The 278,609-nt window shown below is 50.7% G+C and overlaps 12 protein-coding genes and 3 long non-coding RNA genes across 24 annotated transcripts; 10 read left to right on the top strand and 5 right to left on the bottom strand.

Moving 5' to 3' along the window:
• The first annotated feature begins 22,809 nt into the window (after positions 1-22,809).
• Positions 22,810-33,628, top strand: LOC122363928 (integrator complex subunit 2-like). Its single transcript, XM_043333773.1, has 10 exons — positions 22,810-22,851; positions 24,768-26,202; positions 26,516-26,699; positions 27,202-27,350; positions 27,700-27,799; positions 28,162-28,618; positions 29,073-29,517; positions 29,883-30,108; positions 30,360-30,573; positions 32,413-33,628. The coding sequence occupies exons 2-10, from the start codon at positions 24,875-24,877 to the stop codon at positions 32,796-32,798; spliced, it is 3,489 nt and encodes a 1,162-aa protein (XP_043189708.1). The 5' UTR covers positions 22,810-22,851; positions 24,768-24,874; the 3' UTR covers positions 32,799-33,628.
• A 1,408-nt stretch (positions 33,629-35,036) lies between these two features.
• On the bottom strand, positions 35,037-45,069 carry LOC122363919. The gene is made up of 7 exons (XM_043333740.1): positions 44,644-45,069; positions 40,209-40,333; positions 39,678-39,836; positions 37,835-37,924; positions 37,345-37,480; positions 36,536-36,665; positions 35,037-35,699 (listed from the first exon to the last, which is right to left on the bottom strand). The coding sequence occupies exons 1-7, from the start codon at positions 44,938-44,940 to the stop codon at positions 35,614-35,616; spliced, it is 1,023 nt and encodes a 340-aa protein (XP_043189675.1). The 5' UTR covers positions 44,941-45,069; the 3' UTR covers positions 35,037-35,613.
• Positions 44,856-49,508, top strand: LOC122363918 (splicing factor U2AF 50 kDa subunit-like). The gene is made up of 2 exons (XM_043333739.1): positions 44,856-45,259; positions 47,642-49,508. Exon 2 carries the CDS (start codon positions 47,797-47,799, stop codon positions 49,081-49,083), a length of 1,287 nt encoding a protein of 428 aa, XP_043189674.1. The 5' UTR covers positions 44,856-45,259; positions 47,642-47,796; the 3' UTR covers positions 49,084-49,508.
• An 8,694-nt stretch (positions 49,509-58,202) lies between these two features.
• LOC122363932 lies at positions 58,203-61,424 on the bottom strand. Its single transcript, XR_006253458.1, has 3 exons — positions 61,191-61,424; positions 59,174-59,318; positions 58,203-58,827 (listed from the first exon to the last, which is right to left on the bottom strand). It is a non-coding gene; the product is annotated as an uncharacterized LOC122363932 (long non-coding RNA).
• A 25,359-nt stretch (positions 61,425-86,783) lies between these two features.
• LOC122363911 (protein bric-a-brac 2-like) lies at positions 86,784-141,018 on the top strand. Of its 2 annotated transcripts, none has more exons than XM_043333729.1 (10): positions 86,784-87,531; positions 102,508-102,553; positions 130,329-130,484; positions 132,000-132,122; positions 134,982-135,163; positions 135,965-136,304; positions 136,681-137,018; positions 137,813-138,071; positions 138,464-138,915; positions 139,360-141,018. In XM_043333729.1, the coding sequence occupies exons 1-10, from the start codon at positions 86,869-86,871 to the stop codon at positions 139,540-139,542; spliced, it is 2,742 nt and encodes a 913-aa protein (XP_043189664.1). In that variant the 5' UTR covers positions 86,784-86,868; the 3' UTR covers positions 139,543-141,018. The 2 variants fall into 2 exon arrangements, with proteins under 2 accessions (XP_043189664.1, XP_043189663.1); XM_043333728.1 differs by having other exon boundaries at positions 137,810-138,071.
• A 526-nt stretch (positions 141,019-141,544) lies between these two features.
• LOC122363912 (glycosylphosphatidylinositol anchor attachment 1 protein-like) lies at positions 141,545-156,945 on the bottom strand. Of its 3 annotated transcripts, none has more exons than XM_043333731.1 (13): positions 156,916-156,945; positions 150,425-150,576; positions 149,954-150,048; positions 149,634-149,756; positions 149,181-149,340; positions 148,721-148,872; positions 148,146-148,298; positions 147,659-147,777; positions 147,196-147,383; positions 146,510-146,658; positions 145,905-146,110; positions 145,344-145,502; positions 141,545-142,746 (listed from the first exon to the last, which is right to left on the bottom strand). In XM_043333731.1, the coding sequence occupies exons 2-13, from the start codon at positions 150,570-150,572 to the stop codon at positions 142,500-142,502; spliced, it is 1,899 nt and encodes a 632-aa protein (XP_043189666.1). In that variant the 5' UTR covers positions 150,573-150,576; positions 156,916-156,945; the 3' UTR covers positions 141,545-142,499. The 3 variants fall into 3 exon arrangements, with proteins under 3 accessions (XP_043189666.1, XP_043189667.1, XP_043189665.1); XM_043333732.1 differs by having other exon boundaries at positions 156,850-156,919; XM_043333730.1 differs by having other exon boundaries at positions 156,890-156,918.
• Positions 156,946-158,111: 1,166 nt separating this feature from the next.
• On the top strand, positions 158,112-177,488 carry LOC122363910 (pyruvate dehydrogenase (acetyl-transferring) kinase, mitochondrial-like). Of its 2 annotated transcripts, XM_043333727.1 has the most exons (8): positions 158,112-158,536; positions 163,363-163,573; positions 163,931-164,280; positions 164,626-164,655; positions 165,719-165,891; positions 173,910-174,021; positions 175,505-175,614; positions 175,940-177,488. In XM_043333727.1, the coding sequence occupies exons 1-8, from the start codon at positions 158,437-158,439 to the stop codon at positions 176,204-176,206; spliced, it is 1,353 nt and encodes a 450-aa protein (XP_043189662.1). In that variant the 5' UTR covers positions 158,112-158,436; the 3' UTR covers positions 176,207-177,488. The 2 variants fall into 2 exon arrangements, 1 of the variants encoding a protein (XP_043189662.1); XR_006253453.1 differs by having other exon boundaries at positions 158,125-158,536; positions 173,910-175,614.
• Positions 177,489-181,182: 3,694 nt separating this feature from the next.
• LOC122363908 lies at positions 181,183-187,872 on the top strand. Its single transcript, XR_006253452.1, has 2 exons — positions 181,183-181,547; positions 181,792-187,872. It is a non-coding gene; the product is annotated as an uncharacterized LOC122363908 (long non-coding RNA).
• Positions 187,873-193,790: 5,918 nt separating this feature from the next.
• Positions 193,791-199,521, top strand: LOC122363907 (protein l(2)37Cc-like). Of its 2 annotated transcripts, XM_043333724.1 has the most exons (4): positions 193,810-193,943; positions 194,708-194,811; positions 197,855-198,478; positions 198,829-199,521. In XM_043333724.1, exons 3-4 carry the CDS (start codon positions 197,876-197,878, stop codon positions 199,042-199,044), a joined length of 819 nt encoding a protein of 272 aa, XP_043189659.1. In that variant the 5' UTR covers positions 193,810-193,943; positions 194,708-194,811; positions 197,855-197,875; the 3' UTR covers positions 199,045-199,521. The 2 variants fall into 2 exon arrangements, with proteins under 2 accessions (XP_043189658.1, XP_043189659.1); XM_043333723.1 differs by lacking the exon at positions 194,708-194,811 and having other exon boundaries at positions 193,791-193,943.
• Positions 199,522-199,990: 469 nt separating this feature from the next.
• On the bottom strand, positions 199,991-219,885 carry LOC122363905 (eukaryotic translation initiation factor 3 subunit A-like). The gene is made up of 19 exons (XM_043333722.1): positions 219,706-219,885; positions 215,744-215,827; positions 215,272-215,379; positions 214,638-214,721; positions 214,110-214,243; positions 213,700-213,803; positions 213,464-213,538; positions 210,658-210,814; positions 210,142-210,409; positions 209,470-209,559; positions 209,003-209,207; positions 208,529-208,638; positions 208,088-208,264; positions 207,699-207,843; positions 206,669-206,767; positions 205,898-206,064; positions 205,168-205,365; positions 203,485-204,048; positions 199,991-200,374 (listed from the first exon to the last, which is right to left on the bottom strand). Exons 2-19 carry the CDS (start codon positions 215,795-215,797, stop codon positions 200,372-200,374), a joined length of 2,742 nt encoding a protein of 913 aa, XP_043189657.1. The 5' UTR covers positions 215,798-215,827; positions 219,706-219,885; the 3' UTR covers positions 199,991-200,371.
• A 13,309-nt stretch (positions 219,886-233,194) lies between these two features.
• On the bottom strand, positions 233,195-236,794 carry LOC122363929 (ufm1-specific protease 2-like). Of its 2 annotated transcripts, none has more exons than XM_043333775.1 (2): positions 236,650-236,794; positions 233,195-235,221 (listed from the first exon to the last, which is right to left on the bottom strand). In XM_043333775.1, the coding sequence occupies exon 2, from the start codon at positions 235,142-235,144 to the stop codon at positions 233,432-233,434; it is 1,713 nt and encodes a 570-aa protein (XP_043189710.1). In that variant the 5' UTR covers positions 235,145-235,221; positions 236,650-236,794; the 3' UTR covers positions 233,195-233,431. The 2 variants fall into 2 exon arrangements, with proteins under 2 accessions (XP_043189710.1, XP_043189711.1); XM_043333776.1 differs by having other exon boundaries at positions 236,755-236,792.
• Positions 236,795-238,610: 1,816 nt separating this feature from the next.
• On the top strand, positions 238,611-248,076 carry LOC122363915 (translation initiation factor IF-2-like). 2 transcript variants are annotated; one of them, XM_043333737.1, is made up of 3 exons: positions 238,611-239,013; positions 239,794-240,013; positions 245,611-248,076. In XM_043333737.1, the coding sequence occupies exons 2-3, from the start codon at positions 239,990-239,992 to the stop codon at positions 246,532-246,534; spliced, it is 948 nt and encodes a 315-aa protein (XP_043189672.1). In that variant the 5' UTR covers positions 238,611-239,013; positions 239,794-239,989; the 3' UTR covers positions 246,535-248,076. The 2 variants fall into 2 exon arrangements, with proteins under 2 accessions (XP_043189672.1, XP_043189671.1); XM_043333736.1 differs by lacking the exons at positions 238,611-239,013; positions 239,794-240,013 and adding an exon at positions 244,258-245,607 and having other exon boundaries at positions 245,678-248,076.
• Positions 248,077-248,084: 8 nt separating this feature from the next.
• On the top strand, positions 248,085-250,552 carry LOC122363917. The gene is made up of 2 exons (XR_006253454.1): positions 248,085-248,181; positions 248,778-250,552. It is a non-coding gene; the product is annotated as an uncharacterized LOC122363917 (long non-coding RNA).
• Positions 250,553-255,350: 4,798 nt separating this feature from the next.
• On the top strand, positions 255,351-267,230 carry LOC122363913 (nuclear mitotic apparatus protein 1-like). Of its 3 annotated transcripts, XM_043333735.1 has the most exons (19): positions 255,404-255,607; positions 256,054-256,153; positions 256,281-256,632; positions 256,953-257,097; positions 257,728-257,752; positions 257,850-258,036; positions 258,282-258,392; positions 258,693-258,791; positions 259,114-259,240; positions 259,484-259,578; positions 259,908-260,065; positions 260,429-260,606; positions 261,010-261,119; positions 261,916-262,024; positions 262,322-262,566; positions 262,881-263,235; positions 263,573-263,731; positions 264,122-264,334; positions 266,599-267,230. In XM_043333735.1, the coding sequence occupies exons 2-19, from the start codon at positions 256,074-256,076 to the stop codon at positions 266,743-266,745; spliced, it is 2,895 nt and encodes a 964-aa protein (XP_043189670.1). In that variant the 5' UTR covers positions 255,404-255,607; positions 256,054-256,073; the 3' UTR covers positions 266,746-267,230. The 3 variants fall into 3 exon arrangements, with proteins under 3 accessions (XP_043189669.1, XP_043189670.1, XP_043189668.1); XM_043333734.1 differs by lacking the exon at positions 257,728-257,752 and having other exon boundaries at positions 255,351-255,607; positions 257,825-258,036; XM_043333733.1 differs by lacking the exons at positions 255,404-255,607; positions 257,728-257,752 and adding an exon at positions 255,620-255,762 and having other exon boundaries at positions 257,825-258,036.
• Positions 267,231-274,137: 6,907 nt separating this feature from the next.
• LOC122363924 (venom protease-like) lies at positions 274,138-275,881 on the top strand. Its single transcript, XM_043333769.1, has one exon. The coding sequence runs from the start codon at positions 274,203-274,205 to the stop codon at positions 275,295-275,297; it is 1,095 nt and encodes a 364-aa protein (XP_043189704.1). The 5' UTR covers positions 274,138-274,202; the 3' UTR covers positions 275,298-275,881.
• The last annotated feature ends 2,728 nt before the right edge of the window (positions 275,882-278,609 follow it).

The raw sequence follows: 278,609 nt of genomic DNA, 5'->3' as shown, positions 1-278,609 counted from the left end.
ACACCCTTACTAACAATCCACGTGCGTCTGACTCTGCTGCAGCGGCGCCGCCATGTCAGTTCCGGCCGCGCGCCGGCGTTGTGAAGGTGCTCCGTGGTTTTAAATATTTGAACGGTGATTGTGTGGGTGGTTAGCGTAGCTGACGGTGGAGGATACTCGGAAATAACAAGTAAGTCGTTGTATCTTCAGCATAATAATACTTATCTCACGAGTGCCATTTCCAGCAAAGATCGCAGCCTTTGTTTCGGTTCATGTTGTTGAATTTCCTTGAGACCCTGTTGGACCGGGTAGGGGGAGGGTGGTGGGGTGGGTATCGTTGCGGGCATTTCCCAGCGTCGGAAATCAACGTGTTTTTTTATTTGTTAACCCACGCCTCACTGGGGTATGTGCTCTAACGCGCCCCACAGCACGTTACAGCACGTTACAGTGGGGGGGGGGGGGCTCCTAACTCCGAAACTACTGGGCCGATTGTCAAAATTCAAACGGCCCCTGGTAGCCCTGGAAATATTGTTGAGCGAAGCCTAATGTCATTGACCTCGAGGTCATCGATGACGTCACAGGTCAGGTCAAAGTAAAAATATCAGCGTCTTGGCACTCTGGGCGCCGGCCAACAAATCAGATCAGGCTCATTTTTTGTTTGCACACTCGTGAATATATGCGTAACATAACCTGAGGGTACCGAACTTGTACTTCGAATTTTTCAGGTCAAGGCCATCTCATCCCAGGTCACGAAAGCTTTATATCGTGCATCGGTGACGTGAGACATGTTTTATGGTTCATGTAGGCCATATATATCGAAATCAGTGTTGTATGTGTCAGTTTAGGCCATTTTAGCTGAATATAGCTGAGGTCAGGTCAGGTCACTTTAGGTCAAAAATGGTCAAATTTTGAAGTTGACATTTTTCAACAAAAAAGGTGTTTGTCAGATGAAGTTCACATATATTCAACGCATATGTGTTCAAACACATATAGACCCCGTTTCCATGGGCATCACTGATCCGGATCAGCAAACTTAAATCGTATTATATTTCTCGAACTCTTCGTTACATGATATAATTCCAAGTGGATTAGGCTTATATAATCAGTTAATCCCTTATTTTCATTTTCATATATTGTCTAACTATACTGGATTAGCTAATCCATTTTTACTGATCCGGATCAGTGATGCCCATGGAAACGTGGTCATATTCTGCTTTTTTTCATTCAGAAACGTATATGTAAAAAAATAAAAAATACAATTTCTGAGTTTTTATATTTATAATTTTCAAAATATTCAACATTTCGAAAGTCCGAAATCAGTTTGGTAGCCCTGTAGAGTCCACCCATGCAAAAAAAAGGATCTAGCTTAACCCTCAAGGCGGTGGGGGGGGGCATTTTTTGCATCCATCTTTAGTTTTTTTTTCGATATATCTCCAGAACCGCTGCGCCGATCTTCACCAAACTTTCAGTACCCTTTTGCACATTGTGACCAAATTTTTTTTCCAAAGGCTATGATAAGTTGGCCGCTACGTCGGAGTGACGTCATTTCTGCCATTGTCGACCAAAAAAAAAAGCTTCGCGGGAAGAGCTGTCAGGTCTATAAATTTGATTATGCATAAAAATGTTCAAGACATGAAATGTGTAGAATTACCAGGGCTACTATACTGTTCTCTCGATTTTGTTTTTGAAGTTGACCCCAAAAATAAAAAGAAATAGATATAATAGCCAAAAAATCCCAAAAGTTTTTCGATTTTCGAAACAAACGGAATATATGTAATAGCCACTATGGACTTCTATTCACATTCCAAGTATTAGATCGATAACTCCTTTTTGCCAAGTTATAACAAAAAAAAACTGTTCAAAATTAATGACGTCAAATTTTCAAACTCGATTTTGGCAATTCTAGACCACAAAGCGCAAAACAAAGACCACCATTAGACTCGCCGTGACGAGTGGCATCGAATCAATACCAATTTTATGCGAAACTATCAACTTTGACCTGAAATTTGACCTTTTTGACCTGACATTGACCTGACCTCCACCAGAAAGTGACCAAAAAACCGTCCCTGATGGTCTTATAACCAACACCATTGAGGCGAATATGAAAAATTGGCCATAAAACATGCATCGCACAACCCTACTTAGTAAAGATAGGTTCATGTGCTGACCCTTGGTGATCGGACCTGGTATTATCAGTGACCTCCAATAGCAACATATGCTCGTATAATAGGCAACTCACGCCCTATCGCTGATTTTTGACAAAATGCCCTTTACTCGATGTTGCAGCGCATTCCTTAAAAGACCCGTGAACGGTGAAACATTTTATCTTTGACTTGGCCTGTGATGTCATCGGTGACCCCGAGGTCAATGAAATTGAAGTTCCCTCGACAAATTTAACAAGGCTATCGAACGCCATTTAAATTTTACCGATCCGTCATAGTAGCTTCGGAGATTCGGGGGGGGGGGTCAAAAATCCCCCCCCCCCTCCCACCGCGCGGAAGGTAGCCGGGAGGCCCACCGCTTGCCGGGTTAAAACTCAGATCTTGAGAGCGATTACCGTTGTTCAATGCTTTGCATCAAAATCGGCCGAACATGATGTCACTCTGGCGTCATTTCCGGCCGATCTATAGTAGCTACGAAAATTTTATTAGTGCACAAGGTGTCAAATAAATTGATGCAGCCGAAGGTCCTAAAAGCTTTGTTTTGATACGTCCAGCGGTTTTAAAGATATTGCGTAAACACGAGAGGGGCTATGAATAGCCCTCCCCACAGTAGGGTGGGGGTTAACCCTCGCCCGTATTGGTGTTTTTCAGCCACGAACGTTTAAGGGGGGGTCCGTTGAACCCCCTCCTTGCCGTTTCGCCCCTGATTGAGCTAGAGCTTCGCGGAAAAAACGAGCGTGCTGCCCGTGACGAGAGAAAGCCGATGGTACCCAATTTTATCCTAGGTCGTCGGTCCTAGGTCATCGGTTGACCTTCCAGGTCAGGTCAATGACCCAAAAGTGGGGAAAACTGGGACCTGTTAGAACGTCGTAAAACGTGGCTGCTATTGGGTTTTTTAGGGAACTGATCACGAATATCATGTTAGCTATGATCATAGATGATGTCTTCATGCATTTAGGCCAGGTCGGGTCAGGTCAGGTCAGGTCAACCAGTAAGGGTTTTGCCGGGTATTCGTAGTAGGTGCACTAGGTGGCAACCGCCTCTGACAGCTTCGTAACATGTTACGAAGGCACCAAAACTACTTCGTAAATGTTCATATATGGTTGTTAAATTCGAAATCAGCTAAAAAAACTAGCCTAGAAAGATGCTGATAAAACTCGAAAAAGTAAACCGAGGTCATCAAAGGTCAATGAACTGACCTGACCTTCTGGTGACCTTGACATCCACCCTAATGCATGGGAGCAGCATCATATCCCATGTTTGAACGCTTGAAACCACGAAAGGACTGCAAACGCGCGGCAAATGCGAGCCGACATACGCCGAATCGCGATTCCGGCCAAACATGGTCTCGAAAAGTAGGTCACAGGTCAAAGGTCATTAGTCAGGGCCATTACATTTTTTAGGGTAGGTGTAAAATTGATTATAACTCGAGGGTACTGAAAGCTTCGTTGCGGTCGGCCGCTTTTTACGCGAGGTATTCGCGAAAAACCGAGGGGGAGTCCGTTCGACCCCCCCCCCCTATACGGGGGAGGGTTAACAAGCCAAAACGTTGCTAATTTTTATTTTGATCTGACCTGTGACGTCAACGGTGATCTCGAGGTCAATAAAATTGGGTTTTGCTCGACAGTTTTTCCAGGGCTATCAGACGCCGTTTCAGTTTTGACAATCGGCCCAGTAGTTTCGGAGTTGGAGCGGGGGGGGGGGTTCTATAAATAGCCCCCGCCTCCCCCAGTGGAGTGCGTTACAGAACATACCCCAGTGGGGCGCTGGTTAAGAGTAGAATTTTTGAATTATTGCCAACACTCAACACTGCACCTCATGGCAATTAATTCATTATAGGGCATTTTACCTGAACCAGCCTCTGGCCTAATGTCCCAAATTTGCTAAATTCCTCACCCTACAAATCCCCTGTTTTATTAGATGCTGCCATTTTTTTAAAACAACTTATCTTAAATCCTTGTTTCATCAAACTGGGAGCTAGGTCACGGGACACTGCGAGTCAAGGTGGGAGGGGTAGGAGATAGAGTGTCACTGCAGCACACACAATCAATCTTTCCATTGGTTTATCTTATATCAATGCCTGCTCTTTTCCAGAGCTGGCTTTCGAAGTTCGAACCTTCGGTATATGGCTACCAATGCCCTTGGAGAAGGTGTTGCGTGATAAATCGCTGGAAGGGCGACATTCAACGATTGTGTGAAAAGAGACCGATTGCATTGTGATGATAAAGTGAACTGTAATAATTGTTGTTCATGCGCGTTGTTTGGTTATGTGCAGACGTAACTTTGTTTGTGGCCAAATGCTTTTTATGTGTGAAATATTTCATGTAGGTTACTAGGTAGATGCTTTGGAAAAGTGAAGAGCTGCTTTGTCGACTGCTAGGTAGATACTGTCATGCATGCTGTTGTGCATCAGTAAGTGGCTGTCGTAATGATAAACAAATTTGGCATGGATAGGCTAAAGCACAGCATATGAAGCATGCTGGTTGATGACTAGTAAGATCCTGTTAACCGACTGGTAATATCACAATAAATGTCACATAGTAAACTATTGTTTTACGATGGTTGGCCAGCAAAGCAAAGCTGGTATCCAGATGACAAAAGGATGGTTTTACCATGATAAGTCATTAGTAAGCATTACCAGGGAGTAGCTAACGATAGTAAAGTCCTAGTTTCGTGCTAGTATCACGTGGGTTTTTGGGCATGGTATGACGACATATAGTTACCGTGTTAATACCATGGTAATTTTTACTGGCATTGGTATTCACATGGTTTTACATTCATATTAGGCCTAGTATTTGGGTCGTAAGTTAGTTTACCATAGGTAAGAGGCTGTTCAAAATATGACCACCACTCGAAAACTAACTAGGGTGGTATTTTTCTTAGTAGGCGGTACCAGGATAATACTAGCGTTAGTAGAGCTTTGGTTTCTTATTAGTTATGCTTTAGTTTCAAGGTAGTATGATGAAAAAATATTACCGTACTAAGACCATGGTATTTTGATGAGCATTGGTAGTTGCATAGTATTCCTTTGATATTGGGCCTAGTATTTGGATCGTAAACTGGTTTACCATAAGTAAAAGGCTGTTCAAAATATGACCACCACCCAAAAACTAACTAGGGTGGTATTTTTTTATTTCAGTGCAGGGCGCCACGCCGACCGACGACCGCCTATTCCTGGCCCTGTGACCGGCGCCAGCGATCGCCGGTGAGCCGCCTGCCAGCGCTCCTGTCCGGTCACAGGCCTCCGGGTCACACCGGGTCACAGCGGGACACTAAGGGTCACATGGGGTCACAGCAGGGGCACAGCAGGGGCACAGCGGGATCGCAGCGGGCTTACTGAGGAATCACATTGTGAGGCAAGCAGTAGCTGTGTTGTTACGGCTGACAGTTGAGACATTCCATTTTTTTTCACTGATGATGTGTCTTGTAATAACATTTATTTATATTTCCTCAGGTTGGAGACAGAGAGAGAGAGAGAGTCAGTCGGTTGTAGGGCGTGGGGGAGGATGCCGGTGATGCAGAGGGGTGCGGCAGCTCCCTGCTGACCTTGGCACGGGTACGCGGAAAGGGGCGCAGCTGTGAGACTAATAGGCGACAGTCGTGTCCCCGGCCCTGATTGACGTCGACTGATGTGGCCGTCCGGCCCCCGGGACACCGGTCGTCAGGTGGTAGGTATCCAGACGGGCTGGCCTTGGAATGGAGCGCCAAGCAGCTGCAGCCGTCCCCGTAAATGACGCAGGAGCGGGGACAGAAGATAACACATGTGTTTCAGCAGTCAATTTAAAGTGACCATCCCACCTTAACCCGCGCCCCGTTGGGCTCTGCCGAGCAACGCGCCCCGTTGGGGGGGGGGGGGCCATTTTGGCCCCCCCCTAAGATCTCGAGAACCACGCAACCTAGCGACAAGCGGCAAACGGTGTTGGATAGCCCTATCAGGGAACTACCTGTGACCCAATTTTATTGACCTAGGTCAAACCGATGACGTCACAGGTCAGGTCAAAGGTCCAATTTTCACCGTTTACAGGCATTTCAAGAAATGCGTTGTAAAATCGAGTCAAATGCATTTCATTGAAAATCATCGATGGGGAAATGTTCTTCAAACACATATTTTGCTATTTGAGGTCACTGATACCAGGTCAGGTCACAGAGGTCAGGTCACTGGGGGGTCACAATATGAAAGTGTCGTGTGATACATGTTTTATGGTCCATTTTACATGACAAATGCGATTATGTGGGTCAGGCAGCCTTTGGGGCCAGCTTAGGTCACGTTTTGGTCAAGGTCAGGTCAAGGTCAGGTCAAATTAGGTCAAATTTCAAAGTTGATATTTTTGCATAAAATGGGTATTGAATCGATGCAGCTCGTCACGGGGAGTTCAATGGCGGTCTTTGTTTTGCCGTACGTCGTCTAGAATCGCTAAACATTGAGTTCAAAAATTTGACGTCATCATTTTTGAACAGTTTTTTCGCTATAACTTGGCCAAAAAACGAGATATCGATCTGAAATTTGGTATGTATATAGAAGAGCGCACGGACTATCATATATATTCCGGTTTTTTTCGAAATTCGGAAACATTTTGGATTTTTTAAAAGTTTTTCTAAAAAAATCAATTTTTTGAATTTTTGGGGGTCAAAAACCCAAAATTTTGAAAATCCGAGATAGCAGTTTTGTAGCGCCGCTTTTTGTCTACTAGACCATATAAAGAACTTTGAAATTGCTTGATAACTGTAGATTTGGTGAGCGTTTAAAGATTGCATGTTTTTTGCTCATTTTCGCTCGAACATGACCTCAGTTTGACCTCAATAACTCCTGACCTAAGGTGACCTAAGACTTGAAATTTGGTGTGAAGGTGTCAAATTGATGCCCGGGAAGGTACTGAAAATTTGGTGGCGCTGCGCGCCGCCGTTTTCTTGCTATTTAGGAAAAACCACAGGGGGGGTCAAAATGGCCCCCCCCCCAACGGGGCGAGGGTTAACATTAGTTTTGAGTTGAGATATCCAAATTGGTGGCCATGGCCTGCAAATACCGGTTTGGACACTCACAACATCGAAAAATGCCTTAAGTCGGAGATATGGAATTTCAAACTTGCAGTTTTCGGATTCTAAGGGGCTAATGCATTAGAATGCCCCCTTAGAATTTGTGACGTCAGCGGAGATCTAACGATTTTTAAATCTTAGACTAAAACCATCGTTAACACGTGAAGGTATACACTGCTTTGCGCGCAACGTCTGCCGCACTTCAAGGCTGCCAAATTATTGCTTCCAAATAAGTCGCTAGGAACAGCGGAGATCTTAAAAAGTAAACAAAAGTAAAAGCCTAATATCTTGAAAACCAGTGAATATTTTTTCGGTGAAATTTGGTAGATATTCATTTTTGATCTTTCCGAACCAAGGGACATCACTTTTATGCCAATTCATTAACTTTTTTGAAGGTGGGAGGGTCCCTTTAAAGGAAAAGGGCCACCTATTGAAACTGAGATAGCCATCTTGTAGCCCGTGTCCGAAAACCAGTCTGTCTACCTCCTTACGGCCGATTTCGGCCTCCATTCGTAGTTATCGGCAATTTTAAAAGAAAATACGCCAGGAATGCGTCCTTATCCCAGGAATGCGTTCCTATCCGACAATACAGCCACCCGCGGCGAGGCTTTGGTTTTTTACCAATCAGCTCCAACCAGCTCAGCTTTAACCAATCAGCTTATCTGACACAATCCGACGAGTCTGTCTTCTGAACGCTGATTGGCTTGAGTGTGACGTCATCGCTATGCCATCATACAGTAGGTAGGTGCCGTAGAGAGTATCAACATAGTACCAATATGTTAAATAGTTTTAAATACTTTTTCGCGAATTGTGCACTTCTGGCACCAGTTTTAAAAAGAAAATGAAAAATAATAATGTCAAAATGAAAAACAACGATATCTTCATATTTCACGAAGGTGGCCCTTTTCCTTTAAGGCACACCTTATGGACTACACCATATATGAAAACAAATGAACCAAACACGCACACCTTACGTGGAGTGTGAATATTCATAACTGTCGTCATTGTTATGGACGTAACCGTTCTGTAGAATATATCCAAAGTCGTCTACATGCACTTTAAACATTCCCCAAATGAATTACCTCACGTTATCGCGCTCCTTTGTCATTCTGGCTTCATCAAGCTGATTTATATTCTAACGAGAGGTCCGGGCTGGCATCTTGCCCACTATTCTCTACGGTTATGCGTCTCACAGCAGAATGAGCGGAGCTTTTGTAGTTTCCACTAATTAGTGTGACCGGGAACGTCAGATAAGACATATCTTTCTGCGCCATCGCAAAACAGGGAATTGAGAACTACAGAAGTCTGTTGTCAGATTGACTGTCTGTCTGACAATGATTCTATTTCTCTGCCGTCAGCAGTGACACTTGCGGGCTGCGGCAGCCTTGGCATAGCAATTCGACGGGAGGAGCAACTGAAAATCTTATCAGAATAATATTGGTTTTGTGATTTGGAGCAATATGCGATGTAGCCTACGGCAGCCTACAGCAGGCAGGCTCTTTTGTTTCATGCCTGTCGCATTGCGCCGTGTTGGTATAGCGCGCAGTCGCTACTCGCTGGGCTCTGTTGATGGTGTGCCGCAATGCGTTGGTGTGCTGCGGTACAGCCTACCACTCAAGGTCCGGCGAACTACAGTACGTCGTGCCGAACATCTAGCGGCTCGGAACTATGGGATAAGGAGCTTGTCTTTGTTATTTATATTTCAGGCAGATATAGGTAATTGCTAAGCACGAATTTCATGCACACCTATGTTATTTACTCTAACATCTGTCTATTTACTTAGCCCATGCTGTCTAACTGGCCGTTCGCCGTTACGTGCCATGTTCGCCGGCTTTTGTTGGCTTTCTTTCTGCATCCAGTCGCCAAGCTGCCGGGTTCCAGCTCCGGAAGGTACAGCTGTCTTCTTCTGGCATGCACCGAGGCCAACAAAAACGTCATCAGCGCGAGACGGAGCAATCCCGACTGACAGAAGAGTGACGTCAGCTCCATTCATCAGCGCAGACATCACTGGGGTCTTGCGTTCAAAGATATTATCTTTAGAAGCTCACTTCCCGTACGCGCCCGGTGAATGCAAATATCTTTAAGATCCTAGGGTGAGCCGCTCGTACGGCGCAAAGATCTTAACCGAATTATTCCAGCATGTTTTTTCTCTTGATGATTTCTATAGGTAACTAGATGGGATAAATTAATATTCAACGTAATTACCCATCATTCATTATTCTTTATTATGCCCCGCTTTAGGGGGAAGAGTTTACATTTATATCTTAAACACAGATTAAACGGTTTCCGTCTCATATTTTGCAACACGATTCATGTCTTCCAGTCCAGTTGAATTGTTGGAAAAGATTAACAACAGAGTGATAAAGACCGATTTTATTTCATTTGTGTTGGAGTAAGGCGTCAGGTAACAATATGCGGTGACACATAAGCTGAAAAATAATAAAAGGTTGAGTGCATGTCCTTAGTGTAACTGAGGTTCATCGTTTCACGTGCAATGACAGCGAGCAATCTTACCCCCTTTACCTACCAAGCGTTATTTCACAGTTAACATGTACAATGCACGATGCACATATAGCGATTCTATAATAGATAGTAACGATTCCGATTCGATACAAGATTCGAGAGATCGGCTTCTCTCGGTATCATGGTATACGTGCATATTTCCGAATGTGCTCGCATAAAAATTGTATTGCATACCATGCGCAGAGATTGCAAGTGAAACTTACATCGACCGCCAGGGCCAGCTTACTTTGAAATGCTGAATAGATAGGCCAGCGTTACAACCGTTCCGCGATACGGCCTCACGGATAATATTTGCAGATGAAGCGGTTTTCGACGTGTCGATTGACGTTGACCACCCACTTGGCGCCCTGGGCGCGGAGACTGCCGTACTTTGTGTTGTTGCGGTCGCCGCTGGGCTCGTCGTTAGCCCAGGCGGTGAATTTCATCGGTCTGCCGTCTGCCCAGCGGTACTGCCAGCCGTCTGGGCGGCTCGTCAGCTCCGGGCGGTGCACCAGGCCGATGTGCACCTCCGCGAGGCCAGCGCTGGACGTCATGGCGCTCAGCAGGCGCAGTTCAGCATCGCTCAGCGCCGAGCTGAGGTGCGCGCCGCCCCGCAGCTGCTGACACGCCTCCTCAGCGGCCGGCCAGGTGAGGGGCGACCCACTCAGCCGGTAACAGGCGCCGAGACCGGCCGCCCAGCCGCCGGCACAGCCCAGCAGGGAGCACGCACAGCCGGAGCCGAGCTGCAGCTGCACACAGCGCGGCTGGCGGGCGCACAGCAGGCCGCACTGGATCCGAGTGGAGGCGCACGAGGCCTCCAGCAGACGGCCGTCGCTCTGGCTGAGGCCGTACCGCAGCACGACGGCCGAGCAGCTACCCGCCAGCAGCAGCAGGAGCAGCAGTAGCAGTAGCTGCAAGGGGAGACCTGAGGACCGCATGGCCACCTTAGCTCGGCGATGGCGGTGACGCTACTGAGCTTATGGCATAGGGCTACCGGCTATGTAACATCTATGTAACAGAAAACAGTGATTAGGCTCATTGATTAAGGTACTCTTTATAGTTTATAGACATTCATTACTTGATGGCTAATGAGTCTGTTCATAGCTGCTTTGTGTACGCATACTGGATGTACGAGCTTTCAGCGGTTCGCTTGGCTTTACGAGCCTGTTTACCAGGCTCCTTGCCAATATTGTCAAGCCATATGTACGACAGTAAATTGGATGTTGTTACCTACTTAATTGGCATTTGCCGTCAATTGTCATGTACTCCAATCACTGCTTACCTGTCTTCCTGCGATACTCGTTGGCAAATAACTGTTTTATTTTTTGCGCTATTGCTCACAAAAACGCGTCACAAAATAAGATTGGGAAGATTGAAGAAGAAACGCATGCATTTTAGAATAATGGTACCTAATCATCATATGAGCCATCGGAAAAAACAGCTTTCTGGGAAGGCACAAATACGCACTTTGCAATAACAAATATAATTATTTACGCTGTGTGCCGGTAACACTTATGTAGGTACTATTAAACTACTCGGCCGAGACCACATCTGATGTTTCAGTGTACACCAGTTGGCGCTGCCGGCTCCATATCTCGAGCCGCCGCGCCAGCATCTCTAGCAGGAGCAGCAGCAGCGCGGCGCCGGCGCCGGCGAGCAGCACCTCCAGCACGGGCCAGCACTCGGAGAGGCCCAGCGGCGACCACTGGGAGCGCGGCCGCGCCTCCAGGTCACAGTGCTGCACGCTGCGCAGCAGGCGCTCCGGCAGCCGGCGGCTGCGCAGACGCGCCAGCAGGCCTGTCTCCATGAGCCGCAGGATGGCGGCGTTCCAAGCGCGCCACTCGGTGAGACCGCGTCTCAGCGGTATGGCGCCCCATGTGCGCATCACTGCGGGCGGGTGCATACACACAGACGGGCAGCCGGTCAGCGTACAGTCGCGTATCATCAGCGGCACTACCGCGAAAAAGGCAAACTTCTCAGACACCGCCTTAGGGACCCAGTCACGTCTATCCACGTTCGTGTTGCATTGTTTTATGGCGTTGGTGAAATTCACGCCCGGTCTCGGTCTGGATCGTAGCATGTCCTCCATGGTGGATTTCTTCAGGACGGCCCAGTTCCAGTCCGGCCGACGGGTGATGTCGTCCAGCTGGGCGAACGGCAGGCGCGCCTGCTCCATCGTCACCTGCGACAGCAGGTCGGCCGTGTAGAACTGGAACGACAGCATACCGACGCCGAGCACCACTGCGGCGGCAACGTGCTGCGAGAGCCGGCCGGGCCGCAGCGGCTCACCCCGCGCACAGAAGGAGCCAAGCACCAGCAGGCAGACTGTGGAGAGGCGCGAGACGGCGGCGCCGCTGGGCCGCAGCGCCAGGTACCCGCCGGCGGCGGCCAGCAGCAGCAGGCCGACGGCCAGCGCGCGCAGCCGGACGCTCTCCAGGCTGCCGCTGAACGACGGCGACGACCGCCGCTCCGGAGCGCCGATCAGCATGCCGTAATCGTATAATCCGAGGCCGAGGGAAAAGCGCATAGTGATGTTCCGCTCATGGGTCCATCCCAAGTACTCTGCTGCAACATCAACTGAGCCGTTCTGGAAGAGCTCAAGAAGCTCTTTCAAGTGGTTTTTGCGGACATAAATTTGTGTACTATGGAATGACATGGCTTCTTTTAGAAGAGCAGCGACATCACGCGCAATGCTGATAAGATAATACATCGGCTCTGGGTCGGGATAAAGCCAGTCGAGGTACGCGACTCTGTAGGTTTTGTTGACGACTCGGAGGTCCCTCCAGCCGGCCGGAGGTGGCGCCGGCAGCGGCAGTGGGCTCAGCCGGCCGGCCCGGCAGTGGCCGACGGTGGTCACCAGCGGCCCGGAGTCGGCGTACTGGGCCACGCGCAGCAGCCGGCCCGAGTCGGGCTGCAGCAGCTCGGCGCCGCTCAGCCGGCCGGCCAGCCGCTGCAGCCGGTCCAGCGGCACCGGACTGGGCGGCAGCAGCAGCAGCGGCCGCGCCGGCGCCGCCCGCTCGGGCGCCGCCAGCTGGATGGTGCCGCCGCCGCCGCCGCCGGCCGGAGAGCGGCGCGCGAACACGGCCCGTCCGGAGAGCTGCAGCAGCAGCGCCGGCAGCAGCCAGACGGGGTCGGGCGGCTGCCAGAGCAGCTCGGCGGCCGGCCAGCCGTGCGCGGCCGCCAGCTGGCCGGCGCACCGCGCCACCTCCAGCTCAGTTAGCGGCATCTGACGATGGCCGGTCCTGAAGGAGATGTTTTGGGTGACGAATAACACCAACATATCAATGAAAATAAGCGTTCGTACCTATCTGTGAGTACCTTTGACACGCCCTCATCTATGCATATAGGAAGGTATAGGTAAGCTCATTTGCAAACACTACGTCCTTTATACCTATGACGGGAAGCACGACGGGTTGATAAACATTTCCTAAGACATGTTATACCTATAAATTTATTTTTGATGATGATGATTTGGTGTTTTAGGGCGTAGGGGAGAGTGGGGTAAGATGCCCAGGGTGGGAAAGACGCCCCACCCCCTCTAGCGGGGAAACAAAGAATCGAACCTGGAAATGAATGTTCTTAGCGTAAAGCGGAAGCCTGCCTTGTTAACTGCATAAAAATTTGCGAAGCTCAGTTGGGCAACGGCTGGCTGGTGATTGCATGTTTTTTATTTGCTGCTTTCAAAAAATATTTTGGCGTCAAAACATTGTAAATATCAAAGAAGGTAGATAATTTTTGCGTCCCTTGCTATAGTCGTGATACATTAACATGCGTGTACTGTGTCCCAAACAGTTTGTTTCAGGGTGTAGTTTTACGGCTAACAAATTGTGCTGATTTAATGTTACTTCGGTACCTTGGGGTAAGATGCCCCCTGTCCTGATGGGGAAAGACGCCCCCCTAAATCCGTAGGCTGTCCTTCAAGCAGCCCGTCAAATCATTTATTACATACTTGTGATGAGAGACAAAAGCCGATCTGGGACTATTGAGAGTCCGGTACGGTCGGGTGCTCCCCATGCCGGTCTCTCGGCCCACACAGCGACTTTTTGGGCGGCATCGAACTCTGAGAGCCCTCACGACGGCCTCTATGGGCCCCATTATTGGTTCCAGGGCCCCTCACGACATCCTTTGAGGACTCCCACGTTGGCTCCACGGACCGCGCTGGCATCTGAGGTCCCCACGATGGGCTTGAGGGCCCTCAAGCATCATGAAGACCTATAAGGGCCCCACAGTGGTCTCCGAACGCCACCACGGAGGCTTGTTTGGCCACGCTGGACTATGATGGCCCTAACGATGACCTCTGAAGCCCCTTACGACTACCTTTGAGGGCCCTTACGATGACGTTTTTTAAAAAAAAATTTATTGCACGAAATTAACAGGACAGTTTACGATGACGTTTGGTGTCTACTGCAGGCTCGAAGGGACTACTGATTCGTTCAGGCGATTCACGTGCCTATTTTTGTCACTTATAGTGCAGGGGGCATCTTACCCAACGCCAGGGGGCGTCTTTTCCACCCTGTGGGGTAAGATGCCCCCTTTCACTTCTTCAGGAAAATGCTTAATAGCAAAAAAAGTTATCATGTTTCAGGCACGAAAGTGTGATATTGTTGGAGAAAAATGATGTCGGCTTCCGTTGAAACTCCAAGTTTTGGCTTTCCGATCGTCATTTTCGAATAATATATGACATAGTCAAACCCTGGGCATCTTTCCCCACTCTCCCCTAACAGCAACGAGGCTATATGGCGCCCAATACATTCATTTCTGCCAAACGTATTTGCGTATTTTACATACGTATTTGAACGTATTTGCAAAACTGTGCCACACGCCTAGTTACCTTTTTACTGAGTACAGAGGATTGGTTGAGGAAATTTGAGAACGGTCACCTGTTCTCGAGGTCCCGGCTGACGTGTTCGACTGGTCGTCTCACAGTGCGAGGTCACCCAACTATACTGAGCTGTGGGTTGGTGGAGGACCACCATGGAACTGCTTTGTACATCGACCACATCGACTCTTCCGGAATGCACCTGTGACAATTTATTCTCCAAATGGCCCGAGCGTCGTCCCAAACTTTCAACAAGTGCATTTGCGCGTCATTCAGAACCAGGCAATGTTGTGACACATTGATCGCTCGGGAACAATAAGGGCGGCCGGGTGCGACACAACGGCACAGTGCTTCGCGATGCGAAGCAGTCCAGTCCCACTCAGTCAAATTGCATAGGGAGTGTTGTTCTTTCTTCACAGAGTCGCCAGCAGCCTGCTGATTGATTTTGAGAGAAACGATTGAAAATTTAACTGTATAGGTGCATACGTTCACATATATCTAGTCGGTTACAGTAAACGTTTTCGTTGCACTTTTACAAGCGCACGGACACATGTAAAGTTATCTACCTGGGCAAAAAAACATCGCGATTTATATCTACATTTATTATCTATCCAACCTGAATAACATTATAAATGTTTAAGTAGGCCGCAATGACATTAGACCTCCGGGGTGTATGCATTCCGTCTCATACACTTAGAATGGCTATAGGGCGCAATTGGGTTCTAATTGCGCCATCCCTCTGGCGCAATTTACAGCAGTTGTTGGCAAATGCGCCCTTTTGCATGTTTCTGAAAAAGCAGCTGTCAGAAGCAAACGAATCATTCTTAATTGATCGGGAGGCTCTTAAATCGTAGCCAATGAGTTCCTCTTTGAAATGGTTACCAGTGCCATGCTTATATCTCCAGCGGTTTTCTTACAATTAGCGTTTTTTTTCTTAAGGTGGCGCAATTCACCCTCCTTCCCCTCCCTAGGAGAGGGAAATTAAACGAATGGGAAAAGTGTGCTGTCTTGTCATGTTAGAGATTGTCAACATTTTATGGACTTCGAAGAAGCTAAATTACTGTACCTACCTGCTCTTCAGATGATTAGGTATTTAACCCTAGCCCTGGCAGGGGGGGGGGGGGTCGATGCGACACCCTCTAAGGTTTTTCGAAGATAGCGTATGAAACGGAGGCACGCAGCGCCGCCAAATTTGGCACAGCCTATGGGGCAACCTTTTTACATATGACCTGAACATTTCAAGTCCGGTTGACCTTGGGTCAGGTCACCAGGTCAGAAAAACCGGTACAAGGTCATGGTCAAATTTAAATTTTTTTTTGCGCCTGTCCAACTCACAGATTTGGACTGATTTCCTTCAAACTTTCAGGATGTGCTAAGTTCACCGAGTTGTATAGGTAACATATAGTTCAGGTTTTTCAGGTCACTGACCTGAGGTCAGTTAGAGGTCATTAGGTCGTAATGTTAAGCCTATGGGAAAATACTAAATTCGGAAAATAGGTAGGTACTGGAGATATTCGCTTCGTTCCATCACTTTTGTGCTTTGAAACCACAGTACTTAACAGCAGGCCACTTGGTGCTTCTTTGTTTGGTGTACTTATCCATGGGTAAGGTCAAATGAGGTCAACTGAGGTCAAATGACATTTTTGCCAATAACTCCTACCTACCAAATTTGGTGTTTCTAGGTGCCATAGGAGCCAATCGCGAGGGGGGAGGTCGCATCGACCCCCCCCCCCCCCCGCCAGGCCGTGTTATGAAAAATGCCCTGCCGGGAGAGGGTTAAAGGGACCCTCCCACCTTAACATTAGTTTTGAGTTGAGATAGCCAAATTGGTGGCCATGGCCTGAAAATACCGGTTTGGGCATTCACAACATCGAAAAATGCTTTAATTCGGAGATATGGAATTTCAAACTTGCAGTTTTCGGATTCTAAGGGGCTAATGCATTGGTATGCCCCCTTAGAATTTGTGACGTCAGCGGAGATCTAACGATTTTTAAATCTTTTACTAAAACGCCTTTGGCAGCACGCGGTGGTATATGCTGCTTTGCGCGCAACAAATGCCGCACTTTCAAATAAAGTCGCTAGGAACAGCGGAGATCCCAAAAAGTAAACAAAAGTAAAAGTCTAGTATCTTGAAAACCGGTGAATATTTTTCGATGAAATTTGGTGAGCGACATCACTTTCATGCCAATTCATTAACTTTTTTGAAGGTGGGAGGGTCCCTTTAAAACGTCGCATTGTAGAATCGGCGCGGCGCTGATCATGGAGCACCGACCCGACAAAAAAAAAAATCAACTTGACATAGGGAGATTTTGCATTTAAGGTCATAGCGGGGATAGTCAAAACAAAATGTTGCAACCGAAGCTCCTGCAAATTGATGTCAATTGTCATGTGCGCCGCCATCAAGAAGAGCATTATTGTGTCGTGATTTCGTGCGTGTTTTCGTTGAATAGCTTCGAGAAGGGATCGAGATGATCCGAAACTGTTTTTAACGAATACACAACGATCGAACGACTCCAAAGTGTGGCCTATAGTAAGTAGTTATTGACTCCGACTATTAATTAACGTAAAATATTCCAGAGGGATGCTGAAAATGAAAAACAAAACTGTAAATTACATGATTTGGGGGTAGTTTATTTTAGTGGTCACATTCTGAACTGCTGATTGTAGCATCCACGCTAGATCTGTCGACGTTGTAGACGCCGGATGTTTTTGGTATCTTGCCCTGCGTTCGATGTTTCCCGAACGACGAAGATTCTACGCCGTCCGGCCAATCCACTGAACTCTAATATATACTGGAAGGAGCATCGGTGACTTGTTTTTGTCTATCGATTTCCGCCATGTTGTGTATACCAGAAATATAAATTGCATGTACAGTAGGTCTACTAAAAAAGTCCCCCGCTCCAGAGGCGGCCGGCCGGCCGAACCCCCGGATTCCAGCCCCGACTCTATTGCGCAGGCCGCGGCAGCGACACGGGTCAGGTCGGGGCGCCCGGCGAGTGGGTCAGTTGGCGGCGGCCGGCCGTGGAGTGAGGACGCCGTGTGTGGGGCGCAGAGATGACGCAGTGCAGAGGAGGGGAAGATAATGACTCTGCACGATGCCGGAAATGATGCCTTTGTGATCTAAATTAAACACCTGCAGTGTATATCCTCCCTTGCCCCAAGTATCATAATCCTTCAATAATCCGTAATGGCCATTCAACGCAAGCAAGCAAACAAAACAACCTGTTTAGCGGCGGACATCATCTCGGATAAAAAGCGACAGTGATGCTTAGAATAGACTTAGCGCGAGGGCAAATCGAGGGGTACCCCTCGATATGTATCACATACCGAGTATTTTATTCCCATCTAGCGAATTAAGAATGGGGATCTTGTCCAACAAGTCAGCGGCCGTTCTAGACACAGATAATTGATAAATGCTTTGTTTTCGGTCGCATCATTATCTGCAATAATTCGAAGCGAGGTTTAACCCTCGCCGGCCGAGAAGAAGGGGTGGATGCCGCCACCATGTATTTTTTTGCGGTAGCCCAAAGCACAATGATGATAGAAGGCTGACATTTCACATGCCTTACATTTCATTCAAGCCGAATCACTTGACATCAACCACGTTTTCAGGTCACGTCACTTAACTATGACGTCTTAATTAGGTAAACCTCTGCACGGTTGTCGGTTATAAAATGATGCAATCCGCAATGCACTTAGTGACATATAAGCATAATGGGGAATTATGGAAACTGTTAATTCGGCGTCGGAAATTATCTGAAACTATACCTCAAGCACATGAAATCGTGACTTCATACATTCTTGGCAAGGTCTAATGCTTCACTTTTGCATTGTTCACCTTGCGTGACGTCATTTATGACGTCACTAGGGTCATACGAGTGCTTCGTCAATAACTCCCGATCAAAATGAGCTAGCCAGTCGGAACAGCCATCAATGGACTTTGCAAGACTTGCCGAATCAAATGTTGTGCAACATGTCCTCCTTTCAACAGCTTCGTGACCTGCGTTGCTCTAACATGACATTGATCTGAGGTAAACATCCTAAATTGCTTCACCTAAACAAGAAAGCATATAAATCGAAGCGTCTGAGAACAGAAAACACGATTGTATCGAAATGACGATAATGCGCTTAGTTTTTTTTTTTACCAAAACCGATCAAATGCCTTGGGGCCCTTGACCTGCCCTAAGAGGTCACTGCTATTTTAAAATGGGGTACCAGTCGCTGCGTCACGTAACGACGCAAGCGCTCGTTTTTTTTCCGCGAGGCTCTAGCAGCTAGCTCAATTATAGGAGCTAAACATGGGGTCGGGGAATCGCTTCTTTCTCACTCATTATTTGGCCGGGATAGTGTTTGCAATTATTGTTAAAACCTAGCATTTTGAGATTTCAAATGACCCATTTTTTTCCCGCACAAGTCTTTCAATTCAAGGTCATAACACCAGGTCACGTCAAGTGACCTTACCTCAAGGAAAGTGCCTGTGCTCATCATATCTAAATACACCAACCAACCGATCGCTTCAGAACTTTCAGCGATTTTAATGGGCAACAGTATATGTATTTGAAACGTTTACTTTGCAAGTTTGACATTGTTGACAGAAAGGCCGGGCCAATTTTGAGATCGCTCAAGTCAATGGGAGAAAATTGAACTGCGCTTTTTTGGACGGAACACATAATAAACACCCTGAAAACATGTGGTGCTGAGATACAATACTGAATGAGAAAATTGTTTGTTTTGTTGGGGGCCATCTTTTTCGGTCTGAAAAGGCCCTTGCAGAGCTATGGCATAACTATGTTCTGGTGTAGTAATTGGGTTGTGCGAGCCAGCGACAGTGATCTGAGGAAGCGAGACTGTTCCCGTGGGACGATTGCCCTGTCGGGACGGTCCAGCCGTCTCCCAGTCACCCGAAGAGGATTATGTGTCCTGGAATGGATCCGACATCAACTACTGGTTGACTGGTGGGGTGACCTCCAGTCCAGAGAGGGAAGCATGAAGACTAGGGGCGATGCGGATTGGTTTTTCCTGAGGATAGCGAGGAAGGAAGGAATCTAGCACCCTTGAACCTTCCTTATAATGAGTGTATCTCAAGCTGTTAGTAAATCTCCTAAGCGTTTTTTCTCGACATCGTCAAGGTCTCATTAACAAAAATATGAAATCCGGGGGGATAAATTAAATATAGAAATTGTAGCCAACAGAACATTACCAGTTGCGTTCAACATACTCGTAAGCATGTTCAAACACCTAGCTTACATATGAGCCATGTAATAATTATTTTTGATTGACATGCTTAAGTTATGAAATCATCTGAAGAGTTAATAAAGTTCCACGATACGGATCTAATATCCTGCTATGCATTATGACCATTTCTGGTCAGGTCATGTCTTTGAACATAGGCCGAATTTATCAAAGGACCTTTAAAGATCAACTTTTGATTCATTCGAAGCGTTTTGATAAGAGGAACACGAGGCTGGTAAAATTAATTTCATGCAAGTTTTAAGCTAAAAACTTTTTACGGAGCGAGCGAAGCGAGCGTAGTCTTTCCTTAGATTAACGGAAATTTCTGAGTATGAGCGGCCGGCCGGCCGGCCGGCCGGCCGGCCGTGCGGACGCTTTTGCGAGGCTTATATCTCAGCAACCACTTGACCGATTTACACGGGGTAATTTTTGTAGGGTAGCTTCATTCCTTCTACCAAGTATTGGACTATTGTTGATGCATGTGGGTGACCCCTTATGCACGTGCCACGCGCAAAACGAAGAGGTGTCAGTTTTGTAATTGTTGCAATATCTCGGTAACTACTTGGCCGATTGCGCTGAAAGTTGGCATGTAGGTAGGCACCCACTAGGCACTGCATATCCATGTGCCAGAGTTGGGGTGCTGCTGCACGTGCGCACGTGCAGGGGTCGTTTCCAGATCTCGAGAACGGCTGGACCGATGGCGCTCAAATTTGGTACACGGTTAGGGACCAGTTAGTAGGGTGCCGTGCACAAGTCAGTTGGGACCCATTTTGCACGTGCGCACGTGCAGGGTGCCGCTTCCAGATCTCGAGAACGGCTGGGCCGATTGTGCTCAAATTTGGCACATCGCTAGAGACCGGTTAGTAGGGTGCCGTGCACAAGTCAGTTGGAGGTACCCCCTCGAAATTTCGCACGTGCAAGACTCACCCCCTCGCTCGCTCCGTTAGTCGCCCCAAAAGGCGCTATACTGGTAAGTATTTGTGGAAAAGCAATTGGTTTTCTCATAATACCGATAGTGGCAGTTGTTGTTATTTACATGCTAAGCCGTTAACCTTAATTAAATCTGACAATATTATTCAGACATAGCCGTAAGCGAGCTGATTGTGTTAGGTTAGGCTCTTTCGATCGATTTCAGAGTGGGAAGGATGACAGGAATTAGGGGGAGACAGGGGCCGAGCGGGAGTCCTGGGCCTCATGCTCCGCTGGGGCCGAGCCCATCACGTGGGTTGGAGTGCCCTGACACATGGATAGCCCTGGGCGGTGTTTCACGGCCCCACGCTGCAGCACGTTGCGCTGCGCTGCTGCATTGTTGCGGCGATTGATATGAATTCGGCTCCACGCTAGCGTTGAGAGCTTCCGAGTCTGTTGATGTTTCCATGGAAATAGGAAACCCAATGCACCGGTGCGCGCAACGCACCCTGTCTAAGCAAAATTTTACCATCGATGACCTCTAGTGACATGACCTCTGGCTGTGACCCGATCCAAAATTGGCTTAAGTATTTTTTCTTTTTGCTTCTTTTGACGCTACTTCGAATACCAATTAAATGCCCAAAGCTGAGTTGAAAGAATGATGCTCAATCCCCATTTCCCCTCCAACAGGGCGTGAGAGTCTAGGCATTCCTGTGGGGCACGGGCTAACAATGACTATCTCATAATCATTGTGGCCATGAACATCATATACTGCCATTCTTTAACACCGGTTTCGCTGCGCTGAGCGGTGGCCGTCCCGTTTGTTGGATTCTACAGCTGGCTGGCGGAAAGCGTTACCGGCCGCCCGTCCACCGCCCGCGGGCCGGACCGAGCGGTCCCGCTGACCCTACCTGACCTGAGCCCGGCGCGATATGGGACAGGCAGACGGGGGTTCGGCTCAGCGAATGCAGCGCCCACTGGTGCTGGGGACTTTTTTAATAGACCTACTGTACGGGGTGCAGTTTAGTGAGAGGTACACTCGACCCCCACCGGACACGATTTGGTAGCCGAGGTCTGTGACGTCAGCCGGGCGTGAAGTTTTCCCTTCACCATAGGCTTCACACACAAACCGGCCGAAGTTCATGCCAGGATAGCCCGGCTTGAAAGTGCAAAAATGATTAAATTTTGCCCTCAATAGATTCATTGCTTCATTTTATAACTAAAAACGTCCGTTATTAGGACTCAATGAAGGTAAAAAGTACTCAAAATCGAAGTTCAAGAAGATGCTGTCCGAGCACAATCTGGTAACATCACGTGACCTCTTTTAAGCAGAATGTATATAATTCAAGGATGTTATTACACGATTGTTGCCTAAAACATCATAAATAATACGCTTGTAACATTTATTGCTTCTGTTTAAGTCATAACATTGCAAAACGCAAAGTTTATCATGGAAGTCACGTGACCAAAGGTATAGCAGGGGTTGGGACAAGCACTCAAAGGATTTCAAGTTTTTTAATTAAATTATATAAGTTTCATGATGAAATTTAAAGAATGTATTTTTTCCTAATGAAATACAAATTTCCGTATGTAAAATATTTTCCTTATGGGCGAAATTCTCCATATAAGAAATGTCAGTGACGTCACCAGGGCTTTACTGGGCTTTACTCAAAACATCGGACCTACCTGTTTCTTATAGGTATCTTGGGTACACTACTCAAAAGTGCTGCTGCTTCATGCTTGCAGTTTGATTGCAGTGATCAACTTTTCAAGACTTTGGTATACACAACATGGCGGAAATCGTTAGACATTCTGGCCCATATACGGCCAAGGCGAGTGCCTCCCCCTGGGCCAATCACGTTCCCATAACGGCAGCCAAGCCCCCGCTGACCTTGAACGGGATTGGCCGGACGGGCCGGACGACGTAGAATCTTTGCCGCCCGAGAGACATCGAACGCAGGGCTGGTGAGAGGTGACTATGGCGGCGTTCGATGTCTCCCCGACGACAAAGATTCTTTGCCGTCCGGCCAATCCCGTCCAAGGTCATCGGGGGCTCGGCTGCGGTTATGAAACGTGATTGGCCGGACGGCGTAGAATCTTCGCCGTCCGAGAGACATCGAACGCGGGGTATAAGTTTTTTTTTTCACGGCGACTACAAATCAAAATAAGTTTTTCAAGATTATTACAGGGATTACAAGATTTTTACTGATCAGGGTTTACCGTTTTTTTCGTCTTGAGGCGTCCTAATGGCATGTGTATCTTGAGATCGCAGCACAATTTGTGGCATTCTGTACTCATCTATTTCTAATTCCTGTTGCTTGTGAATGATAAGGCTCTGTAGTGGTAGGCAATTACTTGTTAGATTTGTATTATTATTTTAGGGTAATTCAGTGCCGGCAGTTGGTTGCGCTACATCAAACGCTGAGGCCTCCTCTCCTGGCTCTCCCAAGCGGCCACCCTTTTGATTGGTCATGGTGTCCTGATGGCACCGTAAATTTCCTGCGTAGTACAGTACATGCAATTCTGAATTCCTAGCAATTCCTAGCTTTGCTGGTTTGGTTGCATGACTGTGTTTTATTTTAACGGAAAATTTTTACTGAAAATTCTAGCATTATTCTATGTTAATCCTCCAAAATCTGGGGTTGCTTTTGACAGTGAGGGTGTGCTCAATTTGAGCATCCCTAAAAGCTAAAAGTTTGAAACTCCTATGGGCCCTAATTCTCTACCCCTGGCCAGTGGCCCTGTCTCCATCAAGTATTTGGAATGTTTTGTTTCCTTTTTTGCCTTGTTACATGCCAGAACAAAATAGAACCAACTCTGGTTCGCAATCTAGATGCATTCAGTTGTTCATTAAAAATTAATCAATTAGCATGAGTTTTTTACATTTTGTGTACCTAATTGAACAATTAACCTCTATGTTATGACCTGGCTTTGAATGATTCATTGTTTATCAGCTAAGCTCATTTGATTGAATGGGCAAATTGATAGTGTAGGATCCTGACTGAGCAGACTCGTAAGTGGACCTTGGGTGCAGATCCTGATCATTACCTTTTCTTTGACCAATTCTGGAATAAGGGACATTTAGACTCCAAAATTAACTGCTATAAAAACCAGGCACCTTATTAGACCTGTTGTTATCAATCAAGTTCATGATAATTCAAAATAATTCATTTCAATTAATGTTACAATTGGATGTAGGTAGGTGATTGAATCTGCACAATCTTAGCAGTGAGTAGGTAGCTACCTACCTGAGAAAATATTCACCTCAGCAGTGCTGACTATGACTTACACAATAGTAATTCAATTTGGTGAAGGCTCATTTTTAGATGTGGTGTTATGTGGACTGTGGAGTTCTGGGATAGATACTGCGGTGAGGGGGGGCTGAATGTCACATAGATATTCCTATGAACATGGGGCCTACCTATCACAGTGTGAACTCTAAATCATATTGAGCCAGGGTGACGTATTTGGTGAAAACTGTCTTTTCTTGCAGTATATTTTGGTTTGCTGCTTCATGCATTTAGCTATAATAATTGATTTTAGGGTCATTCATTGGCTTGAGTAGTAGACACCCACCCTAGCAACCAGCAAGTTATGGAATGTGGGTGATAGCATCAAAATACTATGTACTGCTCCCTGCTGGCTGCTGGCTGGTCCAGCCAGCTGCTGAATGAGAGACTGTTCAGTTGTTGATGTGTATGAGAGAGGGGAGTGAGGTCCTTCCAGATTAAGATTCAGTATTATTATATACCTGCATTGAAGTGCTAAATTTTCAGCTCAAAGTAAAGAAGTGGGTCACGGCTGGGTGAGCCATTTACTCAGCATACTGGAGACACTGTTAATTATGTCATTTTCAATAAGTTCTGCTTAGTGATTATCAGTATAGGTCTCAGGCCCTCGGCCACAATTGTCAATTGTCTGAACTAAGTTCTGAACTCTATCCATGCTAATTTTGATGTAAGACAATTGATAAAACCATAGCCCATAAGGTAATGCATCTATTTTAAGGATGAGGAAAACATGAAAAATGTTATGACCAGTGGCCATTAGGTATGTAGTTTACTGACATTACTTCACCCATTTGATAGCATTCAACGTTTTTTCTCATATAATTATCTTTGAGTTTACAGGTAGACTAACTTAGATGATGCTGCGAGCAAGTGGTTGAAGCAAGTTAAAGTTCAGCTGTGAAGAGTCATACCAATATATTGACTGAACTGAGCACTAACAAGTAACAATGAGCAGCAAGATGAGCGGCGGACCGCTGCCTCCCGTCAGTCCGAAGGTGTTTGAAGCCATGGAGAGTGTGAACGTGACGGCGCTGGCCGAGTGCTCCGAGGCAGAGATCCGGCCGCTGCTGCCCTGTCTGGTGCGCATGAGTCTGATCGAGCTCGACCAGTCGCACGACTTCACCGAGAAGCGGAAGGTGGTGCTGCGCATCCTGGCCGGCATTGACGTGGTGAACTCGCTGGTGCCGCTGCTGACGGTCGACTTCCCGCCGCTGGAGCTGGACGTGCGCAAGGAGCTGCAACTGCGCGCCAAGGCCGGTGCCGGCGCCGACAGCGTCCTCCTGCCGGCCGCCCAGGACGCCGGCGCGCCCGACTTTGAGCGCAGCGAGCCCATCCAGAAGCTGAAGCTGGTGCTGGCCACCGTGATCGCCGTGATGGCGCAGGCGCGCGATGGCGTCCAGCCGTGGTCAGTGCAGCCGTCCGAGCTGCTCGACAACGCCATCCACCTGGAGGAGGTGGCCGACATCCTGTCGATCGCGCTGGCCGAGCTGCCGCACCTGCTGCCGCCTGCCGACGTGGCCGAGGGTCTGCTGCGACTGCGCCACGGCCCGGCGCTGGTCGGCCGGCTGGTGGCCAACATGCCGGACGCGTTCCACGAGGTGTGCGCCGCGCTGGTGGCCGGCGGCGACAAGCAGGACGAGGACTCTCCGGCGGGCGCGGCGCGCGGCGCGGCTCTCCGCCAGCTCTGTCAGATGAACCCGCGCCAGGTGCTGGCTGTGCGCGCACTCTGCATGGACGCCTGCCGGCTGCCGGCACTGGCCGTCGGCCTCTCGCTGGAGCGCGCCAAACGCACCACTGACACCGGAGACGCTGCCGATCTGGTGGCGTTCATATCGGGCATCCTGCTCGGCAACAACCAGCACGTGCGCGCCTGGTTCCAGGTGTTTGTCCGTAACGGTCAGAAGCGGAAGGGCACACTGGCGGCGGCCACGCTGCAGGCGCTGCGGGAGCGGCTGATGGAGAGGCTGCAGAACACCCTGCTGATGTCGATGAACCAGCGTCTGCCGGACTCGGGCGTGGTGGACGCGGCCGCCTCTGTGCGCCTGTACTGCGCCCTGCGCGGCCTGGCCGGCCTCAAACCGACCGAGGAGGAGGTGCGCCTGCTGGTGCAGCTGCTGACCTCGCAGCCGCCGCCGACGCCGGCCGGCGTGCGCTTCGTGGCGCTGTCGCTGTGCGCGCTGATCGGCTGTCCGACGCTGCTGATGCACGCGGAGCACGAGCGGCGCGCAGTGGAGTGGCTCGGCTGGCTGGCGCAGCAGGAGGCCTACTTCGAGAGGTGAGACGGCACGCACCGAGGGCATAGGGTGTGGAAATTCGTCCAGTTTATAAGTACTATCATTCAGCTCGATTGATTGATTAGTAAGGTAAAGCTGAATAGGATGGTGCTGTGTGGATAAGGAGAACTAGTGTCCGAATTATTCCTTATCCATGAGATTGGTTATTAGTAAAGCGGGCTCAGAAATAATAGTACAATAAAATGTATTTTCATCGTATTATTTCGTGCGACAATGACCGTAATATGTATTTGAAGCCGTCGACGCCTCCCTCCACACATACATAGCTCACGCTCCCGCCTGCCTCATCTGCAGGTCGAGCGGCGAGTCAGCCTCGTTCGGCGAGACGCTGCTCCTGCTCGCCATCCATTTCCACGCCGGTAACCTGACGGCCATCACCGACCTGGTCAACAACACGCTCGGGATGAAGATGAACCACCGGCTGGTGAACCTGTCCCGCATCAAACACATCTTCACACACGACGTCTTCACCGACCAGGTGGGAGGCCACAATGGTCCTACTATCCGGGATGAATTGTTATGTTTCCAGGAGAGCCCCGACTTGCCAATGATTTTATAGCCCGATGTCACCATGTTGACCTTTTTCATGACAATAGGTCCGTGGTGATGAAAAGTGTGATCATGCCTGTGGTGTAATATCCTGTTTACGACTTGTATTTATTGTTTTATACGGATGACTGCCTATTAGTGGGAGGCCTTATCCCGTTGGCAATATACTGAATAAACAAACAAGCAAAAAAACAAAGAGTACTGAATTGCCTTTTTCCGGGGCGGTAACTTATTCCTGTGTCGTAAGTGGTGACTGCTCTTCCGTCTTGAATCTCCTCATATTCTCATCCCTCTCAATAACTATTAATTGGGTTTCGACTGATAACACACATCTCTGCAAAAAGTGGCTTGACTCCATTGTCTTTCCCAGATGGCGACTGATTTCTTTCCCTGCTCCCAAACGGTGACTGATTGCTCCCCTGTCTTCCCAGGTGGTGACGGCTCACGCGGTCAAGGTCAAGGTGACGCCCTCACTCAGCGCTGACATCCCGGGCACCCTGCCCGTACACTGCATCTACCAGCTGCTAAAGAGCCGCGCCTTCACCAAACACCGTGTGCCCATCAATGACTGGATCTTCAGGTGTGTGGACCGCCGCCGGCCTCCGGCGCGACCGGACAGGGGTGGGACGGAGACGGCCCGGCGCGAAGCGGGAAAGGACTGCAGTGTTAACATTACAAGGGGTTTGACATACGACTCAAATTAATTATGTTGGCTATTTTTGTGGTAACAAGTGAATTAATAGCGTTATTTTGAAGATCGGAATTTTGACGCTTTACTGACATGCAATTTAATATGTATTGTGTCTTCTATTTCCAACGTTTATTTGTCATCGGTTTCAAAAATTCAGATTCTTCCTTTTTAGGACGTGTTTGTCTGAGCTTAGGAGAGCTTACTAGAGTTTGATGTCGTGATGTTCCTCTGTTTCCAGACAAATATGTCAGAGCAAGACCCCGCTTCATCCCGTCCTGCCGTCGCTGATCGACCTCTACGTGAAGTCGATGCTGGATACCACTCAGCGGCCCCACCTGGTACGTAGTGTGGGGATACCGGAGCATTAGGTGTATGACGCTTAAACTGATCAGCGCACGCAGCAACGATTGTCGAGTAATGTGGAGTTGCTTTGGTGGCGTCCTCTATACATCTATCCTATAACGTTGGCCTCTCAGTATCTTAAACTCTAGCAAACGGCGGCTTTGTCGACTCGGCAGAGTTCATACCGTTTATCGATCTTGAAACCTGCGTTCATTGTTGGCGTGACCGGAGTAGGACCACGAGGTTCTTTCTATCGATATGTGTTCGGGTGTGAACTGTATTGCCTCCAGAGTTCAATTACCTCGCTCAGACTCCACTGCAGAGCAGCTCACGAGCGCCCCCCTCCCCTCTCCCCCAGGCGGAGCACACGAATCAGCCGATCGCGGAGGAGCAGATTGCCGCCGTGTTCTCCGTCTCCTGTTTCCCGCGGCCGGCGGGCGGCGGCAGCGGTGGGAGCGGGGCTGCGGGCGGCGCCGACCCCGTGGAGCCGGCCACCGCCCAGCTGCTGCTGCTCTACTACCTGCTGCGGCACGAGGAGCGGCGGCTGGCCGGCGGCCGGCAGCTGGCGGCGCAGGGCCGCGCGCCCATCGCCTACCGCCCCACCCTCATCACGCAGCTGCCGGTGCTGTACCTGCTGCGGCTGGCGCAGCGGCGGCAGGCCGACTACGGCGGTCTGTTCGGCCCGCTGCTAGCGCTGCTCACCACACACTGTCCCGAGCTGTGTCTGGTGTCTCACTGGCTGGCCGCCCTGCCGGAGGAGGACCACAGCGCGCCGCTCCGACCGGTGCCCGACCTCACCCGGCACATCGAGACAGGTGGGGACTGAGAATCGGTGGTGGGCCGGGCATCGCTGGGCTGCGGGTAGCAGGGAGACTGACGAGGGATTGCGCCATTGGGGTGGAGATAAAGAGGGCAGGGTGGGCTGCCGTAGCATTCATATGTCAGTTTGAGCACGGTTATCGGTATTCAATCAGTCGTCGCTTTCTGAGTTATCACTGTTATCAGTTGCCTTGGATCATATCTGTGTGTTCAATTCCAAAACAAAGGAATGACGTAAATCGGGCTACTCGCTTATATTCCGGGACGTTGTGAGACCGTATTTCCATTGTTGTGCTCAAATACATCTTATTCTAGGCTATATACGGATGAATTTTTTAATAAACATATGCGCCATACCTGCCTAATATCTCATGTTTAGCTGACCCTTAGGCGCTTGTCCGCTGTGTCTGTCCGTTGTGTAGCTAACCCCCGTCCCCCGTTCTCCGACAGCTCTGGACGGTCTGCCAGAGACCTCGGCCGCCGCCGGCCGGCTGCTGCCGCGCCTGCTGCGCCTCCCCACCCCGCAGCTGTGGCAGCTGGCGCAGCCGCTGGTGTCGCGCGCCAGTCGGCTGCTGCGGCCGGGCGTGTCCCGCCAGCTGCAGCAGCAGTTCCGGCAGCTGTGGGCCCGCCTCAGCCTGGTGTTCCCGCACCGGCTCTGGGCGCTCACCGTGAACGCTCTGCGCCGGGACGACTCTGCGCCGGTGCCGCCGCGGCCGCTGACGGGCCAGGAGCTGGCGCAGGACCCGCTGCACGTGCTGCGCTGCCAGCCGGCCGTGCTGCGCGCGCCGCCGCTGCTGGAGATCGTGCTGGAGCTGCTGCTGGTCCACCTGTCGGCGTCGCGCGCTCAGCTCAAGAGGCACCTGCTCGACCACCCGTCACCGCTGCCCGCTCAGCCGTACGTGGGGAGTGTGGGAGGGGTCAGGAGAGGAGTGGGGGTAGTAGCATGAGGTTATGAGTCAAAGGAGCATTGGGTTAACATTGGCGTCATTGTCAGTAACTTTTTAGCCCGCGCAATGCAGTGAACGTAGCTTTGCAAGCTCTCGGGAGTTCTTAAACTTTGTCCGCGACGTCTTTCGCCCGTTTACGTATCGTTATCAATGGCCTTCCTGCTCTCCTCCCTGGTCCAGCAGTCAGCACCCTCACTTCCCTCTGTCCCCTGTCACAGCGGCCAGCCGTCTGACGCGGAGCGGGAGGAGCTGCTACTTGCCCCTGCCTGCTTTCTGTGTCTGTCTGTCTCTCACCCTCCGTCTCCTGTCGCAGCGGCCAGCCGTCTGACGCGGAGCGGGAGGAGCTGCGCAGCGCACTGGTGCTGGCGCAGGACTCGGCCGCCCTCCAGCTGCTCATCGAGGTCTGTCTGGAGACAGAGGAGGACCGGCGCGCGCCGGGAGGAGCCCAGCTGCTCCAGGAGGTCCGCTGCCTGGTCTGCACCTTCCTCCACCAGGCCTTCATCGATAACCCCATGCTGGCCAAGCTGGTCCACTTTCAGGTGAGGGTGACCCGTCGCACCGGGAGGGAACGATCCTCCTAAATGGAAGGGGTTGGGAGTGAGGGGCTGGAGTTGTACAGTTGTGATGAAGAGTTTGCTTGGTGTTGAAAAGATGCTGTGTCCCACCGTCATATATTCCGTGCCCCGGTGTCATTTATTATGCGTCCCTCTGTCCTGTATTCTGTCATCGATATCCTGGTGTCACCTGTTTTGCCCCTGCTGACCGTGACCTCCCTCCCCTCCGCTCTCAGGGTTACCCCGCCGAGGCGTTGCCCGTTTTGGTGGCCGGCGTGCCGTCCATGCACATCTGCCTCGACTTCATGCCCGAGCTGCTGTCTCAGCCCGACCTGGAGAAGCAGATTTTCGCGGCCGAGCTGGCCTCCCACCTGGCGCTACAGTTCCCCATTCCGCGCTGCTTTAGCACCGGCCGGCTGGTCATCAACACTCTCACCACGCTGCTTGAAGGTGAGTTCGCCCGGTTGTCTTGCTACTAGAAGATCTTAACATAATAGTCATAACATTGGTCATAACATTGGCCGTCTGGTCATAGCATTTGGTAGAAGACGGGTCCGCCTCCCCTGCCCCTGCCCGCTCATCAGCCTTTTCGGCATTGGGGTTGTTTCGATACTCCTGTGCTTACTCGTGGTTGAGGTAGTCTAGAATGTCCCTCGGAACCCGGTCGCTCATGACTTTGGATCTTAATTGGGGAGCTGGGCGATATCTAAAACCTGCTCCACTCGAAATGTATGCACTTTTGTTAGAAGCTGACTGAAACCGCATGCTGCGATAGTGCCAGAGCTGCAGACCTAGTGGTCGACGGTGATTGCGAATGCTTTGCTATTTTTGCCCGTAGATAACCATCATAATGAATGAGGTGGATGCATACTCTGCTAATTATTGGGGCGCTGGTGCTGTGTTTTCTTTAGCTTTTTATCTTACGTGTGTGGCCAGTCTGCTACTTTCGGAGTCCATCCACCTTGGATATCCTTGGAATTCCTGTGGCTTCGTAATTCTGTGACACTAACGAAAGCCCCGTGAAAGTAAACAGTCGGATTTGCGGATTGTTTATCGTTCGAAAGTTCATCTTCCACGGGGAGGTGGCGATGAAGTGTAAATCGAAATTATCGGCACTGCTGGAATTGCTGCTCAATGCTGGAGGTATTCGACTCTGTCCCTAACGGCTAACGACGAGCAGGTGACTTCAGCTTGTTGCCTTAATCGGGAGCTCCGCCCGCTTCCAGTGCAGTTTATTGAGACATCGCAAACGGCACGTTAAAGCTGAAAAACAACCCTTTGACGTGAGTTTCGATGCTCCCCTTGCGTCTCTAATGGTATGTAAGTTTTGCTGAAAACCTAAGCTCGCACTGATACTGGTTGTCGCTTGCTGTCGTTTCTCGTGAACAGCTGGCTTGTTTTCAGCGGAGTTTTACCACACAGCGCCGTTTCACTTTTGGGGTGCACTGCCGGGTTGTCGAATACAGTCCATCAGTGCGAAGGATTGAGCCTTGTAATTACTCGCGCTACCATTATCGAATACGAGACGCGCGTTTTCCTTATTCCTTCTCGCAAATCCTAGACTACGGAAAGGCAATTTACATATTGCATCATGCGCTTCGTTTTGACACAAGGTTGAGACTTCGCTAATATTTGGTAAGTCTCCTGAGTTTTACTGCTTTATTGCTCCGTGATTTAGGGGCTTAGCACAGGATCGGCAGGTTACCGTACTAACGCGGAGAACTGCATGACGTGATCTGTAAACTGCATGCACAGTGCTCAGTGCAAATAGCTGGGGATTGTCAGTGCTGTGCGCTCACTTGTCTGATTTGCCCAGCATGTCTTTTTAGTTTTATGGTTAGCGGTTTTGCACTATAATACTCGCCCAGTTTCATTGCCACTAAAACTATGAAGCCGATAATGTAGGTGCATTGCGCAGTATTGATGTGCGTTAACATCTTTGCCTACATCTTTTGTGGGTAGCATACTTTGATACTTCATCGCCTTTTACCCCTAGCACTTATCCTTTGACTTTTGTCCCAAATAGTTGTTGCTTTGGTCTTGCTTGAATTTTCAAGATTCACTGTATAGTATATGTTGTACAGTTTTTAATATTTGTTTTATTTGTTCTGTTCTTTGCTTTCACATATTTTTCCTATGGTGTTAACCTCGAGAGTCACCTGAGGGGACGCAGTTACATCAGTGACGCCACAGACCGCTGGCCGATGGCCATGTCGCAGCCCTGTCGTGTCGTACCCCGTGTCCCGTCCCTGTGTGCCGCCTCACTACCCGCTGTGTCCGCGCCCGCAGTGCTGCCATGGACAGAGCGGCCGCGCGCCTTCCTGCCCGCCCTGCCCGCCCTGGTGCGTCTGGTGCGCGCGCTGCCGCCACTGGCCGAGGACGTGACGGCTCTCCTGCTGCAGCTGGGACGTGTCAGCGCCAGTCACACGGCGCTGGCCGGACCCAGCCACCACCTGGTCATACGGCACGACGGCCAGAAGGGCGGACAGCCCGACGGCGGCGACGACTGCCGGCCGGACGACGACGAGGAGCCAGCGGCGGCGCTGCGGCACACGCTGCCCGCCAACGAGCGGCTCTGCTTCGAGCTGCGGCGCGCCTTCGAGGAGGTGTGCGAGGCGGTGACGCTGGACGGACGCGTGTACCGGGACAGCAAGGTGACGGCCGAGACACCCTGATAGGTCTGTCGGAGGGAGAGTGGGTTAGGTTCAGGTGTCCCGGTGTTACCGGGGTCGGCCGATGTTGTCTAGAGTGGCGGAGGGCTGCCACTTGGCTGTGAAGGTGGTGATTTTTGGACGTCGTGCTCTGTTGGCTTGATATAAACTGCGGCCACCGACCTCTGTCAGCGATGCCCTACCTGAGTTGTTGCGCCGTTGATAAGGCGTTTACCATTCCGTTGACTTAAGTCGCTAATTGAGCTCGCTGATTTTCTGCAGGTTGATAGAACTTGCTGTACAAATTTCCATTTGCAAGTTGCAGCCGTATTGTACGAGGCTTGTTACTGTTCCCGCTACTGACTCGTGATCAGCGCCAAGTGAGGAGCTCTTGCCATAGTCATTGCTTTGTCGCTGTGCAAGTGTAACTGAATGTCTTCAATGGAGGACTCGCATCGTGTGACATTGGGAACCCTGCTGCCCATTGTTTGTTTGGTGGACGGGGCAGTTTTCACGCTCTGCTGAGAACTGGTGAGTCACATCTGTTTGTTGCCAATTCTTTTTGTGGCAATGAGTAGAGGTTCATAATATTTTCTGGAATTAGTGTTTGTTCCAAACATTTCTTTTCGCTTTTTTCTCTTTTCTTCGTTTACATTGTTAGTATACCGGAAAACACTAAATTGCTATTTGCGGAAAACCCGTGTGGCGATTTGTGGGAAGTGTCTTGTAAATGTTTTCTTGTAAACTGAACACTAGTGTACACGTCAGCAGCATTGTGTTTTGCATTGTGTGGTGTGGATAATTGTGGCTATAACAGGCACTACGGAGAACAATACAGGCGATGTTACTGTGAACACCTCTTCCTCGTCTGATTGGTCTGACCTTATAATATGTGGCTAGCATGGCTCATAATCGCTTATTACTGTAGGCGAGCGGGCAAAATGGCGCTTTACATGAGCAATCTCCTCGGCATTCCACAGCCAAACTGCTAATCCCTTCCTGTTTGTGAGAGTTGGACAGTGGTGGGGCTTATTGTGCCGCTGGTGTAACCATAAGCTCTGATTTTTAGCCATTACGGTGAGAGTAAGGCTGATGAGAAGGCTGTCTGACGGCAAAAGTTGTCTACCCAGGCGGTGGAAAGTTTGACAGAAGCGAGTAAACTGTCAATGCGCTACATACAACAGCGCCCGATCACGTCTAAAACGACACTGATCGCCATTCAATCCAGTTCATATGCATGATGTGATGCGCCTTTTAGCATGGCTCCATCCCTGTCGAAGTACGCAGCTGGCCGTCTGCCGCCCCATCGGCACCGTTCGTCATACAGGGCCGCGGCTGTAACCCTGTGATAACATGTCCTGTCAGGGAGCGGGGGCCCCCGGTCCTGTTTATTACCCCCCCCCCCCCCCCGGCCGACGGACGGGCCAGCCTGCCGGCCGCGATAAACTCGCCTCGTTGCACGCCACGGCACGCCACAAAAGCCGCAAATCCGTTGGTTCGGGCGGAGGCGGGGGCGGCGCGGTCTTGTGGCCAGTCCTGGACTTTTGGGGCTACTCCCATCCTCGCTGGCTCTGAGCATGGTCCATCTTTGGTTCAAATGGCATCGTTCGACCGGATGCAATACAGGTTTCGCTGTCAATTGCTCGGCTTATTGGACGCGTGAAGGGTCCGAAATCCGATGTCATCCGTAGCAGAGGGCAGCGGCGCCGGGCACCATCACTAATCACTATGGTGCTAATCACTTGCGAACCGTTACTGGAATCTTATTCATTTCCACGGCATTGGTTATCCTCGGTGGAAGGCGTTTGCAGATGTCAAACTCGATAGGATTGCAGTGATTAAAACCTGTTTTGATCGAAAGTGCTAAATTTAGCGCATAACCTTTACCAGCTGACCGGTTTACTTGTTCATACGTATGTATATGCAGAAGTGCAGGATTTGTACTTTGCGTCATGTATTTGCGGACATCTACAAACTTTATTTCGAAAGGCTGAAAGAAGTTTTGTGGAATGTTTGCAGACTGCAGTCTATATTTAGTAATTACCCATACTTTTCTTCTATGTTTCAGGCGGAATCGTTCGCCTCTTTTTGTAAATATATTCGCTTGGATACCAGCTGCAGACCCGTCGGTCTTTTGATCCGAATTGGATGTCACGCAATTATGTCGGGGCTAATTCTGCCTTTTTCCTTTTATTGTTCGATATGCAGAAGCACGTTTGTAGATTTGCGAACATCTGCGACTGCAACACTCAAACACCAAAGCACATACCTAACTTTATGGCATAATATGTACGACGGCGAACGTCAATTCAGCCAGCATGTGTTTGCATTAACATTGACTGCGTATGCTCACATGCTATAAGCAGTAGCGAACGACAGTCGGGCATTCGGCACAATAAAACAACGGGCGCAACACAGCTGGTAATTGACGCAATACGGCGATACAACGCAGGATAATTGACACGACAATCATCGCTTTCAACGCCTAACAGCGCTGATCATTATGCATAGTCCAAACCTCCTCACCCTTCCATAGGTCCAAGCCCTTTCGAGCTCGACGGCCTCACCCAAACCCCATCAACACAGCAGCTGCAAACGGTTGGCGCCCTTCTACCTTCAAGGGTACCATTCTATTCTTCGAATGTGTATTCTTCGCAAGCTGCTGGTCGCCGCGCAAGAGACTAGACAGAAGCTTTTATCACCTGCGTACACCTCAGCCTCCTACTCTAACATCGCTGTCAGGACGTAAGCTGGCATCTGGTGATGCCTCGCGAGGAGTGATGACACCAATGGCGTGTCTGATGATCCTCGATGACGTCCGATGACGTCCAGTGACGTCTCAGTCGTACTCAGAGCCGATGGTGATGCTGATGACGTCCGAGACGATGGTCGTCATGTGGTACCAGATGTTGGTGTCCAGTACAACTGCAACGGTAGAACGACCGTAACGGGGTTACGATAGTAAGTCTAGATAAGACAAGTAATTCAAAGTCTAAGTAAGTCCAGTTCAGTCTAGATAAGACAAAGCTCGTAGATTTCCTAATTCAATTCTGATGCGGCTACCGTGGCAATGTGATCGTCCTCTAGCTGAATGCTGTCCATTGTCCAGCCAGAGGGTATGTGTTACTTTTAGGGCCTTTTCCATCGCCTCCAGTCAAAATTATTTACTGGTTGTTTCTGTGCTCAGCTAAGCAGACTCGGTGATGAATGACGCGTCACGGTGGTAGCTTGTAAAGGTCTTACTACACTTACAGCGATCGCTACAAACCACGGCCGGGGATAGCACGACGTTTAGGCCTGCGGGACACGTGTCCAACCCGTTTTGCCTCCCGTGCACACCGCCTAATACTCGGGACATTGCGGTCAGTGTGTCCTCCGCTGCGGCTTTATCGAAGAGTTAATGCCACAGAAATTCCACGTGTCCGCCCCAAAAAGATCCGTAAACCACTGACGCTAAAATGGTACTGCCGTCGGGTGGCTAGTTTTCAAGATGTTTTTGAACCTCAAACACCAGCTCGTGTGTGGATTGTAGGAAGCTTGGCTTTGTTGTTTGTGGCCTGCTTGTCGCTTTTGGCTCTTGAGCATGCTCTCACCACTATGGATATCCATTCATTTTGTCGTGCTTGACGTTGGACAGAGGGGCAGTGATTTCGCCGGGGTTAACGCTAGACATCAACATAAGCTACTGATTTCGCTCGGACTGAGGTTGATCACTCACTGTTTCCTCTCGGGTTGACACTGGACAGTGAACAGTTACTCACTGATTTCTCCCGGGTTGACGGTGGTCTCCATCCGACGGCACACGCTCTGACACTCGGGTGGCGGCTGCAGCGTCCACAGCTTCTGGCCGTGCAGCTGGGCCTGCCACGACGGGTTCCTCACGTGGTCAATCTGAAACGGACGCATGGAGACGTGGGGTTAGATGATGGTCTTGATTGAATCTAAATTTAAACACATTTGTTACAGTACAGATGCGGAGTGATCGTGAGTTTGCGCTCTAACCAAGGAACATTGATAACCAAGAAGGAGTTTTTTTTAAAGAATACAAGATGTCTTAATTGATCACACTACGCTTATTGGTGTGTGACTGAAGCGGGAGCAGCCGGACAGACCCGGTCCACGCAGTCGGCCCGCCGGCCGTGTTATCTGGACCGGTCACCATTCATCTGACGAGGGCACAGGCCAAGGCGTGGGGTGAACCGGATACTCGAGGTGATTTACCGAGTTTGATCTTCAAGCCACGCCTCCCGGACTGGCTGTCCACCACTGGCCAGGGCTACTGAAAATCTTTTTTTTCGGTTCAAGCCGGGCGTTTTTTTCTACGCACGTATAGCCTCTCTTGAAAGCATCGCTGTCGCTCCTATCTGTAAAAATCTTGGTCGCTCCGTGGTTTGACAGCCGCTGGCTTTTGAGGGTTGGCCGCCTGTCTGGCCCGTGAAGTCGTGAAAAAGGCGCAGATTGGCCAGGCTGCCAACCCTCAAAAGCCAGGGGCCATAGCGATACTTTCGAGACGCGATACTTTAAGAGAGACTATACATGTGGGCGCCGAAGCGGGGCGTTTTATACGCACGTGCATGTGGGCGCCGAAGCCGGGCGTGCCCATGAAGATCCAGTCGAGTCGGCTGGACTCTGAGGTGTCGGGCAGGAAGTACGGCCGGCTGTAGTGACGGCGCAGCTCGTTGGCCGCCGCCGAGTCGCAGTTGGACCTGTGGTGGGGGCAGCGCAGACGGTTATAGCTGGACCTGGGGCAATGGAGACACTAGACAGTTGCCGTTGGATGACTGGATAGTTGAAAGTTGAAACAGTTAAGAGTTGGACCTGAAGCGGTAGGGACATTACAGTTGAGTTGGGCGTGCGGGCAATGGAGACAGTCACTTACAGCTGACCTGCGAGTAGAATAGATTGGGTCGAAGGTTGACCTCGCATAATGGACCGTAAGTACGAACTGAGTTAAAGTATTTCAGCCCCTGCCAAATGAAAATATCGCTGCACTCAAACTAATCGGAAAGTTTATTTTACGGGAGCTCCCTGTTCATTACAGTCAAATCGATGTCACTCACCATCCGATATACCACGGCTTCTCTCCCGGCTTCATGTCAGCTCGGTCCTGGGACATCGAGAACACCTCCCGCAGCGATCGGAAATTAGTCCTGAAACCACGAGTGAAATGTCAGCCTCGACACACCAGAACCGCTCGCTCAGACTCGTACCTGGCCCGAGTTGTGGCAGGTCTTTGACCGGGCTCTAGAGTCGGGATTATGGAGCTGGTTTGATGGTGAGGGGATGCCCATGGGTCCCGCCGCAGACTGCTCGCACCGTTGCATCGCATTAGGATACGGCGAGTGTCTGGCTCAGCTTCAAGGCTCTTTGTGACATGCTTAGGCGATGATATGTTCAAGCCGGAACACCAAGTCTGCTAACCAAGATGTCATTTTGCAGTGGGTCTCCATTGATAAGCCTGCATTTCGTAAGTTGCTTAGCGACGGTAGTTAGGACGGTAACAATGCGTCAGATCTTTGCACAACTGTAAATGTGAAGATTAGGCGCGATAAACCGTCACATCTTTATCACAACGATCCAGCCGGTAATTATTGCCAGCTAAGATAGGATATATTGGTGCCAAGACGCCGTCTTACAACCTCGCCACCACCTAGTCATTATCTTCTCAATACCACGGGTCAGGTGCACTCAATCAGTAGTCAGTGCACCCGGGCAATAGATAAGTGGCCGTTTTCGGCTCCGACGGGGACCTGCCGCAGTCACCGGGGCGCGTTCCCCGGCCATGTCTGTCGTCCCAGGCGGCGGCGAAAGCCGGGATTAGCCGGCCGGTGCAGCCGTCCGCGGCCCTATCCCACCGCGGCCCTTAGTTCGGCCGTGACTCCCCGCCGGCGACGCTGGCACAGTGGAGAGCCGGGAACCGTCACCGTCTCCTCAGCGGCTCAGAGACCCGAGACAGGCGAATGGCGACATAAGTGCTAAGTAGGCGGTGATTATGCATAGAAGAAACTAGTCAGCTTTGGGCTTTCGTAACCGCAGGTTGTTTGAAATAGACTAACACCATTCGTTAGAATTGTGTTTTTCTATTGAAAAACAACCGGAGCAGTCCTCGCTGGGTTAATTCTTCGGCAGACGTCGCCGTTCTGTGTATTTCCTGCTCGTTTTTTGTCGAGATACAGCATAAAATCTGTTCCGCTAATACTTTTATTTCGGCTAATTTCGGTTTAGAATAACGCATCCATCTGTTTCCTATGTAATTACCACCGTCCCAATTCACGAGTTACCGCCAATCAATACCAGTCACTGAGTGACCACCCGCCTGGAACATACTGTTCTCATAAAGTGTTCGAAGTTTTCCGGTCGACGATCACTACTCGCCTGTTACCAGCAGCCACCCACTGCGATCAGACGACCACTACTCGCCTATTACCAGCACTCAGCAGCCACCCGCAGCGATCACTTTCCACTACCATCGTGCAGAGTCGTTGCCAGTTTGACATACCGCGTGCTGCACCCTTCCCGTGACCCGTTGACCTCTCAGACGTCGACGGTGGGGTGGTGTAACATTTGACGGGGGCGCCGGACCGAGCGTGGTGACGGCCTGCGACTTTTTTCTGAAGCGATCAATAGGTTGACTTGCAGGCTAGGGCCGACTCGAGTAGCTGATCGTCGTAATAACTAGAATAAGCGTTGAATGACCATGCGCATGCCACCGGTGACGATTCACATTTTGAAGATCGAAATAAGGATAATCTTAGATAAACAGAGGAAAGGATGTTTTTTTTTTGCTGAACTATGAATGTACAATTTCTAACGGAATATTTCGAAAGAATTATTGAAACGCCTGTGCCCCGTAATTACTTAGAAGTAAGAAGACCCAAGATTTATCAGAGGAAGACCTCTCACTTGTAGGGGAAGAACTGACAGCCCCTGTTGTCGGTGCTCTCGATGACGGGCGAGCTGGGGCCGTACAGCTCCTTGAAGAAGTTGAAGTTGAAGACGCGCGGTGCCGTCCAGTAGGCGGTTCCGTCGGTGACCACCACCGGCCGGCCCGAGTAGGCGTACCTGGCGGCCACGGGAGCACCCGGTCACACCGCCTGACCTGACCTGAGCTGGGCGTCATCACTCGGCGCAGCAGACAGTGCATCCTGGGAGCTTAGTCGACCGGCCCGTTTTTTTTTTCCGCCGTACTTTCGCCGTACCCTTCCGTGGATTTTTTCGACGCATTTTTTTAAAGAAACTATTTGCTTGATATTTATTAACACATTGTAGATGAAGAGAACTGCGTAAAGCGTCAATTTTTGCTCCCAATTTTTATAATGTGCTCTGCATTATTTCCCGAACAGATTTATGCAATATTTAATTCAGAAATGATTTGCTCTCCAGCGCAGCCCACTGCTGCAGTATGCAGCTGCCGGGCGAATCTCTGGTCCTCACTTTTGCTCGAACTCCTCCGGTGTGATGTTGGAGACTCTGTCGACCCGGTCGATATCGGCGCACATGGAGCAGTTGACCGGGGCCGTGGTCAGGTCGGCCATCATCGGAGGCATCTCTATCGTACACTGGGGACAGGGGAGCGGGGTCAGGTCACTGGTCTGGTCAGGTCGGGCATCATCGGAGGCATCTCTATCGTACACTGGGGACAACAGAGCGGGTCAGGTCACTGGTCTGGTCAGGTCGGCCATCATCGGAGGCATCTCTATCGTACACTGGGGACAACAGAGCGGGTCAGGTCACTGGTCTGGTCAGGTCGGCCATCACTGGAGGCATCTCTATCGTACACTGGGGACAACAGAGCGGGTCAGGTCACTGGTCTGGTCAGGTCGGCCATCATCGGAGGCATCTCTATCGTACACTGGGGACAACAGAGCGGGTCAGGTCACTGGTCTGGTCAGGTCGGCCATCACTGGAGGCATCTCTATCGTACACTGGGGACAACAGAGCGGGTCAGGTCACTGGTCTGGTCAGGTCGGCCATCACTGGAGGCATCTCTATCGTACACTGAGGACAGGGGAGCGGGTCAGGTCACTGGTCTGGTCAGGTCGGCCATCACTGGAGGCATCTCTATCGTACACTGAGGACAGGGGAGCGGGTCAGGTCACTGGTCTGGTCAGGTCGGCCATCACTGGAGGCATCTCTATCGTACACTGGGGACAGGGGAGCGGGGTCAGGTCAGATCAGGTCATTGGTCAGGTCAGGTCAGCCTTCATTGGAGGCATTTCTATCGTACACAGGGGACAGGAAGAGGGGTTAAGTAAGTCACTGGCCTGGTCAGGTCAGTCAGTGTCGTCGGCATCTCTATCGTACACTGGGTACAGGGTAGCGGGTCAGGTTATTGGTGGGGTCAGCCACCATCGGCGGCATCTCTATCCTACCAAGGTGCGGGGTCCATAGGCGGCGGAACGGGGGGGGGGCACCGGGGCATCGTGTCCCCTTTGATTTTGGCATTTTAACATTAGTCTTATGGGCGTTGCACGGAAAGAATGGGACCAAAAGTCGGCAGTGCCCCCTCCCCCCTTAATTTGAAGGTGTTCCGCCGCCACTGGCGGGGTCAGGTCAGGTCAGGCCGGGCCGGCGACATTCGTCACAAACTGCCGGATATTTGTGTTTATCACCTTCACCGCTCACATATCGTACGATCGAATGTTTTAGTTTGCGACCAGCTTATTTTTATATTGAAACAGGAAAAATCATTTGCGATTTCGTGTTAATCATCTCATCCCGGATCCTAGGCTCTGTCTCATTTTACTCAGGAAATAAATGAAATGTTTCTTCACTTCAGATACCCACAAACAGGGATGCGGAGTCGGAGTCGGAGTCGGTCGGAGTCGACAGTTGTGACCGGAGTCGGAGTCGGAGTCGGAGTCGATTTTAGAAACCCGAGCCGGAGTCGGAGTCGGAGTCACCGAAAATCTGTCGACTCCGCAGCCCTGCTAGGACTGCGGAGTCGGAGTCGGGAGTTGGAGTCGGTCGGAGTCGACATTTCTGCCCGGAGTCGGAGTCGGAGTCGGAGCTGGTTTTTGAAAGCCGGAGTCGGAGTCGTAGTCGGAGTCCCCGAAAATCCATCGACTCCGCAGCCCTGCCCACAAAAGCATTAAAAAGAAATGTGGGACATTATATCAGTCTACTTGCAACTACAAGTACGTTACCGTCACCGTCACCGTTCATCATTGTGTTGATCGCACCATTTAATTTCCCAAGGGCGCGGGAACTTCTTTCAGACTAGGGGCACACCACAATAGAGCTCAACCTAGGGCACCCCCAAATGTAGTCTTCTTGTCGGTTTTAGGCCACAGGCCCTTAGCTTTTTCAACAAAAAAGAATACATTTGCAAAAAAAGTGCGATATTCCGTCTCAAAGTTGTGAGGGCACCGCCCCCCCCCCCCACGGCCCCAGAGTTTGGGGGGGCAAGCTGCCCCCCCCCTCCCCCCGGTTCCCTCGCCTATGAAATTTCCGCTCTGTGTGTGCGTCAGTCAATTCTACTGCAATCCCACGAGTAGGCTATGCCGCATTCCCGTACCTACGCCTTGCGGCACAGGCTATCACTGACCGAAAACAAACACTAAAAATGCAGTCTCCGTGGCTGGACGTACGGGATCGGACTTGGATTAGGCACTCAGTTTACCAAACCAGACTTTTCACGGATGTCGGACCGATAACAAGCCAGCAGTGCGCTCGGCTACTGATGAGCATGTTGACACCGTTTTTAACTTCTGACACCGTTAAAACTGAAGCTTTTGTAACGTTTAGTCATGCTCAGGTTATCATGATATTCTTTTCATGATTTTTCGCTTACGTGCGCCAGTTTATTAGCTGCGGTCTGCGTGAGTGACGACTGTCCTCCGAAAGTCGACAGAAGAAACGGTACAAGCCCTCGCTTATGGTATTTGTTAAAACTACCACGCACTGCACTTTGTGTCAACCCTTAGTCTTAAAGATAGTCTTAGTCTTATATCATGGGTCGATAGAGACATTTTGAGTTTCTATTGGACCCATGCCATCTGAATCTCTACGCCACTTTTTGCCCTGTTCTTCGTAGTCGGAAAAACAAGCATGGCAGGCCGGGTTGGGGTCGGTCAGCCGGGCGCCTGGAGCCATGAAAACCCGTCTGGCCAGTTCAGGTCGGCACATAGACGGCAGAGACTCGTCCTGAGAGCGAGAGTGACTGGGATGAAAGGCGAGCCGCCGGCGGGGGCGTGGGAAGGGAGTGCGGTCAGACTGGGGCAGGTCGTGCCGTACCGTCACGGCGTGCGCCGGTAGTGGTTGGTTTGCACGGTACAAGACCACCCAAAAGTCAAAACATGCCGACCACGGTGGTCTGTTGAGGAGTGTCGGAAAGTGACAAGTTAACATGTATTTTTAGGTGCATGATCGAAATGTCATTCCAAACGAAAAATGTGAGCGGCAGAAATTAATTAGCTGAAGACGTTCCAAGGAAAGATGACCAGCGCTGCTAAAGTGCGAAGTTCAAATCTCCGTCGTCATTCCTAGAGGCGCCTGCTCCGCAGTCCGCACCGCTGAGGACTCGGTAACCAAGGTCACCAGCACGGCCTATACGGCCGCCGCCTGCGCGGTGTCTGCGATCAGTGGGTGATATGGGAGCGCCCGCAACACCTACCGACCACAACAGATCCACGTGTCCGTGCACGACCCCGAAACAGAGCAGTTGGAGGGACCGGACCATGGGGAGAGGAGCGACCGAGCGATGGGAACGACACTACCATCGAACAGCGGAAGGAGCGGGAGTCGAACGGTGGTGATGAGGTCGAATGGTAGAATAAACGGGTACGGAACGATGGGGAGAACAGGAAACAAACGATAATGGGAGCAAGACTGGGCGGTGGAAAGGTAGAGAATAGGCACTGAATGATTGGGGCAGCAGAGCGACCGAGCGGTAAGACCAACTCATAGGCTGTTTCGACTACTTGATGAATTACTTCTATCGAATGATCCCTACTTTTTAATGTAGAAGATAATGAAAAGTTATAAAAATTATCCAGAATGAGGTGCCGATTTCAGCCCCACAGCTGGCCAATCTGATCGCAGAAAACTGGCCGGGTGCTCCACGGGAGGAGTCCGGAGGACCGTTTTGCGCCGGGCGCGGAGCGTGGTGGCGCGGTGCCTTCAACGCAGCATAAGTAGATAACACTGGCCGGCTGGACACAAACTCAGCGATCAGCAGCTGACACTCGAGTACTACACTACTGCTGCCTCGATTGCTGCTCTGACCTGAACGATGCCGGAGTGGGATGTTGGATCGAGATTCGGCACTTAACCCGACCTCATCCGTTAGGTTACCGACCAATGAAACGTGAATAGTCGACCTACCTTCTTGGCTTATTATTCTCCGAGTGCTCGTACCTACGCGGATGTAGGTATCCACGGTTCCGAGTGTTCTGTAAGATAAATCAGTCGATAAATCTGAATCGACCGCTTCAAGAGACACCGGCCAAATACCGCGGCGCAGCGCCGGTTCTCACGACACGAGTCTGACAATGTGTTGTGTGCAATGTCATGTCATTCAGTGCAAGTCCCCGTGCGTAGCTTTTATAAACGGTAGGTAGGTATACGTTAGGAAAACAGGCTGCCAAGTGCGGCCTACTAAAGCTGCTGATGTGCGAATGAAAGTGAAAATTTGTTGTCCGACTTGCAGGGAGATTAGGTATGATCAGCAAAAAGGATCACAGCCATGCGGCATTGCCGAAGGCTCAGACGTTAACTTCACGGACATTTTTTGGTTTTCCTCTTCGTTGTGCTTCCAAACGTCTCCACTTTTACGGTTCCGCGTCCTGTTGGACGCTGTTGGAACACCCAGGAGGTCAGAGGTCAGAGGCGGGGTGGCCGGCCGGTCCAGCTCGGACCTTGCCCTCACCTGTTCGGCGTGCTCGCTGATGCCCTCCAGTCTGAAGAGCAGCCGCGACAGGCCGGCCACCGTATAGAGCTGCTGCTGCAGCAGCACGGCCACCAGCAGCGCCAGCGAGGCCGGCAGCACCCAGCGCCGCCGCCGGCTCCCGCAGTCACTCAGCTCAGCACCCTCCGTCAGCAGACGGCCGTAGCCGGTCAGCCGGCGCAGCTGGGCCGGCTGCACGCCCAGCTGGCGACATCGCGCGAGCACCGCCTCCGCTCGAGCGGTGATGTCCGCCGTCCCCACCGCGCCGTCTCCGGCCATAGCGACCACTGACGGCCGGCGGAGCGGGAGCGGAGCGCATCGCCGGCGCCGAGGACCCGCGGGCGGCCGAGCTGGCGAGCTACAAGGTGAAGGAGTCGGCTCGATGCCCCTTCACTGCAGCTTACTGCCACCTACCGGCGGTTCTTCAAATCTAAGCTTTCAGCATTTACCGAATTTACAATTTGGTAGTAATACTTCATTTGGTAACTCTGGGATTTTGGTGTATTGCGCTTCCATATTGCTGCGCGTGTTTCTGTGCGCGTCGCCGCCGGTGCAATTTATTTCGTGCCGTTGGGGCGCGTGGATTATTATTGCAAGGGTAAGTATTTAGCAGCAGAACGGTCAGATCGTAATCATTCACTTCACTGCTCATGATTCAGATTATCAAAATTCGCTCGGCTTCTTTTGAGCTTCACCGGCTATGCCGGTGCGCAACTATTTGTCGCAGGTCGTGTTGGATTTTATATTAATTATTTTTACAGTCTTTTACTGTTAATGGGAGATTGTTTTCTGAGATTATAATCAAGTAAGGCCTGAAGTAAGTGGTTAAGCGTTCTGAGGAATATCATCATGAGAAGTATGCGCATCTGGCTGACCTTATCCTCACTTCTGTATGGAAATATGAAATTGCCAAAATAAATTACTGTATTAAAAATCGAGATATTTCGAGCACAGCTCTTCGTCGGTCGATTGTAATTATTTACACACATAACAGGCCTGTTATGTGTGTAAATAATTACAATCGACCGACGAAGAGCTGTGCTCGAAATATCTCGATTTTTAATACAGTAATTTATTTTGGCAATTTCATATTTCCATACAGAAGTGAGGATAAGGTCAGCCAGATGCGCATACTTCTCATAAGGCCTGAAGTATATGAATTTTCTTGATTTAATGCAAATAACTCAGCTAAACAACCAGTGTCCCAGAATTTATTTCGGGTGCAAAACAACATCCAGAGCCGTGTTTGGGTCAGCACAAAATATTTTGCAGAGTGTGAAGTCACACTTGCGATAATGTCAGCCGCCCCCTCTTCGCCAGCCCGCAAAGCACAGGGCCATGTGACACATAGTGAACCACGGCGCGGATGGACTGGTGGGCTTCGTTCAATAACTGAGTAAAATATGTGCAAATGTGGTTAATAGCAATGTGCCACTGAAAAGAAAGATAATGATACCAAAAAACACCACACTAACCACTTAAAATAAGAAATATAGGAGGGTAAACTTAAATCCGCTCTACTTTCACATTCTGCAGCTACCACTTTCTTTTTGCGCAAAACTGAAAGATGTGCGAGCCTACATCACACTGTGATGTCATACACCAGAGGGCTGAGCTTGGCACCCGAGGGACCCCAACTGCGCATGCGAGGTGCACAATTTTACAATAGGATGCACTGCCCAAACATGGCCCTGAACCACATGGAATTCATTTTGCACTAGCTTCCAATTTTAAAGATAAGATGTGATGATAGGCTATGGTAAACACTTTGCAGCAGCACCATGAGCTTAAAAATTTTACTATTTTCCACGTATTGGTTAGGTACCTACCATTCAATTTTGTTACCATTACACTATTTAGAGCCATCAGCCATTTAGCATTTTCCACCCCCAATATAACTGAGAAAAACCATTTGCATTAATGGTTATAATTCTTTCTATGCTATACCACCTTTGTTTATAAATCAACGCCATTGATCCTTTTTTTCTCTTTGGGTCATATCTGACCAGCAGTTTTACACACACTATGATCCCCCTTTTTGGTTAGGTAGGTAATAGTTATTCCCCCTCTGACACCCAAGCCTAAATACAATTTTGGGATACTGGCTAGTGGCTAAAGCTGGTTGATGCTGTTAGTTTTCCAAAGAAATGTCATTCATTTGTTCATTGTTGTGTTCAGGGCTGCGGAGTCGATGAATTTTCGGCGACTCCGACTCCGACTCCGACTCCGGGCAGAATTGTCGACTCCGACCGACTCCAACTCCCGACTCCGACTCCGCAGACCTAGCAGGGCTGCGGAGTCGACAGATTTTCGGTGACTCCGACTCCGACTCAGGCTCGGGTTTCTAAAATCGACTCCGACTCCGACTCCGGTCACAACTGTCGACTCCGACCGACTCCGCAGCCCTGGTTGTGTTGAGAATCTGTTTATGCTAATTTCTTTTGCTTTGCTGTCTGTGTTGTTGGTCAATTCTTGTCAGATGCAGCTCTTAATTAGCAATAATTTTCATGATTGGCTGTATTATGAAAGGTGTGCATTAGGTACCTACACAGCTGGTACAGTGGTAATAATATTCCTTAGTTGCCTCATTAAGCTACGGGTATACATTACATTCAGCATTGTGTGTAAGCCTTCTGACTTGGGGAAAATGCTTTTCAAATTCAAGGTCAATATGTTCATGTAGCATTATTGTAAGTGATGATGGGCCAGATTGACTGAAGATTGTTATTGTATCACCTGCTTATCATTGTCCCATCATGTTCCTCCGATTCTTATTGAGTTCTGGCGTTGTGTATCGCTCACAAATGCCTCTTATTTTCAGTTGAAGATGTGCAGCTTCTGACTGAACTGATGTTACCTTTTGGCTTTTCAGCTGATTCCCAAGTTTCATCATTTACTGACATGCCAATTTTGATTTGTGTATAAATGTTTCTCTTGTCGTGTGTCATATCTGCAAATCTTGTCCTGATCTCTCCGCTAGGTGTAGCAGATTTGTCGGAGAGGCCCAGGATCCACAGGCGTTTCAGCACAGGCTGTTGCAGCTGCTGCAGCTCAGTGCAGCACCCACAGGCGTTTCAGCGCAGCGGTGGCGTCACAGTTTCAGCTTAGGTAACAGGTCAGTCAACGCGACCAGCCATGGGCGAGGACCGCGACCGCGACCGGGACAGGGACAGAGATCGGCGGCGGCGCAGCCGGTCACGGGACAGGGACCGTCGTAGGTCTCGGTCGCGCGACCGCAAGCGGGACCGGTCTCGGTCTCGTGACCGCGGCGGTAGCAGCAGCGTGACGAAGCTGACGCGCAAGAAGCCCAGCAAGTACTGGGACATCCCGCCCCCCGGCTTCGAGCACATCACACCGCTACAGTACAAGGCGATGCAGGCAGCTGGCCAGATACCCACCAACCCCATCGCGGACGCGCTCACCAACACACCTGTCGTGGGCTCGGCCGTAACACGCCAGGCGCGCCGTCTCTACGTCGGCAACATCCCCTTTGGCGTCACTGAGGAGGAGATGATGGAGTTCTTCAACCAGCAGATGCATCTTAGTGGCCTGGCTCAGGCAGCTGGTAGTCCAGTGCTCGCTTGTCAGATTAACCTGGACAAAAACTTTGCCTTCCTCGAGTTCCGCTCCATTGACGAGTGTACGCAGGCGGTGGCGTTTGACGGTATCAATCTGAAGGGCCAGAGCCTGAAGATCCGCCGGCCGCACGACTACCAACCCATGCCGGGTATCACCGATGGGCCCGCGTCGAATGTCCCGGGCGTTGTCGGCGTCATATCTACGGTTGTGCCGGACTCGCCGAACAAGATCTTCGTGGGTGGCCTGCCGAGTTACCTGACCGAGGACCAGGTCAAGGAGCTGCTCATGTCCTTCGGCCAACTGCGCGCCTTCAACCTGGTCAAAGACTCTGCAACAGGTCTGAGCAAAGGATTCGCGTTCTGTGAATACGTGGACACATCTCTGACGGAGCAGGCGATCCAGGGTCTGAACGGCATGCAGTTGGGTGACAAGAAGCTGATTGTACAACGCGCCAACGTCGGTTCCAAGAACTCGGGCATGATGGCGCCGGTGCAGATCCAGGTGCCGGGCCTGCAGATGGCGAGCGGCGCCGGCCCGGCCACCGAGGTGCTCTGTCTGCTCAACATGGTCACCCCGGACGAGCTGCGCGACGACGAGGAATACGAAGACATCGTCGAGGATATCAAACTCGAATGCAGCAAGTACGGTGTGGTCAAGAGTATTGAGATCCCGCGTCCGATCGACGGTGTGGAGGTGCCCGGTCTTGGCAAGGTGTTTGTCGAGTTCAACTCTGTGCTTGATTGCCAGAAGGCTCAGCAGCACCTGACCGGTCGTAAGTTCGCTAGCCGCGTGGTGGTCACCTCGTACGTCGACCCAGACCGCTATCACCGGCGCGATTTCTGAGCGGTATCCATTGAGCAGCACGCGCTAGCCATCGACTCGGGGGTTTCGTGCTGGTGTCGAGTCCCGGGCGCGTCCGCGCGTGTAACGTAAGCCGTGTCCATCTATCTCATCGACAGTGGCCAGCATGCGCGGCATCTGCTGGGATGTGTGCGTGACGCTAAGACATTTGGATGTGACACAGAATCATTAACATCGTCATGGCTCGACACTTCAAAAGTGAAATAGCAAGTCCTGTATTAAAATAAGTGTTTCTCTCCCTTTTTCTGTCTATCTTTGTCGCGAAATGATTTACGCATCTTCATAAAGTTTGCCGAGCCGCACTACAATATTGTTGAGTATCGGCTAGGAGCCCTGGACTTGAGCTCGTTGTATGGTACTCGTCAGATGTAGCAAATAAATCGGCATCGGATTTGTCAGCTCCTTTAGTTGGCTGTTTGTCGTACCTGTAACCTCAAGACCATTCTCCCAAACTTGTCGATTTAGGTGGGAAATGACATCCAAATGAAAATAATTTTTCTCTCACATCTAGTTTTTGAAGAGCAATGTTCCACTCCCATTATCGAGAAGAGCATTTGCGTGGATACTCATTTTACAACACCAAGTGTGGTACAGTCGGATACAGGTTGATGGTCCACTACTCTTTATCCACCGGGTTCCTATGGCTCAGCATTTTTTTTTTTATCGTATCGTATGTATCGTATATATAAAGTCACTGAAAAATAGGTAAAAAGGTCACGTGATCAAAATTTTCAAAAATTGAAAATCCGAGATAGCCAAAATGTTTGTTGGTTGATTGTGAGTTGAACCACATAACGTTTTGATCGTAGAAAATCAATAGTTTCTGAGTTATAGGCCGCCAAACATAGGACTGCAGCGCGACCTCCAGGAATTGCCCGAGGCTATATCTCGGAAACTGTTGTTCGAAGAAAAAAACCCTTGCCACAGCTGGCTTCCCCGCTCATCACCATAGGCGGCGGAACGGGGGGCACCGGGGCACCGTGCCCCCTTGAATTCTGCAAGGGGGGCACCAATAGCAAGGTGCTTCCCTTAAATTTGCTGTATTAGTACCAGGGGCGGATTCGGGAAAACTCCAAAGTCCAAGGGGAGGGTCATGAATCGAAGTGGTGCCCCTACCTATACCCAAAATTAAAACCTCAACGGATTTCGGCCACTTAATTTAGGTGCTGCCCTATTTTCAGTTGTTTTATTTTCTTTATTTTTGGTTAGTCATGTGATGACTGGTGCCCCTGCTAGGCCGCTGGTGCCCCTGGAAAGACTGTGGTACCAACCTACCCTGCCACCTGACAAGCCTACGGTGGGCCCTGACATGACTTAGGTGCCCATGGGCCCTGACAGGCCCGTGGTGCCCCTGACAGGCCTGTGGTGTCCTTGCTAGGCCTGTGGTGTCCCTGGGCCTTGGTAGGTCTGTGGTGCCCCTGGCGAGCCTGTGGTGCCCTTGTTAGAACGCAGGTGCCCTTGACAGGTTTGTGGTGCCCCTGACAATCCTAAAGTGCCAACGACAGGCTTGTGGTGCCCTTGACAGGCTTGTGGTGCCCTTGCGAGGCCGTTGGTTCCCCTGCGAAGCCGATAGTGCCCCTGGCAGGCCTCTGGTGCCCCTGGCAGGTCTGTGGTGCCCCTGGAAGACCTGTAGTGCTTTTGCTAGGCCGATGGTGCTCCTGACAGGCCTGTGGTGCCACTGACAGGCCCGTGGTGCCCCTGCTAGGCCTGTGGTACCCCTGGCGGGCCTGTGGTGCCCCTGTCGGCTGTCAGGCTTGTGGTGCTCATGGCAGGCATGTGGTGACCCCAGGCCCTAAGTCATGACCCATGTGACCTCCCCCCTGGGATCCGCCACTGATTAGTACTGCGATGGCTTCTTGGGAATTTGATACATGTAGGATAAATGGAATTTATCAAACGACAGTAAGGAAGAGACAAACACATAGGTGGGGCATTCCATGTCAACCGGGACAGCCAAAATCGGCCACCTCTGCGATTTTGTTCAAACTTGGTATACTTATTGGCTATTGGGTGTCGGGTGAAACCTCTGAGGGTGAAAGGATTTTGCCATATGCCCTCGGGTTACAGAGATACAAGCCGCTAAACTTCTGCTTTTTTAGCAGAATTGGACGTGTATTGCAATCTTGAAAGATCCATAGCTTTAGCATTTTTGAAGCTATTAATTTCAAACAAACTGAAACGTGTACATAAGGAGTTGTGCTAGTTAAATTTGGCAATTTTCACATTGTTTGGTGATTTTGAATTTATTTTATTTTGATTTAATTTCTAAAAATCTAATTTGTGAAAAATGGGTACCCTGCGATTTTGCTCAAATTTAGATATTGTCTTCCACTACAGGTAAGGCACACGTGTTGAGAAAATTAGAGTGGGCCAACGATAACTTTGGATGATATAGCAACAAGTAGCGCAACGTATTAGATCACCCTGCACTGCATCATGACTTACTCGATGTTGACTGGGATTATGTATTCTCTGCCGAAACCGTCAGTGATAAGTGGGATGCTTTCTTGTCTTTCTTCGTACCTGTTTTCGATGCCCATGCCCCAATTAAGCGTGTGTCTATCCGTAACCCGACTGCTCCTCCCGTCTCCGTCGCCACTCGAGATCTCATGTCCCAACGTCGCGCTGCGCTCCGCCATTTAGGCCGCAACTCGAGCGTGTACAAAACCCTTAACCGCTCTGTTCGGGCGGCTTTGCGTCGCGACCGGCGGGTGGAACTACAGAGGGAAATCGGGGAACGGGGCCCCAACAAAGTTTGGCAATGTATCAGGTCGGTGGTTGCCGGTAAGAAGGATGGTCCTGATGTTCAGCCTGACCTTTCTGCCAATGACTTAAATTCTTTCTTTGTATCCGTCGGTCCTCGTGTCGCTGCCGAGATCCGAGCCCAAAACGCACCTACCGATTTGAATGTACGTCTTACCCGTGTTGGTGCATGCAGTTTTCAACTTCGAGAAATCACACTTGCCGAGCTTGAGCGGACGATTTTCAGCATGCGTAGCTCGGGTGCTTGCGGTACCGACAGTGTCTGCGTTCGCATGCTGAAAGCCGGATTCCGAGCTATTGGTGGTGTCATCCTGCATATTATCAATACCTGCTTAATTCAATCCGACATCCCCGATTCATGGAAACATTCCATAGTTCACCCTCTGTTCAAATCCGGCAATCCTTCAGACCCCGCAAACTTCCGGCCCATTTCCCTGGTTCCTGTAATCATGAAAGTGGTTGAGCGCATTGTCCATCAGCAGCTCTACATCTACCTCTCTCACAATCACCTGCTGGCATCCTCACAGCACGGCTTCCGCCCCCGGCACTCTACTGAAACCGCGTTGTTGTCCGTCACTGAACGCATCCTGGCCGCCACCGACAGGGGGGAGATCTCAATGCTATGCCTTCTCGACCTTAGTAAATGTTTTGACGTGATAGACCACGAGCTTCTGATGCAAAAACTTATGCTGCACGGTATCGAAATTTCCTGGTTCGCCGCCTATCTTCATGGACACACCCAGAGCGTGTCGTTGAAAAATGGGTCCGGAAGTAGAGTGCTGTCTCGGCCTCTTCCTAATACCATGGGTGTCTTCCAGGGCTCTGCGTTAGGGCCGTTACTTTTCACCATCTTCTCTAACAACCTATCGCTGTACGCGGGTGATGCAGTAGTCTTTCAATATGCCGACGACACCCAAGTATTGGTTAGCGGTCCTGCCAGGGACCTTGGAGTTCTCATCTCGCGCATGGAGGTTTCGCTCGCGTCACTCAACGAATGGTTCTGCGCTAACGCCCTGAAGGTCAACGCCAGTAAAACACAGCTCATTGTCTTCGGCAGTCGTCAAAATTTACGCAAATTGCCAGATTTCAGGGTATCGTTCCGTGACGCAGCGTTGCAGCCGTGCGCGCAGGTGGGGAACCTGGGCGTCACTTTTGACAGTACTCTATCCTGGGACGCTCACGTCTCCGAACTCAGTCGCCGGTGTACGGGACTGTTGATCGGTCTCTCCCATGCGCGCCACAGTCTCCCGGATGGCATCATTAGAACGCTCGTGACAGCACTCGTTATCTCACGCATTCCAGTACTGCCTCTCAGTTTATGGCAATGGGTCCCAAAAAAATTTCGATCGTCTCCAAAAAATCTTGAACTTCGCTGCTAGAGTCATTTTCGGTCGCCGTAAATTTGCCCATGTCTCTGACCTGCGAAAAAAGCTCGGGTGGCTGTCCCCGCGTCATATGGCTGATTACCAAACCCTTGTTATCGCCCACAAAGCCATTCAGCGCGGCGAACCCGAGGAATTGGCAACCATGTTCGTCACAAACAGCGCTGTCCGGGAGAGACACTCCAGGCAAGACCACCTCTTTCACCTTCCGCGACCACGGCTGGAAACGGGTAGGCGGCGGTTCGGCTATCGAGCCGCTGCTCTACTCAACAGTCTCCCAACTCAGCTGTCGCAGCTGTCTCCCGCCCCCTTTGCCCGATCTGTTAAAGCCGCGATAGTGGACGGGGCATCAACTGATCGTCGCTGACCAACGGGTTGGTGGGTGGGTGAGTTGTACCTGTGGTACTACGAAAGTGTCTCTGCCGTGCTTTGACGTGAGTGAATGTGTGAATGCTGTGAATGTTTAGATTAGTAACCGCGGATACGGATTCTGAGCAGTAATCGCCACGCACTTTTAGAATGTGGATCGCTCATGATTGTTCAATACAATACAATACAATACAACGTAGCACGGGCGGTGGAAGGGGCGGATTTCGCCAACCCCACCTGTTTTTCGCCAATAACTCACGCCACACTTTTTATATTAACGTCAAACTTTCAGTATCTGTCCGGAATTGAATTGTAAGTCCTCCCGTGCAAGCAATAGGTAAATCGGTCCACAACTTTTCTAGTAATAGCGGTGTAAAGTCAAACATCTTGCCGGAGCGGCGCGGCGGCCGGCGTCGGCAGTTGCCGCCTGAATGGTAGACTGTGCCGGCGCGGGGGCAGGGACGGTTCCATCTTTGCACTGCGCTTCTTACCGCTGATTTCGATCGATTCGTGTCAAATTTTGTGTGAAGGCTAAAAAATGTACAGTCAATCTAATGGATAAATAAACACGAAAATCAACAGGTAAAAATTGAATTATTAGGGTGCTAACACAACCTTTGACTGAAACGTTTTCCGCGTCGGCCGATCCCCGCCTCTGCCGGCGACATCTTACTCTTAGCAGGCCACTAACTGCCAAATTTATGGTTAGATTAACTACAAATTCTCATAACACTACGCATGTCGTATAAAGGAAGAAATAGGAAAATCGGCCAGTAGCTCTTAGAGCTGTGGGCGTATAAACGCAAAATAGTCACTATAGCAAATTTGATCACGTTGAACCTCATTTGATCTTGAAGATATTGATCTAGGGCCATGAAATTGGCACACGATAAAATTCCCCACCGCCCCACTTACAATTCAAATTCCGTTTTTTAACATCTTTTTGGCTAAACCGTGCCTTTCTCCCCTAGCGCTGGGAGAGTCAGGCGTATTTCCTTTTTGCAACCAAAGAGAGGCGCTGCCCGGAGAATGCCCAATTGCATCATTAAAAAAAAAACTGGCTTACATCTCCGCGATGACCATCTATCTTCATGGCTTAGTAGTTATAGTGTGCCGAGTGTACCCCACCTCGTAATCTAAAGGTCGCTGGCTCGCGGCCGATCAGCCTCAAGTGCTTTAACACGCATTCGTTTTTTAAGTAGCATTTGGCCAGCCGGCATATGTCGTGAGGGCTACTGTTCGTATCTTAGTAGCATTTGGCCAGTGGGCAACTGCCGTGAGGACTGTACATATTTACGCGTGTTAGATTAGGTCAGGTCACGTCAGGTCAGGTTAGGTTTGCTTTGGTTTGGGGTAGAAAGAAGCATCTTCGGGTAGCGCCTCTCCTTGGTTGCTAAAACGAAACGCGCGAGTGCCAGACATTACGAAGTCCAAAAGACAGTTACGTAGACGTCGGCCCATTCTGGATTTTTTATATGATGTAGCTCATGTATAGGAGAATAAAATATGTAAAAACCAGCAAAATCGAAGTGTACCCATTTTTCAGAAAATCGAAATTTATTTTTTGAATTTTAATTAAGTCCACTAATTAGTTAAGTACGTCAATATTGTTATCCTCAAAGTAAAGCCTGAACTATTCCCTCCATTTCACACTTTGTTGCGTGGTGATATGTCTGAAACTTCAATGGTTATGACGCTTTAAAGATGATAATGTGCCTTGCCTAAGTCAATGTTCGATGACGTATATCTCGGAAACGTGACGTCATATCTTGACGTTAAAATGTCTCCTTTCTTTTCATATATAGATGAGTAGTTTCACAAAGTTTCGCAAAAATCGGAGGAGGTGAGGTTCAAAATGGTCATTTTTTGTCCCACTTGACGTGGAATGCCCCAGGTACTTGAGGATCAGCTTAAAGTTAACCACACATACGGAGGTGAACTGCCATTTTCGTTAAGTAAAAAAAATAATAAAAAAAATCATCGTGCCAGGGCTGTGACGAAAAATAAGTGGCCTAAATCCGATGAGAAATCAGGATTTGGGGGTACCCTAGGTTTGGCTCCTTGAGATGGTGCCCCCTTCCCCCCCCCCTCCTTGTCTCAAATCGTTCCGCCGCCTATGCTCATCACAACCCATTACACCAATTTTAAGCAAAAAATAAAATATGAGGGTGCAGGGCATTTGTCGATTTGTCGTGGAATGTATAGAACCGTATAAATGGCTCGTAACCACTAGGTAATAGCAATCCAACCATCCTAGCTCGGAAAAGCAGCCGGAGCCCTGATGAGGCTCGAACCGGGACTCCACTCTGGAAGTTTTGCCAATGATCCATCATCATTCCACCAAGCTAGAGTGGCCGTTACCCGAAACCACAAAAACATTAACGTGGACCATCCCACCTTAACATTAGTTTTGAGTTGAGATAGCCAGATTGGTGGCCATGGCCTGCAAATACCGGTTTGGGCACTCACAACATCGAAAAATGCTTTAACCTTCGCCCCAGTGGGGGGGGGGGGCATATGTTACCACTTACCACCCTGTCGCGTTTTTTTGCGTGTGAATAAAAAACCGCGGCGCAACGCGTTGCGCCGCGCCGCTTATAGTAGCTTTTTGGCTTTTGCACATCAATTTTGGACAACGTGTGAAATTTTTGACCCCAGGTCATGTCAGGTCAGGTCAAGTTAACTGACCAAGCCTAAAAATAGTTTGCAATCATGTCCATTGTCCAGCCTGCAGTGTTTGTCAGAGAGGTTTTAAACTTGGTGGATTGCATGATGTTATGGGTGCCTACAATTTGTATCTCGGATTTTTTATATGCGTGACCTAAGGTCAGGTCAGTGGCGTGACCTTTCCATTATAAGTCAATGGAGAAAAACGAAAATGTCTCTAGATCCGTGTGTACGCATAGGAACAGTCCAAATATTTCAGAATCACAATGATTTGGACCACCCGTGACGACCAAGGTTTCCTTTTTGCTGATAGCCTCTAGAAAGGTCATCCGAGGTCATTTGAGGCTACAAACAGCTTTTTGCCAATAACTCTCGATTGGAAAGAGATAGAACGCTGAGGTTGGCCTCATTGTGTTTGTCTTGCCGAGACGCATCGACTGATTTGCAACATGATCTTTTCCGGTCAGGTCATGACCTTGACCTGAGGTCAAATTTTGAAGTTGACCTTTCAAGGTCAACTTATAAATTGACCTTTCAAGGTCAAATTATAGTTCATTCGACGCGTCTCGGCGAGAGGAACACGATTCTGGCAATAGAAATGTCCTAGCTTTTTTTAGTCAAAAGTTTTGTCGAAAAACACTTTTCGTAAAAACAACTATTTTTGGAGTTTTTGCCCTCTGGAGGCTAAACCGTTGACCTGAGGTCATTTTTGATAATTACTTTATCAAAAGAAGAGTTCAAAAGCTATCGATTGCTTTTCCCAGCGTTCTTCTATCTATCATAGTTCTTGAGATAATGGCATGTTTTCTGAAAAATATAATGACAATTCGCAAATTTTGACCTTTGATGACCTCTGGTTACCTCAATATTGCTCTAAGATGAAAAATGACCGAAATACTTTCAAACGTACGCATCGAGAGCTATCGACTGCTTTTTACCGCGTCTTTCTAGCCCTCTTGGTTTTTGAGTTAGAGGTGGGTGGTAACATATGCCCCCCCCCCCCCCCACTAGGGCGAAGTTGGCTGAGACCGCCACTGGGGCGCGGGTTAATTCGGAGATATGGAATTTCAAACTTGCAGTTTTTGGATTCTAAGGGGCCAATGTATTGGAAATGGGGATGTTCGCGCTAAGAGTTCCGAAAAGTCTCGCCAGGTGGCAGCACGGTATGCTTTGGACACAACGCGTCGGCCGGTCCAGGAATAACACTGCGGGCGGCGACGGCGGCCGACGAGCCGCGAACGGAAACTGCGTTTCATGTCTTTTTCAGGTTCATCATTTTGCTAAAATGAGTAGCTACAGTTGATTTAGATACTAGGAAGACAATGACGCGTGTGAAAGGCAATGGCATACTACTACATCGTCATTGAGCGGAAGGAAAGGGAGCTGATCGAATGGTCACCAAAAGCTACGGAGTACGAAAGATACGATGTTATCCCATATTTTAACTTACACAGTTGAAATTAAAAACCTTATTACATTCAGACATATATTCACACGCATGAAACAATCGATTTACAGCACACATTCCATGACAAGAACGCATACCTACCGTCTTAAGTTGACCTCTAGCGCTCGTCACCGTCAGATAAGTCAATCACATCCCTGTAGTTTGCACAGACTATTGACTTAACCCTTCATCCGGCATGCGTTCATTCTGTAATGATGGGCAACGAATCACCGGCGATTTCTGCGTGGCTCTATATGACATCCTCGTCCGTTCCCCGGGTCAATTGGTTCGGTGACTTTCAAATTATAGCAGAGCAGGCCCTTCCTCGGTCAGGCTTGATGGATCCACCGTCACTTTGCGCGGTACATTTAAGACAGACTGTACCTTCTACCAACACGACTGACTGATCACAATGTGATGCGAAAGGGACAATATCTCGTCGGTCTATCAGTTAAAGTTTAATATTCAGCGACACAAGTGTGAAGGCTGCCTGGAAAACTTGCAACAAACTAAGTAAACTAAGCTTGGCTTGTAATGGGCACAAACTTGTAATAAAGAGGTACTTAATTAACAAATCCACAATGTTCTGTTCAGGCAAGTAGCCTTCACATATGAAGCATTGCTATGACTACTCTTCTAGAGCTGATTGATAGCTTTTGGAGGAAGGAGCTGAGTGGCTGAGCCCTGCCATTCACCTCTTACCACCTTCAACAATTGCTTAAGGCATGCAGTTCTCTATCACTAGAAAATATGTGACAATTTGCTGGCTCTCATTTGTGTATGATGCAACACGCTTTGCGTCAGTGATACTATGACACAAAATGTTGAACACTAGCATAGGTTGCAATGTAGATCCAAGGTGTCCCAGAAGCCAGAGCAAAAATTGATCTGGCTTCTTAATCAACTTCATGATTGTGGCAAAACTCCACTGCTTGACTACACAGAGCACCAACTGTTTGCTCCTCTAAACTTTCACCAAAGGAAGTGTTGCTGTCTGCTGATGTCATTTGTAGCAGCAGTGACACTGGTAACTTCAAATCACAGGATCTGGTAGCATCCATGCTCTTGAATCTGGATCTTATCAATACAGCATTGCACCTGTGAATAAATGAAAAATGGCATTAGACAGTAGGGAAAGATCTTGGCAAGCCATAATGACATACATATGTTTAACATGCATGGATAAAAGGACATTATTTACTGAAGCAATTTGCAAAACATTGCAGTTTAAGCACAGTTGAAATCTGATATGATGAACTGGATACAGTGACATCATCAAGACTCATGAACTTTACACAAAGTATTTGCAATTTTGAAATGCACTTTTATTGCAGTTACCTATAGGTACATATATTCTAGAAGGTGAAAAAACATTTTGCAAGAAAGGCTATCAGTTACTTCTGGATGATATACTGCAGTGCACAAGCTGTTCACCAACTCCTACCTGGTCTTTCAGTGAGATCCCTCTGTATGCACCTCAGAACTTCATCCGCAGGGCTGGTTCCTTCATACGCAGGTCCTCTGCCTTCCTTGATTCCTCGGACTCCATCCTGACAACTCCGCACCAGAAGCATGATTGCACTGGGCACCTGCAACACCATGTAGGATGATCAATACTTGTAACAATTCATAAATAGTAGGTAGCTTAGTGTTCTATTACATATACCTCATGGTTGCTGGTGTCAAAATACAGGGTGTTCCGAAAAAAGTGTCACAGTTTCAAACGTGTATTATAAACGCTTGACAAGTATTAACGCATTAAAACATACACCATATGAAAGCTCACGTTTGTCGTTTTTCAACAAGGTTACTCTCGTATCAGTGCTATAACTCCTTGCCAGAGGGCAGAGGAGTTCCTGCGATCACAAGTTTACGCGAACTTCTTGTAGTTCACGTTCTCGATATGGGCACCACCGCGGTTGAGACACGCCTTGATTCTGGCCTGGAAACTCTCAGCGACTTTCGTCAGAGTCTCGGGACCGACTTGATGCAGGTATCTTTCGACGTTCTGCTTAAGCTGGACCAGTGTCTTGGGCTTGCCTGCGTACACAGTGTCCTTGGCAGCCCCCCACAGCCAAAAGTCTAGCGGGTTGAGATCAGGGCTGTGGGGAGCCCACTCATGGGCGGTGCCGAGAGACATGAGGCGAGCGTTGAACAGCTCCTTAAGGCATTCGATACTCTCACGCGCAGTGTGAGGCGGAGCTCCGTCTTGCATGAACCATGCCTGTTGCAGTTGGTTATCGGTGAGCATATCGGTCAGATCCGCGTAGAATTCCCGGATGACCTCGCGGTAGCGCTCGCCATTGATGGTGACGGTCCGGCCATCTTCTTCGAACCAGTAGGGACCGAGGAGGCCGTGAGTGGCGTTGTAGGCCACGAAGGCAGTGACCTTCGGGCCCTTCAGCTGCTTCTCCGTTACTTCTTCCGGTGGTGAGTTACCCCAGAAAGTGTTGTTGTGGTTGTTCACCGCACCGTTCAGGTGGAAGTGAGCCTCGTCTGAGAACCAGACTCGGTTCACCCACCGCGCGTTCCTCTCCATCTTGTTGGAGATCCATTGACACATGACTTGCCGCTTTTGCCTGTCCCGATCCGTCATCTTATGTCTGGTGGATATTATGTACGATGACAGTTTTAGCTCGTCGCATAGGATGCGTCTTACGCTGGTTTTAGCAAGTCCGAGCTGTTGAGAGCGTCGACGGAGCGACTTCTTGGGACTGGCAATGACGGAATTTCGCACGGCCGCGATGGTCTCTGGGGACTTTGAAACCGATGCTGGCCTGCCGCTGCTGCCCCTGTGAGTATTCAGGACTGAACCTGTTGTCTCAAAATGGTTAACAAACCTTGCAATGAGTTTGTTGCAGGGCAGATCTCGAGTTTCCATGTCACACTCGCGTCGAAGTCGGCGGCGGACGGTGACGTACGATTTCGTCTCGAACCATAATCGGACGATTTTGATTTTTTGTTCTGGCGAGAAAACCATCGTAGATTTTGGTGAACCGTTTTGTCCACCAAAATCGACAAGGGTTGTGAGCAACATATCTTAAGCCAAACTATTTCGGACAATTTTTACGGAAATCGCACGTGACTAAAATCGTGACACTTTTTTCGGAACACCCGGTAGATCCTGTTTGTCTTTTTCCATCATAACCTTTATCTTCATGCAATATCTTTGGTACCAGACAAAGTAGAACACTGCTAAAATGCTTGCAATGAATCTGATAAAAAATGCATTGAATCTATATAATCATTCTCAGCAGCATGTATCATCTTTTAATGCCTTTCTCAAAGGGCAGGTCAATTTCCTATATTGATATGCCCATAATGATAAACTTATACAGGTAAATTACTTCATATGGGCAATACAAGATCCAGCTAATGAGTTAAGTTGGACTATTTTATACTCTTAGTTATGCTCGCCATAAAAAAAAATGTCCGGAAACGTGTTACATCGATGGAATTACCGTTTGGAGTCGGTCTATCTTCGGCTTCTCGCCTCTCTTCGGCTACGTCAATTGAAGCCTTTCTAAGTCTCCTGTCCTTTGTAAACTTGCCTTTCCATGTTTGTGACACTTGCTGAATATAAATTCACAACCCATCTGAGCAAAATTCAAATCAATTGCTATAAAATTCACCGAAATTCAGTCCCTCGGACCGACACCGCACGGACTCCACACAGTGCAAAACACAGTGGCGCATTCGCCGCCGCAGTTTCTGTGTCCAAAGAAGGCAGTGCTGCCACCTGGTGAGGAAATAAGCCGAACATCCCCATTGGAAAGCCCCCTTAGAACTTGTGACGTCAGCGGAGTTCTAACGATTTTTAAATCTTGAACTAAAACCATCGTTTACACGTGGTGGTAATTGGTATAAGCTGCTTTGCGCGCAACGTCTGCCGCACTTCAAGGCTGCCAAATTATTGCTTCCAAATGAAGTCGCTAGAAACAGGAGAGATCCAAAAAGTAAACAAAAGTAAAAGCCTAATATCTTGAAAACCGGTGAATATTTTTCGGTGAAATTGGGTAGAATATTTGTTTTCGCTCTTTCTGAACCGAGCGACATCACTTTCATGCCAATTCATAAACATTTTTGAAGGTGGGAGGGTCCCTAGTCAGAGCGGACACATGGCAAAATGTCGGCCAGGATGGGTAGTACAACATGATGATCATTTAAAAAATGATGGCAAAAAATTTGAAGGGCGAACAAAACCATCCGAGACTAACAGCGTTTTAATCGACCGCCGTACGTCAGCTAGGCTCGTGTACCAAAAAAGCAGCTGAAAATGCGGTTACAACTATTGCGAACTGGCAAGAAGCTCACAAGTGAAGGCTACGCTACCCAATATCAAAAATAGCAGGTCATCGTAAAATGAAGACAAAGCATCGTTTAAAATTCTTCATAATATCTAAAATGCCAAAAGTTTTGGGAAAATAACACCAAAATCGTTAATGTCGAGGACACTTGGCCGCAAAAAAGGTACCTAAATAAATGTAAAGTTTGATCCTAGGAAGTTTCATGAGGCAGATCTGGGGCGAATAGTTTTCTTTCAGACACGAAAACCCGACAAAACCACATGATAGACAGGGTTGGGCCGTTTACAAAGTAAAAGCTCTCTTGAGGAAAACACTCCGCAACTCAGCGAATGTTTTGGCATGGGGAATGTTGAGCGTTTGGAATTTGCAAAATTTGAACGGCGTGTCTCAGAAACAGATGGCCAACACATTCTGCTACGATATTATGCAAAAAAATTACCCCTGGCAATTCCCGTTTGTTCAGGAATGGGGTCGTTTTGAAAAGGGAACTGGTGATTTGGATCTCGGCGCCAGCCTTCGTAAAGGAGTTGGCGCCAGAGAATACATACAAAATACTCATGAATGGTGTCGATGCAAGCTGTCGGCTTTCAGGGAGAAGCAAATGGGGCATTCCACGTCAAATCAAACACCGAAATCCGTCATCCCCTTCGATTTTTCTGAAAATTTGTAGGCAGACTGGGCATGGTTCAAAACTGAGTTACGTGTAATATTTTCGAAATTTGATAACGTATCGCCGAGATATAGGTCATCGAATATAGCCAAAAATGCCACACATCATTTTTTTAAATGCTTATAACTCTGGTTCCTTTTCTGGTATCAAAATGATATTAACAGGGTCTTGTAGGCAATTGATAAGGCTTTGATTTTTAATTATAAAATTAAATTGAAGTGACCTTGAAATGCATTTGACCTTGAATTAAAACAGAAAAATTTAAATAGCAAAAAACACGCCACCTTCGATTTGAGTAATTTTTACATATTATGTCCGTCACAATGTTCCTAACCATCTGTGAAAAAATTGGAGTGGGCCATTCATAACTTTCGCGGCAAACGCCGTTTTCATGCATCAACATCACGCAACCGCGCGTGACCTTGAAAGACAGAGTCAAGACATGCTTGCTTGTGTACACTTTCTGAAATGAATGATTGCTGATTAGTGATATCCCAAACTCTGCGAGAATGGAAATGCATAGTCATCGTAGTCAAGCATTCACGTTCCATTGTAAAAGTGTTTCAGGCAAACGGTATTTTGCGGTGAATTTTGAGCCGTGTGGAAATGCATCATGAAATAAATTCAACGAAAACATTATCACGCAACGATATCTTCACGTCTTTTGATCTTCACTATACGAAAGAACATACATTTTTGAGTATGTATGGGGAATTTCTAGTTAATCCGATAATAAATATGGCAGTTAGAGTCCTGCTAAGAGTAACATGTCGCCGGCTGAGGCGGGATCGGCCGACGCGGGAAACGCAGCAGTCACAATTTTGTGTTTACACGTTCATAAATCATATTTCAATTGTTTACCAACCTATTTTCAGAATTCTTTCACCATAAGATTGCCTGTAAATTTCTTAGTCTTCTCACAAAATTTGACGCGAATCGAACGTAATCAGCGGTAAGGAGCGCGATGTAAAGACGGAACCGTTCCGTTCCGTCCCGGCACAGTCTACAATTCAGGCGGCGCGTAGAGGTCGGCGCCGGCTGCCGAGTCGCCGCGTCGCCGCGGCGACAGGATATTCACTTTACACCGCTATTACTAGAACAGTTGTGAACCGATTTTCTTATTGCTTGCACGATGAGATGTGCAATTCAATTCTGGACAGGTAGCCATAAGTAATTTCGCATCAATATTATGAGATATTGGCGAAAAACAGGAGGGGTAGGGCGAAATTCACTCTTCCCCCTCCACTGCGCGTGCTAACATACGTTTGCATATGTGCCATTTTCTTCAAAACTTATTAATGGCCCACTCTAATTTTTTCACAGGTTGTTAAGAATATGGTAGGCAATAAAATATATGAAAATGAGCCAAATCGAAGGTGGCGTGTTTTTTGCTATTTCAATTTTTGTGCTTAAGAACAGAGTTAAGCAAATTTCAAGGTCATATATTTAAGTCAATGCAATTCTAAACAAATGCTTAAGAAATTACCTAAACAGTAAGGTTTATTTCATTCAAATCAAACAAGTACAACCAAAGTTATGGTCGTTCAGAAATATAAAGATGCAACATTTTGTAAAAATTTGATGCCCTATATTTAGAAGACCTGTGGTCAGAATGTGCAAAAAACATCAATGTAATGTCCGGGGCGACACAGGAACTCGCTCACAAATTTATAATGAAATCGCTGATGGTAAGGTGCAAAACAGCCGATTTTTGTTCGATTTGACGTGGAATGCCCCAAATGTGGCCGGGGAGCTCGTTAAACCTAAATCCCACGCAGAAACTGCAAGGGATTTCTCTGCAAGAGCTTGAAAGCAGGCCACCTTTTATCAGCCTCTGGCAGCTGACGGAGCGACGAAAATCGGTACCGGCAAATACTTTTGGAGCTACAGCAAAGGGTTTGATTTGAAACATTCCGAATTCGTCGTCAAAGCACGTGCATTTGTCTAGTGTACACATAATATGCTTTATTGGCATTGAAAATGTGTCAACGAACTTTTGAGACACCCTGTACTGAGAAGGGGCGTTTATAGTTATCAAATGACCTTTTCTGAGGCGCTGCAATCTATACTCCTAGTTACGCGTCGCTTTGTTGAAAGTTGTCGACTTTCGACACGAAAATCAGCGAAATGTGGCCTTCAATAACCTCTGGTGACCTGACCTTTGACCTGACCAAAGAGTGACCGCAGTAATTTTGTCAATATTTTTGATGCTCTTTCGAACGCCCCCGTATCGCTATGTGGTATAGGAGCCGAGTTAGATGGGGGGGGGGGATCAAACACCCCCAACAGGCTTGGAAATCCGGGAGCCCCAGTGCAGCGTGACGCGGGTTAAAACAAAAAACAAAGGGGGTCGGATGTGACCCTCCCCAGGTGGTCGCGGGATAAACACAATGATAAAAAAAAAATAAACACAGCGACACAATCTTCCTCAAGAATGGCGTCCACGACGGTTCTCCCCCAGTAGCAAACGAAATTCATAAGACGTCCGGCCTGCGATTACCGATAGTGTTCCCGGCCTCCGCAATACTATCCATCAAATTAAGATGGCTTTGCGTTCGCCTCCTCCGATATTTCTAGCTATCAACCAACATTTGTCCTATTGGCTCGTGTTGATGTCGCCTGGTCCTTGATACTAATCCACCGTGCACGATTTTGATACAAGAAGAAAGTGTTTTTTTTTCAAATTTGTTGATGGGCGACAGTCCAACCCATAACAGGGGAAAAAATGTACGCTTATGAGTCAAATATCCACAAACGCTCAAATTTTCCCTGGCCATGGGCGACTTCGATGGACAGGCAGGTAAGAAAAACTGAGGGTGGTATATAGAGGATTCTTCATGGCTCCGAGTGGAAGATATAAACCAGTAAAACGCCTTTTGGGCGAAGAACGAGCGAGCGAGATAGTGAGCCCTGCACGTGCGGAAGGGCGAGAGGGTACTTCCAACGGGCTTGTGCAAAGCACCCTTCTAACCGGTCGCTAGCGGTGTGCCAAATTTGAACGCAATCGGCCCAGCCGTTCCTGAGATCTGGAAGCGGCATTCTGCACGTGCCCACGTGCAAATGGGTCCAAAATGACTTTTGCACGGCACCCTACTAACCGGTCCCCAACCGTGTACCAAATTTGAGCGCAATCGGCCCAGCCGTTCTCGAGATCTGGAAACACCCCCTGCACGTGCGCACGTGCAGTAGCACCTTAACCCTCGCCCATGTTGGTGCACCCCCCCCCCCCCTGAGGCTTTTCGGAAATAGTGCAAAAACGGCGGCGCGCAGCGCCGCCAAATTTTGGGTACCTTATGGGGCAAACCTTGCGCATCTTTTGATAAAAAAAATTTGACCGGGTCATGTCAGGTCACGGAGTTATGACGTCACAAAGGGAACAGCCTCCGGCCGGATTTTCACAAACTGAGAGCCAACGCCCGAGGTTTCCTGCCGGTGGTACGGACATCGGTTGATGGATCGTGATGAAACTTCCCATGCATGTTGGGGCAAGTATTGGCTATCATATGGTATAAGAAACTTGACCGGGTCAGGTCAGGTCACGGAGCTATGACGTCACAAGAGGAACAGCGTCCGGTACTATTTTTGAAAAGCGCCCGAACCACTATTTTGCTAATTCTTGTCACCTCAATGGGAATATGCAGCAATATTAGCTTCTATAGGGAGCAAATGGACCTCCCAAATCCAAAAATACAATCAGATTTCAAATATTTAAATTTTGATTTTTTCGAATTTCTGCCGCCGACTGTGACCTTGCCGACTTCCGGCGCTCCCAACGCGCCATTTTTAGAGCTAGGGAAACGAAATACATACCAAACGATAGAAAATTGATCAAGGAACACGATAGTGAAGGTTTCAAGTCGATATCTCCCACCGTTTTGCCGCAATCGCCGCGGAAAGTTGAAAAAGTATTTTTCCGAAAATTTGACCTTTGACCGGTTAAAAGTAGGTCAAATGTTGACCTAGGACCAAAAATTATACCACCAATCGCGAGATCTCGGCGAGAGCAATCCGTTGGTCTTTTCCGCTAAGCTCTACGACGCTCCGTTTTCAAACGCCAAGGGGGGGTCGCACCAACCCCCCCCCCCCCTGCATGGGCGAAGGTGGCAGATCGCCGTTTACGGGCGAGGGTTAACCGTAACACATGGGAATGCATTGCCTGGTGGGTGCCTACGTGTATGCGAAGTTTCAGCGAAATCGCCCCAGTAATTACCGAGTTATTAAAATGGGACCACCCGATTCTTTCAGCATTATGGAAGATTATCTCATTGGTGATGATCCTGGTGCCGCTAATTGACAGGGGCACCGGCAAAGGTCATCTGAGGTCATGTGACGTCATAAATCGTTTTTCTGTAAATAAATCACGACATGATGGTGCTAAAGACTTGTAAGTGGTACCAAACTGCTCGCCTGGTCAAGGCGCGTCGTTTGGTATGCAGCATGACCATACCCCACAACCTCATTGATGAATGACCTGACCTTGACCTCAGGTCAAATTTCAAATTGACCTGTGAAGGTCATCACATACTTATTTCGCATCCCCTCGGCGAGAGCAACAAAAAAAAAATGTATTGGTTTTATGTCTCTATGTTTCTTAGTTTAAAAGTTATATAGGTAACTAATTCCAAAACATTTTATCGTTGATGACCTCTGGTGACCTCAATATTGACCTGACCTGAAAATGTTTTATGTAAAAGTTGTAGATCTTACGACCTATCAAACGCCGTTCGCCGTTTGTCGCTGCGATGTGTAGTTTTTGAGATCTGAAGGGTGTATCGATATCTTGCAGAGAAGTTAGATTAGCCAAGTTTTCTTGTATTGCGTTGCGTAGCGGCCACACCCAAACAGCATCGAAACAAGCTCGGCCGAAAAGTCGAGGGGCGTATGCGAGGGGCGTATCCCTACTAAACTGCTGCAACTCAGCTACTCGCGGTACAAAGGGGGGCCGAATCGCCCCCCCCCCCCCGCCAGTTTCTTGTCCCGGCGGAGCCCGCCAGGAATAGGGTTAAGTAAGTAATTAACTGACTCAACTGAGGAGAGGCTAAGGATTGCCATGTTTAGGCTCTTATTTAATAGGTAGTCAAAAGACCCCAAATCTCCAATGCCACAATTTACTAAACTGCACCAGGAATCTCTGAAAATTGTTACATACTGAATTAACTTTAAAGGGACTATCCCACCTTCTAAAATGTTGTTAAAACCAGTTAAATTGTGCCCGACTTTATAGATTGGATGACCAGGAACACGGTTCTGGCATTTATTTTTCATTAAACATCTTAGGCTTCCCATATTCCAAACACAAACTTTCAAATATGTGGTGTCACAGCCCAAAATTACCTCCTTCCCCAGGCCACATTACTGTCATAAAGCTGATTCTTTTTACTCTGTAGGCACCACAACAAAGTTCAGACCAAGTTTTAAGCGATTTTTCAACGAACAAACCCATTTAAATCAGAATGACTAAACGAGGTGACGTCACACTAACGGTCGCTCCATGTTGAAGATAGGGCCTTGTACAAGGCCCATTTTCAAATGAAGGGAACGAATTTCTTCAACACCAAGAGGCCGCGGGGGTTGCAACCTAGATAGATAGTGGTTTCTGAACCTCGCCGCAAACTTGGCTATCTCAACTCAAACCCCATGTTAAAGGTGGGATAGTCCCTCTAAATGTACATGAAGATGGCAGAGAAAATTAAAAACTGACATTGAGCAGCACCCCTGATCATGTCTCACATTTCACACAGAAACTTGTACCGTAAAACGGGGTGTTAAGGGACAGTTTTGAGGTGTTTTGTTATATAACTCAAGAAGGGTTTGAGATAGAAGCATCAAATTGTCAGCATTTTATGTGGAATTTGGTGCTTTACATGCCTGCCACATTTAAGTTTTTAAGATTTATACGTGCATATTATTTTTATTATTTTTCATCACTGTCCCTTAGCACCTCAATGTGGGGTGTTAACCTTCGCCCCAGTGGGGGGGGGCATATGTTACCACCCTGTCGCGTTTTTTGCGTGTGAATAAAAAACCGCGGCGCGTAGCGCCGCGCCGCTTGGGGTAGCTTTTGGTACATCAATTTTGGACAATGTGTGAAATTTTTGACCCCAGGTCATGTCAGGTCAGGTCACCAGGTCAAGTTAACTGACCAAGCCTAAAAAAAGTTTGCAATCATGTCCAGCCTGCAGTGTTTGTCAGAAAGGTTTCAAACTTGGTGGATTGCATGCTGTTATGGGCGCCTACAATTTGTATATCTCGGATTTTTTTATATCCGTGACCTAAGGTCAGGTCAGTGGCGAAACCTCTCCATTACAAGTCAATGGAGAAAAATGAAAATGCCTCTAGATCCGTGTGTACGCATCGGAACAGTCCAAATATTTCAGAATCACAATGATTTAGTCCACTCGTGATGACCAAGGTGTCATTTTTGCTGATAGCCTCTATACAGGTCATCCGAGGTCACTTGAGGCTACAAACAGTTTTTTGCCAATAACTCGCGATTGGAAAGAGATAGAACGCTGGGGATGGTCTCATTGTGTTTGCCTTGTTGAGACGCATCGACTGATATGCAACATGACCTTTTCCGGTAAGGTCATGACCTTGACCTGAGGTCAAATTTTCAACTTGACCTTTCAAGGTCAAATTATAGTTCATTCGACGCGTCTCGGCGAGAGGAACACGATTCTGGCAATAGAAATGTCGTGGCTTTTTGTAGTCGAAAGTTATTGTCGAAAAACACTTTTCGTAAAAACAGCTATTTTTGGACTTTTTGCCCTCTGGAGGCCAAACCGTTGACCTGAGGTCAATATTGATAATGACCTTTTCAAAAGAAGAGTTCAAAAGCCATCGATTGCTCTTCCCTGCGTTATTCTAGCTACCATAGTTCCTGAGATAGCGGCATGTTTTCTGAAAAATATAATGACAATTGGCAAATTTTGACCTTTGATGACCTCTGGTGACCCCAATATTGCTCTAAGGTGAAAAATGACGAAATACTTTCAAACGTACGCATTGAGAGCTATCGACTGCTTTTTACCGCGTCTTTCTAGCCCTCTTAGTTTTTGAGTTAGAGGTGGGTGGTAACATATGCCCCCCCTCACTAGGGCGAAGTTGGCTGAGACCGCCACTGGGGCGCGGGTTAAGGGACACCTATATTATTCCAAGAAATGGTCATCAAATGCCCACAATTGGGGTGTGGAAGGGCACACAAATTATTTATTGAAATGTTTTGCATATTCTGTCACAAAACAAGTCAGGTTGATTCACCACTAATGACCTTTTTAGCCAATTACGTGTAATGCAGTTTACGCTTGTGGAAAATGTGCTAATTATAAGGTAAACAGAACCAAAAAGTAATTTTCTGTCATCAATAAAAACCCATGTTGAAGCTAGTCACTTGTCATTATGTTGCCCTCTTTGTTTTAGTCTTTTTATGATGACATCACTTTTACCTACATCAGTCTCCATTGACCCATCATTGTAAAAGAGTGTTGAGATGTTTTGTTACATAACTTAAGATGTGTTATAGATAAAAGCATGAACTTGCCAGCATTTTATGTGGAATTTGGTGTTTTCCATGCCTACTGAAAGAAAACTTAATGAAATTATATTTAGATATTATTTTTTATTTTTTCTTCCCTGTCCCTTAGCAACCCACATCCACCTCAAAATATGCATGTATCCGGAAAAGAGGAAGAGGATGATGAATGAATGGGTGGATTTGCACAAGTTTTTCAGGAAACATGTGCAATACATGTGACAATACACCTATGCATTCATTTTCCCTGTACACCCACTAGTTTATGTGGTACACACAGAGTTTTGGAGATGTTTCAATTTTGTGAAAATGTAGCATGATTTTCATATCCATTTTTGAACCAAATCACTTGCATAAAAACCATATCATTTTGTCCTATGGTCAAGAGCAAAACAGTGTCAACTACCACACTGAAGTTTTTATTGAACCTTCTCAAATTAGGAAGTTAATATGACTCAAAGTTTTTCCCATGCAACTGTCCCTTAACACCCCACTGTCCCTTAACGCCCCATTTTACGGTACCCACTTCATCAGCCAGGGACCATAAATTTTGATTCAGTGCAAAGTTTATGAATTGGCATGAAAGTGATGTCACTTGGTTCAGAATGAGCGAAAACCAATATCTACCAAATTTCATTGAAAAATATTCACTGGTTTTCAAGATATTATACTTTTACTTTTGTTTACTTTTCGGGATCTCCGCTGTTCCTAGCGACTTTATTTGGAAGCAATAGTTTGGCAGCTGAAAGTGTGGCACTTGTTGCGCGGAAAGCAGCATATACCACCGCGTGCTACAAAACGTTTTAGTCAAACATTTAAAAATGGTTAGATATCTGCACTGACGTCACACACTCTGATTCAGAGAGGTATTCCTATGCATTAGCCCCTCTGAATCAAAATGCTGCAATTTTGAAATTCAATATTTCCGATTTAAGGCATTTCTCGATGTTGTGAGTGCCAAACTGGTAATTGTGAGCCAGGGACCCCATTTTGGCTATCTCAACTCAAATCTAATGTTAAGGTGGGAGGGTCCCTTTAAAGTCGAAATCCTTTGCAAATTGAAATGCAATGCCAATGCACCATGCAGTTTCGAGTTAATCCTATGTTGGCAGATAAAACATTTTCGCTTACCATAAGTATGCTGGTAACATTCCGATAATTGCCACATTTTTTATTTAAATTATGCCTGATTTCTCATAAAATAATGATACCTCAATCTCTATTCTCTCTGAATTTCAGTAATCAAACCCGCGATTGCCGCAATTTACTATTGTGCGCCAGAAATGTCGGCGACCGTCAGATATTAACTGCTAAACCACTGCAACTGTTGCTATTCAGCTGCTTTCAGACATACACTCGTTTGCCTTTTCAGCAGGCCCTTTTTTACAGTGACTGTTGGCTAACATATGTAACTAGGGGCGGGGGGGGGGGGCAATGCCACCGCAGTGGCGGCCAGTTGCCCCCGGCGTAGTGACGAGATTTTGCCCACCCAGTCGGGGTAAATAAGGTGCTGCAAATATTCTTCAGCATAAAATAATTCGTCAAACCTGGAGAATCAAAACCTGTTCAAGGGGCCTCACCTTTGCTTTAGGGCCCCCATTGGCTGCTTCTTAGCCAACTTCGCCATTGTCGGGAAGGAGGTTTTTTTAGACAAACTTGCTTGACTATCAAAGCTAGAAAAAAAAACATGAAAAAACAGTCGATAGCTCCGCATGCACACGCTGCTTAGTGCGTTAGCAGTAAGCATAGAGATCGTTATTCATTCGCTGGGGCCGACGCTGAGGTCAAAGACGCTGAGTTCAAGACCTTGAATCCGAATTTTAGTGAACGAACAGCCAACAGCCCATGAATTGAACTGTTCGCGAACACGGTAAAAAGGGGTGGATATTACTGGATAAGACTAACCGTTTCGCCCCTAATTGAGCTAGAACCTCGCGGAAAAAGGGAGCGTTTGCGTCGTTACGAGGCACACAGAATAATGGTGTCCGATTTTAATTAAGGTCCCTGGTCTAAGGCCAACCAGCGACCCCTGAGGTCAGGTCAAGTGTCCCAAAGTAGGGCTTTGGTTTTTGTTGAATAAATGGTGGCAGAGCCGCATTTGTAGCACCACTGTGCTCATCGTGGCCGGGCGCGTCGAATGATGGATCGCCGTACCTAATATGTGGCTAAGCCGTAATTGCCATGCCATATGTGGAAGGCCAATGATGTCAATACATACATACATACATACATAAATACATACATACCTACATGCATACATACATACATACATACATACATACATACATACATACATACATACATACATACATGCATGCATGCATGCATACGTACAGCCCTCTGCAGTCTGCAGACTGCGTGGTAGGTATTCTTTTTTCGACAAAACTGGTAATAACTCAAAAGCTATGTTATCAGTCGGTCGGAACTCACTGCAAAATGCAAATAGATGCGCCATGCTCCACTCCTTCGATTGGGTTTATCACTAGGCAAAGTATACGCCTTGTGTGGCAACAAAATGCAAAAGTTTGTTTTGTGGGCAAATATACACTTTTCGGATTTGTTGCCAAACTGGATGGAAAATGAATACGATGGTAATGCCAATCTAAGGTGCGGAGTCTCCCGCATCTTGCTGTTACGATTTCCGAGTGACCGATAGCATAGTATCCGCGCTATTCTCGGTTTTGTCCAAAAAAGAACACCTACCACGCAGTTTGCAGAGGGCTGTCCAATGTACATAGGTACATGATACATAGATACATACATAATAGAATAGGTATACAGGCGCGGATACAAGGGGGGGCCATGCCCCCCCCCTTGGCCGATTTTTTTCAAAAATAAAATAAAAAGTTAAAAAGTTAAAAAGCTGAAAAGGGGGCCTCCTGAAAATAAAGTGGCCGAAATCCGATGAGTTTTTTTTTTTTTAACCTACCCACTTAGTTATTTCTTAGAAGACTAGCTGAGAAGACTTCTTTGTTAGAAGATTGGTAAAGCTTTTCATAACTTGGAGGTCTCTTATACTCACAGAGATGACCACTTTTACAGGGCCTCCTAACCTGCACAGAGGGCCTCCAAGCCTGCACAGATGTTGAGATGTTGCCTGAACAGCTAGATAAGCTCAATAGACGCAGTTTTTTTTTGGGGGGGGGGCCCAACAAGTGGGAAGATGGGGCCTCCAACAGGTGGGATTATGGGGGGGGCCTCCTGGTTTCTAATGGCCCCTCCCTTGGAGATTTTCTGGATCCGCCCCTGTAGGTATACATAATATCATATACCTACCTTTTGGTTGGGTCAAGTCACTTTACTGTTGACCTCAGGTCAAGGTCAGGTCAAAGTCACTCGGGTCACAAAGCTGTTTAGAGGATATAACGCTGCATATCATTCGATGTGGCAGTCAATTGATGGATCAACCAACTCGTTAGCTTAATTTATTCGGGAGTTATTAGCGAATAACTCCGACTGCACCAGCCACCAAAGAACCTTATTGACGTCTTCCACGGTGTCGTGCAAGGTCTGAAATGCTCAATTTAAGCCTCAGGCTGCAAGAATCATCGCGAATTACGATTCCATGTGTTTGAGACAGGTAGGTAGGCATTGGCGCATTTTCAGATATTGAAATTAGAAAACATGCCTGCATTCTGCAACCGGCTGTGTCGCTGTACGAGAGTGTTAAAAACCGCCAAACAAAGGCCTATTGGTTCAGATTTACGTCTATTCATCTGTTCAGGTCTGTCCTACTCCTAGCACCGCAGGCGCAGAAAAAGGGCCAGCAACTCCAATTCCACGGTGACGGGCCAGGCAGAGAGATCAATCCGTATGTACCATATTCTCTGAGCTGGAATGACACCGTCCTGACCTTAGTGACGGTGACCTGAGTGACCTTCACAAACAGCTGACCAGAGGCCTCTTGCACCAAAATCCTCTTGCACCAATGCTTGGATTATTTTGCATCGTATACCCAGTCCAAGTCTCAAATGTAACAATTTGCATGCAAAATTTAGCAAGCACATGTAGGATTATGTATTGGGCTATTGCAAACAAATTTACCACCGTTAGATTCATGGGTGTAACTTTGTATACTTTCGAGGTCCCATGTGGGACCCCAATGCCAACCTTTGGGACCCCAATTGTCATTTTGGGACCCCAATACTGGAGGCCCCCGAGACGCACCAGCTACTTTGCAAACGGAGGTCCGATGTTCATATAAAAGGTTCTCTGTTTAAATAGGAGGCCCCTTGGACAAATCGGAGGCCCTGTTGGACAAATAGGAGGCCCCCTGAACAAGTAGGAGGCCCCTGAACAAGTAGGAGGCCCCCCGGAAAACAGGAGGCCCCCTGGAGAAATAGGAGGCTCTCTGGACAAGCAGGAGGCCTCCTGGACAAATAGGAGGCCCTAGACAAATAAGAGGCCCCTAGACAAATAAGAGGCCCCTAGACAAATAGTAGGCCCCATGGACAAATAGGAGGCCCTCTGTACAAAAAAAGGAGCCCCCTGAACAAATAGGAGGCCCCATGGACAAGTAGAAGTAGGCCCCCTGCAAAAATAGGAGGCCCCCTGGACAAATAGGAGGTCCTAGACCTAGACAAACAGGAGGCCCCTTTCACCAAAGGAGGCCCCCTGGACAAATAGGAGGCCCCATGGACAAGTAGGAGGCCCTCTGTACAAATAGGAGGCCCCCTGCAAAAATAGGAGGCTCCCTGGACAAATAGAAGGTCCTAAACCTAGACAAACAGGAGGCCCCTTTCACAAAAGGAGGCCCCCTGGACAAATAGGAGGCCCTTTTCACAAAAGGAGGCCCCCTGGACAATTAGGAGGCCCCCTGAACAAGAAGGAGGCCCCCTGGATAAAGAGGAGGCCCTCTAAAAATAGGAGCCCTCTGGATAAATAGGAGGCCGCTTGGAAAATAAGAGGCTACTTTAACCAATAGGAGGCCCCCTGGACAAATAGGAGGCCCTCTGAACACGTAGGAGGTACGCTGGACAAATAGGAGGCCTCTTGGGCAAAGAGGCCCCCTAGAAAAATAACAGGTCCCTTGGACAAATAGGAGGCCCCCTGGACAAATAGGGGACCTCTTGAACAAATAGGAGGCTCCATGGACAAGTAGGAGATAGAGGCCCTCTGTACGAATAGGAGGCCCCCTGGACAAATAGAAGGCTCCCTTAACAAAAAGGAGTCCCTTCAAAAATAAGGAGTCCCCGGGACAAGTAGGAGACCCTTGGACAAATAGGAGGCCCCTGCACAAATATGAGACCCCTAGTCGAATAAAAGACCCCTGGATAAATAGGAGGCCCCTGGACAAATAGGAGGCCCCTGAACACGTAGTAGGCCCCCTAGATAAAGAGGAAGCCCCCTGGAAAATAGAAGCCTCCTGGATAAATAGGGGACCTTCTGGAGAAACAGGAGGCCTCCTGGACAAATAGGAGGCTGTTCGTGCGAAGCATGACAGCGCAGCTCGATGATGTGGCACCGCTGAGACGTGTTCGCGAGAGGCAGCATGTGTCGCCCCCAGTCTCTGCCGTGACTCAGCTGCTACTACGTCGCCGCAGGGTGGCCCTCAGCGCAGGCCGCGGCCCCGAGTACAAGCAGCTAAACCGCCTCTGCCGCGCTGCCGTGCGGAGGGAGAGCAGGGAGCGCTACGAGGGGGAGCTCTCGCGCGGCGACCGCGGCGGCCTGTGGCGAGTCCTGCAACCGGTGCTCGGTCGTAAGCAGCAACAGTGCGAGGTGCCGAGTATTACACCCGACGCACTGAATGACTACTATGTTACGATAGGACCGAGTACAGCGGCAAGTGTGCCGGCTCCGACAGCGCGCGTGCCTGTTCGACTGCCCCGAGTGCTGACCAGTGCCTTCTGTGTACACACGGTCGACATGGATGCCTTGCACGGCGCTATCGCGACCATGAAACCGTCCAGCTCCACTGGTCTCGACGGCATAAGTGTGCTTATGCTTCAGAAGTTCTTTTACGGAGTAGGTCACGCGCTTCTAGATGTTGTGAACTCGAGTCTTGCTTCTGGCCATGTCCCACGTGAGTGGAAGCACGCCCTCGTCACACCCAGGGCACTAAAGAGTCGGGTACTCCAGTTTTTCCTAGTATATACTAGAATTATACTATACCAGCTAGAAAAACAACTAGAACTGGGAGCTTTTTACTATATACCGAAAATTATCCTAGGATATGGCTGCGCTGAAGCGCGGCGCAGCTGGCGCTCGTGTTTCAATACATTGCGCTTCATATTTATACACAAGGCGGCCTGTGGTTTCACGCGGTTCCATGGTGTTCTCCTTACATTTAAAGACTTGCAAATTGTGCTGGCTAAGTATTTAATAGCTATCGTGTGCATTAAAAAATCGGCTCTTCATTATGCATGGAATTGTGTGAACAAAGGCCTTTCTGAGTAACTGTGTACAAATTTGCAAACTGCTGTCCTTGACTGGGTGGTGGGCCAGCCTCATGCTTTCTCATTCTTTCTCTGTTGCGTAGCAATGTGTTAAAAAAGAAGTTTCAAGGAATTTTATCAATTGTGATGCATGGCGACACCTTTCGACTTATCTGTGAGCATATTTGGTATAATCGTATTGCAAAGATTGCGTACACCGGCTTTATCTATTTGCAATGGCAGCTTTCGTACGACATTTGTGTATTGTCTTTTCTATTTTGGTCGCTACTCGTTTTTATGTATTTTTAGAGCCCTGACAGGCTGATGAAGGATGACTACATGTCTTTTTTAGCTTTTTTTAGGCATCACTCACGCCACTGCGTCCATGTATATTTTATTCTGTATGTCATGGCAGCCGGTATGTGTATTTGTATGACGCTGTGGTGTAACAAGCCAATTGTATATTGGAAACCACAAAGATATGCGAAATAAATAAATAATAAATAAATAAGTCTTCTGAAAGCTATCATTACTAAGAAATGAAGCTGGTGTTATGAACAGTGAACACAGTGTCCCAAAATTTTATTTCAGAGTGAAAAATTGTTCTTGAAAATTGGAGATGAAAGTGGAAAATTGATTTCAGTTGGATGTCACTTCCCACCCAAAACTGGCAAATTTTGGGACATTGGTTTTGAACAAACTTAACAATACAATACCACTGTCCCAGGCTCCAGCTGAATAACATCAACATACATAATACTTTGAGTAAGCATCTCGTACAACTGTGTTGCTGTGATAATGAAATCAAAACACATGCATCCTGCATCCATGAAAGTGGATAGTAAGTAGAAAGAAGCATTTGTTGCCACATGTTAGTGATAATTGTGCAATTTCTTGGTATTTTAAGTTTGTATGAAAACGCGTAAGATTTAGATGATTGAAACTAAACATGGAAGATAATTTTTAGGTCAATTTTTACTTTTTCTTGCTGTTCTTGATATTCCACTTCACTCAAAACACACCAGTTCATAAGTTATTTCAGGGCTTTCACAATAGCCATGTCTTTGTGGTCAATCATCCTCAGAGCAGCCTGAGTCAATTCCATTCATGACTTCCTTAGCCATATATCTCTGATCCTTTTTCAGGACAAGACATGCACTACTACATATGCTGTGCCTGGCTCAAGATTCCTATATGTAGCAAGGTTGCCCTACCGACACTGGCAAAATGAATGCTTCCTTGAACAAAGCTAACGAAAGGTGCCATCAACTGTCTTAATCTGAACAGGAAGGAAGCCTAGTTTTCAACATAGACAATTGTGACTTTTAGGGTGTGCACCACCCGGTGTTCATTTGTTAACATCAATAATGTGTGACCACGTAAGGAAACCCTTCTGAAGGTAACATCTCTCGACCATTCTAAGATCCTGTCCACTACCTTAATATTAACAGGTCTTTTAAATAACCATGCATTATTCCTCTGATAATGCTTGTTATGTTTTCAAATAGGTTCATGTTCTTTCATCCTGATTTTTCAAAGATAAGTATCACTTGAGTTTGTTTTTATTGCAAGTGTGATACATGTAATTTCATCTTCATGTTTTCTCAGATCGAAGATCTTGCTCGCAGCTATGCCTCATTGCCTACCATGGCCAAAACCTCTGAGGTTTACTGTAGGTAGTGTTCTCCGTCTGATTGTTATGTGTTGAGGATGAGCTGAATGTTACTGATATTGATACCTGATATCTAATTGTGGTCAATGTTTAGTGTAACACCGTGACATCTTCCAATGCCAAAGTTTATTTCCAACTAGCCAAAGCCTGTTTGCATTGCAATTACGAGCGGTAGTGTGATGTGTGGAACGTGTAGTATGTACGATTGGGAACCACTTACTCTGGTGGCATGTTTGCATATATGAGAATGTTCAGTGTTCATCGTTTTTAGATAATAAAAGCATTGGCATATCAGGAAGTGGATTGTTCGGTGGTCGCCTAAAATGGTATCAGAGCTGAATTTTGACACCATCGTGTTCGTCATGCTCAGCCACGTCGAATGATATGCTTTTTGTATGGATGAGGTCAATTTAGGATGTTGACCTCCGTCCGAGGTCAGGTCAGGTCATTACCTCATGATGAGGTCAAGTTGCACGTTATTCAATTTGGCAGGTCTTTCTGAGTCTATTTGTGTCTTTTCCGTCTAAGATCACTGTCAGCGCCAAAATAACTGTCTCTATATCCCCCCCCCCCCCCATCGGCTTATATTGGCCAGATCACCTGACCGACCTGACGTTAGGTGACCCTTAGGAGAAATCCGAAGTTAACGACTTTTGAGAATAAGGGAGTTTGATAAGTTCTGTAAGTTTCATCTACCTGTGATAGATCTCCTTGAATTGATGGAGTTGCTATGTTACGACGTTTTTGAGACCGTGCAGAGGTTCACTTATGACATCATAGGTCAGTGACCTGACCTGACCTGAAAATGAGGTTGGTGTCACAAAATCCGGCTTGAATCAAAGGTCAGGTATGCCAACTTACAACCCTCCATCACCAGCGCGCTCACCCCTACTTTACTTTGCAGCAATGGTTTGCCGAACATTAACGATAAAAGTTTTGGTCTGTCCGAGATTCGAACACAGGACCTTCCGATGTATCAAAAACATGGGGTCATATATGGACGAATATCTCGAAAACGATTGGATGGGCTTGAACTTTTCATCCCAAAAATGGAAATAAAAATGTTGTAGCTATCTTTTGACATACTTTGTATGTGGATGCCCACACTACGAAACCTTGAAAACCGAGCGCGAAAAGTCGCATTTTAACACGCAGCCCTATGGGCTAGTAGGAAAAGTCACGCCCATGCTGCCATATGACTTTGGAGGGGGCTGGTCACACCAATCCCAAAGGGAAAGGTTTCCGCCGAGCCGTCCGACACACGACCTATTTCTCTGCTTCCGGCGATAATGAAAGTAGTGGAGCGCATAGTCCAGATGCAGTTATCTGGTTATCTAGAGCAAAACGCACTCCTCGCTGACGCGCAGCATGGCTATAGGAAACACCGTTCGACAGAAACAGCGCTCCATGTCATAACGGACAAAATTTTGCAGGCCATGGACAACAGTGAAGTATCCATTCTTGTCTTGTTAGATCTCTCAAAATGCTTTGATGTAGTGCCTCACCTCAAATTGCTAGAAAAGCTCTCACTCTACGCGATCGACACTGTCTGGTTCCGTAGTTATTTGTCAAATCATACCCAGCAGGTTCGTGTGCGTTCTCCGGAGGGACGGGACATGCTTTCGAAATCGAGGTTTAATGGCATCGGCGTCTTTCAAGGTGGAGCGCTCAGCTGTATTTTGTATATGTTGTTCGCGAACGACTTGAGCCTTTGCGTGCCCGATGATGTCACCATCGTCCAGTATGCTGACGACACGCAGTTGTTGGTAAGCGGAAAGAAGAGTGACATTCATCGCTTGGTGACCAGTATGGAACACGCCCTGCACAACGTATATCAATGGTTTTGCCATAACGGCATGAAGCTGAACGCCAAAAAGACGCAGATGCTTGTACTTGGAACGCCCGCGATGCTCCGCACTCTGCCGCTTGTGACACTCCGTTTCTGCGGCACTGTCATCGCCGATTCCGGAGTGGTAAAGAACCTTGGTGTTTATCTCGACCGGCACTTGAACTTTGAGGCGCACGTGGACAATACCGTGAGAAAATGTACGGGCATTCTAATAGCCTTGTCGCATGCGCGCCATGTTCTCCCTACAAAGACGCTTAAGAGCATTGTCGAAGCTCTTGCATTGTCCATAGTGCGGTACTGCCTGTCAGTTTACGGTTCCTGTGGCAAGACCCAGCTTCGCCGTGTTCAAAAGACCATTAACTTTTGTGTGCGCGTGGTCACTGGTAAGCGGCGCTACGAACATGTATCGGGCTCCCTAGAGCAGCTCCGTTGGCTAGATGCAGATCACTTGGTCGCCTATCACACGGTGTGTGCACTTGAAGGCATTTTGGTTACCGGTCAGCCCGAAAGCGTATTTAGCACCATAGGAGTCAAGGCCAGGCAGCGGCATGATCACGAGACGAGACATGCTAACCTGTATACTCTCCCAGCGATACGAACCGAAGCCGGCAGAAGGAGACTGTGTTACCGCGGTGTAACCATGCTCAACGGTGTGGAAGTAGAACCCGGTACCCTCGGTTTTCGTTCAACAGTCAGGCGCCAGCTGTCAGCACTGCAGATGTCGAATGGTTAGGTTTGTCCGTGTGTGTGACTTTGAGCGTGCGAATGAATGTATGCTTTCCACCATTATTGTGTTCCACCAATGACGTGAACGAGTGAAAAGCCATCTGTAGAATGGATCTCTTTCGAATACATCTTGAATCTTGAATCTTGAATCTTGAGGCCCCATAGACGAATAGGAGGCCGCTTGGACAAATAGGAGGCGCCGTTAACCAATAGGAGGCCCCCTAGACAAACAGGAGGCCCTCTATAACAGCAGGAGGCTCTCTGTACGTACAAGAAACCGGCGCTCGACCTGTAGAAGCTTAGCTGTATGTACACTAGGAGGCTCTCTGTGCAAGTAGTCGAAGTAGGAGGCTCTCTGTACTGTACCTACAATTACAAATAAGAGGCCCCCTGGGCAATTTAGATGCAACACAAATCGGAGGTCACCTATAAAAAAGCGGGACTCTGTTGGAATACCTGATTTAATAAATTATTTTCCTGATATTCAAACTACTTAGGTAATCCTCGTCCGCATATGGGGGGGGGGGGGCAGTGGTTGCAACCCCACCCCGCCGCCCTAGGTAGTTTTTTTCTGCTCTGCACTAAACTTTCATTGCTAGAAGTCGGATGTTTCGTATAGCTGCTGCTCTATGCTTTTTTAGCGTCCACTGAAAATTTCAAGTTTCTGTGGTTTTTGGTTTCGGAGATATGACCTTATTCTTCAGGTAATGTCATAACTCAAATGACAAATACCCAATATCTTGCGTTGGCGTTGGGTCTTGTGAGCTTTTGACACCTTGATTTCGGCCTTTTTTGTCAGTCTTACCTCCCACCTATCATGGAACATATTCACTAAAGGACATGATGTGGAGTTTGCTAATGTAATAATTGAATGAGGACTCCACAAGAAATCGTTCGGGTCGGAGCTTTCGAATTGTATTACAAAGCTTCGTCAGCGTATCGTAATCGGGTTCGGGGGTATCGGTCGCAAAATTGAGGGCGAACCCGATTACGAACCCGATTACGATACGCTGACGAAGCTTTGTAATACAATTCGAAAGCTCCGACCCGAACGATTTCTTGTGGAGTAAAGTCCTCATTCAATTATTACATGGAACATGTTGTTCAATGATGTAGAGATGCCAGGGTCAGGGTCAAGGTCAACCTAGGTCGTCTAAAAATATTGCGTTTTAGGCAAGCTGAATTTACTTTCGTGAAGTTTCTTTGACTGTATTTTTGGTAAAAGCTTCTCAGTTCATGATCTCATGTAATATGGACACATTCACAATCGGTGCACACATCAGTATACACACAGCCATACAAACACATGTCATTGACCTTGAGCTAACTTGACCTGAAATGACCACAGCCAGCAAAAACCTAGTCGGATAGTGTGACAAAGAGGTTTTAGCTGGCTTGGCATCACAATACGGCATCGTCATCGGTATATGATGAGCAGCGCACGTGATATTCCAACGGGCAACGGTGACTCCAAACAGCAACATTCTTTAGTTTGACCTGACCTGGAAGGTCAATGACTGACCTGATGAGGTAAAATTGGTATCATTAGATTCGTCTCTTCCCAAAGAATATGTTGCTCTTGACCGCAAGGCTTAAAATCTTGTAAGAAAAAATTGTGGTGATGTCGAATAAGATACCTACACAAGCAGCGGGCCAACCCAGCATATACCGATGACGCTGCCGTATTAGTGCCAAGCCAGCTAGAACAGCTCTTTGTCACACTATCCGACTAATTTGCTGGCTGTGGTCATTTCACGTCAAGTTAGGTCAAGGTCAATGATATGTGTTTGTATGTCTGTGTATGTCTGTGTATGTACTGATGTGTGCACAGATCGGTTTGTGTGTCCCTATTACACTTGATCATGAACTGAGAAGCTTTTACTAAACATACAGTCAAAGAAACTTCACGAAAAGTAAATTCAGCTTGCCTAAAGCGCAATAATTTTAGATGACCTAGGTTGACCTTGACCCTGACCCTGACATCTGTACATCGCAGAACAACATGTTCAATGATAGGTGGGAGGTAAGACTGGCAAAAAAGCCTAAATCAGCGTGTCAAAGCTCACAAGGCCCATAGCCATCGCAAGATATTGGGTATTCGTCATTTAGGACATGACATGACCTGAAGAACAAGGTCATATCTCCAAACCCAAAAGCCACAGAAACTTGAAATTTTCAATGGACGCTGAGAAAAGATAGAAAAGCAGCTATACAAAAAATCAGGTTTCTAGCTTTAAAAATGTTAAGTGTAGAGTATAAAAACTAACTTGGGGGTGGCGACCTTCCCCCCAGGTGCGGGCGAAGGTTAACCCTCACACTTTCTGGGGTCGGCTTACGGCTAGATTCGTTGCGCAATGCTGTGCCGTTAATTTTTTTCTATAATAAAGGCATTGTGTTTTATTGTCAAAAGTGAAAAAGCCAGAAATTTTCGTCGATTTCGGATGCCGCGGGGGATATTTACATACAATGTCACCCTGCTGGCCTGGATCCACCAGTAGGGTCAGGTGACCTACCATTTCTTTATCAATATTCAAAAAAAAAAATCATGGCATCAGAGCTGTGACGAAAAATAAGTGGCCTAAATCCGATGAGAAAACTGGATTTCGGGGTACCCCAGGTTTGGCTTCTGAGCCTCTGGTCCCCCAATGAAAATTTCTTAGAGGAGGCCCTGGCGTGGTTCGTAAATTACCGCTTCCGCAATTGGAGGCCCCTAATTGCTTGGAGGCCCCCACTAAATGGAGGCCCCCTTGGACGCTTGGGACCCCAATGGTGATGTCAAAGTTTCACCCATGGTTAGATTATATTATTCTGAAACCGGTTTTTTCGATTTTACCTAGCTAGGTAGTTTGGTGCAAGAGGCCTCAGGGCGCTGCCAGCACACGTGTCAAATTGGGTTTCCATGGAGACATCAACAAACTCGCATCTCCAACATTACCACAATTTGTGACGTCAGCTCGCGAAATGCGCTGGCAGCGGCCGTGAAACAGGGCCCATGAGCTGCTAATGCCTAATAGTGGGTTGGGTTGGGGGAAGCAAACCTCCTTTTTACCTCATCTGCTCAACAGCAGAAAATGACCACGCATTGCGATTCCATTTCACAGTCGATACCAGTCTATTTACCCAGATCAGATGGACTCTAGGCTCGGCTGTTTTGGTAGGCTCGGTTCTCTCGGCGTCACTTCCGGGTCTTTTTTGGCGCAGTCAAGTGTCGCATTGCCCTGTATAAAAACGGCATGGATGAAAGCGGCCATCTGCGGTGGCCGAAAACCGAGCCCCCTCGCGATGCTGTTCAATTATTTCCATCAAGTTTTCTCGTTAACAACTCACACAAGCCACTGCTAAATTTGCTAGATTTGGTGCAAAATCGCTCAGAGGCATAACCAAACCACGTATGACACCATAGACCTGCATGTTATTGATATAACTCGATTGTTTTTTTTTGTTTTTTTTTTACTTTAAAAATATGAAAATATGCCTCGGCATCCTACCCTAGGCGGTACCTATAGGGGAGAGTGGGGAAAGATGCCCAGGGTTTTACTATGTCATATATTATTCGAAAATGACGATCGGAAAGCAAAAACTTGGAGTTTCAACGGAAGCCGACATCATTTTTCTCCAAAAATATCACACTTTCGTGCCTGAAACATAATAACTTTTTTTGCTATTAAGCATTTTCCTGAAGAAGTGAAAGGGGGCATCTTACCCCACAGGGTGGGAAAGACGCCCCCTGGCGTTGGGGAAGATGCCCCCTGCACTATAAGTGACATAAATGGGCACGTGAATCGCCTGAACGAATGAGTAGTCCCTTCGAGCCTGCAGTAGACACCAAACGTCATCGTAAGGGCCCTCAAATGTAGTCGTAAGTGGCTTCAGAGGTCATCGTTAGGGCCATCATAGTCCAGCGCAGCCAAACAAGCCTCTGTGGTGGCGTTTGGAGACCACTGTGGGGCCCTTATAGGTCTTCATAATGCTTGAGGGCCCTCGAGCTCATCGTGAGGACCTCAGATGCCAGGGCGGCCCGTGGAGCCAACGTGGGAGCCCTCAAAGGATGTCGTGAGGGGCCCTGGAGCCAATAATGGGGTCCACAGAGGCCGTTATGAGGGTTCTCAGAGTCAGGTGCCGCCCAAAAGTCGCTGTGTGGGCCGTGAGACCGGCGTGGGGAGGACCCGACCGTTCTGGACTCTCAATAGTCCCAGATCGGCTTTTGTCTCTCATCACAAGTATGTAATTAGTAATAAATGATTTGACGGGCTGCTTGAAGGACAGCCTACGGATTTAGGGGGGCGTCTTTCCCCATCAGGACAGGGGGCATCTTACCCCAAGGTACCGAAGTAACATTAAATCAGTACAATTTGTTAGCCATAAAGCTACACCCTGAAACAAACTGTTTGGGACACAGTACACGCATGTTAATGTATCACGACTAGGTATAGCAAGGGACGCAAAAATTATCTACCTTTTTTGATATTTACAATGTTTTGACACCAAAATATTTTTTTGAAAGCAGCAAATAAAAAACATGCAATCACCCACCAGCCAGCCGTTGCCCAACTGAGCTCCGCAAATTTTTGCGCAGTTAACAAGGCAGGCTTCCGCTTTACGCTAAAAACATTAATTTCCAGGTTCGGTTCTTTGTTTCGCCGCTAGAGGGGTTGGGGCGTCTTTCCCACCCTGGGCATCTTACCCCACTCTCCCCTACCTACTTCAAAAGTTATAGGACCACTTTTTTATTCGATCCGATGTACCGCTCGTTTCCAAAAGATATAGTCTCATTATTGCGGCCATCGGCGTGCATGGTATTGGTATGGGGGCAACTTATAGTTAACGGTCCATTTTTGCATTTAAATAACTTCTGGCACAAGGCCAACAAAAGACCAATTTAAGACCCAATTCCGGGCTGAAATGAATCCTGTCTGATTGAACCCATCACACATTTCAATTTTCAATGCGCTGCAATGAAATATGAAACTCAATCTTGTGCAATGTGCATGCTATTTGCAGATTTGAGGTCGCGATATGGAGGGGCGGCTGATCTGACAGTGTAAGGACGGCTGTACCGGGGCGCGGTGCGACCGGCCCCGCCGCGCCGGAGCCACCGCTGCCGCCGTCGTGCGGCTCCACCATATAATTCCCCGCTATTGATTCCGTATTAATTTATTGAAAGAGCCCAGCGCAAACGCTCCCCGGCAGCGGACCTGAGCCCATGAATAATTTGTATCGAATCTATGGAGGCATGAATGTTTTATAACGAAAGCTATAAACATGTAAATTATTTTCCCAGTTCGTATAAAATTCTGACAGGCCCTGGTACCACGCAACGCGGCTGCGCCACGCATAATGGCCGTCAGAAATGAACCGCATTAAAGCAACGCGTGGGTAATAATCATAATTTATAGGGAAAGTTTGGAGCTGTGTAATCCGCGGTGCAGCATGTTTGGGGCCGGGCCGGGCGGGCTGGCGCGGCGGCACTGGCAGCCGGCGATCAATGCCTTCTGACCGTCAGCAGCGATAGAGTCTCGGCGACGGCGCACCCACTGTGCCCGCCCGTATTATTATATATTATCTCCGTCATTATTAGTGGATGGGACCAGTCCACAGAGCGGGAGGGGAGGCCGGCACATAGCTCCTACTAGACGGGCGCCCGATCGAAGAACTAGTATATACCGGTATATACTAGTTGAATATTTGATATTCAACTTTTTATAATCTCAAAACGATTCTCAAATGGATGTTTTGCTGCAAGGTAGCTAAAATGATCTCATATTTATGAACTAATTTGGGAAAGCTTCTATAAAATAATGGATTATTTCATCTAGTATTATCCCAGCCTAGTCGGAAATCTAGCTGTGCGGCAGCTGGGCGCCGGCCGATCTGGCATCCCGTAATTGTAGGCCGCCGCCCCCCGCGTCAGTCGCGCGCCGACGCCGGGGCGGTGAGGGTCGCGGCGCGCAGCGGTGTGGTGTACCGGCCGTGTGCGCTGCTCTCCGACAGACTGACCGAGCGCGGCACGATGGCGGTGACGGCGGCGGCGGCGGCGGGCGCCGGACCGCAGCACTACTGCCTGCGCTGGAACAACTACCAGTCGAACCTGACCTCAGTCTTTGACCAGCTCCTCCAGAGCGAGTCGTTTGTGGACGTGACACTGGCCGTGGCCGGACGCGCGCTCAAGGCGCACAAGGTGATCCTCAGCGCGAGCTCTCCGTATTTCCAGACTCTGCTGCACGACAACCCGTGCGGCCACCCGATCGTGGTCATTGAGGACGTGTCGCATGCTGACATGCAGGCCATCGTGCAGTTCATGTACAAGGGGGAGATCAACGTGGCCGAGCAGCAGCTGCCCAGCCTGCTGAAGGTGGCCGAGGCGCTCAAGATCCGCGGCCTGGCCGACGTGCCGGAGGGCGAGACGGTGACCCGGCGGGCTGCCCCGGAGCCGCAGCGCCGCCAGGCCTCGGCCGAGGCCGGCGGCAGCCCGGAGCCGGCGGCGGCGGGCAGGGCGCCCCCGCAGGTGGGACAGACCCCGGAGAGGCCGCCGCAGGGCCCGGCGATGCCCCCGGGGACCACGGCCGAGCCGCGGCCGGCGCCGGCGCCCTCCCAGGCACCGGCCCACTCGCGCGCCTCCGACGACACCGAGATCCGACCGGCTATCATCGAGATGATCAAAGAGGAGGAGAGGGTGAGTAGCCTCTACGCAGACCCCTGGCCGCTGCCCTCCGGGTCAACTCACTAGCAGGGACATATTGATATGCTAACACAGTGTGAGGTATTTTAGTGTCATCATCCGTACATACTACATAGGTAACACTAATGGATAGCTGTGTGGTTATTGGCTAGGAAGGGCGAAACGGACGCTTTGAGCCACCAGGCACCAGTCGGTGGGAGTGAACCGTCAGTGACTTTCTGATTAACTACTTCTTGTGACTCAAGCGCCAATGATTCACATAAATTGATTTGATCGGGGATGCTTAGAAAGATGGCTCATGACTTCTCCAAATATCCCCACCGAGCTGTTGAATCATTATTTCCCGGGCTTCATATGGATAATATAATGAAAGGCACTAAAATGGGGCTGGTTCAAAGACACATGTGAGTAACGGTGATCTCAAAATTCATCCGTCAATTACCATTTCGGGAAACCGCAAAGACTCAGATGGCGCCCGACTGTTTTGCACCCGATATGAATAGACTGTGTTCTCGGAACTGAGAACACAGTCTATTGTGTTCTCACCTTTTGAGTCTTTGAGTCTGGCATATCCATAATGGCAGTAACAGGCCGGGACAGGTGGGGCATCTGAGCATGGCTCCAACCGCGTGTGATCCGTCTGCTGCCCCCCCCCCCCCCTCCTGGAGCACCTACCAAGGGCGCTGATTGTCTTTACCTCCTCCCCCCGTCTGTCTGTCTGCTAGTGCTTCTTCTCTCCGCCCCCCCCCCCCCCACACACACACCATCTCGGGCAGTTATGTTAGCGCTCCTGATGCTTTGATACGCCGCGGGCACCGTGAGACCGGGGAGACTTTGGAGCGCGTCTGGACACCTTTGATGACGTCGCCCGCTCTGGTGATGAGAAACGTTCAAAATCGCGCCGCGGGACGTGTTTCCTCTGTGTCCATGTCCTGCGCTGACCCAGGTGATGGGTATAATGGCGGATGTCGTGCCTGAACCGTGTTTCTGGTGCTACCCGGAACAGTTCGTTTGTCGCAGTCAGTCGCTTCCGCTCTGTGTCGGTCGTCGCCGCCTGTTCGTGTCGACGGTGTCTTTTCCTGTCGGCTCTCCGTCTGACTGGCCCGGTGTGTGTCCTTTGGCTCCGTTCGGTCGTCCCCCCGCTGCCGACCGCCCGGCCATTAGCTAAGTAATCAGCGTCCGACAGTCTCCCTCCCGCTCGTACCGAGTGTCGGTCCCGACCGGGTCGGTAGCAGTGACCAGTGACCGGGACAGTAGACCGCTGCCGGGTGTCGTCTGACACCAACTCTGTCAGATGACACCACACAGCTCGGAGTCTGTCGAGAGTGACCTTCGTCCCGGCGTGGCGTGCCGCCCGCCGCTCCGGGCGGGGGCGGGGGCGGGGCGGAGCGGTGGGGCGGGTCGACCGCGCGGGGTCTGAGGGTGGCGCTCGGAAGGGGGAGGGGAGCGCGAGATGCCGCATTGTGCCATACCGAGATGGCTTCAAAATGCGACCCGTGGCTCACCCCTCCAGCCTCCATGCTGTCCTTGTTCACTAAACGGCCAGTCCCAGTATGCGTCCATCGCTCGATGTATACCTACGTGCCTGCAGTCTCGTCCAGCAAATCAATAACTCTTTAATCCCGAAGTTTTTGCGTCTCTTTAATTGCTTTGTATGGTTGGTGTACAAAATTTAATTGCAGGATGGCTAAATTCTCATTGGTTGGTAATAGCAAATTGTCTCAAGATAGCTCTGGCTGTAATGAATTGCCAAACGCTAATGCATATATTTCTATACCATGGTTGCATTTAGTGTGCACATGCAAAATGGCATTAAATTGACTAGGATAGGTACCTAAGTGAATGCATGACAAACTTTGCGCGGGCAAGATTACTTTACTAAAGGCTCGGGTAGCTGTACTTATTAATAATATGCATAAATAAAAGGATTTGTGAGCTTCCATAGCAAAATGAAATAGCTGTGCAAATAAATAACGCTGCGTCTTTCCTATGTGTTAACTACAGCTGCATTGGAACAAGCACATTCTTTGCATTTCTCCGTACGTCGGACATTTAGCGCCGTTTTAATCTTCGCAGCATCTTTCACATTCTTTGAGTTACCTGACATCTGTCAAAAGCAATTTAGGTACATTATTTGAAATGTTTTATGTGTTTGCGCAAAATAAGTTAAATGGTATATAATTGTTCATTCTTATAAATGTGCGGCGACCTGCATCCATCGCCCGTGTTGAGGTATTTCTTTTTATATATGCAATGTTAATTGTTATATGGGCATACAGGTGTTATGAAGGTGTGCATATCTCATTTTAAAGACAAACTCACTAATAATTCTCATCATTCGATTGCAATTTTTAGCCATGGAGCTGATAGCTGATAAACTTCTTTGATGGCTGAGGCCGACCAAGATTATATATCGGTCCTCGGGCATTGCTTATGTATAATAAACATAGCTCTAACGGGCCTAGCTGACTTCATCTAAAATGCTTCATCATGAGCTATTAGCTCATCATTCGGCAAACATCTCATTGCAGACTGCTGTCTCCTACGTTGTGCTGTGCAATTCACAGGCTAGTTCGTTCTTGGCCTCACCCTTTTATGTTTTTTTTTTTTTTTTGTGCAATCCTCTACGAATACACATCGGAGTAGATGAAACATGTGATGTGGTCATCCCAGGTGCCCATGAGGTGCCAGAGCCTTACCTTTTGACCTAATTTTTAATGTTACGCCTGTGTAATTGCATACGGAGAACCGTCTCCAGCAACCATCTTTTTGCGGTCCCCCATCCCGCCCCTCCTAGCCTCCGTCACTGCCAGGATAATATGTCGGTACATGTGGCAGCTCTCGACGTCGAGTATTGGGCATTTGGGCACGGACAGGTTACCCAATACCCCTCCCCTCCTCTCCTCCGCTGAGCAGAGGCGGCGCGTCGGACGGCTGTTGTCTCAGGCGCGACAGATACGGCGCGCGTTATTGCATTCCGGCGCACCGCTGCACTTCTATATGACAGGACATGTCGACTGTACGAGTGACGTCAGATTAGTTATATAACCGAGCCTCGCCGAGTGCTCGGGCAACGCCATTGTCCCACCCTGTCTGCGGCCAAAGCGGGCACGAAGTGTATGTGAACGCATTACGGCACGTCCCGTAAGACTAATGAACACTGTTATGACTGGCTGCTGAAGTTACGGAAGGCCAGCTTCATACCCGAGCATGATACCGATATAGACGGAACGATTTATCGAATTGCTTTGGAGCCATCATAAGCGTTCTTGAGGTGATACGTACAAAGTGAAACCGGTTGGTGACAATAGCCCGATCGCAGTACTTGGATTTGGGGCTGTAAAGAGAGAAGGTTTTATTTGGAGGACGCTTACCAAATGGTGAGCGGTGAGTCATCCTTCCGTTCGATCATTCGCGCCTTTCGGGCCTCGGTGCCATTACCTGAAACACAAAACTCGCAGCAATGGGCGAATCTGTAGTGTGGGAATGGCCCTCTAAACCGCCAGTCTCTGTTCGAGGGCAGTATCCCCCCTCGCCCGTCTGTAAACCACCCACGGGGTGTTTTCAATCGCTGCTGGCTGGTGCATGGAGCCTTCGATCGCCGGCACAAACACGAACCAATCACCGCTATCGGCCATGCCATCGTCGGCCTACATGGTCGGCCGGGACCGCGGCCTATCTGGCGCGGCTTTCACCGTCGCCATGCGTGCCCGTCGCACAGCCCGGGCCGGCCGTCGGTGTCGGCGGCAATGAGCGGCGCCCGGCGCGGAAGCGGCGCCGTCGGCTGTTTAATAACCGATTGTTGGTGACGTCACGGCCGGCGGCCATTGTGGCGCCCCGCCGGAGAGAGTGGCGCGCCTTACAGAGAGTACCGACACCTCCGGTCTGGCATACAGACAGGGCCTTTATGAGATATTTTATATCAAATTTAAATACCTGCATGCCGAATATTTAAATGCCTATTGATCGGTCTAGCTTTTAGAATTGTCCATGAAATGTAAGGAAGCTTGATGTATGTGGCGAGGATAGATAATACGCAAGAAGTAAATAAATAAATAAATAAATAAATAAATAGATAGAAATGAAACGAATCATGGCAATTGTGAACCACATTTCTGCTTGTTATACCGTGCATTTCGACACAGGTGTTGAGTGCTGACCTTGCGCTGCGCTATCAGGTCCAGCGCCGCTATCACCTCCCCCCCCCCCCCCCCCGAGCAGGTCGCACATATGTGACACATTTAGCCGAGCCCGGACTGCCCGTGACCCCCCCCCCCTCCCCCCGGTGTGTCACCCGTCGTCTCACTTCCGGCGTGCCACCCCGGCCGCGCCGGCCCAACACGCGCCCACCGTGTTCCTCGCCGATGACGTCACTGACATGGTGACGTCACAGTGTGTGTGTGTGCTGTTTGATACCCGCTCCGCTGACGGCGAGCCGGTCTTCTTTCAGCTCTGTCCAATGACATGGAACTGGGTAAATGTTGGTTCGGGACAGGCGACTTGTCAAGCATTCATGCGACACGGTTGGGCGCATTATCTTGATTACAATGACAGATATGATGTTGTATATGAATATCAAAATGTTTTTAGCGAGCATTTATCTCTCACGCTGGCTCGCCCTGGAAAATGGGAACTATTGATCTTAAAATCATGAAGCTGCGCTGAAAACCTTACCACATTTTTTTTTTTAATTTCTTTTCGGCAACCCTCATTCCTATTTTCATTTTTATTTTTGGCAGGGGAGAGAGGGGAGTGAAATAAGAATAGCTATAACAAAATTTCGGATGTGTTAGTGTAGGTATAAAGTTAGTGGTTCTCGAGAATGAGATACCTTACCTATGTCGGAATTGAAAGAATTCGTCCTATCCGCACTTTGAGATTTGTGCCTATTAACGATATATGCGGTGTTGTTCATGCCCATCTTTCGCACACCGTTTTCTGGGCTTCTATACATTCGTTCATGTGGGCTGCATGTGGTCCCCGGTGGATGAGGATGTGGACTAAGCTTGTTTCCCCGTCTTCTGGACGCGGTCTCGCTCGGCCCATCTAGCGGCGATGTAGCCGACATTAATTGAAACAGTGAACTGCACCGGGCATTGCTGGCCGCCGGGCCGTAAGTGGTTAACCAGACGGAGGTGCTCCCATCCCCTCCTTCCCCGTCCCCCGCGCGGCGTCCCCCGCCGCGGCCGACGACCCAGCAGGGGAGGGGTGGGGGGAGGGGTCGGCTCTAATGCAGATTAGCCTTCAAAATGAGGGGAGCTTTTTGTCCGTCTGGCTGGCTCTTTATTATATAAGGGTTCTTTTTATTGTATAATTAATCCCGCGTCGCGGGCGCCGGCCGATGGCAAGCGCCATAAACTCGGCTTATTCAATGCTGGCTATGTCACGTTTTAAATATTAAACCTGGAGCCGGTCCCGGGCGCGACGGCTGTTATTCTCAGATGGAAGGTAATTTACGCAGCAAAAACGGCGCCCGTATATTTATAGATATAATCCAAACACCAGCCGCTGCGGCCGGAGAGAGGCGCCGGGTTGGGTGCGAGGAGAGAGAGGGTGGGAGCAGGGAGTGGCTGAGGAGAGAGACGGGGAGTGTGCCGGCTGCTTCACCTCCCGGGCACACTATAGAGGGAAGAGTTGGGATTCTTTGGTGGATGGAAGTCGCTGTAACTGCCTCCTCGGCCTGCCAGTGACCCGACGGAACCTCGGCTCTCATCGTGCTGCAGTCGGGACCACCACCGTGGCGACCTGGGGAACCCCGACCCTCAGTTCGAGCCCGGGGTCCATCAGCGCGAGGGAACCTCAACAACAGCACAGTGGGACCCCGTGGCGTCCGGCGCCAGATCAGCAAGACCACAGAGGTCCTTTCAACGGAACATATGCATTTATGCAGATAGCCTGCTTTCTTTCCTTCCTACCGACGCGACGGCATTTGTCTGCCGCGGGGACCGAGCTCGATCCCCGGACTGTGAAGCCACACGGACACGCCGCACGGTATGCCCCACCATATGACACGGGTGTCACCTGCTGCCCTCCCCCCTCCCATACTTCCCTGCCTCCCCTCCCCTTCAGGCGGACAGCTGGCGTCCTAATTATTAGCGCGGCACCGGTCCGGGCCAATCAATCCCTTGATCCTCAACCCGCTGATACCACGTGGGATCAGCATTGCAATTATGCATTATGCATGTACCCAGCCAGCCTTTTATTAGTTTTTCGCGATAACTTTTTGGCAATTGCGAAACTTTTTAATTGCAGTTATAAATCGTAGTTTGGGATTGCTACGAGTCGTATCCTTGTTTTCTATCCATGATTTGGTTGCATCGCTATTTATCTGTAAAGCTCTGACCTATAGACAGGCCATCAGACACACACGGGCAGACAGACCATTGCCCCTTCGCCAGAGGTATGTATCTGGCTGCACGCCATGGCCAGCGTCGTGCTGGTGGTCGCTGCTGCTCTGTAGCTATAGGTACTCCTCCCTACCCTGTAATTATCTAAACTTCTTGTTATCATAAACCAGTCCGGCATAGATATAATATCATCCGGTTTTTACTGCGGTCAGCGTCCATCGCCTTTTTATATCCACTTTTCATGGCTTGTTTCCGAGTTTTTGTGTTTTATTGAAGAGGGTATTCGAGGAGCTGGCATGAATGCTGGCAATCAGTGACGATTGCCCCGGGCATTGAGTCGTTTGGCGCTCGGAGTATGACTGCGCCGGGCGGCTGGCATGGGTCTTTCGAGACTCGCCCGTCGCGCACCGCTACAGAGCGTGCCGCTTCACGCGCTTACCTCAGCCGGTCTGCACCCTGGGCGTGCCTTGCTGCAGCACAGATTGTCCCGCTATAAGGACACTATCTGAACCGCTTGTCCATATTGGGCCCTCTGCCTTTCGTCCATACTTCCTCAACTCGACCCATATTCCGCTCAATTCCATACTCATCCCTCTGTCTTCATCCATACAATACACTGTCCCATGCTTGCATCCATACTCCCCCTCCCACAGCCTCTGCCCGCTCCTGTGCTCTGCCCCACCCTGCACGTACGCTCTGTCTCGCCATATGACGTGCCATCTCTGGCGCGGCTCCATTTATTTTACTATGTATTGATTTGTAATTTACATTTATATAACCTAATCACGTTGGCCGGGCTGGCCGGGCCCGCTCAATAAAATATATTCGGCGTGGTCGGCTGATGGCGCGCAGACTCGGGAAAGAGGGGGCAGAGTGGTCGGGCAGGGAGGAGGGCGTGGCGGGCTGCCGTCGACGCGTGAAGATGGAACAGGGCATTGAGGCTGTGTGTGGGGGTAGGGCGCTCAGGACGGGCCTGGGCAGCCGGTGTTATGTTCAGTGGGAATGTGTGCGATCTGCAATATGGAGGACGTCCGAGCGTCTCAGCAGAAGGCCAGGAGAACTTCTCCTCAGTGATAAAATATGCAAATGCGATGTGTGTGGTAGAATGCAGGAAGGGTTTACGGTTGTTAATAAGTTATATTATGTGCTGTTGAGGAAATACAAGCCTTGAGGAGGCGGCGAGCCGGACAGTTCCTGGAAGCCATCACGTGCTGGATGTATTGTGGCTTTTGCGCGCCTGCGCCCACTGCCATTGATTTATCGACCGGTGCGGCTTTCATTATGGATTTTTTGATAAATGAGTGAACAAACAGTATAAAACGTATTCAGGCCCCAGCCGTAAAAGTCAACTGGCTGTCAGTATTTTAGATGGGATGTGGGTAGGTAGGTATATGAATAATTATGATATTCTGTTACGTCAACTGCAACCGCCGCTCTGAACGAGACAAGCTACGTGCCGTTGAAGCTTCCCTCATTACCTCACATGTTTGAAACTTTCAACATCATGCCGTAGGCAAATGCGTTCGGTGATGAAGAACACGCCTGCGCAGCGCGCCTTTTCGGCGATACTATCGATTTCCAGACAGGCCGCTTATATATCTGATGATAAATTTAAGAACTGTGCCAAAAGTGAATCCGCGGCGGCGGCAACTACGGTCATAAAGGTCACTTCTGGGCAGTGGTGCGCGCAACTTTTGCCGCAGCCGCCGCTGGTGAGCACATGACGTCAGAGGCGTGCTGGGGGATGGGATCCTCCCCATCGCCCCTCCCTCCGATGCAAGCTCCCTCCCTTAATCCCTACCTCAGTCAGATGACATGCCAAGCTAGAGTGTATATGTAGCTAATGGAAAAACTCGCGGATTTTTAATTTTCGTGAACTCTTATCAACATGGGCCCCGTTTTTTCCCCTCAGTGGATGCGGTGATTATGCGCACCATGAACCATATCAGCATAGATAACAAGAGACTTCTCCGAAGTGAGCACGGTGAATCGCTTGTGGTGTCTGTCTTGACCTGACAGAATATAGAAGTACGTAGAAATGTTTATTAGGATTTGAATATTAGACTATGAATAGGTCTTATGTAATGCCTACACCTCGGTGTAGGTATCTGAGAAAAAGCCAGAAACTTGTCACATCAGGCAGTCTCGGGTGAATTTTATTTTAACGACGGTAAACGTGTTTTTAGATTGTCAGTAAAACCTCTCGAACCCGCTGTCCTTGGCAGGTTTCTATAGATGTTCACGTTCTAAGTATTGTTTTTCGTTAGCATGGGCTTTAATTGCGCAATTGTTCGGGGCGAGTTTTGTCGTTTTTTTTTTTCTCGACGTGGTGCCGTTTTGGACGTGCCTACCTCAGCACCGTCTTGATGCGACCAGTCCGTGAAGGAATGCACTAACCGCACGGAGCTGCCGCAAAGTCCGTCTTAAAATAGGCCCTGCCAAATATCCTGCGGTGTGGATTCGCTGCCACCAAGCAACAGTAAGCTGGCCGCTAATCAGTGGGTGGCACACGTTATCATCCGTCGGGATAAGGATAGACATCTGGCGCTGGTGTATGTCGGATACAGTGTGCACGGGGAGGCGGCTGGTGCCGTGCGGACGACGCACGAGGAACTCGGCCACATTCCGGCGGCGCGGCCAGTGCGTGAACCGGTCCCTGCTGACCCTGCACCTCACACCTGATGGTAGATCTGCTCCGAGCGGTATCACGGGGATTTTCCTGCAGCGCCGGTCCCAGAATGGAAGCGTGGTGCGGGGTCCGAGCCCGGCCTCGGCGACGAGTGATTCACGGTGTTGATGCAGTCTTATTCACGGCTGGGAGGAACGGCGCCGGCTGCAATTGTTGACCTGGGCTGATGTCACCGCGCGCAGATGGCTCCAAGTCCGCCCAGCCAGCTCCGTGTGGCGGTCAGGACAGTCTACCGGCACGGACAGACTCTGCAGTCTGTCCAGACCGGACTGTGACTGGATCAGACTGATTGCCAGTCTGGACCGAGATGTTCTATCATGTGCCCCTCAGATAAAGAAAAACTTCAAGAAGTAGGAATTTCCAGATAACGAGTGATGCTTATTGATGAAATTTACGGCATATTGCCATGCACATGTCGTGCAATAATAGCCTTTCATGACATATTCCTCATCCAGCATGTCATCCTTATATTTAGGAGCATACAATACGTCATGGACGCATATGTGGCTGCCCATCCATGCCCTATATCGTCTATAGGACATACATTCAAGGATTATAGGCATTGCGAAAGTACTTGACTTTGAGAAGATATACGTATGGACTAAGGTCATCACGAGCACATGCGGATGCAATGGTTCAATGCCTTTTCCTTTGATTTCTCATATCCACCCCTCGCTTATGAAGACGGTAGATGACCCTAACAATTAGCATAGCCCTAGGTCAACGACCTCTGGTCATATACCTTTGACCTTTAGCTTTGCGCAGACGTCTCTGCGAGTTATCGGGCACGTTTTGTTTGTCAGCGCTCTAGCTGTTTGCATATACTACCGTAAGGAAATGCAAATAGTAGCATATGTAAAGAGGCCGGCCGGCCGGTCGGTATGGCAGTCGATGACCAATCGACCTACCTTTGGTCGCCGTGCCATTGCCGTGGTCGTCGTGCCAGAGGCGCTCGGAGACCGGTCCGTCGCTGAGGGACTGGTGTTCTGTGCACGCCTTTGTGGGCAGTGGACTCCACTAATGCGCCGAATGGACCACTTGCACTGGTGCCTGATGTTCCGTCCGAGTTCAGTTAGTGTGGAGCAGACGACTTGAACCAGTTTTATCAAAAGGTGTACTGAGCTAAAGCCATTGATTACTGTATTGATCCTCTGACAACCAAAAGTAAAACATTGTACCATTTTCCTGTAAAACTGATGGGACGTTCGATATGACCGAAGCGCCTTCTTATTCAGCGATGCTATGCAGTATAGGAAGAAAGTGAGACCTATGCGGGCTGTTGATGTTCGGAGCAGAGCCGCCACACTGGCCTGCGGCCGCGGTTGGGCACATATGGAAACACAGAACCACTCAGCCAATCTGCACACACACCCGGCCCCTGATCACCTAATCCCCAAACCGACAGCCTTTGCATATGCATATTTGATGGCATAAATTTACTTATTTAATTCATGTTTCCCGGAGCTTATACAATCCAGTCTACCACATATGAAATATGCAGATCTTGCCGCGGAGCGTCATCAACTTGCTTATGCATGTAGACCATTTCTAGAAAGTTTTTATGTTCTCGACCTTTGAAACCCTATCTCATATCGAGTGGCAGATGTGCCGGGTGTTATTTCGGCCTGCGGTGTGACAGACTGTTGTCGCTGCCAGACCACATGTGTGAGCCGGCGGTGCTGAGGTAGCGGGTCGGACGGTCTGGTCGGCGGGTCTGGTCCCTGTCACGGCCTTATCTCTGCACCCTCCCTCCGCAGTGTGCCCTCCGGCAGCATTCTTCGCGCCGCGGCGACTGATTCATTGTCTGTGGTGCCAGAACCCCATCGAATTCACACACTGACGTCTGACAGCCTCACATACGTCCTGCTGGTGCCAAGAAGTTTGACATCCTCGTGTTACACCAGACAGAATGAACTGTGTAGTCTGGTTCAAACCAGTGCCTCATGGGTGGGAGGGTGGCTATAAATTGTGATGTTGGTTATTAAGTGTGGAAGGAATTACTTCTTTTGGCCACATAGGTATTATTGGGGAGCAGTTCATTTTGCAGCATAAATTATAAGTCATATAACGGTATGGCTCATTTATTTATTAGTAACTTATCCAGATAATAGGGTAATGCCTCTGTTGCGCCTTATCAGGCAACTGCCACATAAAGCAATTTAAATGGATGACTAATCCGGTAGTTGCCTTGGGAACAGACCATGCTAGACTAGATCTTCTTGGGAATGAACAGCGAAGCATGAATTGAAGCTAGGATGCCCCTTTGTCCTAATTCGCCCTAGCCAGTTGTTTTCTTTATTTGCCATTGCGCTCTTGTGCAAAATTCGGAATGCTGACCTTTTTATTTGATATAAAGGTAGGTAACGTGTAACGTAATCCTGGCTGCCATTAGGTAAATGCATTTTTGGGAAATGCTACCAGACCGGTTCAGTTCATTATACTGGTCATTATATTTAGTGATCTAGCGAAGCAGATAAATAGCATGACATTTTCTGGCCGTCTTTTTATTGTGGTGGGATGCCGTTGAGGGACGTAAACCATTTCGTTGAATCTTCTCTTCTTAGCCATGGTCCCACCGATAAGCGATACAGCCCTACAGTTAATACAGATTCAAATGAGTAATTAATTATGTGCTGTTCTTAGCAGGTACCTTACACGTTGGCACTCACAATCTCTCCCTGGTATCGCTCTCTGGTATCTTTTTTCCGTTTCCGTCAGGATCCTTCCTGGACCCCTGACGCTGATTCTATGCCAGTGGGCGGTGCGCCCTCGGCAATATTGGGTCACCTTTGGCTCCAGCACGTTGACTCCGAGTCCTCCTTCCACTGAGGTCCCATACTCTGATGGAAGGTCCCCTGAAGTCCCGGTGCCCGCGTCCCGCTGAAGAGGCCATCTGCTGGGGTCAGCGTCCTCCCGAGAAGATTGCCACTACTTGTCTCCGACAAAGAACGCTCTCTCGCTCTCTCCCCTCCTCCACTCCTCTCCCCACCTTCACTCCTCTCTCCCCTGGCTTCGTCATCGGTATTCGGCCGGCCAACATTGTGAGGTTTGTTTTGCATCCGGTCGCTTACCTCCTGTTTTTCTGCCACATGTTATTTCGACGTCAGACGGTCTCATATTTTCCTTTATGCTCGCAGCCGGTCGGCCCTTTCAAATAATATATGGGAGGTTGTTTATTTTATAAGCGGGCCGACATTCCGGCGCGGCCAGGCGGGCTGACTGGTCGGGCGGGTGCGCCGCACGCACCAGCCCCTTATTATTATCGGCGCTGAGCCGGGTGGGCGCCCCCCCCCCCAAGCTCGCCCCCACCCTTTTGTTGTCACTGGACTGTGTGTTCCGGCGGCGGAGGAGCCGGTGCGGCGGCCATTTTGCCTGTCTAAGACGCCCACAGCAAATCGCATTAGGTGCGAAACTACCTACCAGCCGGCGGCGGCTGCGCCGTTCAAAACGCAGCCCGGGTTTACGCGTCCCGCGACCGCTGCTGCTGCCGCTGCTGCGGCGGCGGTGCGGCTGACGGTGGTGGTGTGGGCCTGTCCCTGGTGACAGGATGGTGTTGGTGCTGGTAGCGGGGTGCGGGTAGTGCTGGTGCTCAGATGAGGTTGATGGGGGTGATGGCCTCAGATGAGGATGCCACATGGTGGTGGTGCTCAGATGATGTTGCGCTGAGATGAAGGAGACGCGTCCCCTCCATCTCTGTGGGACGGTGGAGTCTGGTGCTCACATGAGGCTGCCGCTGATGCTGTTCCTCAGATGTGCTGTCTCTGATGTTGGTACTCAGATGGGACGTGCAAGGGAGAAGCCTCTCCGACTCGGCGGCCGGCTCAGTCGCCGTCTGAGCTCGCGGCCTGAGCTCGCCGTCTGAGCTCGCGGTGATTCCGGGACGTCTGCTTTATGAGATGTTTCTCATGAATTGCCTCCGTCTGCCCACCGAGGGAATATAGTTATATATATGTATATACAGCCGTAATGGCGGTGTGTTCTCCGAAATCACCGCATCGTCGTCGTTTACGACCCGACTTGATAGGCTCCGTGCTTTAATGGGTTCCAGAAATACATGAATTATTTTATGGACGGATGTAGGCGGGCATTAGGTCGGCGGCCAGTGACGATTACTGACATTACGACGGACCGCTTTCTTTGTCCTTGGCGCACACAACATTATTATACGGCGCTCAGTAATCAGTTTTATCTGTACGCTCCATTCGTGGTCTGGCAGCTGTAATTGTCGAAGATATAATATGTTCTGAGGTGAAAGCGGTGGTGGTGCGCCGCGCTGTGGGAAGTATTTCCGGCGTTGGACGCGCCACCCCCCGCGCTGGCCGCCGATCAGAACCGACAGGCGCGCGCCGATTCCCGAGGATTTCCCAACCGACCCACCGCGCTGTCAGTCTCGTCGGCGCAATATTTGACAGCTTGAATCATTGCCAGCGCATGCCGAAACTTTGAGATGAGTTGTCGACAGGTGTGTGAGCGGGCTCTGGCGGCCGGGCCGGCGGTGCCAGCCAGCCGGGACGATGTTTGGGGGCCCCGCGCGCTGCCGGGAGACCGGGCGCATTGTGCATTGTTCTCCCTGTGTCTGCGCAGCGCCGGTCGGACAGATTCGGGCCAGCTTTGGCACGGGCTCCGTGCAGATAATTGTCGCCCGTGCCGGGCTCGGCGGCAGGCGCGGCTGTTGTTCGTATACCGCACACCAGTCGAGCGCCGCCACCCAAACGCGCCCCAAACTTGACTCACGTTTTCAAAAACTTTTAACGCAATTATTTTGCCAATGCCACTAACAAGTTTTTCCATTATTGGATTAAGTACAGCGTGATTTATAAGAATTATGTCGTTTGTTGTTGTTCGACAGAAGTTTAAATTATCGCGATTGTTGGCCAAGTTCCGTCTATTTTTGCCACCTCCGGCCGGGCTGCAGCCGACCCCGGCCCTCCCACTGCGGGGGCCGGTGGAGGGCACGGCGGCCGAGGGCTCCTCTCACCTCTGCCTGTCGGGTGTACCCGTGTTGTGCGTGTACTACCTGACGGTGCCGTGTCAGAGTTGTTTGTCCCGGTCGCGATTGGGGCCGGCCCGCCGCCGCCGACGGTCGGGCGCTCTCCTAACTGTACCTACTCGGCTCGGCAGGCTGTTTTTGTCCGCTTTCTTTGCCGCAATGATTCACTGCTAGGCGCGCCTGGCAAGGAACAGCACTCTCTCCATCGCGCTCCTCACTCTGCCCCGTCTAACTCGACTCTATCTGCCGTTTCCATTCTCTTACCGCCACTTGCTTCTTTTTATGGTTGATATTCAGCTCTCTCTCCTCTCCCTCTCCCTCTCTCTCTCTCTCACTCTCTCTCTCTCTCTCTCTCTCTCTCTCTCTCCCTCCCTCTCGCCCTTTCCTTTTCCTCCATCTCTCCCTCCCTCTGCCCCCTCTTTCCACCGACATTTTTGCTGAGTTGCGTCAGGCCGTCTTTCTCTGGCGCTCCCTGACAGCCTGTTTATTTAGGGGGCTATTTATTTATATTTCGGGCGCTGAGAAACTAGCCTTTGTGTCGAGGCCGGGAACCGTGGGTGATAATGGGATCCACTGTGTATTATTCTATGGTATTTGTTAGCGCCGGCCGTTCCGGAGCTATGCTGTTTACATTTCAAATAAGAGGTTCTCTGCGGGCGTGGGACGAGCTCCGCCGCTATGGACGTTTGCTGGCCGCTCCACCAGAGGCGCTGGCGTGTCCGAACCCCGAGTGCACCCTCCAAAGAGAGCACGATGACGTGATGGTAGCTTTAGGAAAGAAAACTAGCAGACATTGTTTTGGCCTGTGCCCAAGCATGCTCGCGGTTCTCTTACATGGGATGACGGAGGGTTTACCCTCTCACCATGTTTCTTATTTTCACCTTCTACTTACTGACTGAGCTGATTGTCACCGGCCGATATTAACTCTGTGTCTCTGTTCGCAGGCGATGATGATGGAAAACAACTCGAGCTCGTGGAACTCGCCACCAGGTAAGCACTCCCCGATAGGTCCACAAACTGGCCATCGACCGAACCTTTACTTTTCGAGTGTCCATTCTCGAAGTTAGACGTATGCAAATGTTTATTTCGTCTTGCTTTCTTAGTATAGAGGGCCGAACTTCTATCGATGTTGAGACTGCATTGCCGCAGCGACCTCTCTGCTCCTCACTGGGCTGACACCATTTCCATGGACATTTTTCATATAGGGGAGGGTGTGCATCTGATCACAATCACACAATCACAAACCATTCTCGGGGTAGCACCGCCAGTTGGCATGTTAGACCATACTGAACGGTGACCCCGCTCCCCCCCCCCGCCCCCCTGCTCCTTTACCAGGGTAACATTCAGGTGCCAACTCCGACAATATTGATATATGCTAATGCCACGCAAAACTATATAACTGCGTTGCGAAGTTGGGCGGCGGCCGAATGACGGTACTGTCTTATGGTGGGTTCGCCGCGGCCCTTTGTGACAGGACCCGTCACAAATTCAGATAATGAACCACCAGGATGCGAGACAAAGTCGAACATTTGTTCCCGTGTAGACAGGAAACTTCACACTCGTACCTAACACTGGGAACTTTCTGGCACGGTGCATATGTGAGCCGCTGAAACTGTGTGTATTTTATGAAAATGATTGATTTCCATAACACGATTTGTTTAGCATTCTTGTCTTTGTTTGGATGTCATATCCAGATAAATTACGGTTCTGTAGCGAAGCATAGTTGCGTCATTCTCAACTCGCTCAAAGTGCACTGCAGCTCTTTGTTGTATGTAGGCAGGTATGATGTATCTATACATTTGCAGCTGATTTCGCGGGCAGAAAACTCAGCTGTGGTCGTATCATAATCCTGGCTGGTCCAAACACCTGTCTGTAGCCTCAGCCGCCCCAGCAGGAGCACCCGTTACCTCAACAGTAGCACCTATCTTAGCAATAACACCGTCACTCCACACCATGAAAGGGGCTGACGTGCTTGGACTAGCCGGCCGGACACCAGTAGCGCCTCTCACCAGCCGGGCTGAGAGGCTGACAATATAAGCAGCACTACTAGGGCCGCTTACAGCATCACCAGCCGGTCTTACGGCATCACCAGCTGGCCTGACAGCATCACCAGCCGGCCTGACAGTAGCACTAGCCGACCTGACGGTGGCACCAGTCGACCTGACAGCAGTGGCAGCTCTCACTCGTGTGCACTGTGCAGCACCACCCGAGCTGACGGCAGTAACACCTCTTGCCACCCGGACTGACGGCAGTAACACCTCTTGCCACCCGAGCTGACGGTAGTAACACCTCTTGCCACCCGGGCTGACGGCAGTAACACCTCTTGCCACCCGGGCTGACGGCGGTAACACCTCTTGCCACCCGGGCTGACGGAAGTAACACCTCTTGCCACCCGGGCTGACGGCAGTAGCAGCCGGCAGGCCGCCGCCCTGTTCACGCCTCCTCCGTCCGAGCCGCCGCGCCGTCCCACAAAAACGCGCCGACACGCCGTTTGTTGATCCAGTTTGGGCTGATCGCGCGGACCGGCCGGCGGCGCCATTGCGGTGCTATCTGAGGGGAAGGGTGCAGTGCACGGGGGAGGGGTATGCACCGCCGCTGCCTGGGTGGGAGCTGTGTCTCATGGGCTCCGGAATAGGTAACGGACGAGGTAGAGCCTAGAGGTAATGTGTGCGAGAAGCTGAGGATGCAAAGGAATCGGACAGAATGAAACCTACGGTCTATGGGGCTGTTAGAATGGAATGGTTATGGTCGGCAATGGACAATGATAAAAGGGCGAGATACAATGATAAAGGCCGGGAAGTGCAGTGCATGTTAATTGTCAGCAGCACTAGGGCCCAACTTAAACGTAAGCTTTCGGTGTTCAAGCCTTTGCATGACTTGAGGCGTCATATAGCTGCAGCCCTGCACCCTTGCTACCTACATAGAGCATCTGTCCGGAGCTGCAGCCTGTCCGGAGCTGCAACAGCCCCGGAGCTGCAGCAGCCCTGCTGCAGCCCACAGCCTCACTCGGCCTGCTCAGCCAACTTCCCCTCCGCGCCACCATAATTTTAATAACATCCGCGCACTGTTGATGGAATTTCCGACGTCCAATTTTGCTAGTTGGATTTAATTTAGTCGATAAGGCCAATGTTCACTTGATTCCGGCTAACTTGGCTAACGCGGCGCTGTGAGCATGTTTGCACTGCGATAAGGGCTGGCCGACATTCCCTGGCGACACACCCAGTCTTGTAAAATAAATACCGAACTTGTAACTACCTATCGGCGGCGTCCGGCTCCGCCGCAAGGCCGCTCTTTGTTCTCCGAGCTCCGTGTTTTATTGAAGTTGTCGTTCAGCTGGCTGAAAACGGTGCAATTCGCCGGGATGCGGCCCTTTTGGGGCTGGGAAACGCTGGGAATCGGTTCTGAACATTCATCTGTCGCGTCGGATGGGTGTCCTTAGGTGCACAAGATTTGGTGTATGGCTCAGAAATAGGTTGTGGCTGAATGCTTCTGTAGCATTGCTGCTTAGTTTTGTCTTGTGTTATTTAGTTTCATCGATCTACTGTATAACTGGTCTCGGTATTAGTCGTATTAGTGCAGTGAAACACAATACAATAGAAAATGCACAGTTGTGCACAAATACAAACACAATAACTAGATGCGTGAAAATTGAGATTTGCTGCATTAGTCACTTTAGTCATACTGACTCAGCCTGCTTCACATGCAGACTTATCCTGATGATTCTAACTACGTTTCACTGGTCTGATTTAGTTATTTGTGCAGATCATGGTTTATTCAATTGGCTGAAGTCCCGGTTAATTAGGCCGGCTCGGAGTCTCGTTGGGATGTCTCGGAGTCTCGTTGGGATGTCTCGGAGTCTCGCTGGGCCAGCTCGAAGTCTCGTTGGGATGGCTCGGAGTCTCGCTGGGTCGGCTCGGAGTCTCGTTGGGCCGACTCATTGGCTGGAATCAGACTGTGTGTCGGAGCAGCGCTCAGCAATGACACAGCCAGTAGCTCGGGTTCAATCAGCTGCGTGTCACCTCGTGTGTCAGCTCGTGTCACCACTACTGTGTCAGATCGTGTCACATCGTATGAGCCCGTGTCACCACTCCGCTGTGTCAGCTCGTGTCATAGGCGGCGGAACGAGGAGGGCACCGCCACCGGGGCACCGTGCCCCCCTTTGATTTTGGCATTTTAACATAAGCCCTATGTACGTTGCATGGAAAGAATGGGACCAAATGTCGGCAGTGCCCCCCCCCCCCCTCTTAATTGAAGGTGTTCCGCCGCTACTGGCTCGTGTCACATCGTGTGTCAGCTCATGTCACATCGTGTGTCAGCTCATGTCACCTGTACCCCTGTCATCACCAGTGTGTGCGGTCTGTTGGACAGCCTCATGCCGACGTCTGTCTTCTGTATACCTATCGGCGTGCTTGCTAGATCCGTTACAGGCCCGTCGCGACCGGCCGTTGTACTGACTACTGACTGACTGATTGGCTGATGACTGAATGTCTCTCTCTCTCTCTCTCTCTCTCTCTCTCTCTCTCTCTCTCTCTCTCTCTCTCTCTCTCTCTCTCTCTCTCTCTCTCTCTCTCTCTCTCTCTCTCTCTCTCTCTCTCTCTCTCTCTCTCTCTCTCTCTCTCTCTCTCTCTCTCTCTCTCTCTCTCTCTCTCTCTCTCTCTCTCTCTCTCTCTCTCTCTCTCTCTCTCTCTCTCTCTCTCTCTCTCTCTCTCTCTCTCTCTCTCTCTCTCTCTCTCTCTCTCTCTCTCTCTCTCTCTCTCTCTCTCTCTCTCTCTCTCTCTCTCTCTCTCTCTCTCTCTCTCTCTCCCTTTCCCTTTCCCTTTCCCTTTCCCTTTCCCTTTCTCCTTCTCCTTCTCCTTCTCCTTCTCCTTCTCCTTCTCCTTCTCCTTCTCCTTCTCCTTCTCCTTCTCCTTCTCCTTCTCCTTCTCCTTCTCCTTCTCCTTCTCCTTCTCCTTCTCCTTCTCCTTCTCCTTCTCCTTCTCCTTCTCCTTCTCCTTCTCCTTCTCCTTCTCCTTCTCCTTCTCCTTCTCCTTCTCCTTCTCCTTCTCCTTCTCCTTCTCCTTCTCCTTCTCCTTCTCTTTCTCTTTCTCTTTCTCTTTCTCTTTCTCTTTCTCTCTCTCTCTCCTCACTTCCCTCCTGTCTTCCTCCATGGCCCTCCGGATTCCTCTTCTCTACGGAATACCTACCTGTCTCGGAGCTGACGGGCGACGACACCATCCGCATGTAGTGGACTCCTCTCCTCCTCTCCCTCCGTTAGAGACGTGTCTGCTGTGAAGAGTGATATCCAGCGTCTCACATCAGTACACCGAATGTTTGTTTTTTAATTGTAAGGTTCTCACACTGAACATTCTTCTTGCTTTCTAATTCTACGTATTTATGTAAATATGATTTTAACAGTTTCCTAAATTTTGAATGAAAGTAGCACGTCCATTACCTATATTTGTTCGCAAAAAAAGATAATACAAACCGACAATGTTCACTGGTAGGTATACTGGCGTCCACTGTCAGCCAGGAACTGGTATGTTTTAATTTCGGCAGCTGTCACTTTTATGCGAGTATGCTTACATGTATTGTGGCAATGATAAAGGTATGTAAATGCAGGCCTTATGTTACTGAATTCACCTCCATGCGCACTCGAAAGAAAATGCCAAGGCTATGGAGCTCAAACTGTTCGACATGGCAGCTCCATACCTTTCATTCAATCACATTGTCTTTTCATTTTGAGCCTGCAAAGCCACATGCCTTTAGTCATGGCGTAATTGCTCGAAATTCATAGACGTTGAATGAGGATGCCTGTTTTGCTAATTTACTGAATGCTATAGCTAGCATTTCCAGGAACTTGTGATGCTGTTATATTCTTTTCATATCAGATTTGTGATATCTATGATATTGATGACCTAAGGCTATGTTTATGACCAGTAATTATAATCTTAAAAAAGGTACATATTTGTTTGATGGCTAGTGCTTTTGGTATGCCCGTCTAATACGATAACAATAGCCTCCATACTGCTGGCTGGCCATTTTATAGAACGATCGACCATGCAGATTGCTCATCACATACACGGAACACGCTCCACGCTTATACATTTTTTATCCAATTATCTGTATCCCAACACGTCTCCGAAATTATATATGCATCTAAAGGAAATGCTTCTTCTAAGACTACCACTGAATTTTACATTTTCCCAGGATTGATATTCTCTGTCTATACGGCTTCTGACGGCTGTTTCATTCTAAACATTACATCAACTCTGACCCCAAGCTACGTGGGCATTGTTACATCAACGGCGGCCAGAATTCCAGCTTCATTTTCCGTCCGTTGTCCGTTCATTTATTTTTCATGAATAAATCCCATTCTTTCAGGTCTGAGCACGTCTCATGCATGTTTAACGACCGTCGGGCACGCACGTACATATTTATTACGACTTCGTGGCAGCTACGCATTTGTGACGCAGTCTCCGAAATCGAACACCGGGGCGTAATATTTCATCCGGGCTATTACGGCGCGCGCGTACGAAGAATATGTTAGAATTAACCACTTGGTTTACATGACTAAAAAAGGAGCGCGCCGGCCGGCCTCTCGGACGGGCAAACCGGATACTGGGGTGTTTTTGTTACGTGTGTGCAGAGAGCGGCGCAAATATCGGGTATTGTCCGCACGAGCTGGGGTTGAACTTGCGAGGCGAAGCTGAATGTCTTCCACCCTTTCGCTATTGGGACTAGCTGCACATTGCTCTTCGAGATAACTGAAGTTTAGCGGCCCAAAACTAGGCATCACCGCTTTTCTTTTTATTTATTTATTTAAAAATAAATCGCTTTCCAATGAATGCTGGCACATCCACCGGGTGCGTGACCCGCCGCCAACTTTTGTGTGAATGTGATACCTTTTGTCCTTGAGTGTCAAATACAGTTTGTTCTCGGAACGTCCTTGGCATAGCCAAGTAAAAGGTATATACAAAAATAATGCTACGGCTTTGTTGCTGGTAAAACTTCCGCGGTTAGACTCTCGCATTAATTATACCTTTTACCTCTTTCAGTTTTTTGCATGCCCTTGAAATGTTCAATAGCTACAGTACAGCACAAATTTAAGAAATCATTCGAAAGAAATTCAGGCGGATATAGGTATTCGCCTATTGCGATACGTAGGGAAGAATAGGACTAAAAGTAATTTGACGATAATTTGCACGATAAGGTATCCACTATCCACCTCTGTAACGTCGAAACGTCTTGTGCGAGAAAATAAACAGAAATTTAATATGTTTTTCTTCTTATATGCAGAATCAAAGAAAGTATCTTCATTCGGTAATACTTTAGCCCCGGTCAACGCCACATGCTACCATTTCCATCTTAGATTGCCTAAACTTTTTTTCTACAGTTTCCCGAGAGGACATTCAGCTACCAGCCTGAAATCATTTTGTGGAATTATAAAGTCTTATATAGGGGAGAACGAGGTGAGTTGTATCACTTTTTACTTCAGGTCATATATCTCCCTAGATTTAACGAATAAAGTTACCGTTGATATACCAAAGGAAAGCTACAACCTTTCTCTACATGCATTCTACCGCACGTCATGCTACGGTTTCTTATTTTGGCTACACCTCGCTTTAAATTGGACCACTACAACTGGTACCATTTGCCCCACTAGTGAGGTAAGTTGTACTGCCTGGTGAGTTAAGATGTATCAATGTTTTATGATAGAAAATGCGACTTACTTACACTTCTACGCAGTCCGAAGAATGATACAAGTAGGTATCCTGATTAAAAAGCCCAGCTCCAGCCAGCAGATCAGCTCAGCCATTTCCTGATGTCGCTTTAGTGTACGCACGACCCATAAGAAAATCATATCATTTCTGCAATATAAACACATGTCGAAATCTGTTTGTCCGTCGTCCGTGTTTATATAATAAATATTAAAGGCGTCCCTTGCCATGAGACCGTGTATTTCGCATCATTCTCTCGATGACAAACCATTTTGTGAAAGGAACAAGGCAGAGTAGTCTGCTAACATTAAGCCAACACTGCGAACTCTGAACATTAAGCCAACACTGCGAACTCTGCAGTCAACTCATGTGTCAAACTAGTACGCGAAATCCGAGTCGTCAGAATCACAGTTCTGGCACACAAAGAGACCGGCACCATCGGAATTGATGCAAGCTTCATGTGCCCAGCGTTCACATGCCGAACACCGTATCCACTGTTCTCCTGGTCTGCTATTGGAATACGGCTCAACGCACACGAGGCAGAACGTCTCCTCTGCATCGGAATCATACGCCTCGCACCTCGACGCTGACTTATTCACTCGCTTCTTAGTCTTCTTTCCTTGGGCTTTTACCGTCCTCTTCTTGGCTCCTGATTCCTTCGAATTTGCCTTCCCGGTCTTGGGCTTCTTCTTTGCTTGTTCTTCTTCGAGCATTCGCTTTACTGGCGAGTCCGTCAACACCATCGAACTCCTCTTCTTTCTCCCTCGCTGCGATTTCCTCGCAGGAAGATGACCACTAAGGATGGGTCGAACTGCCTTCGGAGGAAAACGTTTCGTCTGCACTACTGGCAGTCAAGTGGTGCGAAGCGTCCTCACAGTCAGTCACTTCCAGGAGAGCGCTGCTCGGGTCCGGCGCGCACTGAGGAGCGCTGCTCGGGCCCGGCGCGCACTGAGGAGCGCTGCTCGGGCCGGGCGCGCACTGAGGAGCGCTGCTCGGGCCCGGCGCGCACTGAGGAGCGCTGCTCGGGTCCGGCGCGCGCTGAGGAGCGCTGCTCGGGCCCGGCGCGCACTGAGGAGCGCTGCTCGGGCCAGGCGCGCACTGAGGAGCGCTGCTCGGGCCAGGCGCGCACTGAGGAGCGCTGCTCGGGTCCGGCGCGCGCTGAGGAGCGCTGCTCCGGCCGGGCGCGCACTGAGGAGCGCTGCTCGGGTCCGGCGCGCGCTGAGGAGCGCTGCTCGGGCCCGGCGCGCACTGAGGAGCGCTGCTCGGGTCCGGCGCGCGCTGAGGAGCGCTGCTCCGGCCGGGCGCGCACTGAGGAGCGCTGCTCGGGTCCGGCGCGCGCTGAGGAGCGCTGCTCGGGCCCGGCGCGCACTGAGGAGCGCTGCTCGGGCCAGGCGCGCACTGAGGAGCGCTGCTCGGGTCCGGCGCGCGCTGAGGAGCGCTGCTCGGGCCCGGCGCGCACTGAGGAGCGCTGCTCGGGCCAGGCGCGCACTGAGGAGCGCTGCTCGGGCCAGGCGCGCACTGAGGAGCGCTGCTCGGGTCCGGCGCGCGCTGAGGAGCGCTGCTCGGGCCAGGCGCGCACTGAGGAGCGCTGCTCGGGCCGGGCGCGCACTGAGGAGCGCTGCTCGGGTCCGGCGAGCGCTGAGGAGCGCTGCTCGGGTCCGACACGTGCTGAGGAGTGCCAGTTGCTCTTGCACCGTCCTCTCCAGCGTCTCTTGGACGATCTGTTACTTGTGACGGGCAGAAGTCTGCTTCACAGAAGACTTCAGGGTTAAGCGGAACTATGCCCGACACGCGGAACCCGCTCGTGATGTTGGCCTGTGTGCTGGCACTTGCCCAGGCGTCGCGGAGTACGCCGGGGATGTCGTGGATAGTCATTGTGCGCCCTCTGTTGTTGCGAAGCCAGTTCGCCTGTGCGCATCCAAGGTATCGTTTCAGTGGACCGTACACTGATCTGTCGAGAGGCTGCAGTTTGTGCGAGCAGTGGGGCGGGAATGACAGCAAGACCACGCCGTTTTCCTTAGCGTAGGTCACAGCCTCTACGCCAAGGTGACTTTCATGGTTGTCGAGAAGAAGAAGCACCGGCCTCTCTTTTGAGCATCGCGTGTGCTTCACGAAGTGGACGAGGAAGATTTTGAAGTTTTCCTTCGTCATCCAGCCAGATGGGTACGCGGAGCCGATGCATCCTGGAGGACCGTCTCTCACGAAGTGAGGCTGGTATCGTACCCGCGGAAATATTAGCATGGGCGGTACTGTATTTCCGCAGGCACTCACCGCTGCACAAACGGTCACCAGCTCACCGCGCTCCGCAGAGGTCAGAGACCCCACCTGCCTCGAACCTCTAGCGGTGACAACCTGTGGTGGCTTTTGCACCGTGGTGACTCCCGTTTCGTCCACATTCCAAATGTCCTCTTTGCTGAACTGGTAGCGGTCCACAACTTCCGTGAGCTTTGCAAAAAACTCGTTTACGTTGTGCCTGTTGAAGCCGCTTGCTCTTCCCATGCTAGTAGCTTCAGGGGTTCTCACGGCCAGGTTTCGGCGCTTACGAAATGACCGAAACCACTCCACACCCGCCATCTTGTTGTCCTCCCATGATTGAGGCACAGTGATCCCATATTTTTTGGCACAGTCATAGGCCAGGACGCGCACATCCTTTGGTGTCAGTCCGAAAAATATTTCGGCAGCCTCCTTCAGATACCCTTCAAGGATGGATTCTTGCTCATCTGTGAACACCCTTGTTCCGCAGTTCTGGTACCCCATGCGCTGTCCTAAACGTCCCTCTTTTTTCATGCGGACGAAACGGTTCAGGGTCTGATAGTTAACGCCAAAATTTTTCGCGACACCTCTAATTGACAGCCCTTTTTGAACGACTAGGGTTGCCGCCCTCTCCAAAACATCTTCCGGGCTGTTCTGCCGTCTATCTGTCTTTCGGACGTAGCTCCGACCCATGGCATTCGTGAGCTGGAAAAAGCGTTCAGGAATTAGGATTACAGGATGAAGCAAGTGACGGTCACGTGAATAATATGAATGATAGGCAAGTACGTAGGTTAAAATATATTCCTGCCCGGGGCCGGGATGATTCAATAAATGTCACCGAGGTTTTTTAGCGAAAACTCCGAGGGCCGTTAGGCCCGAGGTGCTTTTCGCTAAAAAAGCGAGGTGACATTTATTGAATTCCCGGCCTTAGGGCTGGAAGGTGTTTCCCATACCTGCCAACATAGGCGCGGGAGCCGGGGGGGCAGTGGGGGCAGCTTGCCCCCCCAACTCTGGGGCCGTGGGGGCGGTGCCCCCCCAGCTTTGAGACGGAATACCACATTTTTTTTGCAAATGTTTTCTTTTTTTGTTGAAAAAGCCGAGGGGTGAAAAATAAGTGGCCTAAAACCGGTGAGAAAACTAGATTTGGGGGTACCCTAGGTTGATCTCTATTATGGTGTGCCCCCCCAGTCGGAAAGTAGTTCCCGCGCCCCTGCCTGCCAAAAAGCTCACAACTATAATTGATAGTGACGTCAGCAGCCGTGTGGTTCAACGCGTTTAACCACACCCCTTGAACCACACGGCTGGCAATATTAAAGCACTGCATTAAACTTTGAAAAGTGTGGTACAGTGCACGTGCCATTAAAATGCCTGGATGTCTCGATTTAATCATGCAATGTAGCAGGTATGGGAAAGGAAGCATCCACCTTCATGGCAGGACATATAATTTAATTAGGTAGGTATAGGCAGCGTCTAAGACTTAACTATCTATAAAAACTTATCGATATATCTATCGCAATTTGCAACCTTGTTTTAAGTCCATTTTCGACCCGTCTAATGTAAGTATAAACCGGAAATGGAAAATGTTTTAACCTGAGATAAGTTGTATCACTAGTGGGATAAGTTGTATCACTGATACAACTATTCCCACCACTCCCTGATACAACATGTCCATGCGGGCCATTTCAAGAAAAGGTCTGCGAAACGCTATCCGCCATGTTTCATTGCTCGAAACGAATTATGTTGTGATTAAGAGCAATGTTGACACTCACGCATAATGGTAAAACAATAGAAAGCTTTCAACATATTCAAGTCAAAAACATATATTTCCTAAAGAACGCATTTCTTACAACGGACCCATCAAAACACATTATTGGGACTCACCTGAAAACACGTCCGCTCCTGTTCACGTCAAAACACGGAAAGGTGGCGCGCGGCGTGGCGTCTCAAATAGTCGCGACAAGCCTGCCATCTGACGGATAGTTTTCGCAAAAATCGCTCTGATACTACCTGTCCATGATACAACTCACCCCGCTCTCCCCTACCACGGTAGCCCTCCTTAAAACCGTTAATTGCCACATTGGTAATGGTTCAATCGCTGATCGTCGGATCGCTATTCAAGGATGACACACGATTGGAATGAATTTAAATGTGTTGATTTTTCTTTGAATTTTTGACTAAACTGCGGCCAGTTGCTGCGAATTCGCGGCATGTCTATTGTCATAGTGTCAAATTCTGGTCGTCAAGATTTTGAGTGCTTTCCGGCATCTGTGATCAGATTTATCTCTTCACATGAATATCTTTCTTGGCTTCTAATGTTTCAAAACTTTAGGATAACTATAGAGGTGACTTAAATAGTTGAGCTAAGATAGAGACATCTTAGGTATCTTAGTCTACTCCTTCCTATCTCCTGTCACTCCTATTGAATGTATTCCAGCTGCCGTGATCGGGCATATGTAGTCGGAACGTCTGGAGGCGGCGGTGGGGACTGAGGAGGCCCGCTGTAGATGGATGGACGAACAGAAGCTCGCCGGCAGCCGCTGAAAGCCGCGGTTATATGATGTGGGATTCCATGTCTCCGTCGGTCACTGGCGGCCGGGTGAAACCCAAACCGGTTCGTTTAATAATGGCAGCTGCTGAAAAGTTTTACCGCGCTGACTGGTGCAGGCAGAAGGCGCATCATGCTCCTCGCTCGACGCCGAAAAAGTGTCCGCCGTCAACTGAGCTGCAGGAATGGGTCGCGGCGTGTCCAAAAGGAGTGATATTCCACAGGGCGGTGTGGTGAGAGTGTTCCTGTCGGGGGCGATTGATGCCGTGCTGTTAGTGGTGACCTCTGAAGGCACCTCCCTGGCTGCACGACCGATTCCGGCCGGCTGCCCCATTGTCCGACTGGTCTTTTGTCGTTCACCAATATGACAGATGGCTGCTATTCTGCTTTCTATATCATCATGCTTTCTGACTGGGACGGTCTCCGGTGTGCCCTTGAACGCCGCCGCCGGCTATGGATTTTGAGAACATCATGAATATGCATTTGATGTTGCATGCGACATGCTGCCTACATTGTCCATTGACACGATATTGCTCTTCCCTCTGTTTGCCGGTTTTATGTTGCGGGCTCATATGGTGGGTGCCATGCATGCCTGGACCGATGCACCCTTGGTGAACGCTGTCACGCAACTGAACCTCTGACTGGGGAAGAAAAATTGCTGGTGATGGTGATCCCGTCCTGTGGCAAGGAATAAGGGCTTTTGAATATCTACAGTGGGTAGTGTATGCCGCACGAAGTGATATATCAATATTTTTTTCGATGACATAATTAATATTGGGTATACCTACTTGTTGTTGATTACTCCTTGCCCCATGTCATAGCTGAAGAATAGCTGAAGATGGATGTTTATTGACCGACATTTTGCGGCTCTCCTTTCTATCCATGTGTCGTGGTCGTGGCTATTTGCTGGGATCTAACCACGTGTTTGTTCATTGGTCGTGTATTTAGTCCTTGTCAGGCGCCGATTTTGGGCCTGCCCTGCTGTAGGCGAACTGGAACACTGTAACACCAGTAACTGTTGTTTACCGTCCGCTGAAAACGAGACACATTTGGACAGCGTGTCGTGTGGTTAGTCTGATATTATACCTGGTACTGTTGTTGGCTAATGTTTGAACATTTTACATGGGATCTGTTTGCGTCACTGAATCGGGACCGGCCGGAGTTCACTGGAAATATCCAATCAACAGAAAGGGCGTGGTCATGCATCGTGAATGAAGTTTTTATATAGCATTAATATATGAGCTTATATTGCAATCCAGGCTTAATGCCTTGGAGACCGATATCGAAATATTCTGTTTCCTGGACATTTGACACACGTATACCTATATACCTATTCGTATATTTTCATTGGTACGGAATGTGATAGTAAAAATAATTGCTATTGTAAAACAAAATCTAAGCACCCTACACTAGCCTCCATGCTAACGCTGCACCCCTGTCCCTGACTGTGGGGTTCGCGCTGCATTCCTGTCACTGGCGGAGGGGTACCACTGTCCCCGACTGTGGGGTACCGCTGTACCCCTGTCCCTGACGGTGGCCGGTGGGGTACCGCTGTACCCCTGCTCCTGACGGAAGGGTACCGTTGTGCCCCTTTACCTGACACTATCGTCCACCGCTGTACCCCTGTCCCTGACACTATCGTCCGCGTCTGTACCTACCTCTGTTTGGGCCTTCATCGTCCACGTCTGTACCCCTGTTCGTGCCTCAGTCGCCAGTCGTGCCTCGCCCTCCACTGCCACAATACAACCTATTGATATTTTCACCCATTGATTTATTTGTTATTCCCTGAACAATAGCGCACAAAAAGTTCACAATAGAAACGGGTCACGTGAATTTCATTCAAATGCCCCACAAGGACAACAGACATTGTTTGACTCGGCAGCTTTCATGCATTATTGATTGGTACGCCATTTTGCCGCGGCGGCAATTTTATGCATGCATTCATGCAGAATGTTTCGAATCCGGCTGAAGAGCGGCGTGCATGTGCCGGGGAGGCGTGTTCCATTTGAATAAGATATGGCGTGGGTGCGGCGGCCCGGTCCCTGCGTGACGAGGGATGCGCAGGCGGTGGGGGACGGCGGCCATATTGCCCGGACCTGTGATCAGAGCGGCCGCAGACAGCTGAGAGGCTGCTCATCCACTAATGAGTGACCTGCGAGGGCTTCAGGCGCGCCCACCTGTACGGTCTCTGTGACGGCGCCGCCCGCCGCACAGCTCATATGCAGGTGGCATGACAGACTGACTTGAATTCTGCTGACTGGGCTCACCGCTGGCCTGGCTTATGTATTCGGATTAACTTCGCTGCATTGCAAATTTTACCCATTTGTCAGAGGAAATATTTTCAGCGCATGCTCTGTTTTGTTAAAGATCTGTCTATCCCTACGCTTTTAGGCTGTCAGTCAAATTTTATTCGTTCGCAAATGGTGTGATCATGTATGTCGGTGTAGGCAAGTCGCTGGTGCATTCTGTTTCGACACGTTTAAGTTATTGATAGCGCCTATCATACCGAGAAAAACGAGCGGTCATACATCATGATAGAGCCGTTTGGAATGTGTGGCCTTCGCCGCCTGCTAACGGTCCTGTACATTTAGATATCGCTGCGGTTAGCCTGGCATATTCTGAGAAAGCTGTATACACGCCGTCCAGTGTACATAGATATCAGGGATATATCTGCACTAAAATTACTGCCTTGGCTGCTAAGATGAGAAGACGTTTGCCGGCTAGCCAGTTCAAGACGTTGGTTTTGAAACACATGAGAGACGTCGAAAACCGTTTCAAAAAGATAGCTATCATCCAGAACGTAATTGGAACGTTCCTTCTCCTGCTGCAGCACTTTCACTGGGCATTGGCAACCTCTTCTTTTCCAGCATTGTTTGGCAATGTGGGTACGATATTGTCATTCCCTTAATTTGTATCATATTGAAACACTGTCTCTGTGGCATGACCTTTGCTGGCCCCCGAGCCAAGTTACCCTGCCTCTGAGGTAATGCACCACCCGTTCACTGGATTCTGCTAAAATAGGTATATCTGTTATCTGCTGCACACTGATCTGACATCATCGCTGCTTCTGCCCGCCACGGGCGTAATTACGCTGCAGCCACCACGTCAGATACATGATCTGGGTTTGGACTTTCGAGTAATATATTATTTTTTACATAGTTACAGTTAATTCGTCAGAATGTTGTCAAAATACAGTACGACATTTATACCTAGGACACAAACTTGCCATCCAGTTATCCACTTATACACCACATTTTTAGTCGTTATTAATCATAAAGTGAACCCGTTATGGATAGACTTGACTGATTTATGCATGATTAAGTATTTTGGATGACGTGGTCAATGTAAGATTTTCACATGGTACGAAAGACAGTCTCATGGCCTGTATAGTGATGCATATGTCTTATTCATTTTGGGACTTTGATCAAAGGATGCATAGATTAGTAACAGATACTTGCTAGCCTATTCCCCATTTTCGATGTTTTTAAGGCTTTGCCATTTTATTAAAAATTTAAGCATGCTCAATTTTAACACTCTTCTTTCAAGTTACTGTTTCATGGAAATGTCATATTGCGTGTGTTGGTGTGCTCAAAAGGGCTGTTCAACTGTGGAGTAAAACTGGGATTACCAATTAGTGTGTAAATACGTATCGATCGCACCCCAAAGTTCCGCGAACTTTAATCAGCGCCGCCGCCAGCGGAACGGTCACGTGACCGTCAGGCCCAAATGCGGTTTCAGGGTCGGTGGATTGACGCAGGTAATATAGAGCGCTGGACTTATAGAGAAGGTGAGCCTCCCTGGGAGTGGATCCGCGCGTGCGGGCCCATTTGAAGCGGCGATGTATGTATTGTCTGTCGACTGTCAGTCTGTTGGTCGGGCTCATATACGGCCAGCTGTACTTGAAGCACTTGAGCACTTGACGCTTCTGCTCGTTGGGCCAAGCTTGGAATACTAGCTTTTGACTTGACAAACTTCCTCCAGGCTTGAATACTTATCGGCTAAAAAAATTAACAAAGCACGAGGTTCGACATGGGATAGGCTGTACAAAAATGTGAAATTGAACCGGAACGATGAGCAATCGGTAACTCGGTAAACTGCAGGCTAGACGGGGTCGTAATGTACAGTATTGTATTGTATTGTATTGTACTTATCGTGGCAAGCCGATCCATCCGAAAATGGCTATTATTGGCTGCCGAGTCAGGTGAAACGAATGAGGTGGGCACAACATTACATACAACACACACGCATCACATTTGCACACATATTCACATTTGCGCCACCGCGCCGCTACACACTGGCCGGGTCGCCGTGTTGCTCACGCAGTAGGAGCTTCCGATACTCCCTCCGAAAGAGCCTGTGACCGAGATTGCGCAGCGCCTGAGGCAGAGCGTTATACTGCGATACAGTGGCGTATAGGAACCGGCGGCGCCCGGATTCCGTTCTAATCACGGGTAAATCGAGCAGGTCGGCCTGACGCGTATCACGCCCATGCACGCTACCTCGCGACACAATCGCGTTGGATAGGGCTTCGGGCTCTCCTGTCTCGAGGATTTTCTTTAATAGCGTGACAGACTGTAGACGCCACATATTCTCGGCCGAGAGCCACCGCAACTCTTTCAGCACTTCGCTTACATGGTCATACTTCCGCTTGCCCGACACAACACGAGCACCGAAATTGATAAGCCGCTGGAGCCGAGACATCTGGGTGACACCACATCCACCATAGACAACAATGGCGTACCGGATCGATGAGACTACTAGAGCCTGAACCAGAGTGGCCAGCGTACTTTTCGGTAGGTAGTGCCTACTGTGACTCAGGCCGCTCAGAATACCGGTGCATCGGCGGGCTACATCAGTCACATGATTTGAGAAGGTCATGCTCTCGTCAAAAGTGACGCCGAGGTTTTTAGCTGAGGAGCCGCAGTGTTTTTAGCCGCAGTGTTTTATGATATTTATTAGAGATGTCGCATTTAAATAAATGAGCGCGCAGGAGCGGTGCCGTGCTTAGTGCACCGCTGTGAGACGTCGGCTATGTTTTCAGGACTGCGTGTCCAGAGTCTGTTGCAGGCGGTTCACATATGATGGCCATATGAGAGTCTCTGCCGACGACTGCAGACGGTTGGTAACGAGGCGGTCCGACCGGGTCTCTATTTTCGGCAACCCCCCCTGGCCACAGAGCTGTGACCGTCAGTCCATCTGCCGTCCATCCCATGACGGCAGACCGGTTCGTCGCCGTAGAAAGTTAGTTACCGCCGTACGGAAAAATACCCACCGCGCTGCAAGGCTCCCCTTTAACGTAGGGATAAGCCCTGCAACAAGAATGGTGTGGGGTTATTGTACACTGTTAAATTTATTTCCTTCATTTTCGCTCCTTTCTCTCCTCTCTCTCTCTCTCTCTCTCTCTCTCTCTCTCTCTCTCTCTCTCTCTCTCTCTCTCTCTCTCTCTCTTCATCCCACTCCCTACCCTCCTTTCTCTCTCCCTCTTCTCCCTCTCTCTCCCCCCGCCTCTCTCTCTCTCTCTCTCTCTCTCTCCATCCCACCTCCCTCCCCTCCTTTCTCTCTCTCTCTTCTCCCTCTCTCTCTCCACGCCTCTCTCTCTCTCTCTCTCTCTCTCTCTCTCTCTCTCTCTCTCTCTCTCTCTCTCTCTCTCTCTCTCTCGTCTACCGTGTGAGGTCCGTGGAAGCTGGCACAAGCAGCGTCCGCCGGCCGCCATATTTCCTCTCCAAATATTGACAGCCGCTCGGTCGGTCCGGCGCTGCCAGTGCTAGCATTGTAAATACGGACCACGTCATTTGTGCAATAAATCTACCTAGCACACTACGTGGGCCGTCGCTGCAGTGGATGCTGCATCTTGAACACAGGGACACAGTCCTTTGGTGTATAAAATATGTGGCTGAATGCCATGGATTATGACGTTTTACGTTTACTATTGTCGCGGAGGCGCGGAAGGAGAGAGACGACTGAGCGGGCCGAGACTTGTATTGCAACTGTGGTTCCGATTCTGATTCGCCAGTGCCTGTGCGTTATATGCAGGGTGGTTGCACAATGAAGGACGACCGCACTGTGGGGTTTTTATCGATCCTAGCACGAATTTATTTATATCGCATCCTCCGCTACCTTAACTAATTTTATTTCACCTTTAAATGGTTAGGCTTAGGGTGTATGATCCCTGACAACATGGTTGGCTCTCCTGCTTGACCCCATCCCTCCCCCGCCCCCTCCCCACGGACTTAGCACTGAAGCGTTTTCGGCTAGCAATGCATCGTGGGCGTGGAAGCGTTAAAAAGGTAGAACGAAACTACAATCGTTTTAGAAGTAGATATTTGTTCATGTCTAGCCCAATCACCAAAAAGGCATTTCGGGCTTAACCTTTGCACTTTGTTAGTCCTTGCACTTAAAGGGGGAGGGGGTCGCACAGACTTCTGTCCTCGACTTTTCGCATACTAGCTCAAGCAAAACGTGGAGGATCACGACGAAACTTTCTATACCTTCGATTCGATCAATGTTACTCACACACTTAAAATTTCATGACCTTGACCTTAATAAAAATTTGACCTGTGACCTGTTTCACCAGACCATGTCAGGCTGTTATCGATTTGGCGCTTATCAGCGCACATTATCGGCGCGTTTTCAGTCTTGTTGTGGTTGTTAACTCTCCAAGGTATGAAATGCTGTTTGTTCTTTGCATTTTAAGGTCACGTTAAAGTCAAATCAAGGTCATTTACCTTAGATGACCTTAGTTGACTTTTTTCAAGTTATACGATTTTTCGAGATAAGTGCTTGGAGCTTATTTCGAACTTAACACCCATTTGAAGATTTAAGTAGGTAGTTTTGGTGCCTAACGGAACATGCTACGAAGCCGTCAACGGTAATCGACGCCTACCTTCTATGGATAGCCGGCAAGACACCTACTGGTCGGGCCTGACCTGACCCGGCCTAGCATGAAAACATCATCCTTGATCAAAACTAGCTTGAAATTCGTGATTAGCACCCCAAAAACCTCCAACCTCACTTTACAAAGTTACAGCATTTTTCGATTTACCTACATCAAAGCTCTGTACTGAAGTTCAATAAGGTGAACATTGGTGGCGATAGCCAATAAAATGGACGCAGCGTTGCAAGGGTGTTGTTGTTTTGTTCAAAAAGAACATTTGGCGATAGAAAAATAATGTCAACATGGTATCACCCCCTTCCTCCCTCCTCCCAACTCCTATACTGACCGGAAACCCCCAGGCGGTGTGCTGCGGTCGGGTAACCCGCCGCGGCGCGGCCCGGCGGGGCGTAAGAAACCACGCGGCACCGTCTGCTTTGACGTCTCATAGTGACTGGTTTAGGCAAATTTCGGCAAAAAATGAGAGCTGCCCCCGATGCAGTAATTATTGGAGAACATTTTGATATACATTTCCACGCGTAACAACGCGTATCAAACTTTGTAAGGCAATAGTTTGCTTGTCAACTCTCTGAATCAAGAAGCATTTTAACATTTTTAGCATTTCGGTCAAAAATTATACATTTGGATGAATTTTGGAAATTTTCGTGCATACCATCATCTTCCTTATAAGTCAAAGATAATGAAAACATGTCGCAACTATAACCTGCTGTTCAGGGAAACGAGTGAGAGGGCGTTTTATTGTAGTGTGCTTTTTCGCTGTATGCAGGTAGCACGACGCTGGTCAGGACGAAGCTACACTTTGAGAGGTTTTTTTAGGCATAAACAATCATTTTACAGACGATTTAAGGTGTGATTCGGATGCGCTGGACAATTCTACGTGGAATGAATAACAAAAAAGTGGAAATCGAAATACTTTAACTTGCCACTTAATGCGTGCTAGGATGGCATAAGTCCCCACGGTGGACCGGTCCGCCGACCCGCCGGGTCGGTGGACGGTGCCGACACGTGGGGAAAGTGACGGCTATTTCTATGTAACAAAGCTTGAACGTGTACTCTCTTTATCATGATATGGAAGAAGGGAATCGGTCCCACAAAAGGCGTCTAAAATATGAATATTGTTATCTCTGTTGGGGCCATAGAAGGAAAACAAGGGGGATAAGTACAAGCGACAAATAATCGGATGCCATAACGGACCTTCCATAGTGCCACCATATTCATGCCTGGGTATTAGGAGGTGGGGTACGCTCCATGCTCCTGTAGCCGCTAGTGTTGTGTTAGACATTTCCGCCATTTGTTTTTCTCATTGGCTGTCGGATTGGTGACGAAATGCGCCGCCTATTGAATACATTATATTGCGTCACTTGCTTTTCCTACGAGCCTATGACGCAATACTGTTCGGCGAGTTGTATCTGACGTGCTGGCGGCGGCAGACGTGTCTAATATGTGGAGAGCAGATAACACGCCGGCCTGTATTACCGGGAAGGTGTGGTGAGCGACCAAAGTGCACCGTATGGCGGCCGTCGGGCGGGCGGGACCCATCCCCAGGTCAGGAGCGGTGAGTCGTCCGGGAAGAGGGGAGGGGGAGCGATGCCCCCTCAGGTGGTCGGACATCTGTGTGGGCTGTCGGAGCTGTTGAAATGTCATCTGACCTGTCATAATTTGACTTTGATGACCAGTGGCATGGCATGATTGGTCCTATCAAAGCTCGTTTGGGACAGATCGTCTGGTGGATCATTGAACCGTTTAAAGGGACTATCCCACCTTTAACATGGGGTTTGAGTTGAGATAGCCAAGTTTGCGGCGAGGTTCAGAAACCACTATCCATCTAGGTTGCAACCCCCCGCGGCCTCTTGGTGTTGAAGAAATTCGTTCCCTTCATTTGAATATGGGCCTTGTACAAGGCCCTATCTTCAACATGGAGCGACCGTTAGTGTGACGTCACCTCGTTTAGTCATTCTAATTTAAATGAGTTTGTTCGTTGAAAAATCGCTTAAAACTTGGTCTGAACTTTGTTGTGGTGCCTACAGAGTAAAAAGAATCAGCTTTATGACAGTAATGTGGCCTGGGGAAGGAGGTAATTTTGGGATGTGACGTCACATATTTGAAAGTTTGTGTCTGGAATATGGGAAGCCTAAGATGTTTAATGAAAAATAAATGCCAGAACCGTGTTCCTGGTCATCCAATCTATAAAGTCGGGCACAATTTAACTGGTTTTAACAACATTTTAGAAGGTGGGATAGTCCCTTTAATCTTCGAGTTATGTCTTTTGCTTTTTATTTATATCATAAATTATCTGCCTAAACCAAATCCATCAGAGTTAGGTACAAAAAGCGCTGGTGAGTGCCGAACAGTAATTTGTCACTTTATTTTGGCGTTGTGTAATTCGCTGTATTAAAATCGGCGCTTTTACAACGTACTAAAGCGCACTGAAGAATAAGAAGTCCCATTTAAATGCTTCATGGGTAAGAGGTTTCTATAACTTTTTTGTTTCTCTATTCGTCGTTTCCTTTTTATGGCTTCCAGATACCTGCCTTGTAGTAGCAGAGGCACCATGTCAATAGGAAGTAGCTACATTTATAGTGTTCTCATGCCGTCCACCACGTTGTGACTCGTTCTCGACTTGTGACTTGTTCTCGGACACTTTGCGGAGCTGCTACCCCGGTCTGACGCCGCCTCAGTCAGGTTTAATATGTTCGCTGCAGTGTACGGCGTTTTCAGCAGCGGATCAGGGTGTGTCCGATCAGTCCCAGTTATTGCTAACCCGACATCAAAACGGACTGCCAGTACCTACAGCAAAGCCTGACTGCCACAGTGCCACGGCCGCGGCTAGTTCGAACAGCGCCCGCGAGGGGCTCTCGCGTTCCACGGCACCGAACCGTCCGGAGGCCTGGCTTGTTTTTCTTGAAAACTAACTTGCTTGAATAATTAATATTTGTTTATGGGAGCCAGTGCCGCTCTCACCCAGCCTGCGCAGAATCTGCTGGCGGCTGTACGGGGGTGTGAAGTGGAAGATCGCCTTCGCTGAAGGCACAGCCGTCCACTCGTGCGCACCGCACCGCTCGGCCATGCATGGCGGCTCTGCGGTTTCTGGCAGCTACTGTTATTACTCATAGGCCTATATCAGGGCATCTATATCCAAACATGCACACACAGAAATATTGAGCGGAAAAACGGTGTAATTGAAAGTACCAAAAGGAACATTTTTTTGGTGTAAAATTACTCTGTTTTCTTGCTAAAAGAACACTTATATGTGTGTTTTGCTAGCTTCGGAGTGTTTCACTATTGTGTAGGAGAACCGCTTTCAGTGTAGCCTTACCACGGATCTCGCGTTACATTTACGCACAAATATGTGTTTTTGGTAAAAAGTACCAAAAGGAACACTCGCGTGGTAATCGTACACAAATTCATGGCGGTAAATTTACACAAATATGACGGTTATCATAACGATTTTTTCTGGTAAAGCCCACAGAATTTGTGAAGCAAGCGACACGCGGCGGGACGTTGTCGCCAGCCGCGAGCCTATAGCTAAATGGAACGAAACATTGTGATGCTCAATGCCTACCCCATGCTGCAAACACGTTTCTTTGTTTGTTTGTCGTTTATTTATAAGAATCGACATCACATCTGACGGAAACAAAAGTTAGATTAGAGCAAAAGCATAACCTTATCATATACATAAGCTGATATTTCAAAACGCATGGGCGCCGCTACAGACCTCATCCACCGCCCGTCTCCCGTCAACTGCCCGTAATTAATAAATGAAAAATATGTCATCTGTACGCACTACTTCACTGTGCCAAAATTATCGTTCATATTATTAGCCATCGGCTCTCTATTGCCTATCTGGCAAAATATTAGTATAACTATGCCTAATCAACCCAAGCATGAAAATGCATCCATTATTTTCATAACACGACAGCAGTTCAGTTGAAAAATTGCAAGCCCACCTTAGCACTCCGACAAAGCTGGATAATTTCCAGCAGCTCCTCTAATGTCGCTCCGCTTCAGATTTCAGACTCGTTCTTGATTGCAGTTATCAGACGATGACCACAATGCAGTATTTCACTTATCATTCACTCATTCACTCATTACTCAGCTTATTATCCAACTAGATAAACACCATAGCACTGTTTTATCTCACTGATCGCACAAGAATGGGCAAACCGTCTCTGCGCACTGCAGCCACAGCACTCCCCCGCCGGCCCCCGCGGTCCTCGGCGCACAACTGACAGATTGCGAAAATGGCGCCGCCGCCGTCAGCGTGAGCTCAAAATTTCGCTAAATTTACATGGGTCGACGTAAACGAATGGTGCTCTGGATGTGTACCGCAATTACCAGTGCGACACAACACTCATTCGCGTATGGATACACTTGCTTTGCATAGAAACATATCAGTTAGGTATTTGAACATCTGTTATGCTGTTACATTATCCTGTTTTGCGTAAAGATGCTTGTGTGGAGTAATAAAACTGCCGATGTTTGTTAGTTAGCCAATAAACGTCGTATAAAAACAAACTTATTCTTGATACCTTTACTTATTATGGCGTTGTGCAACGGATACCTTCCTTATTTATCGCGAAAGTTCTTAAACTAAAAATATTTTGCTAAGTGAAGCAGAACTTTGAAGCTACTTGAATTATTTACGAGTATATTGAACTTGACATCGCTCAATATTTCTCTGTGTGTGTAGTGTTTTACGCCCGCGTGTACCTCTACCATTTATGCAGGTGCCCTACCGCCCCTGGTAATGGTAACAGGCCCTTAGACTGGTCGAGGTAGTGGGCTTAAATCGTTCAGACCGCTCGCGGCGAGGAAGCGCCCTGCGGATTAGACCGTCCTAGGCTACTAATGCCGTTGGGCAGCGCGCGTCCGCTAAGTATGTATGCCCGGCTCACGGCTCTGTGCCGGGCGGTAGATCCTGCTGCAAGGTGCTCTACAGATGGGAGTGGGGCGGATCGCACGGACCGCGTGACTAGAGGAGATAACGGCTCACGGCCAGACATTTATGGCAGAAGACAATCTGAAGCTGCTTAAGCTGCAAGCAGCTTCCAGTGCCGCAGGTTGTAGGCAAAGGGCTGGGGAAAAGTTAATGAGATGCGGCTAAACGAGTGATAAGTGTTTATCAAGGACACCAACCCAGCCACCAGCTACACATCTTTACCTACGTCTCTAGGTCTTTGGGTACGGTTTAACAACCTCTCCTGCACTGACACATTTTTGTAGACGATATCCAAGCCTTGTTTGAGAAAATTGTACCTGTGTTTGAAATGGCGTCAGGATTAATGTGAGAACATGAATTTTTAGCACACGCTCTCCGCTCCCTGCCTACCTATAGAAGATGCACCATCCCGTGACGGTGCTCCATAGAGTGGATGTTTATCTGCGATATGCAGCGTTGCTGTGGGTGTTATTAGTGGCAGACTCAATGCGCTCCTAATTATGTCCGTCTAGGGGCGCCGCTGCCTGACATGATGGCACCCGTTTTTGGCCGCGTATGCCCCTGTCCCTCCTGAAGGTGCCTCTATCCTTCCTGCCGCTACTTGAAGCGCCCCTGGCTGACCTGATGGCGCCGTGTCGGCCCTGGAGGCACCTCTGCCTGACCTGACGACGCTCTGCCTTACCTGATGGCGCCCCCTTTTGGCCCTTCCGTGCCCCTGTCTCTCCTGAAGGTGCCTCTATCCTTCTTTTCGCTCCTGGAGCGCCCCTGCCGCTCCTGGAGGCGCCTCTGATCGTCGCCGCCGACGCGACACAACACCTTGTTACGGGAGCGACGGCAGACAGTTTGCAAACTCGCCTCGCTGGCTCGTTACCGAAAAGTAGTGAGCTGGCCGGCGACGGCGACGGCGGCCCGATCGATTCGGTCCCGCACATCTGAGGTCTGCTGACACTTTGACACGACATTTAAGGTCCCTGAGGTCTGCTGACTCTTTGACACGACATTTTGAGGTTCCTGAGGTCCACTGACTCTCAGTCTATGACATGACATTTGAGGTCCTTGAGGTGTGCCGACATTTTGACATGAAATTTGAGATGCGTGGACATCCAGACATGACATTTGGGATCTCTGAGATACCCTGGTACTCGACACAACATTTGAGGTCGGCAGACACTCCTGACATACGGACCAATGCTGTCAACCTTCGGTCGATGAAGTCAGGTCTAGTAACGGGAAGTTCTTAGTCCATGAATTCAGCACAGCTCTTCAGCCCTGGAATAGACACAACCCGTGTCTCTTGGTGCCTGGACTGGGCACATGCTCATGGTTGGTATTGACGGTCCTCCAAACCTGGAGCGGCCGACCTCTCCGTGGCGTGCTGGCATCTGTGTAAAGAAGACGTTTAGCACATGAAACCGATCGACGTTGACGAGCGATGCTAACGATGGCTTCCTGTGTGTTTCAGTGAGTTTTCTGGAGATTCTGAGCTCGGTGGAAGCCTCTTTATGCTGTGTTCTGTAGCAAGTCGAGCCATAATTGCACATTTTTCACCTCTTTCAGCTCAGCCGTTTCCCGTCCTGCGGTCATGCAGCGGGCGTCTGCTCTAAGACGCGGTGCTCCCGGCCGCTCTCTGTCCGTACACCGTCTCTGTGATCCTCTGATGCAGGTTATCGCGGCCGGCAACGGGGCCGAGCGGCTCCCTATTTATCGAGATAGTTGGGCCGATGTTGGATGTTTATTGAACAAATAGAGCCGGTCCGGGCATCGATTGGGTCCGCGCGGCGGCCGGCCGGCCGGTCTGCCTCCGACTGCAGCGCGCGGAGGGAGGGCCGGGCGGAGCCGGGCATCGGCGGCGGCGAAACAAGTGGGGAAAACTGTCCACAGACGCCACAGTGCACAGCACACAGCAGTTCAGTCACAGAGACTGCAGCGCAATGGGCAGATGTGCAATAACAGTGCACATAAACAGCCGATGGGGGGTCGAAGTGGATTTCATCAGCCGTGCGATTCCTGTAGTTTATATCGACATTTTTGCTCAGTGAAATAAAAATGCATGTGCCATGCATTTATCCTTTCTATATTTAACCAGATGGCCATGTTCTGGGTAAAATTTTCGCCGTGGCTAAATATTTTCACGGGTGCATTTTAACTCACCAGCAGCAAATCGAACCGCCACTATGTATGACTTCATAATTCACAATTATTTTCTAGCTTATGCGCATGTTATATTCTGGTGTGCAATAAAAGTAGGCTTTCAACCTCAGTTAGAGCTTTTATTCGTTGTGACATCTGCATAGCCACTCTGCACCTTGTCATAAAATGCTTCCTAACGTTCCTAACCTCCTTGGCGACAAAGTGACAGTCCGCGCTCCACACGGTCTTAGGTCGCCGCCGTATTATGGAAATGAATCCGGTGTATTATAAGAATGTTCACCGCATATGTTTTTTAAATTATTTATTACCAGACTAGACCTCTGAAATGTGCTGACGTAATGACTGTAGAAGATGTAGCAACCAAATGCAACATTGTTTGCGGTGACGGGCCTACACAAGTTCGCAATAACGAAATTCTGCTTCCATACATCACAAGCTGCATATCATACACATGAGCTATGCATAAATGCAAAATATGTAAGATAGGTATAGTTATGTAGGTATATGTAAATGTTATCACACTGTAACTATTCTGCTTGATCTACGATCGAACACTTTGCTTGGCAGACCTTGATTCTTTTTTTGCGTGACCTCAGCACCGTTTGTTACTTCTAGTGACCCAATAACGATACGAATTCAGTCGGCCATGCGGAGACCGTCAGCCCTTGACCTCAGTAGTCAGTATGCTCGCTTACGACCTTTCGTTTAGGTCGCCACTTTCGGCTGGCAATCGTTCGACCGAACGGGAAATGTTTAAATTAGAAAATAGGCTGCAGGTAGACTTTTGATTATTTAAGAAAGCAAAATTCCAATCTTGCACATTCGCGCGGCCTCAAATATAGGTAGGTAGTCGTATTTTAAATAGACGGGCATCTGACTTGCTCCGCATGGTTTACAACGCGGCTCTCTGTGCTATTTCTGTGAATTTCCTACGCGGAAGTAGTTTCGCTGCAATCAGCCGCTCTCGAGAATTAAACTCGCTCGGCAGGCTATATAAGTTGTGAATTAAATAAGATTAGATAGATTTAGATTAAATGATAGCGGCGCGTCGCAAAATGGCGGCGCTGGGGTCGGGTCGCTCCCCCCGGCACCGCACCTACATGCCAAGCACTTCCCAGAATCCAGATAGCCATGGAGATGATTCGGCTCCACTATTGTGCGCTCACATTCACTTTCCAAGTATATGCGGCTGACGGGCGATGACGCGCTACGTCCGAACATTTTGCTCACACCCCTCCCCGCCCCACCCGTCCATTTTGGCGCATGCAGCATATCGAGCGCACACGTTGGCGGTGGGTTTTTGCGTGCGATATTTGTTTGACCGGTGCTGCGGTGCGGGCCGGGTGGTGAGCCCCGCGGCGGGCCGCCTGTGCGGACCGACCCGCCGGACCTCTGAGAGCGCATTTGTGTGTCGCGGGTCAGTTACATGCGAGAGCTGCTGCTGCATTATGCATCAGCGTTGCTGTGCGTACCTCGGCCGGCGGCGCCGGCGCGACAGGGACCGGCGGCGGGGGCGTCCGAGCGCCGCCGCGTGTTGATACCCGGTATGTTTAATGCATAGCTGCATGTCGTTATGTATTTTTGCGGCTGACAGCCCATAAATATGCACTCAAATGCGGTGCACTCAGACTGTTATAAATAATCGTAGAATACCAATGGTCTGCGGCCGAGAGCTGGCGTATAACGATTGATTCTGTCACCGTGACTCGGGTTAGAGACAGATTTACCAGCGTGATGACAGAATCCCATCTATTGCATCAGCTGGTAAGTGCCGGGTTATGTGGCATATCATTCCCGCCGCCTGATGTCCATATATTACCGAAGAGGCGCTAAGTGCCATCTCCGGCTCCATTGGCAAACGTTGGACTTTCCCGATGACGTCAGGGCTTTCTCCAACCTGGGTGGTACCTATTCAGTTTCCAATGTGGTGTGCCAATAGTGACATATCGGTAAGCCCCATGAATCGATTGCTAAGATATGACTTGTCATGCACTTCCTAACACATCCATGGGCCATTGCGTATATGTCGAAGAAAGAGACGCTAATGGATAGTGTGTTTCACGATCTGCAGATGCCATGACCCATGGGCGCCAATTTACTCATTTGAACGGTTTAAATGAACAGTCTCCCTGCCCATAGACCGCATTTTCGCCACTCTGACCGTTTCTTAACCAACAGATCGTGGCTCTGACCGTTGTCCATAAGACCGTATGACCACGGCTCGGACCGTTTCCCGTTATATGCCGTATGTAGTCCGCAACTCTGACCGTCCTCTCCCTGTGTTTCAGAGCCGACGTTCCAGCACCAGCTGCAGCAGGCGTGGCAGAAGTCGTGGAACCAGCAGCAGAGCCTGCTGCAGAACCTGCGCTTCAGAGAGCGCGGCCCGCTGAAGTCGTGGCGGCCCGAGACCATGGCCGCCGCCATCATGTCCGTACTCAGGGAGGGTGAGTACTGCATAAGCACTGGATAGTGTAGGTACGGTGATGATGATGATGATGATTGGGTTTGATGGCGTGCCCAACCTCTGAGGATATGACGCCAGAAGTAGTGTAGGTACGGGCCGTAATTACGTCCGTATACGGGAAGGGTATAAGTACTGAATGCTGCTGGGACTATCATGTCCTTACTGCTTAGAGAGGGCAAGTACAAAATACTGGACGGGCCATCAATCCAACTGCCCTCAGGGAGGGGAATGTGCTAGCTGCTAAGCATGGACGGATAAAGTATTACTCCCACTTAGAGCGGAATAAGTGCCAATTCAGTCGTTATCAAGCGCTCCCCTTTAGTCGAATCACCTCGGAAAGGCCACATCATGTGACAATTGTAGTCTATTCCCAGTAAATTATTAGCTGGCGCGTCCACTTGTCTATCAATGACCGACAAGTGTGTCCGTGTGGCCTCATCTGCGCGTGGTCACCGCGCCGGTGCCGGCTGCTATGTCGCGCCGGTGTGTTTCGGGCACCTGTGGGTATAAAGGGCGGTGGAGGTGGGCTGTCTACCTCACCATGGGTGCAGGCATACCCTCTATGAGCATGTCGTTTATGGAAGCACGTTCTTTCTCTCGGGTGGCTGTCGGACGCGCCATGATAGTGGTGCCCTTTCGGGTCATTGCTGGTGCCCTAACGGGTGGCTGCAGGTACCGTTTTCTGTGGCTGCAAGAACAGGTGCAATCTATGGTATCTGCCCGACGCTCCATGGCACTATAGGTGTCCTCTCGAGTGTCAGTAGTCGTGTTGCCACCCTGCACCGCCGACCGGGTGGCATACATATTAAGCGGAATAAATCTTCACGTGGCTTACAATTATCTCTGGACATTGGGCAAGGGCATGCAAGATGGATGGGCCTGAGACACGAATGGACGATGTTCTGTTTTTGATAGCGAATTCCATTGCACAAACTGTTGCTGATGCTTCAGCGACGATATTGTTGTTTTGTTACGATTTGTGGTTAAGCACAGTCTAGCGTCGGTCAAGTTTTATTACGGTCAATATTCCCCCATCGAATACGAGACCTATGCATTCGTGACTTGATAAGCATAAACAGTGCATGGGTTTTTGTTTCATAAAATAGTTGATTTACCTACACCTGGACGTTATATAAGCAAGCATTTTGAACTGGAGAACTCGAGATATCGTGTGCTGGAACGGTCGGAATGCCACCATCGGAACAACCGTCCAGTTCAGCCTGTCACTGTTTCTGTCGAGTTTGTCCTCTTTCCAATCAGACCCCGACCGACAGGCAGCCTCTGAATCATCCCTGGTCACTGGTGACCGCTAGTGAGCCCCGACCTTCTGGGAGCTGACCTGCGGGTGACCGGTGACCTGTGCCTGTGACACGGCATTGACCGGGCACATGACTCTGGCTGGTGACTCACCGATCCAACGCCGACCGGTGACACCCATGTGACCCTGTGACCTGCTGGTGACCTCGAACTAACCGATGACCTCCCTATGTTTCAGGCCACAGTCTGTCGCAGGCGGCACGCACGTACGACATCCCGTACCCGACGTTCGTCCTGTACGCCAATCGGGTGCACAACCTGCTGGGGCCGTCCCAGGAGGGACCCGGCGGCATCCCTAACGGTGAGTGAGCCTGGCCTGCGCACCGGCGACTGGCATAACATCGCTGAGGTCTGCACTTAACTTAACTTTGTGACTTTTCCTTCTTGGTGTGATTAAAAGCATAGTCACTTCCTGACAGCATATGCGTAATGTATGTGACATGGTAACATACCCTGTATGTAATACGTGAAGACGCTCAAACCGCCCTAACATGACAAGAGCTGCCTCTTTCGACAAAATGTTATGTCGGCACAGCTGGTGGCTTTTAGCTGTCCCCTGTCCAGTAGTGTGTCCTGACGCCATTTTTCGGTACATTTGCAACAGATACCCGTTATATTTCTGACATGTGCCTTGTTATCCTTAAAAAACCGTGGCAGTAACTGCAGATTTTCCCCCCAGTGGCATATAGGGGTATAAATGAGCAGTTGACAGTTGGCGGTAGGAAGGAGCGATGGGTAGAATGGGCAGTGGGCGGTAGGCGCAGAGAGTGACAGGCATACATACGATGAGTGAGCCCTGCTGTACCCATCAGTCACCAGACGGTGTCAAATGCTGCCGTTTCGCTGTCTCAGTGCCGGAGTCAGCCCCGTCTCCGCCCGGGTTTCCGCTGCAGCAGTCTGGCGCGGCTGCAGGTCACATTCCTCCGCTCCTATCTTTTTGCCGCGGCTGCAGTTCATTATTTGTGTTGTTTTTCTCGGCGGCATTATTTATAGCCGGTGTGAGCGCGCGGCTGCTGCCGGCTAGGCATGTCAGCAATCGCGGCCCGGTGCTGCAGTCTGCTGTGGGCGCCCTCCCCCTGTCTCCACACCGAGCTGTGGGTCCCGCCCGGGTGGGCCGCGGGAGGAAAGAGCAAAGAAAGGTCGTGTGCCGACTTGTTTGTGTCCGTGTCTGGGCTCGAGGTGAAATGATACCGCACAGTGATACCGTGGGAGATATTATCTCAGAGTGTCTGGTTACCGTGCCGGTGACACGAGCACGGTATGGGGACCCGTGTATCCGTGCAGCTCAACACACTGTGCATGGCTCAATACAGCGAGGAGTGCTGTAATATTTGCGTCTCTTGCCTCTTCGTTTCTAGTTGGTATGTGAATGTTCGGCATGCTGTAACCGTTATATTAGTCTTAATTTCGCTTCATTGTGAAAAGTGACGGCAGATACCCGGTGGCTTGGTGAGTATGTGTGCCGCATTCAAAGCATTACTGAATGGAAACATAGGTGATCTTTCATTATATTTCTTAGTGAGAAGCCGGAAGCGTTAGATTTAGTTTGACCTTTTTAATTACCAACGCTTGGTCGGAAGGCCAACCGTGCTTAGCGGCATGCGACATAACAGGGTCAGTAGTGACGGATATTAGTACTTTCAGTTGATGGAAAAATAGCACGACACGGAAGTCACTGTGCGGTCCTGCAGACGTGCTCGAGCGCCTACGGGAACCGCCATTCTGTCCAACTGTAGGTACGCCCCAGTAAACCGGAGTCGCCAGCCCGTCCAACTTGACGGCATATAGCCCGGTGTGCTCGCCGCTCGCTCGACGCTTGCCCGCCGCCCGGGGCGCTGCCGTTCTGTGTATAAATATCCCCGTACTGGCCGTTATGAGGCGACACTCGTCAGAAAATGACTCTCGTGAAGCCGCCGCTCTGACGCAATCAGACCGACTGAGGCTGCTGGGAGCAACAGGTTCGGTTCGGAGCGTACTCGACGGATGAACGGAGCGTCCAACCGACCAGCTCCGCCCAGCACCACATCGGCTCACCGACCGGGCCGAGGCGCTATGACCGGCAGTAATATATTTTGAAATGTAATTAACGTGGCTCGCAGTGCCGGGCTGCGGTGTATTTCTGGTGGCGAGCTGAGGCTGGATGATGGGCCGGGACCGTGCACCGGGGGCGGGCCGCTGCAGCTACTGTGCGCTGTGCACGGCCCCCCAGCTGACCGGTGCAGGTGACGTATGGCCCCGCCCAGCCGGCACTTCATCCCGTGGGCTTATAGGGTCCGGCTGATCGGTCGAGTGGAATCTCGTAGTTGCACAATACCTTATGTATTTAATGGAGCCTAAGTGCAATCTTGTGTTCCTAGACATAATAAGCATTGCACTTGAAGTTCGGAAACATAGCTTCTAAAATGGTGGCTGTAATACTATAGGTAAGCATGCCAAAATGAAATAAATATATCGAATAGAAGTTCTATAAAAACATATCGTAGCCAGTCCACGGCGCGGAATTGCATTAGCTTGATATACTGAAGATGTGTGTGCTGCTTTTACCGGCCCGCCTGTCAGAATGTTATTGAGTGCTGTTTTTGTGCGTCCCTTATTTCAGAACAGTGTCTAATGTTTTCTTGTATGTAATGTCCTCATTGATATGCACATAGCTGATGTTGGCCGCTCCCAAATGGTCCTTGACATCTCCTGCGTTGGCTCTCAGAGCGTTAGTTTATTGAATATATCGTTATTATGCGCATAATTTGGGCAGTATCCTGATCAGGTCGATACATGCCATCAGGACACCGTTAGTGCTGCGTGGTATGGACGGATGGGCCCTCCCGCGTTAGTGCCATACGATGTCGCAGCACGACTCCCGCGACGGTGGCCGTATCGGAAATATCGTTTTCCTTGCACTGGCCAAAACCGTTATAATAGGTTGGACACTGGGGAGATCAGCATGGGTGGGCTGGGTGATCCGTGCCACTGGTGGTGGGTCTGGGTTGGTGGTCGTGGTTTGGAATAGCTTGACAGGCCATTATATTCAATGTTTTTGTCTTATATGTGTAGGTATATGCTGGTACCAATCTCTCGCATTGTTCCACCCCCTATATCCCTGAGCGCTGCTCAGTTGACCGATGTCCACCTGTCTCTGATTGTCTCCGTCTCCCATTTTCAGAGCTGCGACCGAAGGGCCGCGGCCGGCCGCAGCGGATCCTGCTCGGAGTCTGGCCCGAGGAGACGGTCAACAACGTGATCCGCGCTGTCGTGTTCAGGGACACCTCCGGACTGAAGGAGCAGATGGAGAGCAAGGCGGCGGCCGTGGCAGCCGCGGCCGCAGCGGCCGGACACGGAATCCAGGTGAGGGAGGGAGAGACGGACAGTGTTTGTAGGTGAGAGAAGTGAGGTGAAGTTAGGCAGGTGAGATGAGATTATTGAGAGATTGAAACGGTATGCAGGTGAGATTGGTGAGAGACGGACACGGTTAAATGATGGAAGGACGGGCTTAGTCTGGATGTGAGGGATTGCCACTCGTTGCTGAACTGAAATACTCGCGCAGTTTTACGCAGAAGTTGGATTTTGGTCCTCAGACATTTTACCATCATTGTCATCTGATGAGTTAGTTATGACTGTAAATTGCTTAAAATAGCTAGAGTGCCCTTTCTGTCAAAGATTCATGCAGTCATTACGCTTTGCTATTCGTTAGAGCACGTTGCGGGCCCAATGCCACCTGCCAGGCCACAGACATCGGTGGACACAAAGTGAGGCGTGTCTGTGACAAAAACGGCGCACTGCCAGCCGTCCTGGGCGGATTAAATATAGCGGAATGTCGTGTCCGCGCGCCCGAGACCGGGGTGCAGCACTTTCCTTATACGGCCTCCAACGGAAAGAATAGGGAACATGCGCCATGCCTGAACACGAAACGGCAGCTTCGGTACACCATTTTATCGGCGCTAACGGTAGCGCCTGTCACGCGACTCCCGGTATTGCAGACGAAGTAATCCGCCCAGACATTGGTGGCATTCTTTACCTCTCGATCGGTATGCGGTTTGGGTGCTGCGACCAGCCATCACAGAGGCTGAAAGAGACGTGGCTCGACACTTTTCGTTAGCATGTAGCGGAGTGTGAGTGCTGACGACTGTGTGTGTTCTCTGTGGACAGGACATGCCGGCCTCGCTGACGAAGCTGATGCAGCAGCACCAGCAGCAGCAGCAGCAGTCGCCTCACACTCCGACCGGGCCCCCTCAGCCGCACATGAACGGCCGGCCGCCGTTCCGGATGCAGGCAGCGCCGCCTATGCCGCCGCGTGTCGGCGGGCCCCCGATGGCCGGCGGCGGCGGGGGCGGCCGCGGCGGGGCGCCCTCGGGCCTGCCGCACCCGGCCGCCGCCGGCGCCCGCCACCGGCCGCCCAACCTGCTCGGCTTTCCCGACATGCATATGATGATGGGCATGTTTCCGCCCGGCATGCTCTCGGCCACCGGCGGAGTGCCGCAGATGAACTGTGAGTGGGGTCGTGAGGCCGTCCGGGGGACTGGGACGGGACCGGCGGACTGGGGTGAAAGGACGGGTTGAGCGAGGTGCTTGGGGATGTGGATTCGGTTAAGGGATGTGGACTAGAGTAACAATAAGGGGTAGCTGGATGTGGCTGATGGAAGCCTGCGAACGGAAAGACCATGCAGACTATCTCTCCAGTTCATGCAGTCTGACGTAGCTTTCTGCCGACAATTTTGCGTCTGTCGTGACCCATATGAGGTCTCATCGGTATGTAAAATGTCAGTTTTGTTTACAAGCTGCGCCTGCGCGCCGTGATCTGCGTGGCCCGGTATCAGCGCTCACTCTGATTCCCGCCAGTGACATTAATACCTCTCCCTCGCCAGTGCCACCGCTGCTCGACCAGAAGCCACCGGTGGGCGTGGGCACCTCGGCGGGCCCCTCGCCGCCGACCCGGCCCGTGCCCGGCCTGTCGTCGATCGCCGGCGGCGCGGCCCGCTCGGACAGCTGCGACACGGACCCGGCCGGCGAGAACAGCAACACGAGCGGCGGCGGCGGCGGTCCCGAGCCGTGTCTGCTGGAGCCGCTGCAGGAGATGACAGAGGGCGACGAGCCGCTCCAGGTGCGGCGGGACCTCGACAGCCCGGCCGCAGAGGGAGCGGACAGCCCGGCCCAGACGCACCGGTCCACACCCGACTCGGCACCGCCCGCCAAACGAATCAAGGTACCTACTCGAACGGTGACCGGTTTTAGATGCGCGCGCTGTCTGGGCGAGGCGGTTTTTGGGAGGCCGTGGCGGTTTTTGCGGCGCTACCGGTCCCCGGTCGGACCGGTGTGGCCGGTACATTGAGCACGAATCGTGCTAAATTTGTGCTGTGATTGGCGTCTCGACCGTCAATGACATTCGTTTTTATGATATTTGTCGGTGCTGTATAGTAGATTTGCTTTAATGTTACATTCATGTAGGCATCGGTTAAGTTTCTTATAAGGTGATAGGTCCCCTTGGTTTGCTATCCCAACTTCCTATTTTCATAGGTGGGGAAAAGCCATGGACGTTAGGCCTTGTAAACATCTTGTAAAGCTATGAAGTTTGTGTATACTGTATAACCCTCGCAGGAGTTAGTTCTGCTCCTGCGTAACCATGGTATAAATGATGCTAAGAGAATCGATTAGCGCGAAATGTTTCGGTTCACATTGGTACCTTGTCGACTATCGGCTGATATGACCTAGTGTAAATATCCAGTCGTACCTACCTGCCTCTAATAACTCATGGCTGACCGCTTACTCCAAACTGCTGACTGGACTGACTTCCAGGTTTTGACTGACTACTTGACTACTCTCTGGACAGCACCTGGGTTATGTCTGACATATTCCTTGATCAGTGGCTTTTACCTCCCACTGACTTCAAACGGCGCCTGATGGTCACACCACGAGCACGCTATCCACCCACCCGAACACGTCGAGACCCACTTGGCCACCCTCCCTGTTTGACCCGGCCCCCCTCACCCCTTTCAGCAGGATATGCACGGCTACCCGGGAATGCCGCCGTTCCGGATGCAGGCAGCGCCGCCTATGCCGCCGCGCGTCGGCGGACCCCCGATGGCCGGCGGCGGCGGGGGCGGCCGCGGCGGGGCGCCCTCGGGCCTGCCGCACCCGGCCGCCGCCGGCGCCCGCCACCGGCCGCCCAGCCTGCTCGGCTTTCCCGACATGCACATGATGATGGGCATGTTTCCGCCCGGCATGCTCTCGGCCACCGGCGCCGTACCCACCATCAACCGTAAGTGGGACGCTCTCTATGCTCAGTGACGTCTCTTTGAGTTGACCCAAGATTACTGAGTTGACCCGCACAGATTCATTTCAATAGCAGAAACGGTGCCGCACGATATGGCATACTGGCAAAGTTCACTGTCTTCTTATTTGAATGCTCGATTTCGTACGTTTTGTGTGTTTGCTGTTCAGGTAAAGAGCATCCCTCGCTCGGTAAGAAGTCTTCAGAACGTTGCCAAATGCCAATTGAATAGTTGACCTGACTCTATCGATTTAGGCTTCTTAGAATGTGAATAATCGATTTCTCGTTTCGCATTTGTGCGGCTATCGCATACCCCTCCCGCGTAATATTTGACCCGCGGCCGCGGCCAGCTGACCCTGACACCGTGCTTTGTTCCGCAGTGCCTCCGCTGGTCGACCAGAAGCCGACCGTGACCAAGACCGAGGCGCCGTCCCCGAGTCTGCCTGAGGTCACCATATCATCCGTCCCGATCCGGTCATCCCCCAACGACACAACACCAACCCCGCCGTTTTTGAACGGCCCCCAGTCGTGTGCCACCTCCAACGGACCTCCGTCCGCGCCCGGCGGTACCCCAGCCGAGTCCAACGGAGGCCTGGGCCGCTCGGACAGCTGCGACACGGACCCGGCCGGCGAGAACAGCAACACGAGCGGCGGCGGCGGCGGCGGTCCCGAGCCGTGTCTGCTGGAGCCGCTGCAGGAGATGACAGAGGGCGACGAGCCGCTCCAGGTGCGGCGGGACCTCGACAGCCCGGGCGCGGAGGGAGCCGACGGGCTGGGTGGCACGTTTGGCACGGCTGAAGAGATCGGAGCGGCCTTCACCAAACAGATGCAGGTAGGGCGCGGGGAACTAACTAGTGATGCATAGATGTAATGGAGCTTGTCATTGTGCACGATACTGGGTGCAGAATGCCTATGGACATCTACAGAATGCCTATGGATGGCCTTGTGGACACTCCCTGATACATGAACATGGACATACACCGGCATTCTCGCTCTATGGTTCAATCAGAACACCATGTTAAGCCTGAAACAGACTCTTTCCGCAGTCAGGAAATCGCATGCGAGAGCCTATTCAAATACATGGAAGCACGCTCGCATCAATCGCACGCACCTCCCGCAAGCGATTGATGCGAGAAGAATTACAATGTATTTGAATAGGCTCTCGCATGCGATTTCCTGAACGCGGAAAGAGTCTGTTTCAGCCTTTAGAATACATATTACACAGAAGGGCCGCAGCATAACTTGTCAATAACAGTGTTTGGCGTTTGCTCCACAGGGGGTAACCATGTACCCGGTGCCCTCGAGCGGTGACCAGTCGGCGGACCAGCGGACCGGACCAGGGACCGGGACCGACGGGTACCCCGCGGACCAACAGACGCCGGCGGAGCGGCCGGCGGGCGCACAGGACGTGCACGGATCGCTGGCGGCCCCGGCGGCCGCGCTGCGCGCCATGCCCTGAACGCGGCGCGACTGTGACAGGCAGCGGCGCACCGGAGACTAGCAGACTGGTCGACGAACGGTGCGCGCGACCAGCCGCAGCAGCACAGCTAGGACGATGGAGGTAAACTGGAGACGATCGTAACGCATTGGAGACGATCGCGGCGCGTTGGAGACGATCGCGCAACTACCACTAGGCTTTAACAGGCGAGACGGCCGGCCCGAGCGGCCGCCGGCTCGCAGAGGCGGATGCACATCCCGGAATGTATGCGATTCAGAGGCCTTATCGGTTCGGAGGGGGGAACACTGAGGCGGACGGACGGACGGACGGTATCACACCTGCGCGCGCGGGCCCCGCACTCTGTCTCTCACGGTGTTCGTGCCATTGACAGATACCTCATGTGTAGCCCCGAACGGTAGCGAACGTAGCTGGCAGACCGGCCGGGTGGCCCGTTGTTGTATCCGTTGTCATTTTCTACTCGGCGGTCTGCTGATCTCAGGCTATAAGTCGAACAATATGCCAAAGAGGCGGATTCTGAGGCGGCGGCTATGCTGTCGTGCCGGGGCCGGCCGCATGAGGTCCTCCTTCACGGCTGACCACCGGCCACGAGGTCAGAGGCTGTCGCCATGGCGCTCTGCTCGCTACAGGCCGGCGAGAGCGAGCGCAGCAGTTGGTTCCTAGTTCGGCTTCCCACCCGTTGTCGTGGCGCCATACCGGGCGGCTGGACCCCGCCCGGGTCTGGGGGCGTTCACCGCCTCCTCTCCGCGCCGGTACCCAACGCCGGGGCCGGCTGAGTGACCCGGGCCGGGCGGCCGGGTCGTCTGAGCTAACAGTCCGTGTACGAGGGGTGGCGGAGCGGCTCTGTCTCTGCCCCTGTGACTCGCGCGTGGCCCCACTGGGCGCGCACCAGGCCAGTTGAGTGCCCGCCCGGCGCCGCGCCGGTCGGCCCGCGTCAGAGCGGGCTGTTCGCAGCTGATGCGGCGACTGTTGAGGCCGCGCAGGCCACTCTGAGTCCGAGAGCAGGACGCTTTTGTATTAAGTGCATGAAATATTTTAGTTTGCGTCTGTTGTCTTTTGTTGTCTTGATTTCTAGGTATGAATCTAATACCCAGAGGCAGGAATGTGTATTCGTCAATGATCTGCTTCATGTATTTGCACATTCTCTTTTTGCTTTGTCTCCAAACTCTTGTCAAAAACATAGTAGAACGCGTCAAGCTATTGTTGCAATGCACGTTCTTATCGTTAACCCATGTTGCTGAATGAACTGATCTGACGAATTATAGTTCGAAGTATTATAATAAAGGTAAAATGTTCGACCGAATTCCTTATTATAATTGAATTTGAGCAGTTTGTTTTTCTATTAGAATATATCACCACAGACAACCTTCCCGTGTAAATAGGCACAGTCTATGTGAAAGGCGCTGATAAACTGAGAGCTCGTATCTACTGTATTTGTAATCTTGTACAATCTGGAACGTGAATACATGTATAAGTGAACACCCGTCTTTTCCCATGCCCATTAAAGAAGTTTAGGGTGTGTAGTGAAACTCGAGGCAGTTCAAAGAAAAAGGTTGTTGCCAGGCGCATGGAAGTTGGGAGAGGTGTGCAGACGGAACGCCGGCTTGTCGGGATGGCAGTGGAAGTGGGGATCTCACTTCTACTGGATGTCACAGGTGGATCTAGTCTCCATTCATGTTAACCTCCATCGCCGAGCGTCAGAAAAGCTTCACACCTGAGCACATGTTTGCCAACGAGACACGTATTGGTAAAGAACCTTTCCGAGAATTGAAGGGGAAAGCTGCTCTGAAAACCCAATCCATCATGCCAAACAATAGATAATACCGTAGCAACTGATGGATAGCTCAGCACAGCCCATCGTCCTACCCAGCAACAAGGCTGCCGTACGCGGTGAGGAACGCTGGATATCACGGCAAGCATGTAGCTAGCATGATAACTGACTTGATACCCACTGACCCACCGTCGTACAGGCATATCGACTGGCCTAAACCAGTAAAGTTGCAAATAAAGATCACATACCATGTGTATGGGCATTACATTCTACACTGACATATAACATTACGGTCGCATAGATGCAGAATGAAGATAGCATGTCATTGACAACGGCTCAGCCCCGGCCAGGTCCCCATAAATATTACTCATTGATCATTTCACATGCATACATGTGAAATGATTAATGTATATTCCGCACATGCGACATCCGAACATGTAAACGCCGGCAGACTCTTACAAACGCATTACGTTACATATTACCAAGAAGATTTGCCCCCCCCCCCCTTGGGCGACGCACGGCGGCCTCGGCGGGTTCATCCACTGAACTCTGAGACAGGGAGCCGTCTCTCCTCCACTCCTCTCCAATCCCTCCCTCCGGGTTGGCTAATTCTGCACGTGTAAAGCTTCAATCTTTCGAAGCGTCATGCATGTCTACACAGAATCGGCGTGGTGAAACATCGACAAGTACGGTTCGGACTGCTGCGTCAATACAGTTTGTGCATTATCACTCGCCCTGGTAAATCTCATCGTGTTTTATTGGTGGTCCCTGGAGGCAAAACCACTCTTCTCTTGGACGTTACCACAGGCGCCACAGGACACGCCTGCGACGCCCAGTGAACAGCAAACGACTAGTCCATCACAATGGCTCTCGCGTCACGCCACGGCCAGAGCTTTGATGGCAGTGAGCAGCGAGAATGAGGGAATGATAAGTTGACTGACGAGGGCTCATATGAATTGAGTCTATTCAACTGACACATCGCGAGCGCACCTTGCGCTCAACGCCGCCTTGAACTTCAGTCTTGGTATGACTTGCGGACGTTCAAACGGTGGTACGGTGGTACGATCACCGAAATAGAGATCAGGCTGTGTCCAACTCCCACGTAGCTCTGCCAAGCACCAGCGCTGTGCGTTTCACTGCCCGCCGTCGGCACTGACCTTGTCTCGGCTGAGCTCTGACAGCAGCCTTCTCATCCGCAGTGCACCAGCGTCCACATCTGCAGCCACAGCGGCAGTAGCACGGTGCACGCCACATCCAGCAGCCGCGCGCCGTACACCAGTGAGTCGACCAGCGCCACGGCCAGCGCGCGCTGGTCGGCGGCCAGCACGGCGCGCCAGGCCAGCGCCGGGGCGCCCAGCGCCACAGCAGCCAGCTGCAGCGTGAACGGGTGGACCAGCAGCAGGCAGAGAGACGCCAGCAGACGCGCCGGCGCGGAGCTGTGGAGACGGGGCGGGCTGAGGTCAGGGGAGACAGGGCAGCAAGACGGTGAGACAGGGTGGTTAGTAGGGTGGCACTAAAACGGGGCTAAAATTTCGTTTTGAGAATTTTCAACGGGACGGGCAGCCAATCTGTTCTACCACCCGAGAAAACGTTGCGTGTAAAATATTTTTGGAAAATATGTTTATTTAGAGGTAGCTCAACCAGGTCAAAGTTCACATTTTTGTGAAAAACACAACTTTGCCGAATTTTAATTTCCACGTGTATTTCTGATGTTCACAATGACATTGGACGTTGCCAAGACTTTACCGAAACGTTTCAGCACCTAAAGCTCAGATATATAGGTACATATGAGGTACATAATTCTTTTGAAGGTATGCATAACTTACTGCATAACTCCATGAAAAGAGAAAGCGGTATCATCCGTAATCAGCCAACACTTGTACACGTTATTCGTCGGCTAGTCTTGCCTACTTAGAAGGTACGATCGCCTGGCGTATGTCAGAATGCTTGCTTCTTTGCTCCTCGACGACCTACAAGAGGAGCTGCTGTTAGTCTTTATCCTTCGTGGGGGTTAGATCGATTTCCTGGCCATCAACAAAATGCCTCGTTCCGCGAAGTCGTAGAGGCGTGAAGAGACCTTATGTAGCGCATGGCGGCGTTGTAGAATGGCTTGACCTCCCAAAGAATCAGCTCCTTCAAGAGGAAGTCGGTGTCCATACCGAGGATGCTGAAGAAGCTTGTGAAGCCAGTTGTGATATGACGAAGTCTGCCGTGGACTTGCTAGAGACTGAAGCTATAGTAAGCTCAATGTGGGCTCGACGGGGGGGGGAGGGGCACTCGGCCCTCTCCTCCTCTCGTAACATGCAGCCATCTCACGTTTAGTAGCAGCAATCGTAGTCTCCTTCATTAGAAGTTGAGGGCGACCAGCCTCTCATTTAGATACCAGAGGTGACGGCTGAAGGCAATGGCTGTCGCCTTGGACACCAGTTCGGACACCAATTCGTACTCCAGAAGAGACTTGAGGAGGTCGAGATCTTGCACTGGTGCAGACGCCAGAAGCGGTGCATTGAATCGAGCCGAAAACTACGTTGTTACCACAAAGGTCACGATTTGCTGGAGGCTCTTCTTCTTAGACGTAGTGAGCCGGGATTGTGCTCGGAAGAGGTAAAACTTCATAGCGTAAATGGCATTGGTCAACCAGCACACAAGGAGCATATCGGGGCGAGCGATCTTCATACCTCGTTTCGGAACACCACCGAGGACAGTGATGGCCAGCTCCAGCATTTCACGGTTGTCGCGTGAGTGCTGGTGGTCAAGGATATACGACCGAACTGTGCAAGAGCATCACGCGGGTTGTGGAGGTGGGACATGTCACAGTTTTGGAAGGTTTATGGCTTCGTTCCATCTAGCCGCCCACTTTTTATGGAAGCGCTTAAACAAAACAACGTCCGGGCCGCTGGACGGGCCGAGGCAGGCTGAAAATGTCTTTATAGAACAAACTCGTAAATGTCGTGGCAAGTCAGAAGGAGCAAGTCCTGCTCGAGCCGCTGCTTGATGATCGTGCAGGCTCCTGCATTGAGGCCGGTGTTCGATGCACTTGTGTCAAAAGTGAGCGCTTTCACTCAATCCTTCAACTCTCACTCATCGAGGGATTCTATGTAGAACAGCGTTTGCTGCGGCCTGACAATTTGAGCCTGGCTAGCGAAAAATGTTCTGAAATGGCTTAGCAAAACACAACTTATCTTTTTCACGTGCACGTCTTCTCCCTGACATCACGAAGACACGGAGACCTGCCCTGTGGCCGTACACTGGCAGTGTCCCCCTGCGCATCAGTAACCTGGGATACATGAGCAGAGTAAATGCGTATTACAAACGGATCACAATACTCAGCGAAGAAAAACCATTCCTGATACGCATTTATTTGCTTATGTAACCCCGATAAGTGCCAGCAGTCTCGTGACCCTTCCTAACCATCGTAATACGAGAGAAGAGCTGAAGTTGCACGCCTAGCAGCGGGCCACCGTCACCGAACAAAATAAGCTAAACTACGCTGAACGGCCATTGGTTGAATCACGCATTGCGTCGCAGCGCGTTTGCGGCGAGAAACACTGTGGTTATGAAACAAATAGGAAGGCATCTATCATTCATTTAAACGTGTTACAGCTCAAATATGACAATGCTTGGAATGGCGCGACACACTCTGAATCCCCGTTCACAATATACGTTTTCTCAATATGTACCAAGTATGACCCCATTGAGCTACCTCTAAATATAAATATTTTTTGATAAAATTTCATACAGATCATTTTTTCGTGGGGTAGAACAATATGGCTACCCGTCCCGGTCGAAATTAAAAAAGTCGAAATTAAGTGCCACCCTAGTGGTTAGGCAATCAGAGGGCCGGAGACATTCAGAGGGCGGGAACAGTCAGAAGAGCGATCGGTTGGTTATTGGGGTTCAGGCCCGTCGATGACGAGGTCTTAATGTACACTTTCAGAGGAGTGTCCCAATCCCCACCCGGCTTATAGGCAAGTGACCAGTGTCCAGCTAGCCCCACAGCCCACGAAACCCGTCCCCGCCCTTCGTCCCTTACCTGTAATATCTGGCCGACAGTGCCACTGGCGTATAGAGTGTGGTGACGATCAGCGCCAGCGATATGTTGAACAGAGCCGCGGTGAACACGAGCAGGCCGAGCTCGATCAGCGTGACGCAGCGCAGCAGCAGTCGGCCAGACTCGGAGAGCGGCGACCGCCTGAGGACGGCGGGACGTGGCGAGTCAGAGACGGAGGGTGACATTAGGGGTCAGAGACGGGGGCGCGGGGCGGGCGATAGGGGACACGCGTTCAGCGAAAAAAAAAATAACTGCTGTATAAGCAGCAAATAGGAAAGTCGCACACAGTTTCTGGTGACAATTAGTGGAAGTAATCAAATCCTGATACTCTTCCAGACCACTATATGCCGGTATATAGGTATAGTCTATGTCTGGACTTATTCACAAGAACGGACTCAGACCCATGTAATATACAGCTGAGAGTGATTCGACCACAGTATGGGCCAGCCGAGTCCATACAACAAACATAAATCTTCCCCAGCGTCCCAATAACCGACAGCCGTCCCACGACCCCCGTCAGCCGGCAGCCCGCGCGGTCCGCACCTGTTGGTGATCGCCGGCAGCAGCAGGCTGCCCACGCTGACCGTCAGCAGGCCGGCGAACACGGCCCGCTCGGTGGGCCAGCCGGCGGCGGCCAGCAGCTGGGTGAGCGGCACCAGGCCGGCCAGCGTCACAGCGCCCAGCGCGTGAGGCGCCAGCACACACGGCAGCACGGCCGCCAGCGGCCACGGCTCCGACGGACGGTCACACTGCCGGGGAGGGGGGGGGGGGGACGTGAGGCAGGGGAATGAGAGACGCTGCATGCTGGGTGGCTGGGAGAAAAAGCGGCATGGGAGAACGTCTTCTGCACAGACCTCATATTGGGAAGGAATGACCTGCATTTAGCATGGAAGTAACATTGTTTCATTTATCAAAACCGGGTATATGAAAAGCGTATTCTACACCAAAAGGGAAACCAGAAGAACACACAAAAGAAAATATAGCCCTAAGGCCTCAGATAAATGTCATGCCACCGAAATCCCGCTCTTTCGATTGAATACGTCAGTAACCTACAACAAACTGTCGATCATAAAAAACAGCCCCTCTATTGGGCTCTCCCAGACCTCTCGCAGCACCCACAAGCTCTTCCCTCTCTGTTGCTCTCTTACCGCGTCCCCGCCCTTCTTCCCGACACTCTCCGCCCCCTCAGCTTCCTGCTGCCTCTCCGAGTCGTCTGTGTCCGGCAGCCGGAGCCAGCAGGTCAGCGCCCTCAGCACGATACCGATAGCCACCAGCGCGAACGGCGGCATGTACAGACCTGGTGCGGGGACAGGGCGACACGGCAGGTCAGACTTGGGTCAGAGGGGGCAGATAGGCGTCACAAGGGGTCACAGGGACAGACGGCGGTCAGAGGGGGCAGACGGAGGTCACAGGGGGTCACAGGGGGCAGAGAGGTCACAGGGGTCAGAGGGGTCAGTAGGCTGCAGGAGACAGACGAGGTAGGAGGAATGGTAGTGATGGGTAGCGGGTCTGTAGCAGTTCACATGTGAGTTGGCGTATGATAAGGTGTGTAGCTGGTGGTATAAAAAGAATCTTCGATTCGTGACGTCAGCAATGATCGGAATTCGCATCAGAAAAGTTAACAGACACAACGTCATCCAAGCCCACGTACAAGCTAGCACAACTTTACATAAAGGGAGCACTATCGATTAACAAAACATCATTAGCTGAAGCGGGAAGTCAATCAAATTACGATATTTACACATATCACCCCTAACAGATTGTCTACCAGGGACCTCTCCAACGACATGGTTCGGTGGCCCCGCAGCCGCCGGGACGCCGTCCGACCACCCACCGATGGAAATGTAGCGTCCCGTGGCCGGCATCAGGTAGAAGAAAAAACTCTGGTGGAAGCGCTCCAGCAGGTTATTCAGCGACCGGAACATGCCCTCCAGCACGCGAGCCAGGTGGGAGAGACCCGACCGGGGTCCCGGCATCGCGCGGTCGTCCAGGGCGCGCAGTGTCACTGCCTGGATCCCGTACCTGATAAGAAGGGGGACGAGGTCACTGCTTAAAAACCGCGCCTGGGCTTTCAAACATAGAACAAGGCAGACATAAGCTTTATGAATTTCATCATAGTCAGTATCTTTCTTAGTCATTGGGGAGCGCAATGTTAAAATTAATACCGAAGTTTGTAGTCATACCGAAGTTCTCCATAAACTGTGATTCACTATCATGACTCAACATAGCTAGCACGCCGCCCTCGTGAGCTGGGGCGTTGAGCGTGCTGTCTCCCCGGCGCCGGTGCCGCCACTGACCTCAAGTAGTGTCCGTGGTTGCCGGTCGGCGTGCCAGCCGCCTGGCTGGCCATCATGTGCAGCAGAGTCTGTAGTGAGTGCCGGTAGCCCGCCTCCGAGTGCGGCCGAGGGTGGTCCGCCTGACGCACGGAAACGGCCAGAACTGAATTGGAACATACACTGAGGGTTTGAGGTGAAAACAACAAAATGATGTTTCCCAATAATTGGTATGACAATTTTACCAGTTTCCTATGTCATCCTTTAAAGGTGGGTCCTTGAAATCTGGATAGCATTTCAAATCCTCGTTTCTTCGATACTTTCCTAGCCAAATATTTCCCACGCCACCATAAAGCCCTGTTGCGACTTCATCCCGCCGTCCCTGCCTCATCGTGGTCCCCGCTATCCACAAAATATTATCCCCCAATGCAGCTCCCCCGCCGTCCCAATGTCTCCAGTTTTCCACACCTCTAGACTCTACGTCCCATTCCCCTGATTTCCCCCGTCTCACCCGCCCCTGCGTGGTGTGCTGGATGTGCTCCTGATGGCAGATCCAGTGTGCCATCTTCACCAGGTCCAGGTTCGGCAGCTGTCCGTTCAGACCCTCCACCAGCACGTCCACGTGACTGACCGTCGCTGACTCCACCTCCAGGTTAATGGCCGCCTGGCGGTGGAGGCACGAAACACTGGTTAGCGGTAGTTACTAGGCGTCACTGTGGAAACACCGATCGGTGGGCTCGCTCGGGACCAACCGCTATACCACCAGCCGAAGGCTTACATAGAGTATATGAAGCGAACCTGATCAGCTTGATCGGATGCACAGAGACTGCTGAAAGGAAGCGAAATGTTCTTGCCCATATAGCTCAAACTATAACAGACTATCTTTCATCATCTATTCTTATGAAGCGACCATGGCAAACAAAGCTTCTTGAAAAATAGTGAACCCCTGACATCCATAGCGCCCTCTTCAGTCCACCCAACTTTGCTGACAACTACAAAACGGCTTGTTTATCCAAACTCACACCCCTACTTTTTGCCATAACTGCATGCAGCCGACCTCACGGCTCACGCCCCGTTTCTCCGCACCTGTATAGACCCAGCTCGTCCGGGCAGGTCTCCGGCGTCCAGCAGGCCGTGGCCCACCGGCTGCTGGTGGTAGGCCGACAGCCAGGCGGCCACTCCCAGCTGCTCGTGCTCCGTCACCAGAAACACAATGTCCTTGGCCCAGTACACCTGACCTGGGGCGGGGGCGCAGGGGAGGGGTCAGATTCCGAAAAAAATTACCGACATTTATATCATATACTCAATTGTAGCGATGTAGCCAGCCCATAACCAAAATGCACTCGAATCATCGGCTGCAAAAAAATATAAATAAAACTCAGCGTTACGATCAATGAAGTAAATGCCACATCGAGTGAATTGATGAACAGCCAAGGCAATTACCGAATTAAAAGCATTACACTAATTTGATTGGATAAGACAGGTGCGATCAGGCCAGTCATCATTCACAAAATTATGATAGTGGTGGTCCTGCTTAGATACTCACGTCTGAAGTACTTGGCCAGCGCGACCAGCATGGCCACGGCAGCGTGGTTGGGCGGATGCGGCGCTCCGGGCCGGCGGTAGGGTGCTGAGAGGACCAGCGCCTCAGTGCTGCCGCTGCGGGGCGCGCGCAGCACCGCGTACGTGTTCTCGCCGTGGAACACCTGGCCGGGAGGACACGGGAAGAGGTGGTCAGAGGTAGACGGGCGCGAGCAACAGGTGATTATCTGATATCGATGTCTTGACAGACATTGCATGTATGCACGACGCACGCAAGCTTCTCATTTCCCGAATGGCTATTCTTGGTGCTGAGTCAATGATATAACGATAAGACACGTGAAGGTATCACACCCGACCTCACTTACGTCCAAACCCTACCCCCATATCCCCATGTCCCCACTCCTCCGAGCTCTGGTCTGCCGCCTGTGCCAATCACATTCCCCACGGTGATACTGACCGATCCGTTGCCGAGCGGGTAGCGTAGTGTGAAGTTGTGCGGGTACACCTGCAGTCCCAGCTGACGGAACTGGGCGCGGATCCACGGGTGGGGCACCGTGTCCGGGTGATCGGCAGCCTCCGCCTGCCGGAGATGAGGGACGTGAGACGGAGAGTGTGTGGGGTTAAAATATGGGAACACAGAGGGAGGACAGACATGCCGGCTGATACAACCAGGGAGATTCAAATAAATAATATACATTTCCCACTGGTGCAAGCTGTTTCATCTGAACAGGTACCCCTTAACCTATAAGAATTTCCAGTAATGTCATGACAATTTACCTCTAGAGCCTTCAGAAGACGAGCGAGTTCACTGCCGTCGGAGAATTCGTTAGTAACAAGGCCCGGAAGGAGGGCGTTCTCGGAGAAATACGTGCCTGAAAAATGTAATAATCTTAAAAATCACTTCAACTCAAGAACATCCAATGAACAAGGAGAACTTGTATCGGCTTGATTGTGATTTATCTGCATTTAGCTTCATTCAGACTTTGCTGGTGACTGCTGCTATAATTAAAATTACCAATGCAATTCAGTAAACGTCCATGGGCATATATCATTTTGATATAGCAATCCTTGTTTCAACAAGTTATATTGATAGATGAAACCAGAAGTGACAGCAAAGAACAAAAAGACAGTTACAATGTAAGCATTTACAATGTCCTGAAAGAGCTCACATTGACCATAACAACATTCTCTCAATGAAAGCATCATGCAATTTACTATAATACAGAAGTCCTTATTTTTTAGACTTACCCGCATTATATGGGTGATAAGCCAGAGCCAGAAACCAAATGATACCAGCAATGTACAGAAGTGGTGACACAACTGGTTCCCATTTGATAAGAATGTTTGCAAACTTCTTGGAACTACCTCCAGCAGTAGGACTTGTTAAAAGACCCATTTTTCTGAAAGTATAATTATTCTGTATAAACCTTATCACTAAAGACAATAAGCACATAGAACAAGGAATGTTTAACCTTTATTTTTTTTACCTTTATCTATATAGAACAGGCAAATGATAGCCAATGATTCTGATGAGCTTCAATTCATAATGCAATGCTCAGCAACTGCAGATGCAACTAGTCAGAGGCTTTGGCCGTCATGGGCTAACCAAGTTTCAAGCTATGCTCAAGAAGGGATTTGCACAGGTGACAAAGTTCATGGAATTGATTGCATTCCAGGCCAGAGGGAGTCAGCAGTAAGAGCATATATAATACTGAAAACAACAGTAAAAAGTAAAAATAGACACAAATAGCATTAATGATGAAAATTACTCTCTCACAATTTGGTCATATCCCTCTTTTGCACACTGGGCTCGAAATTGAACAAAAACCACACCATAGTGTCACAACCTAGAAATGTATCAACCTAGAAAATTGTTCATACTATCGTTTATTACTAAAAAAAATCAGGTACAGTACAATACAAGCAGAAATGAAAAAACCTAATCTAATAACCTTACCAACTAACCTGGCTACAACCTACCCTACCCTACCACCTAAATCTACTTATATATCACATAACCTAACCCGACTCAGCGAGTTGTTGGGTGTAACTTATAAATGTTTTGTGTAAAAAGTATCATAGGTATCTATGCGTGATCTCACTTTTCTACCTTAGAAGGCCGTGCTCTTTCTTTTCATGATTTTATTTTGTGAATTTCTTCAGTTTTAAGAGTGCAAACTGTGCAATAGAGGGAAATGACCCATTTCCATTCTAACCTGAACTCACAAAAATCTAAAATTACTCTAGCCTTATCTAACCCAGCCTAACCTTAACATAACTTACCCAACCTAAACATCATAAATATTACTGGTTTTGTTTCACACCATTATTCAGCCGTGTCCGGACAAAATTTCGTCTGACATTTTTTCGTCGGACAGTTTTTCGTCCGCAGATATTCGTCCGACTTTTTTTCGTCTCGCATTTTTTCGTCTGTACATTTTTTCGTCTGTGCATTTTTTCGTCTGTACATTTTTTCGCCCGGACATTTTTTCGTCCGGACATTTTTTCGTTCGTATATTTTTTCGTCTGTACATATTTTCGTCCGGACATTTTTTCGTTCAATAAATTTTGGACGCGTGTATATCACACCACGGTGAGATTTACATAATGCATCGCACTGTAGTGTAAACCTCACCCGGGTGTGATTTACACAATACACTACTCCTGTGTATATCACACCACGCGGAGTGTGATTTACACAGTGGGCCGGCAATGCGTAAATCACACCGGGGTGTGATATACACAATGTGCTCCTAGTGTGTAAATCACACCCGGGTGTCAGACCACGCAGCACCTGGGTGTGATTTACACAGTAGGCCCGGCAAATGCGTAAATCACACCGTGGTGTGATATACACAATGTGCTCCTAGTGTGTAAATCACACCTGGGTGTCAAACCACGCAGCACCTGGGTGTGATTTACACAGTAGGCCTAGCCAATGTGTAAATCTCACCAGGGTGTGATATACACTGTGTGCTCGGTAGTGGGTAAATCACACCTGGGTGTCAAACCACGCAGCACCTGGGTGAGATTTACACAGTAGGCACGGTAACAATACACTTAACCAAACCTTAGACCTGACCTGACCTGACCTGACCTAACCTAACCTAACCTAACCTAACCTAACCTAACCTAACCTAACCTAACCTAACCTAACCTAACCTAACCTAACCTGACCTACTGATTTTTGCCTACCCGTGGATGAGGAAGAAGGTACTCGCATGAAGAGATTGCAAGCAATGGTAAGTCAAATATTTTTAGGTTAAGTGGTTGTGCATCAGGCTTCAGGCCTTCGGCCTGAAGCCAGATACACAACCACTTAACCTAAAAATATTTGACTTACCATTGCCTGTAATCTCTCCTAAGGCATTGCCTTCGGCACTGCACCGCTTCGCCACGAGCATTCAGACGTCGCTTTCCATATTGTATTGGTGCTTTTAAACTTGTCGGTCGGCAGCGAACCCACCGCTACCAAGGAAAAGCGAAAATGCGGGAAAAAGCGCCCGCACCGACGGGACTCGAACCCGCAACATTCGTATCACGGTGCAAGCACCTTCACCACCAGGCCAGGCGGTCACCTGATTCCGAGAGAGAGGACGCCCGGAATCCCGCCGGAATATTCGTAGTGCTTAGTCTGATCTGACCAATGGGCGAGCAGAGTCACTGCTCTGACCAATGGACGTTCAGCGTTGCTATGAGGTCACATCGTGGTGAGATATACACACAGCTGCCCTCTCTGTGTATTCCTCACCCGGGTGTGATTTACACTACGTAGTAGATTTTGTGTATATCACACCGGGGTGGGTGTGATTTACACAAATGGCCGGTATTGTGTAAATCTCACCGTGGTGTGATATACACGGTCCCATAAATTTTACGTCTGTGCACCCAAGGTTGAGTGAAAACATAATACAATGCTATTCAACTGTGAGGCAAATGACGTCATAATAACACTCGGGGTGAACTGTGAAGCAGTGCAGTGCCAAAGGCAATGCCTTAGGAGAGATTACAGGCAATGGTAAGTCAAATATTTTTAGGTTAAGTGGTTGTGTATCTGGCTTCAGGCCGAAGGCCTGAAGCCAGAGCCTGATGCATAGCCTGATGCATAACCACTTAACCTAAAAATATTTGACTTTCCATTGCTTGCAATCTATTCATGCAAGTAACTTTTTCCTTATCCCCCGGTAGGCAAACATCAGTAGGTAAGGTTAGGTAAGGTTAGGTTAGGTTAGGTTAGGTGGTATATGGTTAGGTTAGGTTAGGTTAGGTTAGGTTAGGTTAGGTTAGGTTAGGTTTGGTTAGGTTACGTTAAAATTGTAGACGAAAAAACGCACGAACGAAAAAATATACGAACGAAAAAATGTTCGGACAAAAAAATGTACAGACGAAAAAATGAACAGACGAAAAAATGCACAGACGAAAAAATGTACAGACGAAAAAATGTGAGACGAAAAAAAGTCGGACGAAAATCTGCGGACGAAAAATTGTCCGACGAAAATCGGCTGGACGAAAAACCGTCATGGAATCCTGCCACATTAAAGTTTTTTAAGATTTATACCTGTATATTATTTTTTATTATTTTTCATCACTGTCCCTTAGCACCCCAATGTGGGGTGTTAAGGGACACCTATATTATTCCAAGAAATGGTCATCAAATGCCCACAATCGGGGTGTGGAAGGGCACACAATTTATTTATTGAAATGTTTTGCATATTCTGTCACAAAACAAGTCAGGTTAATTCACCACTAATGACCTTTTTAGCCAATTACGTGTAATGCAGTTTACGCTTGTGGAAAATGTGCTAATTATAAGGTAAACAGCACCAAAAAGTAATCTTCTGTCATCAATAAAAACCCATGTTGAAGCTAGTCACTTGTCATTATGTTGCCCTCCTTGTTTTAGCCTTTTTATGATGACATCACATTTACCTACATCAGTCTCCATTGACCCATCATTGTAAACGAGAGTGTTGAGATGTTTTGTTACTTAACTTAAGATATGTTAGAGATAAAAGCATGAACTTGCTAGCATTTTAAGTGGAATTTGGTGTTTTCCATGCCTCCTTAATTAAATTATATTTAGATATTATTTTTCATTTTTTCTTCCCTGTCCCTTAGCACCCCACATCCACCTCAAAATATGCATGTATCCGGAAAAGAGGAAGAGGATGATGAATGAATGGGTGGATTTGCACAAGTTTTTCAGGAAACATGTGCAATACATGTGACAATACACCTATGCATTCATTTTCCCTGTACACCCACTAGTTTATGTGGTACACACAGAGTTTTGGAGATGTTTCAATTTTGTGAAAATGTAGCATGATTTTCAAATCCATTTTTGAACCAAATCACTTGCATGAAAAACCATACCATTTCAGTAGGCGGAACTATGGTCACGAGCAGGGCTGCGGAGTCGGAGTCGGAGTCGGAGTCGGAGTCGGTCGGAGTCGACAGTTGTGACCGGAGTCGGAGTCGGAGTCGGAGTCGATTTTAGAAACCCGAGCCGGAGTTGGAGTCGGAGTCACCGAAAATCTGTCGACTCCGCAGCCCTGCTAGGTCTGCGGAGTCGGAGTCGGGAGTTGGAGTCGGTCGGAGTCGACAATTCTGCCCGGAGTCGGAGTCGGAGTCGGAGCTGGTTTTTGAAAGCCGGAGTCGGAGTCGGAGTCGGAGTCGCCGAAAATCCATCGACTCCGCAGCCCTGGTCACGAGTACCCAAATATAGGAACGTTCCCATTTTTGGGAACGGAGTTCCCAAATATGGGAACGGGCGTTCCCATTTACGGGAACGGAAGGTAATTTTTCGGCCGTTCGCCCACTAAAACTCATTAGTGCATCACGTCTCAAAAAAGTGCACGCTAATTTAAGTATCTACTGAATGTCTATAAAATTATCTTTAATCTGACCGTTGAACAAGGAAATTGACCGTCGAATGATATTTTTAATGATTTTTTTGAAATGACGGAATGGTGAAAACATGGGTTATACTACATTTAACATGCAATTTAAAGGAAAATGAAGCGTTTTTTACATGTTGAGGTCAAGTATAATAATTTTCGCCTGGTTATGAAGTTTCATACTAGCGACACCGCTGACATATGCAAGCGAACACGCGGACAGTCCCGAGGTAATATTGTTGACTTTTGGTCTCGGGGTGCACGACCGCGTGGAACGTCAGTGATTTTACCGAACTACTGTTGAAAACTCAGTTTCAGTGGTTTAAAATTATTCAGCTGTATTTTATCAACCCGGAAAGACATATTTTATTTGGATGCTAGCTGTTTAGCATTGTTTTATAAGGAGCGTCATGAGCGTGGTTTTTGTCTTCCGTGTTTCTAAGCATGATCGTTTTGGGGGAATTTCTCTTATATAGGTCGCTCTGTGTGGCTTATTTATAATTTTTATGCTGATTTCGATCATTCCTAGTGCCCATCCTACCAGGCCTTTTGCCACTTACACTCATTAAGAAAGGAAAAAACTAGATTTTCCATAGGACTAGGTGTTTTGAGGGTGTAACATATTCAGCGTTCCCATTTTTGGATACTTCCTTGTGCTCGTCAACTATCGGTGATAAACAGACAGGTGCTTGACATGTCTCCACCCTCGGCGCGGACGGTGGATATAGGTATGGAAGACCTTGTTGAACATCGCTGAGCGTTGTGAATTACGTAATCCTGCAGAGGGGGCGTGCCCGCTGCGAGATCGACGGGAATAAAAGCGCAGAAGACCGGGCGAAACATGCGACGGTCTTGCCGGAAAGGTCATCTGATGATTGTTGCTTAACAATAATTTGCGGCGTTGGACATGATGCTTGTTAATGAAAAGAGCCCCTGAAAGGCGTCGGTGAAATCGTTCCCAATTTTGGGTACGCCGTTCCCATAATAAGGAACGCTTGCAGCGCCAGTGTACGAGAGCGTTCCCAAATTTGGGTTCGCGGCCCGGATGATGGACTGCTTTAGAAATAGGGGAACGATTTGAAACTACGATGGGCCTTACAATATCAAACTCTTTCCCAACAATATTGAGACAAATATCAGGCGGTTCACGATCGTTTTATATTTTTTGGACGTCATTTAACGGTTCTTTTTCTTGTTTTAAATAATTCCTACATGGCGTTCCCATATTTGGGTTTATCGTTCCCAAACATGGGAACGAAAATGCGTTCCCGAAAATGGGTACGCTTGACCATAGTTCCGCCTACTGATTTTCTCCTATGGTAAAGAGCAAAACAGTGTCAACTACCACACTGAAGTTTTTATTGAACCTTCTCAAATTAGGAAGTTAATATGACTCAAAGTTTTCCCATGCAACTGTCCCTTAACACCCCACTGTCCCTTAACACCCCATTTTACGGTATTGCAACAATAAAATAGGTACCAAAAGATTTCGGGCCTCGCACAACCTTTCAACGCTGAAATAACATGTTCTTCCCTTTTGTTTTGTTTGTACAACAGCCAATGGAGAATGTGCAGATTTTGCCAGTAGTACTTATGCTACCTACTGCACTATGATTTGATGTAGAAACTAGAAAATACTGAAATCATTTAAGTTTTGCACCAGTTTTCCAGGCTAAAATACGTGTTCTTCTCTTCTGCTTCTATTTGCCTCCAGTTTGTAGGGTGGGATACTTGGGTGGGATAAAGGAGGGTGTAACGTGTAGCCTAAGTCCTTACACACAAAATTATACGGCACAATAGTGGCACATTAAAATACAAATTAAAATATGATAATAATTATACAGGCAATTGCACACTGATACGAAAGCTAGACAAGCCGAAAAAATCGTGTTCAAAACACGATCAAAATGTATTCCTTTTGCGTTTGGCGGAAATCAACTGTCTGCTTTTTTGCGTCGAGGAAAAAGCAATTTAGAAATCCAAGTGAAACAAGGGTACAAAATTGAACAAATACTGAATTTTATATGAACTTTTTGCAAAAACCCTTTAAATTACCAGTTTGATTCACTTTAAACTGTCTGCGTTTCGCCCCTCTTGTGCTTCCTGAACACAAAATTTCAGCTCTTAATATGTCGCATTGCAGCCAAAAATGCATGCAAACATACAGATCAATGGCCACTAATTGATTTGGCGGGTTTACCAAACATTTGGTAATCCCGGTTTTACGCTAATACAGGGTTTCTTGACTGAACAATTTGATTTTTTTTAATAAATGCTAGAACGTGATAAGCTCAAACTGTCGCAGGACGCGGGAAATTGTGTTTCATTCTAAGCATGAACAGTGTCAGTGGCGGCGGAACACCTTGGCGGGGGGGGGGGGAGGGGCACTGGCGACTAATTTGGTCCCATTCTTTCCATAATCAAAGGGGGGCACGGTGCCCCAGTCCCCCTCTGTTCCGCCGCCTATGAGCATGAACACTGGCCGATCCAAAGTAGGAAATGTACCCCTCCAGGCTCCAGTCCATCAGCGCCTGAAATTAGCCACTTAGCTCGCACAAGAAAGAAATTAGACTACCTATATTGATTTATATTAAACAGCAAGGTTAGATACACCGCAGTGAAATTCGAATTTTTTTTTTTGTTGGAGCCTGGAGGTTGCCTGGAGCCTTTTGAGGCTGTGGCCTCCCCCGCACCATCCAGAACCACTTTTCTGGATCCCTGGTGATAACAGAGTCCAGAGTCAACAGTCTGACCAGTCTGAGCTGAGTTCATCTTTATATCTATGATTTTACCGGATTTACCCCATTAGATGCCACCCGGGTGGCGTCGATCGATACCCCACATCCGGAGTCACACCGGTCTCCGTGCCTGAAGCCGCCCCTGCTCCGGTTCAGTCCGGCGCGTTCTGGTACTTTTCCACTGTTTACGTCGTGAGGTCAGCTGTTTCGATTGACGTCATAGACTAGCCTTCGCAACGCGGCTCTGTGATTGGTGGACGTCTGAGGGCCTGGCGTCCCGGCCCCGCCCACAACCGCGTGCGCGCGGCGGTTGCATCACTCTGGCTCGCGCTGATGTGTCGGGGTCCGTTCATGTGCCGCGGAGCCGGGTTTCGTTCGACCCCGGCTGTTTCCCGTGCGCAGTTTTCCGCCGGTCTGTCTGAGAGTCGGTCGTGTCGTGTTGTGGACGTTTCGCACTCGGGACATAGCGGGCGTGCTTCCGTCCGGTGACTCGGACCGTCGGCTGTCTGTGGACTGTGAGTGCGTGAAGGAGTTGAAGCTGGAACTCCCGAGTGTCGTAGCACTCATGACAAGGACACACCAAGGTTAATTTTAGCTGATAGTAGGAAACTTTGGGTCTGTGATCATGAAGTTTTCAAGATGTTTCAGAGGTCTGGCGCAAATGCTGGACACCTACTCAGGGTACAAGCCGTCTCCGTTGTCCATCAAACAGTTCATCGATTTCGGTAAGTGTCTCCTGTTGACACTGGCACGCCACTGGCACTTGCTTTGACTTGTCGAGCTATTTCTTGTATAGCTTTTATATCTTATTGTTGGGACGCTGTTGTGCTGGACTGTGTTTTATAAACGATTATTTCCCTTTTTATTTATTGTGTATCACCGTTCCTAGCGCGGTTTTTCGTCCGTCTTGGTCTCCACTCCAGGTTATGTAATTATAGGTATCTTGGTGTAAATATCCCCTGCGATAAAGCTTTGTTTTGGTTTGCCCGCGAACGTCTCGTGTTTTTCCACGCGCTGTTTTGGTATGAGCGTCCCAAACACCGTTCCGCTATGTCAGCGATCTCGCCCAAGGCCGGCCGTCGGCTGGGAGCCTGTCGGGGCCATCTCAATCTGGGCCGGGCCGCAAATTCCCAATAGTGCTACACGCTAGGCACAGCCCGGGCGGGTGACGTCACGGTGTCGTCACTCGCGTCCGGGGCATGCGCATGGGGGCCCGCTCGGCTCTGGAGGCGCCGGCGGCAGGCGGCTCAGAGAGATCTGCACGGCCGATGGGAGCGGGTTCCGAGATGTGCACGGCCGATGGGAGGGCTCGAAGACCACTGCTCCATGATGCCTTTAATAGTCAACTACACTGCGACCGATTTATCGGGTATATCCGACGCAGAAGTTGCGGCGAAAGAAGAGTTGAAAGAGTAGTTGAGGTAGAAGAACAGTAAATTTCAAGCCCAGCGGCGTATTTAGAAAATCGCGAAGGGGGGGCAAGGGTTTGGAGGGCGCCATACGGTCGCGAGATAAAAATCCGCTCAGCGGGAGGGGGGGTGGGGGGTGGAGGCGTTTTCGGTATATGTCAAGTTTACGTCCTAAGCACATATCAATGATAATTGTTTCACATTCCTACGTATTTTGACGTGCTGAATCCAAAAATCATACTTACATGTCTCGCAAGAACAAAATTATCACCAATACACTAAGCAATTACACCTTCCCACAACACACGATCAAAACAAATCGAGAGGAAATTGAAAGTGTCCAGCCTTGCCATTTGTGAAAAATATTTTGTCCTTTTTTAATGTCGAGAAATAAAAACATTCAATATATTATAAAAATAAATAGGAAATATGTAAAAAATATTTATTTAAAAAGAAATATTATTATTAGAAATAGAATAGCAAAACAACAAAGGGGAAATGTTGGGAACCGGGGTTATTGGCTGGGGGGGGAGGAAAGGAAAATCCTGAGAACTGGGGGGCGATTACTTGTGCAAAGTTGGCCAAAATCAAGAATGATATCTAACAGTTGCTATTCAACTGTGAATAATGACGTCATAATATTTCTCGCGGCGAAGCAGCGCAGTGCCGAGGGCAATGCCTTAGGAGAGATTACAGGCAAGAGTAAATCAAATATTTTTAGGTTAAGTGGTTATGTATCTGGCTTCAGGCCGAAGGCCTGAAGCCTGATGCATGACCACTTAACCTAAAAATATTTGATTTACTCTTGCCTGCAATCTATTCCTGCAAGCAACTTTTTCCTTATCCCCGGTAGGCAAAAATCAGTAGGTTAGGTTAGGTTAGGTTAGGTTAGGTTAGGTTAGGTTAGGTTAGGTTAGGTTAGGTTAGGTTAGGTTAGGTCAAGTCAGGTAAGGTTAGGTTAGGTAACAATTAGATTTGAGGCAAGAACCCCGATTCCTAAAATTTCCCAAATATTGTAACCATTCTTATCGTATTTTTCTCCATCCCCTCCCCACAAACCCCGGTTCCCGACATTTCCCTATGACGTCATTTTCATTTTTTCTCTCCCCCACCCATGAACCCCGATCCCCAACATTTCCCTGTTTTTCTAACCCTCCCCACCCAATAACCCCGGTTCCCAACATTTCCCCTTTGTTGTTTTGCTATTCTATTTCTAATAATAATATTTCTTTTTAAATAAATATTTTTTACATATTTCCTATCTATTTTTATAATATATTGAATGTTTTTATTTCTCGACATTAAAAAAAGACAAAATATTTTTCACAAATGGCAACGCTGGACACTTTCAATTTCCTCTCGATTTGTTTTGATCGTGTGTTGTGGGAAGGTGTAATTGCTTAGTGTATTGGTGATAATTTTGTTCTTGCGAGACATGTAAGTATGATTTTTGGATTCAGCATGTCAAAATATGTAAGATTATGAAAGAAATATCATTGAAATGTGCTTAGGACGTAAACTTGACATTTACCGCGTTTTCTTACCACGCCACCAGTTTTTTTTTTTGCGTGACTTGGTATGGTAATTGGTAGGTTATGCTGCATTGATTTGGCATCGTGTGTATTTTGTTTTTACTCCAGGCCAAAAAAGGTCAAGTCACCCGCTCAGCTTAAGTGGCAATGCTTAAAACTTTTTTTTTAAGTTAAAGCACTTGACATGACCTGACGACCTTGCTTTTAGCAACTATGGTTTGCATTTTTAGAGCACGTGTAAGAGCAATGTACCAAAAGGTGTGCCCCTCCCGCTCACCCACTTCCCTCTCTCCCCGAGGAAAAAAACGGAAGCTCGTAACGTAGTGGCACCTTTTTCGGATCTTTTTTAACCGCATGTCTGAAGAAACCTCCTGGTGCGGGCTCATCTCACACGTGACAAAAAGGTTGCAAGTTATTGGCTATAGGTACTAAGTTCCTAGTAAAGAAGAGTTTGTGAAATGCTGCGCCGAAGGCGCGCGAAATTTTTGAAAACAACCTTTTCCTCCGCTTTTTAGGCACATCTTTTGCGTGCTCACTGTTCAAAGCTCTTCCCGCTCTTTTACCAAATTTGAAGGTGTAAAAAATACCTAAGGTTTGGTGGGGCCGATGCCACACAAGCTGCATAGAAAGCTTCGCCCATGGGTGACGATGTAGAAATTTAGAAAAGTTTATTGGCGGTGGCATACACACCGACACCAGGTCACCATATCGGATTGATACCGGAGCGCGAGGTGCGTAAACACAAGCGCACAACGAGAAGGCGGCAACAACAGAAAGAGAAACCATAACAGGGCTGTTCCTCATGAGATCGATTAGTCTTCTCGGGCTTCTCATCCAAATTACCTCGACCAGCCCTCATGACCTTCTCACAGATGCATACAGTGTTGAGCACCTTCAATCACCGAAACTTGGACGCCAATGGGTAGAAGGGCGGCGATCAAAAGGGGGCGCCAATAGGTAAGAAGCCAGAAGGCTCCGATCAACAATCAACAGGAGGGTGCCACCATGGGTGAGAGGGCGGCAAGGAACAGGAGAGCACCAATATATAGGAAGGTGGCGATCAACGAGAGGTCGCCAATGGGTAGGAGGGTGGTCATCAACAGGAAGTCGCCAATGAGTGGAAGGGTGACGATTAACAGGAGGGTGGCAATGGTGAGGAGGGCGCCTTTGCCCGAGGATGACATTGAACAGGAGGGCGTCTGTGAGGAGGGCGCCGATTTAACAGGAAGGTGTCAGTGGATAGGAGGGCGGCGATCAACAGGAGGGCGCCAGTGGTTAGGAGGGTGGCGATCAACACGAGGGCGCCAATAGGTAGAAGGGCCCCGATTAGCATTCAACAGGAGGGACTAGGAAACCAATAGGTAGGAGGGCGCCAATGGCTAGAAGGGCGGCACTCAACAAGAGGGTGCCAAAAGGGAGGAGGGCGGCCATAAAAATTTCACATGAGGGCGCAATAGATAAGAGGGCGCCAATAATTATGAGGGCGCCGACCAGAAAAATGGTAGCAATGTGTAGCAGGGTGGCGACCTACAGGAGGGCGCCTTCGGGTGAGAGGGCGTCTATTTACAGGAGAGCACCAATAGGTAGGAGTACACCGATCAAATGAGGGCACCAGTGGGCAGGAAGGCAGCGATCCTATAGGCTTACGTATCCAGTCGCGATTGTTTTTCGATTCGATTCTATCACAAGACCCCTCCAATCGCAAAGGGCGCCTTCTGCGCCCAAGGGGGGGGGGGCATGGCCCAGTGGCCCCTCCCTGCCTACGCCCCTGTTCAAGCCAGTTTCTGAACTCTTCTCGGGTTTTGACGTTACATCTCAAAGTCAAGGTTGAGGTATCATCTTTGCAGTTCACGTCGATGTTTGAAAAGCCTGAAGATTCAAATTTTTCCGAAAAAAAACACATCCTTTTCCATCTTGCACCACAGGTACAGAAACAACACCACCCACAAATCCAACACAAATTACAGTCTAATAGGTGTAACACCAACACGGCCTTCAAATCCAACATCCAGCGCACTCGGCCAAGGCCATCAATCAAGGGCAGGCCGTAATAGGCCCTTGAATTCGCGCCTTAGGTCCGCGTGTGATTCGTGCATAGACTCGTATATTGTCGTCATAGACTTTCCTTAACCTGTATCTGAACTAGCGAATAGATCCCCACCTCGTCTGACTATTGGCTGATGGATGTGACGTCACATAACCCCCAGGCCAATGAGCATGGGCGTAAGGTTATGACGTCATCTCCCGCGAAAACCAGCCAGTCAGCGCTGGAGGTGCGTAGCGTGTAGCATTATTGGGAATTTGCGGCCGGGCCGGGCGGCCGCCTGGACCCGTCTCTCCACTATACGTTACGCTACCTACTCGATGGGAAGCGGGACCATTCATTCATGTGTCCGCTCAACCAATAGCAGCACCAGTCAGCTATTTAAAAGCATTATGATGTTGATATGCTGATGGCCCTCAACACACCGCGGTCCCCTTGACCCCAACGATACTCCGGTCCTAACGGCCCTCGAAATACCCTTCTCCTGGTAGCTCCCACGATATCCCGCTCCTGATGGCCTCCAGTACCCCTCTCCTGACTGCTCCTGCGTGTCTCCATCTGCTCAGGGACCACGGCCTCGGAGCGGCAGAGTTTCCAGTTCCTGCGTCAGGAACTGCCGGTGCGTCTGGCCAACATCATGATGGAGATTCAGCTGCTGCCGGAGAGCCTGCTGTCGCAGCCGTCCTGCCGTCGCGTGGTGGACTGGTACCAGCAGAGCTTCAGCGAGCTGCTCCAGTTCTGCGCCGCCAACCCGGAGAGCTCGGCCGCTCGAGATGAGTGAGTGAGGCGCGGCGCTCACTGGTGTTATATGGTAGTCTTGTCATGATTACTGCTACTTACTTTAGTTTCTTCATGCCGTATGTCGACGTTATCCTGCGCTGTAAAAATCCGGAGAATCTGTTTATCTGGGGACAGGTTTGTAGTGTGCGTTGATGTTTTTTTATTCGATCTATCGTTGGAAAAATACCAATGATTTCTCAACCAAACACTGGTCAGCTGGTATGCCTACATTACGGTCGAGCGGTCTATTGATGCCGACCGGCCCGATTCACAGTCATCTGTGACTTATTGCGCGTCTCTTCTCCGGTGCTCTTATCGCACATTCTGAGCACAACAAACGCCTTTTTGCGACAGCTTCTGCGAGTCGCTGGTAAACATCCGAAACCGGCACAGTGACGTAGTCCAGACGATGGCGAAGGGCGTCATCGAGCTCAAGGACAGCACGCGCGTCGACTGCTCCACGGAGAACAACATTCAGTACTTCCTCGACCGTTTCTACATGAACCGCATCAGCATCCGCATGTTGATCAACCAGCACACGCTGCTGTTCGGCTCCGGGCTGGGCGGCGACCCGCGGCACATCGGCTGCATTGACCCGTACTGCGACGTGGTTGAGGTGATCAAGGACGCGGCAGCCAGCGCGCGCTTCCTCTGCGAGCGCTACTACCTGGCCTGTCCGGAGCTGGTCGTCTCACAGTTCAACGGTGAGAGACGCTGGCACACGGAGTTTTCCTGTGGGGAGGAGTAGGGGTAGAGGTTGTTGTTTGCTAACATTTTTATCGACGGTGATTTTACCATTTGCGTACTTGCGTACTTACCCGCTATCAGAGACGTGAACAAGAGTCGCACGTCTTTTTTTGTGATCGTACAAAAAGTCCGCTTGTTGTGTGTAGTTTGCGTATCTCGTTCTCGCTGTCCTCTCACTGCTGTCCTCTCACTGAGCATTAGTGCGTAAGTTGTAGTTGCACGGCTCCCCGTACTGAGACGCGGGGTTACGGACTAAGTAGTGACTGACGGTCCGCCTCCCCCCGACCCCGTCTGGTTCACAGAGACCTTCCAGCGCTCCAACAAACACACCGGTGAGTGAACTTTGACCCACCCCTATCCGCGGTTTCTTTAGCTAAACACGACAAGAGCGTGTGCCTGTCTGTCAAAAAGTGATGTGATGACATTTCGAGTGGCCCCAAGACCCAAGGGCGCAACTTTTTGCCTTCGCTCAATGCGAAGATCGTTAGGCTGCGCGGTCTGCCCGCAATATCTTGTCGTTTTTTTCACTTCATAATCTTTGTGATCAATGATTACGGAGCGAGCGAAGCGAGCGGAGTCTTACGTAGAATAACGGAAATTTCTGAGTATGAGCGGCCGGCCGGCCGGCCGGCCGTGCGGACGCTTTTGCGAGGCTTATATCTCAGCAACCACTTGACCGATTTACACGCGGTAATTTTTGTAGGGTAGCTTCATTCCTTCTACCAAGTATTGGACTATTCCCGATGCATGTGGGTGACCCCTTATGCACGTGCCACGTGCAAAACGAAGAGGTGTCACTTTTGTAATTGTTGCAATATCTCGGTAACTACTTGGCCGATTGCGCTGAAACTTGGCATGTAGGTAGGCACCCACTAGGCACTGCATATCCATGTGCCAGAGTTGGGGTGCTGCTGCACGTGCGCACGTGCAGGGGTCGTTTCCAGATCTCGAGAACGGCTGGACCGATTGCGCTCAAATTTGGTACACGGTTAGGGACCAGTTAGTAGGGCGCCGTGCACAAGTCAGTTGGGACCCATTTAGCACGGGTGCACGTGCAGGGTGCTGCTCCCAGATCTCGAGAACGGCTGGGCCGATTGTGCTCAAATTTGGCACATCGCTAGAAACCGGTCAGTAGGGTGCCGTGCACAAGTCAGTTGGAGGTACCCCCTCGAAATTTCGCACGTGCAAGACTCACCCCCTCGCTCGCTCCGTTAGTCGCCCCAAAAGGCGCTATACTGGTAAGTATCGCTTCCGATCCTCACAATAAGTTTCATTCCATACCGTTGTTGTTTCACGACGCCTGTACTGTATCCTACATACAACTTGAAAAATCCCTTCGACCCAAACCAACGAACAACAAATAATTGACCTGACTGTGCCCGCGCCCGCCGGCAGACGCCCTTCCGCCGCCGATGCAGCTGACGTACGTGCCGTCGCACCTGTACCACATGCTGTTCGAGCTGCTGAAGAACGCCATGCGCGCGGTGGTGGAGAACCACCCGGCCGGCGCCGAACTGCCGCCCATCCAGCTGTACGTCATCCTCGGCGGAGAGGACCTCGTCATCAAGGTGGGTCACGCGCTGTCGAGATACCGAGGGCGCGCGGACTTTTTTCTTGTTATCCTGCGTTTTGGTTTTGTGTGAAGAAGTAAGCATAGTATGAGACATTTACCCTAGATACACGAGCAGGCCAATGCGCATTATCGAACACTGGCCGTGAATATATAAAGCGAATTTATTTTGCTGTGTATCGAAAGTAAACGGCCTAGACCTCGGGCCACGTATTGCCTACGGGCTGCCTAGGCCTCGGGCGCAACGCACCTGCTGCAACGCGATAATGGAGTCAGGAAAGACTTAGAGACGACTCATCTTGGCCGGCGCGAGGGCAGCAGGCCTCGATAGCCGACCAGCCAGGCTGCGGTCATTTAGCCGTGGAAGTTTAAAGGGACCCTCCCACCTTAACATTAGTTTTGAGTTGAGATAGCCAAATTGGTGGCCATGGCCTGAAAATACCGGTTTGGGCATTCACAACATCGAAAAATGCTTTAATTCGGAGATATGGAATTTCAAACTTGCAGTTTTCGGATTCTAAGGGGCTAATGCATTGGTATGCCCCCTTAGAATTTGTGACGTCAGCGTAGATCTAACGATTTTTAAATCTTTTACTAAAACGTTTGGCAGCACGCGGTGGTATATGCTGCTTTGCGCGCAACAAATGCCGCACTTTCAAATAAAGTCGCTAGGAACAGCGGAGATCCCAAAAAGTAAACAAAAGTAAAAGTCTAATATCTTGAAAACCGGTGAATATTTTTCGATGAAATTTGGTAGATAATCATTTTTGCTCTTTCTGAACCGAGCGACATCACTTTCATGCCAATTCATTAACTTTTTTGAAGGTGGGAGGGTCCCTTTAATAACACCTGACGTCGGTGACCTACTCTGGCGCCTGTTCGCCCGGGTTGGGCCGGTGTTTGGGAAAGCAGCACTGCAGCCAGACTAAGGCTGGGGGGATCCGTGCTATCGTAAGTTATATCGGACGTGGCTGCGAAACTTCTCTCGGTACGAAACTTCTCTTGATCGGAAGAAAATCGGAGGGATGAAAAAGAAAGAGCGGCAAATCGGAGCTACGTTGTACGTAAGTTGTTTCGCAGCGTTTAAATGCCAGTTTTACTACGATTTAAATGCCAAGCAGATCAGCTGACCTCGTAGTACCATGTCGATAAGGTCGAATTCCCCATACGTCTATAGTGTAAAAGTGACCCCTATTGCAAATGGGCTGTCAGGGACATCTCCTCCTCTGTAAATTTGGAGGGATCATGTGTCGGCATTCCCACGTTCGTTTCGGAGTCCATCTGTTCCATTTGGAGCCCGTCAGTTGGCGTCAAGAGTTGGCGCAGCGAGCGCCCCGAAGACTGCGTCTGCGCACGAGGCTTCGCGATGGAGGAGTATTTTGACGAAATCGCCCTCGCTGCAGAAGAAATAGAGGGACTTGTTGAGAAAGAGGAGGCCGCAGTGTGCCGACGACTTTAAACTGTACGCCAACGCCAAGACCAAGGCAATCAGGGGGCGCTCAGATGATCGGGAGGTCTCAATTGATCAGGGACCCACCAGGTGACCAGGGAACCCTCTGATAACCAGGGGTCCTTCCAGTAACCAGGGACTCCTTCAATAACCCCTCAGTAAACGTGGGCCACTCAGGCTACTGCAAGAGACAGGAGTCCCTTATAACCAGGGACCGGCAAGGTCTCTCAGGTCCGTTTTTGACAAAGCTGTTATTGATGTCATATGCGAGCCCTTTGCCACCAGCAGAGGGCCCTTTCAAGCCTTTTTAGGGCCGTTTAACGTCTCTTGAGTTTCCTTTGAGGCTAAGGGCCTCTTCAGCAGCCGAGGGGTCTTTGAGGCCTTTTAGAGGGCCTCTTAACGTCAGCTGAGGACCGTTGGACGCCATCTGAGGACCGTTTGGGGCCTTCTGATGGCCAGTATACGCCAACTGAGGGCTCTCTGACACCAGCTGAGGGCACGCTGACACCAACTGGGGGCCTCCTGACACCAGCTAAGGGCGCTTTTATATTTGACACGAGCTCAGGGCCCTTTGACGCCCTTTGAGACCTTCTGAGGTCCGTTTGACGCCAGCAGAGGACCCTTTGGGGTCATGTGAGGGCCCTTTGCTGCCTTCTAAGCGGCCTTTGAGGCTTTTTGAGGGCCGCTTGACGCCACCTGAGGACCGTTGCGGTTGGACTCCAGTTACGGACCGTTTGAGGCCTTCTGATGGCCATTTTGCGCCAACTGAGGACCGGGGGGCCCTCTGACACTAGCTGGGGGCCCTCTGACACCAGATAAGGGCCCTTTAAGGCCTTCTGAAGTCCGGCTAACGCTAGCGGAGGGCCTTTTGAGGCCAAATGAGGGCCCTTTGAGACCTTATAAGGGCTCCTTGAGGCTTTTGAGGGCCGCGTGACGGCATCTGAGGACCGTTGTACTCCAGCTGACGACCGTTTGAGGCCTTCAGATGGACTTTTGGCGCCAGCTGAGGAGGGCTCACTGACACCAGCTGGGGGCCCTCTGACACAAGCTAAGGACTCTTTAAGGCCTTCGGAGGGTCGTTTGACGCGAGCTCAGGGCCCTCTGACGCAGGTTTAGGGCCCTTTGACGCCCTTTAAGGTCTTCTGAGGTAGGTTTAACGTTGGCTGAGAGCCCTTTGAACCCATCTGAGGGCCCTTTGAGGCCATCTTGTGGCCCTTCATTTGGCCATCTGAGGGCCCTTTGACACCAGATGAGGGCCATTTGGCGCTAACCGAGGGCCCTTCGAGACCATCTGAGGACCCGGTGAACCCATCTGTGGGCCCTTTGAGGTCTTTTGAGGGCCATTGAAACTTCACCACAATACCCCTGGCTGCGCTACTGGGCATTTATGGACTCGTATGGGCCTGCTGGGGAACGAGATGGGCCCTCCCGGTCTTTTTAATCATTATTTCAGTTCATTTTACATGGTCTTCGGCGGTCTAAAGATTAGGGGCCCCAACTCGAATGGGGGGAGGCCCGTGTGCCCTCTCCTGTGTGTGGCCTTGCCGACACTACACCGCTTCCCCTCCCTCCGCCATAAACGCACCGCTGCACTGCTAGGCGCCGACAAATACGGACCGGCGCCGCAACCGGCTCCCCCGCGGCCTGCCTCGCGTTGACATAGCCCTTCCCGAACACCAGTGTAACCCCCACGCGGCCTAGGTATCGCCGCGCCCACCTGTCCGCGGCGCGGCCTCTGATAGCGTATCGGATCATTGATGGTGCGATACATGTTTTGGTCAGATTTTCGCAATTAACGCGAAAAATTGCCCAAAACATTTTTTAAATTTCAAAATTGAAAAAAATAATTACAGAAATGACGTGAAAGTGACCGTTTTCAACGTGTAAATTTAAAACGCTCTAGCGCAGCCATTTTTGAAGAAATCGACTTCAAATTTTGCACACGTGTTCATCAACCATATTTGTTTAACATATATTTCGGTTTTGTGAAAATTTTGAAAATTTCTTATATTTTTCTCTTGAGAAAGAGGTAAAGCTTCGCTACGATCGGCCTTCCGATCGACCGAGAAGATTCGTAAAGTTAGTTCGTATCTTCACCATTTGCGATACAACTTGCGTATCTACTTAGCCTACGATGTGATGGATCCCTCCAATATCTGTTCCGATTCAACTTACGTTTGATCGCAACTGCGAGGTGCCTTGCGATCACATGGATCCCCCCAGCCTAAAGCGTTCTGTAGCGAGCGGTTCCTTCTGGACGCCGTCTCGACATCGTGCCTGGCTCCTTTGTAGTGTTGCAGCAGGCGTGTTTCGCCCGAGGGGACGGGCAACCTTCGAGTACCGTTATGGTGTTGAGACCGGGCTGTCAGCCAAGCGCCGTGCCAATGTACAAATGGTGCACGCCGAACTACGGTCTATCGTATTGGTGATCGCCGTTCTCTGCGTACATTAGCGCTGGAAATTCAGCATGCATCTGCTCAGCCGCATTGGAATTCAGCCATTACGTGTGTTCGTTGATAGTATCGTCTCTTGGGAAGGTTAGGAGTTACATAATTACTCCTCCCCCTCCCCCACCCTGAGCGCCTGACGTCTGTCCAACAGAGTCGGGTTTTTTCCACTCGGCCCTGGAGCCGGTTGTTACGTCATTTGCAAATGCAGAGGGACTATGGAGACGGGACAGTCCCTGCTGCGGAGAATATGACGGGAGATTTCGCGAGGTGACGTGATGCTGGCTTAGAAATCGCCAGATTTCAGTCAGCTGTATGCAGAAGGCGGATTGAGCCGGTTGAGAAGGAAGGACGTGGATTGAATGGGAACCGGTCGGAGTGTAGTGTAGTTTTAACCGGTCAGGTTGTAGCGTGGATTGAACCGGTCGGGTTCCACTGGTGTTGTGGATGGAGCCAGTCTGACGAACTGGAGAGGGTCGGGTATGATAAATCGATCTGGCCCCGGTGAGCTAGTACGGTGTGGCTTTAGCTGGTTCGTGCAGCTCGATTCTGGGAATTGGGAGTCACACGGTCGATAGGTCTGTGTTGAGTGTGGCCCGTTCCGCCCGAGGTCATGCACTATTCCACGGAGTTCCAGCTCGTGCTGGCCGAAAAGGTGAAGCAAACACTGGTGGACGAGGAGCGCTGCTTTTGGTATTTCCTGCTTATATGATATTTATTAACATTAGAATGCAATTTCCACTGTTCTGTAGTCTTACAGTTTTATAATACAGTAAGTTCTACAGTCAGTTACAGTTCTGTAATACAATTATAATCACTCGAAGTGATATACCACAGTCTGTTCAGTGCTCCGCTCGTTTGATGTGACGGCTATTTAGCTGGATACGACAGCCCCGATGTGTACACGCACCCCGCGAACCCGGTCCAGTGTTGAGAGGCGATGTGTTTATCAGCACTCTGTTCTGGAGGGGGTGTGTTGGACCGTTGACTAAAGACAGACCGTTGTGATGGTTCGGGCAGTGCCGGGCTGTTGACCGAGAGAGGCCCCTGCTCTGGGGGCGGGGTGGGGCAAGCTGATGACGGAATTGAGTTATGGGATCTGTCAGATGCCCGTCCAGCACTAACAGGACTGAGTTATTGGCGCAGCGTGGTTACCAGGTGCTCGACAAGCAGGCTGTTTGTTTTGTTTTGCTGGTTGGATTGGAATGCTATCTGCCGTCAAGGATCCATGTGCCTTAGAGTCAGACCGTGCGTCTTGCCTTAGTCTGGGCCCTGTAGGATGGACACGTTTCAGTGCCCCAGTTCATTGCCGTTTGGGCTCTCTTCTTTTTCCACGCACATATAGCTGCTCCAGCCTCCAGGTGTGGATCGAGTGGCTGATTATCGCCGGCCGTCTGACCCAGCGTTCATCTCCCTGGCCTTGGCGGGTGGCCGGCGGACGCGGAAGGATGCCGGCTCGGTTTCGGCATCATACAAGGACGGGGGCGGTGCGGCGGTGAGCCAGCCGCACTCCCGGGCCACTGACGCTGAATCAGGGTCGGCTCGGTCGGTTCAGCCGGCCATTGGTATTGATATTGGCAATTTACATTGGCCGGGTGTGTGTGGAAACCCGAAACAGTACCACCGGAAGGATCTACTAGCCAAACCCGTGACTTGCGGCCGGGCTTACATCAGCTGCCGAGCCCCCGGGGCAATGCCGGCGGAAATCACCTGACCGCATTGTTTACGACTGAGACGGGCTTTGGCCAGTTGCCGGCACTGCGTTGAGTAACCACCTGTATCGGCTGTCTTCTACGACGTCTTATGGGTTATACCCTGCGGTGGACGGTCGATTGACTCCGTGTTGAGGATTCGCCCTAGCGTCTTTGCCGACGTTTTAGGGGGATATCCAGCACTCACCACAGAACAGCAAAGTGAATAAGTTTACAAACGGATTTGCTGTCGACGTTCAATGCGAACTCCGTGTGTATTGCGCCGTTGTTCGTGGTTATTTGCGGCTCTGTGTCGATGGTGACGTGCATGCTGAAAGGGGACGTTGCATCACCCTGCAATAAGCTCCATGACTCTCCATTCTGTGCAGACGGCGGGTGTTCGCTGCGATACGGCATCCCCCAGTCATTAGTCACAGCCTGCCATGAGCCCCTGTCTGTGGCCATTCTTATAAAGAAAAGAACGGAGGGACGCTCCGTCATTTCTGAGATTAGACGGAATTTGGTTATCATAAAAGGACGAAGACGAAAGACGGAACCCGTTAAAAGAACGAAGCCAGATTGACGCTACCCCCACCCAAAAGGACGCGTTTCCGTATCATAAAGAGACAAAGACGCCTCTGGTGACGTAAGACTTTGCGTTGTTCGTGAAAAATAACGCATCAGAAATAGCGCTGCTCTTCAGCAGCGCTTTTTTACGGCATTGATACGATATTTAGCTAGTTGCGAGAGCAACTTGTGCGAAATGTGTTTCAGGCTGCGTGCTAATCGATATGTGAACTGTATGACATTGGTCGGGAGTTATTTCACACGAAAATTAGTCAATTTCACATGCAGACCAAGTACCTATAGACCGCCACCTTATCGTTCTGCAGCTATCGTTGTTTATCGGGCATACACATTAACAGGCAGGATTGGACACCTTGAGATGCAATATCCAGTAAGTGGTAGGTGTTTACTGTTTGCAACTGCCTCCCAGTAGCTCCACCCTCACCTGGCCTGTGTCCTGTGTCCTCTGGCGCCTCGACTGGTATCACGGTTGGAGGTCTGAGTCACGTGGCACTACAACTTCTCGTTAGCACTTAAAGTTCTTGTTTGCACGCAGAGAAATTCGTATACACTCCACCACGCTCAAGCGCTCTCGCTGGACTGTCCTCGCTGTCCCCACACAGAGAAGATCCACAGGCCATTTCTTCCCCCGCTCCCCCTCCCCCCTCTTTAGTGTCAGTTCGTCAAAACAACACCTGCGCCCCCCGTCTCTCTCTCTCTCTCTCTACCTACTCCTTCCCTCTCTCCCTCCCTTTCATCCCGAGCCGCCGCGCGCCGCGTCGTCCCCTTGAGCGAAAGATGCCTTATCAGTATCCCCTCCTCTTTTATCTCTGCCGCTTGTCCCGAGCCGCCACGCTAACTCAGGGTGTCTGCGTTGAAACAATCTTTGGTGGGTTTCAGCCTAGCAGGAAAGACTACAACATATTACATACTTCGCCTATCTATATTATCCTTGATCGTAGCCAAGGCCTCTGGCCAAGGCTATGTATCGTAGCAGACAACAGTCCCCGGTCCCATAAAAATTCAAATGTGATCCCAAATAATTGCAGGTTCTCATTTTATTATACCCATATAGCGATCACACAGTATTTTCTTAGTCTTATTGCATTCTTTGTGACGAAATTTATAAGAAAATATTGCAGGAAATAATTCCTGTTTCATTTACTAAAGCTCTTGATCATTTAGACGAAAAACGCATCCTAGCAAAACAACGAAGGGGGAGGGGTAGAGGGACGGAACCTTTATGATAACCAAAAAGGACGGAATCGTTTAATTCATTGAGTTCTTTTTTTCCTTCCGTCCCTCCGTCCTTTTTCTTTATAAGAATGGCCTCTGTCCGCCATAACCGGTCCCACAGCCCCGGAGCCCGGGGCCGTCCCAGGCGGGCGCCGTGTGCGCAGCCGCCGCCAGCCGTCCCTGACACGCAGCGATCGGTGCCAGGCACGCACACTCCCCCCCCCCCCCGCCTCTTCCCCGTCCCCACCGGCCCACGCACAAAGCGCCAGGGGAGCGGCGGCAGGCCGCTCTCGCCGGCCGGACGCGCAGGGGTGACGCCAGGCGGGGAGTCTAGGGGGTATTGGGTGCTGTGCGAAACGCTGCGGGCTTGGATAGGAATTTGTTCATGGCGGGTAATTGAAATGGTGAGAAACGGTTATGGTGAGAATACGAGTCATATCTTTTATTGTGTTGCATTGCTCATTTTACGTTGATTGCTCGTAGGTAGCTATGTTGTTACAATCATCATGTAATAGCATTAGCTCACCGTTCCTTGGTTTCCGTTTCAGCATTCTGCCGTGAGCCGTCATTAACTCCCTGTTGTTCCGCTTGCTGTCATATTTATTATGCATGTCTCTGTTTTCAGATCTGCGACCGTGGCGGCGGCGTATCGCGAGCCACCTCGGAGCGTCTGTTCCAGTACCTGTACTCGACGGCGCCGCGTCCTCCGCAGGACCCCAGCACTCCGCCGCTGGCAGGTGGGTCGCTGGGCTCCCGTACTGAGCACTGTGCCTTCACAGCCGGTGGGCACACCACCCAGCCTTACATGCAGATTCAGTCCGTACCGCTCTTTGCTGTAACCACATCGCTTAGCTTCACTGACAGGCGGTACCTTTTAGTCTTCCCCTACCCCTCGATCAGACCAACTGGTAGGCAGGTAACCTCTGACCTATCAAAAAGAGATCGTTACCGGCTTTCGTCCGTCTCTGAGCAGTCGGCTGTCGTGACGGAGCTGATTGGAAGAAGCCCCCCGCTCCCGAGACTCTCAGGTAGGATCTACAGCTGTGCCGACCGATCGGGCTATGACGTGCGCCGGGCTGGCTGCGGGTCGATCGGGCGGCGGGCTGGGACGGTCGAGTGAAGCTCCGCTTTTATTGGACCTTTGCACCGCTGACGTGGCACCGGGAGTCGAAAGGGCGTCTCTGCAGCGCAGATGTAGTCGGAGGAGCGGCAGTGGGCACGTCTCACGGCGGGGGAATGGTTTGTGTTCGAATTCCTGCACGGTCTGGAGGCTCCAACATTTCACTTTTGTTTAGTAGAGCGGAATGCAGAGTGTGATTTATGTGAGCTGGCGTCCAAATTGCACGTCGGTATTGATGGATCGAGGAATACGGATGGTTCATATTTAACCAAACGAACACTTGTGCATTTTTCATTGAGTTGACACTGAATCGAGTGTGAGTGTCTTTGAACGCATCCATGCAGAAACCCGACTCGAAACGCTGTTTATTTTATCGAGCTACATCATAACTGCTGCAAAGACACACGTCAGTGCTGCACGTTTTCATCAGCTGCATTCCTTCTCAGTACCCGCTGTTGTTTTGTTTATCACCGCTAACGAACTAAGCGGACAACCTGTCCGTTATCAGCAGGGGAGGGGCAGCATATTTACTCTGTCACCGCGGGCGGCTCGTCACGACAAACCGGATCAAACCAGCCTACCGACCGGCCAGCGTGCCTGTTCGGTAGGGCTCGCACCCTGCCCATCTCTGCCACCCAGTGGTGGACCGAGCCGACCCCACCTCCACGATATTAACCACACGGTACAAACAGGGCTGCACTTTGCACCGCGGCGGACAGACAACCGCCCGGCAGTTGTGATAACTGGCCAGATGATTTAACGGGATGTGTGTACATATGTTTGACTTTCGCCCTGTCGTGGAAGAGTCGCCGCGTAGTTCAAGGCTGGGCGGGTCAAAGGGCGCTGTGCTGTGGTATTCATCACTGATAAAACATGCTAGTAGTTGACACTGAATAAATGCGCATCAGTTTTGATTGGTTTGATTATATGTATCAGTTCGGCACACTGCTGTGGTGTCACTTAGTTCGACATCATGATTGATATGAATCGTCATCGTTTATTTCTCAATTGTCCCGCCTGATTATCATACTATCCGTGTATCTCCATAGTCTCGCCATTCTCGCGATTTTAGCATATCGCACCATCTGTTCCGCCGCCAGGTTACGGATACGGGCTGCCTCTCTCCCGGCTGTACGCGCGCTACTTTCAGGGCGACCTGGTCATCAACTCGTGCGAGGGCTACGGCACGGACGCCACCATCTTCCTCAAGGTACGAGACGCCGCAGCTGCCCTTCAGGTCGACCTCTAACCGGTGACAGCCAGTGTGCAGAGATGATGATGATGACATGAACAGTTTTCTAGCTTCTGGCATGGGCTATGATGACTTGCATGTTACCGGTTTTTCTCCGACTTCTCATCCTGCTAGGCAGGTTTTTGAAACGTATTGCGTAGTTACGAAGAACTTCATAGGGCGTCTTTTCCACTGGATGCTGGAGTTGTCTTACGTAATGTCGAGTAATGTTTGGCACGGGTGACTGATTGGTATTCACACCGGGCATATCTCGCTGATCGCATCCCCCGACTGTGTTCGACAGGCCCTGGCGCAGGACATGAAGGAGGTGCTGCCGCTGTACAACCGGGCAGCGCAGCAGCACTACCAGAACGGCTCCCAGGCGCCTGACTGGTCCTCCGTGCTGGGGTCCTCCGGAGCGCGACCCCGCTCGACCCCCACCGACAGCCCTCCGAAACCGGCCTCTTCCACCGCGCGGAAACCCAGCCGGCCGGCCTCCGCCGCCGTCAGCAGTCTGAGGAACATCAGCACGGGCAGCGCCGCCTCCGGTCAGGGCCAGAAGGCGGCGTAGCCTCGCGGCTGTCCGGCTGGGTCGGGAGATCCCTGCAGCGTCGGGCTCCGGTCGGTTGAGCAGATGTCGCGGAGAGGCGACTGTGGCGCCGCGGTGACTGAAGCGTCACCTGGATTAGAGCATCCTCCGCTCTTCTTTGACTCGCCGGCGATCAGTGAACTGAAATACTGTGTAATTGTCTGTCTGTTGTCTGAACGATCAGCTAATGGCTGAGGACACTTGGTCTTGGAGTGGTGGAACACAGAAACGGGTCTCTGCGAGTGTGCTTTGTTTGAGCTGTGTGTCATTGGTGTCGTTTGTACTTAGACATGACCGGTCGCCGCTCGTGTGTCGTGTCCATTGTCTGCAGTGAGGTGCGATGGTCGGAATAAGGGAGGGGCGGGGGTCCAGTGCATGGACAGAGTGGTTGGGACGCTCCTAGGCAGAGATCCTATGGGATTGTCCCTTGGTCGTCTCAGGGAGCTCGTATCAGCGGGAGCGGGCCGAAATCTGGCTGTTTGTAAACAATGCAGTGACATGTGACGGTAGCCCGTCGCAAGTACGGTTAGGCGTGTTCTTGTGATGAGCGGAGGCTTTGTATGGAAATACTGGGCAAGGTTTTAAGCCGTTTGTTTAGCTTTTGGTAATGCTTCGTGGATCGAAGCTCAACGCCTTTTAGTTGTGTATTTCGGTCGCTGCCTTTCTTATGCAGGAGTGTATTTACCAATTATGTATGTAAATTGGTTATCGTACAGCTCCGTTCAGCATCAACGTGAGATCCGCCGGACTAGCTGGTGCATCTGCGTTTCGTAGGTCGCCTATCCGTGTCCCAACCTTCTGTAATCGACCCTTGCCGCGATGTTTCCTGTGTTCAGAGCTTTCCATGAATAACCTCGATATTTTTTCACTTTTCTACCATGCCTAGCCTTGAAATTTCAAACATGACATTCGCGATCGGTGTCTTCAAGCATACCATCCAATGACTTGCTCGTTGGGGTATGGTATTTGTCGAGTGCCCACGGGCTTTTATTGCATCGATGCGAATATATTTATTTGCCGGTGTTTTACTTTGTTTGTTTGCCGTTACATCAACACGTTGCACATTGCGCCGCTGCATGTGCTACGCTGCCCCGAATCTTTGTGACTGCGGACACCAGTCTGGATATATCAGATCTTTGTATCTTTTTAAATGTTCAGCGACTTGAAGGATTCCGGAACGGACTATGTGAAGCGAAACGAGATGACTGTAATCGCGACGCCCCGTGTGGATTGTACATGATGGTAATACATCCGTACAAACGTACATACATGATTACATAATTGTGCAGAAAAGCTAGTTTATGAGCTATTCACAATGCTATTTTACATTTAATGGCATTTTAACTCACCAAGAGATGCGAAAAACAATGAAAAAGTGAACCACTAAAATTACTTGCGTGACCCGGCGTGCAGGGGTGTCGTTTTCCGAAAATGATTGGTAGGGCCCAAAGGCGGCGGCCGGCCACATGTGGCGGGGCTTAAAAGGTAGGGTACCCCCAAATCTGCCTTTCTCATCGGATTTCGGCCACTTATTTTTTCGCCCTGGTCATTGACAAGACAAACCAAAATCTAAAAAAAAAAAAACATTTTGGAAGTCTAGGTCCTCAACGAGCTCCATGCACAAAACGTGCAGTTAAATAGGCAGTTATAATAGTGTCGGAGGAATGCACGCCATTCTGAAAGAGGCCCACGCCGACTTAAAAGCACGGCTGTGCTGAAAGGGGCCAGGGACGGTTTTGATGGCCCAAGCCGAATGAAAAAGACGGCTACGGGGCCAGGAACGGCTTTGAAGGCCCACGCCAATCGCAGGGTACGACAACTAACGAGGTCTCGAAACACCACGATAGTTAGAAAGACCTGCTTGCCAAAATAAAAGGATGACGGTACAAGCCGGCATTCAGAAAGTTACATGCCCGACCATGAAGAAGCAGAGAGATACGTCATCGACTTATCAGACAAAAAAGTTCATTTATTCAAATAACCACCGCTAAGACAAACACATTTCGCGCAGCGCTTCGGCCTTCGGGAGAGCCCTCAAAAGTCTCCATAATCAATTGGGTTTTGGACCCATCCCACGTCCAAGACGGCTGCTTTAGTCTCCCTGCAGTCAGCGAAGCTGCCACTGCTAATTTCCTTATGTTGGGGAAGAGGTGGCGGGCGCAAAATGACCACCGCAGTCGACGCGCCCGTAAACCCCAATGAACGAACGAAGCCAGAGGGTGCAGGGTTCGGAAAAAAGTGGATGCGACAACAACTCGAAGCCACATTTCATCACTTAACTTATCGTCACCCCGCGCAAGTACGCAGGTGCGTGGCCGTGGATCAATTGCACACTTTATGTCAGCTTCCCTATAGCCTCTCCTCGATGTCTATCGAATGGACGCACATCATCAATTGTGCGCCCCTGTTTTAGAAAATTGACAAGCAGAGCCCCGTCGGCATACCGAAATGTAACCACTATCACTTTGCCGACTAACTTCAACTCGTACCACTCATTTGGTGGCCGTTACTCGGTGTGCACTGTGCTTCCACTTGCGCAACTCGGCACGGTGTCCCTTAGTGTCAACGTGTGACGCCCACAATTTCTTTACGGTGACAAGTCAATGATATCTTCTAGATATTCGATAAGGGGCCAAACACCCCGCTAAGCCTCCTTTCGAGCTTGCCTTTTCTCTGCAGTGTCAGCAAACGGGGGATACATCTTGCAGAGATCTTAAACATAGCATGATAGATTCCAGTGGCGTAGCCAAGTGGGGGGGGGGGGGCACAGGGGGCGCGTGCCCCTCCCATCGGGTCCAGGGGGCCCTTCGGGTCCCTGCGGCGCCAATCGGCCGCTGAGGGTCCACGCTGGCCATATTTCGTCTCAAAGGGACCCCACAGGGCTCGTCAGAGCATCTCATGGGCCCCTAAGTGGCGTATTAAGATCTTCGTAAGTGCCCCACGCCGGCTTCTTAGAGCCCTTGTCACCAGTTAAGGCCCTAAGAGGCCGCCAAGGGCCCCTTACCAGCCTGCCCCTCACGGTCTCTGAGAATCTCTTGCTGGCCTCTGAGGGCCCATTGGTGGCCTTGGCTCTGAGGGCGCATTGGTGGCCTCGGCTCTGAGGGCCTATTGGTGGCCTCTGAGGGCCCTTACCGGCCTATTAGGAGCCGGCTCTACGAGCTGCATGCCCGCCTGTGATGGTCCAACACCAATTCTCTTAGGGCCCCAATAACTGTGAGGAGTGCCTCTGATAGCCCACACCGGCGTTTCTGAGAGCCCACGCCGGCGTTTCTGAGGCCCCTTCTCCCCCAGTTCTGAGGGTCTTCATCAGAGGCTCCTAAGGCCCTACACCAGCGGCTCTGACGGCTCCACTGAGTCCACACTGGTGACTCTGAGGGTCCCAGTGGCGTCTGAGAATACTATTCCGGTCTAAAGGGACCCCCTCGGCGCTCCTAAAGGCACCACCGACCTCTGAGGTCCCCTTGTCGTCCTATGAAGGGCCCGCACCAGCACTCAGCTCAGCAGCTCTAAGGGTCCCACGCATATATGTGATGGCCATAAACCAGTGTATCTGAGGGCCCCGAAACGGCGCTTAAAGGGAGATTATGACTAGAGTTGCAAAGTTTCCCCCAAAGGCTGCTACCGGCACCGCCCCGCCCCACAAATTTTTTTTCGGGGATACCGGCATGCTACCACGCCCAAAGCAAAAACACCACCAAATTACCGACATGCCCTGGCATGCCGGTAATTTGGAATCAACCTGCATTGTTGATTCCAGTTTACCCCTACAAGAGATGCCACATTTTCCTCTTAGTGTCCAAAGTTTGAATCATATGCTAATAATTTTTTTTTTGTGCAAAACCAAAAATACCGGCATGCTACCGGCAAGACATGCCAGATACCACAAAAAACCTGCGGTAGTGAAAAATTACTGGCATGCCGGTAATGCGGTAGGGAAACTTTGCAACTCTAATTATGACCTTTTTCCACAAAATCTGAGTTAGGACCATTTTCTGACAAAACACAACAAGTTATAATGTAAATTAAAACCATTTTGCTCAATTCGGTACCTTGCCGCAAATATCTCAACTTGAAGTCACGTTAGCGGGGAGCGCTGAAAATGACCGTTGAATAAGTACTTACATCACTTTTTGGTACTTGCATGTAATTTTTTAAAATGAGCGTATTCATTACATTTGATCTTCATCACATCTAGTTAGTTAATGGTCGTCTATAGTGCCTTCAAAAGATATTCATGGTTTGGGGGTGGTTTATGTCTAAATTTACGCAACTATTTTTCCTGTTCATCATCTGTCGCCATATGCTGCTATTTTAGTAGCAACGACTCAATTTTGAATCGGTCCCGCCGACTGCACAATAAAAGAAGATAGATACAACACTTTTGCGGCATCACTGAAAAACCTATGCAGTACTGTTATCAAAATTCTCATAACACCGTTCGACAAACCTGAAGTCTTTTTGAAATAAATATGCTTGTATTTTTCGCTTCAGGCTCTGAGGCCAAAATAATGAATTTCGTAGTCGCAATCGCAAGATTTGGCTGCGTTTCTGGCGCTTGCCGTTCATTTGTGGCGCAAAATAATACTTGGAAACAAAGAAGAGTAGGCACTATGTACCCCCGAATTAGAATCTAATTAATTCTAAACCGAATTAACTCTAATTCAAATTAGAATCCTTACAACCAAGCAACGACAAGGCGATAACAAACAAAAACCCAAGCGTCGCTGTTTGAAACAAAAGCGTCATATACTGCGACTTTTTTATAGAGAAGGACAACGCATTTCGGCGGGTGTTACAAGTACTGCAAGTACTGCTTCTTTTTTGCAAAAATAAAAACCTTTTCACATACGACAATGTGCTAGGAAATTTTCATATTTTATAGAAACTACAGTAGAAATAGTATAGATGTCGAGTAATTTTTATTTAAGAAAAAAGAAAGCTCATTATCTTATGAGAAATATCGTTTCCGTCTGCTCTGAGCGGCTAATCGGCGACACTCATTATTTCCAGCGACGGGAAGCGCCCCGTCAGTCGGCCCGGAGACCAAGGCCGACCAACCGGCGGCGGCTCGCTCGGTTCCTATCTCGCTGACCTCCACCGTTCGCCCACAGCAAAAACACTCGGCGAGGGTTAAGCATGTAGGGAAGGTTAGATCGTGAAAAACTGAACGTGGGATCAGATAATGGGTTGACGACACACCAAGGGCAAACGACTGTCGGAGAGGTATAAAACGGGCGCCAGACGCAGCAGCGGGACACTCCTCACACAGTCCACACCACGTTCGACAACACCCACTCTGCAACACTCCACTCAACATGCACAAGTAAGTACCTACGTAAGAATGACTCAGACCAGACGGTCTGCCCCAGCCAGCTCTCTTGGAGCTGTGCTGTGGGGACAAGGTGACGTGACGTCTTCTAGGAAGTCCGTTTAACTTGCCGAACTATTCGGTATATGGTTGAACTGTTTGTTTTGTCTTTCGGCTAATCATTCGGTTATCTCTTTCGCCCTTTTTTGGTGACCGTTGACCGCCGTTGTCCGGTCTCACTGCGCTGTTTGTGTTTCAGCCTGCCCGCCATCATGACGCTGACCAGGGAGCCGATTGGCTCGGCTTGGCGACAGCAGGCTGTTCTTTCGGCACTCTTCCGGCCTCTCCAATATCGGCATACTCGAGTGCGATAGCAACTCGAGTGGGACTGATTTTCGGTCTTCTTTCGACACTCTTCCGTCTTCTTCGATATCAGCCTGTGCTAATGCAACGGCTATTCGTGCAGGACTGATTTTCGGCCTTGTCTCGTTTAATGACTCGATCGCTTCCTTTTGACATTTTGGTTTCGACCTTATCTTTTGGCTCATTTCAATATATCTACTTTTAACTCATGTTCACGTCTGTATGGTGGATGGTGTTGGGAACGAAGGAGGGAAAGGATCCAGAAACACACATATATCGATCGCGTTTTCATCAGTAATACCCCTAGACAGCATATAGAGTAAAAGATTGAAGAATATAATCCCCTAGACAACACATAGAGTAATATAGTGAAGGACACAATCCCCTAGACATACCTAGCGATAAGAGCAGCATAGCAGCATATACAAAGGGACAACTTTCAAATTACATTGGGGGCTCGTCCGGGATATCAAACTCTGTTCTGCTCGAACAGGACCCTGATTGTATATGCCGTTGATTCATTGCATGTTCTTGCTTGTAAAGTTTTCAGGTTCTTTGTTGTTCCAGAATGATTCGTGGATCTTCGTTGGTGTAGCTTGCTGCTCGTGATTCGTAAACTTTCCGTTTCACCGTGTTCGTGAAACATGAATTGACTGGTCAAATTTGTGTATTTCCATTTCCAGTTACCTTTATTTGATGGCGAATGGCTCGAGTTCCAGACTCTTAGGTTCGCCAGGCCAATTGTTGGTCCGCATGCTGCATGGGCAACCTACATCGGACGCACCGTCGAGGTCGCCATCTCTTGAAGTTCATTTGATTCAGGTTAGTCTTGCTTACTTCTGTGGGTCTACTTACTTTGCCTTCTGGCGATACGCTACTCGGTCGTATACCTCGCAAATCAATTCGTTCGCATCGTTGGCATGACAGCAAATGGCTATTTAACTCATGGTATAAATGAATGTCCAGATATGCTCTATGGATTACATCCATTCGATTCCTTTGACTTGAATATGTGTTCGGATGATACTTACTTGGTATAATTGAACTTTATTAAGAAGTTGCCCGTAAGGCGCTCATATAATGCCGACTTGGTGTTGTTGAGCTGGTCCGCTGGTTTGCTCTGATAACATCGACTTGGTGTTATTGAGCTTTGTCTTGACCTTTAATGCTCAGATGTTACTGACTTGACTTTAGGGAACTATATAACACTGACTTCGTTGTCATGGGACGTTCTGGTGATACCGACTTGGTGTCATTGAACTTTGGGGTAGTTGCCATAGGATGTCAGTGACCAGGTGCATGGCAGCACAGTGGTCAGCTAGCGTGTTCGCGGCAATAACCATCCACAGATAAAACAACGCGAGTTCGATCATCTGATCGCCAAACCGGATATACCATTCGATCAGCTTTCAAGATCGCGGAAATATCCCATGATCAAGGTTCCGGAGTTCAGAGGTTCGTTGTCAGAGGTCAGTTGACATAACCTTACATGGCCCTGACACAGTCCGAAGTGTCATTGTGACTGAGTGGATGGACGCCTCGCTGACATGATTAGATATTCATGTGGGATTTCAATTGTTCTCCTGGTTGGTCGCTGATAGAGTCTTATTGCTAAGTTGTTGACAGATGTTGACAAAGTACATTGTACAAGATTGGCTCAGTGTTTCATAACTTGAGATGTCATTTAAATTTGAGAGTACGACCAATTTGTTCGTTGACATTTTCTTGACACAGGAATTTCCATCTTTCAGAGCATGTTACAGGTTTCCGGTAAGTCGATTTCAGGTCAGGTAGTTCTCTCAATGCTAGATATTTTGTCCCGCAGTAAAAATAAGATATCGTTTTAGACGTTTACGGTCAACACTGGATGGCAATATTTTAACTTCACTTTGGCTCAAATAAGTTTGACTGAATGATAAACGCGAGGTATTTGGCGGGTGATGATATGCTGGGCCAGAAGTGTGATTTTCCGTTAATTGAGTAGGTCGTGCCGTCTACCTACGTCCCTGAGAGAAGGGCGAGTGCTAGGTAGGACGGGCAGCCTACTGACGTCTCTCGGAGGAGGGCGTCACAAGACCGTCTGCTCGCGGGGAGCAGGACGGCAGTCGCGGCCCGGACGCGTAGGAGCTGAGGAGAACTGGTGATAGGGCCTGCCCCACCTATCTACCAGAGTTGAGCAGCATGGCAGAGGGTGGTCCTCTGGGGGTCCATGCCCACCGAACATACACCGGCCGGGTATGGGTGGAAATTCTCGGTCAGCTTACGCTCTAGGCATAAGGGCTGGGCGTGCAGTGACGGGAGCAGCAGGTCACTGGCACATGCGACACAACAATCCATGCTGAGGAGGTGTTCCTAGCATGTGAAAAACGGAACCATTTGAGCGTGTAAGGCGGCAAACCCCACCGCAAGTACACTGCTACCGGAGTACCTATAAAGAGTCGAACACTCCAGCGAGTACAAGGAGAGGCCAGCAGCAAACCCGACCAACAGCTTGCTTGTTTGAAGGTGACGTCGATAGAAAATGTGTCTTATAGGGTGATGACGACTCGATTGCTCGACTTTGTTGCACAGGTGCTGCAGGTACAGCAAACCCGACCAACAATTTACTTGCTTCAGGAGGTGACCGCAGCATCGATAAGGAAGGTGGGTTGTTTTATATCCGAGATAGGATGACTCGGTTGACTTGTTTGGCACTGCTCAGGAGTTGCTGGAGCAGCAACCCGACTTACAGCTTAATGACTTTGGAAGGTAGTCGCAGCAGTCGATCGGAAAGGTGTGATTCACATTCAAGGTTAGATGGTTAGATGATGAATTGGTTGCTTGTTTCATTGCACAGGTGTTGCAGAAGCAGCAAACCCGACCAACACCATAATTACTTTAAGAATTGTACTTCAGGAATTGACCAGTGTCGGATAATTGACCACAGTGTCGATAAGACAGGTGTCTTAGGAAGATGACTCGGTTGCTTTGCTTCGTTTGCACAGGTGTTGCAGAAGCAGCGAAACCGATCGACGTTAACTTGTTTCAGAAGATGACCGCAGCGTCGATAAGAAAGGTGACTTGTTTGCTGTGCTTCGCTGCACAGATGTTGCAAAAACAGCAAACCCGACAAACAGTTGAAATGTGAGTAGACTTCAGGTGACTGCAGAGGGAAAGATAGTGTTTAAGACGGTGGTTTTCGTCTCGTTTTATCTCCATTCCATGGCAGGAGGTAGTACGACTCGAATCCTTGCTTAGCTGCACTTTGCAAGTCATAGCAAGTGCAAAACTCTTCAAGAGTCCATCCCGTGGCTCATCTCCAGAGTAGGAAGAAAGACATAAATGCTTCATGTCCTGCTTCATCGTGAATTACTGTGTGGGTCTTGCAGTTGAGATAACAAGGCAAAGAAAAATAGTAATTCGGCCGTCAGCAGTTACCATGTGAGCTGACTGAAGCCGAAAGGTTTCGATTTCAGCGCAGGAACGAGGCACGAGACGTCCCGAGGGAAGGTCTTTCCAGTAAAGCTAAACCGAGCAGAACCGCAACGGTAAGGGACAATGCAACATTAACGAAATATTTGCTTGATTTCGTTGTCTCGACTTTCGAGTAACACTTAGGTTAATGTTTTTATAGCAAGATTCTGGAGTAGCATCAACTGTGCAAACTGACCACACATTTCCCTGTGGAACGATTTAAAATATGAACCCGAAAGCCTATGCAGTTAGAACCTGCAATCCTATGTGAACTCGTTCAGCACTCATGTGAATCATTTGGCAATCCCAAAGCTGAACGAAGAGTCAACGTCATATTGAATGGAAGGTGTACCAGTTACTGTGGTTGACTTTCGTTGTATTGTCTGCAACAGACACCACGCTGCCGAGTGGAGGTCCTGATGGATTTATCCAACCCTGCATGGAGCGTCACCGTCTCGTGAGTGACCAGCGACGATGATGTCAGGTCACGAACAAAAGTAAGAACAACCCTTGAGATCAAAAGATCAAAGCCAACGGGCATGTGCTCACTTGTTAAAGTCAAGCAGACGAGTTTGCTACAATCTGCTTCAGCGTATGCATGAAGGTCGTGATAAGGGTCAGTTGGTGCTCGAGGTATAAGTTGTGGTGAAGCAACAATCTTGTGCATTGCCTTGAAACTAGATCCAGCGACATGGATCTGTGCAGACCAAAAGATGCGCGGGCCTAGAACCGGCATAGACAATAGGACAAACTGCTCGTGTGCTGCGATGCTTGCATCGTCTGGTCCCTCCCAATGTCCTCAGGTCATTGGAGCCAGCAGCAGAGTGCGTCCTACACAGGTATCGGAGATACCAAAAGGTCTACAAGCACCACCATTCTCTCGGCATGTCAGATTGACTTCAGCCTCAACACCTCACCCGAGCCCTTAGGACCAACATCTCGATGCTGAGTGCTGCCAGAAGTCGGAAACGCATCCTTCTGTTCTAACGGAGGCAAACGATCACTCGCCCGTCGGTTGTAGCTTATCTCCTCCAGGTGTGGCGGCCATAAAGCAGACGGATGGACCCATCACGTTATCACTCGTGAGTTTTTAAAGTCGAAGCCCGTATTGGGAATCGTTAACAAGCGTACCCTTTACATTGCACGACTGACGACATGCTCCTTTGTAAATCGTTTCCGGTAAACCACGAAATTCCCATCCCAGAAACAGTCCACAGGTCAGTAGCAAGCAGATGTGGTTCCCAGAATAGCTTAAACATAAATGTAAATGCGTATTGATTGCCTTCTTCCAGGATTTTGTATCCGGTAGCGTCAGCACAACCATGGTGCACTGCTAAGGATTATGTAAGTCGTAGGGACTTATGATTTTATGGCCAATCAAGCTATTTAGTAATTATGTACTTTTCTAGTGTCATATTTGACAAAAGAGTTGTCAAAAGAGTAAAAATAGTTTGAGATAGAGTGGTCTCATTTACCTTTGCCTTAAAGTCAAAATGTGTCGGACTCAGTCAGACTGTAAACATGAAATTACATACGTATACCCGTTCACCCCCTAAGGTTACAGTTCTTCGTTCGCCGTAAAAATGGGAGGGATATGAGAAATATCGTTTCCGTCTGCTCTGAGCGGCTAATCGGCGACACTCATTATTTCCAGCGACGGGAAGCGCCCCGTCAGTCGGCCCGGAGACCAAGGCCGACCAACCGGCGGCGGCTCGCTCGGTTCCTATCTCGCTGACCTCCACCGTTCGCCCACAGCAAAAACACTCGGCGAGGGTTAAGCATGTAGGGAAGGTTAGATCGTGAAAAACTGAACGTGGGATCAGATAATGGGTTGACGACACACCAAGGGCAAACGACTGTCGGAGAGGTATAAAACGGGCGCCAGACGCAGCAGCGGGACACTCCTCACACAGTCCACACCACGTTCGACAACACCCACTCTGCAACACTCCACTCAACATGCACAAGTAAGTACCTACGTAAGAATGACTCAGACCAGACGGTCTGCCCCAGCCAGCTCTCTTGGAGCTGTGCTGTGGGGACAAGGTGACGTGACGTCTTCTAGGAAGTCCGTTTAACTTGCCGAACTATTCGGTATATGGTTGAACTGTTTGTTTTGTCTTTCGGCTAATCATTCGGTTATCTCTTTCGCCCTTTTTTGGTGACCGTTGACCGCCGTTGTCCGGTCTCACTGCGCTGTTTGTGTTTCAGCCTGCCCGCCATCATGACGCTGACCAGGGAGCCGATTGGCTCGGCTTGGCGACAGCAGGCTGTTCTTTCGGCACTCTTCCGGCCTCTCCAATATCGGCATACTCGAGTGCGATAGCAACTCGAGTGGGACTGATTTTCGGTCTTCTTTCGACACTCTTCCGTCTTCTTCGATATCAGCCTGTGCTAATGCAACGGCTATTCGTGCAGGACTGATTTTCGGCCTTGTCTCGTTTAATGACTCGATCGCTTCCTTTTGACATTTTGGTTTCGACCTTATCTTTTGGCTCATTTCAATATATCTACTTTTAACTCATGTTCACGTCTGTATGGTGGATGGTGTTGGGAACGAAGGAGGGAAAGGATCCAGAAACACACATATATCGATCGCGTTTTCATCAGTAATACCCCTAGACAGCATATAGAGTAAAAGATTGAAGAATATAATCCCCTAGACAACACATAGAGTAATATAGTGAAGGACACAATCCCCTAGACATACCTAGCGATAAGAGCAGCATAGCAGCATATACAAAGGGACAACTTTCAAATTACAATCTCCCTTTAAGAGGGCCCTCACCGGCGACTGTGCAGGTCCCACTCCGGCGCCTCTGAAAGCCCCACACATATGCATCTGACCAGGGGTGGATTTTTTTGTTTTTTATTGGGGTTGCACAGCCCTGAAAGGGCGCCCAAAGCGGTACCGAGGGGCGCAATAGTCCGGAAGTGGGCGCCACCAGGTACGGTCGTAAATTTGGCGTTGGGGGGGGGGGGGGAATTGGCAAAGGGGCCCCTGTAGACCCTCGCTGGGGGTGGTGTGTTAGCTTAACCCGCGTACCGCGTAGGGGGGCGAATATCCGCCCCCTCCCCCTGAAGTTTTTCGTAAGTAGCGGAAAACTTCTGAAACCAATATGAGACCCTTATGATCTTAAATGATCTTAAGCCCGGCTTAAGATCATTTAAGGCCAGTATTGAGATTGACCCTCATAAACCGGGTGAGACCTCGCACAGCAGTATGGGTCTTTGAACTCCAACGTGGGTCTTACGAGACCTGCCTGAGCCATCAGAGGCCAGTGCGGGCCCGGGGTCATCAAAGGCCAGTGCGGGGTCGTCAAAGGCCAGTTCGGAACCTCTGAGGAAGTGTGAGCCCTTGAGGCCAGCGTTGGTCCTTGAGAGGTCAATGTGGGACCCCTTGACTGGTATGGGCCCTAAGAGACATGTGTGGTGCCAATGCGACCCAAAATAGACACAACTAACGACATGGGGCTCTCAGAGACTAGCAGCGGCCCTTAAAAACCTGTACGGGCCAAACAGATCGACAGGGGCCCTCCGAGATCGGCAGAGAATAAGAAGATAGCATGAGGCGCCTATGATGGGCAGGCCCGGGCTCTCAAAGACCTAAATGGAACTATCAGAGACCAGGGACCCTTGGCAGCAGACATGGGCCCTCAGAAACCGATGTGACCCCGATATGGTAATAGACCTTAATGCCGGCCCGTTGCGACGAGATAACGGCCCTCAAATTCCGAAATTCCGACATGGGGACCAACAGAGACTGACAGGGAGCCTTGGAGGACGGCATGAAACGCCAAAAGTTCTTCCTTGGACCCCAGAGACTAAATATGGGACTCTCAGAGTCTGGTGCGGGGCCCTCTGAGGCCTGTTTTGGGCCACCAGGGTCCGGTTCGGTCCATCAGATGCCGGTTATGGCCCTCAAAAGCCGGTTTGGGACCCTGAGTGGCCACTGGCCAGTACTGGCCCTCAAAAACCAGTTGGTCATTAGAGGCCAGCCCAATATGATCCCTTACAGGCCAGTGTGGAGCTCTCGGAGGTCAATGTGGGCCCTCAGAGCCCAGTGCGAGGCACCCAAAGTTCAATCTTGAGCCCTCAGCGACCGGAGTGGGTTCATTATAAGTTAGTGTGGGTCCCTCAGAGCAGCCTCAGGGACCAGACTAACCTGGCACCCCAGAGACCATAAAAGGGCCATCAAGGGCGGTGTAGAGACCCCATAGACCGGCTGGAGCCCATTGAGGCCAGTTTGGGGCCCTCAGAAAAAGAAATGAGGCCATTAGAGGCGTGGACCCCCAGAGACCAGTTTGGGAGCCCTCAAGACCAGTACAGGGCTCTCAAAGGCCAGTTTGAGGCCCTCAGAGGTCGATGCGGGCTCTTAGTGACCGGCACCCAAAGGTCAGTCCTGAAACCCAGAGACAGAAATGAGGCCATCAAGAGATCAGTGTGGGGCCCTCAAAGGCCGGTTGGGGGACTCCTGATGCCGCTTTCGGGCCCTCAAGGGCCAGTGGAGGGCTCTGGGAGGTCGATGTGGGCCCTCATCGGTCAAGGTGGGCCCTTGGAGGCCACTGAAGCGCCCTCAGAAGTCAGGATACTCAAAGACCGGTATGGGGGCTGTTACATAATACCTGGCGTTGGTTTCTTGAGCCTCGTGACAATCGGGTAAGAGCCAGGGCCCCTACGCCCATCGGGGCCCATCGGTTGTTTAAAGGTAGTGTGCCACCTTTGAAAGATTTCCCATTTTATTTTTCCTAGGATAAGAAGCTTCTGTTTTTACCTAATATCGCAAAAAAAAAATCAAAAATGGGCCTGGAATAGTGCCTTTTTCGCCTAAAAGTTTATCGGTTTTTAGATATGTATAACAACTGTAGTGGGCTCGCCTGCAAACAGGCGTCGGCAACAATCGCGAATGCGGCGCACATGTGACAATAAGCAAAGGTCATTATAGTGTTACGACCATACGACGTACGGGAATGAGTTATCAGCTGTCTAATCGTAGACAACACAATGTCGAGCCTTAAACTGTAAGCCTGTATTGGTATTGTTTCTTTTATTTGGCTGTCGAACATTATTTATGGTTTGAAATATGATTTTATGTAAAATAATTGATATGAAAAAGCCGTCTCATAAGTTATGACCCCATTTCACCACACGCAAGTGGCAGAAATGACAATGATCAGCTGACGCATTTTTCTTGGCCGAAGTCAGAGCGCGCAGCCCGACGCACCACCACCGCACCACAAAGTATGAGCAGAAGCCGCGCCCAAAGCCAGGGCCCCGGTAACGTGAGGTAGCCGAGTCAGGGCAGCGTGCGCTGACCCAAGCCGGGGCCGCAGCTTTGGGCGCGGTCTACCGCATCCCCGCGGGCAGCCCCGGGCTATCACATGACACCGGGAGGACGCGCGGCTCCGGCTTGGGTCAGCGCACGCTGCCCTGACTCGGCTACCTCACGTTACCGGGGCCCTAGCTTTGGGCGCGGTCTACCGCACCACCTAACAGGCGTGTTCGAAACCGCAGGAGCTGATGATGAACGGGTTTATCGAAACTTGATTGGATGAGCATATCGGTAATAGCGATTTCAGTGTGTGCATTTATTGTTCATAGTGGTGTGAAATGTGGTTGGGGTACGACCGACAACCCGTCGGGGCGAATTTCGCACTGGGGTACTCAAAATTTGAAGAATTTAAGACGTTTCCATGAGTTTTGAAGGTATGGATAAGTTCTAAATCCGGTTCTCCTTATCTGGGCCATTAACTCCATACGGCCCAGGAAAGCTGGCACACTACCTTTAAGGGGGCAAATTATATGATGGCCATTTGGCCCCTGATTTGTCTTTGGGGGGGGGGGGGCATGGCCCTGATGCCCCCCTGCGACCTCCACTGGGCGGTGAGCGGCGCACCAGGAATCGAAATCCACGATTTTTTTTTTTTAACTGGTCATTTTTGCATGTCCGACAGCTCTACGGCCTTGTGACAGCTCAAGCTCTTGAGAGGAGGGTAGTACCTACATTAGAGGGGGCGGCGATGGCATTTGCACTTGAGGCGGCAGCGCCGGCAGCGCCTACGCTTAGACGGGGCGGCACCTACATTTTATGGGCAGCACCCTAACTTGAGGAGTGGCACCCACGCATGGGGGGGGGGGGCGGCATCTATCTACATGTGAGGGAAAGGCACCTTTATTTCAAGGGGTGGCACCTACACTTAGGGGGTGGCACCTACATTTGAGGGGGCTGCATTGCAACTAGGCCTTAGGGGGCGGCAACTACACGCTAGGGGGTGCCATCTACATTCGAAGGGACGGCACCTACATTTTATGGGATGACCGATGACACCTATGCATAAGTGGCCGGGGCCAACATTTGTGGGGGCGGCGCGGCACCTTCATTCGAGGGGCCGGCACCTGCATTCGAGGAGGGCCGGCACCTACATTCGAGGGGGCGGCACTAACATTTGAGGGGGCGGCACCTGCATTCGAGGAGGGCCGGCACCTACATTCGAGGGGGCGGCACTAACATTTGAGGGGGCGGCACCTACATTCCGAGGAGGGCTGGCATCTACATTCGAGGGGGCGGCACTAACATTTGAGGGGGCGGCACCTACATTCGAGGAGGGCCGGCATCTACATTCGAGGGGGCGGCACTAACATTCGAGGGGGCGGCACTAACATTTGAGGGGGCGGCACCTACATTCGAGGAGGGCCGGCATCTACATTCGAGGGGGCGGCACTAACATTTAAAGGGACACTCCCACCTTAACATTAGTTTTGAGTTGAGATAGCCAAATTGGTGGCCATGGCCTGCAAATACCGGTTTGGGCACTCACAACATCGACAAATGCTTTAATTCGGAGATATGGAATTTCAAACTTGCAGTTTTCGGATCCTAAGGGGCTAGTGCATTGGTATGCCCCCTTAGAATTTGTGACGTCAGCGGAGATCTAACGATTTTTAAATCTTTTACTAAAACGTTTGGTAGCACGCGGTGGTATCTGCTGCTTTGTGCGCAACAAATGCCGCACTTTCAAATAAAGTCGCTAGGAACAGCGGAGATCCCAAAAAGTAAACAAAAGTAAAAGTCTAATATCTTGAAAACCGGTGAATATTTTTCGATGAAATTTGGTAGATATTCGTTTTCGCTCTTTCTGAACCGAGCGACATCACTTTCGTGCCAATTCATTAACTTTTTTGAAGGTGGGAGGGTCCCTTTAAGGGGGCGGCACCTACATTCGAGGGGACAGCGCCTACATTCGAGGGGCGACATTTACATTTGAGGGGGTGGCACCTACATTCGAGGGGGCGACACCAACATTCGAGGGGGCGGCACCTACATTCGAGGGGGCGGCACTTACATTCGAGGAGGGCCGGCATCTACATTCGAGGGAGGGGGCGGCACTAACATTTGAGGGGGCGGCACTTACATTCGAGGGGGCGGCACCTACATTCGAGGGGCGGCATTTAGGTACATTTGAGGGGCGGCACCAACATTCGAGGGGGTGGCACCTACATTCGAGGGGATGGCGCCTACATTTAATGGGCGGCGCCTACATTCGAGGGGGCGGCACCTACAATCGAGGGGGCGGCACTTACATTTGAGGGGCGGCACCTACATTCGAGGGGCGGCACTTACATTCGAGGGGGCGGCACCTACATTCGAAGGGAGCGGCACCTACATTTGAGGTCTGAGGAGGCGGCAACTAGGTACACTAGATAGTTGATGGGTGACTATTGCCTACATGATGGGTAGGGCTCTTTTGAAAGATGGTGCCAAGTCAACGGGTGGCATAGAGTTTTGGGATGGCTCAGGGTTATGGGGGCGGCACCATTCGAGTCGCCCGCCGATTTATTTCAGTTGTAAAGTTGGGGTTGCACAAACCGATGTTGGGGTTGCACAATTCAAAGTTGGGGTTGCACGTGCAACCCCAACTTGATATAAAAATCCACCCCTGCATCTGACGGACACCCACCAGTGACTTTTGCGTGGCCCACACCGGCAATTCTGAGGATCCCACCGGAGTCTGAGAGTACCGTGCCGTTCTCTAAGGACCCCACTGAACTTCTGAAGGTGCTGCCGGCCTCTGAAGACCCTTTGCCGGCCTGAGGAGTGAGGACACCTTGCCGTTCCCTAAGAATCCCCTGCCGGCTTGCGAAGGGTTCGCGACAGCAGCTCCTACGGCCCACAGGCCACACACATCTGTGACGAATGTACATATATGCTTATTTGCTTATCTGTTTATTTTGATTTTTTTACCAAGTGACAAAAGATTGGTAGAGCTCAGCGAACACTGGTAGGGCCCAAATAAACATTGGTAGGGCTCGGGCCCTACCAGGCCTATACAAAACGACGCCCCTGCCGGCGTGACCCCTTCTCCCCTTCCCATTTGCGGTCATGTTTTGAGCTCAACAATAATAAATTAGTGGACATGGCTATTGTGGATTTGGTACAAAAACTGCGCAGCTGTGACATTCGGAAAACTGAGGAGTGAGGACCACGCACGCCGAGATATTCTATTTAGGTCTTTTCTATCCATTATTCACAAAGCACCAAAGGGCTAAGGATTCAGCTTATTGCAAAATTGGCCAAGGAAAGGAAGCAACCAAGTTGTAAGTAGCTACCTACATAATGGTATAGCAATAGCCCTCAAAGGTAGTATCTATGACCGTGCTCAAAGGTCTCAGATATTTTCGGTCGCTTAGTTAGGTACCTAGCTAACGAAAATCTGAATCGTATTTCAATTTATATTGATATAGGTACCCACACGATTTTCACCCACACTACATATTGAGTGTCCAATAAGTTTAGTACCTAGCTGTGGGAGGCCAGAGCTCAGCTAATCACTCAGCTAATTGGTCTGTTAATCACTGAGCTGGAGTGATTAACAGACCAAAGTATGCTGGTGATTGGTAAATTGACTGATCCAGTGTGCTTATTTTGGTAGTCATTCATGAGAGGTGCCCTTCAGTCGGGCGCACTATGGTATCGGCACTCCATTTATAGAAACGTTTCCATTTTTGGAAGAAAGTTCCAAAAATGGAAACGCTAAAAACCAACTGTTCCAAAAATGGAAACGCTCCGTTTCTATTTTCGGAAACGCAAGGAGCACATAAACCTGTTCGGTAGTTTCCGCAACAAACCATAGAATTCCGCATCAAACAAAGGCCACCAATCAAAAGACCGCATTTCGCTTCATAATTCCAATGTTGAACAGAAAAATCGGCTGTTGAACAGGCTTGCACAGTCCACTTCTTTTTGTAAACAATAGAATTTTTCATGATAGGTGAACTTTTATGTGTCATTAATGAAATATACCTCATTTTTTTGTGGAAAAATTTGATTTTCACAAGAATGGCAATTTTTTAATTGACAGACTTGCTGTCTGGTATTCATATTGCTGTAAAGCAAGCCCTGAAATGGCGTGTTGGTGACCACGTGCTCTAGTCACGGAAATCGTCTCTCCGGCTTTGGAAGGCGGTAAGTTGGAAAATGTTTTATACAGATGCTTCTAAGTGGGCAAACTGAACTTCTTAACACCTATTTAACTTACGAATGTGTGAATGTTGGTAGAATGTATGTAAATAATTGCATTAAAGGTCTGATTGATATGTTACAGCTTGTCTGAAGCGATCCAAGCTGTCATCCAGTTTTAAACGATTCAGTTATAAGAAAAAGCGATGACAAGGTGTTATAAATAATTTCTATGGATAGGGAAATGCTCAAACTGCACTAATTGCCCACTTTGCACCGTATTAGTTCAGTAGGCCTTCAGTTTGTGCCTGTTTAAGGCCCATTGAAGAATGCTTAATGAAGCACAGTTTCCATTTTTGGAACAAATGACAAATTTTAACTCAAGCTCTACATACAGCTCACAGATGCAGTAGGTAGGTTATATGAATTTCAACTCTTATTTGCATTTAATTTTTTTAGAAGCACTTTATGCCTTCCTTATTTCTAATAATCCACTCGAATGTTGGAAAAGGTGCACGATCTGACAGCATGGAAATGCGAACTGGAGCTTCTGAACCGGCCTGATAAGGCCGAACTTAACTCCAACCCTACTTATAAAGCCTTGCTTTTCTTGGGAAGCCAGTCTGTTGACTACAATTCAGGGCACATCACTTACTGCAGTCACGCATGCATGCTTGCAACAGTTAAAATATGTTATAATGTGGGCTTCGTTAGCAGTTGCAGCTTAGTAGGCAAGACGGCTGGACAGTTCTGGGGTTTATGTAGGTGCCTAGAAATTGGGGACTTTCCCCAGAAGACACATTTTCGTAAGCATTATTGTACACTCGGGGGCAGATTGATGTTCCACCACTCCCTACCCATTGGGCTCCCATGGATCAGCAGTGGCTGCTGCCAGTGTTGCCTGCCCTCAGCACTGCTCAGCACTGCCTGCCAATGCCAGTGCTGCCAGTCCTGCCACTGCTGACAGCAGCCAGTGCTGAGCCATGGGAGCCCGATGGGTAGGGAGTGGTGGAACATCAATCTGCCCCCGAGTGTACCAACATCGGCTTTCGAGCACTATGCCCAAGCAATTGGAGGACCATTCATACGAAATTTAGATGCGAAGGGAAACCACACATATCGGAACATGTACTGGCATCAATAGCTCGGCCATTGCTTAGCCGGTGTGGGGTAGACAGGCCCACATATGATACTTATGCCTTTTCCTGTGTTGGCACAGTTTCCATTTTTGGAACCTTCCGTTTCCAAAAATGGAACGTTGACAAGGGTTTGCATCAGGGCATCAGATTCGCCATTTGCGTACGAAAATATTGTTGGATTTTACTGCTTTGGGAGAAAACATATCGACGAAAAGACACGCCAGCTGAAAAGATGACGATTAACTTTAGAAATACAGAAATATACCTGCTTAACACGCGCAGTGGAAGGGTTGCGAGTACTACGCCCAGTGGAAGGGGGGGGGGGCGGATGTCGCCCCCCCTAAGATCTCAGCTCCCACTGGAGCTAGAAAGACGAAATTTGGAGGGTAGGTGGGGGCCATGGGGAACTCTGTTGTGTGTGAATTTCATGACCCTAGGTCAATATCTTCAAGGTCAAATGAGGTCAAATGTGGTCAAATCTGCCATATTAGCGACCTTTTTTCGTTTACACGCCGATAATTCAAAAAGTTACCGGCCGATTTTCTTTTTTCTTTCACTATACGAAAGAACAAACAATTGTGAGTATGTATGGTGAATTTCTAGATAATCCAACAATAAATATGGCAGTTAGAAGCCTGCTAAGGGTAAGATGTCGCCGGCTGAAGCGGGATCGGCCGACGCGGGAAACGCGGCAATCACAATTTTTGTGTTTACACACTCATAACTCAAATTTTTATTGGCCGATTTTCAAAATTCTTTGACCATATGATTGCCTGTACATTTCTCAGTCTTCTCACCGAATTTGACGCGAATCTAATATAATCAGCGGTAAGGAGCGCGATGTAAAGACGGAACCGTCCCGCCCCGGCACAGTCTACAATTCAGGCGGCGCGTAACGGCTAGCGCCGGCCGCCGCGCCGCCGCGCCGCCGCGGCGGCAGGATGTTTGACTTTAGACCGCTATTACTAGAAAAGTTGTGAACCGATTTTCTTATTTCTTGCACGAGAAGATCCGCAATTCAATTCTGGGCAGGTAGCCGAAATTTCACATTAATATTATGTTTGCGACGCGAGTTATTGGCGAAAAACAGGAGGGGTGGGCGAAATCCGCCCCCCCCTTCCACTGCGCGTGTTAAAAATTGGCGTTTCTAATTTTGGAACTAGCGTTTCCATAAATGGAACGAAGTGCCTTCCAAATTTGGAAATGTTTCCTTTAATGGATACGTATCCATAAATGGACTGCCGATACCATAGTGCGCCCGACTGCCTTGGGGCTCGTAGCAGCCTGTGTGTCACTGAATTACCAAAAAAGGAATAATAGAAATTGAAAGATGAATTGTCTACAGAACCTTATAATTCACAAGCTACAGGAATGTGAAATATTATTATTACAAAGTGCCACAATTTGTGTGCGATCTCCAGATTTATGCCCCCAGGCCACGTGCCCTGAACGGCCACCCTTATTTTACACAAATAGGTACCTACCTTGTAGCTCTGAGATCGATTGGTTACCATTGTTTGTCCATCTCCCTGAAACTTGACTGTGGGTATGCGGGGTAAGAGCGTATAGGAAACAGCACCGTCTCATAAGCTGGTAGATCTTGAAGAATGCCTACATCTCAATCTGTTGTTTTTCATTAAATGATTAAAAGGTAGATGCTGCTGCAGGCACTTCTTTGTACAGGCTGAGGTGGTAGGGGCTACATAGGTCAAGGGGTACCTAGGTATTAGGTAGGTTTTAAGCAGTTCTCAGTAAGTGTTGGGTTGGCACTAGGCAGAATTTGATTGTGTTTTTTTAGATTTTGTATTTTAGTGAGCTAGGTGAGCTAGCAGTGGCTGCCTCACCATTGGCTCTTTGATCCCTCATTAGCCATTTTTAACAACTCCCCCTCTGCCTCTGGCCCTCTGCAGTAACCAGCCACCGATCCAGCGATGGCACAGCTCCTGAACCGTATCGGCCAACTGGGCGTCGGCCTGGCCATCACTGGTGGCGTCATCAACTCGGCCCTCTATAACGTGGACGCCGGACACCGGGCCGTCATCTTCGACCGCTTCGCCGGCGTCAAGAACGCGGTGGTCGGCGAGGGCACCCACTTCTTCATCCCGTGGGTGCAGCGGCCCATCATGTTCGACATCCGCGCGCGGCCGCGGAACGTGCCCGTGGTGACGGGCAGCAAGGACCTGCAGAACGTCAGCATCACTCTGCGCGTGCTGTTCCGACCGGTGGCCACGGCACTGCCCAACATCTACACCACGCTCGGACAGGACTACGACGAGCGCGTGCTGCCCTCCATCACCAACGAGGTGCTGAAGGCGGTGGTGGCCCGCTACGACGCCAGCGAGATGATCACGCAGCGCGAGGTGGTCTCGCAGACGGTCTCCGAGGAGCTGACGGAGCGCGCGCGTCAGTTCGGCCTGCTGCTGGACGACATCTCGATCACGCACCTGACGTTCGGCCGCGAGTTCACGCAGGCTGTCGAGATGAAGCAGGTGGCGCAACAGGAGGCAGAGAAGGCCCGATTCGTGGTGGAGAAGGTACGTCACGCGGGCGGGATAGTCTGTGTGGGATGTATTGCTTGGAATGGGCTGGAATGGGCGTGCGCAGTGCATCATAGCATGGTTGGGTCTAGTGAGTGTAACATTCAATGATAAATAGTCTGTCCACTGTGTTTGCTGACATAATGTTTTGAATGTGTGTATCTGCTTGAAGTGCCACATAGTTTCAAGATAATGTAAACTCAAATTTCGATGGTTAGGTATCTTAGAAGTCTGGTAGTTGGTACGGACCTGTATGTCCCCTACCTCTCATCCGGCATTTCTCCATGCCACTGCCGCGATCTGTCTCGCTCACCACTGACCGGTCCCCCTTCACGCGCTGTGCACAGGCGGAGCAGCAGAAGCGGGCGGCCATCACCTCGGCCGAGGGAGACAAGGTGGCCGCCGAGCTGCTCTCGGCCGCGTTCGCGCGCGCCGGTAACGGTCTGATCGAGCTGCGACGGATCGAAGCGGCCGAGGACATCGCCTACCAGATGTCTCAGAGCCGGAACGTGGTGTACCTGCCGCAGAACCAGACCACGCTGCTCAACCTGGGCGCCGTCTGAGGTGGGCGCTGACGGGGGAGAGGGAGGGGAGACAACAGGATGGGGCGGGCCAAGGATGGATGTTGCTAGCCTGAGAGGGATCTGACGATAGGTTGGTGCGTTCATCGGCGCGCCGGTTGGGGGATGAGGTCCAACAGAAGGCCAGGGACCGGTATAGCGACTGGTGGAGACTCCGCGGCTGTCTGCTGTCCGTTGTGACGAGACTCCGTCGGCTGTCCGCTGTCCTGTCTGACGACTCCGCCGGACGCCGCCAATTGTCCGAGCTGTCCGAGGCCGTCTTTTGTTCGACGTGACGGTGACTTCCTGCCTGCCGGGGTCGTCAATAGGGATTCCTTCTCAGAGATGTTCGTACCACGGTGCTGAAGACCATGCTGTTGGATATGTGATTAGTTCTGATATCGTGTCGTGCGCGGCTCTTGTCATCAGGATTGTCCTATTAATGTTCCACTGATGCAATACAAGCCTAGAGTGATTATAGCAGATGTGTTGGATAGCAATTAAAGTACCTGAAAGTTGGGTGGAATCGGTGGGAGAAATTGCTATCCTTGGGTGCCGTCCTTCGGTCTCTGTTCCTCTCGTATCGAGCTACCAAATGACGACGAACTCCTATTTTTTATCCCGTTCTGCCGTCTGTGGGTCTGCCGTCTGAACCTCGCTTCTGGAGAGTGGGGAGTAGGTGGTTTTTGTTCTCCCCTGGCATCCTGAAGACCATGTCAGAATCTGATATCCTTGGTTGTCTTTTGTCAGACTGCACACTTTCATGTATGGTTTCCTGAAGTGGTCAGTGTTGTGAATGTTGAGTTCCTAAACATTTTGTAGATTTTGGTTGATTATGTTTTCACAAAAATATGCTAGTCGTTATGAAGTGCATTCCTTTCCAGTCTACCTTGAGTTTCCTTCTAACAATTGCACTTTCTGACCTGGAGACCAGCACAATCAAACGCCATTTCCGAAGATAGCTGTATTTCGTAACGACACCATCTTACAAACACTGTTATTTCCAAACTGAGAAAGCCATGCAGGTTTAGGGCCGGCCGTCGCCCGCGCTGGGCGCTCCGGCCGGGCTGCCGATGCCACTCGGCTCGGACCCACGGCGACGGTTCCACTCCGTCCAAACTCGGCGAGCGTTTCTGACTAGTCGCCCACACCTCCGCCAGTCGCCTCCGTTCCTCTCCGTCCAGTCTATCCATCTGACGGCTCACTAACACTGCCTCTGCGGGGAGCTGTCACGGAGAGTTGTGCCGGTGGAGCTCAGCGGTCGGCCTCAGTCACTGCTCGCGGCGACGTCGGACCGAGTGGGCCGCGGCGAACCCGGCTACGTAGCCAGTTACTGCGGAGCGCACGGCACATGCTGTCAGCTGGCGTGGCCGGGAGGGTAGCTACAGCTACAAACACTAGCGGGGCAGGACGGGGCTGTGGGCGGCATATGGTCGGTCGAAGCACTCTTAGTGACGTGTTCACCGTTCAACGCACGGAGAGGTAATGGATGAGTCCGTATGATCCAACACACTACGCTTGTTTAACGTCACCTCTCTGATGCTTATACGAAGTTACGTAATATGCAGGAATAGTTTAAACGTGGGGAGGAAAAAAACGTTATTAGGTTCAGGCGATAGAGCACATTTATTGATAGTTGCTTAACCCGCACCGTGTTCCACGGGTCTTTTTACTCCCGCTCCCCCATCGATTTTCTTGATATACCCTCAAGGATTGTATACGTTTATACTCCGCACTTTTCTACACCTCGTGCATGACTTATGATGCGTGGGCTGTGAACTAGGAACACATTTGCCCCAGCTGATTAAAGCCATGTCATGTGACCAGCTTATGTGAACTCGCCTTAAAATTAGTAAGCGCATTTGCTCCATTGAGGAAAGCTTCTTTGCGTTTACTGGGCGACAGGTAGGAAAGCCGATAAGCTTTGATTGACACTTATACATGAAAACATCCTTGATGGTGTCGCCTTGACGAGGGAACTGGCGTGATATGCATTTTGACCTCTTGGGGTTTGAATGAGGCTTTCAGTGAAAATTTGACATATAGCGTCCGGTTGTGTCCTTTGCCCAGTGGCACGGTGCGGGTTAACGCGAGTGTCAGCTGAGCAACGCGACATCGAATGCAGACATTCAAGCGATAAAGCAATTAATTTGAAAAGCTACCAAATATGGTAGTGATAAGAACGATCCTATTCCACTGGCTAAGAACTATACCTATGTGAGCTAATTAGATAATTCAAGTGGGATTTGTCCTATTCCGAGCAATGGGTTCTACTCGTCACATAATTTCTAGACGTGCGTGGGTGACAGAATAAAGTGAAAGAAGAAAAGGGAAAGAAAACTAAGAAGAGGGAAAAGTTGTGTCTATATTCGAGAAATAGATATGCCAGCAAGGTACCGGGAGATATAGCATTTGCAATTATATCCAGTTATTTAAAGTTATGACCAGTAAAACGCCTTTTGGGCGAAGAACGAGCGAGCGAGATAGTGAGCCCTGCACGTGCGGAAGGGCGAGAGGGTGCTTCCAACGGGCTTGCGCAAAGCACCCTTCTAACTGGTCGCTAGCGGTGTGCCAAATTTGAACGCAATCGGCCCAGCCGTTCCCAAGATCTGGAAGCGGCATTCTGCACGTGCGCACGTGCAAACGGGGTCCAAAATTACTTTTGCACGGCACCCTACTAACTGGTCCCCAACCGTGTACCAAATTTGAGCGCAATCGGCCCAGCCGTTCTCGAGATCTGGAAACGCCCCCTGCACGTGCGCACGTGCAGTAGCACCCTAACCGTAACACATGGGAATGCATTGCCTGGTGGGTGCCTACCTGTATGCCAAGTTTCAGCGAAATCGCCCCAGTAATTACCGAGTTACTGAAATGGGAACAAATTTGGCACCTCTTATTGTTGTATTTTGCACGTGCACTGGGGGTGACCCACATGCATCGAGAGTATCCTATTTTGTGTAGAAGGGATGCTGCTGCCCTACAAAAATTACCGCAAGTCAATCGCCCAAGCGGCTGCTGAGATATGAGCCTCTCAAAATCACTACTTTTGCAAAACAGCTTGAACACCCTTGACTTTTCACGTGGCACGTGCCACGACGGTCACTGAGATGTATCAAAAGTAGTCAATTACGGGGTAGAAGGGATGGGGCTACCCAACAAAAAAGACCGCAGGCCAATCGGTCCAGCGGTTGCTGAGATATAAGCCTCTCAAAAGCGTTACAGGCCGGGCCGGGCCGGGCCGGGCCGGGCCGGGCCGGGCCGGGCCGCTCATACTGAGATTTTTCCGTTATATTGAAAAGACTCACTTCGCTCGCTGCGCTCGCTCGCTCGTAATAAATTATCACCGCCCTTTTCTCGTTCTCTTGATAGTTAAAGTCTCGAAAAAGTTACCTGAAGAACGGTTAGGATAAGAAATCAGCTTCACTTCATCAACTGCGAGATATTCGATATTTCCTGAAAAGGTACATACATGAATGGAGTGCAGAAATGATAGTTGATTATGCTTAATCGGCGCTTTTAATCGCACATTATGAAATGTCTGTTAGTGGAGGGGCCCAACCAGCACAGCGCATTCCCGTCAACGGGTACATGGTACAAAGTCTACTATCTATCCTCTTGTCATGATGACATACAACGCTAAACTACTTGCCAGTGATTTCATTTTCTAAGTAAAAGAAATCGAAGAAGATTTTAGGCGATGGTGGCGTAGTTTTGGCGGCACGCGACACGACATTGCACAGACGTAGGCTGGGCGGCGGCAGCGCGGGCGGCCTGGTGGGGCCAGGTGGCACCGACCTGCCGCCCGCCGCCCCGACACACACGGGGGCCAGTCACAAACCAACTCCGGCCCGCCGGCCGCCGGTCGGCCGGGCCGCATGCACCAGCGCGCTTACTTTTCCTTAGAAGATGAAATCAACCAGCAAATATAGGGCAATGCCCACTACGCAGGCCACTTCAAGCGCCTGAAATTACAACGGAATTCCTAGCTGAGGCGGCGCTTTGGGTATGAGAGAGTCAGTGCCGCACTACACTGGCTTGCTGGAACGCAGGTGGCACCGTCATCACTGTTCACTATAGAGGTCGTGGCGTCCTAAGGTTCTGCCTAGAACGTGAGGCTGCACCGTCGTCTGTGATTGGTACAGGCTCCGGCAAGGTGCGCGAACAATGACAACAAACTGGCTCTTGTGTGCTTCATACATCAGCTTAGCTTGATCCCAAAAGGGGAGGTATTCGTAATCCAGATTTGAAATTAAATAGCGTCTTGTGAGCTCCAACACCCGAAATGACATTTTTGTAGACAGTTTGTTGTCATGATCCACTCGTATGCCAGGAATGGTGGGAATCGATCAATACTGTGCACATGTCGACTGTAATACGATACACAGTGGGTGGCGCTGGGCCACCGGGTCCGATGTGGTGCCTACATCGGTTTCCTGGTCTTACGTCGTCGGAAGGTCGGCGCCGGACCGCGCGCTCGGCCGGCGCGCCGTCCTCCGAGCCGGACCCCTCCGACTCCTCCGAGGACTCCTCCTCGGCCGACTCCGACTCCGACTCCTCCTCCCCTGAGTCACCCCTCCCGGCCTCCCGCGGGGCCCTGCGCGACTCCCCGCGTTCTGCCGGGGCCCGCGAGCTCGTCCCGCGCCCGGCGTCGTCATCCCGGTCCCAAAAGGAAACTGGAGCCCTTCCGCCATCGTCATCATCCCAGAAAGAAGTTTTCTTCCCGCTGTCCTCATCTCTTTCCCAGAATGACGGCGTGTTCTTCTGTTCCTGGTCAGTTCCATTGTTATCCCAGAACGAGTTCGCTCCATTTCTGTCGTCATTGTCATCTCCCCAGAAGGGGGTGCCTCCCGCCTCCCCGCCCGTGTCCCGAGGTCTGTCAGACGTCTCTGTGGTTCCCATCCCGTCCTCCCCGGGGTGGCGGTCCCAGGAGGAGTCCTGGGGAGCGGCGGGGTCCGACTCGGGGTCGGCATCCACAGCGGCGGCCTCCCCTCTGCGGGCTGGCAGACCCTACACAACAGACACAGGTGCTGACTGGACCGGCAGACCCTACACAACAGACACAGGTGCTGACCGTACCGACAGACCCTACACAACAGACACAGGTGCTGACCGTACCGACAGACCCTACACAACAGACACAGGTGCTGACTGGACAGACCCTACTGCTGACCGGAGCGGCAGACCCTACACAACAGACACAGGTGCTGACTGGACCGGCAGACCGTACAGAACAGACACAGGTGCTGACTGGACCGGCAGACCAGACACAGGTGCTGACTGGACAGACCCCACACAACAGACACAGGTGCTGACTGGACCGGCAGACCGTACACAACAAACACAGGTGCTGACTGGACAGACCCTACACAGCAAACACAGGTGCTGACGGGACCGGCAGACCCTACACAACAGACACAGGTGCTGACCGGACAGACCCTACACAACAAACACAGGTGCGGGCTGGCAGACCCTACACAACAGACACAGGTGCTGACTGGACAGACCTTACACAACAAACACAGGTGCTGACCGTACCGGCAGACCCTACACAACAGACACAGGTGCTGACTGGACTGACCCTTCACAACAAACACAGGTGCTGTCTGGGCAGACCCTACACAACAGACACAGGTGCTAACTGGACTGACCCTTCACAACAAACACAGGTGCTGACTGGACAGACCCTAAACAACATACACAGACATACACATTCACAACACAAACAGACCCTATACAACTCATACAGGCGCTGACTGAACATCGCTGGCACACACAGACATACTAACCAGTGACCACCAGCATATGTCTGAACCCACGGACAGCAGAGGCACTTTTCTCTGGTACACACGTATTATTATGAACGCTCAAAATGGATGAAACCGAATGTGAGATGTGGTTTGTAGAAGATTGGTGAGCTTTCGTTACATATTACGGAAAATTAGTCAGGGGGGTGTACTTGGCGTGAGCGAAAGCCAGAGCGGGTAAGCAAAAATGGTAGGTATGGTGAACTTCAAAGGTCAATTGGTTCGATTAGACAACGGATTACGTATTGACAGGGAAAATAACAAAATAGCCCCAACACACGAATCTGTACACATGGCCACAAAGCATTCATTACCGACTTACAATAAATCTGTTGACTTTGGGTTTGGGCTTTTCGGGCATGGCGGGCTGATCCTTCATGGCCTCGAACATGGAGCGCAGGTTTCGGGCCGTCTCCAGACTGGGACGACACTCGTCCTCGGCGTCGAACCGCTGATCGCGCTCCATCTTCTGCTCCCAGCGCTCGAACTTGGCCTTCAGGTTACGGGCGTGGTCGGTGCGCTGTCGGCGGCGAGGGAAAGGGAGGAGTGCTGACGCTTCTGGTGGGAACGTACAGCTTGGTTCGGATGTTCAGAGTTCAGATAAACCAAGACGAAAACTCTGCCATTCACTTGAAAGTTTTTTTTTACACTTTGCATAATCTTTCCAGCGCTTAAAACAGCGTGCATTTCGGGTTACCATATTGCTCCGATTTTTTTCAACGCTTAAAGGCCTCTCGTTCAGATGAGTCGAACTGCACCTCTGATGGTTTCGGTATGTAGGTACCTGTGTGAGGAACTCGTCCTAGACCCGGCTGTAGTTCCCTGTATGAGGAACTCGTCCTGAACCCGACTGTGAGGGATTCGTCCCCTGCCTTACCTGTGTGAGGAACTCGTCCTGGACCGGGCTGTATCAGGAGCTCGCCCTGGACCCAGCCGTACCTGTGTGAGGAACTCGCCTTGAATTCTACGGTCTACCTTACCTGTGTGAGGAACTCGTCCTGGACCCGGCTGTAGTTACCTGTGTTAGGAACTCGCCCTGAATTCTACCTTACCTGTGTGAGGAACTCGTCCTGGACTCGGCTGCCGGAGCGCACCACGCCCGACTCTGAGTCCTCGTCGGACGTGTACTCGGAGTCGTCCGTGTACGTGTACTCCGAGTCAGAGTCAGTTTCCTCAGTGTACTCGGGCGGCGGCGTGAACGACTTGAGCGGCTTCGGACCTGGCGGCGAGCCAGAGTTACCCCAGTCAGGACCAGTTAGCCGGGACTAACTCAAGTCAGGGTTTGTCAGAGGTTGGAGGGAGTCGATCATTTGGATCCACAGCGAGGCAGACGTCCGTGACTCTGGCGTGTCTAGACTGAGCCACTGAAGCACTAAGTCTGCCCTGCCCTGCTATCCCATTTTTATAACCCTCGTTACGTTGTTAAATACTGACACAACTACCTCGTATTTGCCATCAATGGTCATGGTTGGCTTGCTTTTCATGTTCCATTATTTTCCTTTTTCCCATTGGAACACATACCCACTAATAATAATTCCAGCAAGCTGCTTATAAGCTTAAAAGCTAAAGTTCATTTCAAAGGAAAGCATAAGATGGACCTGGCAGCGGCACACGTAACCCATTAAAAAAGTATTACACGTACTTACACATTGTTACATAACATAATGACCGCTTTCTAATAGCAGAGGTTGATAATGAGCCTGGCTTGCCAAAGACTTTGAGAAAGCCGGCAGTGTCTCTGTACTTATCCGCAGTTATGTTTAGATTATTTCGCAATGTATCTCCGAACTGTCGGGCAGGTCCGCCCGCTGCGCATCCCTTACCGTCGGGCAGGTGCTCGCGCTGCGCATCCTCCTCCATTTGCCGGAACTTGGACAGCAGAGAGCGCGCGTTGCCCTGCGGTCTCTCGGCCCGTTGGATCTCTGTGACAGATTGGAGAGCAATTAGCATGGGTGTGGATTAGACTCAGTTGTTTCTGTAGACGACAGTAACAGAGCCAGAACAGTGAAAGACCGAGGACGGTGATTATTTGTGCCATCCGACTCCGTGAATGAAACGTGCCGTACTTAGATGTTGGATGTTTTCCACACAAGTTACTTTGAGTGCTTCGTCGTCCTTAAAACCTTGTTCGCAACGGTGTCATTTTCTCCTTTAGATGTTCCACCGTCTCTTCCGGACTGCCCACAGATACTGGACAGATGTAATCAACTGACCGTTTCTTCCCAGCCCTGAAGGAGACAGATTGCCTTTGTGTTGAGCTCTCTCCCTTTCTCTCCCGGCTACCTTTTTACCCGCCTCCCTGTCTCCCGGCTACCTTTTTGACCGCCACCCTGTCTCCCGGCTACCTTTTTGTCCACTCCCTGTCTCCTAGTTACCTTTCTGTCCCCTCCCTGTCGCTCCCGGTTACCTTTCTGTCCCCTCCCTGTCGCTCCCGGTTACCTTTCTGTCCCCTCCCTGTCGCTCCCGGTTACCTTTCTGTCCCCTCCCTGTCGCTCCCGGTTACCTTTCTGTCCCCTATCTGCCGCTCCCGGTTACCTTTCTGTCCCCTCCCTGTCGCTCCCGGTTACCTTTCTGTCCCCTCCCTGTCGCTCCCGGTTACCTTTCTGTCCCCTCCCTGTCGCTCCCGGTTACCTTTCTGTCCCCTCCCTGTCGCTCCCGGTTACCTTTCTGTCCCCTCCCTGTCGCTCCCGGTTACCTTTCTGTCCCCTCCCTGTCGCTCCTGGTTACCTTTCTGTCCCCTATCTGCCGCTCCCGGTTACCTTTCTGTCCCCTCCCTGTCGCTCCCGGTTACCTTTCTGTCCCCTCCCTGTCGCACCTGGTTACCTTTCTGTCCCCTCCCTGTCTCCCGGCTACCTTTCTGTCCGCCTCCCTGCCTCTCCATCTCCTGAAACTGTCGCAGCATGCGGCTGGTGGTGTCGCTGCGTATCAGCCGCTCCTCCTGGTCGTCCGCCCGCACCACGTTCGGGTCCCGCTCGATCTCACGGTCCGGGGAGTCGCCCTGCCGAGAGAGCGGGTAGGGAGGGTCGGTCATGGGGCGTGTGCACGCGGGGTATGATAGGAAAGGGAGGTTTCGTCACTGAAAGTGGACTGGACTTTCCCAGGGATGAAGAGGGAACAAAAATTTTATGATAGAAATTTAGTTCCTCCATTGTTTTTCTCTGTGATCTGTATCCCTTAACTATTTATTTTTGGAGAACATTTGCCTTACTATCAAATGTTTGAGGCTTAGGTATGGTACCTACCTTGACTGTGCCCTCGCGCGGCGGTGAGAAGCGGAACTGTTTCTTCTTCAGCTCGGGCTCCTTGTAGGTCTCGAAGAACTTGAACCTGCTGGAGAGCGCCGACGTCTCCACGTGGATGTCCTTGCTCTTGGAGGATGATTTGACCACCTCCTGTGCTGGCTCCGACTCGTAGAGGCTCTGTGTGGTGAACCTCGGTTAGGTGCACGGCCATCGAGCGGCAGCGGCAACAAGATGTAGTTGATTCTACTGCTCATAGGTGGCGCTGTGTACAAACGCCTGAAGCTATGCTATACCGCATGGCAGCTGAACGTTATGTTTTTGGTAACGCGTTGTTTTCCCATTGTATTGGTTCGAGGCTTGTTTTGTGTGTGTGCCGTGACTGAACCGACAATGATTAACGATAAGACAGTTAAAATTTCATCTGATAGGTGAGTCACCTACCTTTCTGAACTCTGTCCTGCCGGCGGAAGACGGCGACCTCATGACGACCTGCTCCTTAGCGCCGGACGCGTCCAGCTCCTTGAACAGGGAGCGGGCTCCGCGCGCCGTGCCTGTTGCCATGGAAACACGGGTCAATGGAGGACCCGAGAACGCCGAGAGGCAGGGCGGACTGCCACTTACGGCTACACTTTGACGGAATAAAGCCTGCTGTTTCTGGATACAACAATATCTCCTTCCAACCGAAGAAGGTTTACGTTCGTTTAAGTGCGCTTAGCATACATACAGCTGGTCTAGAGCGTGGGCTTACTAGCTGGCCACTTCGTACCCAAACGTCCCGTATGTGTTTCGCTAAATGCGTAGTCTCGGTGGCAAACATACCCGGCAAACAGGATGTTTTCCACAAGAATGATTGTTGTAAATATCCCAACTGTTTTCAGCAAACCCGATCTCCTGGTCTCTCTAGATTTTGCGTACCTGCCTCCCTGAAGAGAGCGGCGTCCTCCTCCTTTCGGCGTCGCGTCTCCTCGTCCTCGTCTAGCTGGGAGACCTCGCCGCGCTCGAACCGGGAGGCCATGTCGGCGGCACGGTCGCGGGAGACGGCCTCGGCCGCCCTGGCGCCCGCCGGACTCTCCTCCTGGGCTGCCCGCAGAGCCTCCTCGTACGCCTTCAGGTTCAGGTTCTGCGCGCACAAAGCGCGGCCGTGAGGGTAAAGTGGCGTTAGATAATTAGCGCGATGACGAGTGTCTCGTTATTGCTAGACTAGCCGACTGTAAGATAATCACTTCACCAGCTTCATGTACCGGATCCTTGTCTACTAGAAGCAAACGAAGGGGTAGTGCCGAAATTAAAAAAGTACAAACTTTATAGTTTTTGACACATCCATGTTTAGGGCTTTTTAGAGAATGGTTGATAGCTTTCATATTTGTTTGTAGTAAACTGACCTGGATTTCAGCGCTGGGATCTTCAACCGTTTTCTTCAGCTTCTCTGCTTGTGTTAGGGTTTCTTCATAGGCCTTTCTTCTGTCACTTGCCTGAAAGTAAGGACAGCGAAGGGTCTCTCAGGTTTGGCTCGTGCTCGACAATCGATGATAGGTTCTTAGGCGTGAGGGTCTATGCCAACGTTCTCGTTTTATATGTATGACTGATGCCTTTCTCGAACAACACACTATTTGTACTTTATAGTAGTTTTTTTCATATTTCAATTGTCAGGTTTGTGGAAGAGGAATGTTTTGGGTCTTCTTACCATTCGAAGTCTCCTTTGTTAGCATAGAAAAGAGATACATATTCGTCATTGCATTCGCTATTGCCTTTCAGCCTTCTCGCAACACCATGAGGCTTAAAAACACTGAATACGCATAGTGCTGAAATTGTTATTCGAAAATATTATTTTGTATTATCAAGCATGAAGATGGTTTTTTCTTAGTACTAAGCTCACGATTGGAGTTGATTTTTTCTTAGTTAACGAGCTATTCTGTTCTTAATGGCGTGGTTATCCACTTTCATCTCCTTTGTCAAACCATCACAAAGCGCCTACTGTCTGTCCGTCTCACCGTCTCTCTGTCTCTGTGATCGTCTTACCGCCTCTCTGTCTCTCTATCCCTCTGCACACTCACGCCGCAGATGAGGCCGCGCAGTTTGGTGAGCTCGCCCTTGCGCTCCTCGCGCAGCCGCTCGCGCCGCTCGTGGCCCTCCTCGAAGCGCCGCTTGGTGTCGTCCATGGCGGCGAAGCTGGCCGGTCGCTCCTTAGCCTTCCTGCTGGCTGAGCGCACGACGTCCGGGTCACGCTGTACTCCCTCCTCTTCTTCATCCTCCTCCTCCTCGTCGGAGGACATGTCCTCCAGCTCCACGCCGATGTCGCCCTCCTGGCTGCGCGCCTGGAACCTAGAAGAGGGTGCGGTCAGCTCTGTAAGAGGCGGAGGCACCGGCAGCGCTCAGAGACAGATCAGAAAGGTCGTCCTGCTGATCATATGCAAAGGAAGATGTTGGAATTCTGAGCAACGTAAAACGGCGAGCGGTATCCAATAATCAAAGCCTAACAGCAATGTATTTCGGATTTTTTTCGGCGTAAATTTATTGAGCGTTAACTATCTGGCCCCAAGAACAAAAGCCAATCTAGTGGAAATACTTACTTCTTTATCTTCTTGAGGAGGTTTTGTGACGGTTTGACCTCTACGGCGGGGGCGTTTTTCTCCTGCTCGTCGGCGCTGGTGTGCTCAAACACCGAGAATCGGTCCTTGACATTCAGGTTTTGAAGCTCGTCCAGGCCGTAGTCTGACTTATTGGAAGCTGAAAAACACAGGAGATTGGCACACTGAGCTTGGCGATAACCATAGGAACGGGAAAAGCATGTCTTTTTTCAAGTGGGTAATGATGCCAATCATACACACAAACTGCCCGATTTGTAGTTGAAATCGGAATGTGGGGTTGGTCGTGGTAAGTATGGCTATTAGTAAAGTAAACTTGGGTATAACCCGCTGCCCCGCTGCCCTGATTATGTCTTTTGTAGCGCTAATGCACCGCCGATACGGAGGTAATCCCGGCCGTGCGCGCGGACGGCGGCGGCAGCCGGGCGGTGTCTATTCTGGAGCAGCGCTGCCGACGAGAGACCGGACGCACCTGGACAAACATGCCCGGTGACACTCCTGATGTACTGCAGGGACACTCCTGATGTGCTGCAGGGACACTCCTGATGTGCTGCAGGGACACTCCGCTCTGGCCGCGCTGCCCTTACAGGGACAGTTCTGAGACACTCATTATGCCGCCGGCCTGTCGCGACATTGCTTTTTTTCTCTGATTCTCTGATTTGCTGCCGGGGAACACTCAGCTCTGGCCGTGCCGGCCCTGATGCCACCGCTTGGTCGCCATTTTTCAATGGAAGTTGGCGACGGCTTGACGATTGTTAAGTTTTTGCGAAATGTGATTAATAACATTTGGCTGAGCTCGAGAGAACTTTGATGGAACGTGATGCAAAGATAAAGTGGTAAAGGAAGTTTGATCCTTTCTATAGAGATATATATTGAGGACCAAGGCGTATAATTGTATATAATATGCAATCCTAATAGAAACATACTGCGCAGCGACTGCCACTATCGTCTCAGAGGTATTTTAGAAATAAGATAAAATGTTGATGTCCCGGATTGGCGTTTCTCGGGATGAAATATTGATCACCCTGATTGGCGTTACTCAGAATCTGCAAGACACGGGAAGCTACCTGAAGCGCCTGTGTGGCTGAAGCAGCTGCGCTGTGGAAGCACTGAGTAGCCGTGGGTGCGGAGTGAGTCGCGGCTGGAGGTCACGGTACTCACCGTCCGCACCGCCGTGCCAGGGGAGCGCGGTGTCGGGAAGGGTGCGCCGCCGGCCGGTGAACCCGTGCAGACGCCGGTACCAGGAGCGGTCCAGGCCGGAGCCGCCCAGACCCGAGCTGCTGCCCAGACCCGGCATGGTGGGCTGGCGCGGAGGAACGGCCGCGACAACACTCAGATGGTACGAGCCGAATGTGTGTTGTTCTTTGCACCACCTGCACTCTGAGAACTTCAGGGTCTTGGATCACTGAAAATGAGCTTTCGGCCGTATGACCGGTTTTTCGGTTCTTGATATGTTCTTGAAGATGCACTTCTACCAAGCTTGTGCGAAATGGGTCGGTATGCTTGCGGAAGTCGTAAAACTGCAAGTAGTACCTACTTTATATTCTTCGGCTATACACTCGTCTCAAGTCGTCCAGGACTCGCGGCCAGGAGCCTGTGACGGCGACCGGTCGATTCGCTGCCCGCCGCCGGCCGTGCAGTGTCGGGACGGCACCGGCGGCGCTTCACGCGGGGGCGGCGCCGCGCACCGAGTGGCCCTCCTCGCCCGCACCTTGTCACGGCGAGCCAATAATACTGCGGCGGGTGCGGCGCGGCGGCGACCGGCACATACCCGGCGCACCAGCGACATACCGTGCGCAGCGCGCCGCACCGCCAGCCGCAGCGCGCCCGGAAATAGGCGCACACGGGGACGGAAGGAGAGCACAAAGTTCACTGACTAACGGTACCCGGAGAAAGCACGGAAAAGATCCCCCCCTCTCCAACCGGGCACCGTGCAAAGGAAGAACGGATTCAGGATTCACTTACAGTGATGTACCTATAGGAACCACGTTCACGAACAACGTCTTCATCCGCAAATATGATAGGGTTGAATTGAAATGCTCATTGCGTCGTGCACTCACTCAAAAATGTAAATTTATTCCCACCGCAACTTATCCAACATGGTTGACGGCGACGGAGAGCATAGTAGGTAGGTAAGTCAAGCATTGCGCCACAATCTGCTTTCCAGGCGATCTGTTGTACTGTGTTGGGCGGTACAGACTACCGTCCAGGCGCTCTTTCGTACAGTGTTGGACGGTACAGTATACCGTTCAGGCACTCTGTTCTTCAGTGTTTTGCGGTACAGTCTATCTTCCAGGCGCTCTGTCATACAGTGTTGGACGGTACAGCATATCTTCCAGGCGCTCTGTACATCAGTGCTTTGGGGTATAGCCTATCTTCCAGGCGCTCTGTCATACGGTGTTGGACGGTTAAGTCTACTGTCCAGGCGTTCTGTCATACCTATTTTCGGCGGTATGATCTCTTGGGCTAGGCTATCTATCCAGCGCAGGGAAAGCAGATGACCACTAATTATGGATGTTCTGTTGTGGTTTACACATAATCTGGATTGATCGATGCCCTTACTGCGCAATCACTGGCGGTGCGCGGTCTCATTAGGAGGGGCACTTTCTTCGTTCACATCCATACAGTATTTATGGACAATTGCTTGGTACTTACAACAAATGATCTCTGGGGGAAGCTCATGAGCACTTACGTCTTACGCCATCGGGAGGGGGGGGGGGATTGTGAGGAACAGCTGCTGCGTACTAACACTGTACCACGTCTGAAGGCTGCTCGTGAGCAGAGTACTTACATCGTACGACGTCAGGGGGCAGCTCCTGCGGCTGAGACTCGCGGATGATGAGTTCGTGCCGTCGGAGCCGGGGCACTGAAACAGAGCATCGCAGAATGTCAGTTGATCTCAGCAGCCCTTATTACAGTTTACATTGGTGCTGTTACTTGTAATTGACACAACAGTATATTGTGACTTGTGAGTGTGATTTGGCACAGCATTGCAATAAGCCTAATGACTCGGTTAAAGGTTCTTACCTCGTTTTTCTTCCTCCTTTTCTTCGACGGCTTTTGGTTTGAAGAGCATCTTGTGGTGTACTTTGCAGTACAGCTGCCGGTCATGACTAGCGTAGGTGTCGACACTGCAAACAAAGAGTACGCAGTTAGCATTGAGTTCCGGCATCATTCATTCCTAAGAATTGAAATGGGACAGACAGATTGATATTGGGGACGTGGCTGAAAGAGGCCACCTCTGGTCAACGTTCCCCAGCAATTGCGAGTGACCGGGAAACCAGCCCATGTCGGTCAAATTTTGACAAATTGGTTGTCCCGGATGTAATATTTATAAGCTTTTATCGGCAGCCGATGATGGCACCTTATGTACGGTATAAATTGACCAATGAGGTATCGCCCCAGCACTGACGTCACGGACCACGGTGGCCACTTACGTCAGCTGTTTGTTGCACTCTGTGCACCGGAAGCAGTCCTTGTGCCAGACAGCCCTCTCGGCTTTGATGCGCTCCATCTGAAACACCTGACGGCCGCACGCGCGGCAGTTGGTCTGCGACTCCTCTGCCGGCGCCTGTCGGGCAAAAGCGGGGCAGTGGTCACCGGTACAACCCTCCGCCTGTCGGTCAGAAACCGTCATCGTATTCGTCACAACCCCTCCACCCGCACCTCAGGGTCAAGTATGAGTATCAGGTCAAGTAAGTATGACGTTCAACGCTAATGGTCACTATCACACAACGCCAACCATGCGCCTGCCGCACCCTGGGTTCTGGCTTCAATTTTAGCCGGTGCTTATAATCTACAAATGGTCTCCTTGCGAGGTGACAAAAGGTGAACGCATAAAATAATTTCAATTTGACTGTGATACATTTGCTTTTTACTTTGCTACTTACGCTCAAGAGTCAAGACCCCTGACCTGTTGGTGTTTACGTGAGTCAGAAGTGAACCTAACGGCCGAGTTCGCTTACCTTGCTGAACTTTTTGATGACCTTGGAGCTGTCATACGACCGGACGTGTATGCGGCTGCTGTCTGAGCCCGCTCCCGGCTCTCCCTGAGAACAAGAACGGTGGGGTTTAGGCCCGGGGGCGTACATCGCTAATCGTAATACTGTACATACGTACATCGATCTTAATATCTACCAATGCGCTGAACTCCTGTGCAGATGATGACTACTTATTACTTTGCTAGTTGCAGTATTACATAGCGTACATGTACATCGCTCTTAATATCTACCAATGCGCTGAACTCCTGTGCAGATGATGACTACTCATTACTTTGCTAGTTGCAGTATTATTACACTTGCGTTTAACGTTCCGAGTCAGGAGAACAATGCTAAGCTAAGTTGCTAAGTTGCTTAGCTCTTAGCAACTTAGCTAAGAGCTAAGTTGCTACCTGAATTGCTAAATTGATAAAAAAAATCATTGCGGCCAATTTACAGTGTACAGAACATCTAGCGCATGCGGCGATGCACCTTCATGAAAACGATGCACTGGAACTCGTTTTCCTGGAACGTATATATACTAGTGATAAGCTTTTACATCGTTTGTTCTGTTTGCTTCGGGTGATCTTTTTGAAGGAACTTATTTAATATCAGCATTTACCGTGCCCCCATTTTCCTTCTCGTGGTCGTGCTTCTTTCTCCGCCGGAGCTTCTTGCCGTCTTTTCCTTCCGATCTCCTTTTCTTTTTCTTCTCTACGCCCTCGGTGCTCTGAGGAGCAGGCGAGTGAATCATCAGCTAAGCAGGGTAACGACCGACCCGACAGGACGCAGAACAGCGGCTCTCATCGAGAGACGTTCGTCACACGATTGCAGCATGACACGGGGAGTATTTTATGCATGCCTGCCTTGGGCGCAATATCCGCGTACTTCATTAGCCAGCATTTTGATTATATGTACATAAATCGGATAAAACAAAGATGCAGCTCATTAATGCTTAACTTAAACTTCGGGCAACAAATCAGTTTGGATTTACAGAGAAGGTGTTTCCTGAGAGGTTCTACCATGGCGACTTTATGCTGGAGGTCATGACCTTGACCCTGAGACGTGCCGGCTGACGTCTGCGGAGCGCTCACCGTGACAGTTTCCGTCGTGGTCACCGAGGACTGGACCGATTCCAAGGTTTCCATGGCCGGTCCGACGGTCTGCCTGCACGCTGCCTGCCAACAGAACAGACGACAGTGAGATAAATAGGGGAAAGTTTTGAATAGTGTGCTGTTGAATAGCGTGCTTAATAGCGTTTAGGTTATATTCCTAACTGATAAGTTTTTTTTGTCGAGTTTAACTATTCAAAAGTCATAATCCATATCGCTTAGTTCCCCAAACATATAAGTACTTTTGCATTCATTCTTCCGGAAACCGTTAGTATTATATGTAGCGGCAAAGACGCATGCCGTGTTGCGTGATAATTACAGATCGTGTTACAGTAATACATAGTTGTCTCAACATCGTTGTTATCCCTATTTCTTATTCATTTACCTATTTACAGTTCCATGTTGATACAGGCATCTCGCTGCGATCCCTTCCTCCGATCCGTGACCTTTTGGGTCGACCCCCCTCCCTCCCTCCACACAACAGACAACAAAGACTCCCCGGGGGCCAACACCACCGAGCGCGTCTGTTTTCCTTGGAAACGGCTGTCGACGATCTGGTGGCTGACACGGAATCTCAGCCGGGTGGGACTGGGACCATCGACGGGCCCCGTCAAACTGGGGCCTCTAACCTCTTATTGGGTCCTCTCAACCGGCAGCAACACCCACTTCCTTTAGGTCAACGTCGTCAGACTGATGCCATCATAGCAGTCAGTTCCTAAGGGACTGACGTGTCATCTCAGAATGGAATTGAATCTCATCCTCATGAAGTCCTCTCCAGACGGTGGGTCTGATTTCCCTGTGAGACCAACACTGGGTCCTGTCAGCTCTCACAATGACACTGGCTCTGAAAGGCCTACACCATTCACCGGCGCGATGTATGATTCCACCGGGGAATCATAGGCCGGAGTCGTACTCTGACTCTGAAACGTGACGTGACTCTGGTCTCAGAGTGCTGCTCGATGACTCCACGTGCCACGTGTGGCACGGGGCCTGGCACGGCGCCCGCCGCCGACCGACTGATTTCCCGCTGCTGAACTCTGTCCGCCAGAGTGACGTCTCAGTCGAGGAAAAAGAAATGAGGTCATGATGCGGCAGTAAAGAGGAATGCAAAAATGAATTCTGGAAGTCAATAAGCACCAACGTAAACTGATTTGTGAACTTCGAAAAAATCGCCAGTAACGGAGTCCATCAGATGCTTTCTTTAGCAAAATAGGAAATCATTACTGTAACATTGTCATAACGAGCCAAATACGCGCTACATATTTCCCTGGGCTGCTAAGCGGCTTTGCCGAATACTTACAAGGTAAAATACCGATCAATCGGTAGGCATTTCGATTTGTGCCAGGCTGGCGTCTGAGTTAGCTGTATCTGTCCGCTCCCTCTTCACCTGGCGGGAGGGGAGGGGCGCTACTCTGCCCGGGCGTCGGTCCAAGCGGACCCGGAGGGAGCTCCGGGCCGGGCCAGGCCGGGCCGACTGACGACGGACGACGGAGCTTCGGGTGCTCTCCGGGCTCTGTGGAGTGCAGTGTCAGCTTCGGGCAGAATGCTGAAGAGAATCCTACTGGCGATGGCAGCTCCAGACTAACTGGTGGTCAATCTTAGCTCCGGGCGGCCTGACTGTCGACGCGCATCATTCGATAGTTCTAGCTAGACCGAATGCTGGAGACCGCCCCAGGCCTAACTATTAGCGGTAGCACCTCCAGACCCCGATTCCGGAACCCATTGGCCTCGCTCTGGACCGAGTGCTGAAGACAGTCCGTACCCAGTGGCTGGAGAGGGCCGCGGGCCGGCCGCCCCACGCCGCCCACTCGTGAGGCCCTGCTGACGGACGGCGCGGAGGTGCACAAACACTCGGGGCTGCCAGCGATGTATCCGGTGTCAGAGGCCAGGTGGGCACCGACCGCGTGATATGTAGATCACCAGGTCATCGTGCAACCGACGGCCTTGGTGCGGCCGGCGCTACACATGTACTGCGGCTCATCTGGCTGGTCACACGTCTTAGATGTAAGGTGGATGGTAACCAGCGTTCGTTGCAACAGAATGGCTCGACTAGCTGTTGATCTTTGATTATTATCTATTAAGCTTAAAATGTGCATCAGTGACGTATTAGAAACTCGGAACGTCTATGTACCAATGTCGGTAGACGGTAAAAGCTCTAGCGTAAACAACCGTCAAGGTTCCACAGTTTGAAATGTAACAGCGAGTCGGGCGAGTTTGGTATCGGAAGCGGGCGCCCGGCTGCCCTCCGGAACAGTCTACCAGTCCAGGCGCTATGGTGGAGTGCTGCGGCACAGCATAGCATCGCAGGCGCTATGGTAGAGTGCTGCGGCACAGCATAGTATCGCAGGCGGCATGGCGGTGGTTGGCGATAGCACGGCTCACAGCTTTCGACGTTCACCGGTCTTACCAAGTGATGCGTATCGCCTCTTCCTATTCACGTGGCTCATAATTCGAAGTGCTACCGGTGCCAAGTGTGTACTCGCGTCACCTATCTTGTCGCGGCAGTGAACTAGTGAATGGCGATGTATAAATACCTACGTTCGACGTGGATCTATGCCGAATATTTTGTTCTTGATAAGATTCTTACTGCCTACTGGGCATTGTGAAAGCGTCGTTTCAGTCAGCGCTATCAAAATCTCTTCACACTGTGTATAAAAAGATTCATCACGTGAGGCTGTGGTATCTACCTACGCTCGGGTGACGCAGCTTTCCTCGAAAGGAATTTCTCATTTAGGTACCTAAATATGCAGGTGCCAGGCTCATTGGAAAGCTTGCCAGGACGCTAATTTAGGTATAGGTATGACGTGATGTCGCGCCCAGTGACAGCTCAGGGGCGCACCGGTGACGTCATACGTCTTGTCATCAGCATATGACTCATTTATAACATAAGGGTACGACAGGTCTAGTGAAACGGATATTCGAAATGGTGAGAAATGAAATGCGTAGAAAACAGAACCTAGGCTACTACAAACAATAAAACCAGAACTCTACTAAACGGTAGCTTGGCACCGTCTTGAGTTAAAGCATTAGATCTCAAACATAATTTGGATCTACTATAGCTCGGTCAACTGTACCTATCCTAAGTATAAACATAAACACCTAATGGATATTGTGCGCGTATCGACGCCAATTCTTGCTCATAAGCTGCACTGAAACTACTTTGAAGCCGTATAAAACTCTGCTGCTTGCGGCAGCCGTTGAGCTGGACGCCGAATGCGGTGGATCAAACGATTACGAATGGCATATTAGTCACGATTCACTCAGCAAACGAGCATCTCAGCAATCGTACATCCCACCGATACACTCCAGACCAAAGTTTAAAAAGAAAAGGTTTCTGTCCTCCACTGCACCCAACTGCCTGGCCTCACTATTATAGGCGGCGGAACGGGGGGAGGGAGCACCGTGCCCCCCCCCATGATTTTGCCATTTTAACACTAGCCCTATCGGCGTTGCATGGAAAGAATGGGACCAAAAGTCGGCAGTGCCCCCTCCTCCCTCCCTTAATTGAAGGTGTTCCGCCGCTTCTGCTCACTATCTATATCCTACCTCCATCGGATTTTACGATATCCGTCCTTTGTTCATAGCCTCTGCCTCAATAGTCCATATCCATTATCTGTCCATATACAACAGCTGGCATCCAGTTCAACCTTTCCTCCGTCGATACTCCGTCTCGTCCTTCTGTCGTCACCTTCCCTCCGTCGGTACTTGACTACCTGGCCTCCTTTTAGCTCGCTCTGTCCGTCCCTTCCCCCGCTCTTCCCACCTGTGGTCTCGGCTTTGTGTCCCACTCTCTGCACTCTTTCCTTACCTTCCCTTCGGACCGTCCCTCCTCTTCTGCCTCACCCACCTGCGGCCTCCGGAGCTCGGTACCGAGTCCCGGTCGCGTCCCTCCGTCCGTACCTCTCCTCCTCTCCTTCGCTCTGTTTCTGTTCTGTCTCACCCACCTGCGGCCTCCGGAGCTCGGCGCTGAGTCCCACTCTCTGCACTATCCGCTCCGGCACCGTCAGCGGTCGGCCACTGCGCGCCCGGCTCTGTATCGGCGGCCCACTTCCTTGTTTCCGTCGGACTGGGTCGTCGCCGCTGGTGAGGACCGGCCCGGGCCGCCGGCGGCGCAGGGCACGCGGCCAACCCGAGACCGGCGCTCGGCTGTGGCCGCCGACAGGTAAAAATAGCCCCACAGCCACCGGCACCGGCGCCGCCACCGCCACCGACCCCGAGCCAGAGGGATCGCTGGGGTTCGACGGACGCGCGAGGCGCAGCTTCGCTTGGCCCTGCGGCGCTTCCAATCACCCGGCATTGCTTATGATCAGGCAATGCTCTAGAACTGTGCTGTACCTATGTATATCAGCGGCACAACACTTTCAGGTGCTAACTGTTCACGGTTCGTCGGAAGGTCATCTCAGGCTCAAAAGAAACGATATATACCATTCGAAAGCTGACGGTGAGCTGAATCCAAAAATGTATTTTTTATCAAAATCGATCGATGGCCTTTTTTGAAAATTGCGTTTTTGTAAAAACTTAATAATCTTTTATTCAACGGGCTGTCCTGGGCATTCTTGAAAACATAAACATGTATTTTTGAGTTCCAGTGAAAGCTGAATGCCAAAAGAACAATATTTAGCGAAACAACATTTCCAAACATTAATATGCGTCTCCCACAGCCGAGAATAAGGCGCAATCACACAGCTCAGTGTCACGATGGATCAAAGTCAGCCACACAGAAGCGTGAAATGACCCTTATCGACTCGCAGACCCGGCGCTCTAGGCCCGCCTGACCGGCCACGGAAAGAACGTTCGGCTCTCGTTCTACTAAGCAAATGTCATATTTGTCAGTTTAACTGTCCACATCGCTATTAAAGTTATTCAGGATACCTGTGAAGAAAATTCATTGTTCTCTCATCCTCACATCATGCATTAATTTGCATTTGTTCATGTCTACTTTGCTCAATTGAGCTTGGTATCATGCCCATATAAGGAAAATTGGCCGCGCTGAAATGTCAGAGGCTGCACCGGCCTCAGCTCGGGTGGAGTGGGGGTAGCGCCCGGCGGGGCAGGGTAACCTTTGACCGGTCGCACGGCCGAGCAGCTGTCACCAGTACAGCCTCTGACAGTGAAACCCCGCTCACTTCCCCTGCGCGGGCACTGATCGCAGCTGTATGGAACAAAACATGCATAAGAAAAATGTAAATTAAAGCATGTCGTAAATCGAGCAGAACAATGAATTTTCTTCACAGGTATCCTGAATAACTTTAATAGCGATGTGGACAGTTAAACTGACAAATATGACATTTGTTTAGTAGAACGAGAGCCGAACGTTCTTTCCGTGACCGGTCAGGCGGGCCGAGAGCGCCGGGTCTGCGAGTCGCTAAGGGTCATTTCACGCTTCTGTGTGGCTGACTTTGGTCCATCGTGACACTGAGCTGTGTGATTGCGCCTTATTTTCGGCTGTGGGAGACGCATATTAACGTTTGGAAATATTGCATCGCTAAATATTGTTCTTTTGGCGTTCAGCTTTCACTGGAACTCAAAAATACATGTTTATGTTTTCAAGAATGTCCGGGACAGCCCGTTGAATAAAAGATTATTAGGTTTTTACAAAAACGCAATTTTCAAAAAAGGCCATCGATCGATTTTGATAAAAAATACATTTTTGGATTCAGCTCACCGTCAGCTTTCGAATGGTATATACCGTTTCTTTTGAGCCTGAGATGACCTTCCGACGAACCGTGTGTTCCCATGACCCGGCGCTTAGGTGTGTTTGAACATTTTGATGGTATTAAGAATGAGCGTGCACTGTATACCTACAGCATTTCACTGCTGATTTGGAGAACACATGTTGCTCTGTCGAGATCCGCTCTGGGGAACTGTCCGCCGTTCCCATAAACTCAGGTCGAGCGGCAACTCTGGAGGTCTGGTTCGACCGCAGACATACCTTCGCACAGTCAGCTCCCTCCTCCTTTGACGCTACTCTGCCGTCTGCTGGCCCTTCATGGTACCTAACTGCCGGTTCCCTGGCTATTAGCCAATCTATAGGTACGCATACCTGCACCCATAGGCGGCGGAACGGGGGACACCGGGGCACCGTGCCCCACCCCCCTGATTTTGACATTTTAACATTAGCCCTATGGGCGTTGCATGGAAAGAATGGGACCAAAAGTAGGCAGTGTCCCCCCCCCCCCTTAATTGAAGGTGTTCCGCCGCTACTGCCTGCGCCTTTGAAAGTGCATACATTTGCCTCGTGCCACGCCCGCTTCTCATCAACTCGTTGCCGGATGAAATGATACGACAAAATGTATAGAAATCGCGATTTCTATACATGCGATCGATGGTGCGCGCACCATTGATGATCTGGGATTGAATAGGAATCTACCCCAGTTGCATGAACACGTAGATGCGCATTACTGATTATAAATGTTTTAGTACCTACCTATTGCATCTATGGTAGGCGTTGATATCCAGCTCGTCGGAATAAAATAACAACTACAGACAAAAGAAATAAAGTCGATGGAAACCCGACATCCACCAACTGCACTGTTTCTTTGACGCGATAACCTGGCTTACATCTGACAATGGTCTCTACTGATCGGCTTTTGAGCACATTTGTTTTATTTTATATCATACGGATGCTGGAGTATGCTGTACCTCTGGTGCGCAGCTTCGTAACCATTGTCAACGCTCCGCCTACCTGCTAGGTGGGTTCATACCAGGAGACAGAGTCGACGCAGCGGAACTTATCTGTTTGTCGTCCATTAAAACAAACTACTCGGCTGTCGCCTTTTGAAATTGTCACTGTGTTCCCGGGGGCAAAAAGAGATCCGCACCGAAGGGCATCTTGTGACGTGAGGATGTGAAGAAGATGTGACGCATCTTCTCCCTCGTGTCCTTTGTGCGCCAATGGTCATGACGCACGCGCTAGTGTTGTGACGCACTTTCAGCATACACTCATCAGGAACCGTACACACTCAGCGACATTGTCAGTCGCCGGGTGTTTGACAGAGCTGTCCCGGAGGCCGAGTAACGCTCCGAACCACACCGTCCCAGCCCTGCTGCTGGGGCAGAGCTGCGGCCGAGCGTCTCCCTTCCACGAGCCAAACTGGCAGTCATCGCGCCACGTCCGTCGCCTCGGAGCAGACCTCGCGGCGAAACGGTCACGTCATTTACGGACCACGACAGAGTTAGGTCATTATCACATTATACCTATACCGCGGTGTTGGTTTGCTGGTTTATGCTCGTTTGCAAACGAGTAGAAAAGGGACGCTTCTACATATATGGGTGCATTGTCTTCACCTTCTCTAACACGCAATATTTTTCATTTTATTGTTTTCCATAATGTGCAACCTGTACCTAGTCAGATAAAAAGTGGGCTAAAAGAAGTTTTTTTTCAATAATTGCAATTGCTATTAGCGCTTTCCAACTGCGGGCCAATGAAAGGCGCAAACGTTTCTCCAACGCTGTTTGACATAATCATTTCCTTCGATTATTGCATTTTAGGCATAGTTTTATACATTCCCCAAATGCTTCATTGTTGACCGGATAATGAGCTGCATAGCATTACTTAAAATGTATAATTTGAACAACCATCACCATTCGGCTGAACTTTGTGAATCATTATGACCTGAGTTCTAATTGGGGTTGACATCGAAACGATAATGAAGCGATAGGTAATTAATCGACATCCGTTAACTTAACATGGTCGTTTGCTAAGACTATGAAATACATTAAATTTCCTCCTTAGTTGTGGTTGTTCACGTAAAGTTCCGTCCCTAGTTGTGATCGTCCGATATCTGTCCAATATAAAGGAATGTCGACTCGGTCCGGGCTACTATATAGTGCAGCTAGTGTCGATGGCACAGGGTGTCCGCGTTGGTGTTTATTATGTTGGTTGCCAGCGACAACCGCTCACGAGAGCGTTGGAGTAGATGTACATTAGGTCTGTCAAGGAGCATTATTGTTGATCTGTGCGTATTGCTGGCTTTGCCAACCGATTAAGGCCATTATCCATTATCCTGAAAATGCTCAAACGCAGCCAGTTTCTATGGTCACAGGGCACCAGTCAGCATATAAGGATGTGTGTGACCGCCGGGCGGATAGACGTTGTGTCGGCGGCACGGCAGGCACAGCGGCGGAGTTGGACACGCCGTACGAGATGCTGTACGTATGGGTGAAGGCGCTGGTCGGCCTGCTGCTGACCATCAACTTCGCGGCGCCGCTGTACGCGGTAGCCGTCAACCGGACGCTGTGGGAAGAGCCGATGGCCGTGCTGGCCGCCAACCTCTCCTTCAGCTGCATGTGTCTGGGCGTCACGTTCGTCCTTATCGGCGCGTACGACATCGCGCAGCTGCAGGTCAAGGGACTCTGCCAGTCGCTCCAGTACTGCGGCTTCGGCTTCGGCGTGGCATTCAAGTTGGCGGAGACGTGCATGGCCGTGGACCAGTTTGTGGCCGTGTTCTACCCCCTGCAGCACTACAGCCTCATGTCGCGCGCGCGCCGCTGGCTCTTCGTGGCCACCTGGCTGGCCTGGGCCGTCCAGCCGGCCTTCGGTCTGGTGGCCGTCCTGCTGGAGCTGCCGACGCCGGCCGACACCACGCTGGGGCGCGACAAGGCCAGCGTCGCCTTCCCCGAGTGCCGCTGGGAGAGCAACATCGCCGACGCGTACGCCATCTTCGTCGAGACCCAGTTCCTGGTGTTCTCGCTACTGACGGCGGCGCTGTACATGTACACCGGTGCGGTCGGCTATCGCATGAACGCGCGCATCCGTCGTCAGATGGCCCACCTCGGACACCAGAACATCGGCGGACGGGACCGCAAGTTCGTCGACAACTTCAACTCCTTCAAGAGGATCGTCTGGGTGTTTCTGACGACGATGCTGCTGGACGTGATCTCGCCGGTGGTGCGCCTGATCGGCCGCTGGCACCCGATGCCGCAGTTCAGCGGGTTCCTGCACCAGCTGCGCGCACTCTGCTTCATCTGCGAGGGCTGGCTCTACGGCCTCCTCAACGCCAAGCTGAGAGAGGCCTACAAGAAAACGCTGTGCTGCAGGCCGTGCAGGGTCACCTCCAATGCGGTGGAGGTGCTGGATCATCGCCACCATTCGGTTCAGCAGTGCCAGGGGCCGATACCGTCCGTCACGGAGCACTCGCAGCCGCCGGCCGCATCACCCAGCCATTCGATACGCCTGTGTAGCGTGGCTGATCTGCCCATACAAAGCTAAGTGATGTTAGCTGAACTCTTGTCTGAATATACCGGGTGGCCCAGAAAAAACGTTCCCAACTTTAAAGGGACCCTCCCACCTTCAAAAAAGTTAATGAATTGGCATGAAAGTGATGTCGCTCGGTTCAGAAAGAGCAAAAACGAATATCTACCAAATTTCATCGAAAAATATTCACCGGTTTTCAAGATATTAGACTTTTACTTTTGTTTACTTTTTGGGATCTCCGCTGTTCCTAGCGACTTTATTTGAAAGTGCGGCATTTGTTGCGCGCAAAGCAACATATACCACAGCGTGCTACAAAACGTTTTAGTCAAACATTTAACGGACGTACGAAAGCCTGATGACGTCATCAGATTCCCGTAATGGTTAAGAGATAGGGACCACGCTGGTCCCACCCTGCAAGTAAAGGGAAGAAATTTCTTGAACACCATAAAGCTGCGGGGGTTGCGACCAGGATAAATGGTGGTTTCTGAGCCTGGCCGCAAACTTGGCTATCTCAACTCAAAACTAATGTTAAGGTGGGAGGGTCCCTTTAAATCAATATTTCTCAGAAAGCGATATAGACACAACATTGAAACTTCCAATAGTCAATGCGGCATGCATTGTCAGTAAATGGTATGATTTTTATGTTATTCGGTCAATTACTTTTTAAACGGTTTGTGTTTCTAGCATGCCATGTAAAAATTACTTTTTTGCTCAGATGTTTACTAAAAAATGTGAGTGAACGGGCCACTTCCATCTCGGCACCACAGCCTTCAGCCATGACTGCTACAAGCAACTAGTCTCATTGATAGTTCAGGCCTCAGGGTGACACATTCCCTCTAGCTTTTTTCTTTATTCGGTCGATTTACTGTTTGATCTTGAAGGGAGGGCGATCAGCAGTAACCCATGCACCGTGCCACTCCGTCTGCTCGAAACAGGACTTGTTAAAACGAATGGCATCCATTAACACTATTTTGGCTCAGTATTTGAATATTTGGTACGTACATACGTGGGACAAATATTTAAACTAACAACACACTTGCTGGTTTCATTCACGTGTTCTCTTTTTCCATTTTTTCTCACTTGGTACGTCTAAGCCAATCATCACTACCGTTCAACATCGGCAAAAAAAGCAAAAACGTCTTACTTAGTTCAACATAAGATGGCTGGATTGTAAATGATGGTACAGTGTTATAATTTGGCATACCAATGCGCAAAGAAGTGACGCACCCTTGATGGAAATTTTGGCTCGTTATTTGCACTCGAATTTGAGATATAGGCCTCCAAAGTTCGGAACGTTTTTTTTTTGGGGGGGGGCCACCCCAAAAAAAAAACGTTTATTTATGTGTTAATCCTAGCTGTGCGACTTGTCTGTCATGTTGTTTCTTCACACGCGTTTGTTGTCGATAGTATCCTGGTGCCATCTCGGTATAATTCTAAGCCGGCCCGTCATCACTGCTGACGATTTGTAGCTCTTCGACCTAGTCCGGCTGGCTGAGGGTGGCCGACTTGTGTCGGTTCCCTCCCCAGCGGCTCGACCCAGTGAGAGCAGCAGCTGCAGAGGCGCATAGCTGGCACGGCGCCACGGCAGGTCGGGAACTGGTGAGTCAGAGTGCCCGGCAGCCCGGCCGGCCGGAGCGACACAGTGGTTCACTGGGCCAACCGAGGAGAGGGGTACCTACAGGTCACAGGGATAGGGAATCACTGGGCCAACTAACTGCGCACGGGTTACAGCGGATCACAGGGCTGTCGCGGGGGGGGGGGCGTGATTTACTCCTTTATCTTAAGTCTGTTAATGCGTCGGACTTACTGTGGATCACTCGGCAGGAAGGGTGAGCCCACAGGGGATCACAGAGCCCCCTGATGTGCAGCTCGCCCTCCTGAGTTCAGAGTTGAGCCGTTGAACGTGTTCTGTGCGCCCGCTCAGACGATGTTGCACACCCGTCGATGTTGCTCACCCGTCTCAGACGATGTTGCTCACCCGTCGCGATGTGCCAGCTATCCTACTCACATTGGTGGAGGTGAAATAAACGTGCTCCGTGGTGGCTGATGTCTGTGATTATTTATTGAACACCGGCTGGAACCCGACTCACTGTCTCGCCGAAATCAGAGCTGCTTTTGCTATTGTATGTTCCGTTGGTTAACTCGAATGCATAACTAATTGTGAGGAGTATGGGCAACGCGCTCGTTGCAGTTATGCGAGTCTATGAATATAGATAATCGCCTTTCGTCCAGCGAAGTTTATGGTTCTAGTCGAAATGAAACAAATATGTTACGCGAATGCCAGCCAATTGAAAGGGATGCAAAGCTACAAGGCTATACGTAGGTATGCTTTGCCTGAACTACCTACTCATACTTTTTTTGTTACTAGGCATACGAGCTGTGCTGACAAGGGCTGAAGCGTAGTATAATTTTCAGCCTAATAGGTAACCTATAAGACGGTATGACAGCCGTTCCGTCGCCTCAGGCAACACGCTAGTGTAGGTATCTCTCGCCGGACGTGGTGGTTTTCTATACATCGTCCCTGCCGAGGGGGAGGGAGTTGGTGCGCCTATACGAGACGCAGCGATTGATATACCTAGGTACTCGAAGTAAGGTCTTAGGTCCAGGGCTGCGTAGTTGGAGCCGGAGTCGGCTGGAGTCGACAGAGCTGACCGGAGTCGGAGTCGGAGTCGATCCTGGAAACCGGAGTCGGAGTCACCGAAATTTCATCGACTCCGCAGCCCTGCTCAGGTCAACTGGTGACCTTTGAGGTCTGGTCAAGTGGCCCAAGGCACGGGTACAGTTTTTGGTAAGCAACTTCGCCAAAAATGGTCGCGATTTTGGGCGGCACCCGCCTCCCTCCCCTCTTCCTCAGCCGGCGAGAGATATACCTTTAGGTATATGTAGGTGTATGCTATCCAGATCGTTTGTTGGTCGGCCTGTAGCGATGGCGACGGGGCGTCGTGGTGGCGCGACTATAAACCGGCCCATCACTGGTGTCCGTCTTGACACTCTGACTCCGATTGTCGTCGGGAGCGGCACGCTCGGCGGCGGCTCCACCGGCTGCGGTAGGTCGGGTCGCGCCAGGTCAACCGATTACATCAGTTCGAAACGAAACGGTGGTAATTGTGATAAAGCGGTAAGTTAGGGAAATGTCATTAAGTGGGGTATGTAGGTACTTATTTTATTACGGTGGTGCCATGTGCCGTCGCTTTGGACACGTTCTTTTCGCTTTTCGTTGTTAACTAGGTTTCCGATAAGCACCAGTATAACGCCTTTTGGGGCGACTAACGGAGCGAGCGAGAGGGTGGGCCTTGCACGTGCGAAATTGCGAGGGGTACCTCCAGCTGACTTGTGCACGGCACCCTACTAACCGGTCTCTAGCGATGTGCCAAATTTGGGCACAATTGGCCCAGCCGTTCTCGAGATCTGGAAGCGGCACCCTGCACGTGCGCACGTGCAAAGTGGGTCCCAACTGACATGTGCACGGCACCCTACTAACCGGTCCCTAACTGTGTACCAAATTTGAGCGCAATCGGTCGAGCCGTTCTCGAGATCTGGAAACGACCCCTGCACGTGCGCACGTGCAGCAGCGCCCCAACTCTGGCACATGGATATGCAGTGCCTAGTGGGTGCCTACCTACATGCCAACTTTCAGCGCAATCGGCCAAGTAGTTACCGAGATATTGCAACAATTACAAAACGGACACCTCTTCGTTTTGCACGTGGCACGTGCATAAGGGGTCACCCACATGCATCAGGAATAGTCCAATACTTGGTAGAAGGAATGAAGCTACCCTACAAAAATTACCGCGTGTAAATCGGTCAAGTGGTTGCTGAGATATAAGCCTCGCAAAAGCGTGACCACGGCCGGCCGGCCGGCCGGCCGGCCGGCCGGCCGGCCGGCCGGCCGCTCATACTCAGAAATTTCCGTTAATCTAAGGAAAGACTACGCTCGCTTCGCTCGCTCCGTAATAAGGACAGGTTGAGGTCAACATTGAACAAGCTATATATCGCTGGTAAAATGAAAAACTAACATGCTCGTTTGCGTCATACTTGCCTATACCTAGTCATGTAGGCATTCCGTATTTTTAATGAATAGGGCTGTAAATACCAACCTACCTTGTAGGTATACAATGTAGGACATAATTCCCGTAATTTTCATTTCAATCAAATGAGATTGGACCAGTGTCAATCCGATCATCAAAGGATAGGTATGACAATAAGTGAACATCCGTGGTCATTTCATACGTTTAATTGAATATGCAGACGAAATGGCATTGTTGTTTTCACGTCATTTTTGTCATTGACAGATACGGAGCCTTTAACTAAACGGGCTTCGTTTCTTCCATCTACATAGTTAAATCAGGCCAACTACAAGGGACGCCGGGAAGGAGTTTGCGAGTTGCGACATTCGCTGGGTCAAACACGACATATGTAGAAAGCCTTCTTCACGCGCCTTCAGATTTCTGGCATGGCCGAAGGAAGCACGCTAAGCTCATCAAAGCCGCTCATTTATCAAACAGGGCAAGTGAACCACTCGCTTCCCGCGTCAACCACTGAGCCTGGTCGTGAGGCTACCGCGTCGTGGATAAATGGTCCCGGTCCGCGGATAAGTGGTATCACAGGGCCGGGGAGAAATGGTACCGGATCGTTGGATCGGCTGAAACTGAACAGTACCGGGCCATGGATAAACGGTACCGGGTCTTCGATGAAAGGTACCGGGCCGGTGATAATCGGTACCGGGTCTTTGATAAACGGTACCGGGTCTTTGATACATGGTACAGAGCCACGGATAAACGATACCGGGCTTTGGATAAACAATACTGAGCCATTGATAAACAGTACCGGGTTGTTGATAAACGGTACCAAGCCGTTGATAAACGGTACCAGGCCGTGGGAGCTGACGGAAGTGAACGGTACGTGGCCGAAGACGGTGCCACCGGTGCTCGTGGCCCCCGTGCTGCTGCTCGCGCTGGCCACGCTGGTCTCGCTGGTGCCCGTGGCCGCGTTCACGGGGCGGCGGCGGCTGCGCGGCCGGTGCATGTTCCAGCTGCTAGCTAACCTGGCCGTGTGCGAGCACCTGACGCTGGCGCTGACGCTGCCGGTGGTGGCGCTACGCCACCAGGTGCCGCGGCTGCCGGTGGCCGGCTGCAGCGCGCTGCTGGCCGCCCGCAGCGGCCTCCTGCTGGCAGAGTCCACAGCGCTGCTCTGCATCACCGCCGAACGCCACCTGGCCGTCATCCACGGGCTGCGCTACTTCAGCCTGCTGACGGAACCGCGCCGCCGGCTGCTGCTGGCCGCCCCGTGGCTGGCGGCCGCCGCCGGCGCGGCAGTCTCCGCCACCGGCACCAGCAGCCACGTGAGCCGGCTGGCCAGCCGGCCGGCCTGTCTGTACCTGCGCGCCGTGCCGGCCTGGCTGCGACTCGCCGAGGCGCTCTTCACCATCGCCATCTACCAGGTGATCGTGGCACTGCACGTCATCATCCGTCGCGTGGCCGTGCGGCACTCGCGTCAGATCGCCAGGCAGCGGCTCTCGGTCGGCCTCTCGGCGGAGGGGCCCGAGCGGATGGCCTCCTACTGGGGCGTCTTCAAGGCGATCGGCCTCAACATCGCCGTCACCGTGCCACTGTGCGTCCTCTTCACGCTGGAGAGCGTGGGCCTGCACGTGCCGCGCCGCCTGATCGAGACGTTCGGCGGCCTCTCCCTGCTGCGCAGTATGCTGAACGGATGGATATTCGGGCTGTGGAATGAGGAGCTGCGCAGAGAATATGGCTGGCACTGCCGCTCAGTCGAGCCCTCCACGGCCGATCAGCGAGACGAGGAGATGGCAGAGCGGGGCAGAGTGGTATGCAATTCCGCGACCCGTGGTGAGCTCCCTTTGTCTCCATTGTGTGCCCGCTCTCTGGAGCGCCGGAATAAAAGCGCAAGGGCGCAGAGCAGAGCGCCCCATAGAGTGAGAATAAGGTCGATGTCCTTACCAGGAAATCTGACGTGAATGAATTGTTTACTATGTATCGTTGGTGTATGGTAGATACCATATCGATGTCGAATGGAACTGAATTTGAGTGAATACAAAAGACGAACGTGGTGGGAAGTTCTTGGCCCAGCTGAGATGAAAAATGGGCTACTGCCCCGGCGGCTCGTATCTCATCAGAATCCCTCGCTGCTTGACACATTCACACAAACTATTGAACGGAGCGTGCGCAATGTGGTGATCGCATAGTTGGGAGAGTGCAGTATAAGCTTGATGCGTTAGTGGCTGTAGGTACCGTCGCTGTGTGTCGCATTCGGGAGAGGGGTAGATAATAGCTGGCACCGCTTACAGGACGAGTCTCTCCTTGTCCTTGATTGATAATACAATACAAACCATGCGTCAGCTAGAATCAGTATTAAAACAAGGGCTACATCGGCACTTAGCAAAGAACAATGGTACGATATCGCCTTATATGTATTTACTTGGAAAATATCCATCTCATTAAAATTGCAAATTCCAACACCCGTCAGCCTAACACCACCGTCAAACATCACTGCAGTCGCATTAGCAGAAAGGACTATAACAATAAATATGTCCCCCATTCCGATCAAAGCCCATCCCACGTGAGAACAGCGCTGGCTGGCGACACACGGTATCAGCGCGGTCGGTATTACCCGCTGTCCGGGAGCCGACAGACGGGGTCGACAGACACAGCCGCCGCCAGGTGCCGCCCCACCACTGTCAGAGACGCGGGCTGATCTGGGGTCCGGTCTGCTCCCCCACCGCCCCACCACTGTCAGAGACCCGGGCTGGTCTGGGGTCGGGTCTGCTCCCCCACCGCCCACCGCGCGGTGGTCACAGTCCAAACCGCCAACCGGTCAGTATTCACCCACCGAGAAGTCAGCTAACGCTCACCGACGGGCTAGTATATACCAACCAAGCAACCGGTACACAGTGTGTAATCCCACCCAGCGGTCAGTACACACTCACCCAAAGGCCAGTATACAGACACCAACAGACCAATATACAGTCACCGAGAGACCAGCATACAGCCGTCGACAGGTCAGTATACTGTATACACTCACCTACTGTTAACGCCAGACCCCTTGAGACCCTAATTTTTCGCGATTATTTTTAAATGCGTGGAATAATTTCAACCATATTTAGGAAGTAACTGTTTCAAGACCAGCCGAAACTTTTTCTTCAAATACATTTTGTTGTCACTTAAATATTTGTGGCACTTGTCATTGACTCGTAATGTTAACTGCTTTTCCATCCTGGATAGAGGCTTTCATACGTCATATGACATTAGGCTCCGCCCACGACTGCGGCATTGACCCGTGCCCATCAGCGACCTCTGTACAAACGACACCCCTGCCATCTGTAAAGGACTATGAATTTCGCTGACACTTCACGTGCTATGAATCAATTGCAGCAGACGGTCAAGTAAATGTTAGGTTCTTGTTGACTCTTGTGTATAGGACCAAGAGGACCATCAATCCTCAACCTACTACTCACACGTGCTTCGAACAAACGTTAACGATTCCTAACAAATACGATTTTCGATGTAGGATATCTGTTTGAAATACGAGCGAGCCTTATGATGTGAAGCGAAGGCAATAACTTATTATTGCGTTGTTCGATGGTTGCATAGCGATGTACAAATCGGCAGCTACTTGGTAACATCCGACATCCCATTATCGCATCTGCAACGCCATAGGCTTTAAATACAGGTGAATATTTCCTAACCTAATGTCAGTTATATGTCATCTGCCCGTCATTTGCAGCTTATAAAAAAAAAATGAAGTAAATATCAGCGAACATATCAGCATTGTACAAGCAATGCGCATTGAGCATTTATGGCTCCTCAGTCATCATGTCGCTCTTTGGGCACTGTCAGCCAAGACGTTACGCACAACTCCGCCGGCTTTCGGCGCCGCTCGACCGTCCCTGCTCCCCGCCACAGCGAGAGTGACCGCGCGCCGGCCCGAAACCGCCGCAGGCCAATACCACAGAGGCGGGGCTTAGCTGTGACGTCATAACGTATCACAGGCTGACTGGTGATAGCCTCTACACACTGGGTGAAAATCTTGCTCGAAATTTAACATTACGAGTCAATGAGAAGTGCCTGAAATATTGAAATGGCGATAAAATATCTTAATTGTAAAAGTTTCGGCAGGTCTTGAAACGGCCATGTCCTGAGCTTGGTTGAAATTCTTCCACGCATTTAAAAATAATCGCCAAAAATTAGGGTCTCAAGGGGTCTGGCGTTAACAGTAGTGGTTATCCAACGGCCAACGTGATAGCGTGGTAATTGTCCCACGCCGGGCGCATTTATTGTGATTCGCTCTGCACATTCCAGTCGGACGCCATATTGACGACTGGCGTATAGCCAATATCTGGGGAGGTCTAACCTCTGTGGAATGTGGTCCGTACCGTATCGCGTTTTTCATAGCCTGCCTGTCCATCCCGGCACTCCCGCTGTCGGTACTCAGGAGACGGGTATCTCTCATACCGGCTACACACAGCGCGGCCGGACCGGCATGCAGAGGTTATAGTAGGCGGTCTGGTCCCAGAACTGGCCGTCCTTCCAGCCGCACCAGCCCTTGTTCTGGATGGTGGTGAGGTTCTCCGCGCCCGTGTAGTGCGGGTCCAGCACCAGGAACGACGCCTCGCCGCTGGCCTCGTCGAAGGCGACGCCGAGCAGCGTGTGCGCCAGCACGCCGCCGCCGATCATCACCGGCGTGCCCTCGTCGTTGAAGTGCCGCAGCAGCGCCCGCGCCTTGGAGCCCAGGTCGGCGCCGCTGCTCACGTGTAGGATGCGCGACTCCACGCCGTAAAGGTGCTGCAGGCAGTAGCTGACCTCCGTGGAGCCGATCCACTGGCGAGAGCCGACAAACGACGCCGGCTTGTCGCCGATGTCGACCAGGCACTGCTGGATCTCTCTGTGCGTCGGCGGCGCGCGGCCGGTGTAGCCCTGCCGCTGGAACCACGAGGCCAGGGTCTGCAGCGAGCGGTAGGCGCAGCCCCAGCCGCTGTCGTCCATCCGGTCCTGCATGTAGTGGTGGTAGACGTACGTGCCGCGCACCAGCGCCGTCTGTCCGGCCGTCTGACGCGGCGCCGACAGACCGACGTGCACGTTGGTCAGGAACGGCGACTGGTCGTCGAACCGGTGCCGGTTTGCGCGTCGGAACAGCGGCCGGTCGGCGGCCAGGAGCAGAGCCGCGTGCACGTTCCGCCGGTAGGACTCGAGCTTCTCGTCGTCGGAGGCGGCGCTATAGACGAGTGTCACGTAGTGTCCGCACTCCTCGGGGTTGAAGTGCAGCGGCTCAGCCGGCACTACCCGCTCCTTTTCCCGGTATACGTCTGTGATGACCGTGCGCAGCTGCGCCAGCTGCCGCAGCGCCGCCTCAGAGAGGGCAGCGGCCGCCTGCGCGAGCGGCGCGGCTGCCGCCACCAGCGCCACGCAGCTGATGGGCAGCGTGAGGTCCACCAGCTGCTGTCGGCCGCGACAATACTCGATCACTGGAGCACCGCCGGCCGGTCGGCTCTCCACCAGACCGGTCCGCTGCAGCATCAGTTTGAACAGCGCCTGGGCGCGCCCCGCAGAGCGCCGGCCCGCCAGCTCTGCGCAGCTGCCCTCGGGCGCAGACTCGTCGTCCTGCGCGCGCAGCAGTCGGTTCGCCTCCGGCTGGACGAAGCAGGTCACCGGTGAATCGAGCGTACGTTTCAGCCGGTCAAAGGCCTCTGCCAGCGGCTCGCAGCCGGGCTTGCAGCGCAGCGACAGCGCTCCCTCCAGGCGCAGCAGCACGGTCTGTGCGCGCAGCTGCTCGGCGCCGAACGTCTCGAACTCGGTGCGCTCCAGCTCGCCGTCGCCGTACAGGAAGACGGCGGCGGTGGGCTCGGGCTCCCCCTCGCCCTCGCCGCCGCTGACGGAGAGGACGACCGCGCGCTGCGCGCCGGCCGGCAGCAGGCTGATGACGGTCGACAGCAGCGCCAGCTCCTCCAGACGGCCGTCACTGTCTCCGGCCACGCCGAGTGGGGACAGGCCGCCGGGCAGCGCGTCCAGCAGCTCGCTGCCCACGCCCGGCGTGCCGCCCTCCACGTGGTCGAGCAGGCAGCCGAGCACGTGAGCCCGGTCGTCGTGCACGAGGCCGACCAGAGTACCGACGTACGGCCGAGGTCCGGCCAACAGCCGCGACAGCAGCGGCGCGTACACTGACACCTTCATGGCGCCGGTCACTGCGAGGACAGCGGCGGAGCAGGGGACGAACTGCGGGTCGGCTGACGAGGCACTGGCAGACAAACCTGAAATAAAGCATAGTTTGTTTAACAACTGAATGGAAAATATAACAGAGGATGTTTAAACTGAAAAGTTGGAAGAGGAGCTTATTTCATTAAAGGGACTATCCCACCTTTAACATGGGGTTTGAGTTGAGATAGCCAAGTTTGCGGCGAGGTTCAGAAACCACTATCTATCTAGGTTGCAACCCCCGCGGCCTCTTGGTGTTGAAGAAATTCGTTCCCTTCATTTGAAAATGGGCCTTGTACAAGGCCCTATCTTCAACATGGAGCGACCGTTAGTGTGACGTCACCTCGTTTAGTCATTCTGATTTAAATGGGTTTGTTCGTTGAAAAATCGCTTAAAACTTGGTCTGAACTTTGTTGTGGTGCCTACAGAGTAAAAAGAATCAGCTTTATGACAGTAATGTGGCATGGGGAAGGAGGTAATTTTGGGCTGTGATGTCACATATTTGAAAGTTTGTGTTTGGAATATGGAAAGCCTAAGATGTTTAATGAAAAATAAATGCCAGAACCGTGTTCCTGGTCATCCAATCTATAAAGTCGGGCACAATTTAACTGGTTTTAAAAACATTTTAGAAGGTGGGATAGTCCCTTTAATAAACAATTTGACACCAACTGTAGTCTGTGTCTTTGTATATTTTCCTTAAAATTGGTCTTTATTAGTTATCAAAAATGTTGAAGCACTATCACTCATCAGAATCAATAAGATTAAAAGTGCATTAATTTAAAAGAAGCACCACATTGTGATCTAGGGAACACAGTTATAAGTGTTGCAATGCTCTCATTTCATATCATCTATTCCTTTCCAACTAGCAACAAAATAATAGATGGTCAGAGCTTGATGAGTGATGACGGATCACCTGCTCAATTTACCAGTGTATTTTTCACCAATTGCAGTGAGAATTTAAGCCTAACCTTCTGTTACACCACATCAAACTAAAAAAAAGATCACTATAATGACTGATGACCATAGTCCTTGCAGCTCATACAATTTCACCCATTGAGGCATCATTGATTTTCATGACAGCTATCAAATACCTACAGAGAAAATATATGGAAAATTGACTTCATTGTTACTCACATGACAAAAATGTCTTAATTGTGCCAACCCAGAAAATCGTAAAACATCTTATCTGCCCCACAACACACACTGACATGAATAAACTACCTAATCCAAATCAGGCCTTGCCAAATCAGGTCGCCAAGCCTTTCACTCCGCATCACCAGACACCAAGAACGAGGGACTAGGGAGTTGGTGCCATGCTACCTGTCCATTTTAGTTTCAGGCGAAGGACATCAACTTATTCTTCATATGATTAAGCTGATATCTTTTTTTTCAGAATAATTCCAGAGGGTCAGATTCGGACAACAGATGTCAAATGTTGCTTTGTAATTACGTGGATGTCTAGGGCCCCTTTCAACGGCTAGTACCTTGATTCCTTGAAAATGGTAGAGGTCAGCGAGGTCAGTATCCTTTACCGGTGATTGATTAAGTTGAAATTGAAATAACCTTACACTGAAGCAGAAAATACTCACAAAATACTCGGCCAAAAGTCCTATACCCCGCCGTGCCAAATGCGTGGCTTGTTTATGGAGACTGCGGCATAGGAATGAAGAATCTGCGCCGTTTCTGTCACATTACCCAAGAGTATTTGTAATGTATTATTATGAATGATTTGTGTTATTATTTTGTTGAGATATCATTGATAGTGTGCCCAAATATAAAAGAAATAGAACAAAATAAAAACGCTTCTTTTTGTCAAATTCTGGTCAAAACTTGGTCTGGTGAGTGGTGACGGCAAAATTCCAAAGGACTGCGAAAGCTTTTTATTTACGTTTTGGTTGGTTGGGCCCGGAGGCATGTTTTTTAATCCCACCCAGAAATAACAAACAAGCTCCCTGATTGGCCAGTTGCCGGCCAGTTGGACTTGAGCGGTCGCGATGGTGGTATAGGGGACTCGGCCGGCATCGTTAGGTGTTGGATTATGTGTTTCGTTGTGCTAGATATTGCCAATTTGCTTTGATTTTTGATAAATAACGTTGGCTCATTCTTTGGTGACCTTGCATACTAATGCGACGATATTTTGATACCGATTATTATGCATCAAACATCATGAGACAAATGTGGCGATTTCCACACCCTTTTGCAGTGCCCCCTCCCCTTGTGTAGTGAGTTAACAGGCTTGTAAGAACCAAGTGAACCATTTTTTAGTCAAGTGGTCATGATCGTCCCTACATCTAATGGATAATAGTCTTGCGCAAACTTATAAAGTACTGGAGGAAGCAGAGGTTACGATTTTGGAGTACGCAAACTTGATATTAAAAAATCTCAGGTATTATGGCTATATAAAGTGAGAAGAAAAGTTCAATTGATCATTTTTTATTACAATTGCAATAATGATAATATCATTATAATTGTACTGTCAGGTATTGATAATAGTCATGTCACGTCATGCCACTAACCAGGCACACAGACACAACACATTTTCATCTTTATGTATCTAGGCATAAGGTATTACAGGCATGTTTTTGCACACCTCTCATGTGCGAGTGGGCATGGCCTCCTTCACAGTTAAGTTTTGGCTGATTGTGCTCAAATTTTGTAAGTACCTACATGTGAAGGGATGTAGATACAGTTAGTCGGGCACTCTTCTTAATTCAGTTTTGTGCACCACTTCCTGCTTCCACCATGCTGTGCCCACTCTGCTTTACAGTGGACGGCTGCTTCTGTGACACGCATTAACCTTGCGTTCATTGAAACACTTAGTTTTGAGTGTTTTGACTCAGTTTTATTTTAACGTTACCTGTGTTTATATTTTCAATAACTTGTTTTGGGCTTCTAATATTTATCTTTTTTTTTGGCTTAGCAGGTTTAGTGTAAAACAAGTTTTAGCTGACATTTTACATGTTAAGATTACATGAGTGCATACATTTTATAAAAGCTATTTCAAAGTACTGTAGCCATGTGTAACATGCATATGTCTTAGTGAATGACAACTCAGCATGCTGCTTGGTGCTCAATGGTAATAGTTTGATTTGTTTTTGACATCAAGTAAGATTTAATTTTTGTTTCTGAGATTCCAATGTTATTTGTGGCAAATATTTTCCAAAAATCCTCCATCTAAAGCTTCAACTGAATTCTAAAATGCCTGCATTTTCTACCAGAAACATTATCATTGATACCTCCTACAATATTTCATTTTGTCACCAGGTACCTGGACTGGTGAAAAGTGAAAACTGAAATTCATTCATGTCACCATTATCCTACGACCTACCCCTAAATGGAATTGATCTTGTTTCACAAATGAGTTGTACATTGTACAATGTCTATCAGCTGATGTCTATTGTCTATATCTCTTTCAGCACAGAAGATCCTCAGTCATAGTTGTAAGGGCAAAATTTAGCGCGACGTGTACGTCGGAGAGGAGCGGCGGGCCGGGGTACCAGAGTGCGTGTAAGGCCAGTCCGCCGTATGATAGCCTCCGGCGGGAAAGGCGTGCCCGCCGGGTGAAAGGCTGCGGCTGGCCGGCACCTGGGACTCGCGGGCCCGTCTCTCGGGGCATTTGCCAGTGCGGTGTCGTCGGGGCAACATCTTTCGGTAAGCGAACTTTTCCCTCCCCCCTAAATTAACGCCGCAGCGCCCAGGCGCTGCGGAAGTCCCCGACAAATGTCCTGGATTTCATTTGGCTTTCCGACCCGCCGCAAATAGCGGTGGGCACCCCCGTTATATCCAGGACAGTCCCATCTAAATTATAATTAATCGGCGCGGCGCGTGGCGTATATGAGTGAGCGATTGTAAGTGTGATGTATATAGTGTGCGTGAGGAAAATGGTCCGAGAGAATGACACTTCGTCCCGCGAGACCAAAATACAATGTAATGGGAATGTGAGCCAAATCTTTCAATGGGGTAAAGGCAGATGCCGGGCTGATACACGGTGAACGTGAACGAACAATCATACGGGCCGCTTAGTTTAATACACCCGGGTGGCAGGCGGGCATTGTAGAGTAACTTTGATTAACGTAATGTCTGTACATGGGGGGAACCATTAAAAGGTTGCCGGTTCCGATGCTTGAAACCCCTATATAAAAATGGTGCACCGCGGCCGGGAAATCTTTCCCATCGGAGGTCAGGATGCCCGAAGTGTTCCTTCCGCCATAATCTGCGGCACGCGACAAGTGTAGTATTCCGCTCCCCGGCACCAGGGCACATTGGTACCCGGGCGTATTTGCCGCTTCCGGGCACGCGGCCCACTGGCCCGTGCTGGCGCAACGGAAGGCCAGCGCTACCCGGGATAAAACGCCGATCGGTCCTGATAATGCCGTGAGGGAGGCCCGGACGGAGCCCGGGTGTCGCAGAGGCGGGGTCAAAGGACATGACGTGGGCGCCGTTCGGCCATTTCCGCTCCCTTGGAGGTGGTTACCGGTCGAGCTGTTCTTACTTTTGGCTTCAATATCTTGTGTAAATCATTGCTTCCGTACTTTTCGTCACGTTCACACGCGTGAATCAGTCCAATTAAGGGGGGCATGGGGGGACAATTTGCCACCGCAATAATGAGAGATGAGAGATGAGGGCAGTCGGTTCGCGCGAGACCGTCGGAGATCGGGGATGAGATCGACGGCGTTCGGCGGTGCGGAAGAGTTCGCTCGGGCGGAATGGAATCCGCTTGTACGCGAGATGAGTGCTCGCGTCGTCGTCGGTCGCATGCGAGCGTGCAGGTTCGCTCGTTCGGCGGAATCATGAGTCCGGTGACGAGCCGTCACCGCTGGTGTGATGGCAACGTGGAGGTCGTCACCGGTGAGTACCGAGGGCCGCGAAATACCCCGGTATTTCAGTGTTACATGTGTGGGCGTATGATTGGATCGTTTAATGTACAGGTATGTTACGGTTGGTGTGATTGAGTTAGTGCGAACAAGGTCATGTGTGGTCACGAAAAGATGCGGAAAATGGAATTTTACTTATTTGTCATCAATTTGCTTTCATGATTAGTAATCAATTTGCTTTCATTCATACACCTGATTTAAATATGTAGCAAATTGCTTGTGTCGTCTGCCATTCACGCCTCATAATGAGACCATAGAGGCTTTAGACATTTCCTTCGATTGCCTGAACAATCGTTTAGACCATAGTGCATTATATCTATAGTCTTAAGTGCAGTGCATCTTTGCTGTGCATATTAATCGTAACTTAAGATGATAACCGGAATGTCCATGGCTTTACAGATTTCATGGGCAATATCGGGGCAATGGAATTGGATCGGGGAAGTTACGATTGGGTGTTTTCAGGCGGAGTTTTTAAGCGGGGATGACGATCCCTCCCGTAAAGCCGTGCACTCAGTGCACCTTGTGGCGCTGACGAGTTGCCATTAGGACGGCATCGAGGTTGTGCGTGCTTAAAGCGGGCAAGCTTAGCTCGGCAGCAAAGCCCTGATTAATTATTACCCCACGTTACACCAAGAGGAGCCGCACATTCTGGCAGCTGCACCTTTTATATCCGGAACCCGATGTCAAGGTCTGGCGCAAGGCGGTGCACGCCGAGCACATTCTCCACTTTTTTTTTTTAATCCAGGGAATGGATTAACGCTTACGGTTCATTGCAATTTCTTCTGATGCAAACGTAAAATGTCTTGTCAAATCTTCAATGTTATGTTCAAAGTAGTTCATTAGTTCGTTCATTCCATGCATTTTTGCGTTGTAATTTTGCTCAAAATGTGGTAGCGATACTCAACTAAGTTCAGTCACGAACCAGAAACAAGTTCTAAACAGCTTTGATTCCAGGTTTAATGGCAACATTTATTAACCAGAAATTCTTCAAGTGGAGCGCTGAGTGTTCAGTCAAATGTGCCCTTATTTAAATTCCATGCTGCATAAGTTCGTATCTTCGTTATATAGAATTACAGTTTATGATTAAATGCATTGAGTAATATCGGATGAACCCAGTGCCCCTCAACCATTTCATGGTAACTCAGTAGGACGGTATCTCTTGGACCATTTTCGGCTTCGAATTGACAGATAATCCGGAATTAATCTTGTAGGATTTTCAATCCTCTCTAAAGTGTTGCCAGGCACTAATCGTCACCTTGCCGTCAAATGGAGCCTAAATCATTTCGTAAAGTAGGAAATTTAATTTGTTCTGTATAGAAGAGCAAAACATGTGTTTATTGGACTTTAAAATGCACACTCGAGGCAAATACATTTGAATCCACGTGGCGCGGATTCTATCCGTCGCGACCGCACACGTCATATTCGAGCCTCCAACCGAAGATGACGCGGCGGGAGGTGACACAAAGCCCTAGTTGTTGAGCCGACTCCGTTCGGGACTGCGCTCCAGCAAATTCAGCAGCACGGGCCCATCCAGTGACTTTCCTGGACGGTTATGGTCTTGGCGCTGCCGTGCGCTGCCACACCAGTAACGGGTGATTTCATATGATGTATAATATAGCATGTGCCACATTGTCAGTTCTCGCGTGTTGTACAATGCATGTTGTTGTGCAGTACGGGTTAATTTACTGTGAAGCACGTGTTGTATTTCATATCATATCCTATTCCTGAGCGGTGTGTGGGTGCCCGGCTTAGGCTTCACCATCATTGGCCCGAGGGCAAATCGGATCCGCCAGCTTGCCGATATCCACCTGCTCAAGCAGACGGGTTGGATCCGACCCCTGTGCTCCCACACCACGCGCACCTGTCAGCGCCGGGCCAGCGCCGCCGACCCGAGCAATTATGGTTCGGTCACCGCGCCGCCCGCGCAAGGGGTGGCAGGTCCGCGGCAGGGCCCTCCCCGACCGTCCCAGAGAAGGGACGCATTCCCATCGTGATGGGATCGCGCCGCCGGCCATGGGATCGAGCCGGTCGCCACGGGTAGGCCACCCACCCGACCGAAGGCGAGAGCCGCCACATGCACGGCCGATCCCAAACGCCTCGGGGCGGGACAACCCGCGCCCCGCAGAGCGAAGGTCCGCCAAGGAGCAGCGGCGAACCGGGCCGATCCGCAATAACAACACCGGAGTCATTGGACTCGCCCGTCGCTGGCCGCCTGCTGCCGAGCACTGCACACCCCAGACGACGGTGGCTTTGTGTTGCCGATTGATTCAAAACCAATGCGGTCATTTTGATGTCTGAACCGTCTGAACGCTCTTTGATATTGACTAGTACATCATCTTGCGGCCATGCTCCATGACATCCATAATTTTGGAAGATAAGACTTATCGTTCCGAAACGGACCAAAACGAGACAATTGAAACCAAAATCAGTCAATGCGTCACCGAAACCTTCTGATTAATCGATATACGGCGCCATGGCCGCCATCATCCTCCTGGAAAGTTGATAGCAAAAAGCGCCTCTTACGGCAACAATTGGCGTAATAGAAAGGGACATTCTTTATACAAAATGTTCGGTTTCATATTCTCAATAAGTGTCCCGGCCATACATATTTAGCAAAGTGAGCGACACGCCAAAACGGGTGTCATTCTTATAAATTCGCCTTCGAACTGCGTGTGGCGTTCTATAAGTTTTGAACATCGATTCGTAATGCACAATTTGCTCCAGGTTTTATCAGAGAACTTATTTGTTTTAACGGCAGCATCAGAGCTGAGGCGAAGGAACTCAGCGCGGTTCCGTCAATGTATCGTCTGCCAGCTAAAATTTGGCTATCAGCAGTTTTAGCGATTTTAGTTTAAGTCGGGTACGGTTGCAATGGTTCTCATGTTATGAGTCTTCATTTAATTTCGTCGGAAAAGCTCCAGGCCCGAGCGCAGTCACCTCGGTGTTGTGTCTCCGTCATGGAAAGGCTCAACAGCCCCCGCACCAGCACCACAGGTGCCGCCGTCCCCAGTCGGTCGGCAGGGTGGGCCGGCGCGCCGCGCCTCGGGCGGCGTCGCCGCGCCGTTCCCGTCACTGGTGACTAGCCGAGTGAAGTGCGTGCCGCGCGGCGCCGCACTGTGCGAAATCACCGCCGAACCCTCCCCACCGGTACCTGGTCCGACTGGATCGGTCCCTGGGCCGATTGGACCGGATACCTGGGTCGGTCGGACCGTCACATGGGCCGACTGGACCGCGTACCTGAGCGAGGGGCTAAGGGTGCTTTCACCGGCCTGTAGGAGCTCGGCCGGGTCACTGGCCCATCACCATCAAAACAAGTCCACCCTCCGCCGTTCGGCTGGCCGGCCGGTAGAGGGGAGATTTGAAGGCTGGACGGGCCACAGCCGGCTCGACCTATATTTACGAAGGTTTATTTAGGAGCGCTCTGCGACGCGAGCAAATATATCTATAACCGTACACATTGGATGGAGATGACTAAAGCAATTTAACTGTTGGGGGAAAACGATTAGGGGAAGTTTTCGTTCAGATTGAAACTTTTGCCGGAGGAGTTTGACGCCCTTTTGAATTTCAACCGCTCATTTATATTATTCCGATCTTTTCGCGCACGAACACGGGAGTGAATGAAAACTCAGCGCTGGCCGCCTGGGATCCGGGTGGGTCCCTAACTCAGCCTGCCAGTGCCAAACAGCCCTTCCCTCCGCCGGTCGGCTGATCTAATCACCCGTCGGAGGGGTGGCCTCTGAGGCGCTGGGAGCGAGAGAGGCACCTCGCCCCTGATCGTTGAGGCAGCGTGGGAGTGCTGCCTTTGGTTATCCTCCCCCGAGGGGAGGATGGCGCAATGGTACCTGACCACCGAGAAATGAATGTTGGATTGATCAGCCGAGTGTGGATGAATGAGTGTTGAAGTAGTGTTTTTGTTATGTGTTCAAACTTCATATGCACATGTCATGTAGTTATTAGTATACGCCGCGTGCGCCGCGAGGAAGTTGCGCGAAAGAGTCGCACGAGAGAGTCGTGCGAGGCAGAGAGTCGCGCGAGACAGAGTCGCGCGAGAAAGAGAGAGAGAGAGAGAGTCGCACGAGAGAGTCGTGCGAGACAGAGAGTCGCGCGAGAAAGAGAGAGAGAGGGTCGCACGAGAGAGTCGTGCGAGAGAGTCGCGCGAGACAGAGTCGCGCGAGAAAGAGAGAGAGAGAGAGAGTCGCACGAGAGAGTCGTGCGAGACAGAGGGTCGCGCGAGACAGAGTCGCGCGAGAAAGAGAGAGAGAGAGAGAGAGTCGCACGAGAGAGTCGTGCGACAGAGTCGCGCGAGAAAGAGAGAGAGAGAGAGAGAGAGTCGCACGAGAGAGTCGTGCGAGAGAGTCGCGCGAGAAAGAGAGAGAGAGAGAGTCGCACGAGAGAGTCGTGCGAGACAGAGTCGCGCGAGAAAGAGAGAGAGAGAGAGAGTCGTGCGATGAAGCGCCCGAGAGCGCCGGTCGGCACGCGAGGGGTGGACCGCCGCCGCGCCGTGGGTCGTGGGGAGGGACGGGGCTGGGGGAGGGCAAGGCAGGCGTTTGATTGTGTTTGTCCGGGCACTGGGGAGGGATGGGTCTCGGGCTGGGGAGGGAATGTGTTTGCGCGGGTGTGGGACGGGGACAATGACCGGGGTTTGGGAGTATGACCGGGGGAGGGGAGTTTAAATGACGAGGGAGAGAGACGACGGACGATGCGGCGGAGGAAAGGAGACGTGACGGAATAAGGGAGCGATCAGATGACAGCAAACGACTGAGCGAGCGAGCGCATGGAAATGTTGGCCCCGAACACATGACCGAGCAAGTGCCAGTCAGGCGCGGAATACCCTATCCGCTGAACATCAAGGTCCGAGGATCACGACGCATTTGCTCAAATCACGTGTTCGCGGCCAATTACTGAGGTATGTTTGGGGCGCACGCGGGAAAAGGGTTATGGACTTGGTGAGGAGGAGGGATGACGGATTGTGAGTGAAAGAGCAGGGTCTGAGACTGATATTGAGACTGAGACAGAGACAGAGACGGAGACAAAGACAGAGACAGAGACGAAGGCTGAACAGAGAGAGTGAGAGAGAGAGAGAGAGTAAGCGATAGAGAATAGAGAGACAGAGAGAGAGAGAGAGAGGGAGAGAGAGAGAGAGGGGAGAGAGAGAGAGAGAGAGAGAGAGAGAAACAGACGAATGAGAGCGGGGAGTGCATGGATGTGTGAGACCACCAGCTAACGTGAGTGGTGGATGTCGGCCCGGTTTTGGGTTAGGCATGCTGTATTACAACTGTGGTTAGACTAGTTTCTACATGGTGGTGGACTGGTTCGAGGTTTCGCTGTCATTAATAAAAATCCACATTCCCATTCAAAATTATCGAACGGTCACAAACCTTTCCCCATAGTGAATGCTGTAACAGATGAAGCGTAATAAGGTAACTACATTTAGTCAGATTTCATGTGAACCGAGGCTGCAAGTGTTAATGATTCAGAAAAATGTATGCCGCAGAGTGTCGCGATGTGTGTATGTGTGTTATGTACGGGCCGGAATGATTGAGGGGAGGGAAAGCCCCTGCTCTCCCACAGGCATGTCGCCCGGTCCGCCGGCCGCCGACCAGGAGCCAGCGGCGACCAAGACCTCGGCCGTACGGGCCGGGCGACGGCGGTGATCCGTTCTCCAACTCGCCGCACCGTACGCCAGCCGCCCCGCCGCTCCCGGCGGCGACTACTGCCGCAGCAAGTCGGGGGCGGTGGGCGCGCGGCCGCCGACCCCGCCGCTCCAGCCGTCTGCCCGGCTGCCCGGAAGCCGCGGCGCCCAAGAGCCGCGGTGGTACGGGCGGCTGCGCTCGGCTGCCGACCCCGCCGCTCCAGCCGTCTGCGCGGCTGCCCGGAAGCCGCGGCACTCAAGAGCCGCGGCGGTACGGGCGGCTGCGCGCGGCCGCCGACCTCGCCGTTCCGGCCGTTCACCTCGCCTCCCGGTCCGCCGCAGCATTCAAGAGCCGCGGCGGGAGGGACGAAGCTCTACCGCCCATCTCGCTGCCCAAAATGCCCGCTGCCCCGCGCCGATCCCGCGGCTACTACTGCCGCGCCAGCTCGGGGCGGCGGCACTCGCCCACGGACCTCCGCCCGCCCGTCTCCAGCGACGATAACGCCCGCGGCAGGACGGGAGCGGCGGCGCTCATACGGCCATCAGGCCGCGCGATCCGCCAGCCGTCCCGTCCAGCCCCCGGCAGTACGGCGGGCGGCGGAGCTCGGCCCGTCTCACCACCGCGCCGGTCAGCAGCCTGCGGCCGCCCCACTGGAAACCGCGGTGCCAATGGCCGCGGCGGTACAGTGTGTGACGGCGGCCGGGCCGGCCGACCTGACGGCCCCGCCGGCTCTGCACGGGCTGGGATACAGCCGAACCACCTGTCGACAGCCGCCCGATCCAGAACCAGCGGCCCGAGTATCCGCGGCAGCATATGGTCGGGCGGCAGCTTCAGGTGCCGGCCGTGCAGAGGCGCCACATGACAGCTCCCGGGGGTCGACGCCCTCCACCGGTGGCGTACCCAGCTGGCGGCAGCGTGACAGGCGGCGGGCACGGCGCACCACCCGCGCACATGAGCCGCCGCCGTCGCCGCCGCCACCGCCACCTGGTGGTTGATCGACGCCCTATACCGGTGGCGTACCAAGCTGGCGGTAGCGTGACAGGCGGCGGGCACGGCGCACCACCCGCGCCAATGAACCGCCGCCGCCGCCGCCGCCACCGCCACCTGGTGGCGCGACCCCGGGACGCCTGGCGGGAGCCGTCCAACTCTGAGGCGGGCTTGGCAGGAGGAGACGGTCGCCACGACACCTAGCGGCGCGCGAGCACGCACCTTACAAACGGGGGCAGTAGCTGCAGCTCGGGAGGTCCCGGACTGTGGCGGTGGCGCTGGGATGAAGGTACGGCCGCCCAAGAAGGCGGCCATCTATCCAGGTGTCCACCGCCCGCCACAACCGGCCATGGGCAGCAGCGTGCGCCCCCGGCAGTGCATCGCGCGCCGCCGTTCGAGGCGGCCTGTGCAGCGCGGATAAACTCAGGGCGGAAAGGAAGGAGCGGAATGAACTCGAGGTGATGCGGGCGAGCGGATCAGTGCGGGTCACGGATTGGAGCGGCGAACAATACGGCAAGCGTGTGATGCGATTGGCAGGAGAACGGACACGGACAATCATTGAGAGGGAGCTGGGGGCTGGGCGATCGAGTGTAATGAACTGATGTAAGTTGGATGTATGTGGTATGAATGAATCAGGCAGGATAATTATTGATATAGACCATAGCGAAAGCTTCACCTGGAGAGTAAGGGGACCCCTTTTTGACCGTTCGAGGGAGGGGGCATTATTATGTAAGGGCAAAATTTAGCGCGACGTGTACGTCGGAGAGGAGCGGCGGGCCGGGGTACCAGAGTGCGTGTAAGGCCAGTCCGCCGTATGATAGCCTCCGGCGGGAAAGGCGTGCCCGCCGGGTGAAAGGCTGCGGCTGGCCGGCACCTGGGACTCGCGGGCCCGTCTCTCGGGGCATTTGCCAGTGCGGTGTCGTCGGGGCAACATCTTTCGGTAAGCGAACTTTTCCCTCCCCCCTAAATTAACGCCGCAGCGCCCAGGCGCTGCGGAAGTCCCCGACAAATGTCCTGGATTTCATTTGGCTTTCCGACCCGCCGCAAATAGCGGTGGGCACCCCCGTTATATCCAGGACAGTCCCATCTAAATTATAATTAATCGGCGCGGCGCGTGGCGTATATGAGTGAGCGATTGTAAGTGTGATGTATATAGTGTGCGTGAGGAAAATGGTCCGAGAGAATGACACTTCGTCCCGCGAGACCAAAATACAATGTAATGGGAATGTGAGCCAAATCTTTCAATGGGGTAAAGGCAGATGCCGGGCTGATACACGGTGAACGTGAACGAACAATCATACGGGCCGCTTAGTTTAATACACCCGGGTGGCAGGCGGGCATTGTAGAGTAACTTTGATTAACGTAATGTCTGTACATGGGGGGAACCATTAAAAGGTTGCCGGTTCCGATGCTTGAAACCCCTATATAGTTAACAAAATGGAAAAAAATTAGCTGTGCTTTTAAGATTCCAGTGGTGGCCATCAACTGCTCAGGAAAGCAGCCCAGAATCACTTCACAACAGGTATGTTGATGCATGTACATTGTACATTGACATCAATGTCGGAATGCTGAAGAATTGTTGAACAGGGAACACATTTACCTAGCCTCTAAAAACCACAAATCCTACATTACTTACATAAACATTTTTCTATAGAACTTATATTATCTACTTTCATCTGGCTAAGGCTTTTTTTACATTATATTCCCTCTGTTAAACATGAAAATATGATGAGTTATAGACTAGTATAACAAGCTGGTAATTATATCTGCCTTGTCAGCTTGGCCAACATCTGCATCATGTCTATCACAAAATATGACTGCTTTCCTGACATTTGCATTTGTTCCACTCACCAATTGACCACTTCTACCATCTGCTTGCTCTATGCACAGACATTGTCATAGGGTCTGTTCCAGTCGCACTTCCTAACACCTCTTAACTCCTCCAAGATTGCTTCCCTGTTCCAGTGGCAGCTTTCGCCCCTACAAAGCCAAGAAGGGCCCTGCTCCAACCTCCTCTATCTTGCTCTTTGAGGAGTTTAGATGTGTTAGGAAGTGCGACTGGAACAGACCCATAGCAAAACAGTTTCATCTCCCTGAGTCTGTACTGTCTTTTTCCAGGTTTCCAATTCATCATTCATCAGCACAGAAGGGTGGGAAAGAGAAGGCTGTTCAAATTCTGAAAAGCCAGAGCTGCAAAGGAGGTCAAAGATGCAGTGCAGTTGTCCCACTCAGTAGAGTTTCACTAGTGGTTCTGATGTGGACTGAAGATTACACGCTGGATTGAAGTGGCCGGTCTGGAGCAGCTGTAGTTCATCATTCTTGCTGATTGTGGACGAGTAAGAGCCCGCGTTGGCCCCGATCGGCGATCGCTGGCCAAAGCCCACCACCAGTTTGGTGATAGGCGTTGGCTGTGATATCTAGTGTCGCCTATGTGTGAAAAGGACAAGTTGATAACAAAACCTGTTGCGCCATGTTATTAACCCGCGCCCGGGTGGCCCTCAGCCAACTTGGTGGGGGGGGGGGGGAGGTGTATTCGGCCACACCAGGTTATCTTGGAATGTAGCAAAGCTGGAAAGACTCAGTAAAATCAATCTATAGATCGCTATTTTTCTTCAGAATCATACAGGTCATTTTTGATCAGGTCATCGCTGAGGTCACTGGAGGTCACCAAAAGTAAAATGATGACGAATTTTGGCCCCCGATTTTGACAACTTCACACATTGGTTCATAATTTGGGAACCAAAGAAGCTACAGCGCCGCGGAAAAGCGAATTCGATAGCTCTTTCGAAAATCTTTCAGGTTCTCAGATTTGAGCTAAGGTCAACTAGGGTTAAGCCTCCAAAGGGCAAAAACTGAACAATCGGCTTGCTTCGGAAGTCGTCTTTTCTTTAAAAATTTTAAACTGATACCAACCTTTTATTACGTTGATTTTACCGGCACTGCGTTTCTCTCGTCTTCTTGGCCTAACAAGGTCAGCTTAATAAATTTGACCTCAGGTCAATGTCGCAGAAAATGCCATTTTGCATGTCATTGATTCGTTACATTGAAATTGAGATTAACATCAGTAGCGGTGGAATACCTTCAATTAAGGGGGCATTGCCGACTTTTGGTCTCATTCTTTCCATGCAACGCCCATAGGGCTAATGTTAAAATGCCAAAATCAAAGGGGGCACGGTGCCCCGGTGCCCTCGGCCTGTTCCGCCGCCTATGATTATGATGCTTTAAACGCTCTGGCCACGTTCCATCTAAAATCGATGTACAAAAATAAACTGTTGGGAGGCGTTACATGACCTAAGATGACCTCAGGAGCATACGATAGATCCCGATGTTTGAGTGCTTTTGTTTCAAAAGCAGAACATTTCGAGTTCCTCATACTGACTGAAACTGGAGACGTCGCAAAGTTGACCTGACCCTAGGTCACCACCGATATCAAAATTAAAGATATTCAAGATGTTGGTACTGATTCTCTCATGCAATAGCTCGAGTTTCAAACTTCTACTTCATGGTGACCTGACCTGACCTTAGGTGGCATGGGGTTACTTTTTCACAATTGATGCGAATCGATGCATTATACATAAGCTATACTAAGTTTCGTGTCGTTTTATCTATGCAAGCACAAAATTGTCAGGTGTGGCCAAAAACGCCCCCACGGCCCACCCACCTGGGGAACGTTAAAGCAGTGATGTATTTTTTCGGTGTATTCCACGATGCATGGATCGGTGTACTTGATAATGCATTATTTATTGCTGCGTGTTTACGCTTTTCCTCTGTTCAGTGTGATCTGTGATAGGAAAACTACCGATATATCTCCACGCGCATGACTGAAGGCGCTGGCGTGATCTATAATATTGGGTGTCTGTTTTTGTTTGGCATTTTATAAATAATGAGTCAGCTGTGATCGTTTGATGAGACACTGGGACAGCCGGCCTGTATGATCAGCGAACGGCAGGCGGCGGGGCAGTGGTCCGGTGGCTGCTGCATGGGACTGACACCAGCAGATTCAGAGCTGCGATACGCGGACGTTATGTTCACAATACCTTTGCAAAATAATATCTGATAGATATCATGTCCTCGAAAATGGTATTCAATCAATATGATTTTACCTCCTGGCTTATTCCATGGGGGCCGAAACCGATCGTTTTATGCACGCCTTTTCTGGGCCTCGTTCTCCTCTAAATGCGTGTAGGTAGCAATTTTATTCAAGGGAAGATTGAAAGTGCCTCCGATTGGTTTTCAGCGTAGGTGGGATATTGCCGTTGAATGTGAGGCAGTCGATAAGGAACGTCGAGCTGGAACGGTCATTGGGTAGGTACTAGGTAAGGTATGTGAAAGGCAGCAGTGGAAAACAGGGAAGGGAGGTGTTTGGTGTGAGGTTTCAAATGCTCTATGCATAAGAAAAGTTCATTTGATTATATGACACCGTCCTTTTTATCGCGATACGTGAGCAACGCATGAGACGCTCACTGTTCAGACTTGTAGCGTTAGAGACAGGCTGAGAAGGGCTATTTCCGCGAAAGGATGTTCTGGAATTTGAATTGAAAGGCATTTAGTTTTGAAAGCATCAGTACTTCTTAACACGAAACTGACTCATTTAAAATTTCAATTTTTCCCCATTGCGATAACATAAGAAACAGAGACTGCGGTGTCTCCGTACGCAGGATTCTGGAGACTGTCAGGCGGATGTTAGTAGCTAAAAGCTTTTGTTCTTTATTTAACAGATAACAATCATTTCTTTAAATACTTTGAACACCTAACTCACTAGAAACAATCTGTACGGGCTTCCAAAAATGTTATATTTAACATGTTAGATCCATTACAATATTTTAGCTGCCCTAACCTATAAATTTAACGGATGCGTCATTATTGAAAACGTGCTAAAGCATAGTATTCTATTGCTGACAATTATTCTGCGTCTGTCAGCCAAAACTGGCCAATCAGAGGCTTTGTTTGTCATTTCTGGGTGGGATTAATAAACATGCGGCCCGGAGCGCGGTCCGTTTGAAAGTTGCAGTTCAAGTTGAAACCAAAGTTGAAACAATGAAATAATATCTGGCTCTCTCTATCGTCTGGAGGTTTCGAAAGATGCTCTCCAGAGATGGCGCTAGTAAATTTGGCTGACATGACGTCATGCTAAAAAGTGATGGGTTTTGTGAGAGCAAATGTAATAATAGTTGAAAATTTTGTACTTTTGCTTAATTAAGAAAAAATAAATATACAATTGTTCAAAACAGCGTTTTCCTCATTCATCCTTCATTGTTTTTAGAGGAATATAGACAGTTTAAATATTTTTTCTTGACCGCAATTCGCACACGCACTAAATTAAAAGCTGGAGTTTTGTGCGTTCGTAAATCGTGATTTGAGAAAATAAGTTGACAATAATCTTTTGCACTTTTGCTTTACAATCATTTTTCAATGCAGATAAATGCATAAATTATTCGAAAATAGGCATATCTTTGAAATATTATGATTTTCCACAAGCAAATTTTCCCAAAAACTTGAACTACTTACAACTGACGAACGCATCCAATAATCTGGATGTCTTAGGATGAGTTCGTCATTTTTTCCCAAGGAAATACGATACAGTTCAAGCTATTTTACCGATTTATTAGGGTACTTTTGCCAATGAATTAATAAATAAATGACAACAATTAATCTCATTATCAACCATACTCGGAAGAATTTTCTTCGCATAAGCGCGAACACATCCGCGCTTTCATGAAAAGTCACGCCTGTAGATGTCAGGACTGCTGCTTTATGTTTCGCAAGGTGGCGCAGCGCGCAGGGTACCGACTACCGAGGCTGAGGTCTCCAGACTCTCCACCACGATTTAACTTGGAAATGGCCGATGGGGAAGGTCTAACCCAAAAACGGACGCCCTTTTACACAGCTGCATAAAGAGAATGAATTATTGGCATAGCTGACCACACGTCCCCTCCCCCTCTCCGCCCCAGCTCAATAGGAAATATCGCCTATTTTCCTTAGTCAGTTATATTCTGACTAATTTCTCACTCTTCCCAGTAAACCTTAACATGCATGATGCAGATGTCCACTGCGTAAGTCGTGTGCTTCCGTAAATGTGCCAACTATATAGTGTTGCCTACACTCTACAGTACAGCCTACTGCTTCCCCATTGTCGTTATAATTGGTGATTCTCAGGTCAAAAGTTACACAGTGGTCTCAGAGAACAATCGTTTCAACAAATTAACGATTCAAACCGTTGCATTCTACTTATATTCCGGTCAGTTCTGCTACTAAACGATTCCGGCAAAACACTCTTTAGGTTATGTATTAGCGAACCACCACACAAAATTCGCCCAATCAATGGTCAGTTATTACTGCTGGGCTGAACCGTCATACGCTATATAGCCTATTGCAGTCAATATTTTCAGAACGATACTGACTGACGAAACACAACGTATTCGCGGATTCGCACATTGACATACGTTGGCACCCAGGTGGCCTGTCAGCAGCCGCACAAATCCGCACAGCGCAGCCGGGATTTGACATTGAGATGGTACACCGTAAAGCATGCCTTTCCACACAGGCACAAGCACAGGGACACAAATTCTCAAAATCCAAACTTATTCCAATACTGGTCAATTACGAATAGGCATAAAGTTTTGAGGTTTTCTCATGTTCATTCTTCTTTCAACACACGCGGCAGACTGCAGCAGCTGCAGAACATCTCACAGAGCTGCGCTGGATGCAGTCATGAGCTGGGACACGGTTTGTGACCAATGACCGATCGGGGGTGCCAGCCTCATCCCGGCACGCGATGCACTGGCCGCCGCGCAGTCGATGTCGGGGCACCGCCGGCATTCGCCGACAGGGTTCCATCCGATTCGGTGTATTGGTGGCAGCCCGAACAGTGACCCACGCGAAGCTGGCGGACGTCGATGGCCGATGAGCGATGCCCTTCCGCGACCGGCGGTGGCAGTCGGTCCCACATCAAGAACAGATACCAGTCATGCGGTCAGTCGGCGACGGCGCTGTCGCGAGCCGATCTGATGGTCGCGCGGTGGGCGTTGCCGACGTCCACCGGGACCGTCGACTGGGGGAGCGCGGCCGCCTCTTGGCCGCCGCCTCTGGTCGGCGCGCTCGTTGCGCTGTGGGACGGCATCCACTGCAAGTCGTTCACTGTGAAGCGGTCGTTTGACCGGACCTGGCAGGCGGGGAAAGGGGGCCTCAGATGAAGTAAAACCATCCCTCAGGCCAGCTTGAACTGGCTCTCCACCTCACCATGTTAGATAAGCAGACACCCTCGTGATCATCGCAGCGATGATTGCCAATTGGTGTGTCATTATGGGAGAGGATGCCAGCCTCCTTTGCAAGATAGTCTGCCTTTAAATTAGTGCAGCCCGACCCATTGCCTGTGGCGCAGACTGGGCTTGATAATGCAGTGCAGGACACACCAAACGTAAGCTGCCATCTGTACCCCCTGTGCAGTAGGGCTGACTCAAGAGCCCAGAGTTGCCCTCCCCCCACCATTCTGTGCACGTGATAACTGGATGGGACATGCCATGGTCAGCATCTGTTCAAAAGCTGCCCTAAGCATGTAAAGCTCCACTGGCATGCTCAAGCATGGTCACAGTCAGTTCTCACTTCTCAGTTGAACCTCCAATGGAAACCCATCACAAAGTAGAGATCAGGGCGCCTCTCACACTGCAGCACACTCAACGACTGAGGCACCATCTCATCACTTGCAGGTGGTTCTTGCCAGGAGCAATGCCAGCCACGCACATCAGGTGATAACAGCAGTGTACAACTGCAATCTACAAGCATCCATGTTCTTTCTGGTTTTCTCCTGTTGAGATCCACTGCCATGCATGAACTTGATGGGCTTTTGTTGCGCTCCTCCCATGTGCAGACAGGTTTCTGCTGAAACAAAGCAGAGCAAATGTGATTAATAATGGCCCTGTTTCACCATCCAGACACTGTGTGCACTGGTAGCTACGGCATACCATAGCATCACTCAAATGACGTTGCATGTGATCTCTTAGTTTATGATCAATCGCATATGGAACAGAGTGAGAGGTTCTGAAAAACCGTACCAAGAACAGAGGTTTGAGTTCAAATACTGCTAGCATGCTGCTGGTGCTGGTACCGCAGCGTGCTAGCGTTCTGGGATGCTGTCATAGCTTAGCATCACAGTGAAGTTTGTTGACACTGCCATGGAAACCCAATGCTCTGACACACGCAGCGCACTGCAGTGCACTGCAGTGCTGAGCACTGCAGTGCGTGCTCTGCTGTGAAACACCACCCATGAACGTTGGTTGCATGACCAGGATGGAGCAGTGTGGCAGACAGTGATTTTAATTTTAATTGCACTTCCTAGAGATTAAAATGTTGTTGGTGAAATTGCTATTCATTATTCCTATTACCATTGTCTAAACTTCACATTTCAAGACAGCATCAGCATTGACATGTTATATAAAATAAGGTTTAGACTTCAGGTGGTCCCGGGTTCAGCTATTAAGTAAAACAAGGGCAAAAAATTGTCAAAAAAATATTTTAAAAAAATACCTGCTTTCATCAACACTTCATCTAATCTAACCTCATCCTCAAAGCAAACACCGTTTGAATAACAATGTAATATTTTGCAACCGCTGCACCATTACTGTCACGTACGCTATCCCTAGATTGGTTGCTGGTAAGTAGTGGTTGTCGTCATCAACTCGTCATGCAGCAGCTGATTGGGATGGGCGGGGCCTATTTTTATCCAGGCGATAGAGAGAGCCTAATATCTGCATTCTTCCGGCGCTTATTCCATGATAGTTATAATTCTGTATGTAAAATATACCTCAAGCATGCCGACCTGTACGGTCATAAAGTAATGTGACTAGACGTTTATACTTGTGCTGTGCATACTGAAGCAAAGCAGTATTGGTATATCATACAAGTGTTTGGCGTCGCTAATCTAAGAACAACTGAACCGGAACGAAAAATAGGTACTGAACACGGAACGGAACACATTGACGTCAACCTGTCCGTCTCGTCTTTATCTGTGATTTATTGTGTTCTTATTCTATGAAAACTGCGAGATAAAGCTTGCAATAGTAATGTCAATAGGTACATGGAAAATAGATATCTGATAAGTGATAAGGTAGGTATCAGTATGGACTATCGCACTACAACGGAGGTGCTCGTTTCACACAGAACATCGCTTCGTTGAAGTTGGGATGTTTGTTGTATATTGCGGCCCAGGCTATACAATTATATACGCATGTAATCTACGTAACCTATATGTTCATGGGCCTACCTACCTACATATAGAAGTTCCAAACTAAGATGATTATTCTTACGCTCGAAAAAAATCCCGGCCCTGAGGCAGCAGGTATGTTACAACATGAAATCTCATCATTACTCTCGGGGTTACCTATGTTGTTTCTTCCAGCTCTGATCAATTGAGCAATCATGTCTGCAAGAGTCGGTTGGCTCGTCCAGGAGCTAGAAGAGGAGAATTCAGCGCTTCAGCTTGAACTGAAATCCACTCAGTGAGTATTGGTTTAGATCACAATCTATGAGACATTTTCACGTTTATCATACAAGTAACGACTAACAAATTTGCCGGCAGCTACGTTAACGCCTGATGTCCGCTGATGCTGCCCGGCCCTGTCCCAGGGATGAGCGTGACCAGCTGCAGCAGGAGGTGGAGGAGCAGCGCCGCCTCCTCCAGAGCTGCGTGGAGGAGGTGTTCTCGCTGAAGGAGGAGCTGTCGCAGCTGATGGGCTCGCTGGGCCCGCCGGCGGCCGCCGAGCGGCAGCAGCAGCTCTGCCAGCGGCTGGCGCGCCACGTCTCCGAGATCGAGCGCGAGGTGGCCGAGAAGGGCGCGCGCGCCGACGAGTGGCGCGCCGAGCGCGAGCGGCGCGAGTCGGCGCTGGCCGAGCTGCAGCAGCAGCTGGAGCTGCAGCGCCAGGAGGGCTGCCGGCTCAGCGCCGAGCTGCAGCTCGCGCACAGCGCCGCCGACAAACAGGCCAGTAGAGCGCACACCGGTGGAGAGAGACTCCGCTGACGTTTTGTCGTCGGAGAACATCGGAATAGGAGGGAAATGAAATGACCCGGTGCTTACAATTATAACTGAGCAGTTGTCTTATCATAACTGGGTATGGACAGTAGTTCTTAGCATTTGGAAAAGCTTTGCTTATCTCGCTAATTTTACATTATGCGTTTCGGCTTTCAAATTTCAAACAAACGCACTAACTTACGGCGTTTCAGTTGTCGAACTATGGCTAGTTCGCAGAAATGCATTACTATGAACGTTCACTTTTATTCAACAAAGCTGAACATTTTCAGGCCGCGGAAAATCAAAGCAAAATCGCGGAACTCGAAGAAACTATCGATTGCATCACCAAGCAAAAAGCCACGGTTGAAGAAAACCACGCAAATGAAGTTGAGGCCCTGAAGAAAAGCATAAAAGATGCTGAGGAATCCGTTCGCAGTATGTCAAATATGAAATGCTCGTTTTATTATTATCCTCGGTATTAGCAAGATAAAGCCGTATGATCTATAGCAATTAACTTTTAGGCATGATACAATTCTGAGGATGATTGTAACTAGTGGTGTCAGTTTCAGAAAACGTATGTCCAAAGTCCGTCCAATGTCCAATGCTTACGTCGATTGTCCGTCCAAAAATGTCCAAGCCAGCCATTTGTCCAAAGATGTCCGACACCTACGCAATAGTTTACACTCAACACTCTTATTTCATTTGTTTTACATGTACCGTTACAAGCTCAAAAGTGTTAATCATATCGAAAGCTGAGCTTTCTAATAGCCAATCAATGTAAAACACGACTACTTTTTTAAAATGTTGAGGTGTAGCAAGCGATTGTCCAAAGTTGTCCAAAGCCTGCTGCCATTGTCCAACGGAATTCCGAATTGGACATTGGACAAAATCGGAATTCCGAAGATTTAGGTTCCGATTGACACCACTAATTGTAACGATGTAAGCTTTTGAAACATAAATTGTACCGTTGTAGAATAACCCAACGCTCTAATTGCGACGCTCATTTACCAACCAGTTGCCGGCTGTCGTGATTGTACACTGTCCCTGTGTCTCTGCGCCCGTCAGCGGCGTGCAGCAGCCAGGAGCAGCTGCTGGCATTGTACACTGTACACTGTACACAGCTCGTGATTGTACACTGTCCCTGTGTCTGTGTGACCGTCAGCGGCGTGCAGCGGCCAGCAGCAGCTGCTGGCCGCGCGCCGCGAGCAGGACCGGCTGTCCCGGCAGCTGGCCTCGGTACGCACCCGGCTGGCGGAGCGCGACTCGCGGCTGGCGGAGAACACCCGGCAGCTGGCCGAGCGCACCAGCCAGCTGGCCGACGCCGTCCGCTCCGTGGAGGTCAAGGCCGCTCAGGTGGTCGGCCTCAAGTCGGCAGTAAGTCGGGTCAACTGCAGTAATGTTAAAGGGGCTATGGTATTAACTAATGCTGAACTGAAATAATATTTCCAGGCAGAGCGTATTCACTTTTGTTTGCGGTTACTTGTGCTTGGTTGTCATTTAGTCGATATACTAAGTCAGGTATGTGGGAAACTCAAGACGTGCCCCGGAGTTTGGTATTTAGATGCCTTTGAGAGGATACTGAATGGATATTCCTATTTAAGTACTTGGACTGATTTCAGTTGCACGATAGCAAGTCACGGACTACACAGCTGCAAAAGGAACTGACCGAAAAATCCAAACAAGTGGAAACGCAGGCGGCGTCCATTGCTCGAAAGGACGAGGTTATCAAGGTACAATTCGTATGCATGCGTTGCTGATATGTAATGTGCATTTGTAGTTGTACGTACTACGTACCGTATGGTCAAATCCGAATAATTTACATTTGCCGCTGCACACAGCTAAATTTCTGCGAAACATGCCGCTATTAATGTACCCAATTTCTTGCTATTACCGGTAAAAATACGGCATAAAGATAATCCGACAAGCGCATCGACATTGACCATGTGACGTAATCCCTATGGTGATCCAACCCCGATAGTTGTGTATTTCCCACCCGTGTAATGCGACTCGCCCCCGGATGTCGTCTCCAGCGCCAGAAAGTGAAGCTGGAGAGCGTGGCCAGGGACCTGAACAAGCTGAAGTCGGTGTTCTCCGACACCGACCTGCCTGGCATCTGCGAGTGCAACGAGGTAACCGAGCCAGCTCTTCCATCCAGGGTCACTGTACTCGGTATAGCGATACTTGACATGCCATCAGATGAACTTCTTTTGTCGCACTATCGAGCTGAACTGAAATAAGACAAATCATTATGAGATGGTAGCGCCGTTTAACAACAAGTAGGTAGCGATCTTATACCGTGTTTACCTTTTAAACAACGCTCATGGTGTCACTGTGATATATTCTACTCGGCTGCTTTTTCGACCGGTAAATTAAGTCGGTACATGTATCCAGTGGGATATCCCTGGGCATCTCATCACGAACCCGCGGTCCCGCTGTGTGCCACTCGTGCAGGCTGCCATCGGCGGCAGTCTGCGGGACCTGCGTGCCCTGAGGGGCGGCCGGCCGCTGCCCGCCTGTCCGGCCAAACAGCTGCGCTCCAACATCGCCCAGCTGAAGAAACAGCTGGAAACGGCGCAAGGTGAGCACTTAGCTACAGCTGCGTGCTTGGTGTGTTGAACGCTGTGCTCTGTTGAGTGTGTTGTGTAGACACATAAGCCATGTGGCTAACCCTGACTAGTCTAGGCAAGGGAGTCATGGCAGTCGATTGTAGTCCTGTGGGCATAACACGATCCCGTTCCCATCCCCTTCTGACCCGTCCGCACTTCGCTCCTCCTGTCCCGCCGCCGTTCCCCGCATGCCGTCCTTCCACGGTCCGTCCCAGCTCGTGTCGCCGAGCTGGAGACGAGTCTGGACGACATCCGCCAGAAGCTGCCGCAGATGTCAGCCGAGGCGGACCGCGCCTACATGGAGCTCCAGGTGCGAGAGTGGTTATAAACAGCGACAGGAGAAATATACGTAGGAGCGTTATCTGAAGCTTGATGCGATATCCAACAACTACTCATTTCAAACATCGATAGGGTTTCAAACATCGATAGGTGTATGAGAGTTCGACGTGAAAGGTTGCCTTTAAATGCTATTTTATCGTAATGATTCGTGTTTTGCTCTGTCGCAATGCTGGTTTTTGGAACAGCTGTCTCGTTGTTAGCTTGGACCGTAGTTATATGATCATGAGCATTGCGAGTGCCGACATGTCACCGTATGTGGTAATTGGTATTCCCGTCCCTCCCGCCGTTGCCCGCGGTCAGACCAAGCTGCAGGAGCAGCAGGCGGCGACGGCTGCCGCGGAGACGCAGCAGCGCGAGCAGCAGCGGCGCAACCAGCAGCTGGTGCTGAAGCTGGCGGCTGAGACGCGCCGGCTGAAGGACAGCGAGCAGCTGGCGCAGCGGCTGCGGCTAGAGAACAGGTCCGCGACGGGGGGACAGGGGGGGGGGGTTGGGATAGGATGAGGGATGAGATGAAACATGACGGGAGGATATGAGAGGGAAAAGAATCTGGTCGGATCGAATAGGATGGAACGAGGCGAATATCGTCGGTATGAGACGGAACTAATCTAGAGTACGGAACTCCCAGGTTTAGACTATCAGGGCTATCAAGATCTTAGATAATCGGAATTAGACGAAAGAAAGGAACAAGACGGGGTGGATGGAACTGGGACACAAACCATACATATGTATACGCTTTCATTCAGGATACAATGTATCCAGTAAACACACTCGCAGTTGACTGCTCCCTGGTCTGAGCTGGGCCCGTCCGTCCGCGGCGGCAGGTCCCTGGTGACGGACCGAGTCCAGTGGGAGCGCACCTCCACCAAGCTGCAGGCGGCGCTGCACGAGACGGTGCAGCTGACGGCGCGGCTGCAGGCGGCACGCGCTGAGCTCGAGGCCGAGCGCCGCCTCACCGGCCAGATGAGGCAGAGGCTAGACCAGGCGGACGCCCACATGAAGGTATGTCAATTGTCGAACCCCGGGCCGACGGGCTAACGGATGAAATTATGTTGATGGATGGTGGGTAATTGTAATTGCTTATATTGGTCGCCAATGCCGATTGCATATTTTGAAAGTTAATATTTCACGTCATATTGTGTTTTTGTATGTGGTAAATGTCATGCTCTCGCTTACGTACTTTGCCCATCTTCTTCTGGTTTTGTGTCGTACTACTGTGCGTAATTTCCCCCAGTGATAGGGACGGAAGCAGGATTACCTCCAGGCTGCGGTGGCCCCCCACTCCCCAGTGGCTGGTCGGGCCCCGGTGTTCGGAGCCAGTTTCCCACTGACGGTTCGGATGGTACTGTCCGACGACTGGTGTGTACTCCGCCCCTCTAACGGAGGGTACCTTGCTGTGCCGCAGTCGCAGCTGAAGGCGGTGATGGAGGAGCTGCACCAACTGCGCCGCTCGGCCGACACCCTGCCCGCCCCGCAGGTCGACTGGCCGCGCAAATACGAGGAGCTGCTCGACAGGTCAGTCCGACACCGGCACACTTACATTACCTACCGAACTCGCTTGAGAGTTTGTTCTCTTTGTTTTGTAAGGTACCTTTTCGTTCTAGCGAGACCTTTTCAGAGCCAGAAGGATGCTAGGAATTCGGTGGATACATTGGTTTGGGCGAGCACCTGGTGCACAGCCAGGGCTCAGCCCGAGGGCGACCAGCCTCGCTAACGGTACTTTGTACTCCACCCCACCATATGTACGGTGGGCCTACTCCCGAGAATATACTCCTGTCGGATGAAGGCGCCCGTCCAGCCCGGATCATGGATAAGAGCCAAGAGGTGTGGGGCATTTGTGCGTCGTTGGGATGGAAAAGACGGAACGGTCGCTCGGATAGGCAGCCCAGCCCACCTATAGGCATGTAGGCAGGAGAAATGGCGTACATGATGGCGTGTCCGAGTGACTGCTGACGTAAAAGTCGGGATGATGACACGCCCAGTTGCGTTAGGAACGCAGCAGAATATATATGATTTGACGTGCCGGGACTGATTTGGCTCAGCATTATAAAGGTTGAGCGGTCTGTAGCGCTCTGACTTAGCGCGGCGCAGAACAGGAAATCACCGTCCAGCTCCCCCATAATTGCTGCTAAGTGCTAGCAATGCTAGCACTTAGGCATGACGTCCGCAGCTGCTGAGCGGACGTCATACCATTCTGATCTCTATCGGCAAAAGATGACAGCCTTTACTGCAGTGGCGAACACCCATAAACATACTGATAATGATAATTCCACACCATCTGTCAGCGGTTATGACGATCCTCCTTTCTCAGATGCCAAGAGTGGCAGGAGGAATGCCTGGCGCGCCAGAAGGACTGCATCACCATGGAGCAGCGGCTCGGCATGCTGGCCAAACAGGACAAGGCGCCGCAGGAGAAACTGGTGAGATCCCCGGCGTGGTGGAGGAGGCAGTGTGCACGGCCTGAATTCCTTATGCGCTCGTAATAACCATATATATCTTATATACAATATATATACTCTTATATACTCTAATGGTAATAACAGCCAAAGGTCGTCTGATATTATTTTATCAGACTGAGTTAATGATGAATGATGTCTCACGTTGTCGATTCTTAGCCCATCAGCTGTCAGCGGTGTCCTTCGTTTGAGCCATTTAAATGACACTGTCGATTAGTACCGGTTTTACCACCTCACCGTCTCTCCGTCCCGCCCCTCCAGCCGGAGCCGGCGGCGCTGAGCGGCGGTGGCGGCGCGCCGGCGGCAGACGCGGCGCAGCTGGCGCGCCTGGAGCGGCAGCTGCAGACCCTGCTGGCCGCTGTGACCCGCGTAGCCACGGCGCCGCCCGGGCAGCCAGCGCGCGCCCGCTCTGTGCCTGAGATCCCGGTCCCGAGTCCGCGGGGCTCCGAGCGGCGCTGGAGCGGTCCGGCCGACACCAGCTCCGGAACGATCGGCACCGCCGACGGGTCAGTGAGGTGGTGACTGACCTGTGCCAGTGAGGCGGCGACTGACAGTAGCTGATGAATTTTGAGTCAGTGTCATAGTGGCCGACACTTACAAGCGTATGTCAATTACAGAAAGCACGCTTAATTATTTTGTGATGTGTAAGTCCATAGACTTCTGTACACTTAAGTACTCTGACCTCTTTGTGATCATGATGGTTAGTCCCCACACGATTGCAATGACTGTCAGCGAAATCGTTTCAGAGTCAAATGCCGAAGTGGACAAGTAAAAGAAATATAAGGTAATGCCGTCACATACCATGTCACCATGTCCTCAGGTTCTCTCGAGGCGTCGAGCTCCGTCCCCTCACGCCCATCCGGGACACCTCCCAGTCCTCTCTGGACGCGGACGGCTGTTTCCGCTCGTCGTTCGTGGCCGAGGAGCGCGGTGGTCAGGGGGCGCCCCTGTCGGCCGGCCAGACGGCGCTGGTTACGGCTCGCTCGGACGGCACCTCCGGCTCGGTGGTGGTGCCCGAGCTGGCGCCGCTGCTGCAGCGCGTCACGGAGATCATCTCGGAGGTGGAGAGGCAGAGGGACCAGCTGGCCACCCAGGGTCACCTGCTGGAGGAGTACCGCGGTCGGGCCGAGGGACACCGGACGGTGGAGAGACGCACCGCGGCGGCCACACAGCAGGTGAGAGAGGGGACGGCACAGGACGGGCCGGTCTGGGGTGGGCCAGGCATCTGCTCAGAGCAGTTCGAGGGTAGGGAGGTCAGTGATGAAGTCATAGCAGGCTGGGCCTAGAATAAGGCATCGGTCAGACCGTACCGTAGCAAGCTGGGACTGCGGTGGGCCAGGGAGAGGTCAGCTGGACGGGACGCCATCAGTGTGCGTAACTGGACGGCCAGGTTAGGGCGTGGTGTCACCACAAACATCCGATGTCTCCCTGTATGTCACATTGAACATATTCACCCCATCATCATTTATCAGTCAAACACAGTGATTGATGATATCATCTCCCTGCCCTCAGACGTCCTCGCGGTCGGACCCCGCCCGGGCAGAGGGGACAGAGGAGGAGGAGGAGGAGCCGTGCAGAGACGGCGAGCAGAGCCGCGTCAGCCGTCGGACCGCCGAGGCCGGCGGAGACGACGGCCGGCCGCAGCGGGCCAACGCCGCGCAGGACGCACAGGTCAGTCGGTGACTCAGGGCATGTAACAGTAGGTTTGGTTCTATAAGATACGACAGAAGACGCACAGCAGTGTGTAGTACAGGACTCTCTGTCACGATAGGCAGCGTATAGCACGGGGCACCCAGCTAATTAGTCTGCACTTACACAGTGCACGGTTTGTGCGGCGCGCTGACATTGCGGCTGTGGTTCGACTCACGACTGCTGTGTTCATTGTTCAGTCTCCACAACCGCCTGCTACAACCTCGGGCTGCTGTCCCTAAATTTCCCCGTTACACTTACCTGTCTCCATAGCTACTGTTGTCAATGCGGTTGTATACAAGCCAATAGCGTACAATGGTACATATCTCCGCTGTTAATTATGTAATTCTGAGCGTTTTTCCCGCTCTACAGACCCAGTCCTCCGGTTCGGCCGGCGCCGGCGGTGGCGGCAGCCTGCCCCTGCCGGCGCCGCCCGGGCAGCCGCTGCCGCCTCGCCGGCACCGCTCCAACTCACGGAGGCGCGACAACGAGCGTCAGGAGCGTCTGGCGCACTTCCGCGCCCTGCAGCAGCTGCTCGACAAGATGACGGTGACCTCGGACAGCGGGACGCCCGTCAGCCGCCCGGTGAGTCCCGGTGATCTGTGAGTCCGAGTCAGCGCAGTGAGTCTGAGTTACCAGCCTGTGAGTCCGATTCCCCGCTCAGTGAGTCCAAGAGTCCGAGTCAGCCGCCCAGTGAGTCTGAGAAATGGCCTAATAAGTGCGAGTCCCCGCCCGCTAAGTCTCAAATCCGATTCCCTGCTCGTCGTTTACCTAGGGTGGCGAGTTCGAGCCGACGTCCGGTGAGTCGGGGCAACCAGCCCCTGAGTCCTGCAACTTACACAGTGACTCCCGCGTTTCCAGCAATTGGCGAATTAAGATCCGCCAGCTGCCCCTCCCCTGGCGCCCAGGCCGTTCTCTAAGGTCATACAGTATATATGTTGGATGCTGGCCTGTTTTCAGTGGTCATGGGTTATTAAGCCCAGAGCTGAACTTCAGTCACAACTAGAAAAGTTCATGAAGTCCCCCGAGCTTGGGCTAGCCAGGCTTGGTCAGGCTCAGTGAGGCTGAAGTTTTGAAGGAGATGCTGAGGAAATGAAAAGGCAAGGTGTGAATGAATTAGACAATGGAATCAAAACCAGACTGCAATAAAGCTGCTGCAAGCTGCTGACTGATATCTAAGTCTATTGTGCGGTGTTGCTTTCGTGTATGGCGTCGTAGTCTCACGTCGGCGAACTAATGCAATTATGCATCTGAAAGGAATTTTAGACATTCGGCACCCTGTGCTATGACGTTGCGACATGGCGGTTAGCTTATCATTCATTGGCCCCCAATCCTGTGGTCGATGAGGAAGTATCGACGTTATTAGTGCATGGACGATATTTGTCGCATGCAGCAAATGGCGAAGTATATGAAAATGCCAATATTACTTTTGAAAATATTTTCCCGAATACGGTATTCGATTTGTAACGTTAGAAAATGAGGCGTCGTTGCAGTTGTCGTTTTTCTTAGTCCAGTTTCAGGGTCTGAGAACTTGAAACAGGGTCTGATAGAATCCAGGGTGCCTGCTGTTAGAAAACAGTAAATAATACCACCTGAGGGGGACATTTTCGACTCATCACGCGGCTTAGCTAATAATCGTTTGTTCCAGAGAGTGCCGTCAGGGTCTTGGCGCTACGCCATACCAATCCCGTCCCATGTGGTTGCAGCTGAGGCAACGCCGCGCCATTGTTTGGTGGGTGGCTCACGAGGGTATTACGATATTCTGCACAGTCAGCCTGACTCGATCCGGTGTGAAGTGAATGTCTGTTTTGTGTCTGACTAATGCACGATTAGGGAGAGTTTCCTGGAATTACCGCTTCGACCACAGGGGCCAAATTTGGTCTATCTAATGCGTCTTTACATTCCATTATAATTTGCCTTCCAGGAAAAGCATTGCCCCTGCATAATGCGTATTGCGTATGCAGTGCTGTCATGGGTAAAAACTTCGAGTTTAGGCGGTCATAGCCGAAGTTTCCAAACGCGTAAATATTCGAAGTTGCTAGCATGTCCTATGGCGTAATGGGAAAACGTGACATCAGATTTGCCAGTGATTTATGTTCCCGTAAATGCGTGGCACATCTATTGGATGATTTATGCCCAGGAAACTCAGATTATCGGCGTAAAAATATCGGCCTAGTTTGTCGATTATTTCCTTATCATTGCATCACAGCTGATGCATAGCCAATTTTTAAAGGGATATTGGCATCGTTTAAATAAAGCAAGTCTTTCAGCCGTTATGTATCGTTACTTATTTATGTAGCCAGTAATTCATCGTCAAAGCCTGATATACCTACTGGTGCAATTATGATACAGCCAGAAAATTATGACCTATCGTAGGTCGATCGATGTTATGTTTTTATTAAGCCAGAGGGCGGTATGGACGGTTGAATACCTTCAGGCCGCCGGACCCCCCCCCCCCCCCCATGTTCTTCATAGCTCTGACGCATTGCCCCTTGAAAAATAACAATTATTTATATATAGACGAACGAACGCTACCACCAAGTGACCTTTACGTACACTAAATGTCACGTCCAAACAGTTAGTTTCGATGACGCCTTTTTCTGTAACAGTTCCTGGACCACTTAGCTCAATGAACGTCATTGTTGTCCCTCATTGTCACTTAATCGGATAAATGACAACATTGGGCAACTAAAACTAGAGACGCTTTAGGAAAACGTCTTTTATAGCCAATAGCCACTTGTGTTACACTTTTGAGTTATAGACGGCGTATCTGGTACGCGAGTGTAGACCCGTGTATGTACGTACCGTGTACTCGCCGAGTGACCGGTACGTGTGTGCTGTGTCCCCAGCTGACCGAGCCGGACATCCCGGATCTGAGCGAGCTGCGCGCCCAATGGCGGCACCTGGAGACCATGGTCCGGGACGAGACCGAGTCGGCCCGTACCCGCAGCGACGTAGTGCTCCGGCTCTCCGGCATCTCCGAGCCGAGCCAGTGACGTCAGAGACCAGTGACGTCAGAGATCAGTGACGTCACAACAGCAGGGACCGCGGCCCGGTGAGCCAAACGACTGTACGGGTGGCCACAGCTACCGGATCGAATGCATATCGTGACTAAAATTACTGAATTGAATTCCCAGTCGTGGGACTTAACGGCGGTAGCAGCTTGCGTAAGCTGTTTTGGAGAGAAGATGATGATCAGATTGTTCTTTGTTGAAGAAAAATACCCTCGGTGTTTTGCGTCGCGTTGCAACTCACCCGTATCCGCCTAGGTATCCGAATCTGCAAGTAATGAGTCCTGCGGTTTTCACGGACAGGTGAATTCCCCTGTCTCTGACGACAATCCAGCAGGTGTATTGTGACTAGTGACGCGATCAGTCTCCTCTGAGCGGCCGCCGGGACAGTCGGTGTCCTATCCGGAAATGGCGAGCTCTGCGCGGCAGCCGGCGCGTGGTCGGTCGGCTGAATAAATTAGCGGCGAGCGGTCGGTGTGTGGCTGACTGATTGGGGACGTAATGAGCCAGATGGGGCCGGCGGTGGGGCTGAGACAAACGGCAGAGGAGCCGGCGGAGAGAGAGAGAGAGAGAGAGAGAGAGAGAGAGAGAGAGAGAGAGAGAGAGAGAGAGAGAGGGGAGAGATGAGGAGAAAGAGGAGGGCTTCGAGAGGGAAAGGAGGAATAGAAAGAAAGGACGGAGAGTGGGGAAACTGATTTCGAGAAGGTGAAGGAAAACTGATGAAACAGGAAGGATGTAGAGAAGTGAATATTATGCGTTCTGCGGAAAACTGAGATAGGGATCGTGAGAGCCTTTCCACAATATCCCGACTTGGGTAAGATAAGTCGAGCAGCGTCTTGGCTGCGGCCGCATTTGATTCACCATTCGTCGGGGGAGTGGGATTGTGACGACCGAAGAATGTAAATATCTGCCGCATCGGATGTCAACGTGGTCGGCATGTCTGTATGATTCCTGTGCCGAGATGAGTGGTGCGTCGTTATCATCGGTCATCCACTGTAGTGTCGTGTCGGTGGGATATTATCATCTGCGCCGCCTCAGCTGAGCACCTGGCCCTGAATCAGATACCGTGTGATCGGTCTGTATGTAGGTATGTCGGTATGTAGCGCTGCAGAAGGTCGCGCGGCTCGCACTGGGACAGTCGGCTACACAAATTAAAAACTCAGCACGCGCCACGCGGTGGCGACAAGACAGGCGAACGCCACTACAGGACATGCTCATTGTTCATCGAATAACCCTCAGAGTTTATGTCGCGGTGCCCGGAATTGATTAATATTATTTTCCCCGAGCGGTGCGGCGGCGCATCCGCCGTTTGTTCCTCGGCCGCTCGTTAGTCCACAGCAGCCGCTGTTTGCGGCCGCACCCATACAAACGCGACGACAGCTGTGCGCGCGCGGCAATTAATGGAGCGCCGCGGCGTAAACAGCAACCTGTTGTTTACCGGCGCCTTCGGCAGGGGGCTAACACTAGGAAACGGACCTATATACGGTCTTGGAACGGGCCTCTAACCCCGTCGGACCCGCCGGGTTGCCCGTTTCGGGCCGAGCGACCTCATCGGAAATACGACAGGAGAAACCAACTGTTCGGCGCAGACGGAGCGGAAAGTGGTATCGTCTGCGGTTAAATGGAGATTAGGCCGGCGGCGTCAAGTTTAGGCACAAGTCCAGCGTTGGGCTGAAGTATGGGCCAGGAGCGCCGAGCGCGTGGCTGAGCTCTGGTGAGCCAACCTTGACGCGAACAGTCCTCGCTGGCAACAAAAACGAAGATGTTTTTTTATTATCCAGTCTGATGAGTGTCAAATTACAATGCAAAGATGATGCTGAGCTAGTAATAAGCCATGACGAGCCGGCAGCGTCTATGGTTCTTCGCCGTAGGCATGTATGTACTGACCGACTAAAAATAGCATCAAAACGTCATCCCTCCTGGTATCTGTCCTTCCCCTCATCGCGTCATTACACGCCCTTGCACCATCACGCTTCCATAGCTGGGGCGGAGTTTCGGGGAAGTCTTCGACCGCTGTTAGTGTTTAGAACGATGTCCCTGATGACCGTATACGTCAGTGTTTGGCTTACGAGCGAGTGACATATCGGTGAAGCGTTACGACTCGCGGCTTACGTCTGGGTGAGCCGGTACCTACGCAAGTCATAAGTATGGACGTAGGTTCTGCGCTTGGCCAGGACCGTGGCTCTAAAGGGCGCATACCACGGCGGCGAACGTAATAGAGTTGGGTACAGTGTAGGTATCTGTGGTGCTGTTATTACAGTAGACCTTACAGCGATTTCAGTAGACCTTACAGCGATAAACAGATGGCGTGTCGGTATGTCGAGGATTCAACGCATGTCTGGTATTGTACATACGCGCCATAGGCGACGAAAAGGGAAACTACTCACTATGCTTCCGCTGGAGGAAGACTCACGATATGACGTATGAAACCAAGATTGCCATAAATGCATGTCCTTGGCATCTGGGTATAACCTTCAATGAAGTTATGTCGATGCACGTGTAGTGATTGACTTTAAACTGGGGATTTACATGAAGGCCTTAAGGCCTAGATTTACGTAAAGGCATGAAGGTCTGGCCACTAAGTTATTACCTACTTCTCAATTATGATAAGACGGCGAATTTATGATGAACGGTACCGTGAATGGCTCAATGTCTACATATTTTTATTGGGTAATGATTTCAAATTCGATGGGGAAATATATTTATAAGAGCGCTGCCTCATGGACTAGTGAACAGCTTCATTGTTGAGTTATTGCAGGGAGTTAATCCAAAAAATATTTCCGTTTTCTGTGATTGATGCATGCCTCAACCCTGAACCATTTATTGTTCAGTCTGAAACCGGAAGTCATTGCTAAACGATTTAACTGGCTCCGCTATCTAATCGAAGCCACCAATCATCCATAAGCTCATGAAATAATTTGCTGACTTAAACAGCCAATTAAGGGTTGGCTCCGCCCAGTGGCAGGCCAAAATGCCCAGTGTTTGAGCGCAGAGAGCATCAATTCCTCGGCACTTCTAGACCGACTTGGTCTCGGGGCGGACCGCAGAGTCGCAGCTCTCGGGGCGCCACGGCAGTCGTGCTGCCTCGGGAAGCATTGTAGTATTGCTGACCTATGCGAGGGATCTGGTAACGTTTGCGCCATGAACGTCGTCCTCCGCGAGCTTGCACATGCCAGCATGCTCCGCCTCGCCTTTGGCGCTTTATGTGCGGTGGCAGCGTCCGTGGCCGGTTCTGCCGCCATGCAGACGGAGCCCGGTGCTCTGAGGGACAACGCCTCGGACAGTGTCGCTGAAGACGCGCTGCCGCTGGACGTCCAGCTGGCGGTGCTGCGGCAGATGCAGCTGGAGCGCCTGCTGCCCGACGGAGACGGCCTGGGACTGACCGTGTGCGGGGACCTGCCGCCGGGGCTGCCCGGCTCCGTGTCCGAGCGGCTGAACGGGCCGGTCACCGTCCGCACCTGCCGCCGCTGCCAGGGTCCGTTCCGCGCCGAGCTGCTCTGTGAGCGGCCGATGCTGCCGCGCGCGCTGCTGCAGGGCGCCGGCTGCGAGTACTGGCCGGGCGCGCGGCCGCTGCCGCACTGGTCGCCACGGCCGGCGGTGCTGCTCGGCCGGCTGGACTGTCGCGCCGCCCTGCTGCGGCCAGAGCTGGACCGGCTGCCGGACGCGCTCTGTCTCCAGCTGGACGGCCTTCCGCCGGGCCGAGCCGAGCGCTCCGGCCGCCTGTTCCGCAGGACGTTCGCACTGCGGGCGGTGCGCGAGATCGGCGCCTGGAACTCCTCGGGAGGGCTGCATATCACCGACCGCCGCACGGGAGTCCAGTCCGACGGCAGGATCATCACAGACGGCACGCCACTGCGCGTGGCCTTCGTCAAGTACACCGCGGACCGCTACGACTGCCGCAGGTCCCCGACCAACAACCGCACGTGCAGTGAGGTGGTGCTGGAGACGCTGATGCCGATGTACCGCGAGATCCAGCTGGACCTCGAGGTGCTGGCCATGCCGCGCATGTACAACGTCACACTGGAGTTTGTGGACGCGGCCCAGTTTCCTCCGCTGAAGCGCCGTGACCGCACCTCGGAGGGGGCCAGTCGCGCCATCGGCCTGCTGGCGGCCGGCGGCGCCGACCGCACCTGGCCCTACCAGGGCCTCACGCTTAATATGTTCGCTCAGCCGGTGTCGATCGTGGACGGCCACCGGCTGGTGTCGTTCATGTTCATGACGGCGCGCCGGCCGCCGCAGCTGTCCAGCGCTCAGCTGGTGCGCCTGTTCTCGGCCGACACGTGGGCGGCCATCGCCGGCTGCACGCTGCTGGTGGCCGCGCTGCTGGCGGGCGCGCCGCGCCGGGGCGCGCTGGGCCGCGGCGCGCTCATGGCGCTGGCGCTGCTGCTGGGCCAGAGTGTGCCGCTGGGCGCCGGCCAGCTGCCGCCCCGCCACCGGCCGCTGGTGGCAGTCTGGGTGGTGATGTCGCTCGTCCTCACCACCGCCTACCTCAGCGACCTCATCAAGGCGCTGACGGTGCCGCTGTTCCAGCCGCCCCGCACCGCCAAGGACCTGCTCGAGCAGGATTACCGGCTGCTCACCGAAATCCGCCACCTGAAGCTCATCTATTCACACTCGCCAAGCCCGCATGTCCGCGAGCTGGCGCGCACAATACGGGTGGACACCAACAGAGTGGACATGCCCCAGGCACTTCTGCAGGAGCAGTTCGCCTTCACCCTGGAGAAGCGCACCATGCTCGAGTTTTCCGTGGAGGTGATGCGTCGGTCGGACGGTTCGGTCCTGTTTGACGACTTCAACTTCGGCAGTGAGCTGCTGGGCCACATGCTGCTGGTTCGGCTGTGGTCGCGCCACCACCCGCTGGTGCCGCACCGCTCGCTCAGCGTGGCGCGCATGATGGCCAGCGGCCTCATATCGGACGGACGCTTCGAGGAGCAGGCGCGGCACCTGGGTCTGCGTGTGCGCGCGCGCGCCTGCGCCCGCCGCCTGCCGTCGTGTCACGCCGGCGGCGTGGTGCGTCCGCTGACCGTCGCCAACGTGCGCGGCCCGCTGATGCTGCTCGCCGCCGGCGCTGCGCTGGCGCTGCTCGTGCTGGTCGCCGAGCTGGCCGTGGCTCGGCTCACAGGGCCTGGGTCTCCGGCGGCCGACGGGTCCGACTCTGCCGGCCGTCCAACGGCGCACACCGACAGACTCTCCCGAGGGAAGAGCGCGCCGGGGAGGCCGGAGGAGCGCACGTCGGGACTGCCGATACACAAGGATAAAATGGGCATCGTGTCGCACATCAACGTCGACAAGAGTCTAGGGCAACATTTTCTGAGTGATGAAACTAATGGCAATGATTCCTTTACATTCCCTTACTAACTGCTAACCTCACCGATAAGCCGTTCTAACCGCACCAGTAGTCAAAGACATCATGATGACCTAGTTGTCAGTCAAATCTCAACAACGGCCCTCTACCGTGACACCGCCTATACTGAGACGGGCTGAACATGGGCTGCTCAATGATATAGATCCGTGACGGTGACACTTGGCCGCAGGTCACCTTTTCATATGGCCTTTTCATATGGCCTTTTTGAGTTTTTCAGTTTGAGACATATCTTTTTTGAGGGAGCTCATTTTACCTTCAAAATTAATTAACCACAATGTTTAGAGAATCATACAGAAACGATGCTTTCAGAGTTTCAACTATCCACTAGCATCGATGTGACACTTCTTGGTCACCTAGCACCAGCCATGTCATTGGGTTTCCCCCAGTGTAGTGGTGTATAGTAGGGGAGAGTGGGGTAATTTGGCCGCTTTTTTTAGAAAACGATGTAACTAAAAATTGACAGCACATTTCTGCATTTTCTCAACGCTGACAGGTGTGGCATACATTTTACTTTACTGGACAGTAAACTTGAAATGATAGAGTAACTATTTATATTGAAATTGTGACGTATTACAAAGGCCTGCAAAGCGGCCAAATTGCCCCACTAGCAGGGTTATTTGGCCGGGGGTGTGGGGCAATTTGGCCGGTGTTAGTTTGAGGCCATGATTTTTGTTATAGGCGAGTCAGCTTCACATTCAGCAATGACGCGTGTCCTACGACGCATTTGAAGCATTTTGGAGGTTGACTCAGCCGTCACAGGGGTCGAAAATAGTCAAAATAACGGCTCTAGATGCGATGACAGTTTTTTACGAATAGCTTTTGAAGTAATCAAGCTAGGCCAAAACTTAAAGTACCATCGTAATTCTCTCGTCATTCCGCATCGAAACATGTATGTGTTGACCTCGAGAGGTCAAGGTCAAAGGTTGGCTTCAGGTCACGTTACCTCAGGTTGCTTGACCTCAAGGTTTCGTGAGTTCAAGGTCATCATGTATATCATTCGATGCGTCTTGACGAGCTGAACACAATGATACCATTTGCGCGGCTGTATCTTTTTCTGTAAGTATTTATTAGCAAAAAGGCGTTAGGTAACCTTTGATGACGTCACATGCCCTTACAGCTGTCCAATAGGAAATATGGCATCAAGGTAGTCAAAGTTGGTCATGAATTATGTCCTTTATGGTATAATTGACCATGCCAACTCGACTGTCCCAGCATAGTGACTCTGAGCGCACCGGCCAAGTTGCCCCGCTAGTCCCGGCCAAATAACCCCACATTGCCATTCTGAAATTTTTTGTCTATAAAGTCGTCATGGCTGTACAGAACTAGATGAAATTGCTCTTGGAACCGCTGAACACCCTCAAAAATGGCGCTATAATGTTGGAATTCGTTTACAACCCAAATACTACGTGTTAAACAAATTCTTAAACGGAAGTAAAAGTTACCATTTTCCAACGAAATTCACTTTTTATTAATTTTGAATAAAACTAAGAGGGGGAAAGTTTTGACATTTGTTCTCGAGTTAGTTCTGCCAACGACAAATGAATAGAGACTAAAGTTATTTCATTCACTTTTATCAGCTTTCGTACAGGTGGGGGCGGCCAATTTACACCACCGGCCAAATTACCCCACTCTCCCCTACGCATTGACCGTTCAAGGATCTGCGCTACTCGTGTTTCAACTACTTACACTTTATTCGCTGCATGCATGAACTTTCCGTTGAAAAGCTATAATAACCAAACTCATTCATGTAGCCTATAACGCCTGGTGCCGTCACAATTCCTTTTAGATATATCGACGTGTTAGTCACGCCGCCGTCCCCCACCAGCACGGTGGTCAATGCCACGCGCTGTTGCAACTTGCACCACGATTACCGTACTCCGGCGCCCCGTGCTAGCGTGCGGCGGTGAGTCACCGTCCAGTTACGGCCGACGGCCGTGGGTGGCATCGCGGCGCGTTTATAAACGGCACGAGACGACGGATGGTCAGATCAGATCAGTGTGTCCCCGGCCGGCGCCGCGAGAGGTCGTGTCGAGTGGCCGCGCCGGTTCGCAGCAGTACCCGACTACACCGTGCTGACATGGCGGCGCTGTTCGTGGCGGCAGCGCTCGGCTGTCTGCTGGCCCCGGCGGCCGGCTTCATCGCACGGCCGATCCTCTTTCCGGGCCCGACGGCGTGCACGGCGCCCAGCGGCCGGCCCGGCGACTGCGTGCTGCCGGCCGACTGCCCCGCCTCGCACGGACCGCCCAGCCGGCGAGCCTGCGGCTTCCAGCAGCTGCAGATCAAACTCTGCTGCGAGAAACGGCCGACCCGTCCCATGAAGCTGACGTTCCCCACCTCTGCCGAACCGGAGTCTGCCGCCCTGCCGTCCAACTGCGGCCTGGGCGGCCCGGCCGGCCTGGAGGGCCGCGCGGTGCCCAACATCTCTGGCGGCCGGCCGGCCGACCGCTCCAGCTGGCCGTGGGCGGCGCTGCTGGGCGAGCTGTCGGCCGGCTCCGAGCGGCCGCGCTGGCTCTGCGGCGGCGTGCTGCTCGGGCCGCGCCACGTGCTCACGGCCGCCCACTGCGTGGCCACCCGGCAGCTCAGCCGGCTGGTGGTGCGGCTCGGCGAGCACGACCTCGGCGCGGCCAGTAGCACGCGCCAGGAGCGGCGCGTCGCGCGCGCCGTGGTGCACCCGCAGTTCCGGCGCAGCCTGGCCGACCTGGCGCTGCTGGTGCTGGCCGAGCCCGTGGAGCTGAGCGTGGGTGGCGCGCACCCCATCTGCCTGCCGCCGGCCGACGCCCGGCCCACCGGCCGCAGCGGCTACGTGGTCGGCTGGGGCCGGCTCGGCTTCGAGGAGCAGCAGCCGGACGTGCTGCAGGAGGCGCTGGTCACCGTCCAGCCGACGCCGCCGTGCGAGGCGCTCTACCGGCGCACCCGCGAGTACGACACGCGCTTCCCGGGCGGCTGGGGCGGCAGCGTGCTGTGCGCGGCCGACGAGCAGGGCGGCGCCCGGGACGCCTGCCAGGGCGACTCGGGCGGGCCGCTGTCGCTGGAGCGCGCGCCCGACGGCCGCTTCCACCTGATCGGGCTGGTGCTGGAGGGCATGGGCTGCGGCGGTGACCGCTTCCCGGGTCTGTACACCAGCGTGCCGCACTACGTCGACTGGATCCGCCGCGAGGTGCGGCGATCGTGACGGCGCTCGCTGAAGGGAGCCGTCGTTTTCTCAGGTGCTGTCAAGCATGAAAAAAGTCAAGGAGCAGGTGAAACAAAGGTATCATGTAAAAAAAAAGACATGTGGATGAGTAGGACCTACGCGAAGGACATCCAACACGTTTCGATTCTGTATAAGGCCATAGGAGGGCGGGAGGTCCAGCTTTCTAGCTTTGCTTACCCATTTCAGCAAATCAAATTGATTTTATTTGTGCTTGTATGAAAACGATTAAGAGCGATATTCACTGATTGGCTGCTCTGATCGTTATTGTTGCGGTGTTGTCCTGTTTTGTTTGTGCTATATGATCTCATTCGCTGTATTGCGTAGGTGTAACCAGTTTTGCGATTTTAGTCTGTTTGTATTTGTGTCCCGATATGCATGACTTCTGCAATTTATTGCGCACTTGTACTTCATAAATGTGCTTTTAGAGCAGAGTATCTGTGTTATGAATATGAATGTATTTATATTCTATTGTATTTTGAGTCGCATGTTATGTCGTGTTCGTTACACACTTGATACGTATGTATGTTTGATTTCGATTACCTTTAATAAAGATCTGAAGAATTGCCGAATGATAGAAGTGATTTCGAAGCGCATACGATTACGGGATCTAGCATAAGATACCTTGATAGGTAGGTATCTTCTGAGCATTCAGATGAATGAGCATTCAAATGAGCATTTATTTGGTTCAAGTCAGCGAACTAATCCACCGTTTAAGCACACATATTTTACGGCATTTCATATGTACGATATTTTACACAAGTGCATACCGAGACCGCAATGCGTACAATACACTAATGCGGGGTCTTCGGCATCTGGCTGGTGCTGGTACTGTTGGGGTCCATTGCATCGCTCCCAGGCCCCAGGGCGGCCAGCAGAGATACGCCGACCGCCTCCCCTGCAGCCGACGGGCGGTCAGTGCTGACTCGCTGGTCGGTGCCCGCTCCTGTGCCGATGCTCCCGCGCCGCCCTGCTCCCGAACCACACCCCGTCCCGGTCAGTTCGGACCAGCTCGGGCAGGTAGCGCCTCGGGTGCACCGGAAACCTGGTCCCCGCGGAGCTTCGCCAGTCTTCAACCTTCTCGCCGGTATCGGAATGTTCCTCCGGAGGGGCGCCGGTGACGGATGTTCGGCCCTCGTCTCCAGACTCTTTACCCAGCGAGTGTCCTGTGTAGTAGCCTTTGGCAGGATTTCTCCGGCAGGTACCGTGGGAAGCCGGTCGTTTGGGTGCTCCTTCGAGGCGGACGCTGCGATACCTGCGGAGGTGCCGCCGCAGCAGGGCTGGCGAGACCTGGCGTTTGGATACGTTCGACATGGCCCGCCTGAGGCTGGTCGGAGACGGCTGGCTCTCGTCAGTCGTGCTCACCAGGTTGGCCGTCAGGCTGAACCGTCTCGCGGGCGGCATGTCTGTGGAGGGGTCCTCTTTGGAGGGACTTCTGGCATTCTGGGACGGACGGACGCCACTCGGACACCTGATGCCCTTCTGAGAGATGTGCTCCCTCATCTCCGAGCGGTGTGAGGGTGACAGTGGGGAGGTGGAGAGGAACGTCTGTGGGCCGGTGTGCGGCGGCGTGGGCTGGTCTTCCTGGGCACCCCGCGACATCAGTCGCCGCCCCACGGTCGTCAGCGGCTGGGCGACCACCACAGTCAGAACCGCGGCCAGCGGCAGCACCATCAGCAGCGTCAGCAGCCACGCGCTCAGCACCAGCACCAGCGACCAGGGCTGCGCGTGCTGCACGGACAGCCAGCGCGCCAGCAGCGCCGGCACCAGCAGCAGGTAGCCGGCGGCGCTGACCCGTCGCAGCCACCGGAACCCGGCCATGGTGACCAGGCGGCCGAGGGGCCCGCCGTGGCCCAGCTGACAGGCGGCCACCACCCAGCAGACCGAGAGCGACGTGCACGGCCCAGACAGCGCCGAGAAGGTGGCCGTGAACCAGAGCGGCGCCGGCGGCGCGGCCGGCCCGGCGAACGGCAGCACGCAGACAGCGCGCGCCACCGGCAGACCGACGGCCAGCGTCCAGCCGCACGCCAGTACCGGGACGTTGCCGCGCAGAAACGACGGTCTGCCGCGGCGGGCGTGCAGCAGGATCCCGGTCAGCAGACCCAGCATCCAGGGGCCGGCCCGAGCGTGCGTGGCCGTGATCACGAGCCTCCACAGCCGCTGGTTGAGCTGTAAGTCGTGGGTGGTGGGGAGAGCCGGCAGGCTGTGGAGCACTGTGATGGTCGGGGGCGCGGCCATGGCTGCCGCGGTGAGCACCCCGAGCAGAGCTGTGCCGAGCCGGGGCAGCCGGACGGAGAGCAGCACCAGCAGCGGCGACACCAGCCACAGCTGCGCCTGAACCGCCAGGAACCAGGCGTGGCCCAGGCAGTGTCCGAGAGGTGAGTAGTAGTTGCTGAGCAGGGCGAGCACCGGCCACCACCCGTTCCGCTCTGCGCACGGTCCCACCACCAGGTCCTGCGACAGCTGCCGCCACGCCGGGCCGTCACTGACGAACGTGAACGCGCTGACGAGCAGCAGCAGGGAGGTGCCGATCAGCGCCAGCAGACGCATGTAGCGGCCCAGCAGCACGAGCAGCAGGGCGCGCAGGCGTCCGGCGGTCAGCCGGCGGCGCAGGCTGTAGCCGGCAGTCAGACCGCCGACCGCCAGCAGCGCGTCGTATCCGGAGAGCGCGGCCAGCAGTGGCCGCAGCGGGCCGGCCAGCGCGCCGTGCAGCTCCGCCACGTTAGTGTACGGCAGCGTCACCAGCGAGCTGAGCAGCGTCAGCTCCAGCGTCAGACGGTTGAAGGCCAGACAGGCCAGGGCGTCGGCGGCCGGCAGCGCGCTGGCCCGTCCGCCCAGCGCCGGCACCAGCCGCAGCCAGGAGAACGCGTCCAGCACGGCCTGCGTGGCGCGCCCCTCCGACTTGCCCTCGGTGCGCACCACCGCGTCCACCACCGTGGCGAACCCCTGCACGGCGGCGAGCACGGCCAGACAGCAGAGACCGACCAGCACGGCCGCCGGCAGCGTCCGCCAGTCGGGCGCCCCGGCCCCCACGGCCAGCTCCCGCGCCACCGCCGCGGAGGTGCGGCAGTTCCTCGCGTCCACGTGCACGTCCTCGGCGCCGAGCGCGTCCCGCAGGCCGTGCTCCACGTCGGCCGGCGAGCAGGAGGCCGGCACGCAGCGGCCCAGCTGGAAGGCGTCCATGTGGGGCACGCTGCCGACCCCATACAGCTGCGGCAGCGCGCTCAGACTGCGCGCACTCCGGGCGGTCTCCTCCAGGGCGGCCCAGCGCACGTAGGCCAAGCAGTACTGTCC

The sequence above is a fragment of the Amphibalanus amphitrite genome, unplaced genomic scaffold (genome assembly GCF_019059575.1).
Source record: "Amphibalanus amphitrite isolate SeventyFive unplaced genomic scaffold, NRLGWU_Aamphi_draft 000647F_arrow, whole genome shotgun sequence".
Lineage (NCBI taxonomy): Eukaryota > Metazoa > Arthropoda > Thecostraca > Balanomorpha > Balanidae > Amphibalanus > Amphibalanus amphitrite.
Note: the sequence above shows the minus strand (reverse complement) of the source record. Positions and strands in the feature narration are given on the sequence as shown.

Coding starts and splice junctions, on each gene's coding strand:
- LOC122363905 (XM_043333722.1), bottom strand. CDS start 215,797: ATGGAAACCTTGGAATCGGTCCAGTCCTCGGTGACCACGACGGAAACT. Junction 209,560..210,141: donor TGCGCGGCCTCATCTGCGGC/GTGAGTGTGCAG, acceptor CCTTACTTTCAG/GCAAGTGACAGAAGAAAGGC. Junction 209,208..209,469: donor ATCCCAGCGCTGAAATCCAG/GTCAGTTTACTA, acceptor TTGTGCGCGCAG/AACCTGAACCTGAAGGCGTA.
- LOC122363918 (XM_043333739.1), top strand. CDS start 47,797: ATGGGCGAGGACCGCGACCGCGACCGGGACAGGGACAGAGATCGGCGG.
- LOC122363912 (XM_043333731.1), bottom strand. CDS start 150,572: ATGGGTCTTTTAACAAGTCCTACTGCTGGAGGTAGTTCCAAGAAGTTT. Junction 148,873..149,180: donor GCTGGCCAAGTACTTCAGAC/GTGAGTATCTAA, acceptor CCCCCGCCCCAG/GTCAGGTGTACTGGGCCAAG. Junction 145,503..145,904: donor CTGCCGGCGATCACCAACAG/GTGCGGACCGCG, acceptor CGCCGTCCTCAG/GCGGTCGCCGCTCTCCGAGT.
- LOC122363907 (XM_043333723.1), top strand. CDS start 197,876: ATGGCACAGCTCCTGAACCGTATCGGCCAACTGGGCGTCGGCCTGGCC. Junction 198,479..198,828: donor CCCGATTCGTGGTGGAGAAG/GTACGTCACGCG, acceptor CGCTGTGCACAG/GCGGAGCAGCAGAAGCGGGC.
- LOC122363915 (XM_043333736.1), top strand. CDS start 245,445: ATGAAGCGTAATAAGGTAACTACATTTAGTCAGATTTCATGTGAACCG. Junction 245,608..245,677: donor GGAAAGCCCCTGCTCTCCCA/CAGGCATGTCGC, acceptor GGCCGTACGGGC/CGGGCGACGGCGGTGATCCG.
- LOC122363911 (XM_043333728.1), top strand. CDS start 86,869: ATGGCGGTGACGGCGGCGGCGGCGGCGGGCGCCGGACCGCAGCACTAC. Junction 102,554..130,328: donor CTCGTGGAACTCGCCACCAG/GTAAGCACTCCC, acceptor CCTGTGTTTCAG/AGCCGACGTTCCAGCACCAG. Junction 130,485..131,999: donor CATGTCCGTACTCAGGGAGG/GTGAGTACTGCA, acceptor CCTATGTTTCAG/GCCACAGTCTGTCGCAGGCG.
- LOC122363929 (XM_043333775.1), bottom strand. CDS start 235,144: ATGAAGGTGTCAGTGTACGCGCCGCTGCTGTCGCGGCTGTTGGCCGGA.
- LOC122363910 (XM_043333727.1), top strand. CDS start 158,437: ATGAAGTTTTCAAGATGTTTCAGAGGTCTGGCGCAAATGCTGGACACC. Junction 158,537..163,362: donor CAAACAGTTCATCGATTTCG/GTAAGTGTCTCC, acceptor CCATCTGCTCAG/GGACCACGGCCTCGGAGCGG. Junction 164,281..164,625: donor GGTCGTCTCACAGTTCAACG/GTGAGAGACGCT, acceptor TCTGGTTCACAG/AGACCTTCCAGCGCTCCAAC.
- LOC122363919 (XM_043333740.1), bottom strand. CDS start 44,940: ATGGCCGGAGACGGCGCGGTGGGGACGGCGGACATCACCGCTCGAGCG. Junction 37,925..39,677: donor TGTCAGTTCTTCCCCTACAA/GTGAGAGGTCTT, acceptor TCGTGGTTTCAG/GACTAATTTCCGATCGCTGC. Junction 36,666..37,344: donor GCTTCGGCGCCCACATGCAC/GTGCGTATAAAA, acceptor CGTCCGTTTCAG/ATTGACCACGTGAGGAACCC.
- LOC122363924 (XM_043333769.1), top strand. CDS start 274,203: ATGGCGGCGCTGTTCGTGGCGGCAGCGCTCGGCTGTCTGCTGGCCCCG.
- LOC122363928 (XM_043333773.1), top strand. CDS start 24,875: ATGAGCAGCAAGATGAGCGGCGGACCGCTGCCTCCCGTCAGTCCGAAG. Junction 26,203..26,515: donor CAGGAGGCCTACTTCGAGAG/GTGAGACGGCAC, acceptor CCTCATCTGCAG/GTCGAGCGGCGAGTCAGCCT. Junction 30,109..30,359: donor CCAAGCTGGTCCACTTTCAG/GTGAGGGTGACC, acceptor CTCCGCTCTCAG/GGTTACCCCGCCGAGGCGTT.
- LOC122363913 (XM_043333734.1), top strand. CDS start 256,074: ATGTCTGCAAGAGTCGGTTGGCTCGTCCAGGAGCTAGAAGAGGAGAAT. Junction 258,393..258,692: donor GAAAGGACGAGGTTATCAAG/GTACAATTCGTA, acceptor TGTCGTCTCCAG/CGCCAGAAAGTGAAGCTGGA. Junction 262,567..262,880: donor ACGATCGGCACCGCCGACGG/GTCAGTGAGGTG, acceptor CCATGTCCTCAG/GTTCTCTCGAGGCGTCGAGC.